The 288,358-nt window shown below is 36.9% G+C and overlaps 1 long non-coding RNA gene across 1 annotated transcript; it reads right to left on the minus strand.

Annotated features, from left to right (window-relative positions):
* Positions 1 to 16,112: 16,112 nt before the first annotated feature.
* On the minus strand, positions 16,113 to 223,378 carry LOC132683692 (uncharacterized). The gene is made up of 3 exons (XR_009612341.2): positions 223,177 to 223,378; positions 17,671 to 17,774; positions 16,113 to 16,252 (listed from the first exon to the last, which is right to left on the minus strand). It is a non-coding gene; the product is annotated as an uncharacterized LOC132683692 (long non-coding RNA).
* Positions 223,379 to 288,358: the final 64,980 nt, after the last annotated feature.

Here is a 288,358-nt window from a genome sequence, read left to right on the forward strand (position 1 = left end):
CATTCAAGTCTGTCTCTGTTGCTGTTTGAATATTTCTTCAGCTGAGGAAGAAATATTTCCTGTAAATCTTATGCATAAAAGCCAGACTCTCTTGCCAACTAGGAAGACAGGGGGAAAATAAAGAGCAGGGTAAGGGTAAGGAAAATAAGAGGCACTTTCAACACCTGTTTCCTCTCTTAAGACATACTCCTCCTACTAGAAGGAAAACATCCAAACCAGCTCTTTACTTTCCCCTTACACCATTTCTGCCAGAGAAGGGGAAAAAAAAGGAAGAAGTTAAAAAAAGTAAAGGAATTAAATAAATATCATATTACACAGAAGGCAAGAGTTGTACAACACCATGTCAGTCAGTTTACGCAGATTTGTAGAGTGATATTATAAACCTTTGGCATTTAGTCCTAGGAAAATATTGCTGCAGCTTACATGAGGGGTCCACATTTGCAAAATAGAGTGTGATATGCATTGTAAAGGGCCTCAGTCTTCACCCTTTTGACCAGGGTAGTACAGGAAGAAGTGGTTTGCCCCTGTCTGCTTTATGGTCAGCATCCGTCAAATGGCAATCCTAACAGGAAAAGCATGCATAGCTCTCATGCAGGAATTAAGATTGACGGAGTTTGTGAACAACAAGCAAACTGTTGTCACCATCATTACAACTGCTACCAATCTAGAGGCACGATGGACAATGACCTAGGAAAAGGAGATGAGTGGAAGAAAAGCAGAGGGGAAATAAGCACTAGGCATGAGAAAGCCAAAGACCTGGGAAGGAATACAATCAAACCACAGGCAGCTGACCTCATTCTCAAAGAAGTGAATAATACATTTCATGTAAGTGGGTGAATGCAGGTAGTCAGCAACGGACGCAAGATCCTCTGCTGTTTTCCTACTCTTATGTTGTCAGGCTCGCCCATCATACATCCCTCATTCTTGCCCATCATACATCCCTCATTCTTGCCCATCATACATCCCATAAGCTGACAGAAAGCAAAACAAAATCAAACAAGGCAGGAGAAAAGAGGAAAAAAAGAAAAAAGAAAAAGCAAAAGCCTTACTCTCAGTACTTTAATACAAGGGAAAACAGAGATGGGGCACAGAGGAAGAAGAGATTAGAAAATGCATTAAATTCTCCCCCTCGCCTCAGATATGGTGTTTCTGCACATTACTAGACTTGCTCCTGAGCAAGAGAATATAATTTACCCCATGGCCACAAGCATGGCCTGGATAATAGGAATACTCGGGGGTAGCAATTCTGTAGATGTAAAAGGTACAAATTCAAAAGAAGAAATAAGAGAAAACATGGGAATGAAGAATAAAATAAAAGATTAGCAAGAGCCAGAGAAAGATAAAAGAAAGTGCAAGAGAAAAATGGTTCATTTGTAGAACTGATACATTAAAATAAACTCTAGAACATTGTCCCAAGTTTCAAAGACATCAAGGGGATTTTAAAAGAGGACAGACCTGGGGCGCCTGGGTGGCGCAGTCGGTTAAGCATCTGACTTCAGCCAGGTCACGATCTCACGGTCCGTGAGTTCGAGCCCCGCGTCAGGCTCTGGGCTGATGGCTCAGAGCCTGGAGCCTGTTTCCGATTCTGTGTCTCCCTCTCTCTCTGTCCCTCCCCCGTTCATGCTCTGTCTCTCTCTGTCCCAAAAATAAATAAACGTTGAAAAAAAAAAAAAATTAAAAAAAAAAAAAAAAAAAAAGAAGAGAAAAAATAAAAGAGGACAGACCTACCAGGGAACTGAGTAAATTATGTAATATGTAAAGCTAACTTACAGAATAAGAATAAGAAGATCTACCATTTGTTAAACTCCTACTATGTGCCAGGCATTCTCTTGGGGCTTTATATTCATTAAATCCATGAATGTTTGCCACTGTCATCTGATAGAGGCTGCCCAGAAAGCTCAAATTCACTGAACTTTCCTCCCCATCCCTGCCACAGCCCTCGCTTTCATTACAGCTTGAAATTGCAATTGAAAGTTAGTCCTTGATTTCTACTATTACAATATAAGAATGTAAAGGATAATGTCACATTTTTCAGAAAAAATTTAGCCTGGGTTAGCCATCAGGTAGCTGAGAGAAGGTAAGGTTAGTCATGAAGAGGAGATGAGAATAAAGAAGACAAGGGAATAGAATGCGTTCTCATCATTGAGGATCCAGGGTTCTGAAAAAAGAGATTTGTAACTATAGGCACCTGTTTCCTAGTCCATCATTTTACCTGGAGCTGGTGCCAGTGGTATGTGGGGGGCGGGGATAGAATGAGTACAGGAATAATAAATATGTATCTCTGAGGAGAGAGGAGAACCTTGCTTTTGTGACAATCAGAATATTCCCAATATTCTGAAAGAGTGGGGAAGTTACATAGCTTTAAATAAAACTAATTTAAACACACACGCAAACACACACACATACACACACACCTTGAGGATCTATCTGGCTTCGTTGAGATGAAAAGCTGTTATAGGTAATCTATTCTAATCTCATCTCATTTCGTAGGTGGGGAAACCATGGCCCAGTGAGATCAAGTGGCTTGCTCACCCCATTCCATGTAGCAGTCAGCAGCAGGCCTAAAATAGATGTCTGATGACATTCACCCAATATCTTCAATATTACTCCCCACATCAAACAGCTCTACACAACACTAAAAAAAGTATACTTTGAATCAAAATAAGACAGAGCTTAGGCAAACACTTCCAGACCTATATAACAATGGTTACTGGGCCACTGTGAATCTTACTTATGAGACAGTGGAGGAAAATGGGCTTCCTAATCAAACAGGGGCAAAACACGCATAACCCAAAACTATACTAAAATTGTGGGTGCTTTTTTTTGCCAACTGTATTATCATTTATATTTTATATTATTAGATTTCATATTGTGAGAATTAAATGAAATAATATATGTAAGAGGCCTAGCAAAGTATTGATTCTCATTTCTTCCCCCAATTATCAACAGATCATTTTGGGGGGAGGGGGATATAAATGATTCACTCAGTCTTCTTGGACGCCTTCAAGATCTCCTCTGAGCATCCTAATTCTGTTTAAACTCTTATTCTCTTTTTTACAGATGGTGAAAAAAATAGAAGATATAAGATTTTTTTCTTGATTAATCACCCACCCCCAACCTTAGAGGCGTGAGACGCTTACTCTGCCTTATTACTGTCATGCAAAGAAACAATGGCAACGCAAAATATCTGTGACATTTCTCTACGAACAACAGAAAAATTCTGAAATACAAGTAATATTGGTGTTGCATCTATATTTTATAAGGAAGAGACCACACATATTGTCCTGGGGAAGTACGTAGTCAGAGGTATTTGTGCACTTATCCTTATTGTTTTACATCACGTACCTCGTTCTGGGTGGGCACACAGAGGAAAAAAAAAATTTAGATTCTGTCTGGCTTCCACAAAGTCCTTTCCCTGGCAATTTATATGCTTTCCTTTTCCAGTCTATACTGATTCTCAGAAGCAAAGATTCTCCTGATTCTAGGCCTCGGTTTTGAAGAAAATAGGATAGAGAATGAAAAATGTGTATTATTGAGCATGGCCTTTGTTCCAGGAACCATTGCTGATATTTATTTAATTCATATACCTATCTTTCCCTCTGGAAGGCAAGGCAGAACATTTGTATTGTGGCTCACTACTAGTACTAAGAAGAATGCCTGACCCATAGTAGGTGTTTAATACATACTTATTCAATGAATAAATGAGTAGTCCACCAAGCTGGGTAGCATTCTCTTCATCGTACTGTTAAATTGACTACAATTCAGAAAGATTAAATTTCCTTGATGTGGTTCTGAAGTTAAACACTAAGAAGAGCCTGAACTTAAATCTAAGTGGGACCAGGTCTCTGGATTATACACAGTTCATTAGTCTCTTATCTTAACAAGTTCAGAAGTAAAAGCATTCTATAGTAATAAAAATTATGTGAATATGATTCTCCCCAGTCTTTGATGTTACTGACCATCTTCCTTGCCCTCTGAGGAACTTAAGTCTTATTGAAACAACAACAACAACAAAAAGTCTATCTTGTAGTCTGCAGACATAAAAGATCAATGTCAACTCTATATATGGAGATAATTTTTTTTAAGATTTATTTTATTTTTTTTTTAGAGAGAGAGAGAAAGTGGAGGAGAGGTTCAGAAGGGAAAAGAATCTTAAGCAGGCTATATCCACAGAGCCCAAAGTGGGGCTCAATGTGGGGCTCAATCCCATGACCTTAGAATCATGATCTGAGCCAGAATTAAGAGTCAGACCCTCAACTGACTGAGCCACCTAGGCAACCCCCGTACTGGGATAATTTCTAATGATCAAGGGCAATACCATCTTTGGCCAAAGATCTTGTGTCCCCGACCTTGCAAAAGATGAGTAGTATGACTATAGACCAGTCATTCATTTCTGATTCTCACTTTTTTCATCTGTAAATATTAAGGTGTGGAAGAAGATAAATGTTAGTAGGAACAATTGCATCTCTAATATTCTGTGATTTCTTCTCCCTCAACCAGACAGCTCACATTTTAAGAATTGAGAAAATATGAATTTTACCTTGCTTCTTCTCTCCTCAAGGAATCTCATGCATTTTTATAATTGTTACATAATTGTCTACATAGTCCACTCAAGGACATTATGAATTGGGGAAAAAATGGAGTACATTTGTCCTTGCCTATGAACAATAGGCACATGAACATTTAAGATTGCTTTCAGTGGTGGTCCCTTATCCATTAGATAGATTTTTTTTACATATTTACCCCTTCTTTATTTTTAAAATTATTATTTTGATCAGGTAGATTTTTATAATTTTATTTATTTATTTCTACTTTACGTTTCAAAAATATGTTTGCTACAGATTTAGGTTGGTTATGGATGAAAACATGACAAATTTGAACTGTAGTGACTGCCACTAAACAGGTTTAACCAGCAGTTAGATCATTTTACTGATTTTCCATTACTCAGAATTATGGGCTTTGACCATGGGCTATAACAGAGAGGCAACAAATGTCAATAAGTAAAGTGGATCAGGCAAAACAACAACAACAACAACAACAACAACAACAACAACAACAACAAAATAATGAATAACAACTAGCATGGCCTCCATTTTGGGGGTGGTAACAGGAACTGACAGAGACCATGGTTAAATGAAGACCATAGATCCTGTCTAAAGGAGGCAGCCCCAGCTGAGTTTAGCCAAATTTTGTCATGTATACTTACTAGTCTAGTGTATCTAAATGTTATTATGTTTCTTAAGTCATAAATCTTAAGCCTTCCATGAAATGTTCCAGGTTTGTTTTTTGGGTTTTTTTTGTTTTTGTTTTTTTAGTGTTTTAAGTTTATTTATTCATTTTGAGAGAGACAGAGACAGTGTGAGTGGGAGAGGCGCAGAGAGAGAAGAATCCCAAGCAGGCTCTGTACTGCCAGCACAGAGACCAATGCGGGACTTGAACCCACGAAATCGTGAGATCATGGCCTGAGCCGAAACCAAGAGTCAGATGCTCAACCAACTTAGTCACCCAGGCAGCCCAAATGTTCCATTTTTAATATTGGCTCCATTTCTAAAAATAAAAACTGTATAGGCCAGATAAAATACATGGAATGAATTTGGATTTAAGTACTCTCACTTAGAGAAATCTTTTTCTGAGAATTAGTGTTTCCCTCCTGAGTAAGCAGAGTGTGTATCTGTGTGTATGTTTGTGTGTATCTGATTTAGCAAGTAGCTATTAGACACTAAAAAAAAGGGGGGGTGGTGGTGCTGGGGGAGCATCTTGATAAAATAACTTGTGACCTCATGGGAAACACAAATGGAGTTCCCAAGACACCATAGATTGTTCTGTTAGACAAAAACTATCCCAGTCTATTCTGGGCAGTTTCTCTAGAAATAGGCTCCACATTAAAGACTTTGGGAAATATCCTGCTAGGAGTAGGAAGATGGCTAAGATTAGCTCCTGTGGATAAAGGATGAAGTGCCCTGATATGTGATGGAGGTGTATGACAATGGATTACACAAGAAAAGCCCCTCCTAAAGGTAGAAAGATCAAGGAATAAGACGGTAATGTTATAAATCAGCCTGTACACACAGATATATCTCCAAGCCAATACTAACTTCCAGAGCACATTTCTCTTAAACAATGAACACTCTAGTATACAAGTTAAAAGTCTCTACCTATTTTCAATTTTAAAATAGTTTCTCAGTGTTTTAGTGGTATGATGTATATGCACATATAGTTTTTTCAAGTACTATTGTATGGGGAAGTAATGGACAAGGCCATAATGAAAGAAGACCTACCCTGCGTTCCTCTCCTTCTTTGTGGAGGCCACTTTAAGGGTCTCAGCTTTACACAAAAGGGTCTGCCACCCAGGACCTATATGCCACACCAGCAACAAGGGTGCAGTGGGCCATGGCAAAGCAAAATATGACAGAAGAGAGAAAATACTAAGCAGAAGAGACAGCTGAAACGAAGAAGCAGGAGGGGGGTGGCACAAATGCCTCCTATCCCAGGTGTATTAAGTGATCAGAGAAGTGACAGTCACCATACAGTTGGGTTACAGCCATAAAATGAGACAACTGAGCCCCATCTGGGGTGAGATTAATTTTCTGTCCCTTATTTATCCCCTAATTTTTAAAAATTCCAAATATCACATCTACTATGAAAGAAGATTCCAAACATAAGTACCACTTTTCCTGCAATACAAGCAAATTTCCCGTTATCTCTTCTAAATCTTACTAGCAACACTGTCGTGTTCACAGAGTCGAATCCTTTTTTCTAAAGCAACATATTATAGGAATGAACTTTAAAGATGAAATAAGTGTAAGAGATATGATTATCTCTGCCACGCAACGAGAAACAATAATGAGGTAGTGTGGTTTTCTGTATAGCACTTCCCTTACTATCATCCCATGCTATACACTCCTTGGTTATTCTCATATTCCCATCTACCCTGAGAGTTAAAGAGAACATGGATAATTACTCCATCTACAGACTCAAAGGCATTCCCAAGTTCCCATTGTTGGGTGAACTGAACCCAGACCTTGATTCCTAGGATTCCAATTACGGAGCTTTGTTAATTTGCCTATAAATCTTGACTTTGCATTCCCATCTCTCAAACTATCATTTTAGCATAAAAATATCAAAGGGAAGATATGAACTAATAATTAGCATATCAAGTTAACAAGCCCTACATCTAAGAATCACCATGGTAAATGTGGGTAGTATGTAGGACACAACCTCAGAAATATTCTCAGAATTCCAAGAAGTAAGAACACGCATACTTACTTTCGTGGCAGCTTTAACACTAGACAATGCTATGAAGTAACCATTTCTCTCTTCCTCCTCCTTACAGCACAAAGTAACAGATGGGCTATCTCAACTAAAAATGTCAGCACTTTATTGACCAAGCTTCTCCTAGATTCCATAATAGCAATATGTGAATTATGATTTCTCTTTTCAGGGACTAAGGGGGCATAATTATTATTCAGGAAAACTTGCTTCCCTTTTTTCCGCTGCCATTTCAAATGTTATTCCATTTTTAAGACACTTGTATTTTTCTCATTCTACAATATTGTCCTATATAAGAAGTATTTCCTTCCTGACTCATAATTCAATGCTTAGACTATTAGACCATACCACCTGCTATAGGGTGACATGCATCTCATTAAAGATAGCTGCCGTTATTAATGATCAAGCACAGTTCAATGAGTACAGTAAAAACTTTAAACATAAGCATAAAGCAAAACGCTAAAGATAAATTAGGGCTGCAAGGAAACTCAGCTTCAATAAAGCATCTGGCTGAAATATCTATATTCAGCTTCAGTCTAATACACCAGAAAATACTGGGTTTTGAGTATTAACTACAGGGCTTCTACATAACAAATATTCATATTTTTACTTCCCATCCATCCTACAAGTAAACCTAAACCCAAATCTTAAAGCATACCTAAAAACTTTAATAGGAACTCTATATAAATTCACAGAAATCATCTCTTTTGTTGGGCATATTTTATGAATTGGGTATTATCTGCATTAGCATGGTACAAGAAATATGTTAAATATTTTAAATGACTAGATTCAAATTTCCATTGTGCCTTCATATTGAGTAAAATAACAAAAAGCATTTCTCAAGATAGTATTGTTCATAGTTTACCATTGTTTCCTCCAAATGTGAGAAAGGGTCTAATTTATGACATTATGCTATGGTGTTTCCTTATCTTGTTAAATGATGCCATTTACTGCCTTTCTCACCCAAACAGCATCTGCTAGTCACAAAACTAGAAACACATCTTTTAATTAAATGCTTATTTTATTTTCCCTAGGGACGATGGATTGTAGAATTACTTTCTCAAGATTTACTGTTTCCTTTCCCTTTATCTCAAGCCTGGATATACATTCAACATGTCCTCTGAAGTAACAACCGTCCCATCTGGCTGAGAAGTGATGGACACCATTCCTTAATCACACCGTACACTCCGTTCTTGGCACCTCCATGCCCAAAAGATATCAACAAATTGGATGGAATTCAGAGAACAGCAAGAAAATGATTAAAGAGATGGAGGCACTGACTTATGAGTAAAGATGAAAGGACAAAATCTGTATAGCTTGGCAAAGCAACAACTGAGGTACCATATGATAACTGGCTACAAGTGTTTGAAGAAATGTAAACACCAAGAGAGGAGAGGGAACTTTTTAGGATGATCTACAGAATAAGCATAGCAAAAGAACAGAATTGAAGAAATGGGAGAAATTTCCTAAAGAGGGGATGTTTGCTCATCTGTTGCAGATGCTGATAAATACCAGAGTGAAGTCTAAAGAAAACAATGTGTATCTCATGCTTTTAGGTGGCAATCACGGTTGACCTACACCAATAAAGTGGCAATCTGTTTGTATGCACATATATAATATTTGTGCTGTCTTTTTCAGTTTACCAAGTGCTTCCACACACATCATGTCATTAAATTAACAGAATGAACTTATGCCATTACTAATTAATCTTAAATAAGAAAAAGCAGAAGTTTCCTTCTGCCTAGGTATTGAGGCAAACAGGTAAATCACAAGCGAAACATATGCGACTCTGAATTTATAATCTGTTTGCTTTCTCAACACTCTATCTTCCAGAATTCCAGTACAATTTAGACTATGCTCACTCACAATCTACAAAAAGTATTTAAAGTTATGTCTAAAGCAACAGTCCTCATTCTACCTGTTCTCTTGCTGCTCTTTGCTGGAGGAGATTAGACATGAAGTATTACCTGGGCAAAATTTTGTGAGTAATCTTTTAATTCTATTGATGACCCAGTGGGAAAATGACTCCTGTTTGGCTACTCTCTTCCCTTGGGTGATGGGTTCCATCATGGCTTACTGCCTAATTCTGTCAGCTGCAGCCCTCAGATCATTCATTAATGCAAAGTGTTAAGATTCACTTAATATTATACCCCACCCCATGTAAGAATAACCCGAATAAAATTTTTTAAAGAGTTGCAGCTCAAATGTGCTAAGAGATGTTATGTGTGTATTGTTCACTGGCTTCAGGTTGTGAATCCTTTCCAACCACCTACCTACCACATGTTAGGTTTCTGATGGAGATATACTTGTAAAGTAATTCAGTTATAAATATTATTGTTTCTAACTAGAGCATTGGGTCCAAATCCCCTAAAGATTTCTAACATTGATGAATTGGTCTGGAGTATGTATGAGTTACAAAGGCACTTCTGTATAGATAAGAGTCTGAAGTATATTCTCTGTTTCATGCTTCCTTTCCCTGGTCCACATAATGATTTCCTATTAGCTTTCTCTATTGCTGGAAAGGAAAGAAAGACACATTTCCTACCCATTAGGAAACTCCAAAGTACCTATACCATAAAATATATTGGAAAAAAAGTGAAAGGATCAATGTCAAAGTAAATAATGTAATGAGAACATAAAATCTCCCCCAAATCAGGAGAATCTTCCTTGTAGAACTAAGAACTTTTAGAAAATTTTCTCTTCATCCTGAAATTTGTGGACCTTTGCACAAAATGTGTGTCCTTGATCTAGAACATATAAAAACCTCTTGGGAAGTATAAAGAAGTTGGAAGTGGTGAAACATTGGCCTTTACTCTAAAAAAAAAAACCTACAGGATTTATCTTAAATGCAAAGAGCTTAGCAACTGATGTTTTGGCATGACAACCCTTCGGAAATATTATTAAAATAGTGACATCTACTCTAAAGCTGGATCTGTCTGTTAGATGTTAGATGATGGCAAGATTTTGAGTGTATATATTCTAGAGCAGTAGGTCTCAAATTTCGATGTATATATCAATCACTGGGGAAACTTGTTAAAGTGCAGGTTTGTATATAAGAGGTCTGGACTAGGGTCTGAGATCTTGAATTTCTAATAAGTTCCCAGATGATGTTGATGTTACTGGTCCATGTACTGTATTCAGAATAGCAAGATTCTATAGGACATTTTCATTCTAGCTGTACGGCACAGCAGTAAAAAATGGCTACAGACTAGCCATGTACATTTCAGAGAAAACTCACTTTTGAATTAAATTCATTTCATATGGTAGTAACAGAATGCATGCAGGTAGCAGGCTCTTACATTGGTAGCTTTATTTACATTACGATTTTATAACATTTTCCTTCTTTTAATTCAAGTTCAATTTTTAAAAATATGTTTTAAGTCCACACCCTGATAATAATCCTACTTTGGAAAAGGGCCCTGTGGAAGGAAGGAAGGAAGGAAGGAAGGAAGGAAGGAAGGAAGGGCAGAAGAGGAGGGAAGGTGGGAGGGAGGGAAGAAGGAAAGAAGAGAAGAAACAAAGAAAAGGAAGAAAAGAAAAAAAGAAAAGAAAAGAAAAGAAAAGCTCCAGTCTGTCTGGACCTCTGAGAGATATCTTTTGCAAGGAATTTTTAAGTTTGGGCCCAAAAAGTGGTCTTTCGTTCTTCATCCTAGAGGCTATAATGGAAACTAGGATGAAGAACCCAACAGTGGCTGTTTGGGAGTGGAGGAGGGGCCATCCAGACCCAGTGAATCACCAAGGAAACACAAGGCCTATTTTTCTGTGAAGCTAAACTTCAAAAAACAAGCCACGAGTTACAAAGGGAAAAGTGTGATTGCTTTGACAGCAAAAACAAGCAAATATCTCCAGAGGGGATTAGTCCCTCTGCTTCAAAGTAACCAAAACAAAGAGAGCTGAGCCAGCTTCACTGGGAACAACACCTGTCCATCACACAAGGGTGAGCTAATAGAACAGCAAACAGCACCTATGTGCACCACTCAGCAGCGGGGATGGCTAAAATCAATTAATACACTTTCACTATCAAGATTTAACTTTCTAAATTCAATGTTCTTTCATGGAGTCATAGGGATGTTAAAGATCATCCACATCCAGGCCACATTCCCTTGCCCCACCCCCCAACCTCCAAAGCCACTGGGCCCTTCCTGTTCAGCCTACCAGCTTCCCTTCCAGGCTCTGTCCTAGCAGGTGTTCCCTGTTTCATGAAACAGCTTTAATTCTCCAACAACTTTAATTACTGGAAAAAAAAATAACTTACTTAAATTAGAGCCAAAAGCTAAGTCTAATTTATGAAGAAGGTTTTTGGCCTTTGGGCAAAAACTTTAATTTCACTTCCATTCAAAAACTCTTCAAATAAAAGGACGGCTATCATGTCCCCATGAAATATTCATTCTCTCAATGTAGTCACCTCATACGGTGGTATATTGATCTTTTCTTTTAACCATCCAGTTACCACCTAGGTTTCAATGCGTCCTTTAAAATATATTGGCTAAATGTAGGGCTCCAGATGTAATCGAGTTAGTGCACAGTAAGTTTGGATTTTTACTTCCCACAATCTTGGGGTTATATTTCTATGAACTCAGTGTAAGATCACTCTATTCTTTATCATAAGTTGTGTCAAAAGTTGATGTCTGTTTTTATATAAACTGATATTAAGTTACCTTTCCTCCAACCTGTCTTGTGCAATGGAAGTTTTAATCCAAGTGTGGGACTTCAATTGATTCTTGCTGATTTTCAGCTTGTTTTAGCTCACTGTTAAGCTGACAGTCTTGAAGTTTTATTCTGTTATTCAGAATATGAGATATCCCTCACAAATTAGACTTTTGAAAACTTAATAGCAGTCCCTGTGTTTTTTTTATCCAACTCACTGCTAAAAATATCAAATACAAAAAGGTCTGAAGCAGATATGAATGTAGGTTGATAGAGACTTCCAGCATATTTCTTCAGCCAAATACAGATTTGCTTAAATATTCCATGTTTTCTCCCCCACCATTCCTCTCTCTCTCTCTCTCTCTCTCTCTCTCTCTCTCTCTCTCTAATTCCTCCATTTACTGGCCTTAAGCAAGGGTCTTATGTTTAGGAGAATACATCAGATCTAAAAGAATCCTCACTTTCACTATTAGCTTCTCACCCTTCCTTCAAGTTTCGTTCTTCCTAAAGATAAAATAATAAACAAGACTTGAGATAACACTCAAGTATAATTTCAAGTCAAATTAAGACTTGCTCTAAACGTCATAAGTCTTGAACTGCAATGTACTGCTTCCCAGAATACAGACAAATTCAATAGACATCCAAGGAGGTCAGACTAGGGAGTTAGGTGACTCTTACTTGGGAGAATTTAAGTAATTTGTGACCCGCTATTACAGTAAGAAACGATCCTCATAGATACACTTAGAGGTGTAATCCCTACATTCAAATAAAATAAAATTTAGAGAGTTGGTAAGTTTACTATAAGAAACAATGTGGATTGCAGTAAGTCAGCAGTTTAGGCTTTCAATCAGCCCACAGTTAGATTTTGTTGAAGGCAAAATGCTCAGCATGGTAACTAATCAACACACTCTCTCCAAACATCCCCTGCCTTTATTTTCAGTTGCTTGTTACTTCAATTCACACCGATTTATCCTCCCTCACAACCCAACCCACTACTCTCTCATTGCCTGACCTGAGGCATGGATAGCAATTTTCAGTGTAATCAGCCAGAGGATGTAATCAGTGCAATTAACAGATGGATTGGGAATATTACATGAAACCTAAATTAAAATCCCACTAAAATTACTGTACTGTATCTGCAAATACTCACACCAAACAAATATTTCTTGTGATAAGTTTCTGGCAGTGGGATAATTATTTTAATGTAAAACTTTTGATAAGTTGAGCCCCCCATCCTCAATTTACTGATTCAATATACTTTATTGAGCACCTACCATACACCTATTCTCATGAAGAAACAAAAGTAAAATAGGAGGTGGTATTTTCTTCAAGAAGAACATTGTGTTGAAAAAATAAGTCTGAAAGTCATTAAAAACTTCTGAAAACAGCAAAAAATAGTAACAAAAAAACCCAAATATAGTGGTAGTATTAAGGAGGCAAATAAAGATTAGACTGGGAACAGGGGCTCTATGTTTGTCTGGGCCAGTAATCTGTCTTGAATTCTGTGGGTCATTATTACGATAAGACTTAACTCCTTTATCTCTCTTCCTCTCCATCTCACTTGATGTACCTCCCCACCACACTCTAACCTTGCTGAACCCATCCATCTCCTTTGTCGTGCTTGGGCAGGAACAGCTAAATGGTGTTGGGGGAATGGGGAAAACAAGAACATACAACCAACCTCACTGATTTCACTTTAATTCATGACCATAAACTCATTTGGACCCTGACCACTGCCAAAATCCTATTACATTCTTCGAGAAATATGCTTCCCTCTTTTCTGAATATATTATTTCATAACTCTTAACTTTCTTCAAATCTCATATTCCCATCCTCTCCTCACTCTAAGTTAATAATCTTATAATTTGTTAATAAAATGAACTGTTAGAGGGAATTTTTTTTACACTCCTAGTAACAAAGTAAAGAAACCAAGTTGCATCTTTAGCCTTCCTAATTAATTGTAAAATCATTCTTTCTCCTAGAAAAGGAAAAAATCTCTCCACCTGCAGATTGAGTTCCATCTTCAAATAATTCCTCAAGAGTTTACTCCTTCATTTATTTTCTCAACTGCTTGACAAATCTTCCCTTTACTACTAAATCATTCCCATTTGAAATTCAAACATATTTATATTCAAATATTGTCAGTATTTCTGACAATGTAAGAAGAAAGAAAGAAAGAAAGAAAGAAAGAAAGAAAGAAAGAAAGAGGGAGGGAGAAAAGGAGGGAGGAAAGAAGGAAGGAAGGGAAAAAAAGAAAGAAAATGAAAGAGGCAAGAGAGGGAGAGAGAGAGAGAGGAGAAAAAAAGAGGGGAGGGGAGGGGAGGGGAGGGGAGGGGAAGGAAGGAAGGAAGGAAGGAAGGAAGGAAGGAAGAAAGGAAGGAAGGAAGAAAGAAAGAAGGAAATATTGGGAGGAAGGAAGGGATAAAAGAAGGGAAAAGAAGGAAGAAAGGAAGGAAAATAGCTCCCCTAACATATCATTTCCCTGAACTCCCTCACTATTTTTGTTCTCTTTCATACTCTAACTTCCACATCATTTATTCCTTTTTACTCAGTCTAATCTGGTTTCTAACTTCATATTCCAAGAAATATTTTTTCTTTTGTTTCTTTCTCTCTTTTTATTTTTTACTAATAACTTCCATGTTCCATATTCCAGGAATAAGTTCTTATTCTATCACACACAGCAGAAAGCATTCCACACAGTAGATTATGCTCTTCCTCCTCAAACACTTTTCTATTGACTTCCATGATGGTACACACCCTCCTAGGGTCTTCCCTTCTCATTGTTCACTTCTCAAACATCTTGGATGGCTTCTTCTCCATCAGACTAAAAAAATATATAAAGTATTTCAGTATTCCTTCCAAGTCCATTTTCTTTATCAACTCTTCTCCCTGCTGATCTCATCCAGACCTATGTCTTTGAATTTCATCCCTATGCTGAATATTCCCAAACTATCCTGTGATTTATCCCAAGATTTTGGGATATCCCAAATATCCCAGATTTATCTTATGAGCTCTGAACTGTCTATGTGTGTGTGCATATGTGTGTGTGTGTGTGTGTGTGTGTGTGTGTGTGTGTGTACTTGGATCTTTACCAGGAATCCTCCCAGTCTTAATATGCTTACATTGGAATTCTTAATTCCTCATTCCATCTCTAAAATAGGAGATCCATAGAGAGAATTGGAGAAGTTAAGGGACCATAAGGTAAAATGACATCAAAGATAACATAGTTAGAGTAAGGGAATGAGAAAGTTGAGGAATTTTAATTGTTGTTGTGGTTAGGAAATGAAATTTGAAATTTAATATGTGAGAAATGAACATTTTCAGAGATGACAAAATTGAATCCATTATTAATGTGAATACTGAGAACTGCAATGGAGTTGAAACTTACAAGAGTCAAAAAAGCCAAAGAATTATTATGTCCTCTGACAACATAGGCCATAGGAAACTAGGAAATAGAAAAATAGGAAAAATAGGAAAATAGGAAATTAGAATGTTGTACTGGCCAGCCACATAGAACATGAAAAAATATAGAATGATGACAGGATTTAAGTAGAACAATGGGAAAGAAACTAGCTGGAAGGATAGAGGACAAGAATGGTAGAAAATAGATGGCATGAGAACAGAAAGACAATCTGTTTTGTTTTGTTTTGTTGTCATTGTTTGTAAATGTTGTCATTTTGGTTTTTAGGTTTTGTTTTTGTTTTTGTGAGATCAGAGAGTTTTGGTTGAGAATAACCAATAGTAGTCAAAGATAATCTGAACCCATGGGCAAAATGCTCATTCTTTACTTCTTATAGGGTTTCCTAGGTAAGCAGTATCCTTGGGAGTGAGTCAAGCTTTAATTAGAGCAAGTGTTAAAGGGAAGGAGTTGAGGATGTTTGGAAGTTAAATGATCATTGGTCAAACATTCTCAAATACACAGAGGAACAAAGGTTGACAGTGCTGGAAAGATAGATTAGGTGAGAGGAAGTAAATGGTAAGAACAAGAATACAAGTATGGGGGAGAACAAATGACATAAGGACTTGGCCCTCAGTGATTTAAGGTGGCAAGAATATGAGACAAAGTGCATCAAATTCACTTAAAGTTTACAAATGGAATTTCAAGTTTACTGACTCCTCTGAGGTAGGTCTAGCACTTTCCAATAGTTGTGTGACTAAGGTGCTCAGATCTCAGCAATGAAATTTGTGTAATTAATTTGTTTTTTTTACTGAACTTTATAAAAGATTTTAAACAATATATACATGGGGTAGATAACTGTGGTAGATTCTACTCTCAGTTTATTTTTCTTGGTAGCCATGTTGTCGCCCATGGTATCAGTAGTCAAAGTTATGGGAACTATAGATGGAAAAGATATACATAGGATGTGTGACATTTGATTCATTATTTGTCATCTAGAGTAACATTCAAACTGGTTTACTAAATGAATGTAATTGTTTCAAAATATCCTCATTCCTATTCCCATATTATTACCTTTTAAATAATCAATGTAAAAACATAATTAAGCATTTATGCAGTTGATTTGGAACATATGAAACACTTTTCAGATGAAAAAATGAAAATTCTTAGAATTTGAGAATGTAATTTCTATGAAGATTAAGTTGAGTTAATGCTTCTAATTATATCCAGTGAAGTTAATTCTCAATAGAATGGAATAAAAGAGATTAAATATTTTGATATAATATAGAGGCAGCTTTTGAGATTTCTTCCTGGGTGTCATTACTTAAAGTTCATTCAAGAAACTTGATTAAATGATGTCTCAACTCAGCTCCCTAGCATCTAACCCTCCATCTCCTGATTTCTCTGCTCTTTTCCCAATGCCATATGACTCCCTGCTCTCCAAAATCTTTAGAAGATTGAGCTGTCGTTGGATGGTTAACTTCCTTTATTATGTGCTCTGACAACATAGATTTGTTTTGCCTGTTTTTGAACATGGAAAATTAAATCATATGGGTTTTATACACATCGAGTGTTTAGTTTTAGTGATGCTGACAAATTAAATTTAAAGTTTATTATTTGAGAGAGAGAGAGAGAGAGAGAGAGAGAGAGAGCATGCATGTGAGTAGAGGAAGAGCAGAAACACAGGGAGAGAGAATCCCAAGCAGGATCCACATTGTCAGCACAGAGCCCAACGCAGAGCTATGCTGGCAAATATAAATTTAGAAATGTAAGAATATTCTAGTCAAAATTCATTAGGAAAAATACCCCCCACAATGGCCATTTTTTCTTGCAATGAATTCTTTTCAAATAAACTGATGATCAGTGCACTAGAAATAGAGAAAAATACAGTGATATGTACACAACAGAGTTTGTTTCTCACAAAAAAAGTTCAGGTAGATGATTTGGGTATGATATGGTGGCTTGACAGTGTTGGGTCTTGACAGTCTGCAGTTTTCAAAATATGGCTTCCATCTCATAGTCCAAGATGTTCTTTATGTTCCATCATTATGAACACATTTCTTTTTTTAATTAATTGTTTAAAAATACTTATTTATTTTTGAGAGAGAGAGAGAGAATGGAACAGAGAGAGAGGGACACACAGAATCCAAAGCAGGTTACAGGCTCCAAGTTGTCAGCACAGAGCTCAAGGCGGGGCTCAAGCTCACGAACTGAGCCAAAGTCTGATACTTAATCTACTGAGCCACCCAGGCACCCCACACACATTTCCATCAGAGGAAAGAAGAAAAAGAAGGAGAGGTTATGTCTCTTCCTCTTAAGGAAATAGCCCAAAACTTGAATACAACGTTCCTACTCACATTCTATTAGCCAGAACTTAGTCACTGGGCCAGACCTTTCTGAAAGGAAGACTTGGAAATGTCTTTTATCTGGGTGGCCACATGCCCAGGGAAAACCTCTATTACTGAAAAAGAAGGGGAGAATAGACAATGAAAAACAACTAGCAGTTAATGCTACACATAACCTTTTTTTTTTTTTTTTTTTTTCTCTAAAAAAATGGTTGGATTTGTCCTGTGGTATCTTACAAAATTGTATTATTATGCAATTGATACAAATGTATACTTTATACAATTAATATAATTGGCATTACATACTTATTTTTTGTGCTGGTTTGTTGAATGTCTACCTCTTTGACTAGATTCTAAACTCAAGGAGACTAAGAATCCTGTTTTTTCAACCATTTTGCAATCTGCTTTCTATTACAAATAGTTATTTGTTGAATAAATAGATACATGAAAGACTCCACGTTGAACAGTGTTTACCCTTAGCTTCTTCACCAGGATCTATGGACTCTGAAAGCTGGTGATTAAATCAAGGAATAAAATCAGTATTCTAACAAAGTTTTCACTTTCCAAGAGTTACAGGCCCATAGCACACTCAGAGGAAAGGTAGATTCAGCAGATCATAAGGAAGCTTGTGACTTAGTCTGCTCCCTCACCCGGAAGCTTGGTTCTTGTGTCCTGTTCCTACTGAACATTTATTTCTACCAATTTCAGGTTCCCTTTTCAAATGAATATGTGCATGTGCTTCTGTATCAACTTCTGAAAGTGGAGATATTTCTGTCAGCATTTGCAAGCTACAATGCTTTATGAGTATGAGTTTTCTTTTTTAAAATGTTTATTTATTTTTGAGAGAGAGAGAGAGAGAGAGAGAGAGAGAGAGAATGTGTGTGCAAGCAAGGGAGGGGCAGACAGAGAGGGAGACACAGAATACCAAGCAGACTCCATGCTCTGAGGGGTCAGCATAGAGCCTGCTGCGGGCCTGAACCCAGGAACTGCAAGATCATGACCTGAGCTGAAGTTGGACGCTTAACTGACTAAGCCACCCAGGTGTGCCTCTATGAGTTTTCCTTCAAAGCAGAAGGTAAACCAATAGCTTTGTGCACATTGGAATTGTTTCTTTATTTTATTTTATTTTATTTTTTTTTATTTTTTATTTTTGGGACAGAGAGAGACAAGCATGAACGGGGGAGGGGCAGAGAGAGAGGGAGTCACAGAATCGGAAACAGGCTCCAGGCTCCGAGCCATCAGCCCAGAGCCTGACGCGGGGCTCGAACTCACGGACCGCGAGATCGTGACCTGGCTGAAGTCGGACGCTTAACCGACTGCGCCACCCAGGCGCCCCTGGAATTGTTTCTTTAAAACGTGTCAAAACATTCAAGCACCTAAGCTTAAAGTGAATAATAGAGATAGGGTCATCTTTTGTAATAATTTTGTCCTAATTTTCCAGAAAATACATCAAGTGTTCACTACATGGGTGAGGAAGACCACATGAGAATTCTGTCTAGTGTGCTCACTTCTGTTACTTCTAGCCACCGGATTTTCCGGTTTAGCTTAGCAATCATTCTTGCACTTCATCCAGACAGAGGCCGAAGCACTGCCAAATAGAAGACAGGGAGAGTAAAAGGATGCAAGGATAACTATCTTGCTACATGCCACTGGCCAGAGTCAGACAAAGTCTATTTGTACACGGAGACATGAAGTCTGTTCCTCAACCATTTCAGTGCTGTGTGACTTGGAGAGGTGAAGCAGCAGGACTCTAGGAAGCTATAATTGGGCAGTGTTTCAGCCCCTTTGTTTTACTTGTTTGTTTGTTTGATCTAGATAGTTTCCTATTCTGTTGCAATGTCTATGAAACATGATACATTTCCCAGTCCCCAGCATCCATTTGATCCCCTTTCTGAGAGCCCAGGTAAGATGGTGGAAGCACTTCACATCTGTAGCCACAGCTGGCAGCTTGGTTTCTGGATCCATAATCACACCAATCAGTGCTTCCTACACAAAACCTTTTCAACAACCCCAAAACCAAAGGCCCCAGTTGATACCACCAGATTTCTCTTTCAACTCAAGTCTTACAATTAGGCAGCTTTGTGTTTTTTTACACTTATGCATTATGATGGTTATTTAGGCTGTGCACAATAGTCTCCAAGAATATGCTTCTCCAATCCATGCCTTCCTCCTACTCAGCAATGTTGCTAAAAAATGCAGAGATGTTCAATGAAGGTCACAAGCAATGCTGGTCGTTAAGGCAACAGGCAAGGGTTTATTTTTTTCCAGCTCTCCAATGGAAGAAAGCACAATATAGAAACTTCCATGGAGCTTCATGACCTGCCTGCCTTTATAGCCTGGCCCCTCATCCTGATATACAAAAATCCAAGTATTTTGCTCATGTAGCTGTGCCTTCAGAGTCATTGTGTTATCAAACCCACCCATAACAAGACATATATCCCACCCACTCTATGTAATTAAAAAAAGTCTCACTAAAAGGAAGTGGTCATTTCTGTTGCAACTGCAAAAATAGAAGCCTTATTATAGTATTTGACAGCTATACAATAAATAGGTAAGAATATTTCTGAAATAAGTAAAAGCTGTGATCATCTTTTTCCTTATACAGCGCAGTTCTTAAAAGCACCAAATACCCAGCAGTCAAAGTGAAAATAAAAACTCAGAATTGAGCGTGAAATTATAAATCTCTCACCCCTGATGGAAGAATGACACTTAAAGATTTAACACAGGAATTATCATGGTATCCATATTTCTTCTCTGTGGGGATGGGTTAGAGCAGCAAGGGAAGGAATTGTATTTATTTTGCATTCCAATTAAGAAATTAAAAGATTTTGCTTTGGTAGCAAAGCAAAGTAGAAACATTGATAAGAAGGAATGACAAAGTTTGCTAGGGAAATTAGGGAAAAGTAAGTAAAAACAAGTTATTCTTAGGATGTTAAGTAATGCAGACAATCAGCATTTTGCAGAATATTGCACAGTGCAAACATCCAGAAGAATCAATAGAGAACAATTCCATTTAAAGTGAACTTTCAGCATTTGAAGACACAATGGTTAAGAATTTCCTTCAAATTATTAAAGTAGATGTAGACTGAGTCCATCCCTGTATGTAAAGACAGGACAATACTGGATGTATAGGAGGGTATCAGAAGATTCCGTGTTGGACCAGAATAGATTATTCTTTTGCATATGCTAATGAACAGTGCTGTCTCCAACTTTGGGAAGCCCACTGCCTAATTTTCATATTTTATTCTTCATATAATCCAGTATTGAATTTGTAATCCAAATAACGTTGGATTTGTTATCCTATCCTATCCTGTATGAAAAGTTCAACTGATATTTTTTTTAAGATTCCTGTGAATCCATAGACATTCTATTCTCATGATCAAAACCCTCTACCCCTATGTCCTGCTTCCTCAGTCCTCTTGCTCACCTTGCTTCCTTTGACTCTTATCTCTTTGTCCTGCACGGACTTCACTATGAAACATAGACCATTTTCTATGATACCCAAGACTTTACTTTCACAAGTTAGTAGGATACTAGCTCCAGGGGGTAGCAACCAAGGTGGGAGATATCACTTTGCTACACATTAGAGCATATAACTTAACTCTTTCTGAAACGTTTCTTAGGTAATAACCACTACATTTAATTTCTCACTGGTTGATTTTCATTCTAAACTCATTTGACCCTACCATGCAGCTGAGTTCCTAAACCTACCTTTTAAATTCCCCTCATATATTTCCATTTCATGTCCTTAGAAAAAGAAAATAGGAAAGTAGCAATGACTACAAAGTGTTGCTTTTATCTGTCTGGGTGGCCATATGATGCCAGCACAGACCCATAGTTTATACTTTAGCTGTACCTGCTGAAGACAGGGAGAACAGGCATGGAGACAGAAAATGTTCATGTCAGGGCTCATACCAACACTGGAAGTAAAAGTTGTCCTTCTGTATCTTTGATCTGTCCTGTATTGGAAATTTGGGCACCCATATTTAAGAGTATCTTTGAACTTTTCAAATAACTCCTGCACTTTCTTCTGGAGTAGATAATAAAAGGCCAATTCTGACTATGTTCACATGCACTATTATGGACTCAGAAATTAAATAAACTGTCTTTAAAAATCCTTCTGACAGAGTTGATCCTCTCAAGAGTTTAGTAAGTAGATAGAGGTAATGTAAAGTGCTTCCAAGAATATGGAAATCGGTTTACCCACTGAGAGTGAAATTAGCAAGAAGCAACACAGACTGGAAGAGATTAGTCATCTGTAGAAGTGCCAGAGAGAGTTTATAAAATGTGAAGCTAAGCAGATTTGGAAATACCCAAGTTTAAGTAAGATGACTTGGGCAAAAGCTTACAGAAGCAGGACTGGAAAATGAAAGGTAAAACTCAATCACATTATTTAACCAACCTGAAGAAAAGAAGAGAATGGTTTGCATAGGTTCATAAAGGGAGCCAAGGGGCTAGTAAATGATGTCAGTGTATCTTCAGCATTATTTAGGCTGGAAAGTTCCTTGATGAGCAAATATAGATCTCCAGCTGGCACATATGTGTCTATTGATGGAATGGAGTGCAGATTATACCACTATATCTTGATGTATTTCACCACTAAGAAAATCTACCTAAACTGCATTCCTCTTGATCTGTGCTCACCAAGCAACCTTCCAATTGAAAAAACTGGCTCCCCATGTAGATTTTCTAACAGAAGAGGAAATGCAGTGGCAAGCTGACATGAATTTTTGGTCGGCGTAGAACTTCCATTAACTTCTCTATGTCTTAATTTCCACTTTATAAAGTGGAGTTAATAACAGTGTGTAAGAGAATTAAATTAATTGATATATGTAAAGTATTTAGATAAGTGCTAGAAATACACTTGAATTCTAAGTAGATGTTAAATCATCACTGTTCTTATAAATTATTATGCTGTTAAAAAGCTGAGTTAGATGTGTAGGAATTAGTCTCCAAGATTTGATCACCTTTGAATAGACTGGCAAAGCCAAGTATGGACCTGAGATGGTAATGTTTGGGGACCTGAGACAGTAACTTTTGCAGTTACTTCCATTTTGTGAAGGCCTGAGCCAAGGTGCCTCCTTCTTATATTTGTTTCTCTTCTATATCCCTTCAAAAGAATATGTAGTTTGTAGGATGCCATTTTGTTTAAAAAATTTTTTTTATGTTTATTTTTGAGAGAGAGAGAGAGAGAGAGAGAGAGAGAGTGGGGGAGGGGCAGAGAGAGAGGGAGACACAGGATCCAAAGCAGGCTCCAGTTTCTGAACTGTCAGCACAGAGCCCGACACAGGGCTCCAAATCATAAACTGTGAGATCATGACCTGAGCTGAAGTCGGCGCTCAACCAACTGAGCCACACAGGAGTCCCCTTTGGGGGACTGTCTCTCTGTCTGTATATATATACATATATACATGTCTGTCTCTCTGTCTCTTTCAAAAATAAAACATATATATATATATATATATATATATATATATATATACACACACACACATATATACATATATATACACATACATATATACATATATATATGTATGTATTTTATTTTTGAAAGAGAGAGACAGAGAGAGACAGAAGGATGCCATTTTGTTTTTAAATGGTGGGGTACATTTCTTCTACAGCCAGGCTTTGTACTCAAAGCATATATGACACTTATCCTGAATAATTTTTAATTTCAAATGAGATTAAAATGAGTTGAGGGAAACCATGGATTAGGAGTCAGCAAACTTTCTGTCCAGGGACAGACAGTGAAAACTTTGAGCTTTGTGGACTATACAATCTTAGTCACTACTACGCAACACTGAAGTTTTATCATGAAAACAGCCATAGAAAACATGTAACTAATGAACATGGTTGAATGTCAATAAGCCTTTATTTATACAAGCGAGGTGTAAGTTGCGCTTGGTTCACAGGATATCGTTTACTGATGCCAATGATGATTAAAATAGATGAAGAGATGTCAATAACCTAGCACAACGGAAACTAAAATGACTTAGAACTTGATTCAGACAAACTAACTGTGATCTTCTATCTACCTACCTACCTATGTACATATTAGAGGAATGTAAATACTAATGGAATATTTGACATTAAGGAATTATTGTTAATTTACAGAATGACAAGTGTATTGTGCCTATGTTTTAAAACACTCCTATCATGGGGCGCCTGGGTGGCGCAGTCGGTTAAGCGTCCGACTTCAGCCAGGTCACGATCTCGCGGTCCGTGAGTTCGAGCCCCGCGTCAGGCTCTGGGCTGATGGCTCGGAGCCTGGAGCCTGTTTCCGATTCTGTGTCTCCCTCTCTCTCTCTGCCCCTCCCCCGTTCATGCTCTGTCTCTCTCTGTCCCAAAAATAAATAAAAAATAAAAAATAAAAAAAAAATAAAATGTTTAAAACACTCCTATCTTTTAGAGATATGTACTAAAATATCTTCAAATGAACTGATATGATGAAGATTTACTTCAAAATTATTAGAAGAGAGATGGGGTGGGAATATAGATGAAACATAATTATTCATGAATTGATAATTATTTAATTTGTTGATAAATATATAGTGTTATTTATAGAATTCTATCTTTTTAGTACATTTGAAATTTTCTATAACAAAATGCTTATTTGAAGTATAAAAATACATAACACAGAATCTCTTATACACACACACACGCACACACACACAACTATGCAATAAGATGGAGGCTGCCAACTCAAAGAAAGGAGGCAAAAAAGTTCAAGATAGAGCTAAAGAGATGGAGTTTATGACATAGGATTCCTTGTGTTGACTTCAAAATTATTCTCTTAAATGACATAAAATTATAGTTTAAGGAGAGGTGCAGTGGAATGTAATTCTATAAAAAATGAAGATTCTGATCATAGACCTACTACATGGAGTACCACTTTCTAATTTAGGGAGAAATGAATCAAGAGAATATAGGTCTCCTCAGACACCTTCAGTATTGGAATCCAGTCCATACAAGGAAAACAAACAATGTCAGTTGGATGTGAGATGCACATAAATCATGATTTACAAAGCAAAACTCCAGGCCTTTCCACATACTGTTCTCTCACCCTAGAATGTTTTCCTTCACTTGCCAAACTCTCCCTCATCAGTTTAAGGCTTGTTCAAATGTCACCTTTAGGCAGAATTTTACTCCCTAATGCTCTGACTGTGCTTATCAGTCAGATCTGGTTGTATCATGATTTATCTTTTACTGGTCTATTATCTAACTCCAACCATGCTCAGAACCCTTTAAAACAGAGACAGCATCTTCTCTGTGTCTTCAGTGGCCTGACTCATTACTGATTATCAGAAAGAAAGAAAAAAAAACACATTTTGAATGACTCCATGTTTGTTGACAGAAGGGAAGCAGTACTAGGCGCAGTTGATCCTGTTATCACACCTGGTCACACCTGGTCCTTAACAGGTGGCACTAGACTCTTCCTTTTTCCCTGGTGAAATTATACCTACCAGGTGAGTTCAATGTTACCTCTGTGTTTAAGACTTTTCCAACCATCTTTTATCTTTTCCTCTGCAATATCCTTTTGACAGTGTGTGTATGTGTGTGTGTGTGTGTGTGTGTGTGTGTGTGTTGTCACATAGGAATTTTAGAATGCTGCTAGTTGAGGCTATTTCTCTTGCCTTCACTAAATTTTGATCTATGGAGAGTAGGGTCTGTGCTTAGCATATCATCTTATGTGGTATTAATTCTCAATAAACGTGTTTGAGTGAATGCAGGAATGAGTTGGATTGCTTTATCTGTATACCTCAAGCTTAAAATTGGTGTCAAGAGTTTCCTAGCACAACTTGTAATCAATTTATAAAGTCTATTTTCTAGGACCTGTCTGACCTGGAAAAAAAAGTCCCTTTAAGAGGTGTCTCTCCACTTTCAAGATGTATCAGTTTACCAGTTAATTTCATCCTTTCTTGCTTTCTCAATAATAATTCCATTGTTCATTTCCAAATTTCCCATGCTTCCTAATGTTCTGCTTTTCTAGTAACTAGTATTTTTTTAAATTCCTTCTTTATGCTTTCACCCCCCTGAGCACACTTCTCTACTTGTCACCTCAGCCTTGGATAAAGCCAGTCCACCATGACCCAGTATATATGTTCGTGTTCTTAAAGTCAAATGTGCTTTATTATTAGACTTGACAAAAGCAGATGTGAAAGAACAAATTCATTTGAAAGAAAGATGCTTTTCTTTTCCTGCTACTGATAAAACTGTTTTTGTTTTTAGCTTTTATTTCTAGTGCCTCCATTCCCACAGTTTACCTTCCTTTTCTCCATTAGTTATTTTAATATGTTCCAGGATTTCTGTGACATTTCCATATCAAATTTCTTCTCAAGTCTTTTCAAATATGATGTTGCTTTTCCATTTTGGATTTCTGCCTTTTTAAGGCTGGGGAAGGAAATTCCTAATGTCTAGAGTTCAACTTTGTTGTTTTTATAGTCTAAGAATGATGATTTTTTATTGATTAAAAAAAAAGAAAAGGAGAAGACAAAAAGAGGAAGCAGGCAATTGATAGATTCAGCTGCACAGTCATACTGCCAGTAAATTACCTGATAGCCCAGACAGTAAATTACCAATGAGTTGTACTGCCAGCTATTTATCCCCTGATCTATTCTGTCATAGCACACAGCAGTGTTAGTTGGGTCCAAACCACTGTGTAATAAAATTTAGGTTCTAAGATGCTCCTGCACAGTTGCACAAATGAGAGCTATGCAAAAGCTTTGGCAGAAAGAACATGACTTCTGAGATTGAATACAGTTGAGTTGCAACATACCATTACAATCAATAATACAGCTTCAAGCAGGGCTCATTTTAGTCTTTCAGGAGAGACTTCTATAGCATAGTGTTTAGAAGCATAAAGTTAGATGTCAGGCTGCCTGGGTTGAAAAGGCAGTTTTGCCACTTAGTAGACATGAGCCAGTTACTTCAAAGGATCCATGCTCAGTTTCCTCAACTACAAAATGGGGCAATTAAAGTATGTGTCTTATGAAGTTATTGTGAATATCAACTGAGTTAATATCAGCAAAACACTTATGATAGAGCCTGCCACATAGCAAGTGTTAGCTATTGTTCCTGTATAATACAGACATCGGCAGATCCACGTATTTGAATCATGTGCAAACCAAGGGGATCAGGTAGCTTATTGCCTAAGGAGGCTTCCATATGAGCTGCTGAGGGTGCATGCTGCAATCAGTAATAATTGTCAATCACAGGTCTCGTGATCAAATTATTCCTTCCAAGGCAAGACTCTGTATAATTCACTGTAATTCAGTTGCATGACGATCCCTCCCTAGCCAGCTATTGTTCTCAAATTATTCTCATATTGGTTTAGAATAATCCGATTTGACCCTTACTTACTGTTGCCAGGAAGATTAAACTAAAGTCTTTGGCAGCCAAAAATGCAAGAGCTCAGACCAATAGTCCTGGACTAATCCCTGTCATTCATGGCTTTAGGGCAGATCTGTACCCTGCCCAAGGAACACCCGGGTAGGCACTTGGCCCAATTTCTTGAATGCACCGTGACAGTGCTGTTAAAGGTCTCACTCAGGAGCAGAGAAGCTGAATGTGCCACTAAAGCTTCACTTCAAAACAAATATTTGGCAAGAGGAGTTTATTTCTGGTTTAACCTCCCAAAATGGTGCACGCTAGTAACTCTGAAAACCATAGTTACTAAAGCAAAGCTTTGTAACCATTGAAACCTAGGTGGTATATTCCTAAATGTCTCCAAAGCCAACATGCAGCCATGGTAGTTTAAGAAAAATTTGAGATTATAGAAATTTGTGCAAAATGTGGGAAAAAAGAAAATGCTAGAAACTTTACGGTTTGATACTTTAGGGCAAGCGTTTGACAAACATGCACACCTGTGAACTCTGAAGTATTCCATACTGCACATAATGTTTGATTAATCACCAAAGTGATTACGCTAAGTGGCATCCACAGTAATTTAAACAGATATATAAATGGTTTGTAATTACAGGATATTGGGCTCTATAATTCATTGCTTAGCAAAGAGGTATTTGTTGGGTAATTACTGTATCTTTGTGAGATATTTGCTGTGCATTTATGGTGTAGTTTATCCTGAGCTAGCAGGCTATGGACTATCTTTAGTGCCCTCATGCCTAAACTGAAGACGTCTTTAATAAATGGCAAAGCCACGATAACTTTGCCAGATGAAGAACTTTATACTACTTGAGAAGGCCAGGAATGTGGAGAGATTTATGATAACAATATTCAAAAAGCAAATACAGTTAACACTTGATTTTTCCACACCATTGAAGGGTAGCATTGCTGTGGCTAATAGTGTAGCTCAAAAACTCTGTGCAGCTTAACTCAAGTCATGGCCCACAATGAACTCATTTTGGGGACTCCAGGAGTGTCCATCTTATACGGCTTGCTAGCAAACAACTATGCCCAGTATGGACTGGAAAATATATAAGTGCCCCTACATGGATAATAATTCAGGGTTTTGAGCTGAAGGGAAAAGCTAACAGGAAAGAATAAAAAAGTTTAAGAAATCAAATTTTTCCCTATGCCCTATAAGTATAATTGGGTGTATCCTGTAAGTATAGTAGGCATGAATAGATTTATTCATGCCTGTGAAACTGGTTGTTATGTAACTGTGTCCAATCGTCCATTTCCACTAAGTAGAGACCAAAACACAAAAGTGCTATGTGAAAAAAGAGAGAAAAACGGCAAAGGGAAATTTAGTTTAAACATAAGGACACCTTCAGATGGGTATCTTAGAATTATTTTCTTAATAAGAAGTAACAATAACTGAGATCCATACACAAATAATCCAGTTAACAGAAAGAAAGAAATAGGTAAGTAAGAGATTTGTATCTGATGGTAATGAAAAATTTGAGATTTCTGGATTTCCATAATAATGACAGTCCTACAGAGAAAGAGCATAATGGGTAGAGTAAACTGGGGTTTAGGGAGCACACTTTCTGGAACAACTTGGGAACATTTGGTACTGTCTCTGAGAGTGATGAAGATGATGAGCTGCTAATCTTTTCTAGATATAAGAATGTATGAAATTCATAATTGTGCTCATGCTCAAAGGTTGCACATAACAAATATTTTGAGGTAATTATGACCTCCAAATCAAATAATAATAAATATCTAGGTATTAGTAAGACAACAATTTAGTCAATAGGAACAAATAACATAATTAATGCCTCAGTCAAGAATGCAAAGATATCCAGAAAAACTTCTCTTACACCTAGAAATTAACTTGTCCAGTTAGGACAAGGGAAAAAGTATCTGGGCTATTAAAATAATGCCAAGTTGGGCATTCATAATCTTACTGTTTTTGTTAGAAAAATGCAAACTAATCTTGCAAATATATAGAAAAAATCAACACTTCCCTCCAGTTCTTTGGAAATTACTGACCATGACCACAAATTTTGTTTTTCTTATTACCAGGAAGAAAATATTAAACTACATCTTTACAGTTCTTAGTAAATGTAAATATATAAAATTAAGGTTTGTGATAAAAAAGACACACATATAGAAATGATTAAGGTGTTAGATATGGATGTTTTAGAAGTTTCTAGGGCAACTCTTCTATGATCTTTTCCATAGGGCTATGATCAGCCCTAGTAGAATAATAGGTTCCCTATTACTACAACCTGACCATGGTGAAGGGTCATTGCAGACTTGTTTAGAGACGAAAAGTATGAACTTCAAGACATGATCCAGCTACTTGAAAATATACACAGAAAGATCTGTATTTAGATATATGATAGAAACCACATACAAGAATGGTCATCTAAAACACCTCACTTCCAAATATCCTTTCTCACTTTTTAAGTAGACCTCCCAAATTTCTGGTAATTTCCTTTATTCAAGCAATTAATCTATAATTTCCACTTAAGGCATGATTTTTTTTTTCCAGATGACACTTTCATTTTAAAGCTAAAAATGTCACCATAGATTGCAACTACATAAAAAGACTTTGAAGATTTTTTTAAGTTCAAAAGAGATCTGAAAACTCATATCAATCAGATTTTCCTTACCTTTCTACCCATGACTGTAACAGCTACTATCTCTCTTTTTGTCTTTGCTTAAACGCCACCCTCTCAGAGAGGTTCTCTTTGACCTTTCAGAAACCTCACATCTTTCCATGATTACCACCTCTGCGCTCTGAATCCCCTCTCCCATGCTCAATTTATCACCCATTGAAATATTATAGGTTTTACTTATTTACTATTATTTGGCTCCACCTGCAAAAATGCCAGTTCTATAAGAAGTTGGAATTGTATTGTATTTTGCTCTATTCTAAATCCACATCTAGAAGACTATATGGCCTATAACTGGCTTCCATTAAATATTTGTTAAGTAAATGGATCTACTCCCATGATTTCAGTTGCAATTTTTATATGGTTTCCAATTTGTTTCTCTAGCCTAGGATGCTTTCCTAAGTTTAAAATTTATATATTCAACTGTCTGTTTGAATCACCCCAAAACATCTCAAATTCAGCACACCTATGACTGAATTCATTACATTGCCTCCTCACAACTCCACATCATCCCCTCTGCCTGCTATAATCTTACATAATCTCTTCTATGGTGATTTTCACCCATCCATCCAGACATCCAATGAAAAATTTTGAAATTATGCCACAGATCCTTCTTGCTATATCCTTAACTGCTCTTGCATCTATGTCCTCCCTTTACTAACTTATCTTAGTAACTTTCCTCTGGTACCTTTGTTTAATTAATACAGTAGGCTCTTGATTGGTCTTATTTCTGGTCTCATCTTTCAGTGATCTCTATTCCACACTGCCCAGAGTCTAGACTAGATTTATCTAGTCATGTCATTCTCTCTGTTAGAAACATTTAGTGGAGATCAGTGGCTACAAACTACTTAGTACAATAGAGACCCTGTCATGATGTAGTTTCTACTCCTCTCCATTGCCTAATTTTCCCATTATCTTCAGCTCAGTCTCAGTGTCAACCTCTGTTTCAATTCACAAGTTGCTTCATTTATCCATGCTCTTACTCGTATTCATCCTTTAGCAAAGAAAGCTGTTGTTTAATTTGTAATTTCCAACTTGATTTTAATATTTAGCCTAATGTAATTGTACTCATTTTTATGTGTTTTTATTATATTACTAGACCATAAGTTCTTAGAGAACAGGGGCCATATCTCACTCATCTTTGCAACCTCATTGCTCCTTATAGTGGGGAGTGGTAAATATTGTAGCTAAATAAATGAACAAATGAAGAACTATGAGTTTGGGTAGAAGTAGAAAACCATGAGGACATGGAAATAACTTAAGAGTAATTAATTAATTAATTAATTGAAATATAGTTATTATAAGTTCATCAATGAGGAAGTGACAGACTTAAATTTCTTTTTTAGAACATTTGAATCTATTATCAGCATTAAGATGCTTCAGATGTAATGAAGGCAAGGCCCAACAATTAGGAAGCCACTGAAGGAACCTAGAAGTATGATAGAGGGGAAAAAATGAAATTAAACTGTCCCAATCCACCAGTTTGAATTAGTTGCTACCATTGCATCTCTGCATGTCATTACACTTATAGTGCTTAAAGAGCACCTATTCACGTCTATAACTCTATCAGACTATAAGCTTCCAAGGTCAGGCCTGTGTATTATTTATCACCAAAATGCAAATATTTGCCCCGATGTCTGACAAATGGTAGATACACAAACTTTTTGCATGTGAGTTAAGAAGAAAAATAACAGCTCATATTAGGGTAATAACAGTAGGAAGGAAAAAAGGACAGCACGCAAAATTCCAATGGAGGATTTTCTGTTCAGGTGGCTCAGTCTTGCTCTTGGTTTTCTAGGCATGGGCTCAGTGGTCATTCATTATTCTCTCTCTCTCTTCATTTCATCAGAAGGTCTTCCTTTTCTCACTCTTGAATGCTAAATCTCTGCTTCAGCGCTTGGTTGGCTTTTTGGTAAACAAACATTCAATAAATTCTGACTGAACAATAAGTCTAGTCTTTTGACAGCCATTCTTCCTGCTAATCAATCTGAGTTGTAGCTTTAAAATCTATGCTTATTTTCCACCATATACAAGTCCCTCTAAAATGCTCCCCTCAGCTTTCATCTACCCTATCCACTTACACCCGCTTTGTTATTAGCACACACTACCACATTCCCCCACCCCTACATGCTCCTAATGCCCTTTTATTCAAGTTGTGAATAAATACTCGGGCTCTTCTAGGACCCTCTCTACCCAGCCTCCTCTACAAGTGTAACATGTTGAAAATGTGGGCCTTAAGAATATGATCCCTGGATACCTACCCAAGTGACTTTAGGTAGGGTTCTATTTTCACTTGAGGCCAACTAACTATCATGATCTGGTTAGAAAGCAAAGGCTCAAGTGTTGGACTGCATGAGCTCTGCCCATGTCAGAGTCTGTGGCTGCTGTGTATTTGATCTAGCATAGTGAAACACATCAAATTAGGCATATATACCTATGTATACATATTTATGTATTATATATACACATAGATTTATTTTTTTCTGATACTGAAAGTGATATGTTTATTAGAAAAAGTAAAACTATAAAAAAAGTATAAGGAGAAAATAAATATCTTAAATTTCACCATCCAGAGATAATCAGTGTCAACATTTTATAGACATTTTCCAGACATTTTTCAAGTTCTATACAAATGTGAGCATATACATATGATTATATACATATCCATATTCCCAAATTAGATTATATTATGTATTCAGGCTTCAAAATTTGTACTTCTTATTTAACAATGTATTTATGGGACTTTTATCATGACAAATATCATCATTATCATTGTTAAATAATGGTGATTACAGTGTTGTGTCAATATTTAGTTAACCAGTCTTTATTATTTTATTATAGGGTATTTTGTTCATCTTTTTTTTTTTTTTTTCTATTTTTACATTACAGTCTAGGTTGTGATGCTTGCCTATGCACAATACATCTTTGTGTCCTTGTCTGATTAGTTGCTTTGGAGAAATTCCATGAAGCAAAACTTCTGATCCAATGATCCATAAAGTTTTTAGAATCTAAGTGCCTGTTTTAGTAACTTCCTTTCCCTCTGGGTCACTGATGGCAAGAGACTATGGCCAGATGTCCCTGTGGATTGTTTTCTAGTACCAAAGAACCAATCTGAAGTGACATAATTAAAAAAAATGGAATTATGTAGATTTTTATTGTAACTAATATTCTTTATCATGGCTCTGTTTTTGTTTTTGTTTTGGATTTCAACTGCATGGAATCAGAGGGGAATTAGAGATGAGAGGGGTTGGAAAGCATATCTTAAAGTAATTTAATGCAAAAGGGCTAGTTGTGTCTGTCTTTCTTAATCAAATAAGTACAGTAGGACAGGAAATGGACAGTGAATATTAATGATAGAAACTTCAGGGTGAGTTCTTCCAAATATCACTTTCAAACAGAAAAACTGTTGACTGTGGCATTGAACTTAATCAATGTTGATTGATGGTTCTTAAGGACCAAGTAAGAAGTTGCAAACTGCAGAACTTGAGCAATGAGCATAAATTTTCAATTGAAGAGCACAGAATTGGGTTTTGTACATAGTATGTCCCCAGTTCATGCACAAAAATAATTAATTACTGTAGCCTTTCTGACATATCTATTACATCATATACAGAAGCTCAAGGCTGAAGGCAGTGTCATTTTCAGTATTTCAAAAGAGGATTCTTAAAAATAAAACTAATATAAAATAAAATAAAAAGAAGAAGAAAAGAAAAGCACCATGGAAACTTAAATTCATAAGTACACAAATGTCAGGAATTTCACATTTCTGGTACCCACGGTGACTGTAATTTGGCCCCATTGTGCATATATAATAATTTAGAGTTAAGTGCATATTTGGTAATATGAAATGTTACATATGCTCAAGGGGAGAAAAGTTATGGTTGCTGTGGGAAACAGAACTCTGAATTTCCCGATTTTTGTGTTGTAAAATCTCAGCCATCAGATTGCATTAGCATCATTTTCTACATTTAATAATAGATGGCTCCATTGTTGCTTTCAAGAAAGAAAGCCTTTTCCCCCTTCTCCTAATATATTTAAAGTGATGGGATTTATTTTAAATTGAATTAACCAGAAAACACAGGTTCTTTATCAGATATAAGTGACAAGCAATAAGCCTGCATCCTGCCTCCAATTAAACAATTTAATCAAAATAGTAGTTAAAGGATTCTTAATTTTTTAAATGTGAAATATATATTAACTGGGTTGACAGACATAAAACCTATAAATGATTTTGCTCAAAAGATATTTAAACATATTATTTAATTTTTTTTTCACACAAAACCTTTTTCTTTAATGGCTACCTATAATACCTGACTGCAGTAATAAGTAGCATTGTCTGATTTTCCTCTGTAAGGGAGTCTGATATGGCTGTGATTGCATTTTGAATCATCTCCATCGTCCTCTTTATCCTCAAAATAGTTTTTCTGTGTTGAGGAAACTGGGGCTTACAAAGGTTAAATAAATCACTCACAGAGAAAAAAAGCTGCAATTGAACAGAGCCATGTTCAAATGATCCTAAAATCTATGCACTTTCTATTTCACCTTACAGCTCCTGGCCTGCCTTCCTGTACTTGATCTGACTCAATACCCACTAAGGGCAGATAACAGTAATGATGATGATCATCATCATATGCAAAAAGCCTTAGTAACATTGATAACAATGAACTGGTGTGGCATCAGTATGCAAGAAGGTGGGAAGTTTGGGCACTTAATTCCTACATTGTAGCAGCATTAAATGAGGAAGAGCCAGTCTATTTTGTACTGTGACAAGAGATTGTCATGGCATAGGCATAGCTTGAATCATAGTGGACTTAACTATGTGCCAGGTGCCATTCCAATCACTTTACAACATTAACCCATCTAATTCTCATGACAATGCAATGATTCAGTGATTATAATTATCCCAACTTCACGTATTAGAACTCTGAAGCACAGAGAAGCTATGTAACATACTTAAGTTCCCACAGCTATTAAGTGGTAGAATTCAAATGTGATCCAGGCTGCTTGGCTTCAAAGTTGGTACTCTCAACCACTAAGGACAAAGATGAGAGTTGTGAAGGGTACAAGTGCATGTCTTCTCTGTTTGTGCTTGATAAGTTATATAACTTACCACAAAGCACTTTGGTACTGCCTCAAGATAACAGAAGATCTTGAAAGAAAAAAATCATGAGCTAATTTTGATCCCCCCATTCCCACCTATAAAGATCAGTGTTTAAAATATAAAATTTTGAGTCTTTCTACTGATAGTGACTCCATAAGCTGTTCCCAAACACTTTTATAAACACTTGTTGTTATAAGCCTAACAGCTCATCTATTTCTCTCACAGTGAACTTGACTATACAATTTTCGATTCTGCTTTCGTAGAGATTGTGACCACCCTGTCAACATATCATTAAAGCAACCTATTACACCTCTTAATTGGAACACTTTCTCATGCCTCAGCCTTCTCTTCTGCAAGTTTAAATGCTCCCCTGGATTTTCTACTTCCTCAATGAGACCTATATTGCAGAGATGTTCAGAGTATTAGAAAAAGATGATGGTAAATCAAGCAATATACTCAAATTCATATTATGATCTTAATACAAAAGAAGTTATTTTCTCCCTTAAATACACAAATTCATCAAATCCTAGAAAGCAGGAAGGGAGAAATAAGACTTTGGTTTTTTTATCTTAATTTTTAAATTCTGAAAAAGACAGTCCATATCCCCTTCCTTGCACCCTCCCAAAATTTTCAATTCATCACTTGAATTAACCTCCTAAGCACTGAAGCCATCAGATAGCTAAGGCACTATCTGGTCCATCAGTGGAACCCAGCCGCTCCAGTGAGACAGCGCTGAGCCAGAAGCACAGGGCCTCGGCTGTGTGGGCTTTGATAAGCAGAGCAGAGCCTCCCGCAGACACTGCAAAGCAATTAAAACCGCAAAAGGGCTTCTCCCCGCCACCTCTTTTCCTCTTTCTTCTTCCTCAAAAGTTGAATAAAAATGATTTGATAAATTATTCTTTTCAGAGCTAACCACTTGAGAAAGAGAGAGAGAGAGAGAGAGAGAGAGAAGGAAAAAAATAAAAAAAAAAGGAAAGTCGCTCTTGAGAACTCATTATTAGCATGAATTCCCAGCACTCCAGCAATTATTACAGATCCACACAAGAGGGAAGGCAATGGGATAAAAGGACAGAAGGGAGTTTTATCTCAAGGCATGTAGGAAAGAGGGAAATGTTCTCCATAGGCTCAGAGCCTGGTCCGCATTGGAGCCCCTGTTAGGCCTGGTGTCTTTGAAAGGCAAACCTCAGACCCTGAGAGTTAAGTCTAATCTTGAATGGAAGAAATAAACCTCTGTAGTCTCCACTAAGATAAGGGGTGTGCCCTGAAACCTGGCTAGGGAGTATCTTCACAGTAAGTGAGACTCACATGTGGAAGTAAAAAAAAAAAAAAAAAAAAAAAAAAGAGCCTCCTTATGAGCAAAAGGAAAGAAGGCTCTAGAGAGTTTAGGAGAAATTCTGGGAAGGGCTAGAAACTTCCAGGCAAAAAGACCAAAACAACAGGAAATTGGGAAGAGGGAAAATAAGAATTTAGACACTGATCAAGGGACAAATTTAGAAGGTACTCACTCAATACAGATATAGTTGACCATGGAACAATGCAAGGGTTAGGGGTGCTGGCCGCCTCACACAGTTGAAAATCTTCATGTAACATTTGACTCCTCTAAAATTCATTATTCACAGCCTACTGTTGACCAGAAACCTTACTGACAACATAAACAGTTGATTAACACATACTTTGTATGTTTTATGTATTATGTATTGTATTCTTATAATAAAGCAACCTAGAGAAAAGAAAATGGTATTAAGAAAATCACAAGGAAGTGGCACCAGGGTAACTGAGTCAGTTGAGCATCTAACTTTTGGTTCCGGCTCAGGTAATGATCTCAGGGTTGTGGGATCAAGCACTGAGTCAGACTCTGAGTGAGCATGGAACCTGCTTAAGGTTCATTCTCTCTCCCTCTCTTTCTCTCCCTCTCTTTCTCTCTCTCTCTTCCCCTCCCCCGTGTCCCTCCCCCACTTGTGCACACTCTCCCTCTTTCTTTCTCTCAAATAAAAATAGAAAAAGGAAGAGAAGATACATTTATACTACTATATTGTATTTGTAGAAAAAAATAATCCACATATAAGTGAACTCCTGCAGTTTGAACCCTTGTTGTTCAAGGGTCAACTGATTTTGCATGATTGAGTAGCTTTCTAGCTAAAATGTGGGTACAGTAAAGTTATATTTATCCAGTCTCTATGGCGTGAAGAAGAAGCAGAAGGATGTGAGATTCCAAAACTACTAGAGGTATCATAACAATCACTGAAATCATTGGCCATAGTTGAGGAGATGAAAAACTAAGGATTAAAATTCCCCTGATCTCTAGAAGAGAACATGGAGTACAATTTTTTAGACTCTAATCTTAACTCAGTGGACAGGCAGACTGATGGATTACTGATAGACTTCTAACTGAGTCTGTTAGAAATTTTGATTCCTTTTGATTCATAAATATGACAAAAAAGCAAATGACAACTGTCATGTGACAACTATGGCATATGACATCATAGCATTGTGCCATAAAAGGAATCTTTTCTCCCAAGCATTTCTTCTGTCCTGTCCTCAGTCATGCTTCATGTCACCAATCCAGTCACTCCTCTGTACTTGAGGCAAATAAAAAATTAGAATCATATTGTTTTCTCTGGCCCAATGGGACTGTGGCAGTTTGTGAAATGGTGTCACCAAATTTTGAAGTGTGAGGGCAGCCTGAATGAAGATAATGCGGGCAAAGAGCAAGACAGAGGTAAGCAATGTGAATTACAGAATGCAATGGGGGAAGTCTAGGGCAGAAAGAAATGGAGATACATAATCAAAGATTCTTCTTTTTTACAATGGAGAGTGATTTATTCTAGATCTCCAAGTTAAGTGGACTTCTGATCCCTATTGAAGAGTGTTATTTTTCCCAGCTCCTTACCACATATATTCAACCAATCATGATTGATTCTGCCACCAGAATACTTGTAATATCAAGGTCAATGCAAGAAGCAGTTAAGTCAAACATCAACTGAATGTCATTCCCCTTGCTAGGCATTAAGGCTATAGACATGGACACAACACAGCTTTCTCAAGGAACCGTTAGCTTAATTAAAAACCTGCATATGCAAATAAGAAATTTTAGTATACATGATATGGTGGAAGCTCACAAGGGTGGCATGTAACCCAGACCAGAAAAGGTATAGAAGAGGAAAACAAAGACTTCTTAGAGGAGATGAAGTTCGAAATGTTGAAAATGATGAAAGGCACAAAGGGTATTTCATATTAGGTGAGCAGAAGGAGTAGAAATTTATACATATACAATAACACAACACAACTGGGAACCACAAAAAGTTTTAGAAAGTTTTAAATATGAGAATAGACAGGTCAACAGTCCAGATTACAGAGTAAAATCTCTATATTTGAAGATGACCTTGACTTGTAGAAATCACTTCCATTCGTTATCCCATTGCCTGAAACTTAGTCACAGGGCTAGATGTATCTTAAAGGGATGCTGGGAAATGTAGTATACTAAAGTAGTCATTGTTCCATGAATAAGAGAAAGACTGATCTTAAGAGCACAATAGGCAGTCTACAATATATTTTATCCTATTGACTATTGATAGCTCTCAAAGGGTCTAAACATGAAATGTTTTAACTATATTTGAAGCCCAGAAAAAATGTTCTTGGAGGAATATAGAGAATGTATTACACAGTACAATGGAATTAGCTAGCAGAACGACTGAGAGGCTGATAGAATTCTGATGGAGGTGGCAAGACTGTGAGTTGGAGTTGAGATTAAGTTGATTTGATGAAAAAAAAGGAGTCATCTTCTGTATGCTTTGTTGACTAACATTTACCCTTGCCATACGTGTCGTGTCTCCATTATTTCAAATTCAATCAGTGAGGGATCCAGGTAAAGGCAACAGCTTACATAAAAACCTAGATACAAGACAGAGAGAATGGTTGGTATCAAAGAAGCAAAAGGTTGCTAGCCTGTGCAGGTAGGGTTTGGTGAGCAAAGGCACAGGAGTGGTAGGGGGTTACAGATTTTGCAGCCTCCCTTAGGCTATGCCAAGGATAAGGGACTTTACTGGGTCATGTACAAACACTGCATAAGCATAAACAAGGAAGTTGCATCACTAACTTTTTTGTTGTTGAAAGAACACCTGGATGCTGAGTAGGAATTGGATGGGAGGTGAGAGGGGTGAACTGGAAGCAGGGAGACTAAAAGCAAGACAGGGTGATGACTGAAATTAGAGTACACGTGAGAAAATTCTCTTCAAACTGAAAATGGGCAGAATTATTGGTCCTATTAGTTTACAGTGAAGTAAGAAGGCAGACAGAAGTTTACTAAAGAAAGCAGATATCCTACAATGACTCAGGAGCCAGCAAAAGGGAAATTATCAGAATACTGCACAAAGGGAGTAGTTAGGAAGGGGCGATCCAAGGGTACTGTTTTAAAGACAGACTCTGAAGGGTCATCCATCAAAAGTAGCTCAGCCCTTCAGTCCCACTGCTAACAGGTGATGAAACCTGATTCATAAAACATTTCCAGGGTGTCACTGAAGTGAAGCATTGGAGGGTTTTACTCACCCTGAATAAGAAAACACTTCCAGTGCTTGAATTTTAACAGATGATCTTCTCCTCCCACTTATCTAACACACACACACACACACACACACACACACACACACACCACCTTTTTAAGTGTATGGCTGCAATAACTATAGACAAGGTGGGAAAGGTGGGAGACCACTAATATATTTGCTGTTGTTATGATTAAACCAATAATTCATTTATTTTACCTTTATTTTCAGTATCTGTAAGAGCTCATTTAAGGAGTTTTAGAAACTGTAGTAGAAACAAGCAATAGGTAATACAGGGTCTCTTCTCAATGATCACTGAGCTTAAAATCACAAAATCCCAAGCTTGGAAAGGAACTTTAGATATAATAAAATTCAACCCTTTAAATCATGTGTGATATTTTACCACAATTTACCACCAGGTAGCTTATTGAGAGTTATTTGTTTCTTGAATCAAAATTTAGTTTCTGAATTTGATCTAGTAAATTTTTGTCATTTAAAATATGGCCCTTTGTAGCAACATGGATGGAACTGCAGAGTGTGATGCTAAGTGAAATAAGCCACACAGAGAAAGACAGATACCATATGTGTTCACTCTTATGTGGATCCTGAGAAACTTAATAGGAACCCATGGGGGAGGGGAAGGAAAAAAAAAAAAGAGGTTAGAGTGTGAGAAAGCCAAAGCATAAGAGACTCTTAAAAACTGAGAACAAACTGAGGGTTGATGGGGGGGTGGGGGGGGGGTGGGAGGGAAGGGAGGGTAGGTGATGGGCAATGAAAAGGGCATCTTTTGGGATGAGCACTGAGTGTTGTATGGAAACCAATTTAACAATAAATTTCATATATTAAAAAATAAATAAATAAATAAGAAATAAAAAGTTTAAAATAAGAAAAAAAATTTTGTCATTTAGAATATTTTAAAAAATGTAGTCAGTCTCTCTTTCATGCTATAGCACTTTAAGATTTTGAGGACTTCCTCATCCCCTCCTCCATTCTATTCTAGGTTGAATAATCAAGAGTTACTTCAGTATTTCCTCATATGTCATGAATGTCAAACATCCCACCACCCTAATAACTTTTATCATTGTACATCCTACATTTGTTACTCTTTCTTTTAATTATGTAAAGAGAACTGAATATAATACCTCAGGTGTGGCCAGAGTAGCTTCAGTTCAGCTATTCCCTTGCTTCGATTGCTCAAGAAATTTTACTTCTAGTATATCTATTTGGGGCAGTATGGCAGAAAAGGTACTTTGAAAGACCCACCTATTACCTTACAATTATATTCCAGAAAAATTACAAGGGTAATTTTTTTTAAAAATGAGCTAAATGCCCAGTTTAAAGCATAGAGAAACAGCACCAGAATAACCCCCTACAATAAAAAGAAATAGAAAAAGGATATAAAATATAGAATACATTAATAAAAATAGCAAATAATGCTAAAATAAAGACATTCAACACAGGTAAAATGTACTCCTATGAAAAGACTAAAAATAGACAAAACTTTGCCAGAACTAATCAAGGAAAATAGAGAAAATAGACACACAGGGATTTAAATTATAATAACAAAAGTTAGTGAACATTTTTATGACCACAAATTTGAAAACTTAAGAAAAGTGGACACATTCTGCCTAAATACAACATATCAAAACTGATTATGAAGAACTAGAGAGCCTGAAGAGTCCTATAACCAATAATTAAAATATAGAGTGAGCAGTTAAAAATCTTCCTACAAAGAAAAGATTTAGCTTAGTCAGTTTTGCAGAAGGTTGTGTCAAACTTTCAAGAAAAAGGTCATTCTAACCTTATCTTTTTTTTTTTTCTTTCTGGAGAATAGAAAAAAAGGAACTTTGCTTGATTGCATAAGCTTAGGATAATACTGATACCAAAAAGCAAGAAATGATCATATTCGAAAGGAAAAGTATAAACCAATCTCAATAAACTTAGATTTAAACTTGTGAACCAAGTACTAATAAAAACAATTCAGAAGTATGTGATAAAGGTAATACACTATAACCTAGATGATTCTATCTTAGGTGTCAAAGGGTAATACATTATAAGAAAATCTATAAATTCAATTTAATCCATTCACAGATAAAGGAACAATAAAATGTAATAATCTCAATAAACACAGAAAAAAGAATTATGATAAAATTAAACATTATAACAAAAACTTTGGGCATGTTAGAAACAGAAGGAAACTTCCTAAGCTTTTGCAAAGCTATCTACTCACCTCTCCCCCTACATACTCCAAATATCCAGTGGGCAGCTGGATATGAAGAACTCAAGCTTGTAGAAGAAAGATAAAGATACTGACTTGTAGTCATCTGGGCAGAAGTGATTTTTAACTACACCAAGAATGAATGCATTCCATGACACACCCAACTTCACTCTGATTTCAATATCAATTAAAATCGCTAAATGTTCTCCACACCTGATAATTTTTAGCCTTTTCTTTCCTTCCTCCAGATGCATATCCTAAACGTCTGACTTTTAGAAAAGAAAACACCAGGGAAAGACATATTTTGAGGGCTACTTCTGATCTCATTGCCACAGACTTCCTTGGAGACGAGAGTACAGAGCCTGACTACTTGCTTTAAAGAGGAAATAGAAAGGTAAGAACATTCTGGGATAAAGAACAAAAATAGTATCTCAGAAAGTTGGCTACATCAAGAATTGGAGTTAGGTACTTTAGGAAATGAGGAGCAATTAAAAAGCTACTTTTTTGAGGGGCACCTGGGTGGCTCAGTCAGTTTAGCACCTGACTCTTGCTTTCAGCTCAGGTCATGATCTGAGTGTCATGGGAATGAGTCCCACATTGGGCTCCATGCTGGGCATGGAACCTGCTTAGGAATCCTTTTTTTCTTGTCTTGTCTTGTCTTGTCTTGTCTTGTCTTGTCTTGTCTTGTCTTTCCTTTCCTTTTCTTTCCTTTTCTTTTCCTTTTTTCTTCTCCTCCTTTATTTCTCTCCTTCTTTCTTCCTTCCCTCCCTTCCTTCCCTTTTCTTTCTTTCTTTCTTTCTTTCTTTCTTTCTTTCTTTCTTTCTTTCTTTCTCTTTCTCTTTCTCTCAATCTCTCTCCCTCCCCAGCTCATACTCTTACACACACACTCTCTCTGTCTCTCTCTCTCACTCTCAAAAAAAAAAAAAATCACTTAATTTTTTTTTAACAAAGTGACATTATTGAAGTGAGATTTTAGGAAAATTCATTTAAAAGAATGGAAGAGGTGGAAACCAGAGGAGATTAGTATATTGTAATAAAGAATTGAATATAAATATAAATATAAATAGGCATTTTCTAACTTTTTTCCTACCTTATAAACATTTTTTGTCTCTAGTCATTCACACTTTTGCAGCTTTTGTCAGAGTATTAAATATAATAGAGGAAGTCAGTTTATCCCAACTCATTGGCTGTGATTGTTAATTTTATGTCAACTTGACTGGCCATGGGGTACCTGGATTAGACGTTATATCTGATTGTGTCTGTGAAGATAATTCCAGCTGAGGTTAGCATTTGAATCAGTGGACTCTGTAGGGTAGATGATTCTACCCAACTTGTCTTGGTACCATCCAATCTGTTGAGGGCTTGAATAGAACAAAAGATAGAAGAAAGAGGAATTTGTCCTTTTTTTTTTTTTTTTTTTGGTGCCTTACTGTTGGAGCAGGAACATCTCATCATATCTTCTTCTGCCCTCGGATGGGGATTTAAACCATTGACTGGGTCCCCTATTTCTTAGGCCTTAGGACTAGTTTTCCTGGGTCGCTAGCTTCCAGACAGAAGATTGTGAGCCTCCATAGTTTTATGAGTGAATTAATCATAATAAATATAAATAAATAGATAAACAAACATAAAAACATGAATGCATGAATATTGTTTCCATTTCTCTGGAGAACTCTAGCTAGACACATTAGCCAATCCTACAGAAATGCAATGGTGATAGATGATGAAGGAAGGCATAGGCATTGCTTGGAGTGGGAATGTGAAAGCTGTAGAGCAGCAATGAGAAAAGAATTTAAGAGAAACTTATACACCTTAGAATTGAATCATACATCCAGAATGTGAAACCTTAGTTTCTGGCTTTTAAAAAGTATTTTCATTTTTCTGTAAAAGTTTCTCAAATACCAATTTCATATCTGTTAGAAACCTTACCTGTACGAAGCCCATATAATCATTTTATTCTTTAATATTTATTTATTTATTTATTTATTTATTTATTTATTTATATTTTGTAAGTGGTTCTTATTGTGGAAAACAAAGTGGGAAAAGAATGAAAGCGATATCTTGTGTAATGTCTTTCAACTTTACATATGATAGCTTTGGAATGAAGTCTTACATATACTAAAGTCTTAACTATCCTAAAGGAATCTTTCAAATTCCCACATCCTCCAGAACCCTGCAAGGTTCAAAATCCTGCTTGCAATTTATTCTTTCCTATGTGCACCACATGGAATCAGTACACAAATCCTTCCAGGTTTCCCCCATGTTCCTCCAGTTTGTCCATTCTTTTTATTTCCCACATTTCTTAATTCATGTCTGGATTCCTGAAACCATTCCTGGCTTGTTTTCCCTGGGATCTCTCCATCCTAACCATAGATGACAGATGGCCAGATGGAACACATTGTTCAATTTGCTTTTCCAAAAACCAGTCTTCATGCATTCCTATGGACCCAGATCTGAAGCCTTCTAGCAAATGACTCCTTCTTATCTATCCAGAATCGCCCCTGTTCTTCCTCAAAAGAGTCTTTCTATTCCAGGAAATGAAATCCAATCTGCTTGATGCTCTTAACTTGTTAACTCCCACATCTGTGCCTTCTTCCTTCATAACAACACCTTCTTCACTTTCTGACAATATGTTTTTATCTGCCTTCAAAACCCATCTGCAGGAAGACTTTCCTGACTCTTTTTGTGTCAGCTAAACACTCCTGTACTCTGCACCCACTGTGTGTGTGCAAGCATGGACACTCATACTACTATTTATATGTTGCATCACTATTTCCCTCTAGTTGTTTCATTTGGGTCTCTGTGAATCTTAAAAAAAAAAATCTTTTCTTAGTGGTTTTAAGATTTTATTTTTAAATGATCTCATAATCTCTATACCCAACGTGGGGCTCGAACTCACAACTCTATATGCTCTACTGACTGAGCCAGTCAGGTGCCTACCCCTAGTTAGTATTTTTAGTAGAAGTTTCACTCAATAATAACACAAAGCTGAGATGGATAGTTATTATAATAGATGAAAACTTATGATTGAATATCATTTCGACAGGATAAAAAAAATGGCAAGGCTTCTAAGAGATTAAGTTAGTGGGAACAGATGGAAGGGCTGCACTTGGGAAGTAGTGGGAACAGCACTGGTGTTGTCAGCAAACACTGTGCAACCTTGGCAGGTCTATTTATCAACTTTCCTTACCTAGAAAATAAAGGGTCAGACAGGTGATCCCTCAGATTTGTTTCAACTCCAATCTTCGATGTAAAAGGTGAAGAACGTGTCTTCATTGATGTTTTCCATAGGAAAAATTATGGCCCAAATAAGAATCCATACTCTAATCCCTGGGGTTGTGACTAGGTTTCCTTCCATGGCAAAAAGAACTTTGAAAATATAATTAACATTACCAACAAATAGACCTTAAAATAGGGTGATTATTCTGGATTATCTAACTGGGCCCAATGTAGTCACATAAACTTTTAAATGCAGAAGAGGAAGTCAGAGGTTAGAAGCATGGGAAGGATTGTACCTACCATTGCTAGTTCAAAGATTTAGAAGACCACATGGAAAGCATAAAAGGAAATAAATTTTCCATAGACAGTGAACTTGAAAGAATTTCCTAAGCTCCAGATGAGAACCACAGGCCAGCACATACATTGATTACAGTACAATATTACTCTGAGCAATATACTCTCAGCCATGCTGTGCTGAAATTCTTACCTATAGAACTATGAGGTAATAAATTTGTGTAATTTTAAGCTGCTAAGTTTGTTACAGCAGCAAAATGGAAAAATAATGTACTCTCTAAGAACAGAGTAATGCATTTCTTGTTTTCCTAAAACCATATTATAACCAATATAGAATAATCTTGAAATGTCCAGAGGGCAGCTGGACAGAAAAAACTGGAGCTCATAAGAGAGAACAAAGCTGGAGATACCGACTTTAAGTCATCTCAACAAAAGCAATTGTCAACTGTATAAAAATAGATGCACTTACTGAAACATTTAAGTAAAGCTAGGGGAATAGAAGCACTTAGGAACAAGTCTTTAGGAATGCCCACATTTCAGCAATGGAAAAATAAAAGACACAGGATTAAAGAGACAGAAAACAAATGGTGAGATACTAGGTTGTGAACAGAAAGTATGTGTATATGTATATACATATACATATATGCATGGAACAAAGGTAGAGGATTTTTAGGAAGAAGAGGTAGTCATACCAGATCACTCCCATCACTTCAGTGAAGGGAAGCTAAATCAGTTCACAGTGGTGCTTACTGGAACACTGAGAAGAAAGTTCTGCAATACTCTTTGGAGTCAGTGTTCTAGAACATCAATTAGAGATAAAGTAAGGGTGCCTCACCGGCAGCAGGGCCAGAATGATTTCATGGTAAGCCAGGAGTATAATAGTGTTTGCATCTTCTCCAGGATACACTGTGATTTAGAACCAGGAGAGCCATTTGTGACAGGTGATTGTGTTCTGAGCTTGGGCAGTGGTACACTGTGTACAGTAGAAGATCAGTGAAAGAATGTTCAACTAGAACAGTGGCTGGAATAGAGAGGAGGTTTTGAAGAGCTCTCAGTACAGTAAGGAGCAGACTGTATGCCTGGGTCAAGTAACTGAGATCCCTACAGGAGGGCTGAAAAGACTTTGCCATGCTGGAGAATAAAAGAGGTGGCAAGCAGCCTGCCTTTCTGACAGTAGCACTTTTCCTCACGGATCATCATATTCAATCTTGTCAACTTTAGAATAGGCACTATTTATGCTCATTCTCCAGATACAGAAATAGAAACTTAAAAGTTTATGTGGCTTATCCAAGATCACATCGCAGGTCAGAAGCTGAACTTGAGTTTGGAAGCTTTGCATCTGCCTCTAAATTCTGCCAGAGGTTACATGTTCAGAAAATGCTACAGCAGGGACCAAAACCTCCCGATTTCAAGGCCTATGCCCTCGCCACGTGATCACATAATCTTTCAAAACCACACTCTTGGCTTGGTTATATCCAGGTTCTTTAATGAGCATTTTTATATGCATTGGTCATTTTATCCTCATGGAAAACCTGTGGTGGTAGGTGGGTGAAGATTTAATTCCCATTATATAGATAAGGAAACTGAGGCTTACTTAGAGAATGTAAGAGACCTAACCAAAGAGCACAGCTAGTCAAAGAGAGTTAGTACTCTTATATTATCTTTAACCCTACCAGAAATGTTTCACTAAATACCAGATACCTACATTCTTTTCATCTTTTCCCTTAATTGTTTTAGCCTCTCTTCCTGTCCTAGAGGAGATATTTCATATATATTTCACATATATTTCATATATATGTCCTAGAGGAGATATTTCATATATATAGGAAATATTTCATATTTGAAATATATATATATCTCTCATATATATATATATTTCATATATATATATTTCATATATATCAAATTTTCATACAATAGGGATGTAACCACATAAACATGCATATTTATTACATATATATAAAATCCCAGCACTACTTTACCCAACCAGAGGGAAGACAAATGACACAACCAGCATCCGGTCTCCTACCTAAGCTCAGAAGGCATTATGCGCTCTCAGAGATGACCTTCTTTGGAATGAAAAGTGGGATTTGGGTGTGTCCTTCCTCATACTATTTCTTTTTGTTTTGTTTTGTTTTGCTTTGCTTTTTATGATGAGAGAGAGAGAGAGAGGGAGGGAGAGAGAGAGAGAGCTCATGCACACATGGTAAAGAGGAGCAGAGGGAGAGAGAAAGACAAAGAAAGAGAATCCCAAACAGGCTCCACACTCAGTGCAGAGCCCAATGATTGGCTCGATCCCATGACCCTGGGATCATGACCTGAGCCAAAATTCAAAAGTTGGACGCTCAACCGATAGAGCCACCCAGGCGCCCCACACTATTTCGAATCATATGGAATTGATGCAGGACAGTGGGGATACTTTCAGAAGACTGACAGCTGGTGTAAAAAAGTTAAGTTAATTTGCATGTGAAATGGCAGAATGCCTTAAAGAACATGAAGCAGTTGGAAAAAGAAAATAAGAAATAATAGATGTCTTGGAAAGGAAAAGAAAATGGAAAAGAGAAAATGGGATAAAGAAATGAAGAGAAAACAAAAATAAAATCAGAGGAAAAATGGGAGCATATCACAAGGAAATAAATTCTATGAAAACAGCTACATAATAATAATAGTAATAGCAATCCCTTAAAATTCAGGCTAAAAGGAACATGTGTTGCCCCCTGCTTTCCATTCTCCTATTCCCTCCTTTCACTTAGCAGAGAATTTGTTACAGAAGATGCAACTAAAAAAAAATAAATTAAGGTCTACCTGACTTTAGGATATTTCTTTATTCCCAAATTTTCATACAATAGGGATGTAACCACATAAACATGCATATTTATTACATATTGTATCCTTTCTCCTGATCTGACTTTCTCCTTCAGGAACCTGATGAAATGAGAATATGGGAGGAGACCCATTGAAAGTTAGTTGGTATCATTAGTTCACTATATTAATGAGGACAGGAGATGCTACAGCACAGGCTGGGGTAATAAAAAGCCTCAATAATGTCCAGGACCACACTGGCCATTTCTGGCCTTTGAAAAATACAATGAATCAGAAGCAACATCTAACACTCCATTGGATTTCAGTAACTTTAATTTAGGTAATGAGCAAATAATGTTATGCATTCCTCTGTGCATTTAGTCAGTGAACTGCTTTAAAATAGGAGCAATTCTTCCCCCAAATACACTTAAAGATAATTTGTTTCCCTGGACCGCACTGGATTCCCTCAGAAAAGAGATTTTTCACCTTCTGTGGTAAAAGCCTTAACTGTGAGATGGAGGCTCCCTCTACTGGACCTGTGGTTAATTGCAGATGTAAATTCTAACCTGCTTTGAGTAGCTAATTCCTTGTGACTGGTGTATGATTATGGCTAATGAAGTGAGCACCAAGGATAATGTCTAATTAACATGCACACACACCATTCTTCTCTGAAAGTCTAGAAAGCAACAATCTCTCATGAATAATTTAGTATTTATTCTCTATCTTCTTTGTGCTTGTCACTATAGATGTCTAAGTGTTTTTTTTTTTTTTTATTTCCATAACCAGATTGTAAAATTTAAGGATTGAGTTTTTTTTTGTTATACTGACCCACGTTCAATTACAATTATCCACTTACTATATTGAAAGCATGGTTTGTACACATACTATTTGTATTACCTTGGGTAAATTAATTTCTTAGAACCTTGGTTTCTTGACGTTAAGAAAATAAAGAAAATAATAGGCTTGTCTAGGTTTGTGAGAATGAAAAAGAAATATATATCAATATATAACACTTTTTGGCATGGCAGAACATGATTCTCTGAGTAGTTTATAAATGCTAATTTCATGTTCATTCTCTGACTTCCTCTTGTAGCTAGGTGAATGGATTTAACTAGAAACATGTGACTCACAGTAACTAAAACAGAGTTGATTTTGTCTTAATACTGCTAATGTCTACCCAAATGAACAAATATCTATTGGGTATCTTCTCTGACAAGGCAATATGCTAGGAACATAGGCTGTCAAAATGAATGAGGTAACACTGCAGGTTTCTTTTCCGCAGGAACATACAGAGGAGAAAAGGTCTGTTTCCTGCCTCTGTCTCTGTTCTTGCTCTGAGGCATCCCTAGTAATGCTCATTGTAATTGCTCAATAGATGTTTATTAAAATCATCTTTAGCCATCTATCTTGGTCTCCACCTTCCCTTTTGTGAAGTATAAAATGCACATACTTCCCATCCAGGACAGCCTGCCATTGAACACATGTTTATTTTTCTAGTCCACATCTATTGTTCCCCACTCCCTTCTCTCAAGATTTTGAATACACTATAATGGAGCTGCTTTCTCATTTTTTACCTTTCATAATGAGAGTTCAACATATATTCCACTGTTAATCCATATGCTTTATTGTTAATGTGTCTCCCTTTTGGAGTATCTTATTCTATGACAAAGACCATTACGTGTCAACATAGAGAAGTAAATATGTGAGGCTAACACTCACTTGAACCTAAAGAACACAGTTCATTCTCTTACACCTGGCTTGAACAAATAGCACCAAATACAACTAAATCCATGAGAAAGAAATGAAAAATCTCTGGATTAGTGTGTCGCCACTGGGGCTTGGGAGTCTGTAATGTTTGGAGTAATCAAAAGTACGGCATGTAAGTATGAAACACATTTCATTCCTAGTAACTTTCTTGAAGATATAACATAAACTGCACTTAGAAATGCACCCTTTATCAACATATTGTAAAAACAAGACAACAATAAAAACTAAATAAAAATTAAGATACAGATTCTAAATAACCCTTTATCTGCAAAAGCCCTTAACAAATCAAATATGTTTGTGCTATGGACTCAGTGTTAGCGTCCCCCCAAATTCACGTATTGAAATCCTAACCTCCAACGTGATGGTGTTAGGAGGTGGTGTCTTCGGGAGGTGATTAGATCATGAGGGTGGGGCACTCATGAATGGGGTCAGTGCCCTTCAAAAAGATACCTCAGAGGCTCCCTTGACCCTTTTAACACGTAAGACCCCAGCAAGAAGATAGCCTTATGAGCCAGAAATGAGTCCTCACCAAACACTAACTTGGCCAGCACCTTGATTTGGACTTCCCATTTTCCAGAACTATGAGAAATAAATGATTGCTGTTTAAGCCATCCAGTATATGATAGTTTTGCCATAGCAGCTTAAATGGGCTAAGACAGTTTCTTTCCTTAGAGCTTCAAACATGATAATACGAATTATGGCTCTCTAGGAGAGGTTAAAGTATATAATAGTTATTAATTTAATAAATCCCAGAGCCATTTTTATTTTACAGTTCATCTCACTTGAGTTGGATTCTCTCCCTTGCTAACGTAAATCTCTCTAGAAATTACATGTGAAATGCTGTCTTGCAGATTGGACCACAAGCTTCATAAGGGTAGGGAAGGTATTAGTTTTGATCTCTAAAGCATCCCTGGAACTTATTACAATGTCTAATATACAGCAGTCACACAATCCGTATTTGTTGAATTTAACTGAACAGAGCATCTTTCCTTAAAATATTTTTTAACCCAGGTACAACTGCATGATTTTGTTAAAAGCAAGAATCTGAAACAAACCAACAGAAGCCCCCTGGGCTGCAAGATAATTTGAATGTATAGAAGTTACTAGGGTTTGGTTTAAAAATGGTGGCACTGGAGGAGGGGTAGGGGAAAGAATCCGCTGCTGTAATGATTTTCTGCCAATCACTCTCTAATATCTTTCTCCTTACAGCTCTTTGAGTTTTTATATTTATTTTTTCTTAGTCACATGTAATAACTAAAAGAGAACAATTGAGTCAGACATCTTCTGTCACAGTTAGAATTTCAGCACAGACATGCTTTATAAATGGATCCCGATAAAGAGGAAAAGGATTCAAGCCCACAGTCACTATTAATATCCATCTAAGTCTTCACCTAGCTGTACTTCTGTAGATTGACTATGTGTCTCTTCTGATGTATCTACCTGGTAACCTTGCTTGACTGGAAACTATTATATTTTCTGGCATTTTATCACTGTACAGAAGTCACAAAGTATCTTCTTCACTTCCTTCTCACCCTAACAAGGATAAGATTTGGAACCCAGAGAATCGAGGAAGGGGACACCCACCCTCCCCCCACAAGAATACCTGCCATGAAAAATTGTGAATAATTCAAAGATCTGGGCAAGATGAGGGACATGGCTGACACAGCAAAACTGAGAACCTGGAGCCAGTCTAAGAGCCATATGAAGTCCCAAGTTTAGTAGTGACAATCCAGGGTGCAGCAATTTACATGAAAAGATGGTTCTAACCTGGGGCACAGAGAGTAGAATAAAAAGAATGGCATCTCATACCCATTTTGGGATTGACATTGATATTCTATTGGTCTTTTCACTGCTATGCTACTTTCTTGCTCAGGGTTTTTCCCTCCCAAACTTCATTCATTATCTTTTGTATTTTATGTCTGTTTGTCTGTCTCTCATGCATTTGTATGAATAGTGATTAATAAAAATTAATTAGAAGAACTCTTAGATGAGAGCCTCTGCTAATTAGAAAATAAAGAATATGAATATACAAGAGAGGCATCATTATTGATTGTTTTATTAACTATGAGAATTCCTTCAGCCTCATTGCTAAGTAATATGAAATGGAAGAAGGAAAATGGTAGAGTTGCACCAAGGAGAAAAGCATTCTCCCTTTATTTCCTATCAAAGTCAATGTTTGAAAGTATATAATACTCTCAGAATTATACAGAGCATCTAGCCATCTGTCTACAGTGGAAAATTTTAATCACCCAGCTAGTTCTGAGCACTGAAACTCCTATAGTTTATGTGGTTTGTGATGGGGGTAGATATTAAAGGGGTTTTACCTGTAAATTACAGCTAAGCCTCTGTATCCAAGTGGACATGTCCCATAAAAACTGAAAATATGAATTAGAGCCCAGAAGGGAGCTGAGGGAGAAAATGCAATGTCTTGGCTTACATGTGATCCATAAAACCAGGCAGGTTGGTAAGATGGCCTGAAAATAGGAAAGAGACTCCTAAATTGAGGACTGAGGCGTTCAAACATGTAGACATTAGGAGAAGACAAGGAGCCAGCAAAGGAAACCGATGAACAGACAGAAATGTGGGAATAAAATCATGAGAATCCAGTGTCATGGAATCCAATGGAATACAATCCATGAAACTGCTGAAAACTGCTGGGAGGTAAAACAAAATGAGGTTTGAAAAGTATTGAATCTGGCAACATGTTGGTCACTGGTGCATTTAGCAAGAAACATGCCAGTGGAATGGTGGTGGGTTTAAGACAGGTTGGAGAGGGACAGAAGAGAGAAGGGAGAAAATCACTCAAAATTTGACTTTAAAATGGTATAAAAACATATTGACAATAAAGGATAGGGAGTGAGAGAGTGGGGGACCACATGGGCTTTTGTGAAGGACAATAAAAAGATGGGACTGAGGGCGTAGTGTTATAGTATCAAGGCTTTTTGTTTATTTGCCTTGTTAGAGTTTAAGTGCTAATGACAAGAATTAATAAAAAGAGAATAAAAGGAAAGTGTGGTTAAAAAAAGAGAGTTAGGGGGCATCTGGGTGGCTCAGTATGTTAAAGATCCAATTCTTGATTTCTGCTCAGGTCATGATCTCAAGGTGGTGAGATCCAGGCCCCTGTGGGCTCCTCTGTGCTGAGGGTGGACCCTGCTTGGGCTTCTCTCTCTCCTCTCTCTGTCCCTACCCACTCACTCGTGTACTCTCTTTCTCACTAGGTCTCTAAATAAATAAATAAACATAAAAAAATAAAATAAAAAACAGGTTTAGGAGTGTGTGTGTTTGTGTGTGTGTGTATGAGTGTGTTTGTGGAATAACTGATAGAATTGTGTTCCAGAGAAGTGGGAAACATTCAGAAAATTTGGAGAGACTCACCCTTGGTGAGGGGAAGGACGCTAACTTAGTAGTAACCAGAGAGGACAGAAATAATGTAATTGTAGGTGAAGGTACATTTAGATTAGGTAATGGGAAGGCAGACAAGGAAAGTTGTCCCATTTGCTAGTTGGTATTTTCCTTTTGTAAGTAGGAAGAGTGAGGGGTCCCCAGGAAAAAAAGTTGAGACAGCTTTCCTGACACAGAAGTCATTTTAGCCCAAGACCATTTACCCTAATCTATGCCAGATTTGCCCCAGCACACGTCTTGCAGAACTTCCTAGCAGGAGTTAGAACAAAGAAATGCAAAAACCTCAGTAGTTAAGGATTTTAAGGGAACAAAGGGAACACAAAAACTAAGTCTTTCCCAGGTCAGGAAATTGCCTAATCATATCAGAGACAATAAATCAATGCTAAAACCCCCAGTGCTGTTTCAAAAGTAAAGATTGCCCTAACACATGCTCTTGAGTTGTTTTTGCAGGTTTGAAACTGTGACCCGTAGGGTTAAGGAGCTTAAAACTGTCCTCAACAAGACCCCCATCAACCCTCCTTCTGCCTCACAGGAATGTTAACCCTATCTTTTAGAGGGAAACAACAGGAAGAGCTCCTGGGGACCTAGACCAGTTTGAGTTCTAGCACCAACTCACACCTGTGCAGATGGGCCACAGAGTGTCCTCCTACAGTTACCGCTACCTCATTATAATGTTAAATTCTCTGCCCAGGGAGGAACACATGCTTCATCAACATAACACACCATGCATGCTTAAGTATGTTTCCTAAGTACACATGCATGGCCTTATGCCCACCTCTACAGGAATGGACAGAACTCCCCTTTCTGAATATTCATCCTAACCCTAAATAAAAGAAACCCCCAGTTGGGGAGTCATGGCTCTGGAAGTTATTCTCTGAGATCTCCCTATTGGCTACAAACAAATTTCCCTTTGTGAGACAACTCTACTTGGGTGTGGTCTGTATCTGTAACTCAGCAAGGAACTAGCTTACTTGTAGTCCCTTACACTTACAGAGAACACTGCTTGGAACAGTGCTTTTTTTGCCCGTGAAAGCCCATACTGATACCTCCAGTATTCAATGTCGTATGAACAAACAAAATAAACATACTGGAAATGTTAAGTGTCTGGGATGTGTGTCATTCCAGAACTTTGGTTTTATCATGTTATCAAAAGATACAGCACTGAAAAGAAAAAAAATAATACATGTTATAAAATATTTAACAGCTACAATGCAGAAAAATTTTCTGAGCTTTTCATAATATTTATCTTTGAGTTCAGTCTATCCCCTGAACGGTTTTCCAGCACTATGTCAGGGTCTCTTTCAGTAGTATTATTAGATTCTATTTAGAGTAGGCACCAGTGGACCACACTTTTCCTTGGTTTAAGCACAACAATAGCATACAGTGAGTGCGTGCATGCGTGTGTGTGTGTGTGTGTGTGTGTGTGTGTATAAAATCATGTCCTGATATGTCAGAAAACAAAATTTCACTACCCAGAAAATGTAATCATAATGTAATAATTTCTGCTTACAGAGTGTATTAATGAACGGACAAATACTTTTTTTTTCAGCTTTGATTAATTTTTAACTTGTGGCTACCATCCATTTATTCAAAAAGAACAAAGTCATGCTATTGCTTGTAATGTTTACAGTGTGGCAGAGGACTGGGTCATTGTTAAAGTTTTTTACATTTTTATGTTTGATAATATCGTCTCCTTGAATTAATCAGAGGTCCAAGGTGTTGTTCAAAATATTTAATATTTTTATAAATAAAATTTCACAATGCAAGAGTTGTGGTATCATTGAAGATTCAACTTTGAGTGTTTCTTCATGTCTAGAATCCTATTTAAAGTTGAATATTAAGGATCGGTTCAGGAATAGAAAAACTATCTAAATCTCATGTTTACAGATAATTCTGATAAGGGTGGTAATAATTATGATGCTGAACATCTACTGTTAGTGATGATCAAAAATATTATATAAGCTCAGAATAAAAAGTTTTTCCAAATACTGTAAAAAAATGACCATTTTTTTTTCACATCCAATATACTGAAGAGCACTTTTCTTTCACATCCAATCTATAATCTCCAAGCAAATGAGACAAAAAAAAAGGAGGTGAAGCCCCTTCCTCTGCTCTGCAGATTTATAGATAATAAGATATTTCCATACTGCTGACAAAGGGCTATCACTGGCCCAACCAGTAAAGATACTTTTTCTAGATCACAAACACATCTCTTGAAAGAAAGATGCTTTGGCCTTTGATTTAATACATCATTCTCTAGAAAGGCTGCCCTGTGTACCACTAAGGGCGTAGGATCGCCGGCCTTTCTTTATTGTGAAAATATGGGAAATAAGTGAATGACAGAAAAATCAGCTAATGACAGAAATATTGCCAGGAAGGATATTAATAGGTCAAAACTTAGAATAAGTCCTGAGATAAACAGTGTCAATATCTATACCTATAGAGACTAGACTGAGAGTCTAGACACTGCCATTTTAGATGAAATGAGAATAATGAATTATCTGCAAAAATAGAATTAAGACATTTTTATAACATTTATATTGGAGACATTAGAATTTTAATGTCCAGTGAACAAAAAAAAAGGGGGGGGGGTGGATAAGGAAATTGTAGACTATTTGCTCTATGGAAAGTTATACACTGATAAGAAATGAACAAATATAATGCTGAGTGAAAAGAGAAAGTCCTATAAAATAACATATATTTAATATTATTTAATAAAGCATAAGGACAAGTAAAAAATAACTTTTTATTTCAGCATATATATGTATACATGTTATGTATGTATGCATGTATATTGCTATTTTACATATACCTGATATGTGTATACCCATTTAATCAAAAAGTAAATACAAAATTTAGAATAATGGTTATCTACTTCTGAGGAAAAAAAAGAGGATGAAATTGTAAAGGAGCATATTGATAGATGCAAATTTGGGCAATATCCCAATCATTAGGTTGGTTATTCATTATAAATTTTTACTTTGTCATATTATATGTGTGTGATATGTGTATATAAATACAAATGTGCATATATCCATAAATTATTATTTAAGCAAAAATTAAAACAAAGGTAAAGTCTCAGCATTAAAATGTATTATTTCTCCAAAATATGAAAACGAGGTATGTTTATAGTCATTTATCACCAATGATTGATGATCTATAGTATAGGGAGTAATCAATCAATAAGCACATTGTATCTGACAGATAGTATTCGTGCTCCAATCTGTGTTTTGTATTGCTCACTTGACATCTTTTCCTGAATGTCTATAGTATCCAATATGCAACACTTAGTACAATACCAAAGAAATATTCAGTTCACTTTTTTTTTCCTGATTAAGGATCAGGCAATCTAGATGTTGACATAAAACATTCCTATCACAAACCATTTATGTAGCAATATTACATATTTCAGATTAAGTCATCATACTGTTGTGAAGCTGTTGACTTTCTTTACTATTTTCTAAAACAAAACAAAAAAAATCTGGTTCCTGACAAGTAAAAAAATATATAGAAGTGTAGAACATAGTCCAATAATCTAAATTAAGAGTTAAGATAAACTGGACCCTGCTGCTATTGTAACTCAGAAATTCCAGCTACTCCTAATAACACCAAGGGAGGCTAACCAAATGTGCATTTTTCAATGCTTTCTCACCACCACCAAAAATTCTATCTGTAAAATTTTATAAATTGTTGCACAAATTCTGCTGGGAGACTCATGGTAATTACCATTGCTTCTGCAGTCACAAATCAACTACATCGATTTCAACCAAAATATACAGGCCTCAAAAAACCATTTCTCTTCTATGAAAACCCCTGACCTAATTATCCAGGAAGACTAGGTATCCCTAAGTGGCACGTTAGGCATAAAAGAAACTACCTCAAGTCTTTCAAGCTCCTAGTGTAGTAGTTGTTAAAAATGGCAGGGTGGGTGGGGGGCAGGGTGTGTCACGCTATATCTGAGAATATGCTATATTTATCTTCTCAGTAAAATGTATATATCCATATGCACCAAATAAGTCTTCACTTTCAGGGGCTTGTGCGTTTCTGAAACTCATTCATAGACTAAGGATCTGTACCTTTAAATAGTTGTGGATAGCATGCCTGATGTTCATATTTTCTTTGAGCCAACATGAGTAATAAAGGTGAAATATGGATTGAGTGTTTACCATCACTTGTTTGAATTACTAAAACAATGTCCTATCTGGTCTCTCTGCCTGGATTCCCAACAAACTCTGTCTTCTACACTGCCTCAGTAATAATCTCTTGAAAACAAAGATTGAATCATTTATAACACCCACCATTCCCTACTGAAAAAAAATTAAGGGCGCCTGGGTGGCTCAGCTGATTGAACATCAACTTCAGCTCAGGTCACGATCTTGCAGTTCATGAGTTCAAGGCCTGCGTAGGGCTATCGGCTGTCAAAACAGAGCCTGCTGCTTTGGATCCTCTGTTCCCCCTTGCTCATGTTCTCTCTCTCCCTCTCTCTCTCAAAGAAATATTTTTAAAAGTTCGAAAAACTTTTTATCATCATTAAGAAAAACCAACAGAAAACAACTTATGTAAGACCCTTGGTGATATAGCCCCCACTTATCTTTTGTATTTTTTCTTTCCCTATGCCCATCAGACCCTGTGCGCTCTGTACTTTGCCAGGTGATCTTATACTCCAAGCCTTCATATATCTGTTCTCTCTGCCTAGAATATCATCCTATGGCTTTATTCTCAAGGAAATAATTATAATTTATCCACCTTTTCTGAGACTTGGTGTGGGTTTCACTTCTTTCTCAGAGCCTTCTCTAGCCATCCCCCAAGCTCTATCCAAAGCTGTTCTATGTATATGGTGCCCAAATAAACCTATGCAATCTACCATTATAACATTTATCAAACTGCCTTATTACACTAGTTTCCCTCTTCAGGCTGAGAGGTTCTTAATAGCATGGACTGGATTTTTGTTACTTAATCTACAATGGCTTCAAAGGAATGCTAGACACATTAGAAAAACAATGGTTATATGGAATGAATAAATTAAAAAAATAGCTTTCTTTCAGGAACAATGTAGTTTTTATAGGAAAATGAATTGAACTGGTTATCTGAAGACTTTTTCTGGTATGGTATTTGCTCCCAATTCACTGAAAACCCTTGAGAAAGTCCTTTTTTTTTTTCCCCTGAGTTTTCTTTTCCTTTATGGAAAAATGATATGGTTTGACTACATGCTCTCAAAGCCCCTCTCAAATCTAAATTTCAATTTTTATAAAGCTTTCTGCTTAGTTTCTTCTCCTATCAAGGATATGCATTATTGGGGTGTTATATGATTCGAAGAGAGAAGGAAGAAGAAGAAAAATTGAATTACATGTACTCAACCAGAAGACACACAGCAATGTCCTCTGGTAACATTGATAATAAGCTTTTTTTTCCCCAGTTATTTTTTTCCTGCTGTGAAGCAAAAGTGAAAATAAAACTTCATTACATGGTCTTGGTCATTTTTTAAGTTAAAAGAAAGTAGGCAGAGGAGGGAAATGTTCTAACAAGCTTACATTCATCATTTTTTTTTTCTTAAACAACGATTTAGATTCCTAAGTTGATATTTCTGACAGATAACAAAACAGAAAGGCATATTCCTGTTATAAGGCTTAAAATGGAGACAAGCACCTTGTCTGTTTTGCTAACCACCATTTCCCTAGTGCCAGACATGTATTGGTTGCTCAGTAAATACTTATTGAATGACAAGTATCTATCTCACCACGCTTCTATTCAAGTGTATGAAGGAGATCCCAGTTCTGGTGGGATAAGTAATACGGAAGGATTTCATCAATTTGTTATCCAATATTTCAAAATATGTGTTTGGATATGGGCTGGGTGGGTGTTTATAAAGAAAGGATTTGCTAAGCCTACCTGACTACTCTTAATAAGTCTCAGAATGCAAGTTGAAAACCAATCAAGAAAATTCCAATTGTTATTTTAAAAAGTAGCTATTTCCATATAAGCAATCAGTATATATCAATCAAACTACATTTGATTTTAACCTGTTCTCTGAAGCAATCACCCTAAAGAACTGTATTAGAACACTCTTTAAAACCCATATTTCTATAAGATGCTAGTGTATTTTTTTCTTTTAGCAAGGTGTTTACCTGAAACTCTTGATTTATAGAAAAGAAACATTAGAGCACAGACATTTTCTCTGTAAGTGCATTTTTCTCCTAAAAACATATGCTCAAATTACAAACGGAAACAGTTATTTCAGATTTACAGAACGCTCAATGTTTAAATGTTTGATAGAATATAAAGATGAATGAGTCATCGCCTCTGACCTAAAACAACATAAAACCTAGGAAAATAAGTGAGAGTTAGGTTCAAAGGATAAAATGTACCATTTGTGTGGTATGGCAAATGCTACCTTTTTTTTTAAATTACATTTTATTGTATTACTTATTTTGTATACAAGGCTTGATGAGGTACGCATGGGATTTCTTTCTTGGCATGGTATTCAGAGCAGTTATCAGAAGTGAGGTAGGATGTAAGCTCATTCTTGAAAGAGGGATATAGTTTTGGTAAGTGAAAGGAAGGGGAAAGGCATTTCTGGTAGAGAGAACTACGCAGCAAAAGTCTAGAATCCAGGTAACACGGAACAGACATGAGGGACAGGCTCACACACAGGTGAGATCGTGGAGGTGAAGCCTCAGCAGCAAAGACCAGAGTTACAAATCTAGGCCACACTGAAGGCCATATTAAGAATAGTGACTCTCTTTTAGCATGCAGTGAACCACCAGCAAGAATGCAGACACCAGAGCTGCAGACTTAACTGCAGTGTTATTGCACACCCAGTTACGAGTCTGGACAGAGTTTGGGGGAGGGGGTGTGAATCAAGAAGATGAAAGGAATAAAATTTGAGAAGAGTCAGTGTAGCATACTGATACAGTATCTGGAGAAGGATGCTAGAAGAGAGAAGAGAAAAATGAATGGGAAAAACATGATGCCATCAGAGAGAAAGAACACAAGTCAGCAAGGAAAGTGAATTTGCTAGGAAGATGATGAGGGGTAAGGAATAAGGCTATGCCATTCATTTTTTTTTTTAATGTTTATTTAAATATTTGTTTAATCTTTATTTATTTTTGAAAGAGAGACAACGTGTAAGCAGGGAAGGAGCAGAGAGAGAGGGAGATACAGAATCTGAACCAGGCTCCAGGCTCTGAGTTGTCAGCACAGAGCCTGACGCGGGGCTCGAACTCAGGAACTGTGAGATCATGACCTGAGCCGAAGTTGGACGCTTAACCGACTGAGCCACCCAGGTGCCCCTTAATATTTATTTTTAAAGTGTTGAATTTCAGGTAAAAGAGGGTAAAAGAACAAACAAACAAAAACAAACAAACAAAAAAAAACCTGTCCAGGTGGAGGTTGTGAGTTTGAGCCAAGGTCAGGGCTGGATGACTACCTCTCCAGAGATTTCTGACAACATGCTTCTAATCAAAGCCTCAGGACCAATGACATAGTGCCAACATAACTATTCATTTTGCTGATAGGTCCCATCTCTAATTTGGGACCTCTCTCTCTTTACCATCACATTTCTCCTTTGGTCACTAGATTTGCAACTAAATTAGTTGAAAACATTGTAAGCATCAAAATTTGGCAGTTTGAATTAAGGTTTCAGTGCAACATTTGAAAGCTAAAATTGTCAATGGCTTTTGGAAAGCAAAAATAGCAAATGATAGACTACTTGAGTCATTGAGACTCTGAATATCAGGCTGCTCTTAATGACAGCCCATTTACACCCAGATAGCCCATAAAGAATGTGTCTGTAATTCCCTTTCCAAAGCAGCCTGAGTCCACAGGCAGAGATCTGGTCGCTAGCACAGTTACCACACATTCTGAGTCCTCTTGGGAATAATGCTGTTCATCTCAGTGGAAGGGCTGGCTTGGTTGCTTGGGATCCCTTAGGCTCAGAACCCCCACCTTCAGTACCCACGGCCAGTGTGCTTAGCATCTTTGTTGGGTAGTGGAAAATTATTTCCTTTCTTTCCCTTCGGTCAGAGGATGTCACTAAGCATCAAATGCTTATTTCCATCTTTAGATTTAGAAAGCACTAAATCAGTTTAATGCTGATTCCCGCCACCCCCCCTAAAAAGCAGACAGGTGAATTAGAGAGACAAATGAAAAATAGTTGAGTCACTCACTTATCCTTTCCAGAGATTTTTATCATGGGCCTGCAACATGCCTATTAAGAACTTAAACCTCTGTTGACTCCATTTAGCTGGCAGTCTGGAAAATGCCAGTGATAAGTTGTAGTCCTTGGGGAGCTCAGCCTGTATTCTTCGTCTCTTCCTTGATAATTCCAGAAATACCATGGAAGGGGTAATAATATCTACAGTAATGAGTGTGCCTTGGGAAATTGCTAAACTTCTGAATTCACAAGAAAGCACATCTTCATATCTCAAAATAGATTCTCACTTGTAGCCTCTCTCGTCTGCTATGCTTAAGCACAGGGAATATCAAAATGTAACCACTTCTCTGGCCAGCTGAGGGCGCGATTGATCTGCTTTTGCAGATACAGCCCTCCTAATGCACAGACAACAGCCCTTCTAATGCCTTTGGATAAAAGAGTCCACTAAGCCATCTGAAGAGAGAGGACACTCAGATAAAAAGCTGGTCTGGAGGCAGGGGAGAGTGGGCAAGAAAATCTAAATGCCGCAACACAGAAAAGCCCCAGAGAGTTTTGAGAAGCATGGAGAAATGAGATTTCATGCATAAGACTCAAGAGCTTTTGTTTAATGAAGTGTATTTGGTTTACAGAACAAACAGGATAAGTTTTCCATTTTGTTAGTGTGTGTGGGTAGGTTTAATAAACATTTATTTTCTACTATTTTTAATGCCTACCTAACTTCCACACATCTGCATCGATTAAAAAACAAAACAAAACTAGAATACCAATTTTGAGTTTCTCAGCCTACTAATACATTGACAGGAACTGTACTGGTTTTGTGTTTAATTCTTCATCTCATTTAGGACAAAATAATGCTGAAAGTAAAATTATAGTGTCTTCTAAGAAGACTTACTTTCTCTCATCTTGAATGTATACCCTGACCATTCAGAATTCATTAATATGAAGCTAAAACAGCAACTTGCCAAAACTCACTAATAACTTTATCATGCAAAACACCTAAAATATGTAGTGCTATAGGAAATTTAAAGGTCATTTGTAGGATGTCAGTATTTACCTAGTGAATATATCCAGACTACAGCTTGGGCTTGATAAAAGTCACCGCTGCTACCTGCAACGATGTGTTTGCATTGCTGACACATCTTGATTTTTCTCTTTAAATACTTTTTGAAAGTCTGTATATGCCCCTTGAGTCAATAAGGTATACGTACAACTGAGGCACAGAAGGTTCATCTATTTCTTTCAGGAATCTTGTCTATTCAATCTATTTTGCAACCCTCTAGACAAGTCCTTTTGCTAAGGTGGTCATGGATCTACGGCCATCTCTTACTGAGGAAAAGCAACACAGCCCAAGAAATTCCTGCAAGTCTCAAGATCTGGAAGGGATCTGATCAATATGATCGAGGGACTGATTAATCAAAATAATAGATAGGAGACCAGAAGTGAGATTATAGACAATTCCATTTACACTCTATTGCCAGACTAATTTCATTAAAGCACAGATGGATTCATTCACTTTCCCCCTCCCATCATGCATAGCAAAACCCTATTCTCTCTGGCCTAACATCCAGAGTGCTCCTTGAACTGGCAACAGCCAACTCTTCCAACCTTCTTGCTGCTGCCCCTTGAGCTCCGACAAAACTGAACATGGGGTTTCATCATTTACATCCCTCCACTTGACCCCTAGGCAGGTCCGTCTCTCTAGAATTCAACTGGAGTGAAGAGTGACCAGGTTTAAAAGGCAGTTCATGTCCACACATAGTTAAGGAGTTCTAACTTCATACATCTACGTACATCCTTGCTGACCCAACCTAAACACAGTTTCTGCCGTCAAATTTCCCTAATGTCCTCTAGAGAGTCTGTACTCTTTTCAACATGCTTCACATCTAAGCTTTCTTAAGCCACTTCTTGGAGCATCTGGATGGTTCAGTCAGTTAAGTATCCAACTTTGGACTTCAGCTCAGGTAGTGACCTCACAGTTTGGGAGTTCAAGCCCTGCGTGGGTCTCTGTGCTGACAGCTCAGAGTCTGGAGTCTGCTTCAGATTCTGTGTCTTCTCTCTCTGCCCCTCCCCACTCCGTCTTCCTCAAAAAAATAAACATTAAAAAAAAAGACACTTAGTTCTTTCTACCTTAAAATGTGGTCTTTATGAACATATATTTTGTCTAAGCCGACTGCAAGTAGAATCCGTATCTGACACATCTTTTTATCCTCCAAAATATTTAATACGATGCTCAGCACCAATAGACACTCAGTAAATGTTTACTGAATGAATTAATAAATGAATTAACTTACAGTTTCTGCTAAACCGAAGTTACTTTCTAGAGAGGTATCTAATAAGCTTACTGTTGCTTAGCTAATTCCCTTCTACATAAAATCAACTACAAGTCAACCACTTAAATGCAGAGGAGTTACCATGTTGCTGATGAGCAATGACTTAATTCAAGGGGTAATTGCTCGTGTGGCTCTTTTGAAAGGAGAAGTTTCAAATATGAGCAAAAGGTTGATAAGTCTCTTAACTAGAAACTCTCAGCATTCTTGAAAAAAAAACATTGATAACTTTATAAAAAACTGTTTGGTGCTCACAAATCCTAACACTACCGCTCACAATCCTCAGTCATGGAAGCAATAATAGTCGCCTCCTTGAAATTGCCTTTCTCCGCAGTCTTTGCTTGATTTTGATAGTGAGGTACAGATATGGAATTCAAGGGAAGCAAACAGAGCCCCTATAACATTTAAGTCACTTTTACTTGTTATCACTAACATTATATTGCATGCAGTATACGCCCTTATGTTAAATATTTACAATGAAGACAACAGGTTCAGCTATACAGTGGGATTTAAAATGCAAAACACTCAAACTTTACAATAAGAAAGAAGTGAAAGGTAGATTTTAATTTGACAAGAGAGTTTTTAAGTCTTTTTTTAGTACTTTAAGAGGCATTAAATAATTTTTACCCTCACCCTCTATTTTCTCATTAGACGAATATGGTTTTACCAGTTTCTTTGGGACCTAGATACAAAGCAGATGCATATTTCAGTACCTAAAAGCAAATAATACATCCTGTCCATTCAGTGGTTCCTTGGGACACTGATGGGGTAGAAACATGTGCCAGATATAGCCTCAGCCTCCTCATTTGATACAAAAAAAAATTACCGAGGACACAAATTTAGGACACATTTATGCCAATATGTGATACTAAATTAAATAAATGACATAAATCAATGTATATTCAGGAAAGAAAAAGTTAGTGATGACTTCAAAGTTTTAAACAAAATTGATTGGGATTTTACCTGATGGATCCCACAGTAGGCAAAGATTTAGTGAAAATAGCCTATTTATAAAGTGTAGGCAACTAAACAAAGACAGGATTGAAAATGGCTTATTTATTGGATAGTAGGAAAATTGAACTGGTATATAGTAAGAATTTATTGAGTATTTACAATGTGGCAGGCATTGTACAAAAACATCTGAATGAACAGGTTGTATTAGGGTTAGTGGTTCTAAAAGCGTGGTGTCCCCAGGCCAGCAGCATCAGTAGACCTGGAAATTATTACAAATGCAAATTCGTAGCCCCCACTCCAGAACTAATCAGAAAATCTGTATTTTAATTTGTATTTTAACCAACTTTCTGGGTGATCCTGATGCTCACTCAGGTTTGAGAACTGCTCGGTTAGAGGAAATAACCCTGACCAGGTGGCATAAGACCTAAAATTACAAGCAGAATTGCATTAGATGAATTAGAAACAGGAAGTCACAGACAGATTTTAATAAGACCAGTAACATGAAGAAAGTGATGTGTATTTTGTTCAGGTCACTCAGAAGAAATATGAGCAGTGGCTAAAAGTATAAAAAGAATTATTATCGGGATATCTGAAATCTTTATAAAAGTCCCCTTAAGCCATACAGCTACTAGAAAACAGAGACAAGTTTAATGAAACAATTCCATCTTTTGAGAAGAAATGAGTCACTCTTCTTAAAGAAGTTTCAGTAAGATACTTAATTTCTTCCCTTTGTTCTCTCTGCCTTCTCTAGAGTGCAATTCAGCAGGGTCACGAAGAACTCTACCTAAGAACTACTGGGACGAACCCTAGTCTATCACCTTTTTTTAGTGTTCTTGATTTTTTTAACATCAATTTCAGATACTAACATGAGGAAAAAGAACTTAAATTACACAGCCTGAATCTTATGTTTTCTTATTTTAAAATTGAATATTGAAGTAAATTCAAATCTTACAGCTATTATAAGGATAACTCTCCTCTTCATTATGTATATATATATATATATATATATATATATATATACACACACACACACACATATGCTTATGAAGTGTGTGTGTGTGTGTATGTGTGTGTGCACTTATAAAGTATTTTTCCACTTTAAAATACCTTGTGAAAAAGTGAAGCTCTGGGGTGCCTGAGTGGCTTATTCGATTAAGCATCCGATTCTGGACTTCCACTTAGGTCAAGATCACAGAGTTTGTGGGATCAAGCTCTGAGTCGAGCCTTATGTTGACAGCATGAAGGCTGCTTGGGATTCTCTCTCTCTGCCTCTCTCTCTCTGCCCCACCCCCACCTCAAAAATAAATACATAAACTTAAAAAAAAAAAAGTAAAGCTCTGTACTTGGCTTAGGTAGCTCGGAAGAGTACCCTTCTAGAGGGTTACAAAGAATGAGGTGGTTATTGATTATTTCAGGTAGGAAGGAAAAGTAGGTGTAAGACAGAAATAGGCAACATCTGAAATGCAATGAGAAGCAAAATTTTAGATATTTAAGTAGGAAAAAATAATTTTAAAAAGCTAAAATCTGAATGTTACAAGAATTAGGTTTAATGGAAAGCATCTACAGAGTGTTATGGGTAGTTACAGGTACACTGCTATCTGTACTACTTGATGAATTTTATTTATCAGCCCAGAGCTATCTGGAGAAGCCTATCTTCCAGGGAAGGGTTTTCTGGAAGATAAAGGAAATCAATCAGATCATGGAGGTCTTTGGGTTGGGAATTGTTTATTCTCCAGGAACATGCACTGTCTGGCTCTTCAGTCTCAATTGTAAGTTACAGTTGTTCCTCATCATTTGGGGATTCCAATATTTGTGAATAAGCCTACTCATCAGAATTTATCCCCAATTCAACACTCACTATACTTCATAGTCATTTGTAGACTGTGCTGAATGGTGAAAAATTTGAGAAGACCAACACATATGCATGCTCCCAGCTGAGCTGCCTATTGATTCAGCACTCATCCTATAAACAAAAGTCTTTTTTGTGGTCTGCTTAGTGTTGCATTTTTCACATTTTTCTGTTTTGTCTTGGTGATTTTACTGTTGACAAAGGCTCCCATGTGTAGTGCTGAAGGGTCACCTATTGTTCCTAACTGCAAGAAGGTGTGACCTGCCTTCTGAATTTGAGTAAGATAAACTTCATTTGTGTGTGAGTTATAGTGTTGTTGGAGTAAGTTTAGTGTTAGTGAATCAACCACCAAAGAATTCAGCTTACAGATTAACATTTAACAACATATACACAATAAGGGGTCTTTAAACAGAAACACACATAAAACAAGGTTATGTATTCATCATTGTGACCTAAGGCTTGCAGGAACCTAATCCTATATTTACCCTAGGAGCAATAGTTCAGTATTTGCCAATTCAGTGTTCACAGGAATTTTACAGAATATAACGAATGCAAATAATGAGAACCAACTGTACGTTGCATGTAATTTGGAGTATTACCTCAAGCAAGAAGTCCCCCAACTTTATTTGCCCTCAATCCTATATATGTTTGCTATTACAGTCCACAGCTCTTTGGTGGTAGTGGGGTGATTACAGTAGAAAATATTTTGTAAAGTGACTTGCTGATTTCCATCTAAGTGTTTTGAGTATTAAGCATTAAAATTTTACTATTATGATTGGAATGGTATAGAGACCCAAATTCTGAGTTATATGTACCTTTGTTGGTAATTAACATCTTAAAACCTCAACCAAATATTAGTAATGAGGAGCTTCTGGGAGGTTTCTGATTTGGAAAGAAACATAGCTTTGATACATCACTGCCGAGAAGGTAATATAAACCTCAGTATCTTAACAATTTACCACACATAGGCCAGGTGGAACCCTCAGTATCACAGTGAGTACTGGAGAAGCAGCTTTAAATGTTGCCTTGCATGTACAAAACAACATCTCACAGGATGTTTCTGGTACATAAGAAACATGGAGAGAAGTAAGCATAGTCCCAGTATAAGTCCAATAGCCATAGACAAATTCAGCCTGATTCTGCACCTAACACAGAAAGTCTCCCCGAGTTTTATCTTGATAAGAATTTGGGCAAAATTAAACATGGCTCACAGGAAGAAGAGAGCCAGACCAAACCCTACAGCTGATGAAGGGCTGCATTTCATTCAAGCCTTCATTTGAAAGCTTCTTGAAACAGACCCAAGTAAGTAGATTGAAAAGTTTGAGAACTACAAAGAATAGGAAAACAAACAAAACAAATTAAAACTATAACCTGTGTCTGTGATACAGGTCAATTTCCCATCCATAACAGGTAAGAAATTATAAAAGGTAATTTTATTTTTCTTCCTGTCTTACGTTCTGTCTTTATGCAAACACATTTCAAACAAGTGACAGTATTAAAATCCAAATCACTTCCCAGTGACACCTCAGCCTCCATACTCTAGGTTTTCTAAAGATTTGGAGACCAGAACTTAGTGACATAGGTCTCCATGTGTGTGTGTTATGGACACGCATCTCAGTGTCTGTCTCTCTCCATTCTCCTCCTCCTCCTCCTTCTTGTCTTCTCCCATCCCTGCATACTTCACAGCATCTTTGCAATCAGAACTCTGTAGATCCACATGATGGCATGAAGAATCTGGTTTAGTTGGTACTGTTATTTAGGAAATGTGTGTGGGATGGTATTGACTTTTTTGATTTATCAGTGAAAAGGAACTTGTAGAATAAATAAGCCATAAAATCAGAGGGCTCCCTCACAGGAAGAGAGAAAAGGTTGGAGGTGAGTGGGAGGCAGGGTACTGACATTCTGCCTCCGTTGCTCCACTTAGCATTTAGGATGTTGACCGTAGGGGCTCATTCCATCAGGTGATCCAATGTCAGGTGAAGTAGAAGAATACCATGGGTGAGTATATAGGGCTTCAGGTATTTATTTAGTCTGCTGGGTCATTTTGTGTTGGGCTAAACTCTTAGGACCAATTAAAGAGGGTAATTTCCTAACTGAAAAACTTCCTTTTTGCTGCATTGCTAGACTATGTTGTCTAGCCTACTCACAACTGATGTGCCACTGAAATTTTCCAGGACAAAAAGTTAACCTCCAGTGAAGAGGGATTCTTGGCTTTACAAAAGGTGGTGACACACAGTACGGATCCCAGTGTCTAAGGAACAGCTGCTGCTCTCTGAGACACAGAAAGGAAGCCATTGAAACTCACAGAAACTGCAGTTCAGAGAGTAATTTGCCTCACAGGAGGTAGAGGTGTCACCCTCATTGGAAAAATTGATAGCAAAAAAAGCCATTCCCCACAGTGGCCCAGGGGGAGTGAGGCCTTTGAGGTGTCCCAGATAAAGGGAAGAGCCAGCTCATTAGATAGAGGTGGGGGACAGACAGAGAGCTACCTGAACAACTGCAGAAGTACTTGGGCCCCCAGAGAGGAAGCCAGGCTGCCTCTTAGGGCCACACTAGTTTATTAATAGGAACATGTCACATGAGAGACTTGGCCACCTAGGTCTGTTTCACAACTTAGGCCAGTGTTTTTCAAGTGTAGCAAAAAGATTAGAATTTGGAGAAGGAAGTAGTGAAAAGTGTCCTTGAGACAGATTTTTTTTTTTTTAATCTTGCAGACTTTCAACAATGACAGAGCAAAGGAAATGGCAGAAGTGACTTTTCCTTCTACTCCACAAACTACTTCTCCTCTTCCAGGATATTATCACTATGTAGAAGGAACTTCTTTTGAAAATACATTCCTGCTGTTCACAAAATTATAGATGTTCTTCCTTTACAGGTAGAGAGATATGATCGAAAAGAACTAAGAAACCTATATTTGAGAATAATGTTTAAATTATATTTTACTTTCAAAGCATTTCTAATTCTAAACCAGAAGTCCTCTACCCCTTGTAGTTTAAATCTGAGCCCTAATAGACACAGAAAGCTATAGATGCACACATTCACATATGTGTTTTATGTGTGCTTTATGTACTAGTTAGACATAAATTTAGTCTTCAAGGATCTTGTAATCTATAATCAATATGATCTAAATAATAAAGAGGCTTTTTCATAGAAAGTAAATGGTAACAATAGGTATTTTTTTTTTATTTTATTTTAAGGTAGTCTATCATGATAGGGTGTTTTGACTTATGAGTAAAACAAAAATGAAGTGGTAAACATTGCCCCTTAACTAATCCTATGGAGTTGATTTCATGGACCATGCCTAATTGGGAGAGTATTTTATTTTTAAAATTTTTTTAAAAATATCTGTGTGTGTGTTTGTTTAGGACAGAGAGAGAGAAAGAGGGAGAGAAAGAGAGAGAACGAACGCAAGTTGTGTTATGTTGGGGAGGGGCAGAGAGAGAGAGGGAGGGAGACAGAGAATCCAGAGCAGGCTCAGCCCTGTCAGCACAGAACCTGATGTGGGGCTCCATCTCCCCAGCTGTAAGATCATGACTGAAGTGGAAATCAAGAGTTGGATGCTTAACTGACTGAGCTACCCAGGTGCCCTGGTAGAGTGTTTTAAAATAAACATACATGAATGAAGTAAAACTGAAGAATTTTTAGGTTTGGTGAAGCAAGTTAGAAGATAAACTATGAATGACTGACTTCCAGTGTGATGAGCAGACACACAAGAGGGCCAATGAAATGAAAGGTGTTGCTTGGTATAGATTCCCCTCTTAGAGATTCTGAGGTGAGGACAAAAAAACAAAACACAAAAACCAAAAACCAAAACAAAACAAAAGCAAAACAAAAAACTGTTCTTAATATATTAAGCACTGGAAACTAATGGTGACTCTTTAATTTTTTTTTTTAATATTTATTTTATTTTTGAGAGAGAGAGAGACAGAGCATGAGCAGGGGAGGGGCAGAGAGAGGGGGAGACACAGAATTCGAAGCAGGATCCAGGCTCTGAGCTGTCAGCATAGAGTTGGAGTCAGACACAGGGCTCAAATTCACAAACCGTAAGATCATGACCTGAGCAGAAGTGGGACATTTAACTGACTGAGCCACCCAGGTGCCCCTTAATGGTGACTCTTTGAAAGGATGGAGACAGTTGCAGGTTTTACAATCAAAGTGGTAAATGAAAAAGGGAAATTTTAACTATAGTGTTCAGAACCAGAGATTTAGATCCTTAGATGTAATACATGGATATAAATAGATACATTGTTCTAGAGCTACAAGAGACTTTGGCCTCATCTAGCCCAAAGGATTCAGCTCACAGATTAAGGTACAACCCGAAATGAGTACATGGCTAGTGTGAAGCCATGAAGCTAGCAAAGGACAGGGGCAAGACTACAACCCAAATTTCCTGTTGGAAAGAGCTGGGCTTTCTTCTCTTCTAAAGACTATTAAACATTTTACAAACACAGAACTCTTCCTATTAGAAAAACTTACACAGGAACCAAGATGAAAGACAAATGACACTTTGTGCAAAGAAATGAGGTGAGTGTGAAGGGCTGAGGGGGAGTGTGGAGGGCACGTAGTGTCCCCAACCCTACCAACTCTTTCAGGGCCCTTCAGAGGGTCCCTAAGTCCCTAAGACAATTGAAAACTCTTGAAATATAAGACCCTTTCTCTTTTTTTCTGTTCAAATGAAAAATAAGCCAGAATACCTTACGTGACAGCTTCTTAAAAAGTATAAAGACTCTGAGAAAATAAAATCGTCTTAACAATTACTGCATCATCTTGAGAGAAGAAAAGGTATATTTGAAATTTACTTTTATTTTTAATCCTTTGAATTTTCAATTAGTTTCTTGTATTCAATCATTCATTCTTTCAGCTGATTCTACAAACACACGTTTAGCACTTACCACGTGCCAGATCTTGGGCTAATTATTTGGGAAACAAAGCCAAATAATAGGTCATCTCGCCATCAAGGATCATATAGTAAAACAAGATTATAATGCAGGATGTTAAGGGGTAGATCAAGACCAGAAGAGGGTGTTCTTAGGGCACATAAAAGGATGCAAGTGAGGAAAGTCTTCCAGGAGAAGGAGATACTTCGACAAGGATTTGGAGGATAAGGAAGAATTAGCTGACTGGGAAATGGGGGGCCCATTTCAGGGCAGCAAGTGCCAAGATATGGAGGTGGGGAATACTGAAGCCCACACGGTTCAGTACTGAATACAATTCTGACACAGTAGGCAAGCACTAACTCTCCACTAAATAAAGTTAATTAGTAACAGCAGGTTAAAGAATTAAGCTACAGAGAATCTTGACTCAGTTTCCTCCCCATACAAAGCTGAATAATAACAGCACCTGTCTCACAACTGTTCTGGAAGATCATTGGCAAGTTCCCCTTTTATATAATCTCCCTCAGGTAATGAGAAACACCAATTAAAACTGCAAGGTGATGCTATTTGTCATTTATCAGAGAGGCAAAAATCAAGTAATTTATGTGCAGCAGGAGATGAGTGAAAAGCAGTTGCACATGGCTGCTGTGAACACAGATTGGAGACCCTTAGGGAAGGCGGTCTGGATACATAATTCTGGTTTGTAAAATCGTACAAACCCTTTTATTGAGCAATTCCCCTTAGGAATCAATCCCATACATAGACTCAGATATGTGATAAATGACATATCTGTTACACGGGTAATATCTTGATACTGTTTAATATTGTTTTGGATTGAAAGTAAAGATACTAGAACACCATTTGGTTGATTTTTCTCTCTTGGTGTTCTGAATCTTACCACTCACTCCTTATGTTAAAGTTTGCAAACTAGTCCCAGCATCTAAAACAAAGAAATGGTGAGGTTTCAACACATGAATTCATGTGAAAATGTCTAGCATAGTGTCTTACTACATGGGTTGGGCTTAATAAAGGATATGATTGTTAGCTATTAGATAATAGCTCAAGCTATTAGAAGCCACTTAGTGATTTTAAGCAGAAAGTAATTCAATAAGATCTGGGATTTAGAATAATCACTTGGGCAGTAGGAGAAGGATAAGGTGGAGAGAGGCGACACAGGTGGTAAGGAAATTAGTTGGAAGGCTATTAAAATTGTCTAGATAAGAAACTACAAGGCCTGAGCTAAAGCATCAGGGACTGAGAGACAACAACAGATCGGAAGATGTTAAAGGTAAAAATTTTTCAATATGTGGACCTGAATGAATGGAGGAGAAAGATATGAAAATATGACAGACATTTACATATCCTATAAATATTTTGCAGGCAACTTTAACATTAAGGAAAAATGGGAAATGTTGATTAAAACTGAATCAGGTCAATGGAGGAACATCTTTGCCTGTGCTTTTTTGCCTAGGCAGGAATTTTAAACTTCTACAAAAACTCTTTCCAGCCACCATGAAGCACACATGCACGCACACACACACACACACACACACACACACACACACGCACACACACATGTGCTTATCCATTTAATCACAGAATCTATTCTCTCCCTTGAGCTAGGAAGACCCTAGTGTCATGGCACCTCAGGTCAGTATCCTTGCCAAGAGATGTCATCTCATCTCTACTCATATCAGAAGTGCCAGGGAACTCTCTGCCTACAAGGGGCAATGCACTGTGACGCTCAGCCATCAGTCCTAAATCCACAAGCTTAGTGGCCCAGGAAAGTATGTTCTGCCAATATCACCATGAACTCTTAAGCAATATGTTTTATCTTGAGTCTTCTCTGTTCCTAGTATACTTTGGATGTCAGGCATCAGCTAGATCTACTCACTGTGAGAAGAACAATTCTGTAACATTTGAAAAAATATAAAACATGTGACTCCTAATATGGTAATTTATCCCACCCATCCCCCAAGCCATCCCAGATAGTCAGGAAATTATATTGATGATTTTATAAGGGAAAAAGAGACTGATTCATATTTATTTCTATTCCTAAGCATGATTTTAACACTATTCTCAGAAAATGTTGCCTTGATTGCTTTCTACCTCTTAAATTTCCATATGCTTCCTCAAGCAATTTTTCCGGTCTTTAACTGGCTCCAGATAGAGTATGTGTGACAAGAAGGCAACACTGGTCTCCCACTCAACCTACCCGGGGGACACTTAAATAAGCTTTTAACCCATAAACATTTGCATTCAAAATGAAAAACCTCCCTGAGCTAAGTCATGTCAGGAAAACTATGGCTCACAGAAAAGTACAGAAGCTGCAACCAGACCAGGCCTCAAGAGGGCAATGCACTCTAGGGTGTTTAATAAATACTTGCCGGTTGACTGACTGTTGGCCCCTTTCCAGTGCTGAGGGGCTGCTGTCATCTCTGAGCATACAAGCAAGAGCAGAAAACAAACCATCTAGAACCCTGAGCAGCAGGACTGGCCTCCCAGGCATATGGAACAGCCATTTGGCTCTGCAATCTGATCAGAGGAGAGCAGCTCACAAGACAGATGCCCCCAAATAACATTCTCACCAGCCTGTCCCTGAGATGCTTCAACACTAGAAGTTTCTATTTCTTAGGTTAAAAATCTGGGCTCTAGGAGTCTTCTGTCATAACGCAGAATGTCTGCAGGAGTCACACTATAGACTGGAAATAGTCTTTAGTGCTCTAAAATGGGGGCATATCAGGTTGTTTTCTAATATGATCACCACGTAGCTAGAGTGGGATACAGAAAAAGCTGTCACATTGGAGGCAGGTAAAGGTGAAGGCTGGACCCCAGGCTGTTGCCCAGAAAGTGCAATCAGTTTGAGACCCCAGAAGAAGCAGGAAGTATTCTGTCCCAAGAGTCGTCATCTGCTTCATCCCTTTGCTTTCACAGTATACTTCTGCCAAATGAGCCTATTAGCAAACACACGTAGCATGCCAGTGTTTATATTTCAGTTGGAGAAGCTGTTAACATTCATCCCTCCCATTGTTTTTCCTAGTATAGTATGGCAGGAATTTTTATTCTCTAGGTTAGGCTTCTGTGGTGGGAGAAATCAAGTACGTTGCTTTCTTTTGTTTTTAAAAACCATCTGATGTCATATATCTTAAGAATAGTGTTTATGAAGAAATAGCCGTGGGGCAAATCAATAGATCTATACACCTCTCCTCCAACCTTATCCTTGATACTTACATATAGGAGTTTTTTTTGTTTTTTTATTTTTGTATTTTTTTTTCTGAAAAAAAAAACACACTCAAGACTACTTTTAAGGGAACTAAAATCTCAAAGAATACAAATAATCAAAAAGAACTAGGAGATTAACAGCCACATGCTGATTTTGTCCTAGTAAAAGCAGGGTCTGCTCCATTGTGGGCTGGCCTTAGAGTGGTTACAGTGGTCCTAGATATTTTTGTCTTTCACCAGCTAGAGCTGTCAGGAATTACTCCCTCACACAACTGAAGATCAGTCTTTGAGTCATTTCCATTTGCCTTGGCTACCACACCAGTATAGCCAACCAGCCTATTATATCTGGATGCTGCAATACAATAGACTATTTACAGGTATCCATATTGCCTTATTCTCCTGATTCAGTCAGCCAAAGGAAGCTTCTACATATATAAAGCAGATCCTCCTCTTCTCTGGTTTAAACTCCTTTAAAAGTTCCCCGTAGTTCTTAGAATAAGATCCCAGGCCTTCAATGGCCTGCCTGAGTAGGTCCTCCTGGATTCTCCAGCGTCTCCCAGGCTGTTCTCCCCTTGCCTACAGCACTCCAGACACTTTCTCCTCCTTTCTTCCCTCAAATTTGTCAAGCCCATTCTTCCTCAGAGCCTACTTGTTCCTTTAGGCTTTAGCCTCTCTTCCTTCTTAGCTCATGGCCAAGTTCCCATCCACAATCAGGGCCCATCTGCACAGATTCCATAAGGGATGTAGATATTTATGGACTTGTTTTTTGTTTGTTTAATTTATACCTCTTGTTTCATTAGACCTGTACTATAGCTCCTTGAGGGCAGGGATTCTTGTCTAAGTAACATATTTCTACCTAGCCAGAGTCTAACACAAGCCTGGCACATCTTATTTGCTTATTATTATTTGCCAAATGAATCAATTCTGTTTTTCTAAGCAGCTATTCTCTGTGATGTTTAGTCAGGATATGAAGAGTTAAGAAAATCCAAGTACAGTATACTGCTTTCCATGGAATGAGCAATGAGCAGAGATGCTTAGGATTATTCTTCCCAAATTTTGCATGTTATAGTCAATTTAAGACAGATTCTTATTAGCTTAGATCCCACACCCAAGCACAGTAATTTATATTCTGCTCCTTTGTTCTAAGTTTTGATCTGTGACAGTTTTAGATAAAGGAAAAAGAAATTAAGAGAATAGAAGAGGCTTGGCAAGAGAATAAAAAATCATCTTTCCTTGCCAGTCAGCAGTTCAGACACCTTTAAAATGTATGGTTTTCTAAAGTTCTTCATTTAAAAAGTATAAACAATATAAGTTAATGTCAAATTCTCTAAGTGTGATGCAACTTTTAAATATATATTAATGCTAATATTTTTGTGATTTGTTATAAAATGTGTTGTTTGTATAAAAGTACATTTTAATATGTCAGATTTGTATAAAGAGGAGAAAAACTGTAACCACAAACAAAGTAAGAGTTGGGATTTTAATGACGCATGTTTGGCCGTGGCTCTTTATCCTGCTGCTTGACAGTTGTACGATCTTATACAAGTAGGCTAAGAATATCTGTGTTGAGTTTCAGGATCTTGGGCTGTAAAAGGTGAATGATTCCATCTGCCTCTGAGAGCTATTGTGAAGCTTAGATATATGATAATGTAAAAACATCCCCACCAATACCTGGTGTATAGTGGTGCTTAATAAAGGCTAATTCAATCTAAAGCTAAATCTCTTCTCACTTTCCAAGAGATTTTAATTGGTCCCTCTGCTAAAAATCATCTTGGTCTCTTAGTAAATCCAGTCATGTGTTTGGATTCCTTTGAGCCTCTATATTCTTAATTGGATAGCTCAGCCCAAGGTTTATATAAAATTCCAGATTCACTATCAAATTATACATCAATGAATCATTACAAGGAAAACAATTAATGTCCATCAATGGGTTTGATCATACAACTGTATCGTTGCTTGCTCTGCTTTCTCTGACATTACATGGTCCCAAGTGAAGAGTTGGGAACTCTGAAGAGTTCCCTTTGTTTACTAAGTCTATCCCCCGTGGGAGCTCACCAATGAGATTCTTCCACAATGGATTTCATCTTCCAGGTGGGTAAGAGGGGAAGAAGACCTCTGTGGTCACTGTTGGGTGCTCTGAATAAAAGAAGAGCTTCAGGGGCACCTGGGTGGCTCAGTTGGTTAAACTTCCAACTTTGGCTCAGGTCATGATCTCACGGTTTGTGGGTTCAAGTCCCACACATCAGGCTCTGTAGTGACAGCTCAGAGCCTGGAGCCTACCTCAGATTCTGTCTATCTGTCTCTCTCTCTCTCTGCCCCTCTTCTGTTTGCACTCTGTCTCTCTCTTCTCTCTCTCAAAAATAAACATTAAAAACATTAAAGAAAAAAAAAAAAACAGGAGAGCTTCAACCATGTGCTTTGTCACTTTAGCAACATACATTCTCAACAGGGGCATTATCAGCCCCAAGAGGGTAAAACCATCTTTTTTTTTTTTTTTTTAATTGATTATTTTATGTATTTATTTTGAGAGTGAGAGAGAGCATGAGAGTGAGCAGGGCAGGGGCAGAGAGAGAGAAGAGAGAGAAAGAGAATCCCAAACATGCTCCACACTGTCAGCATGGAGCCTCATGTGGGGCTTGAACTTATGAACTGTAATATCATGACCTGAGCCGAAATCAAGAATCAGTTGCTTAACTGACTGAGTCAACCAGGTGCCCTTATAATCTTAGCTGTTGTAATCTGTAGTCTTCTAATGGGCCACAGTATATTGTACACACACACACACACACACACACACAGAGCATATATCATTGTATTAAAATTTCATGAGAGGAGGATAATCATGGGGTATGGCAACATCAAAGAAGGTTCGAAAACACTGCCTTAGAAGAAAATCCTCTTCCCCTCTTAGGATTCTCCTTCTCTTGAAGAAAATGCATTTAAAGCAGAGCTACTTACAGACAGTGAGAAGATATCAAAGACCTGTGGGTTGTCTGCACTCTCCTTTTGAGTCAAGGCAAGGACTGAGTTTGAGTTAGGCTGCCCTGTTGGATTATAAGTCTTCTAACACCTCCCTTTGTGACCTTGGACCAGCTATTAAAAGTCTTTGTACAATGATACCAACTATCAATGTACCAACTTTGCAGGGCTAAGGGATGGATTAGTGGGAACAGTATCCCTTGCCTGGCATAGATTAGGCATGCAGTAAATGGTCGCCATTGTTATTGTCATGACTGCTGTGGCGAGGGGTGATGAGATGGCAGGGAACCAGCAGCTCAGAGTTCTGTGGGAGAAGCAGCCTTGGGTAAAATTAGATAAGAAAGGTTCTAAGAACCCAAGATTGCCTTGCTTTCTTGATATTTTCCCCTGTGATTTAGTTTTAGCATAATTTGACAGCTTTTGGCCATGGAATTACTTTGTTACTCACAAATAATTATGTTTTACCATTCTTTCCTCTGGGCCTATAACCTTGCCACTGTGCTAGGTTTATTATTGTGCTGTTGCTGTATAGTGCATAAAGAAGCTATTTGAAGCACTTGTTTCTACCTAAGGCTGTAGGAAAATAGTATTTCAGCCAGAGAAAGATCATCACAGTAAATGAGGGGGGCTGCTGCTAGCACTTCCTGAGTTGAGTTGGCACCTGAGGATTGGAGACATGCATATCTCTCAGACTTCTTCCACACAATGATTCATAGAGGACACGTACAGCATAGCATATATAGGCATATTTCACGCTTAAAAGGCTAATTCTTGATTTGATTTGTTTTAGAAGTCCTGGAGATTCAGTGGAGGACAAGAAAGACAAAGAGAAGAATTACATGGCTCATACTCTTCAAAGAGAATAATGCAAAGAGATAAAGAAATTCATGGAAAGAATTATTTGGTGTTTCTGTAAATTTATGTTTCATTTTCTCATAATCCTCTTCCATTATTGCTCCTATTTGGTACATCTTTCCTGCTAAGGTACTGGGTATCCTTTCCTTCCATTATCACTTCTAATTTCTCTCAAAACATTCTTTTTTCACAAAATCCTTGTTTAAGGGTGAGAAAAGAAGAAGACAGGCATAGCAAAATCTGGAAACGTAAATTCCGGATATGTAACATAAGGAAGATATTCCATAATGATAGCCAAATACAGTTCAAATGCTTCCTTTTAAGTCTCAAGATCAATGAGTACAAATTTCCTGCAGAAAGAGGTATGCACAGATGACTTTGGTGAATTTCAGGATGCATTGTTCAAGCTACTGAAAGTGATAACAGACTTAAATAGAACATGCTGTTATAATCACCACTAATATTTTATTTATGTGTTTGCTTCCTTGTGTTGGGAGTAATGGCACCACTGGATATTTTGATTGTAGAAAGAGCACATTATTTTTCCCCCAAAAGGCCAGAGGTTGGGCTATAGATTTTCACAGAAATACGGCACTAACCTCACATTTCTACAGAATCTTTCAATCCCCTCGTAGTCAAATGTATTTCTTAACAAGTACATTTTTGTTTCTGAATCCAAAGGAAGATACTAGGATATCTAAAGAAGGGAGGAAGAAGAATATCTTATCTAATTGGAACTGTTGGAGAAATTAATTTTTAAAGCCTAATAGAATTTCCTGGCTTGGATTTGAGCCAAGATTTTAGAGCACATTTATTTTCTTACTGTAAGTCTTAGAAAAAGAACCACTGGGAGGAAGAAGACAGGGTAGACTTTGACATCATATCTGAAAGTAAGTATATCTTAAAAAAAATCACTTTCCACTATTAGTGAAACCAAGATGCCAAAAACTATGTGTACAGATAGATGGACAGAGAGATCAAAGTTACCACCCTCTAGTTCTTAGTGAGGAAAGTTCATGCAGCAGTCTACAGCCAGCTTTTCTGTTTCAACACTGGGATGTCAGTGCCAATGCCTATGAGTATAGCCTGGGGGCCACTTTTAGGTACATCTCCAGTGAGTAAAGGCAGTTCATTAGTAGAAGTCCCTGCAGAATCATCCGGGCTATTTTCTTAAGGGTTGCTTTAAGGGTGGCTCTATCTTCCAAACTACAAATTAATACTTCCCTTATGACCTGTGATGGAATAAATACACTCTAGTTACATGGTAGTTTTTGAAGTCTTTATAGACTTAACAAGTTTCTGTGTCTCCTCTCTCTCGATCTGCCTGTCTCTTTCTGGCCTAATAAGTTTAGACTTCTTAAAGAAACAATTTAGGGGAACAATAAAGCCTTTTGCTTAGGAGCTTCATGATGATAGTCTGCCTGATGCTCTGTGGGTTATTACTGATACACAAGTCAGCCTCACACACCTACATTAGACCCTTTTTTTTTTTTTTACTGAAGCCTGTATCTAAATTTTTTTTATGCAACTTGATAGTCCAAGACTCTGGGCAATCATATGCCCTTACTAGTTCTTACATTGTTTTTGTTTTTGTTCTTTTTCCATAAAAATGATAATTATGAGACTACCTCCCTCCTACAGTTGTGATGATTAAATGAGATACTATATGTAATATGCTTACCATAGGCTGTTATATTTTATTACATTATTGTGTATAATAATCAAGACTGGTATATTCTATTACTTATATTATTTATATTATTTACATATATACTTCTATTATTAATATTTATTTATAAATTATGTTTATTATTAACAAAAACTTACAGGTCCCCTCTTGTTCCCACAATGCCATCTTACACACAATTCTAATTCACAAATACTGCCATAGAAACATCAAGGACAATTAGATACTTTGAACTATTTGTAAGCCATCAACTTCAGCTGAATATAGGATTTTTAGCTGTTTCTCTTGTACCACAGTTCTTTTATATGTCCGCTTTTTTTTCAGAGTAGGAAATGTTATCTCCTGTATCCCAACTTACATTTCTCAGAATAATCGTCTAATCATTTACCATTGACTCTGCATGGTTCACGGAGTCATGGTCAAAGTACTGCCACTTCTTTCCCCATACCATTCTTCTCCAGTTTCTCACTTCTCCAGCCCCATTGTGATAGCCTTAGATAGCTCCTAAGATTTCCTTAAAGGTAATGAGGTGATTTTTTTTTTTTTTTTTTTTTTTTTTTTTACATTTTTTCATCTAGTTGAGTCTACTCTTTCAGCACAGTGATGCAGATGGATTATATCCATCCCAACCAAGCTCTGGAAACTGGGTGTCTCAACCTCAGCTTAAACAGAATGCAAGTTGAAGAAAGGGACATTTACCAGCTGCTACTTATATCTATCAGATGCTAGAGCATGATAGCTTTTCAAATCATTTCAACCTAAAAACTTCTGCAGATCACCTCTCATCAAAACTGAAATCAAAACTCCTTCATAAGACATCTGAGGAGTTTTAACAGTCACCTCTCCATAGCTCTCAAAATACTTTTGTCACTGTTTCAGGTGTACATATTGCTTCAGTCACACCAAACTGTCTTGAACGTGGCACACTCCTTTACACGTCCATGAATTTCTTTATCCTGCTGTCTGGAAAGACTCTTTTTCCTTAATCTGCCTCATGAGTTCATTCTCTGAGACTTTATACAAATGTTTCTACCTCTGGGGAAATCCTTCAGCTCTCCTCAAATATAATCAGGGTCCCTTCTTCTCTGCCTTTCAAACACATGAATTCCTATCTAGTACTACACAGAGTTCATTGTCTTATTTCTTGTATGTCTTCCATGAAGGGCTGTAAGTTACTAGAAGCGTTCAAAGTTTTATAATTTTTCTTTATATTCACTATATGGTGTTCAGCATTTATTGAATAAAAAAATGAAAGATGGAATAAAACAAAGATTAACCTCTCCTTTTGAAATCCACTGATGATTCCACTCACTTGGTGTTGTCTTTTCCACAAATCATTCTGACTTCTGATATGTTTATAACCTGCCTAACCACATATAAACTGAGCTAATGTGTTCTACAACAACTAGTTTGTCTGTCTTACTGTGTAACAGGAAAAAACGACAATGGGACATGGTGAATGGCCAAAATACGGGACTGAGGAGGACCCCCTCAAATGCTGTAGTTCAACTTTCTACTTCCCAGCAGGACAAATGGGAAGAAAGTTCCAGCATATGCCAGTCTTGGAAGTATAGAACTCACATCTACTTTTGTTGTTGTTGTTGTTTTGTTGTGTGGTGTTCTGTTTACCTGCCTTGGGGAGATGTAATAAAGAGAAAATCCAATGCCTCCACCAGCGGATGGTGTTTATTTTAAAGAAAGCAAATAAAGTATTCGTTGCAGTAAATGGAAAAAACTACAGCATGAATTAAGCTTGAAAAATGAAAAAAAAAAAATTCTGAAGTGATCTGAACTGAATGGTAACTAATATCTTTCCTAGGATATGTATGTCTCACGTTTGATGTAAAAAAGAACGGATCTGAAAATGCTTTGCTTAGCTGTTAAATACGTGTGGCATGTTCTTCGCTCCTTTCATGATGGAGGTAAATTACAGCAAGGTGGAAGCCCATTCTCATTGGGCTTCCTGCTACCATCCCAGTCATAGCTACCTCAATTAGTCACCAAGTGAATGATGACTATAGAACCAAAGATTTAGGTTAAAAAGCACTTTTCATCTCAAGAGTAATTCACAGCAAGAAATGCTCCTCCTCTTACTCCATGACCTTTCAGAATGCCATCGCTACACAGAAAATAACAGGATGGTACCTGTCCTGGGCGTTCATCTTACTTTGGATGTCAGAGCAAAATTTGGAGGAAGGTGAGGTCAGGGGTGAAGTGGCAACGTTCTTTCCAATTTTTAGTCTCACTCTAGGTTATCAACCACTGCATGCAGACATTGCAACATTGTGCTTAGTGGCTGCAGAAGGAATCAAGTGGATGTGGAATGCACAAAGGAGGGATGCTAACAAGGAAAAGGGGGTCTTTCAAGTGTTTCAATAGTACTCAGACACGAACAGAAACATGAATGACTATCCATGATGCAAAATGCCAGGGCATGGAGTCAGAAAAACAAGGTGTGAGTTTCAGCTTTCCAGCTTTCTAAACATGTGTCCTGATAAAGACATTTAACTTCTCTGATGCTCAGTATTTTCCCAAATATGAAGTGAAGAAAATTACACCACCTCTCCTGTCTTCTTCATAGGGTTATTATGAGGATTAAATAGGATTATACATAACAATAGTACATTCAAACTATAAAGAGCTGTTCCAGTATCCAGAATTTTCATCATCCCTCAATACAATGGCTCACCACCTACTACCACATGGCCTATAGAGTTGGAAGGGACCTCAGAAACTATTTATCAACATATACCAATGCATGGTCCTTCCTCCAACATGCATGAGCAATGAATCTCAGCCTCTGTATGACCCTGCCAGCAACAGGTGATGCACCACATTATGAAATAGCACTTCCATTATTAGGCACTTTATAAATATTGGAAATAGGCTCAATGCAATTCAATTTATTAAGAAATAGTTTCATTTTCTTACACTTACTACATACCAGGAAAGGACTCTATGAAGCAGTTTACAAATAGGATCTGAAGCAGTCCTTTCAAAAAGTCTAGTCAAATGTATTATTTGCACTATTTTACATATGAGGAAACTTTGACCTGTGTGGGGAATAAGCTTAGGAATTCCCTGAGCTTGCACTGATGGGTTAACAAGGCATAAAGAAATAGAAAGCCACAGGATGAAAGCATCCAAGATTAGGTAAACAAAATGAGCTAGACAGGGCAAAGGCCCCCAGTATAGGACGAAGGCATAGGAGTAGAAAAGCCTCAGGATGAAAGCATCAAAACTGAGGTAAACAAGATTAGGCATTCAGGGCAGTAACGCCCCCACCCCCCAACTTAGTACAGTAGCAGAAAGCTGCTTTCACAGGAAGGAAGAACCAAATTAGGTAAACAGGGCTATAGACCTCAGCAGGGCAAAGTTGCCCAGAGTGGAGCTAATTAGCAAAAGAAAGGTGCCTTATTGATCCTGAGGTAGTATGTTCTGTCTTTCTTGTCCCCTAGGCAAGTTTAGGTAAACAGAGGTGGGGCCTCAAGTCCGGCTGTAAACAACCATCTGCCCAGCTCCAGGATTTTGTTTTCTATTGACCCAAACTACTAACACCGCATATCTTCAAAACCCCTTTCCCCCATGACCATGAGTTAATGTTCACAGTTTCATTGTCTTTTTGTGCACTTCTATCACACTTGTAAGCCTTTTGATCTTAATTAAAATGGAGCAAGGGGGGCACTTGTCTCCTCCCAGACATTAGCCTCTCTTGGATTTTAATACTGCATCCGCTCTCTTGATGGGCAAGAGAGAACTCCAGACCCAGAATCTATGACAGGCTGAAGATTAAAATCATTCACCTGAAATCAAATATCAGTGAGTTTTAAGAGAGGATCTTAGTTTTAAGATTGTGACAAGCTCAGGGGCAGCTGGGTGGCTCAGTCATTTAAGTGTCTGACTTTGGCTCAGGTCATGATCTCATGGTTTGTGAGTTTGAGCCCTGTGTTGGGCTCTGTGCTGACAGCTTGGAGCCTGCTTTGGATTCTGTGTCTCCCTCTCTCTTTGCCCCTCCACCGCTTGTGCTCTTTATGTCTCTCAAAAATGAATAAATGTAAAAAAAAAAATTTTTTTTTAAACATTGTGATAAGCTCAAAGGAAGAAATAATGTTGTATCTCTGGGGGGGGGGGGGCAGCGGGGGGAGGTCTCATAGGAGCATATAATTTTTTTCCCCCGTCTTCATATCCTCAGTGAAAACTTAGGAAAATGTGCCCGTGTTTCTCTTTCTCCCCTTAAAAACTGAAAAATATAATACTTTATAGGAGCCACAGAGGGAGGCCTAAATAAATTAATTAATTTTTGTAAAGAGCATCGTGACTCTAATAAAAGTATGTCGTGACCGAACCAAATATTCCATTACCTGGGTGGGTGGGCAGATAGTTCAATAGCAACACTACAGCCTGTGTTTAGGTTTGATTTTAATAATACATTTGTATTATGTTAACAGAACTAATACCCACAGGAACAAAATCAAAGCAATTAGTTAACACAGATTTAAGGAAAACTGAAATAATAGAACCATATGATACGCTCTGTGATTTGTGTTCTTCTCAGGCTCTGTTGATACATACACCATAGATAACTTTTCAGACCTGTCAATAACTTGAGTTGCATACTAACTTGGGAGTTGGTAGAGGAACACATGTAAACACACATGCTATTCAATACAGACCTTTCAATACAGACTAAACCAAATGCTTTTATCCTGTTCTAGCTCCCCAGCCTCTTACTGGCCTTTGAAGATGTCATGAGGCCAGCCCATTACAGTCATATAGCTATTAGGCCAAAAAAAAAAAGTATAAGTAACTAGGGCACAACCTATATTCAAGAACTGGGCCTACATTTCATGTCAAACTGAGATTAGACTGTCTTCTGGCTTTTAACATCTAGGTAGAAAGAAGTCATTGTATTATTTTCTTTCTTCCTGCTATAGTCTTAAAATTCAGAACTCTTGTCTGACTATTTCAACAATAACCAAAAATATATTAAGGGGCTTCTCTCATACACAGTTCACCATGATTCCTGATATCTTTCTGTTCAATTGTCTCTAAGATTGAGTATAGGAAATTCATTGCTTCCTTGCTTCGGAAAAAACAGAATTAAAGAGTTGCCCATGTGGGTAAAACACCACCAAAGCAATTTGGGCTTCATATTTATGTTTGACTCTCCTCTTCTGGTTTCTCCTCAAATTCCCAGATATATTCAGAGCATGACAATCATCATCATTATCATCATCATCTTCAAGTAAATATGGTATAAAGAATAGTTATCTAACATAATAAGGCATGAGACAAAAGGAAAATGGAGCTATTTAAATAAGAATACATACAATGTGAAAAAATACCTTGTTTTCCATTGTCTCTAATTTTATGTTCCTTTCTCAGTATTATTTTGATTCCTGGATATTAAAAATGAGATAAAATATAAAATAGAAAATCAGAAATAAAAATTTTAAAAGGCCCCAGAAAAGTAACATGTTCTCTCAAATTAGAATCAAGAAGCTTGTGAAGCATCTGTTGTGTGTCCAGCAAATAGTAGAAACTATAAACATGTAGGTTTACAGAAATACACATGGGCAACAGATAAACTTAAAAAAGGGAATAGAAAAAAAAAATCACTCAATTTGTAATGTTTTATTTATAAAAACAATTAGAAGTCAGTATGACAATGTCAACATTTATTAATTTTGCAATGGTGGTGGAAATATGTGATATAAAGTTGGCAATATCTCATACAGAACTGGAGCTATAGTGGCAGAGGTCAATTGGAAATTAGGGTGAGATACTTTGGATATATACCCTTCCATTTCCTATTATCCTAATTTCTCTACTTACATAGCACTTACTAGTATATAATTCCTAGTAATTTCAAGCCAATGAAATGACTGTTTATAATTAAAAGTCACATATTTTAACTATCCTTGAATTTACTCAAAGCCTACCCATAATAGTCATTTAATTCTAATTATTTGCTTACATTGAGCTTTCCTAAAAACTGAACACCTCTCAGTTTAGTATCTTTGACCTATTTTTTCCAATGATCAATTTTGAAGAGGAAATATGTTTCTCAGTAAGTTCTGCAACAAAGGACCATTAGGTTTAGCAGTGTTCTTTTATTCTTTGCATTTTTCTTTTGATACATTATCTTCAAAGCTCCCACATAAAAAGTGTGGATCAACAGAATTTGGAGCAAGTAAAAGTAATATTAATCCTATTTTGTGCTTGGAATTAAGAGAACTAAATTCTATTTCTGACTCATCCTCTACTTTGATGAGTGAGTGTAGACACATAACTTCATTTTCTTAGGTTATAGTTTTATCATGTTATAATGAAGATGTTGAACTAAGGCTTGCTAGAATGTTTTCAACTCTGATATTATTTGATTTCCATCATATTCAAAATGTACTTAGTTTAACAATCAAAGAACAATCTACTTTTTAAGACAAGTTTTAGCCTCAGAAAACACTACTTCTCAGGGATTCATTTGGCTTTATAAACCAAATAAAGCAAATTGACTAGCTCCACTTAACTGTATTGTCAACTTTTTAAGGCAAGAAGTCATGTCCTATTTCCTACCTTCCCCAACCAAACCTAACTCATACTTTTCATAGAGTAGATAGTAATTTAAAAAAATATATATAGGGGCGCCTGGGTGGCTCAGTCGGTTGAGCGTCCAACTTCAGCTCAGGTCATGATCTCGCAGCTCCTGAGTTCGAGCCCCGCGTTGGGCTCTGTGCTGACAGCTCAGAGCCTGGAGCCTGTTTCAGATTCTGTGTCTCCCTCTCTCTCTGTCCCAACCCACTCACATTCTGTCTCTGTCTCTCTCAAAAATAAATAAACATGAAAAAAAAATTTTTTTTAAAAGATAAACATTAATATTGATATAGTCCTCTAAAGTTTATAAAGCATTGTCATCTGCAATATTTATATAATCCTCCTGAAACACTAAAAAGTAGACAATACTTAACATATTTTACATTTGAGAAAACTTTGGTTCTCAAAGTCATGATCTGTTTAGATCACACATCTGATAAATGGAACTGCTGAGATTTGAGTTTTTATTTTTGTTGGATGGATGGATAAAACAAAACACTTTGTTAGGGCTGAAGTTTTCTTATTACTATTCAAAAACAGTTTTCTGTTGTATGAAGAAAGACAGAAGGATGAGAGAATCTCTAACATCTATCACTTGAAGAGACTTTAGTCTTAAAACTAGTAGCTTGAAGTCCAAGCTACAGAAGCCAAAGGAAGTAATGGAGACCATCAATTTCATAATGGCTTAACAGACTTTAGTAAGAAAACTGGCATCTAAAATTAAATAATTTATAATAAATGATCCTTAAAAGACATTAGCTCTTCAGTTGGCCTCTAAGATTCAATGTGGATTTTAAGAGTAATAATATGTAAAGGGTAAAATATGTAAAGTATTGTCTACTTTTCAGTGTTGCAGGAAGATTATATAAATATTACAGATGACAATGCTTTATGAACTTTACAGGAATATATCAATATTAAGGGTTAGTATCCAAAATATATAAATAATTGATAAAACTCAATATCGAAAAAAAGGAATAATCCAATTAAAAAATGGGCAGGAGACATGAACAGACATTTATTCAAAGAAAACATATGGATGGCCAACAGACACATGAAAAGATGCTCAACATCACTCATCATCAGGGAATGCAAGACAAAACTACAATAAGATATTACCTCATACCTGTCAGAATGGCTTAAATCAAGAACACAAGAAACAAGGGTTGGTGAGGATGTGGAGAAAAAGGAACCCTCTTGCTTTGTTGGTAGAAATGCAAACTGGGGCAGCCACTGTGGAAAACAGTATGGAGGCTCCTCATAAATTTAAAAATAATACTATCCTATGATCCAGGAATTGTATTACTGGATATTTGCCCCCAAAATATAAAAACATTAATTCAAAGGGATCCCCTATTTTTATTGCAGCGTTATTTACAATGGCCAAATTATGGAAGAAGTTCAAGTGAATAAAGAAGATATAAGATAGATAGATAAATAGATAGATAGAAAGAAAGAAATAGAAACAGATGATAGAGATAGAGATGGAGATAATTATTCAGCCATAAAAAAAGAATGAAATCTTACCATATGCAACATGGATGGAACTAAAAAGTATAATGCTAAGCTGAATAAGTCAGCCAGAGAAAGACAAATACCATATGATCTCACTCATATGTGGAATTTAAGAAACACAACAAATGAAGAAAGGAAAAAGAGAGAGAGAGAGAGAGAGAGAGAGAGAGAAACAAAGCAAGAAACAGACTCTTAAGTACAGAGAACAAAGTGATGGTTACCAGAGGGGAAGCAAGTAGAGAGATGTGGGAAATAGGGGATAGGGATTAAAAAGTATACTTCTCATGATAAAGAGATAAAACAAAATGATAAAGAGAGTAATAAATTTATTAGTCCTAACATTGGTTTATAAACTTTTCTAAATTTAGCATATACTATACTACAACTTGAAAAGAAAACACATGGAGTCTATCATTGGTCTTTTAAATTTGAATTTATGTTGTATTACTATCTGCAAGTGATCAGAAGAGTCACGTTCATGGAAATCTTTCCCATCTTGACTTAATGCTTTTCAGATACATCTACCAAGTGTTACTTTATAATCAGAAATCCCAAAGAGATGGAGACTTTATAAGAAAAAAAAATATTTTTTAAGGTAAATCAGATTTACCTTAACAACTGCAAATGGTTGTTATTTAGGAAAAACAATAATCCCTACCATTGGCTGGGTAGTATCTAAGTTGACGCTTTGGTATTGGTAAATTATGTCTTTCATCCAAAATGAACTACATGTATTGGATAGGTCATATTAAAAATATGAAAAAAAATGTCATTGGTTCATATTTCAGTAAACTAGTATATGCCATTGAATAAATTTTCCAAACCTATATTAGATTTATGGTATGTACAAGATCATAAGATATTGTGCAATACTTCAAAGAGTGAGTTTTTAGAGAAAAATGCACTCTACCTGGCCCAACAGAGATTAATTCTAACCATTCTCACCTTACCTCTTCCAGATACCAATTCTGTGGTTCATTACCTAATGATCAACTATCCCTCCACAATAATTAAAAACTTACTCCTCATTCCACAAGTTTCCAATCACTCTACATTCCAGCCATTTTCACTCCATCTGAACTCCTGTACTGTTTCAATGGAAGTTGGAGACCTGCCATTTTGAGCTCTTTTACATACATTTCACTGTGCTTCCTTCTGGTTAACCACCATTATTCCTTTAAGGCTTCCACACTCAACAGTCTTTTTTACTCAGTCTCAGACCTTTATGGCTCCCTGTGTTTATTAGATACTCATTTTCCCACATTCTTTTTCTATGCAAAAGGCCATTTCCCATCCATGTTCTATTAGCCTTTCAGGTGTAACTGAGGCTTACTCTTCTCCATGGGGGGGGGGGGGGGGGGCGGGAATCATGCCAAATCCTTTTTTTTTTTTTTTCCCCAAATCTTTATTTTTTCCTTTTTAAACTCCTATTGGTTTCTCAGTATCACATTGTTTGGAACATTTTAATTGCTTAAAGGACATAAGCAAATTGCTTCTCCGATCAGTTGGCTTCTGTAGTGGGAAATAATTGAACAAGAGCATTACCAGGTATACTTGAAAAGGTGCAAGGCTAATGTGGAGGTACCAGAGGTGAAGTTGTACCTTATGATGGAAAGATCTAGGAGTGTGTTGGACATGCTAGCACCTGTATAATGGCTTAATATCCATTTACAATGTGAAATGACTATGGATTAAACTTATACGGAGCCTCCAAATTCCCAAATCAACATACAGAATCAGTACAAGCATAATCAAGAAAGTGGAATTCATGGAAGATAGCTCACATGAGGAGATTTATTCCAGGAAAGAGTTGCAATGATGACAGAAGAGCTAAAAACTAAACAGAAGATGATAAAATAAACCAGAGATGAGCAATAGAAGAAAGATATTGCCATCTCCAGAATCCAAGGGAGGAAGAGTTGTTACCATGGCCTGGAAATCAAGTCACCCAACGAAACCTGAAATCAAAGCAGAGGCTGTCCTGTGAGAGCTGGGAGTGTGGAAGAGATGCAGAGCCACAAATACAGACAGAGGTAGCCTGACTCATTCATTCTCACTAGCAATCTTCCAACAGTGTCTCTCATAATCTTGACTTAGCAGAAGCCAAGCAGGAAAATGTAGTTTGTAGGATCAGTTAATAGTGATATAGAGCAGAACAGGAGGGAGTGTAGGGAATGACTTTGAGACAAAAGAACCAACTGATTTACATATTATCTATCTATCTATCCATCCATCTACTGTAAATAAATACATATGCATACATACACACACTATGCATTTTGAAATACAGTCAGGGTGTAGTCTGAAAATGACTGTAACATATCATGAATTGCAAAATTTTGGTGAATGTCACTATTAAATTCAAATAACAAACTCTACAAAATATTTTTATGTGTGTATGCATAATTCTTTATAACTCAGAAAGGTTTTTATAGCTATTTTCCTTGAGGGAATAAATCCCAAGTTTGAAATATCATAATGAAACTCTACCTCCACACATTATTCAATTAGGAACTCTAGGGGGGAAAAAATGGCTGAATTCTATGTTTATTATTTGCTACACTGCTTCTCCTCCAGTGGTCATCTCATTCATATTGACACCTAGCATTTTTCTATGGTAACCTTTCTAAATTATATTCTGCTTTGTCACTTCTTCAAGTAAATGCTGCTCCAAGAACATTCTTCTCTCACTTTCCAAAGTAAAGGGAAAGGCAGCTGAACTTCATTAAATGCAATCACTCTCTACACTTTACCTCTGGTTTAGTATTTGATTTGGTGTACCCTGGACTATAAGTGAAAGTGATTGTGTCATTTTGACATATTCACAGTTTTCTGGCACAATCCAAAGACTAATAAGAACGCTATTTAGAAAAATAGCATCGTTTCTGGTAAAATTGCTTATAAAACATATGAACCTTTAGTGAACTGTATTATTCAATATTTTCCTGCTATTTGTAGAACAGGGAAACAATATTGAAAACATTCCCATTAGAGTCCTTATTTATTCTGGAAAAGCTTGTTCTAAAGGAACTCACACCTCCATGTTCTCTCATTGAGCCACTGCCTGCTGATCAGCCTTTCTTTCTCACTCAAGTGTTGCCTACCATACAGCTCATCCTAGAGTACTGTCAAGGTTTGGGTCATTAAACTGCAATAGATGACAATGGAAATAGCACTTGAGACAAATGAAAACAGCAATACCTGTTATTACCAAATACACTTCTCAGTTATCATTGCAGAATGAAATACTAAAAAGCGGAGTGACATAGGATTGTTTGTTAGGGACTGCAATATAAGTATACATGAGAGGCACCTGAAGAGAATTAAAGAGAAGTCTGACCTCCTTAGTAAAATTTCTGGTCAGAAGAACAAATATACAGCACATTAGCTGAGAATAAAACACTGAGCTATAAGCAAAGACCTGCTGCATAAGGTACAGCATCTAAAATTTCTCCAGCTTCAGCTTTATTCCTTGTAAACTACTTCACACAATTCTACATAAAATGATATGTTTTTATATATACATAGGTTCAATGACTGTTAAAACAGGAATATGTTATATACTATAAATTTTATTTATTAGCTAATTCCAAAGAATTATTATAGTATGTATTTAATTACATTCAATGTTTAAAAAGACCCTATTTGAACAAAAGCTGGTTTTTTAATACTTTAGCATTCAAAGATGAAAATAGCAAGCACTTATATAGCTATTATGAACCAAGCATATTTCAATCTGTTTAGATATATTAATTCTATTTTCAAAATAACTCTACATTTTTCATCCCCATTTTGTATATGAGGAAACTGAAGCATGAAGATATTACAGAAGTTGTCCAGAGTTGCACTGTGGAGTAGTGGTGAAATAGACTCAATGACTGGCCAATTTCAGAGTTTGTGTTCTTGGCATCACTGCCTTGAGGCAGCTACCTGCAAGGTCCTGTTGTTCTGTTCTAGGGTCCATGCTCTGACAGTTTGGGAACCCAGGGAGGAAAGAGTAAGGTGTGACTTGGTGGAATAAGAAATCAAGACAATTAAAAACAAACAAACAAAAGTCTTAGTAAGACAATGAGATGTTATTTAAAGTAAACTACATGAAAAAAACTTAGCTAAAAACAGACACACAAAGACGAATGGCTTTTCCTTCAACAATGCAATGTCTTTCTCAATGAATTTGTAAACCAGTGGAGGAACTTATATTCTAGTGAGGATAATTAACTCACTGTCAAATGTGTACTGACTCCTATGAAGGGTAAAGTATTAAATCAAAAAGAGGACAATGCCATGAAATCAAGATTCTTATAATCTTAAGGTCATATGCATCAAAAATACCTAGTTAATACTGGAAATTTAAGAATTATTTATTCTGGGATGCCTGGGTGGCTTAGTAGTTTAAGCCATCACCTCTTGATTTCAGCTCAGGTCATGATGTCACAGTTCTTGAGAGTGAACTCCTCAGAGCTTCCCTCTGATAGCATGGATCCTGCTTGGGATTCTCTCTCTCCCTGTCTCTCTCTCTCTGCCCCTCCCCTGCTCACCCTCTCTCTCTTTCTCTCTCAAAATAAATAAACATTTAAAAAAGAATTATTTAATCTACTCTCTCTCTCTCTCTCTCTCTCTCTCTCTATGGACAATTACATTTCCTAACAATCTCTTTTTAGAACTCATCAGGTTCCCCCAAAATGCCCTTTCCTTTTCAGGGTCTCTCTCATGGGATTTTCTTTTCTTTTCTTTCCTTTTTTTTCCCTTTTTCTTGAGAGACAGAGAGGGCACTTGAGCGAACCCAGGAGGGGCAGAGGGAGAGGGAGCGAGAGAATCCCAGTCAGGCTCCGCATTGTCACCACAGAGCCCGACATGGGGCTCCATCTCCCTAACTGTGAGGTCATGTTCTGAGCCAAAATCGAGAAACAGAAGCTTAACCGAGTCTCCCAGGAGTACCCTCACATGGGGTTTTCTATCTAGTGGGATTCTAAACTACATTCATCAAATTTCTATTAATCTTCCAATCGTGGCTCACAAGTAATCCTTTCGTAAAATTTTCTCTTATTTTTCAGTCCAAAATATTATATATTATTTTTCTCTTGTACTTAACAACACTAAACTTATTCTTTATATACATATATATATATATATATATATATATATATATATAAAACATACATATATACATAATTTCTACATGTATTTATATACATATGTATAATTTTATATATTATTTTTATATATAGACCTGATAAAAAGATAGTCTACAACCAAGTTTGATTTTATTGTGTAATTTCACCAGTACAATGTACAGAGGAATAATAATTTGTTTATTTAACAACTTGAAATAATGTTAGCCATTGACAATTTTATCTATTCTACTTCATACATATGTCTGTATGTTATATATAGACAGAGAGATGTATATTTCACTCTTATCTCAAGACATCTTATGTTTAGGGGTTACCTAACTTCTGTGGTTTTAGATTTGCCACTCAAGACTACATTATTATAGTTTCACATTTGTTTATAGAATTAGATGCAAAAATATGCTAATGTATCATTAAGACTGAGATTATTGTTACACAGGAATTAGAAAACTCTCTATTGAAGTTCCCAAAGCAACCATAATTCTTTTTTCTCAAAATATCAATAAAATACGTATTTTAAAATTTGTTCTCCTGTGGTGTTAAAAGCCTAAACACAAAGGAAACTTGAGGTAGTATTTGAGAAATTGGGAATAAAGTGAAAATCTAAACATGGAAATATTTTCTATCTTAAATGTTTAAAAACTTCTTAAAAGAGAAAACAAATTATGTAGTTGATGAAAGCCCATTTGAAAGTAAAATATCTTAGTTTCAATAATGCAAGTTGTTAATAACTGAAGAAAGAATTTCTGAGATACATAATTTGGGTCTTGCCTGAGACCCTCTAGCTATAGAGTTGCTATAGCAATGCTACTAAAGAAAATTAATGTTTGTAATTAGACCAAAGCTTTAATACCATAAATCCCACTACAGCTATTTATTTTCAAACTGTTAAGTATCTGTAGCTATTTTCAGGACTTGGTGATTTACATTTGTATTTCCTCTGTTTCAGGCCAACCATTTTGGCAATCTAGAATTTGTTCAATTAACTCTATTTAAAGTTCTGATTTGACTGGATCCAGTTTCAACACACACACACACACACACACACACACACACACACACACACACACACAAATGTGCTTGGGGCTTCTGTACTTAGAAAAACTGCAGTAAATGTTTCAGTTTTTTAGGGTATAACTCATCAGAACAGAATCACATGGCATTAAATATCTCCATTGGTAAAAAAAAAAAATTCCTACCAATCATAAATCTTCATCCTTTACTCTTTATGATTTTTTGTGATGTTTTAATATTAGTCACATTGTTATTTGTTGGTAGTCATTCAAATAAACATGTGGTCTTTCTTTCTCCATCTATCTATCTATCTATCATTAAATTTTATGTCTATGAGAACAGTAAAATAATAACCAGGAGGCTGTCAGAAAGGATGACATAACTTAAGAATTGCAAAAAGACAAAAGAATTTCTCAAATGTGTCTTGAGTATTTATGCCAGACCATAACCATGCAAAGAATTCCTGATCAATCAAAATACATCTAAGACATTATCCTCATGAATGAAAATCACAATGATAATATAGCTGTGTAACTTTGGTACAGAGAAATAAACTATTTTACTCCCCTGTAAAACCCGAGTACCACCATTTTGTATGGCTAAGTGTTAGAAGGAGTGCCATTTGGTTTTGGAGACCTCATCAAGATCCATCAGACAATATCCAATGAGAAACTCCTAAAGGACTAGACAGTAAACATAAATATGCAAGCAAATATTATTGTCCTTGTATAACAGTCTACAAATGACCATTTGGCTCATAAAACGTTATGCCATCAGACCCCTACTCTCTTAAGTAAATGAAAACTCTGAACTCTGCAATTAAGTCTCAAGCTAAGAAAAAAAAATAGACAAAGGTAGTTACCCAAAGATGGAGAGTAGAGAAGGCATAATATAGTAGTTACCTGGCCCACAGCCATGACTTTTTCTGGGACAATACTGTTTTTAAAAGCAGGAACAGCAACTTACCTAAGGAGAAAATGAGGGAAAAAGTGGGTTACTATAAGAGAATTTTTAAAACAGTTTAAGAGAAGCAAGGCATATGCTGGCAGGAAGAGCCAAGTCTGTACATACAGAGAAAGTGCCTAAGTCTACTATGTGCCCCACTGTAATTTCCCTTCCTCTAAATCCCTTTAAATGTTCTTCATCCTCCTGTCCCTCCCCTACTTTCTCCTAGTAACCCTTACTTCACACCCATATTTGAAGGCATCTCCTTCTCAGGATGGCTTAACTCCACTAATACTTACATGTTTCTCAACGAAAATGGGTCATTTCATCCAAAAATAAAGAATTAATAAATGTAGACTAAATTCCAGACTTTACCTCATAATAGAGTGCCAACCTTTATCGAGACAAACCATCTGTGAACTAAAGGTGATTAAATCACTGAATTTAAGTCTGCTTCTAGCTTCAGAATTCTAAGTTGTTAAGATAAGGCAAGTAGAATGGCCGAAAGAAGTAACTTCTCAATAAAATGTCAGACCTAACAGTTCTCATTTGGAATAAATTTGAAAGATAGGCCCTTTCCATGATACTTGCTTTATTTTAGTCTCTAGGATTGGCTATTGTGTACATGGGCAAGGCTGATTTGGTAGCCAAGGCTCTGGGCTTAAAAAACACTATAAATTGGGATTTATTCAACTATAATATCATTTATGAAAGATACAAGAGTGGGACTAGAGGTAAAAGATGAGAGTATGGAAATCATCTGAGATAACTTGGTAACATGGATCTATTTGTCCCAAGATCACTCTGAAACTTCCAAGTTCAAAGGTCAGTATTACTCAGTGCACTTGTCAGTGGAATATCAGCACATACAGGAAAAGCATTCCTGCAGAGACAGTAAGCAGGGAAACTACAATGCTGGGAGCAGGAAAAGGGCTGGCTCTCCCAGGCAGGTGCTGCAGTGTTTGCAAAGCACCTAGCACAATCTCAATTTCCTTAGGAACCAGCTTGGAAAATTCTCTGGGTGTACAACCTTAACGTTTCTCCTGCTGGAAGCTGAAGTGTTCATTTTATGCATTGACTAATTTATGAGTTTAGTGAGAAATTCTTTGTAAAATAAATTCTAAAAAAGAGAGAGAACCTGAAAATGAATTCCCTCTGCACAACATGTGTGTATGGTCCCATTAGCAATCGCACAGTGGGCAATCGATTAGGGAGGGAAAAATGGCTTTTTTTATGGTAATGGATTTTGAGCCTCCTGGTGATAATTTATTTACTAGAAATTTTGCAGAGCTGGCTAGCACACTGATGAAAACCCTCTGAACATGTTCATTTAAAAAGAGGAAAAAAGTGCCTTGGCTTATTTTTGAGAAATATTGTTATTAAATCATTGGAAACATATTGATAAAATATGCCTGAAAGCTACAGTCCTATAATTTATAATACAAATTACATTGCTATTGACAAATGGCAATTTAATCCTGCAATTAACTTTAACAATTTGAATTTCTCTGTTGCATTTTTAAAAGAAGAACCTTGAAAGACATTCAGTAATGTGGAGCTAGGCTAGTCAGCAGTGCTGGCTTTTAAGCAATCCTATCTCCTCTGTATTTCTTTGTAGAGAGTTACCCTATCCACTTACAAACCAAAGGGTAAAAACAGAGTCTTTTCACCCTGACTTTCAACCTATCAAAAATCCTAAGATAAAAGGGACTCCCCTACCTCAAATTCCCTTGAAATAGGGGAAGAATATGGCAGTTTGGCCTAATTCAAGGAACGTGAAATTCAGACTCAAAATGACCTATGCTTCTCTTTCACTTCCATTACTTACTGGCTCTGTGGCACTGGGTAAATAAAGCTTCCTCACTGAACCTTTTCCTTTATTTGTAAAATGGAGGAAACAATAACACTTACTTTGGAAAAGGGGTAGAAAAATGAGGTAACATGGCCATATGCCGGAGTTTACCCTTTAATATCCATCAGCCCATGTCCTACATTCCCCTTCAAACAATGAGGCATTCCAGGTGCTAGTATCTGTTGCCATTTACCACTGGAGAAACAAATTATCTTTTCCACTCAGAATGTGGGAGTTAGGTGCGTATTAGCAGGGCCAATTCAATATTCATTTCTTCATACACATATGCATACTCTATTCCCTGAGTTAGAAAAGAACATGATACTGGGCAATAGGCAAAAAAAATGTTACTTTTCTGGTTGGTTTATCAATATCTGGCTATGAAACTGTTATAGCAATAGGGCTAAGGAGTGACAAAAGGATAATAAAGACTCCTGACTTTGGAGATCCAGGGATTCTATGACAATGAGCATATGACCCTCTCAAAGATATAATTACAAACAGAAAGAAATACTATTTAAAAATTATTGGAGTGGTAAAACAAGTATGAACATACATGCATCTAACCATATACCCCCAAATATATAAACCAACAGCTCACAGAACTAAGAGGAGAAAGACAGAAATCAATTATATATTTGGAGATTTAAACTACTAGGGGAACCTGGGTGGCTCAGTCAGTTAAGTGTCTGACCCTTGATTTCAGCTCAGGTCATGATTCCTAAAAGTTCTTGCGAATGAGTGCCATGTGGGACTCCGAGATGACCAGGCAGAGCCGGCTTGGGATTGTCTCTCCCTCTCTCTCTGTCCCTCCTGCATGCTCTGTCTCTCTCTCAAAATAAATAAACATTAAAAATGAAAAATAAAAAAAAGATACACACTTCTCTGAAACCAACAATCAACAGAAAAAGCAGACCAAAAAATTAAAAAAACCAAACATGAAATATATTAAAACTGTGATTTAAATAGTTTTATTTAACAAATACAGAACTTTACCTCCTGTAACCAGTAAATACATTTTTTTCAAGTACACATAGGACATTCAAACAAATTGATTATATACTAACCAAAGAAAGTATAAATTCCAAAGATTCATCATTATTCAGATAGTATTCTGACAAAAATATACTAAAATAAGAAATTATTCATAAAAGGAGAGCTAAGATGCACAACTTGTCTGGAAATCACCAAAAAAAAACACAAAAAAACAAAAAAACAAGCGAACAAAAAACTTATTTCTGAACAACTCTTTGGCTAAAGAGAAAGTCTTAAAATAAAACAGTAAATACTTAAGTAGGATATAAAACAGTACATTCAAAAATGGGTAGGCACAGATAACTTGTAACATAGAGAGGCATTTGTAGCTTTAAGTGCTTTTATCTGAAAACAAAACAAAATACTGAAAAACAAATAAGCTAATATTTATTTTTTTAATGTTTATTTATTCTGAGGGAGAGAGAGAGAGGGGAGGGGCAGAGAGGGAGGAAGAAAGAGAATCCCAAGCAGGCTCCACAGTGTCAGCATGGAGCGTAATGAGGGGTTTGATCCCACAAACCATGAGATCATGACCTGAGCAGAAACCAAGAGTTGGTCGCTTTACCAATTGAGCCACCCAGGTGCCCCTAAGCTAAACATTTAAACTCAGGAATTTAGTAAATCCAAAAACAAAAATGAACAAATAACTTTAATATTATAAATTATTAAAGTGAAAAGAGATATAATAAAAACAAAAAGCTGATTTTCTAAGCAAATTAATAAAATAGAGAAACTTCACAAATAAGTGAGAAAAAGAGAGAAAAGAGGGAGGGTTGGCGAGAGAGTGTTGGGGGAGTAGAAGAAAGGGAGGAAATGTCACTGATGAAAAGTGAGCAACAGACACAAAAGAATGAGGAAAATAATAAAATGTCTACAAAGGACTATTGCTAATAAATTTCCAAATCTAAAAAAAGTACAGGGGCTCCTGGGTGGCACAGTTGGTTGGGCGTCCGACTTCGGCTCAGGTCATGATCTCACAGTTTGTGGGTTCACGCCCCACATCAGGCTCTGTGCTGACTGCTTGCTCAGAGCCTGGAACCTGTTTCCGATTCTGTGTCTCCTTCTCTCTCTGCCCCTCCCCCGCTCATGCTTTGTCTCACTCTGTTTCTCAAAAATAAATAAATGTAAAAAAATTTTTTTTTAAAAAGCACAATATCAGGAAAGTAGGAAATTTCCAAATCAGAGCAACAAAAAACCAGGAAATTTAAAGATAGTTAAATAACATGGTAATCAAAGAATTTCTCCCCTAAAAACAAAAAACAAACTTAGGTCCAGGTTAATTTTATGGATGAATTCTAATAAAATTTTAAGGAATAAATAATTCCTGGATTTTACAAGTATTTTACAAAATGGAAAAAAATTGTAACTTGGTTTATTCAAATTCAAAGAATCAAAACAGTAAATAGGTGATGGGGATTCAAGAGGGCACTTGTGAAAAGTAGTGTTTAATGAAGAGAAGTGTTTAAACAGTGTATTATACACCTAAAACTAATACTACACTGTATGTTAACTGGAATTTAAATAAAAATTTTAAAAAACAGTACAAGAAATGGAAATTACAGGTTCATTACATTACTATTGTTAGGATGTCCTTGGAACCACAGTAGAAAGGACGGCCATCTCACCAGCCAGCCCGCAACCCAACGAAAAGCCCCTAGTAGCGTGCCAGAACGAATTGGAGGTCTACCAATCACCGAGCAACAGCACCACCTGACGCGAAAAAGGCCCACCCAGACCTAAACCCGGAACCGCTGCAGCTTAAAAACCCCACCCACCACACCTGGGGGCGACTTCCCTGACTCCTCTCTCTCTCCCTGAGTCACGGAACCTCGCCCGAGACCTTAGTTCCCAAATAAAGCCTTTGACTGCTAAAATTTTTTAGCCTGACTCCTATCTTTACCCTGCCTTATGCCCGACCCTAACAACTTAGCTAATCAAATATGAGTATATTAATAATTATTTATTCTGATTAGAAAGTATCTATCCCCAAAGTTAAAGATGATTTAACATCAGCAAGGTAGCATTGTAATTCACTACATTAATGGGCAAAGGTAAATAACCACATAGCTATTTCAATAGACAATGAAAAATTATTTGCAAATATAATCTATCAGTTAAAACTTAGAAAGCTGAAAATAGAGAACATCTTCAAATGAAGAATAATGTATTCCAGAAAATTACAGAAACTTCATGCTGAATACTTAGAAATACACTAAAATCATAAGACCTTTAAGGAGTTAATTTAAAAACCCTCCTAAAAAACATAAAACCATATTTGAATAAATGAGGAGATATATTAAACTTAAAAATAGCATATATTTCTATTATGTGGATATTATTTTTTCCTAAATTTGGTCCATAAATTAAATGAAATCCCAACAAAAATTCCGGCATGATATTTTGCAGAACCTAACAAACATTCATACATACACACCCAATGTAAAAATATATACAAATAAATATATATAAATAAAACAAAAAGGCCAGTTTTGACAACAAAGAGCAGGAGGAACATCATTCCATCAGATAATAAAGAGCAATAAAAGCAGAAAAGATAGTACTGTACTGATGAAGAAACAGATACATCTCTGCAACAGAAAATAAAGTTTATAAGTATGGTAATGTGAAATATTATAAAGATGGCACTATATATCAATGGGAAAAGAAAACTCATTTTAGTAGACAATGTTGAGAAAACTGGTCCACACTAATGTAGAAAAGTAAACCTAAGTCTCTTCCCCAAATCATGTTGAAAAATAAACTCAAAATGAGTTAAACTCAAATATTAAATATAAAAATATGAAACTAAAGCAAGAAAATGGAGGGCAATATGTCAGTGTCTTTAGGATAGAGAAAGACTTCCTAAATAAGATCCAAAAAGCAAAATTATAAAACAGAAAATGAATAGTTTTGAGTACAACTTTTTTTTTTTAACTTTCATTCAACAAAGAGTAAAAGATTGGGTGCAGATAGTTGTTCTACACAAATTGGCACATGATGAATAATTTGGTTACCAAGGAATTCTTTAAAATCGGTGAGAAGACAGGGAGCCCATTGGACAAATGAGGAATGAACCCCAAAAGTTTAAAAAAACGTATGAAAACACATTCAAACTCGATCAGGATGAGAAAAATGAAAGCTTGAACCATCAATTAACACTGATGAGATTGACAAAATTTAAATTTGGATGGTTCCTTGTGTCTGGCAGGAGGTGGGAAATAGGGAATCCCCAGCATTACTGGTGGGAATATAAACTCCACAATGTAGTGGAGCGGCAGTACTTAGAGGGAGTCATTAAACCCATATCCTCCAAAGCAGCAACATATATCTGGACATATATCTGGAGAAAGTTTTTCACAAATCTATGAGGAGATCAGAACAAGAATGTTTGTCTCAGTACTGCTTATGTTAGTAAAAAATTGAAGCTGATCTGAAAAATGTATTAGAGTAGAATACCATCAGTTATGAGAGGAAATAAATTAAATGTAAACACACTGAAATGAATAGATCCTAAAAACTGTACTAGGGGGAAAAATAAGGAATAGAGACTTCTTAGCACAATATAATTTATGTAACATGACCCACAGAAACAGCATTATTTATTATATAAAGACATGCATTTAAGAATGCATATCTGGGGTGCCCGGGTGGCTCAGTCGGTTGAGCTTTCAACTTCGACTCAGGTCATGATCTCAGTTTGTGGGTTTGAGCCCGGTGTTGGGCTCTGTGCTGACAGCTCGGAGCCTGGAGCCTGCCAAAGATTCTGTGTCTTCCTCTCTCTCTACCCCTAACCCACTTGCATTCTGTCTCTGTCTCTCTCAAAAATAAATAAACATTTAAAAAAAATGCATATCTATGGGGCACCTGGGTGGATCAGTGGGTTAAGGATCCAACTCTTGATTTTGGCTCAGGTCATGCATGATCTCACGGTTTCACATTTAGCGCAGAGCCTGCTTGAAATTCTCTGTCTCCCTGTGTCTTTCTGCTCTTACTCCACTTGCTTTCTCTCAAAAATAAATAAACATTTAAAAAAAGAATGCAAATCTAACATGTTAGTATGAGTGATTGTGGCTCCATAATAAGAATGAGGAAAAAGAGCAAGAGAAAATATAAGTTAGAGAGAGGCCATGTACTGATCGAAGTTGAAAGTGGGCCACACATGAGATATATGGGTAACTCCATATTTTTCTCCCCATTGTTAAGGAAGTATTAAAGAAAAACCAGAACAGAGACTACAGTTTGACTATACCCTTAGACCAAACATTCATAGCTGAGTCACCAAAACTTAAACTGCCTTGATTTCTCTGCAATGCTGACTCTGACCTCAAACAAAACAAGCTTTCTTATACCAGTGTGATCTTACAGCTTCCTAGCTAGTTAGCTACAAGTAAATTTATTCAATGACAAGAAATGTAGAATTCTAGTAACCAATCACAATTCAAATAAAACAAACAAAAATATACTTACTCATACTTTAGAAACTGAGGTGTGGTGTAACTGATAAGGTACCATAAGGCAAGCTGAGGGCAAGGTAAAAGCTAGCATACCCTGTCCCCCTACCCAAGGTGGGATAGGTGTAATATTCCTCATGCACTTCTGGCTGTCCAAGAACAAAGGAAAAGAAAGAAACAAATGGTTAACTGATAAAGATCATAGTCAATGCACGACTTGAGTCTCCATCAGTTTACAAATGTCTTAGTAAATTACAATAAAAAAAAGGCAATCTTATCAATAGCCTAATCTCCAGAAACCTATAGACTCAGTTTTCTGAAGCCCTAATATCACCTTCCCCTCAATAGTGACGTGGGAAACAAAGGCAAGAAGGAAATGGCAAATAAAATTAAATTTCTTTATAACCTGCAGCCCTTTGACAAATACTTGAGGCAAATACAGAGTATAACATTTCCCCAGGAACTCCCAATTGTCCTAATGTTAATGCCTTACTGGAGGGAATATGACCTTTACTTGATAATAGCCAGGCCTCTGGTATCTTTGAATCCTCTTTAGCATATCAAAGTCCTTCTGCAGGCTTCCCTTTAACTTTCCCTCCCTGCACTCTTCACAACTACCCCTCCACCCCAAATTGCAGCTCTCTCTGCCCAGGGGTCCTGTCCCTGTGCTTTAATAAAATCACCAAGAATTTTTGCACCAAGAATTCTTTCTTGGCCATCAGATCTGAATGTCCACCATCCCAAAACTTTGTCATAACTACTGACAGTCAAGCTTCTCAACCACTCCTGGTTGAAAGTCTTCCTGTTCTCAAATGATTTGTGTTTTGCTCAACAAACGATTCATGTAAAGTGAAACTCTCTTAATTTTCATCTCACAGAAGAAAGAAAATGATAGGAAAAAGAGAAGAGAGAGGAGGGGAGGATGGAAGAAAGAAAGAAATTGAAGAAGTATTTGGCAGCTAAGTAAAGAGAACTCTAATATGATTAGCCGAGTAGAAGTATATTGTCTGTATATTTTAAGTATAAGTATGCTGGTTAATGATAAGGCCCAAGTTTGGCTCACCAAGCTCAAGATATCTAATTAGTGTTATTATGGTCAGATGAGATGGTGCTTGAGTTTATGGAATCTGTGATGAACCCTCACTGAATCCCAGAGGCTCAGTGAACAATCTAGATTACACTTCCGTGTGTTTCAGCCTCAGAGCCCTTCCCAGGTTTTGGGAGGAGTCAGAGACACAAGCCAGGTCGCTTTACTGCTCTGTTGGAGGCAGGTGTTGAGAAGAATCCTGAAACCACTAAATCCGAAGAGCCCTCTAAGTTCATCTATGTTTAATGATTCCCAAACCTGGCTCTGCCTCAGAATTGTGTGAAGAGCCTTTAAACTATATTTGTCTAAGCCCTACATCAGCTCGATCAAGAGAGAATCTCTGGTGAGTGGGAATGTGAATCCATGTTTTGGCAAGCTCTTCAGGTGATTCTAACGTGGCCAGACTGGCAAGTAGTAGGAGAATTTGCTGTTGGGAACCACCCATCTATTTTGACTTCCATTCAGTGCCAAGAATTGTCCCAATAGCCATCCAGCTATTTCTAAAGAGATTCAAACAATGAAAGAATAAGATGCCCACAGTTTGACATGAGGGTGCAATCTTATATTCTCCTTGCAAAATAAGTGCTCTTCAAGCCCTTCTGTGAGTAGGTTCTCAGTAACTGAACTTTACTGTTACTTCTCCATAAAATTAAGGTTTTCTGAGATAACAGAGAATTTTGCCAGATCATTGCTTAACTCCAACCAATGTTGCATTAATCACAAGTATAACAACAGTGATTAGGAAGAAGAGTGAATACCCCTTTTGGGGCATCTGATTATGACTAGATTGTAGGTTTGTTCCTTGAAGTTTTGTCTAATATGAGAATAGGCTCTGTTAAAAGACATCAATAACATATTTTGAGTATTTAAAATGCACATGAAAAATGAAACTATTTTGACAGATTTACTCAAATTGTATGCAAATGTAATGCATATTTAATGCAAATATACATGTGGTTCTCTTAACTATTTCCTATGCTTCACTGTGCCCCTCAGTAAAATGCTAATGGTTCATCTGTGCTTCCTTATTCTATTCGATTAATTGTTAATATAACTTGAGGGTATTACACAATGGCTAGAATGAAAAGAAAGAAAATGTCCTTGACCCTGAGAATAGTACATTCTAGTTGGGGAAAGACTACATGGCCCCAAATCACCCAAACAAGCTCCTGTTTGTGAATTGCCTGTCTTATTAAGGGCACCATTCATAGACCTGTAAGGACCAAGAGGAAACCCTGCAAACTATCCCACACAATTTTCTCACCTTATGCTCATGCCCAGTAAGTCACCAAGCACCAGTTGTCTTTCAAACTCACTCCCTTCTCCCTATTCCAAGACATCCTTCTTAGTTGACCACAGTAGGAAATAATGGGATAACTGTAAGAGCATCTCTCTGATTTCCCTGCCCTCACTCTTTGTGGGTTTTTTTTGTTTTTGTTTTTTTTTGTTTTTGTTTGTTTTTTTTAATGCTTATCTAGTCTTGAGAGAGTGAGGGAAAGCGAGTGGGGGAAGGGCAGAGAGAAGGTAGACAGAAGATCCAAAGCCAGCTCTGGCTGACAGTGGAAATTCCACATGGGGCTCAAACTCGAAAACCATGAGATCATGACCTGATCCGAAGTTGGAAGCTTAACCGACTGAGCCACCCTGGAGCCCCTCCCTGCCCTCAGTCTTAATCCATGTTCTGTTCTTCTGCCAGAGGATTTCTCTAAAATTATGGCTGACCCATGTTCAGAATTCTTCAGTGACTTTCTAAATAATACCCTAGATCCTTTGCATCACATTTAAGCCTTCCATATGAGAGACTAAGAGAAAAATTACCAGGTGTACTCACAACTGCAAAGAAAAGATTCCCCACCCCCACCCCCGCTCGCGCCGTTCCCGAAACCAGCCAGGGCGTGCCCGGTCGTAGTCTGACATAAAGGCGGGAACCAATCAAGTTCTGCTGAATGGTTTAAAATAAAGGCGGGAACCAATCGAGTTCTGCTGAGCGTTCAAATTTAAATGTTAACCAACAACAGCTCTGTAACCTCTAAAAATGGTCCCTAACTTGTTTGTGCCGGTCTATAAAAGAAACTGTAAGATCCTTACTCAGGGCCTCTTAGAGTCACCGGCAATGAGTGCGCGGAGGACCGGGTTCGAACCTGCAATAAACGACCCTTGCTGCTTGGCTTTGATTCTGGACTCTGGTGGTTTGTTTTCGGGGGGTCTCTCAAATCGGGGCATATCACATAATTATTCCCTAATTTGGCTCTTCTGTCACTTTTAACCTGTATCCTGTTCTCAGATCATAAGCAATAACCTGATCCCTTTAATGCAATAACAATCAAGCTTCTACTAATGATAATACTTCTAACTGTAATGGCTTCCCCTTTAGCCTTTTCCCTTCCTCTACTCTAATTGGTGAACTCCTATTCATTCGTCAGGAGTCAGCTCAAATGAACACTCTTCCCCAATATCAAGCCACATCACTTCCCAAGATTTAGATGCTGCTTCTATATGTTTCCAAAGAACTCTATGAACAACTCAGTATCATCTTTCTTTTGTTCCAATGGAGACAAAAAGGAAATCACATGTAACTCTAGTAATATGTATGTGTCTTTGTGCACATCCCTTTCTTTTCTTTCTTTTTTTTTTTTTTTTTTTCTTTTGGCATGTCCCTTTCTTTTGTAACAAACCCCAGCCAATTTCCACAACCATCCAGAATAATATGAGGGACTAGTTTAAGCCACACATGTACCCCAAATACTCCAGAATAATGGCTCTTGGTATCTCCCCTATTATCCTATAACTTCCAGACTGTGGGGCAAGAAAGAATATAATTTGTTCATTTCTAATCTATTAAAATACATGTAATCATCCCTGAGGATCTTTACCATGGAGAGCTGGTGTTACTGATGGAATTGTTTTCCATCTTTTAGGTGTGTTGAGGGCTGAGGCAGGGGCAGGATATAAAGTGAATATTTACTTTTTGTGTTACATATTGGACTATATAGTTCTTTACAGCTCCCCCCACCTCCCTGCTTTGCTAGAACCTAGCAGAAAGTCTGGCACATGCTAAGCATTCAGTGGATGCTGGATGGATGGATGGTTGGATGATTGGTTGGATGGATGGAGGGAGGGAGGGAGGGACGATTGGATGGATGAAAGTGAATGAAATATAAAATAGCTAGAGAATAGTTCCAAAGTCCAAGTATCAAGGAGTTTTTTGTGGTTGTTTGTTCCTGTTGTTTTTTCCCCTAGGCTGATGGAGTCAGAATACTGAGATAATTGACCATAAGGGAAAGATCACTGTGGCATAAGATAATTAAGGAAAGACTTCTTGGAATAGATGAGATTAGAGATGGATATTACCAAAAAATAGAAATTAAATAGGCAGAAAAATTAAAGAAAGCATTTTAGGTTAAATATATGGATTGATACAGTGTTGTAAAGGGCAAAGGCCTTGTTAACTGCCACAGGAGCTGTATAGTATCAAAAGTAACTATGAGTAGGTAACTTGACTACTGGGTTGAGACATATTAAACTGGATAAATCTCATATTTAATTTGTGAAATCAGGGAAGAACTAAACTGAATCTATTATACAAGCAGAGCTATTCCCTCAGTTCATCATAATTAATATACCACCAGATATCCCAAAGAAGCACTTTTTGAGTTCTGTATACCAGGATTCCTTTACTAGTAACTGAAATGTAGACATTATGAATACATTATAATAACAGTCAACAAGAGCAACTCTGTACAAAAGGGAAGAGTAGAAATTCAAGGTTGCCTCATAAATTGAAGGAAGTATAGAAAACAGAAATATAATTTCCCAAAGGGAACTGGTAGGAGACTAACAGTTCAAAGCTAAATATCATGGAATCTTAAATGGCCATAAATGATTACCTTGATTTTACATTTCATTTGAAGGAAAAATAGTTTGAATTACCCCCTAATGCTGTATTTGAGCCCTAGTTCAGAAATAATTCATGAAAAAAACATGTTAATTGAATTACTTTAACATCTCATAGGAAAAGTTTGTTTTTTAAAGTGATGGCCCTCTAAAGTACCAATTCCAAACAGGATGTGAACAGAAACACAATTGAGAATAGGGATTAGGCTTTATTTTTCTTGGTACCATTAGTTCCTGGCACTTCTCAAGCATAGGATGAATATTTGCTGAATGAATAAATGAATAAATCAGTAGTAAGAAGACAACTGGGATTTGAACAGACCATAGGAGGAACTTAAAGCCTAATATTGACTGACCTATTAACCATCAACTCAAGTATAAAAAAAAATCTGGAATAAACCTATCTATGACATGTGAAGAATCTCTTTATATTCAATTATTTATAATTATAAAGAATAAGTCAAATGGTCTAGAAGGAACACAAATAAGGAAAAGAAAATTCCTTCTGAAATTCAAACATTGATCATTTTCAAGATCATTATAATTCAAATAAGATAAGTTACATTTGGGATTTTTCTACTTTATTCATCACGGTAAGATCTGCTAACTGCCCATGACAAACATCCACTGCACATCCATTTCCATCTTGCAATTTAGATCAGGACTTTGTAGAAAATGAAAGCAACATAAAATATTCAGAGAACATACATATCCCTTCAGGCTCAGGATGAGTTGAGCATCTTTGAAAATATTATGCAAATACAAAAATGTTTTTCCTGGGATAGTCCAGTTAGCTGGAGCTTTCGACACCTTGAGATCTTAGAAAATGTCAATGGATAAATAGTTGAACTGGATTTATTTTTAATAGATGCCTACTGAGGGTGCAGCTAACTCTACCAAAGACATTCTCTATTCTCCCTCCCCACTAGTTGCTCAGATTTTCCGATTTAGTTATAAAATAATACTACCAAGCATGTTCACACTGTATTGGACATTACATTAGACCCTATACTAAAGAGCATAGGGAGTTGGGATATAGCTAATCCATTAATTTTAGTTGTTTCCACAATCAGTGCTGGTCACTACAGCCCAATTCATCATTTGATGATACGTATTGATTGGTAAGGTAGACATCATTCATTTTTTAAAAGTAGGCAGAGCCACAGGCTCCCTGTTGGTCTATGTAAACTAGGAATATGACAATCTTCACAGAGGAAAAGATTTGGGGATTTATTTCACCAGATTGTCTACTTGTCATTTGGGCTCACTAAAGTGAATAGATACCTCATTATGCCAGAGGGCCACAATCTTATAGGGCATATTTAAATCTCTTTTAAAACTAGAATAAAGTGTTTCCCATATAAATATATTACTGCCTCTTTGGTACAAAAAAATAAGCACCAATATTCACCTCTCCCACTGGAGAGAGGGAGCTAGTGATTCAACCTTCCCATATCCTTTATTAATTGAGAGGGGGAAAAATCCCAACTCTGAATCCCTCAAACTTAGCAGAGTCAATTGCATCCTTCATGGTGTCTACTGTACCCCCCTGTTCTGGAAGAAAGTTTGGACACTTATAAGAGTTAATTAGTAGATTTATAAGCCAGGGCATCACTGTACAAACTTAGAATCCCAAAACTGAAGAGTTACAGATTGTTTTTTATCATGCCAGGGAGAACTGTTTTATGATAGTAGTGGCATATGCCTTTATTTGTCCCTTAGGTGCAACTTTTCTCAAATCAGAACTAATACCAGTCCCCAAGTTACTCCCTATCAGGAGTATCTTTGTTTATAGGATTTGGGAGAATGTCACTTAACTGTGAGAAACTTCACTGGCCTCATTTGTATGTAACAGCTTACCCTATACACTTTCTTTATACAGTTAAAATACTTTAATGCTTTTCTAAAAAGGAAAATAATAAACAAGTTTTTTTTTCCCCCTGTATAAAATTCCTTCTAGGGAGACAAATTTATTACAGATTACAATTACTTTATCATCTATTGGTTTGTATGAGTGTGTGTTTTAGAAAATGACTTACTCTAAATTGCATCTGGTAAAGTCTACTTAATATAATTAATCATTTGTCACCAAGAATTACTTACTTAAAACTAGAATTTGCTGAAAAGCATCACATCATTTTTTACTTGTGCCACCAAAGGTAATTGTGTAATTAGTAACTGGTTTACAGAAGCATGTTTTTCACATAATGCTGATAACCCAGGTCTAAATTGCCCTTTCTATCCAGGATCCAAAGGTACTTTATAAATCATTGTATTTAAGTCTCTACTCACACCTGCTCACGCCCACACATAAACTGCAAATAGGGTGTATTTAAAGAGGCCATTTAATACTAGTCTAACTACTGCAAAGAATTCTCCACTGGAGTGAAATGCAGCAAAGTTTTAACAGATGCTCAAGAACAATAGACACCAGTTGAGGTAAAGAAATAAAGAATGTCATCTCCAATTAAAACTACGGGAAAGATTTAGCAGGGAGCAATGCAATTACTCATTTGGATTTTGGCCAGGATACCAGAGCTAATATCCTTCGCTTTGGGGAAACTTTTTCTAAAGCTTTAAAAACTTATTCTTATCAGAATTGCACTTTGTTATCTCAGCTAAAACAGAGTTTTCAGAAAATAAAAGACAAATAGAAATGGTCCCTGCTATCACATCAATTTTAATTATGGTGCAATCTATACCCCAATAGAAAACATACACATGCTTCCAGAGGTTAAGAATGGGAGAAAACAGAAAGCCTAGATTATGGGCAGTGAACTAAAGAATCAAACAAGGGAAGGTGGCTAGAATTAGTGTCTTAACAAATAGGATAAACGTTGCAGGAAAATGGTCCAAATTAATCAAATATCCTTTTGCTTTGCATTTCTGCACTTGATCCCCGCTGTAAAAATGACCTGCTAACAAGTTAACTATGCAAATGATAATGGCATGCCTGGAGAAGACCTTAGGAATTATGCCTGATTTGTTGAAGGAGAAACTGAGACCCAGAGAATGGAGGCAAGTGCCCAGGGTCACGTATCTGTGGATAATTCTGTGACACATACACTCAGATATTTGTATTTAGAAAATTACATGATTTGACCAAGGTTACTGCACACTTCAGATAATTCTGACCTTTGTCCAATGTCCCCAGTTGTTTGCCCCTGTGGGCAAAAGCCAGGGATATTCGAGTGCACGTGTTTATATGGCTAAAGAGTAATCACCTTTCCAACTTATTATTTGTAGGATCAAAAACTACTCTCTATACCCTCGACTAGCAGATGGTGGGGAGAACATGAAAGCACAGAGTGACATGAGGAATAAATTGGAGAGAAACATTCATAATAACTATGATTAGAAGAATTGAGCACAGTCCGTAGGAAAATACAGGCCTGCCAAATCCAATTCCACTTTTACTTCAAACCTCCCCCCCTTCCACCTCTCTAACCATAACACCCAGGGTCCTTAAACACTGACTTGGAATTAAAATGGATTGTTTGCAGCTGCTCACATGCAGGCTTATTCTGTCGGCCCCGCCCAGTGTTCACATGTGGCTTTCCTTCCCAGGCTCAGTTCTTGCCAGAGAAGGCCATTTGAGAAACAACAGGACTGCAAACTGAACAGGATGCATTTTATGAGTCAGCTTGATCCTCATCCATGGGCTGAGAGTTTGTAGTGTTAAGCCCATTAGCCCCGATGCCTGGTTTTAAAAGGAACTTGCTATCTCTTGTTATCCCCCTAACTGTGGTAGCTATAGGATTCAGGCCTTTGTGCTTTTCCCATGTTGTTTGTGTCAAGTTTCCCTTTCTATAAACTCTGTGACGGTGAAGTAGAATTTTAGAGCAGAATAGGGATAAAGTGACCACGTTATACCTGATTGTAGCACCTACAAACAAAACCCCGTTTTTAAGTAAGTGGGCATGAACTTGTTTTTGCATCTGGCCAAGTGCAGCCAATGTGAAAGTCAATGAGATTAGGCTGGAATATGGCACGCACACCAGTACTACGTGCCTCAGTGGGTGCTGATCTAAACAATGGGCAGGGGGGAAGTGCAGGCCTGAATGTAGAGGAGGCTCCATTTCTTCTAAGAAGAGCCAGCTCAGCCTAACTGATACTTCACTGAGCACAATTCCACCAAAAGGTGAGAGCACAATTAACGTATCTCCTGTTGAAAGTTAAAAACCATTTTGTCTCCATCTAGCCAAAAAAAAAAAAAAAAGGCATGAATTAAATAAAATTTAAGCCCTGTTTTACAGGTGCTCACTGTGGAATGAGATGTGGAGAAGAGTACTGACATTGTTGCAAATTCAGGGAACACTATAAATGCTCCGCTTATAAAAATTTATTCTGGGACAGGCTTGACATTCCCCTAAACTTGCTCATAAGACAGGAGAAAAGTATGTCAAGCTTTTCTTTTAGTTCTAAATGCTGGAACTAACAGCTACATATTTAGAAACGAATAAAGTCCTTTTTATTTGATTACCATAACAGTGCCTTGTTCTTTCAAGAATGGTGATCATTCTGTTTCGGGATCAACTATAGTACTTGGTAAAGCTACATGGCATAATTAGGCTATAGCCTCACCTACCTATGTTTCCCCCCCCACCCCCCCAGGACTTTAAATAATTTTCCAAAAAGATCTATGCCCATAGATACAAGAAAGTATATTTCTGACTCCCTGACACTAGAGTTTATGTTTTTTAAATATTTTTTTTTTTAAAAGGAAATACTCGTGGAGATAAAGGGGTGGGGGGGGGGGGTGGGAACCAGTCATTTAATCTGTGAATATTAACCTAGCACATATCATAGGAAAACACAGTACTAGGCATGGGAGGGCATAACAAGAACTGAATGAAACAAGTTAGTATCATCCTATAGAGGCTGGGCTGTAGCCAGCTGTTTGCATAGCCCCGTGTGTCTCTCATGGGCATAGCCCTACCTATCACTGTTTGTCTTTCCTTCTGGTTGAACTGTGTGTTCCTTCATGAGATCTTGATAGCTGTCATCTCTATCTGTAGAATTTACCATTATTCTTGTCACACTGGAGAGGGACCTAAATTAAAAGTGTGTTGAATGAATAAATGTAGGTAAAAGTTAGTAGCACTGATTACCAGGATTCTCTTTAATACCAGACATCCAGAGAATGAAGGATCATGTAGTTAGACTTATTTCCTGAAGAGGATTATGACATGAATTCTCTGGTATAGGGAGACACAGTATAGACAAAATTCGTTTAAAAAATATTTGCTTAGCCTAATCTACTCCCGGCATTGGGCCAGGTGTTGGGAGGCTGCAAGGCTATGCATGCTAGAATCAAATACTGTTCTTGGCCTTTTAGGGTCTAACAGAGAAGACATATGATAATAGCCACCTTTGCCTCCACCAAGGAAACACGCAGGACAGCAGTGGTGTGCTGGAGCCTACCCTTTCTTGAAATGGCTCCGGAAAGCCATTTGTTAAATATTTAGATACTTCAGGAGCTGGCTGTTAAACCATTAGTTGATTGAAATGGGCCATGATGAGAGGGAAATCAGCAAACATTACAAATACAGGATTTGAAAAAAAAATTTTCATCAGGAAGAGCTGTTTACTAGTCCACCACTGGTTTTAGTGGTACCGTATGCCTAACTCCGTGTGTCTTCACTTTCTTTCCTCATCCTTGTCCGTTTTCTCCTTTAGGAGGTAATAATATGAAACAAAAGCATATTTATAGGATACTTTACTTTAGAAGAATTTATGTTTTAAATTTGAGAAAAATATATAACTAAAATTTTTAATTTTTATAAAACAAAACCAATGAAGTAAAATGCTTTATTCTTTTCTTTCACATGTGCCTTACCTTAACACATATACTTAGCCCATGCACAATACTTGGGTCTACTAGTATTCTATAAATAAGTATTGACTTTAATTGAACCAAATAGAATTGAATCAAATAAAATTGAATTAAATTAAATTGATGTGAGCTGAAATGAATAGGCTGGGCTAATTTAAAATCTATAATAATGCAAGATACTTTTACTGTTTGTATTGAAATAAAACTATCTTAAATACTAAAATATAATTACCTGTGTGAAAAATTCATTTATGTTTATTGTTTATGAAGCTATGTAGATCTGCTGTGAATGGTATGCTTTTATTCATGAACAGGCCATATTTTCATAATCTGTGCAAGTTATATCTTAGATTGAAATATTTATAATGCTAGAAAGTGATTTGATTTGACCGGAATTTTAAGGTATTTTTCAATTTGGACTTTAACTTATTTGGACCTCATCTTGCTTTTATGTGATGAAACTTATTTTATCTGAATTATTTTTTTTTAATGTTTATTTTTGAGAGAGAGAGAGAGAGAGAGAGAGAGAGCACATGAGTGGGGAAGGGGCAGAGAGAGAGATGGAGACATGGAATCCAAAGCAGGCTCCAGGCTCAGAGCTGTCAGCACGGAGTCTGATGTGGGGCTCAAACCCATGAACCATGAGATCGTGACCTGAGCCTAAGTCAGAGGCTCAACTGACTGAGCCACCCAGGGGCCCCTGAAATTCTTGATTCATATGCCTCACTTTGGAGTAATTTTTACTGCATGTTCCTATCATGAGTACACTGGAGATCTTGTGAGGCTTCCTGCCAAATTCAACCTTGGGGGTTGAATTTGAGCTGGAAGTGTTTGGTCAAATTACTTATCTCATCCAATCCTTAAATTCCTATCTGTTAAGTATGAGGCAGTACCTACATCACAGAGATACGTGCTAATGAAATGTAATGATGGATATAGAAACTTTAAAATAGTGGCAGGCACACATGCAGATAAAACTCTAGTTACTGTTAGAAACTAGCAATAAATGAGAGGAAAATCTGAAGTCTAAGTGTCTTCAAGGTCTAAAGGATACCTACGGAATGAGCAAAGAAGTAGATAGAATTGGTGGGTGCATTCTGAAAACTTAGAACTAGGAGAAGAAACAAAAAATGAATACAATATTTTAAGTATAGTCTAGGGGGAGAACAATAATGATTATTCATATTTATTGGACAGCTATTATGTGCCAGACACTTTCCTAGTGCTTCACGTGCATGAATTATTAAAGCTTCAAAATACCCCTTGAGGAGGTACTCTTGCTCATATTCTTACTTATACATGTGACAAGTAGGCTAGAGAGATCTTGTTCAAGGTCTTGTCTAAAAAAATGATAGAGCAAAGCTTTAAATCTTGAATGCTGGCAATACTTTTAGAATATATAGACATATTGTAATTATGTTAAATATCCATACATATTCTATATCTATAACCTATAAAATATATATAGCCTTAGAATGACCTCATATATATCACATATATAACATATGATATAAATTTATATATATAAATAACATGAATATATATATATGCAACATATATTTAACAGACTATTTGAACAGGTTCTAGTTTAGCCTTTCTAAGAAAAATATCAATCCATTTAATATTTATAATAAACCTGTCATATATCCACTATTATGACTTTCATTTTATAAATGAGATAACCATAACTGAGGAGATGAGTTAAATGACTTGTCCAAGGTCACACAGCTAGTAAATGGCAGAGCTGGACTCAAACCCAGGTAGTCTGGCTCTGTAGAATCATCTACCTACATGGTTGCTTTACTCCACAGTTCAGAGAGATTTTAACACTCTAGTTCTATCAGTAAGGTCATCCTTATTATGGAAATAAGTATGAAATTTACTCCACAAACTCCCAAGAGATTTTTCCCAGGGAAAAAAATTCTCTTTTTAAAAAAAAGAAAACTCCTGTCCTTGCTATAATTTGGTTATGATTTGTTTTTCCACATTGCTCTCCACACAGAGAGGTTACTAGATTATCTAAATATTTCAATTCTTATGACACAGCTGCATTGCTAAAAAAACAAAAACAAAAAACATGTAAACTGTCATTTTGGCTTCATATCTCATTCTCTTATGAGTTTGATTACTGTGAGTCATCTCCTGGGAAATAAGGTTTCTGGATCTGCTGGACTTTCAGCCATATGATAAATAGTTATAAACTCCCTAAGGTAATACCAACCTACAAGGCCTTTAAGAGGCAGCCAGTACCTTTTCTCATGTCACATTGCTCCTCTCGATCCCCATTAGCTATAAAAATAAAAGTTATTTGCATTGTTACTACTAAGAGAAGATTTAAAGACACATTTTTAAAAATTAAAAAAAAAAAGAAAAAGAAAAAAAAGCTAGCCTACAGTTTTTTGAGTTTGATTAATTCTTGATGGATAACCTGAAACCACTGGCTGGAACATGCTTCTCGGATGGTTGACTATTTTTAATTATGTACATTGTCTCCATGCCTAGCATAGGACCTTACTCACTCCAGTTCTAAGGATTTGTTTTGGAGCGAAACAACCTTTCACTAAACTCTAGAATAATTCTCTCTCTGAAGTCTGCTCTCCATCTGTGTTCTCAAGTTTAAAACTCTCCCCCTCCATCTGCTAAATTCAATAATGACTGTAACACCAAGCAGCAGGTAGAACCAAAATGCTGGCTCAAAACTGAATCCTGAAAATGATTCTGGCACCCCTGCTGCACAATCGTCTGCATTTGCTGATCTGCCCCCATTAATCTCCAGGGAATAAGAGTGAGCAACATTGGATGGACAAAGGGGGGATATTTCTAATTAATTGAAAACAATAACAGCATAAAAGTCATCCGGCTTTTGCCTGCATAAGAACAGCTTTGCAAAACAACAAAATAAAAATGTCACAGCTACAGCTCCCAAATTGGATGAGAAAGTGTACAAAAGCATACACATACACCCACCCCCACAATACCTCAAAATTCCAACACAGAAACTCATTCTAAAGGACAAAGATCCCATCTGGCAAATTGATTACAGTGTATGGATATAGAGAGTGCAATAATAAATACATAGTTTGAAAAGTCAAGAGACTATTTAAATACTACTGAAATTTCATGTTTCTATTAAAAATAATTCCTCCTAGAACAACCATTGGAAATACCATCTTTTGTTCTGGAAATACCTGAATCATTCATTCATTAGAAGCTCAGGAGGTGTCAGCACATTCATGCTGTCTTTTCCAGCTTTTTGACTTTTTGAAGTCAGAAATTATTCTTCTGGTCTTGTAGTTGAGTGAAGAAATTGTTTCTGAACACCATTAGGGGCACATTTAAAACATACATATTCTCTTCTCTCTTTCTGACTGTAGCACATTTTCATACACTTTGTGTTCAGAAGGAAACTTTTGCTACAAGTTCTTCAAGCGACAGATCAGTGAATTGAAAACAAAACAAGAAATAGCCTGAGAAGAAAGGCAAATTCTTCTGATCTTCCCCACATAATTTTCCTTGAATTTAGCAATTAATCAGAAAAATCACAGGGTTATGTACCTTTTTTTTTTTTTTAATGATTCCTTATATTATCACAATCTTTTTCACCCTTTTCCCTTCTTTTCCAGACTCACAACTCTGACTCCCTCCTGTGGACCTTCCACATCACTCTTACTTTCCATCTCATTTAATTAACAGTATTCCCTTCACATTTTCCTGTCCCTGCAGGTGGGGAGTTATGGGGGTTGCCCTGGATTCTCCACTCCTAACTTGATTTTAAGTGAACTTATTTCACTTAATTTTATGCAAGTGTATTCAGCACCCTCCCCGTTCTTACCTCCACACTTCACCTCATGGTATTAATGTTACTTCATGTCCATCCTTACTCCATTTCTCTCATTTCTTCCATTCTTTTTCTTTTTTTTTAAAGCTACTAATTGCACTTCATATATCAGCAGATCATAATATACTTTGGATCTACATCTGAACTGCATTTGAACCATTACCTACATAAAATGTAGGACTATTTAAAAAGTGCTATTTGGCTTGGAAACCCCAGGAGGAAAAGGGATGGGACCAGTAAAATTAGTCCATATAACAGCACAATATCTATACTTTAAAAAATAGCTTTTGGTAACTATGAGAGTAGGCAAAGAGAAATAGGGTGTGCAGACTAGAAGGGGAAGGAGATGTTGGTTCACTGAGGACTGGAACTTTTTACTCTAGGTTTCAGTTTCTCTTGTTTCTTTTCTTTTCTCCCTCTTCTTAATTTCTTCTTTTTTCCCTCCTTTTTGTTATTTGAATAACTGGGTTTTCTTGATTCATTAACGTCTCTATCCTTATGTTCTGAGCTTGCTTTTACAATCTCTCACTTTCATTCAGTTCTCTTCATTGGTCTATGTTTCAGGAACTTGCAAGATGAAGTCCCGATGTCATTTGATGGAGGAACAAGGGCATTTAAAAATATGGCTTTCTGAGCAATGGGTGTTATATGTAAGTGATGATTCATTAATTCTACTCCAGCAAGAAGGAAGGAAAGAAGGAAAGAAGGGAGGAAGGAAGGAAGGAAGGAAGGGAGGGAAGGAAGAAAGGACGGAAAGAAGGAAGGGAAGAAGAACAAACATCTGTCTTTGCCAGTTGCTAGATTGTAGAAGAGATAATGCAATATGTTTTGTCCTTCCAGTGGAAGTTGTGGCATCTTGAACAGTTCTCTCATGGTACATCTGCTTCTCTCAATGAGAGAATTAAAGTCAGTAGACAGTGGAGGAGTTCTCCGCTCTATATTAATACTGTCTTTGAAAGCGTCTCATGGAGATGCATAGTTTCACTGAAATGTCTTTATAGTGTTTTATAATTTACATTTTTAGATGCTATAAAATAGAAAATTTAAATAAAACAGATTCAAACAAACAAACAAAAATATGGCTTCCCATTATACGCTCATTCTTGGATAGATAGACCTCATTTTTAAAATTGAACAACTAAATTGATATCCTTTTCTTGTAAAAAGAGCATGAAATTGGAAAAAAAATAAAGTTTGAAGTTACATGCATGTATCTTTCTCAAAAAATTTTAAGTGTTGCTTATATTATTAACATTCTTAACTCCCCCTAAGTGTTAAAGTGTTGACAAAATATTGCTTGATGAGTTTATCTTCGATCCTGATTTTGTACTTTACAGTTTTATGATTGGGAGAACAGAAGGAAAAAATGACAGAAACAAATAGAGTAGATGAAGTCAATACACATTTCCAGGATTGCTTCCTGCTATTTGAATTATTTCCATAATAATTGGGTTGTATGTTTTCTTATTCTCTTTTTCAACGCAGATATAATATAGTCCAAAAAGTAAAAGTTCTGGAAACAGAAGCCTAAGTTAAAATCCCAGCTCTGTCCCTTACTAGCTCTATTATCTTGGACAAAATATTTAAACTCCCTATATTTAAGTTTCCCTAGCTATATTTGGAAATAATTGCATATAACTCCATGATTGCTAGAATGATTAAAATAGAATAACACAATGAAATTGTGACATCTATAATCGCTTACTTAACGTTATTTCTCTTTGCTATTTGAAGGTGGTCAGTTAGACTCTATGTTGTAATAATACTTTTTAATGGAAGCCACAATAAGCATGTAAGCAACATATTAACAGTGAGATATATAAATCCATGAATGAAAAAAAAAGTACTGTCAATTTAGAGTGATTCTCTCTAATTTCCCCACTTTGCTTGGCCCTCCTAGAATCTAAGTTAATGTGTGTGCAATGACTAAAGTCACTGCCTTAATACCACTTTGCCAAATTCTCATAGCAAACCTGAAGATACCTAACAGTTCCCTGAAGAGGGAAAAGTGTTGCTATGTTTCTGATGTGATTATACCTACTATTTTTCTAAAACTATTTTTTCTAGGGGTACCTGGATGGCTTAGTTGGTTAAGCGTCTGACTCTTGATTTTGGCTCAGGTCAGGATCTCTGGGTTCCTGAGGTCAAGCCCCACATCTTGGGGCTCTGTGCTGACAGCACAGAGGCCTGCTTGAGATCCTGTCTCTCTCCCTCCCTCTCTCCGCCCCTCCCCCGGGGCTCGCTCCTGTGTTCTCTCTCTCTCTCTTCCTTTCAAAATAAACAAACATTTAAAAATAAATAAACTATTTTGCCTATATTACCATAGTTAATAGATTTAATCTAACTGGCATATATACAACACTGTACCAAACTACAGAATACATATTTTCGAGGCTCTGCCAGTTAAGGGTCCGACTTCAGCTCAGGTCATGATCTCTCAGTCCCTGGGTTTGAGCCCTGTATAGGGCTCTGTGCTGACAGCTTAGAGCCTGAAGCCTGCTTCCGACTTTGTATCTCCCTATCTCGCTGCCCCTTCCCCCTCACACTCTGTCTCTGTCTCAGAAAAATGAGTTAAACTTAAAAAAAAAATAAAAAAAAAACACATGGAAAGAAATGAATAAAAGTAAATTATATTAAAAAATACATATTTTGATATGTATATGGAAGATTAACCAGATTGGCCATATCCTGGGCTATAAGCAAATGGGCTAAACAAGTAAATATCAAATTATTAAAATCATAGAGTACTGTCTGTAGTTATAGTGAATTTAAGCTAGTAATCAAGAAGAGGGGTGCCTGGTGGCTCAGTGAGATGAGTGTCCTACTTCGGATCAGGTCATGACCTCACAGTGAGTTCAAGCCCCACATCGGGCTCTGGGCTGACAGAGCCTGGAGACTGCTTCAAATTCTGTGTGTCTCTCTCTCATTGCCACTTCCCCACTCATGCTCTGTCTCTGTCTCTGTCTCTCTCTCTCTCAAAAAATAAATAAATAAACATTAAGAAAGTTAAAAAAAAAAATCAACAAGAAGATAATTAAAAAAAAATCCTCATATGTTTAGATATTTACCAATATATTTCTAAATAACCCATGGATCAAAAAAATTACAGTAAATATAGAGAATATTTTAAAGTAATAAATAATGAAAGTATAACACATGAAAACTTGTGAAGTATGGCTAAAGTTCTGCTCTGAGAAAAATTTATAAACTTAAAGCCCACTTATTAGAAACAGAAAAACTAAATACTAATTATATACTTATTTTTCTCAAAAGGTTATTTAAAAGGAATAAAAACTTAAGCTGAAAGAAATAGGGAGAGTAATAACCAAAAATTTAAGAAAAAATAGATAATAGACATATAATTGAAGGATTCAACAAAGCTAAAATTTGTTTCTTTGGCAAAAATAACATTTCTATACCTTATGAAAACTATTCAAGAAAAAGGAAATTACACAGATAAAAACAAATCATAAAAGCAACATCACTACAGATCGCATGAAATTATATGAACATATTACAAACAAGTTTATTCCAATATTTCGATAACATGGAGAAAATGTAAAAAATCCAGAAAAATATAACTTATCAAAAATTATACAAGAGAACACACCTAACACCCAGAGCTTGGTTTCTAATACAATTTTCCAATAAAAGAAAGCAAGATTCCTTGGAAAATCTTTTTATAGGGAGGACAGGGGCAGGTAACATACAAGGTGAACCAGGGCCATGTTGTGTTGCCAGAAAACAAGAAAATGCTCAGAATACAAGTAGGCAACAACAACAACATCTCATAATGATGTTTGTATGCTGAAGTGATACAGGATCCAACTGAAAGTGTTCCCAAGAGTCAAAGATGGAACAATTTGAGCAACAAACTAATTACTGTTTTATAACATGAAATATAAAATAAATATGCATGGGACCATGCTGATAAAAAGAAATGACTAAACAAAGAAATAAATGGGGAGAATAGGCAAATCTCCTGTGCAGAACAATTCCAACTTACACTCTTTAAGGAGCATAAATACATAGTTCTTAAGTATGGGCTGCACATAGTGACTTTCTTCAGAAAGTACAGCATGTAAAGGGAGGAAAGAAAGAGTAACTTACTATGAGTAACTATACCTGACAAACACTTCCTCAGGCCAGATGATCAAGGTTAACATCAACAGTGATAAATCACATTGATAGTATCTACCTTTCACATGTTGTAATGAAAATGGCACTTTACCTCTGTGTTCTTTTTCCCCCAAACACATTATTTCAGTCAAAACATGGAAAAATAAAAAAATAAAAAAACTCCCACAAAAGCCATATTCTCTAAAATACCTAATCTATAATGCTCAAAACTATAAAAATCATCAAAAACAAGGAATATCTGAGAAACTGTCACAACAAAGAGGAGCCTAAAGAGACACTATCAATAAATATGTGTGTGTGTGCACGAGTGTGTGTGTGTGTGTATGACATATATATGATATATATATGTGAAATTTGCATATATATATATATGACAAGCTAATTTCAAGAAAGGAAATTATAGGCCAATTTCTCTCATCCACATAGATGCAAATTAAAAAAAAAAAAAACAGAATCCAGCAATATACAAAGAGAATAATACATCATAACTAAATTTTACTTACTTAGAATGTGAAGTCAGTTTAGCAAAATTTAACCTTAACATTTGACATTTGAGAATCAATTACTGTAATTCACCATTTTAACAAAACAAGGAGGAAGTCAATAGAGAACTAAAGCATGTAATAAAACTCTACTTCATTCATGATTCAAACAAGCAAACAAACAACAAACAACATTTCCCAAACTAGGAAATAAAATGAAGTTACTTAATACAATAAAGTATATCTAAAAAAACAATAATAAAACAATTACTGACCTGTATGATAAAATATCAATCCCTATATCCCTAGTTTGAGAACAAGAAAAGACACTGCTATCACTATTTCTATTAAATATTGTAACAGGGCATCTGGATGGTTCAGTCAGTTAAGTTTTTGACTTCAGCCCAGGTCATGATCTCTGGCTAAGTTGAAGCCCTGCATTGGGCTCTCTGCTATTAGCAGGGAGTCCACTTCAGATCCTCTGTTCCTGTTTCTCTCGCTGCCCCTCCCTGACTGGCAATCTCTCTTCTCTCTCTCAAAAATAAATAAACATTAAAGAAATATATATTGGAACAAAGGTCCTAGTCAGGCCTGAAAAATAATAAACTTAAAAAAATTAGAAAAAAAATGATTTTTTAAAATGCTTATTTATTTTTGAGAGAGAGAGAGAGAAACGGAGTGCGAGTAGGGGAGGAGCAGAAAGAGAGAGAGCGAGAGCGAGAGAGAGAGAGAGAGAGAGAGAGCAAGAGAGGGAGGGAGAGAGACACAGATTCTGAAACAGGATCCAGGCGTTAACACACAGCCTGATCAGGGACTAGAATTCGGGAATGGTGAGATCATGACCTAGGCCGAAGTCAGACACTTAGCCAATTGAGCCACCCGGGTGCTCCAAAAGTATTATGATCTTTAAGCAATGTAATTGTATATGAAGAAAATCTAAAAAGCATTTTGAAATAAATATTACTTTAAATATATATATTTAGCAAAGTCACTGTACAAGATGAATACATGCACACACACATGAAACAAAAATGCAATATATTGGAATAAAATAGAAAAAGAAATATCCTTTAAAAATGAAAAATACTTCCAGTTCTGTTCTTTTTCAAGAAGAACATGTGTTGGCTATTGGGGGTCTTTTGTGGTTCCATATAAATTTTAGGAGTATTTGTTCCAGTTCTGTGAAAAATGCTGTTGGTACTTTGGTAGGGATTGTATTACATCTGTAGATTGCTTTAGGTAGCATGGACATTTTAATAATATTTGTTTTCCCAGTCCATCAGCAAGGAATGTATTACTATAATGCTGTATGCTAATTATACTGGGATTTAGGAAATAAACATAAATAAATAAATAACATAAAACAAAAGTCAAATATCTAGGCATACTCCTACAAAAGTTACGTAATAATTCTACACAGAAAATCCTATATCGTTATTGAGCGAAACTAAAAATACTCTAATAAACAAATCTTGTTTATTAATTGAAAAAAGTCAGTATGGTAAAGATATCAATTTTCACAATAAAAATCCTAACAAGTGTGTGTGTGTGTGTGTGTGTGTGTGTGTGTGTAAAGTAAAAAGCTGACTTAAAATTTCATATGAAATACAAAGCCCAAAATAGTCAAGAACTATAATTTCTCATAAAAAAATAAAGTCAAAGCAACTATGCAGTCATATATAAAGACCTAGAGATACAGTAAGATGGAGAGATAAGTATACCATTGGAAGAAAATAGATACTCTAAAAATAAACCCAAACATAAATGAAAAATATTTTTTTAATAAACATTGTTGGGTCAGTTGAATATTCATAAACAAAAAGCAGTGAACCTTCTCTTATATCCCACATAAAAAATAATTTCAACTGGATTGCATATTAAAAATAAAAGTAAAACACTAAGACTTCTAACAGTTAATATAAGAAAATATCTTCTTGACTTTCAAGATGGAAAGCATTTACCAAAGCAAACTACTATAACATCAATTTTCATAATAATAATATTGAAAGTCAGATTGTCTTCATCAAGAGCTATCATTAAAAGAATATAAGGGTATTAAAAGTGTTAGCTAGGGGCGCCTGGGTGGCTCAGTCGGTTAAGCAGCCGACTTCGGCTCAGGTCATGATCTCGCAGTCCGTGAGTTCAAGCCCCGCGTCGGGCTCTGTGCTGATAGCCCAGAGCCTGGAGCCTGTTTCAGATTCTGTGTCTCCCTCTCTCTGACCCTCCCCCATTCATGCTCTGTCTCTCTCTGTCTCAAAAATAAAATAAATGTTAAAAAAAAAAATTAAAAAAAAAAGTGTTAGCTAACACTATTACAGCAATCATACTGCAATATAAATATATCAAATCAATATGTTGTACACCTTAAACTTACACAATATTGTATGCCAATATAAACACTTAAAAAAAAAGGGCAAAAGAGGCAAGCTACAAAGTGGGATAGTTCATGCAACTGACTAAGGATGCTACTGCAGTTGCTACTGCTGTGTAACAAATTATCCCATAATTTAATGGCATAAAACAATCATTTTTATATACTAATGCATTTGTTTGCTATAAATTTACAAATGACACTGTGAGGATGGCTTGTCTCTGATCCTGACTCTGGCCTACAGCTGAGCAGACACAAAAACAGAGAGTGACTTGACGGCTGAAGGTAGAATCATCTGGAGATTCCTTTACTCATGTGCCTGGTGCTGTGGCTGGGACTATAAAGCTTAAATGTGATCTCTCTACACTTACAGATGGCCTCTACAGCATGATGAAGATAGGAGAACTTCCTATATGGTGGCTCAGGACTTCAGCACAAATGCTCCAGGAGACAAAGTGGAAGCTATATTGTCATTTATAACCTAGCCTCAGAAGTCACATGGTATTATTTTTACATACTGTACTGGTCACAGCAATTACAGCCTCACCCAGAATCAAGGGTAGAAGACAAAGACCTCACCTCAAATAGGAGGAATGTCAATAAATGTCGTGGTCACTTATTTAAACCACCCTAGACTCATACGCAGAACACATAAAATGCATCTTGTATATCATTATGACAAAGACAGACAATACAATAGAAAGAAAATAGCCCAAAGACTTGAAATTATAAGAGACTAAATTAGTGTTATACTTTCTATGAACTCTATTAACCTACTTCTATATTCAGAGGTTTTTGAAAAGATATTAGACAATAAATAATTTTAAAGTGTTAATGGAGGATGTTTGCTAAGTGAGCTGGATTTTAAGAATGGATAAAATATGGATAGGTAGATAAAGGGAAATAATTTAAAATCTAGCCTTTCTTCCCAGGAAAAGATGGACCTTTGCAGCTATGATCTGGACTTGGGAATTAAAGTTGAACAAGTATTGACAATAATAAATGACATATATTAATTCATCTAACCAGCTTTCATGATTTCCTTTCTGAAACAGACCCCCATTTTCTGGGAAATGCCCCATGTAGAGGTTATAGCAGAAGCAGTTACGTCCATATAACAGTATTTTCCTCTACTATAAATGATAGATTCAGAGTGGGCCCAATATTCAAACTAGGACAATCCTCTTTTCCTCTAGTTGGACCAAGTGGCTATTCTGAATTGGGCTTGTCTTTCTTTGTCTGGTTGAGCAGACTGGGAACCAGAAAACTCACAAGCTATTGTCAGCCAATATTTTAGTTTATAAACTCAGAAGCAGCCTAAAAATTCACCCTAAAAGCATGAAGAATAATGAAGTGAATGTAAATAATGAAGCAAATATTGAAAGAAAAGGAAAGAAAATTGAGAACTATCAAATCCCTTGCTCCATTTTTTCTCCTCCATCACAGGGTAGTTTCCCACCTGTGTGAAATATTGTTGTATACCTTTACTATATCATCCTTGTTTAACTGTTTCTGAATCTATAGACCAAATAAAGTTGACTAATGCAAAAAAAGAGGTAAACTGAGTATTTTGTCCCAGACCATGGTGGGCTCAACAGGAAAAGCATATTGATAGCAACATTTATTGAGGCATTACTTAACGCCACACACTGCTTCATTTAGTCCTCCCAAATGATCACATGTATAAGCAATATCCAATATTAGATATGAGAAAACTGAAGCTTAGGGAACATAAGTAATATTTTCAACTTTACACTAGACAATAGAAGAGCCTAATATCATACCAGGTTAGGCTACAAAGCCATTGTTTTTTTGCTAGGATGCTCTACTGCCTTCATCAATTCCAGAAGACTAAATAGTAAGCAAGAACTAGATTTAAAATGAAAGAGAGAACAAGTTTAGCCTAGAGAGATTCTTGGATCCAAACATACATTTTATAAAAGCTGTGAACAAGCTTTGGGGAAGAAGGAACTATTAAGCAAACCTGATTAGATCTTTAAACCGATTCTTCTAAAATTATTTTTAGGCAGGGCAAAAGACCTGTTGTGCCTGTTACCACTTTGTGGGAGAAAACAATGATATACCGATGCACACTTTTAAAATTTTTGTATGCACTTGGAAATAGGGGTATGTGGATTCATACTTTAACTGCAACCTGTATGTGTCATAAAGTCTTGTAATTCAATAATTGTAAGACAACATTCTTTGATAACAATATGCATCAATAGGTACTGTAGGATTAATGAATCCACTCATGACAAACTAAATGAAACAAGATGGAGGAAATTAACACGATTTAGAAGTAAAAGCAAAACTTTCTCTAACTAAAAATGAAAACCATAAGAAAATAACATTAATATTATACCTGTAATAACCACTGCCAAATCTGTCTGTAATATTCTAAGCATACCAACCCTCTGTTTCATGTGAAGCAGAAGCTTTGCAATGTTGGCATACGTAGAATTCTTAAAAAAATAAAACAATAATAAAATAATACAAAATGATACATGCCCCCAGGAAACTATAGTAAGTTTCTCATTTTCATTTAGGAATTAAAATTATAGTAACTCTGAATAGCTTGACCATTTTGTAGTGACTTTTAGTAAGGCGAAATTAAAGGAAAAAAATGCCGATGGAACTGAGCATCATTCACCCTTTGTTTCTTTTGAAACAAAGAAAGAGCTTACATTTTGGGGATAAATCACGGGCTATCAGATAATTATAAGTAAATCTTGGTCTGAAATTCAAGTGTTGCTATGTCTGATGTGGAAAGCATCATGATTAATACACAAAGTGGGAATACACATGAAGATGCTGTAACTATAGCAGGCACTCACACTGGAAATGAGTGGGGAATTAAATTGTTCTGGTAACCAGGGGACAATCTGTGAGAGACTGAACTGTAGTCAGAGGAGCTTTGATTTGATGCATCGGGCTTTGGGAAACCATGCAAAGTTCTTAATCAGAAAAGTGATAGGATGGAAGCTGTGTATTGAGATTTGTGGGGACAGCAGAGTGCAGGCTGGATGGGGGCTGGACATAGTTAAGGCACTGAGACCATGCAGAAAGCCTTCCCAGGAATTAGCTGCTGTATAAGAAGTGCATGGAGCATAGGGACCACAAAGAACCTGGAGAGGTGTGATCTAATCTGAGGGATTTGATAGAAATCAATGAGGGAAACGGAAAATGAAAGAGTCAAAATCTAGCAGAGAGGGAGCACAGTGGCTCTATTAATATAAACAAGTAAGAAAATGATTACAAATGTAATCCTGCTCCCAGGGAAAGTGTTAAATTTGGAATATGGAAATTCAAATAAACATATATTTTAAGCAAGTGAAAGAAGTAGCTAAGTGAGGACTATGGTAAAAGTTCAAGGCTGGAGATGTAGACTGAAAGATTAGATAATGACAGAATATTAGTTGTATCCACGAAGAGTAAATGCATTAGTAGACTTAGTGTATAGAGGAGAGTGTATTCAGGACACAGATTTGGGAAACTTCACTGTTAGTAGGTAGAAGAAAAGAAGGGGCTCTTGAAAAAGAGACAAGGAAGAATCAGAGTTGGGAAGAGAAAGGAGAAAGGAATGCATGAAGAAGGCAAAAGAGAAAAGCATGTTAAAGGAGAGGCAGAGGGTCACTGATGCCACATGTTCAAAGGAAAATAAAGTCTGAGGAGTCACTGCATAGATACGAGGGACATTTTTATTGTCCTTAAAGGAAAATATTTGAGCAAACTGTAGAAACAGGAGATTGTATATAGGGGCTTCAGAAAATAAGTAGGCTGGAAATGGAGACAGAGATAAAGATGGAAAGTTCAAGGGGGTGGCACCAAACGTCTAAACAGGAGTTAGAATGATGGAGCAGTACCAAGCAACCATTGTATTAAAAACATTATCCTATAAAATGCAAAGGGTGCTTTGGTAGAAGGCTGTTCTTTGGTAATTGTGCTGTGCCGTGTCTTGTTTTGTCTATAGGGGTTTTAATAAAACAATTGATGAGCAGCATCTAGACATTTTAGTTTGTTAACTAGTGTTTTCTTTTTGGGACAAAATAAAAATACTGTCAGAGGGCCTATCCATCCATGACATATTTAGTAATATATTATCTTAATAACAGTTTCATTAATCTATGCATCCAACCATCCTACACAGTCTGTCTCAGTTTTTGTCATTCTGAATGAAGGCATCTGTTAAGACCTGCCATCACCAAGCTATTTTATATTCGTATGAGATGAATTTCATCGTATTGGTTTTAACCAATTTCTCAAATTTAATCAGGGTATAACATATGCTGATCCAAACTCACATCATGTTACAGTGCCCTTATACTTGTTCCATCTTTAACTTATGCTTTTGATATTCCTTTATTTGATTCTATGAGTTGTTACTAACAGTATTTATTAATATACTTAGATGCATCTTATTAGAAACTCAGTACATGTCCCTCCAGACTGACCATGGCCTATCACTGATTCCTAGAAGGGCTACATTAAGTTATTTTTCTGTGGTTCAGTTCACATGGCTGTCAGTTCTTTCTAACCAGCATTGTTACTCTCCTTCTGTGAATTCTGGTAGACCTGCATCTCACTTATTCATTAGGTTTCCCTTACTGTACTGAAGAAAAATGAACTTATTTGGCCCGACTTGTTTGCCTCAAATATATTTGGCTTCACCGTGATAGCAGATGGGTATAAAAATACATGCATGTATACACTTTGCCTCTTTTCTTGGCAACTGAATTAGTCCACAACATTTTCTGTAGCCCATCGTACATTTAATGTCACAGAAGGGATTCATCTTTTGGCAATGAACATTAGTGGCCTGAAGAAAGGGGGTCATAAATCCCATTTTCATTTTTTATTAAAATCATACTATGTCAGGGTGTAATTTTCATTTTGCGATATGGTGTAATTTATTCAGTGACCTTGGACCATGTTCTTCTGCTAATCTGAAATGTTGAATCAGTGTACTAACGATTTCTGCAACTTTGCACCATTTCCTCTAATATAAGACCTTTAAAAGCTCAGTTTTTAGCTGAATACTCATTGGTGGAAGAAACAATGTTGGTAAATTTTAGGAGAAAAAGCAGAGGTCTGTGCAAAGTTCCTAAAAATGAAATGAAATTCATGAGTTACAGAGAAAAATAATTTTATTTTTTCTCCTTTTATGAATCCACGCTCTTAAAATTGAATATCATTCTAGTACAACCTCATTTAAGATCTATTAGCCTCTTGAGTTTCAATCACTGATCACCTTATTATAACTAATTTCTGAACAAACATGAAAAACAGATTAAGGATAATGTATAAATAATTAAAATGGTTAAGCCTAGTAGTTTTAGATAACAATTTCAATCTTTTTTCCAAATAAATGTTTAACCATTGAAATAACATTTTTTTTCCTAAACCCATCCTTTTATTGACACAGGTTCTGATGCAAGATAATTTGAAAAGGTGAATAGTTTGAAAAGTCACTTTGATGGCTGAGGGTGATGGCTGCATCATGGCTCTAAACTGTGGCCAATGTGGTCCATCTTCTGGCACAGGCTTGTTAGCACTAACGGACCAGCCCGATTTAATTTAAAGTTCCACCACCGTCTGTCAATCCCTGCCTTGTTTTATGTCAATCTCATCTATTTGGGAAAACCCCAAACCCAGACTAACTCTTCATTCAGCTTTCGCTTCTAATTTGAAACAAGTGATCCTTGGTAGAGAAAATCATTTATATTATTTATAGCCTCAGTATAAAAATAAACCAAAATCCTAAAATTAGATATTTGTGTGTGTATGTATTAGTGTGTCCAAATTATGAGCTATGTGATTTAAAGCTTTTTTTGTTTTTTTGAGGGAGAGAGAGAGAGTGTGTGTGTGTGGTGGGGGGAGGGGTAGAGAGAGAGGGAGAGAAAGAATCCCAACCAGGCTCTAGTCTGACATGACCTGAGTCAAAACCAAGAGTCAGATGCTTAACAAACTGAACCACCCAGGTGTCCCTATGAGCTATGTTATTTAAACCATTGGTCAAAGTATTAGTAATTTCTACACTAGTTTAATATTTAAGTCATGCATTTTTATTGTTTAGCAAGATATAAAAGAGGTATAAGAGAATAGAAAATAGAATTCAGACTGCTTTTGTAGTAAACCAAAGTATTGTTTCCTAAAACATGTTTCAGTTATGTGTGTGCCTCATGGTCTGTAAAGTAAAATGAAATTCTCACTGTGGTTCATGGTTAAAAGAGTGCACTGTTCTAGACTTACATAGGATATCAGTGAAAATGTGGAGGAACAGGGATGCTCAGACACTGCTGGTGGAAATGCAAAATGGCTTAGCCACTTTGGCAAAAAAACTAGTTTCTTATAAATATACACTTACCATATGATCCAGTAATTTCACTTCTGAGTATTTAAACAAGAAAAATGAAAACATATGATCACAAAAAGATTTGTATGTGGATGTTCATAGGTGCTTTATTTATAATATCCAATGACTAGAAAAAATCAGATGTTCATCAACTAGATAAGTTGATAAATAATTTGTGGTATATCCATATAGTGGAATACCTTTCAGGAATTAAACATTCCAAACATAATACATGGAACAACACAACTGAATCTATAAAGCATTACGCTATTTGAAAGAGGATAGCCAAAAATCAAAATATGCTGTCTTATTCCATTTACATGAAATTTTAGAAAGGGCAAAACCCAGAGTGACAGAAAGATCAGTGGTTGCCAGGAACTAGGAGTGAGGGAAGGACATACAAAAGCACTTAACGCCACTCTTAGGTTAAAGGAAATGGTCTATATCATGATTTCAACTGAGAATACACAACACTGTACATTTCTCAATACTAATCAAAATGTGCAGTTAAAATTAGTGAATTTTATTGTATGTAAAGTAAACCTCAATAAAGCTGAGTTTAAGGACACTGAGAAACTGGGGCACCGGGGTGGCTCAGTTGGTTGAGTGCCAGACTTTTGATTACAGCTCAGGTCATGATCTTAGGGTCATAAAATTGAGCTCCACATCAGGCTCCATGTCAGGAGCCTGCTTGCTTGCTTCTCTCTCTCTTTCTCTCTCTCCCTCTGCCCCTCTCCCCAACTCATACTCTTTGTCTCTCAAAAATAAATAAATAAGACATTGAGAAATAAAGAGCTGCTTTTTATTCATTTTTTTTTTAATTTTTAAGTTTATTTGTTTTGAGAGAGACACAGAGAGAGCAAGCAGGGGAGGGGCAGAGAGAGAGAGAAGGAGACATAGAATCCAAAGCAGGCTCCAGGCCCCGAGCTATCAGCACAGTGCCTGACATGAGACTCGAACTAACAAACCATGAGATCATGACCTGAGCTGAAACCAAGAGTCAGACACTCAACTGACTGAGCCACCCAGGCACCCCAAGATCTGTTTTTTTTTAATGTTTTATTATATTTTTGAGAGAGAGACAGACAGACAGACAGAATCCAAAGCAGGCTCCAGGCTCAGAGCTGTCAGCACATAGCCCAATAATGGACTCGAATTTATGAACTGCGAGATAATGACCTGAGCCGAAGTCGGATGCTTAACTGACTGAGCCACCCAGATGCACCCCCACCACCATGACCTGAGTTGAAGGTGGACGCTTAACCAACTGAGTCTTTCAGGTGCCTCCCAAGATCCGTTTTTTAAATATATATACTTAGATGCCTGAAATTGCCAAAATTCACTGCTGATACAGTATTTCTAGATTTCTTAACTCTTGCTGTTAAAATGTAAGTAGTATATAGTAACTTTTTGCTACACTTTATAATTTCCTCTATTTCATATTATCTTCTCCTTAATTCATTCTTCTATTTATGTAAATATAAGTACAGTGTGTAAGATTAAACCTTAACTATTCTCAATGAAATAGAGGGGACTTCATTTTTTTTCCCATGAGGGTGTGCGTGTGTGTATGTGTGTGTGTATTTTTTCCAAAAAGCAAGAAAACCACTGTTTCTTCTTTTTTTGGCATGATGTTTTGTGGGCTTGCTTGTTTTTAGTTGTATGAAAAAGTTGCACTACAATAGACAATTTAAAAATTAGTGTTCTGGAGAGAAAATATTATTTAATAGATTCCCTATGACAATAAGTTCAAAGGGTAATTTTCTGGTTATTGATCTTTTCCAGAAAGGATTTCTTTGCAATTATTTCCTGCTTTTCCCCCTGAAAACTGCTTCAACATTTTCCTTAAAGAGTTCCTTTGAGTCAATCTATCTTCCACCCACTCCTCTCTCCATAACAACTGATTTCAGGAGAGTGTGAATAACTGACTAAGCAATAATTATCTTGTAATAGTGGAGACTCTTTCCAGGGGAAGCTCAGATTGTACTGAGAGCTGCACAATCAAATAAGTAGGCAAAAGTGAACAGCACCTGTCTGTAAATAAGAAAGTTTCTGTGAAAACCAATCAACTAGGACTCATAACTACAGATGGCTTGGCAACAATCTAGATATAATAAAATTAAACATCTAAACTAGCTAATGAATTGTATGTTTTAAGATTAAGTAAAAAATTATATGTGTCTATCATTTAGCTCTCTTTTCTTTGGTCTTTGGTGTAGAGTTCCATAGGCACAGACTGTGATGTTAACTACAGTTGTATAAAAGTTTATACACTTTGGAATTTCATCTGCAGGTCATAAAAAAGAGGCCATATTGCACTTCTGACAGAGTTTTTACTATTAATATGTAGTTTATTTTTTGAGGCAATGCCTCTGTGTAACATTTTCAACAATATAAGAACACGTATGTCCACAAAATACTGAATAGAAATTGTTTTTTCTAATTGCTTATACAAGTCTTAAAACCCCATATGACACAAAGTTGTTGAGTTATGATCCTGGAAACAAAAGGCTGTGTTGGGACCTGGATGCCCTCTAACGATGGGTAGGTCATAAGAGCTTATGGTCTCTGATAAATATGCCCGAATCCAGCAAAATGCCACATTGTATACAATAAGATCACTTCTTTTAGGGGGCACATGTTCCAAAGTACGCAGCCAAATTATTATAAAGTTAAAATTAGCCCATCCATAAAGTACATGTATGTTTGAGGGAATATAATCTAGTATGTTTTTTTTTATATGAAAGGAAAGAATGAAAGTCTAGCCAGATCTCTGGACATTTGAACTATTTGTGCAAGTAAGATACTATCACATCTCCAGAACGGAATAGTAGAGAGATTTCTGGAGGGTTTACCGCATATTTTTAAAATATTATGTCTCCTTAACTTGTTGCTATAAGGAATAAATGAAACATGAAATTCCACCTTACAAAAACTTACACACTAAAATCTGGACAACGTAAGAAAAATTGTGCACATAATTCTGCTCCAGTGTATTTCTCTTTAATTACCTGGATGGGAAAGTCACTTATGTAAGAATAAGAACACCAAAGGATTTATATCATTGCAGTTTTTAGTCATAAATGCAGTTTTTATCAGGTTGATCTAAAAATGAATAAGTCCAATAGGCAGGCAATTTTGCTACAAAATCAAAACCCTAATATAGAATCAAAAGACTTCAAAGACTTAATATGAAGCACAACCTGGAATCAATATTACACTTATCAATCATCATAGTCAAAATAATAACAAACCACCTCAGGTGTGATAAGTTCTATTCAAGGATAGTAATTATGAAAATCCTATTAGAAGGGTGCCTGGGTGGCTCAGTCATTAAACGTCCTGCTCTTGATTTCAGCTCAGGTCATGATCTCATGGTTTGCTAGATCGAGCCCTGTGCTGGGCTCCGCACTGACAGAATTGAGTCTCCTTGAGATTCTCTCCCCACTGCCGCCCCCTCTCTCTACCTATTCCTGCTTGTGTTCTCTCTCTCTCTCTCTCTCTCTCTCTCAAAATAAATAAGTAAACATGAAAAAAAAAGAAAAACCTATTTGAATGCTTATAGTTTGTGTAATGTTGAGCTTCATATTTTAAAAGAAACCTATGTGTAGATGTGAAAGTAGGTCTGATACTGCAGATGTACGTGTCTGAATGAAGGCAGCAGATGTCAATGGACAAGGTGATCAAGGCAGGGGGAGAAACATCAGAATGATAGACATACCACTTTCCAGTTTGATGTGTCTGCTGTTACACCTTATTTGTTCAAGAAGCCCCAACCTTTGGACACATATATGGTCGGTCAATTCATCGAATGTAGCTTTAAATCTTAGTTGATGGGGTGTTGAACACTTCAAATGGGTCCCGTGTTAGCTATGTAGAAACTGGTTCAGAGAACTCCTTTCTCTGATGGAGTACTAAACATGGTATACCTAAACATGCCATGAGAACAGCACTGATGTAGATGAAGTTGGGAAGAAGAATGATTCCCAATACCCATTTCCCAATTCAGGTTATTTCCCCCCTTCCTTCTCTTGTTGGGATATCCCTAAGTCTTCCTAAAAATAAATACTTTTAATATTTTTTATTTTAATAGTATTTAAATAATTTTAGGAAATATATGAATTACATGCATCCTCAGGCATATACATTTACTCTTAGTATATATTTTTGTTTGGCACCATAGTTATTGTTTCCATGTGAATTATCAAAAACTGGAACAGTATCTTTAATACATTTTGAACATCAGACATACTCACCTGGCTAAATTTTTTTTACATATATAAAGCTACATTTCATAAGGTCACAATTTTATACTTTCCACACATCCATCCATTTCTCAGCCCTACCACCTAAATATGTCCAATATTACTAATTTCTTATCTTGCTAAAGCTCACCTAGGAAAACATAATTGCATTTGAGTAAGTTTGTATCCCCATTAACACAATTGTAAAAATAGCATTCTTTTCCTATTTGTTTCCATTGCTTCATACATCTAAGTTAACAAAGATCTTTTCATATTAGCATATAAAGAGTGTCTATTTTTTCATCTGCGTAATACGCCAACACATGCTGTCAATTGTTATTACAACTGATGTTACATCAGTTCATATGTGCATACCTAGATTGTAGAATCAATTTTCAAAAATGGAATTCCTAGGGTGCTTGGGTGGCTTGGTTGGTTAATTATGCCACTCTTCATTTCGGCTCAGGTCATGATCTCACAGTTTGAGACACTGAGCTCCACGTTGGGTTCTGTGCTCATTGTCCTGCTTGGGATTCTCTCTCTCTCTGCCCCTCCCCTGATCATACACATACACTCTCTTTCTCAAAATTTTCCATAGGGATTACATAGGGATTATATCAATTTACACTTTCTTCAGCAATATGTAAGAAAACCTTTCCTTTGCTTAATCACTATAATCCTATTATAACATGGTATAATAGAGTACTAGTTGGATTTTAACCAATTCTGCTACTGGGCAAGTTTTTTCTTTAATTATTTTGTTTCCTTATCTATAAAATAAAGTATATTGCAGGGTGCCTGGGTGGCTCTGTTGGTTAAGCAATCAACTCTTTGGTTTCAGCTCATGTCATGATCCCAGATTATGATATTGAACCCTGCATCAGGCTCTGCACTGCTTAGGAGTCTCTCTCTCTCTCTCTCTCTCTCTCTCTCTCTCTCCCTCTGTCCTTCTCCCCTACTTGTGCTCTTTTGAAAGAAAGAAAGAAAGAAAGAAAGAAAGAAAGAAAGAAAGAAAAAGAAAATAAAGAGTATCGCTAAGTTATTACAAAAACTGAATAAGGGGCGCCTGGGTGGCTCAGTCAGTTGGGCGGCCGACTTCGGCTCGGGTCATGATCTCGCGGTCCATGAGTTCAAGCCCCACGTCGGGCTCTGTGTTGACAGCTCAGAGCCTGGAGCCTGTTTCGGATTCTGTGTCTCCCTCTCTCTGACCCTCCCCCGTTCATGCTCTGTCTCTCTCTGTCTCAAAAATAAATAAACGTTAAAAAAAATAATAAAAAATAAAAAATAAATAAAAAAAAATAAAAACTGAATAAGATCATTGTATAAAGTGTTGAACATAGTACCTGTCATTTAGTTAATACCAAGTAAATAGAAACAATAACTCTTTTCCCTAATTTTCAAATTAAGATATATAGATATAGATATATAGATATTATACTTTTTCAGTTAATTCAAGAACTACTCTTTGTATGGCTTTTCATTTTCTTGCTTGGTTTCTATTGCCATTGTTTTATTGTTTTATTTTAATTCCAGTAGAGTTAACATACGGTGTTAAATATGGTATCTATATACAATGGAAAATTATTCAGCCATAAAAAAGAATGAAATCTTGCCATTCACTGCAGTATGGATAGTTTTCATTTTCATTAGCTATAATAATCATTATATTATCAACTAATAATATATAGTTAAATTTACAAATGTAAACATGTTCTAGGCACTTACTCTACCTTCTTTAAGGGAGTAAACAGAAGCCAAAGCACCACACAATGAACAAGGAAGTACCAAATGTAGAACTGACAAACTAACATAGAAAGACACAAGAGTTTCTGTTTAAATGTGGGATATGAAATTCATGTGGCCATTTTGGTTCTAAAACTATGACAACAAGAGTAAATAGAGGGGTGCCTGGCTGGTTCAGTCGATAAAGCATGAAACTTTTGATCTCAGTGTCATGAATTTGAGCCCCATGTTGGGGATAGAAATTACTTAAAAAAAACAAGAGTAATTCAATAAAAATGATTATTTTAGCAAAGGACATTAAAAAAAGTACCCAGAAAATAAGCTATTATTGTTATTAATCAATGATGTTGATAAGTTAATATATAATATTTAAAACTTATAAATTAGAATTATGTATAAATTACAAAAACATATAGAAAAACTTATAAATTAAATATATCAATTAATATGAACAAATGCCATATTATTAATATATAATCAATACGATATAAATACATATGTTAATATTAATATATAAATACACATAAAGATAATAAAAATAAACATTAATAATAATAGTTATTATTAATGAAAGGAATAGTATTTTAAACTAGAAATCAGGGGAACAGTGGTAAGTTACTCAGCAGGTGGGACAAAGCTGAAATGGATGCTAGCAATGGGAAAAGAGAAGCAGCAAGCTTTCTGATAGACCAAAACAGGAAATGGAATTCAAGTAGACTATATGGCTCAACAGTGAGTAGCTACAGAGTCAAAATTATGCAAACACTAAACATTGCATTAATGCTGGGCGCCTGGGTGGCTCCGTCGGTTAAACGTCTGACTTTGGCTCGGGTCATGATCTCATGGTTTGTGAGTTTGAGCCCCATGTCGGGCTCTGTGCTGACAGCTCAGAGCCTGGAGCATGTTTAGGATTCTGTGTATCTCTCTCTCTGCCCCACCCCTGCTCAATCTCTGTCTCTGTCTCTGTCTCTCTCTCAGAGATAAAATATTAAAAAAAATTTAAAAAAACGGCAGTAATGCAATAATTATTAACCTAACTCCAAATTATGTTATACCTATATGGAAAAAAGGGAACTGTATGTGACTTGAGGCATTATGGATTATAGAGGGTGAATAAGTATTAAAAAAAACAATTAAAAATAGTAATATAAGTATGTCATTTGGAGATATGGAGATAATTATGAAATTGCACAACTAAAAGTGTTGATAGTGGCTGCCTCTGGGAAATGCAAACAGAGGGAGTTGGGGAGAAAAGAGGTTTTTATGTGTTTTTTTGTTTGTTTGTTTTTTGTTTTGTTTTTTGTTTGTTTTGTTTAATCATTAACCTGAAAGTATTATATGAATTTTCAAACCAAATATATGGGCCATTTTGAAGTAAAAAAAAAAAGTGAAATAAAGAGTAAATAACTTAAGTCTGTTACACTAAATGTAGGGAGAGAATGATGCAATTTTTTGAAAGATTACAAAGAGCTGTGTGTTAGGCAAATGACTTCCTTAAAATTTTGTGCAAGAAATCGGTAGTATACACTGTTTAACGCACTTAACCAAGATGTGAAGTAACATAGATTAGTTCCTTGATTGTACTTCTTGTTATCATTGTTGCAAACCAACTGGCTTTTGGAATGCTTCTGTATGCATCCTCAACCCAACATAAAAATGACTCGCTAGCAGATCTTTCCAGATATCTTAGAAAATAGTAGGGAAGGAAGACAGTGAAAATACCAAGCATTAAGTTGTAAACACAAAAAAATTTCCTCATTGTTCACTCCATCACACAGATTCAAACACATTCTCACACATCACACACCACCACTTCTGTACTCCTACCTTCTACCCACAACCATTGAACAGTGGAATCTCACAACTTACTTGAAACTACCCTGTAGCCCAGTACAAACCAGGTCATCTTTATTGCAATCAAACCTATCTAATGTTTTGAGAAATCATTTATGTTTAATACAGTTAACTATGGCTCATATTGGGCCCCAGAAAGCAACTAGAATAAATATATCAATGTTGCGCATTCTTGATCTTTCATATGTGTTCTCTGGAGACTTCTGGGGAAGATGGTGGAGTGGGAAGATCCTAACTGCCCTCCTCCCAGGAATATGCCTACATAACACCCACATACAATGTAAATTATCCAGAAAATGACCCAAGACTGGCAAAACATAATCTCCAGAGCTAATTGTAGAGAAGAGGCCACATGAAAAATGGTAGAGAGGGCAGAGACATGGTAGGGAACCAAACTGACCCTCAAGACTGTTAGCTGGAGGGAGAGCCACCACAAGCACAGAATAAGGACAGGAGCAGACACCACATTAGGAACTTCATGAACAGGGGGTCTGCCCTAGGAAGACAAACACATATAACATTTGGCTTTGAAAACAAGAGAGGCAGGGCACCTGGGTGGCTTAGTCTGTTAAGTGGCTGACTCCTGGTTTCAGATCAGGTCATGATCTTATGGTTTCCTGAGTTCAGGCCCCACATGGGGTTCTACACTGGCAACATGGAGGCTGCTTGGAATTCTCTCTCTCCCTCTCTCTCTGTCCCTCCCCCACTGATGCTGTCTCTGTCTCTTGCAAAAAAATAAATAAACTTAAAAAAAAAAAAAGGAAAACAAGAGGGGCTTAAATTCTCGAGTTTTTATAATCAGTGGGGCCTAATACCTGGAACTTTAAAAATCAGCAGCTTGACTCCAGGAGAGCCAGAAATGGATAGGAAACTGAGTTCCTGCTTTAAAGAGATAGCATAACAAACAGCTATGCTGAGATACATCATAGGAGCACCAGTTTGAAAAAACATCTGACATATATGAGAAGATTTATTTACTAATCTCAGAACATGTGCTGGAGGGGCAGGAATCTTTAGGAGACTTCTCCAAGAACAAAAGACCTGGTGGTCACCACTTCTTTTTCCCACCCCCAGCCTAGGTACACGGACACCCATGGGAACCAGCATGAACACTCTCCACCTAGCTTACTAAGAATAACCTCCACCTTTACCTTCTACTATGGACCTGCCACCCTAACGACCCTCAGTAATTCTCCAAAGTGGTAGTATCCGTACAAACCATGCTAACAATGGGTACCAGGTTCACATATTCTCTGCAGACCTGTCCCGTTCAAACTGCCCTCCACAGGAATCCATCCAAATCGGAAACACAAGCATGGCATTGTGCAAGCAGCCTCAGTAGTGGCCAACACCATTCCAACATTACTCTTGCCTTGGGGAGAGGGGAAGATATCTACACACCCCAGCTGCACTACAACCCCAGCAGTGGGCTGGGGACAGCCATCTGGTCTGTCAACAGATCCCACTCAGTAATGAAAGCTTCTCAAGGGACAACACAGGGAGAATACCCTAGAGTTTGGTGCAACCATACCTATGGCAAATGTCTGATCTGACCTAACTCAAGCCCAAGGTGACCCCAGACTGGCCCATTAACAATACAGGGGCCAAACTCTGCCCACAACAGGCAAAGTGGACAATTGCTGATGACTGGACTGAAGGCAAAAGCAGCTCAGCCACAACAGGAGAGCACAACATGTCACTCACAAATTAAAGAACAGGGAAAAAAAATCACAGTAAGAGAACTAAACAAAACAAAAATAAGGAAAATGCCTGATAGAGAATTTAAAGTAATGATCATAAGGATACTTACTGGACTTCGAGAAAAGAGTGGAGGACCCCAGTGAGACCCTCAAACAAAGACATGGAAAAAATAAAGAACTAACAAGAGGTGAAGAACCCAATTACTGAAATTAAAATATTCTAGAGGGAGTAATAGTAGACTATAGGAAGCAGAAGAATGGAGCAACAACCTGGAAGACAGAGGAATAGAAAGCAATTAAGCTGAACAGAAGAAAGAAAAAAAAATAAAATGGGAATAGATTAAGGGAACTCAGCAACACCAACGAGCATAACATTTGTTTTACAGGGATCCCAGAAGGTAAAGAGGGAGAAAAAGGGGCAGAAAATCTCTTTGAATAAATAATAGCTGAAAATGTCCCAAATCAGGGGAAGGAAACAGAAATCCAGATCCAGGAGGCCTAGAGATCCCCCAACAATATCAACCCAAGGAGGTCCACACCAATACACCTAGTAATTAAGATGGAAAAAAGCAGTGAAAAGGAGAGAATTTTAAAAGCAATAAGAGAAAAGAAAGTAGTTACATACAAGGGAAACCCCAAAAAAGCTATCAGTTGATTTTTCAGCAAAAACTTTGCAGGCCAGAATACAGTGGCATGATATATTCAAAGTGCTGAAAGGAAAAACCTGCAACCAAGAATGCTCTATCCACCAAGGCTATCATTCAGAATAGAAGAAGAGTAAGAGTTTCCCAGACAAAATTTAAATAAACTCATCAACAGTAAACCACATTTACAATAAATCTTAAAGGGGATTCTATGAGGGAAAACAAAAGACCATAAGCAGGAATAGAAAAGTAGGAAGCACAAAAGCAGTGAAGTTAACTATATCTGTAAAAATCAGTGAAGGGATTCACACACCCACACACACACACACACATACACACAAAGGATGTAAAAGTATGACACCAATATTTAAAATGTAGCAGATGGGGGAGGAATAAAAATGTATTGCTTTAGAATTGGTTCAAACTTAAATGACCATCAACTTAATATAGACTGCTGGATGCATAAGGTATTATATATAAGCCTAATGATAACCACAAGTAAAAAACCAGAAATAGATATGCAAAACATGAAGAGAAAGGAATCAAAGTATATCACTAAAGAAAGCCATCAAACCAGAAGAGAAGAGAACAAGAAAGGAACAGAGAAGAACTACAAAAAACAACCATAAAAAAGTAACAAAATGGCAATAAGTACATACCTATTAATAATTACTTCGAATGTAATTGTACTAAATGCTCCAATCAAAAGACACAGGGTGACAGAATAGATAAAAAAGCAAGGCCCATCTATATGGTGTTCATAAGAGATTCATTTCAGACCTAAAGACACATGCAGATTGAAAGCAAAGAGATGGAAAAGCATTTATCATGCAAATGGAAGTAAAAAGAAAGCTGGGGTAGCAATATTTATATCAGAGAAAATAGACTTTAAAACAAAAACTGCAGCAAGAGATAAAGAAGTACACTGCATAATAATAAAGGGAACAATCCAACAAGAAGATATAAAAATTGTAAATGTTTATGCACCCAACATAGAAGCTCTCAAGTACACAAAGAAGCTATTAACAAACAGAAAGGAGTAATCAACTGATAGTAATATAATACTACCCTATTTACATTAATGGGTAGATCATTCAGACAGAAAATCAACAAGGAAATAATGGCTTTGAATGACACATTGGACCAGACAGATCAAACATATATTCAGAACATTCCATCTGAAAACAGCTGAATACACATTCTTTTCAAGTTTACATGGAACATTCTCCAGAATAGGTTATATGTTAGGCTTCAATGAATTAAAAAAAAGTTGAAGTCATATCAAGCATCTTTCTTACCATAACACTATAAAACAAGAAATCAAGCACAAGGAAAAATCTGGAAAAATGCAAATACATGGAGGTTAAATAACATGCTACTCACAAACTACATGGCAAAAAATGAAAATGAAAGCACAATAGTCCAAATCTTTGGGATGGAGCAAAAGCTTGTTAACAGGGAAGTTTACAGCAACATAATCCTACACCAGAAGCAAGGGGAAAACAAACAAACAAACAAAAAAACCTCAAATAAACAACTTAACCTCATACTTAAAAGAGGTTAGCAAAAGGAGAACAAACAAAACCCCAAACTAATAGAAGGAAATAATAAACATTAGAGTAGAAATAAATGAAATAGAAAGTAAAAACAAAACAGAAAAATTTAAGCAAACAAAAAAACACCATAAAGCACTAAACAATAGAACAGATCAATAAAACCAGGAGCTGGTTCTTTGAAAGGAGCAACAAAATTAACAAACTTTTAGCCAGACTCAAAAAAAAAAAAAGACTCAAATACAGAAAATCAGAAGTAAAAGAGGAAAAGTAACAACCAACACCACAGAAATACAAAGGATCATAAGAGAATATTGTGAAAAAATTGCATGCCAACAAATTGGACAATCTAGAAGAAATGAATAAATTTCTAGAAACATATAACCTCCCAAAACTGATTCAGGAAGAAACAGAAAACTTGAACAGACTGATAACTAGCAACGAAATTGAATCAGTAATCAAAAAACCTTCCAACAAACCAAAGTCCAGAACCACATGACTTCACAGCTGAATTTTACAAACATTTAAAAAAGAGTTTATACTTATTCTTCTCAAACTTTTCCAAAAACTAGAAGATGAAGGAAAGCTTCCAAATTCATCCTATAAGGCCAGCATTAACCTGATACCAAAACTAAATAAAAACACTAAAAAAAAGGGAGACTATAGGCCAGTATCTCTGATGAACATAGACACAAAAATCCTCAACAAAATGTTAGCAAACTGAAGACAATACATTACAAAAATTCATCATGATCAAGTGGGATTTGTTCTAGGAATGCAAAAGTGACTCGACATTCACAAACCAATCAACATGATACATTACATCAATATGAGAAAGGATAGAAACCATACGATCATTTCAACAGTTGCAGAAAAAAAAAAAAACATTTGAAAAAGTACAATATCAATTCGTGATTAAAAAAAAAAAAAAAAAAAAAAACCTCAACAAACCAGGCTTAAAGGGGACATAACATAATAAAGGTCTTACATGAAAAACCGATAGCTAACATCATACTCAATGGTGAAAAACTGACAGCTTTTCCTCTAAGATCAGGAACAAGACAAGGATGGCCACTCTCACCACTTTTACTCAACACAGTACTGGAAGTCCTAGGCACAGCAACCAGATAAGAAAAAGAAATAAAAGGCATCCAAATTAGTAAGGAAGAATTAGACATTTCACTATTTGCTGATGACATAATATTACATACAGAAAACTCTAAAGACTCCACCAAAAAAACCTTACTAGAATGGATAAATGAATTCAGTAAGTTGCAGAATTATCAATATACAGAAATCTATTGCATTCTATACACTAATAATTAAGTAGCAGAAAGAAAAATTAAGAAAACAATCCCATTTACAATTGTACCAAAAATAATAAAATACCTAAGAATAAACTTAACTAAGGAGAAGAAAACTATAAAACACTGATGAAAAAAATTGAAGATGACACAAATAAATGGAAAAGTATCCCAGGCTCATGGATTGGAAGAACAAATATTGTTAAAATGTCTATACTACCCAAAGCAATCTATAGATTTAATGCAATTCCTATCAAAATACCAATGGCATTTTTCACAGAACTAGAACAAATAACACTAAAATTTGTATGGAACCACAAAAGACCCCAAATGGCCAAAGTAATCTCGAAAAAAGAAAAATAAAACTGGAGACATCACAATTCCCACTTCAAGATATATTACAAAGGTATAGTCATCAAAGCAGTATGGTATTTGGCACAAAAATAGATACTTAGATCAATGGAATAGAATAGAGAGACCATGAAATAAGTCCACAATTATATGGTCAATTTATCTATTACAAAGAAGGCAAGAAAGCAGAGTGGGTAAAACAACAGTCTCTTCAACAAATGGTGTTAGGAAAACTGGACAACATTGTGTGAAAAAATGGAACTGGACTACTTTCTCATACCATACACAAAAATAAACTCAAAATGGATTAAAGTCCTAACTGTGAGACCTAAAACCATCAAAAGCCTAGAAGAGAGCACAGGCAGTAATTTCTTTGACATCGGCTATAGCAACATATTTCTTAATATGTCTCCTAAGATAAGGGAAACAAAAGCAAAAATAAACTATTAGAACTGCATCAAAGTAAAAAGCTTCTTCACAACAAAGAACACAGTAGACAAAACAAAAAGAGCCTACTGAATGAGGGAAGATATTTGCAAATGATACATCCAGTAAGAGTTTAATATTCAATATAACTCAAGAACTGATACAATCAACACCACAAAACCCTGATACAACCAAATTAAAAGTGGGCAAAAGACACGAACACATATTTCCCCAACGAAGATATACAGATGGCCAACAGACACATGGCAAAGATGCTCAATGTCACTCATCATCATGGAAATGCAAATCAAAATTACAATAAAATATCACCTCACACCTGTCAGAATGGATAAAATGAAAAAAAGAAAGAAAGAAAGAAAGAAAGAAAGAAAGAAAGAAAGAAAAAAAGAAAGAGGAACAGGAGGTGTTGGTGAGGGTATGGACAAAAAGGAACCCTCTTGCACTGTTGGTAGGAATGCATATTGGTGAAGCCACTGCACAAAACAGTACAGAAGTTCCTCAAAAAATTAAAAATAGAATTATCAGATGATCCAGTAATTTTACTACTGGGTATTTACCCAAAGGATATGAAAACTCTAATTTGAAAAGATATATGCACACCTATGTTTCTTGCATTATTATTTGTAATAGCCATAATATGAAATCAACCCATTGATAGGTAAGTTGATAAAGAAGATGTGGTGTGTGTATGTGTGTGTGTATAATATTACTAATAAATAATATTACTCAGCTATAAAAAAGAATAAAATCTTGCCATTTGCACAACATGGATAGATTGAAATCAAATACCATATGATTTCACTCATACGTGGAATTTAAGAAACAAAGCAAAGGAAAAAAGGAAATAAGAGACAAACAAAAAAACAGATTCTAAATATAGAGAATATACAGGGGTTACCAAAGGGGAGGTGTGTATGTAGAGATGGGTGAAATAGGTGAAGGGGATTAAAAGTACATGTATCATAATTGAGCACTGTATAGAAATGTTGAATCACTATATTGTACACCTGAAACTAATATAACACTGTTTGTTAATTACACTGGAATTCAAAAAAAAATTAAGATGCATTCAATTCTTATTTCTTAGAGGGCCTCTCTTCCCTTTATTTCTACTTGACCTAAATATCTGTATTCCCTTAATTGTCTTTTTAATTTCCAGCCTGAATTTGAATTTGATTTTCATTGTTGATACTAATTTTAAAACAAATGAACTTTGAATCTGCTCTAACACAGGTAGTTTCTGGTTGAACCTCTTTCCTGACTTACACTGATACCAGTCTTTAGAGTTGAAGCTGCTAAACATAGGAGTGAGAACTTTTTTTTTTTAAAAAAAAACAATTTTTTTTAATGTTTACTTTTGACAGAGAGAGACAGAGCATGAGTGGGGGAGGGGCAGAGAGAGAGGGAGACACAGAATCCGAAGCAGGCTCCAGGCTCTGAGCTGTCAGCACAGAGCCCGACGTGGGGCTCGAACTCACAAACCTTGAGATCATGACCTGGGCCGAAGTCGGACGCTCAACTGAATTAGCCATACAGGTGCCCCAGGAGTGAGAACTTTCAAAGCATTTAGAGGAATTTAAGAACGATCTTTTCTCCCATATTTGGGGAGCTCATGATTTCATCTTATTTAATGTAAGTGATGATCATGACGATGATGATGACAACCGTGGCTGGTAATGATTCAATCGTAAAGATAACAAATATCAGCAATAGCAGTGGTAGTAATGGTGACAACAGTGTTGGTACCGTAATAGTAGTGGTGGTAGGAGCAGTAGCGATGGTGGTTGTAGTAGCAGTAAGTACTACTAGTAGTAAGTAGTAGCAGTGGTAGTTGTAGTAGCAGTAAGTACTACTAGTAGTAAGTAGTAGCAGTGGAGGTAGAGGTAGCAGTGGTGGTAATAGTAGTAGTGGTGGTAGGAGCAGTAGCGATGGTGGTTGTAGTAGCAGTAAGTACTACTAGTAGTAAGTAGTAGCAGTGGAGGTAGAGGTAGTGGTGGTGGTAATAATAGTAGTGGTGGTAGGAGCAGTAGTGATGGTGGTTGTAGTAGCAGTAAGTACTACTAGTAGTAAGTAGTAGTAGTAGTGGAGGTAGAGGTAGCGGTGGTGGTAATAGTAGAAGCAGCGGCGGTGGTGGTGATGATGGAGGTAGTGGCAGGGGTAATGGTAGTAGTGGTGGTAGAAGCAGTAGTGGTGATGGTGGTAGTAGTGGTAGGGATGGTGGTGGTTACAGGAGTAGTGGTGGTAGCAGTGGTGGTGGTGGTCATATAAGTAGCGGCGGTGTTACTAACAGCAATAGTAGTGATGCTGGTAGCAACGACAGTGATGGTGGTGGTAGTAGTAATAGAAGCAATAGTAGTAGCAGTGGCAGCAGCAAGGACTCAATACTGGGCATTTAATCATGTCCTTCCCGTGCCATCCGATAAACATCCTTCTTAGTAGTTGAGTCATGTATTAACCTGTCAACGTTCAGCCAGTTTTGAACTACTAAATGGAATTTTATGCTTAAATCAGATAATGAAGTTTCAAGAAATTAAACAACTTAATCCACAGGTACCTGGGAAAAATCACTGGCAGAGTGCAGCTCTTGGTCTATTTCATCTAAAAATCCATGCTTTTAAATTACTCTATACCTTCAGTTTCATATTTTATACACCATTCCACCAAGGTTTTCTGATTTTACAAAGATAGAAAGAGAACAAGTTATGTCCTCCTTTTTTTCCAAAGTTCCTTGAAGATCTCAATATTTTATTGGGACTGTTCCTGGTATGTCATATATTAAAGGAGTATTTAATAAAAGTTAAAGAATGAGAAATCCATGTCATTTATTTTTATTTGCCTCAGTAAACTTACTAAACACCTTGCACAACAAGTGGCCCTAAAATTGGACAGAATTAAATGACTGGGAGAATTGATTTGCTCCATAGTGTCCACCCTGTGGGAATGTGATACTGTTAATATTCAATTCATTGTTTCCTGCATCTCAAAGAAGGTGAGTAGACAGTGTTAATGACATGGTAGTAAATATGTACAGTTTATTCCTTACATGTCATTCTGATAGGTAACATTGCCAAATAATATAATCTGCTCACATTGATAACCTATATTGGTTTTGTCTTTTAAACCTTGTTTGCTTGGTTGCTTGTTTTGTTATCAGTGATGAGATCTGAGGTTTGGAAGTTTTCAAAGACAAAGAAACAGTTCCCAAGAGGGCAGTCTAGCTCAGGCAAACTAAGAAACATGAGGTCCATCTGTCCACAGCAAAGCAATTCAGAATTAAACCTATTTCCCCAGGAGTTAAAGGCAAATCAGCCTTTAACAGGGACACATATAGGCAATGCAACGATACTGTACCTTGCTGTGCCTTTGCAAAGGAATATTAATATGTTGGACAAGTATTGATTAGTTATGGTATATATCCCAACAGCATCCAGAGATATGTATGATACATCTCTGTCCATTTCACCCATGGGAACACTAATACAATACAGAGTGATCAAACTCTATAGCAATCCAGGTGAGAAGCTGAATAGAGATCCAGAAGAACTCCTGGTTATAAAACCATACATCATGTGCACATGGTTAGTCCTTCTTTAGTTACATCTGTTAAAATTGCTTTCAATACAGTCTCTGGCATAAAATGGACCAAAAAAAAAAAAAAACCAGCTAGCAGGAAATAGAAAAATTGAAAACCTTTCAATTTGATGATTTTCTTAAAAATGAAAAAAGAGTTACAAAATGCAAACTTGAAAAAAAATTATACAAACACAACTGCCAATTTTCTTAGATAGTTATTTTCAGCCTTGCCCTGTTATTTTAGTACTCAGAAAACAGCTTCTATTCTTTTCTCCCTGTTCTTGTTTTGAGCTGGATACTAAAGTCTACATGTTATGATGTGAGGTAGGGGGAAGGCACTATTATAAAACAAACAAATAAACAAACAAACAAAAAGAGCACATGGCCCTGAAAATCTTATCTTTGGATCATCAGGTAAAACACATTTAGAGAGTAGAATCCTATCTTCAAGACAATCTGGTCCTGGGGCTTCATTTCATAGGTGACTGATTCGAAGTCCAGAAAAATGAAATGATTGCTAATTAGAGTGCAGGCTACATAAGTGTTATACATTAAACACATATCCCAAGCTATTGGAAAACAACCTACACAATTACTGAAAGCCATGGATCTGAAAAGGGTACGGGGACACCAAAGAATACCTTCAGCCCGGTTTTGTTTCTGACAGAAGCATAAAGGATGTTTTCTTTTGCAAATCATGATAGTAGTCTCAACAGCCACCAGCCTCTAAAGGCTATGTTCTCAAGCCATTACAGATAAATCATATTTTAAACCTAATTAAATTTTTTGACTTCTTTACCCCTTGAGGTAGTCCAAGTGTTTATGGTTAGTTTCCTAGGATGTGGATACCAGGTGAACAAAGATGAATAACCAGCCTTTGGTCCTTAATCTCAAGAAATTCACTCTGTGGTCTGGAGACAGATTATTATAATACAGAGAATGATGGGAGTTGCAAAGAGAGCAGGAACCTAGCCTGAAGAGAAGGGGCAGATTAGAAAAGCTGAACAGCCTTTCCTTTGTCTTAAATTCACCCATTATAAACTTCAAGAAGCTATTTCTAAATAGGCATGGACCTATTTATGTTCTCCCTAGGTAAAGCGCTCATTATTTAATAAGTCAAATGATTTATTCTTATTCAACTTCCTAGACTTTTTAATCATTCCTTACATATCTGAGAATGCCAGTTCTGGAGAGACAGAACTTTCCCTTCAGAATGCCTGCTTGTTCTCTGAATGGGCCTTACGGAGGTAAGGATAGATCAACTTTCTCCCCAGAAGACAGAGCTGGAAACCTTTTCAATAAGAAAGAGGAAACAGTCTTTCCCTTATATGGTTTCAGAAGGCCCTTAATTGCATTCTTTTAGTAAGTTGGAGGATTTTTCTAAATATATTGACAATGAAGCTAAGACAGATGTGTAAGGCATATAATTGGGTAGAAATACGACCATATTTTAAGCAGTCTTTTGATTAACTATTTGTTTCCCTTCACTGCATCCTCCTACTAAACCTTACATTCAGAATGGGGACACAAAACATACTCAAAATTTAGGCCCTCTATTTAGAGGTGCTGTACAGAAGAAGGATGGAGAATAGAATGACAAACTCCAATGGATGATCCATTCAAATATTTAAATATTGAATGTATCATGGTTGACATTCCATTTAAAGGCATTTAGTCCCAAATTCCAGTGCCTTTTACCAAAAGGAATTAATTTATGAAATGTTCAATATTTTCTCAGAATGCCTGAAACTTTATTCAAAATCCCTATCATCAGAGAGATCACCTACTACAGCCATCATGCAAAACTCTGCTTTCATTATGAATTAAGTTTGAATACATAAAAATAACTCTTTTATTTTTTTTTATCAAAAAAAAATTTTTTTAATGTTTATTTATTTTTGAGACAGAGAGAGACAGAGCATGAACAGGGAGGGTCAGAGAGAGAGGGAGACACAGAATCCAAAACAGGCTCCGGGCTCCGAGCTGTCAGCACAGAGCCCGATACGGGGCACGAACCCACGGACTGCGAGATCATGACCTGGGCCGAAGTCGGACGCTCAACCGACTGAGCCACCCAGGAGCCCCAAAACAACTCTTTTAAACAAATAAAAGAAACTCCTTGATGTTTGAGATTTTATCTAGAATGGCCTAAATGTTGCAGAGTATTTTTCCTAGGGATATTCTGTCTTTGGCTTCTCTTTGGGGAAAAAAAAATTATTGGTAAGTCAGTTGTGGCTTTGAAATATGTGTATATAACTACCTTTTATTAAAAGCTTAACATGTACCAGGTTCTGTGAAAAATCCTCACTTTACAAGCTTTTTTTCTATTTAACCATTTCAATAATATTATAAGGTAAAGTTTTATTACCTCCACTTTCTAAATCACGAGGAAACCATGATTTAACAAGGTTAAGGAACGTGTCCTAGATCAGGTATTTAGAGGCTATTCAGTGGTAGAGGGATAATATGAAAGCTGTGGTCCGACTCCAGAGACAGTGTTTGCAATTTCCTCTTGCAGTCATAAAAATAAAGGGAAAACCTTCTCTTTCTGGTAATATTGTAATGGATGGCTCAAAAAAGATCTTAACCAAAGTCCTTATCTTATAGGTGAGAAATTGCCTTTAAAGTTCTCTTTTTACTTCTATGGACATAACATAAATTACAAGAATCTATCTATATGACCAGGAAGTTTATAGCTTATTTCAACAAATATTATTTAAATCCTCTTGCCTTAAAAACAAATTCAAGTATGTAAAAACATTGAAAACAGCCATTTATATTGCTCTGTGGCCTCTTCCAAGCTTTACACATAACAATTAATGTACATAGTAGAGATGATCATATCATCATTCTGTGTATTACTTTTCTCACAGTTTATAGTTTTCCATGTATCTCAATAGTCTTTACATACATCATTTTAATGGCTATGTAATATTCCATCAAGCTCATGTACCATAAAACGAATTCACTGTTTTTATAAAACATCTGACTTTGTTTACTAAATGAAAACAAAGTTGGTGTGAGCATGTATTAGAATTTGCTACACATATCTTCTTTTTCAAAGAAAAAAATCATTGTAGAAATAGGCAGATTGTTATCTATGTCCCACAAACCAGATTTGAGAGAAACGCTTTAATGAAATGCATAGAGTTTATTTATTCTGATTTGAAATTTTGAGGTCTGGAAATAGCAATTCTGTATCTGTCATCTGTAATACAGATTATTGCTATTATGATTATATATGAAGCTTTGTGGATACACTCTGCACTAGATGAATATGTGATAAAATAGGTCTCTGCCCCCAAAAGATTATGAATAAATAGGAAAAAAATGGGTAAAGTACAGATAATTATGAACATCGAACAGAGATGCACTGTAGTAAATGTAGACATCATAGTAATTGTAAGATATGGAGAATGATTTTAAATGCTAAAGGAAAGATCCTAGATAAAAAATAAATATATAGTGATAACATCTCCAGGCTTATTTTTAACCACGTGCTGGACTTGACTGAGCACTTCTCTCAAGAACATGATTTAACTTCTGCAATTCTTTATCATCTGAGAGGAACTTATTGGCCTGATGTGGACAATTTAACTCTCAGAGGACTAGCTTTCCTATTGTTTACTCCCAGTTAGAGTCGTTTCTACTTTCCCTGACACATTAGCATCTGTGATGCTGAAGTTAACTTTTGTTTAATGTATGTATCATGAGCTATTAATCCTTCATAGAAGAGGTTTCAATTTCCTCTTGCTGAAATTCAAAAGGTCAAGCGAATAAGGGGGAGATGCTGCTGCTGTTGTTACTGAGATTAAGTGATAAGGAAGTGTTTCATAAAGAAAGCTGTGTTTGATTTGAGTCTTAAAGAATAACTAGGATATAGAAAAGCCATCAAGAAGGGATAGGGCATCCCACACAGGGAAGCATGGAGGCATGAAACATCATGCACATTTTACATGTTATTTATAATATCTTTAAAATAAATGATTATACATAGGTTTACAAATGGATTATTAATATTACATTAAAATACATGAAATATTTGAAGAAACCATATGGAATGTTCAATGTGATACCTCTTATTAATGGTGCAGTTAAATGGGCTGTACAAAATTTCAATGAATGCAGTACATCAATGAGATATTTCTATTAATCCCTGCATATGCATCTAGGATCCATTGCCTTAGATCAATTATGCCTCTGATTTTCACTGAATAAATCACATTTAACATACCCATACAAAATAAGCTAGGGTGTTCAGAAATAAATATAAATAATGAAAAAAATACTCTTCTCTAAGTTTCTAGATTTTATGGCAATGCTGTAAGATCTGTTAGTAGTTCATTACGGCTAGACAATAGGATGAATATTGAGGAGAGAAGGAAGGAGGAAGGAAATGAGGAAGGATGGAAAGATAGACAGGAGAAAGGATGGAAGGAAGGAAGAAAGGAAGGAAGGAAGGAAGGAAAGAAGGAAGGAAGGAAGGGAGGAAGGAAGGAAGGAGAGAAGGGCAGACAGACATGTATTTGGAGAAGTCCTGGTCATTCCAGCCATCTCAGCTATATTAGTTTCCTTTTGCTGTTGTAACAAATTACTACAAATATAGTAGCTTAGAACAATATAAATCCATTATCTTATAATTCTGAAGGTCAGAAGTTTAAAATCAGAATTACTAAGGTAAAACCAAGGTGTCAGCAGGTCTGGTTCCTTCTTGAAGCTCTGAAGGGAAAATCTATTTCTTTACCTTTTTCAGCTTCAAGTGTCTACTTTACATGCCATGATATACAGCCTTTTCCTCTGTCTCCACAGCTCATCACTTGAAATCTCTACTTCTTCCATCATATCACCTTCTCTTCTGTAGTAGCATCTCTACCTCCTCCTTATAAGGACACTTGTTATGACATCATTAGGCATACCTGGTAATTCAGGATAATTTCTCCATCTCTAGATCTTTAACTTGATCACATCTGCAAAGTCACTTTGGCTATATAATATATTCTCAGGCTCCAGGAATCAGGATGTGGACATCTTCACATAATTATAAACAGGAGGAATTATTTACTCTACCAGACCAATAAAGTTTATTCTAAACCAGTCACCCCCAGATACTTTTAGCCATGAGAGTAAAATCAGCTGTACCTTCCCAGATCAGAACTGACTAATTTAGCCAAGGCTAAATTATCTACTGGAAGGATATGAAGGTAAAAAAATGATTGCTGTTTTAAGCTACTAAGTTTTGAACTGGTTTGTTATGCAGCAAAAGCTAAAGGATATAGGTAAAAACTTCAATTTTCTAAATTTGTGTGAGGAAATTATGGAGTCATCCAGGTGGCCACACTGGCATTTAAAATTATGGATTTTGACTTGAGCTAGACATTTAAGATGAACTAATTGAATTTTAAACTAATAAGCAAAATGCATAAATTTGATTTCTGAAATGAGTTCATATTAGTAGCACCCATGCTCACCACCTAATGGGAATAGCATGGGACTTTGAGATTCTTCTACTCCTAAAGACTTAATTATAATTTCTCTCTCATTAAACAGTGAGTCTAATACTTTCAGAAGAATGCACTGTTTTACAATAAAAATTCTAGTTTCAGCTTCTGTCATCCAGCTCAGAGCCCTACCTCAAGAAGTTGTGAGGATACAGTGAGATATAGTATATAAAGAAACCAAATAAAATGACACCTTGCAAAATGCCCAATAGGTGTTATCTGTTATTATCATCTCTTCACAGGGCTTGCACACAATTGAGAGCTTATCATCATCCAAAAAGCCACAGGCTACTCCTACTGTGTAAGCCTTAGCATTGCCTTGTACATAATACCAGGATAGCACTATTTTCTTTGACTTTCTAAAAACTGACAGTTCTCTTGTTTCATCCTTGCTTTGAGGGTTTACCTGTGTCATACTAATTATTCAAAGAATAGTATAGTTGAAAAAGAAGTGAACTAGGTTTCTAGTCTTAGATCTGCTACAAACTAGTTTTGTAATTTTAAACAATTCACTTAACCTCTCTATGCCTCACTTTCCATGGGTTCTAGTATTTGTGTCATCTGCTTTGCAGATTAATTGTAAGGATCAAAGATCAATCATTTAACCAGGCAATAAATCAATCAAACAGATGAACTGACAATAATGATGCCATTGGTAATATGCTCATTATTCTAAAAACTTAGAAGTAAACCACTGCCAGACCCATCTTTATAAGCTATATCCTTTGTTTTAGTCCATTCATGCTGCTCTAACAGAATACCATAGATTGGGTGACTTATAAACAAGTTTATTTCTCACAGTTCCAGAGGATGGTAAGTCCAAGATCAAGGTGTACGAGGTTCAGAGTTTGGTGAGAACCCACTTCCTAGTTCATAGATGTCCTTCTTTTCCCTGTGTCCTCACATGGTGGAAAAGATGAAGTATCTTTCTGGGGTCTCTTTTATAATAGGGCACTAATCCCATTCATAAGGGCTGTGCCCTCATGATCTAATCACCTCCCAAAGGCTTCCAAATATTATCTTATGGGGATTAGGTCTTAACATATGAATTTGGGGTAGATACATTCAGTCTATAGCACCCTTACTCATGCACATACAATGGATTCTTGTTCCTGTTAGTAATAATGCCCAGAAAAAACCAAAATGCACTTTATAGGCTCTGTGGGCATATCCTTAAGTGACCTGTCTGCCACACACATAAACATTTTGCTGTTTGCATTTGAACATTGAAAATCCATGCAGAAGCATGAAAAAAGCACACATTTATAATGTTTCCTTCAAACTTATAAGAATTAGAGGAAAGGGGTTAAAAGGGAAAAAATCCTCTCAATCATCAAAGATAAAGAGAATAATAGGAGAGGAAATAACTACAGTAAAGACATATATTTTAAAAAAATGGAAGCTAAAAGCAAATAGACAATACTTTACTGATTTAGCAGATGAAAGAAGAGTGAAAATCCTCAAGATGGAAGCCAAGAAACAAGTTGATTCCAGGCAGCAGGTATCTCTAAAGATTCAGTTTGGATAAAGATGTAAAGATTTATTGAAATCCTGTATATATAGTTAGATCCCTAGAGTCACTCCTGCATATTATGACCATTACACCCTTTGCCCAGTCTTCCACATTCACACACAGACACATACTAGAAAAAGACAAGGCACTTCTTTTCTGGAGCGTCTGAAGAAGAGGGTTCCCTTCGGAATAGTGGTTCTCAACCAGTTTCAATTTGCCTCTGAGGAAACATTTTTGTTTATCCCAGACTGGGGTGTTGAGGGGATGGTGTTACTGATGTTTAGCGAGTAGAGCTCAGGGATGCTGCTAGTATTCTACAATTCACAGGATGGTCTATACAACAAAGAATTATCTGATCCCTAAATCTCAATAAAGCAGAATTTGAGAAACCTTGCTATGGAATATCAGAAAGAGCTGAAGGGGGGATGAAATACTAAATCAGAAGAATTAAATGAACATATGCACAATGAACTGTGAGATCTACATCTTGAATTTTGAGAACCCCCTGGTTCCCTTTACTCACCCAGCTCAACTCTGAGAAACTCTGACATTTTGCTTTATAACCTCCAGGCAGGAGATTAGAGACTTCCCTGCCTAGGAAAAACACTGTGTAGGAGAAAAGACCTATGGATTCCATCAGCAGGAGTCTCCTTCAGCTGACAACTTTAAGGTAAAGACTCTGGCTTTCAATGAGAATTCCAGTACTTTGTTCTTAAATATGAATGGACAGCAATGGATCAGCAGATATTAAGGAAGACTATGACCTGAAAGATATAGATGAAAACAAAGAAACAAAACAAAACAAAACAAAAAAAGAAAGAGAAAGAAAAAAAAAAAAACTTGAAGGAAACAGAGACAGAGCAATAAAAGAGCAAAAAAAAAAAAAAATGCCTAGTGTCATCACACATCTAAGTTAGGCTACTAAGTCTATGAAATAGGAACAAGATGCTATAAGAAAGGAATATCCAGAGATCAAAAAGGAACACTAAACATTCATAGATAATATAAAGGAATTTCCCAGAAAGATTAAAAACAATAAGGTTTTTGATATTGCCACAAATATTCACCAGGGCTTGCTCTTGTGGATTGGCAGATGCTGGTTTTCCAATTTCTTACACAACTATAATTTATATTATGCTTACTTCCATCTCATCTTATTTTACATAAAATTTCATGCAAACAAGTCATTAAAATGTTTTGTACAAATAACATTTATACAATATAGATGGGCAGGACAGAAGGAAAAATCAGTAAAAAGAAAAAAAATACTTTGACCATAAGTAACAGGTTGTAATTTCAAATTTACTTCAGGCTTTCTTTAGTTTCTTCAGTAAATTTGTTAAAAATGAATGAAAGGGGAGTGATATAAATCATCCTCACTTGTGAAAACACAGTGACATGAAATTTCCCTTCTCTCCCTTCTCATTATATTTACTTAGAAACATATCAGAAGTCACCATTTCCATAATTTTTCGGTGGGCATGGGGTTGAATAACAAACTTCTACAGGGTATTCATTTATTTATTTACACTTTTTTAAACTTTATTTTGAGAGAGAGAGAGAGAGAGAGAGAGAGAGAGAGAGAGAGAGAGAATGAGCAGAGGAGGGACAGAGAGAGAAGGAGAGAGAAAGAATCCCAAGCAGGCTCTGTGCTGTCAGCATAGAGACCAACATGGGGGTCAAACTCACAAACCATGAGATCATGACTTGAGCTAAAATCAAAAATCAGATGCTTCACTGACTGAGCCACCCAGGGACCCCTCTACAGGGTATTTAAAATGTGCTTTGCTTTATACTTATTCTACTCATTCAAGTTTTCAGGACAACTCTGACACACAGCAACTACCCCTGTACCAAGACATTTTCTTCAAGCTAGTGTTGGAGACAGTTCTGACAAAGTTCTCATACAGGGGTTATAATACATACATACCTGCATTTGTCTGCTTCTTTTATTACATGATGCCCATCTCCCACTAACCTTAGGCATTCTCAGGGAGCCAGTAAGTTTGAAGCAGACTGTGCTGTGAAGGGCTGCTTTCATTAATAATGAACCTGAGCTTTGTACTTCAATGATACTTTTCATCTATGAGTCTTGAAATGCTTTGCAATTTAAATGAATTAAACCCTATAACACTCTTTGAGCTAGAGGAGACTTGTTTTGGAAATAGAAAATCCAAAGAAGATAGATACAGAGTCTGTTTTAAGCTTAAAAAGTAAAATTAAAAACTCAGCTTTTCTCCCCTTGCCCTTATTTTCCATGGTGTGTCTCATCTCACTCTATACCCTTCCTCTCTTCTCCCTCACTATCCTTTCTACCTTTTCTGTTTTCTTTCTCTTTTCTTACCTCACCAACATTCTCATCTTCTCAGACTCCCACTCAAACATGATGAAGTTCTCTCTGTATGAATCTAAACAAATCAATGTGAGGTTGGAATTAAAGAGAGGGCCTTCTTTTTCCACACGGTGTTGTTTACTCCATTTGGGAAGGTGGCTTTAGTGAGCCTCCCTCCTCTGCCCAAAGTCCCATTTATCAGAAGAGACAGCAGTGCCTTGTTATGAATTCTATCTTCTTTCTCTCCACTGTTTCCTGTTTGGATATGAAACTCAGGCCAAGTGGCCCTTCCATTCTCAGTGATGGGAGGATGTGGTTGTCTGTGGATAACAAAACCCAATTTCAGACCCTTCTAGTCACTCTGTTCTGATGGTTAAGCCTTAGGGTTTGGGGAAGCACTTAATGGCTAGTTAATAGTAACTGAGGATCAGATATAATGGCTTTTGGGAAAAAGATCTCTTCCTACTGTAGTCTGAGCAGAAAGAGTTATCTCTCTAGTTCAGGGGTAAGCAAACTATAGTTGGTCAAATCTGACTGAGGTCCTACAATGCTTAATTTTCTGTGTCATCCTGGGTGAGATTTGCATTTAAATTGGAAGACTTTGAGTAAAGCAGGTTGCCTTCCTTAATGTGAAGGGAACAAAGGGCAAGAGGAAGGTTCTGTAGCATACAGCATTCAGACTGGAACTGCACATCAGCTCATCCTGGAGTCTCCAGCCTGTCAGCTTTTGGACTTGAAGTGCAGCAATGATACCTCCCTGGATCTCCAGCCTATCCAGCTACCCTGAAGATTTTGGACTTGTCAGGCTCCATAAGTGCATGAGCCTATACTTTAAAATGAAGTGGTTCTGTTTCTCTGGAAAACCCTGACTAATAAAGGTCTGTTTCGTAAATACAATTTTATTGGAATACAGCCACTGCAATCCACATATGTATGGCCTATGGCTGCTTTCTCACTACGATGGGAGAGTTGAGTAATGGCAACAGAGATATCAAATGGTCCACAAAGCTGAAAATATTTGCTATTTGGTCCTTTGCCGACAAGGTTTGCCAACACCTGCTATAGGTGATTCCCTATCTCTCTTCCCACTAGGAAAATATTGGATAATCGGAAGCCTCTCCTGCCACCCTGGGGCTACTAGCTTTCCCTTATTCATTTGCCTCCACACTCTGGGCAAGCCTTTCACTTTTTAAGCATTTAAGATACGAGGGTGAGCTCCTTGAGGTCAAAGGCTTACTGTCTTATTTTTATTTCAAATTTTATTCATATATGGAATATAATAAATATCTTTTGAGAAGATAAAGGACTGAAAACATAGCAGCTGACATTTGCTAACTGAGCTCCTATATTAGATGTGTCTGTCATTATATTAAGCTATTTACATACATTATCTCATTGAATTCAGACAACAGCTCCATAATTATCTTCATTTTGCACATGTAGAAACTAAGACTGAGGGAGGGCTGTGACCTGCCCACGATTCCATAGCTAGTACAACACAGTCCTACTCCCAAACCCAGACTCTGATCTACTGAAATCCCTTTCCCCACAATGGATAAAGCTGATACTGAGAAGCCCTGGGTCCACCTTAGACTGGTTTTTGTGCTATCCAATATCTTAACAAAATCAGGATGAAATACACATTAGAATTCAGGGGGACTGATTAGTTCCATTAATATATGTATTTTTAAAGGGCCAATCTATTGGCTTTCATCGTTACAAAAAACTATAGTAGAAACATTTTTTAAAATAAACTGAAAACACATATGCTTTGATGCCTTTGCTAGGATCCTCTTTTTATTATGCAGTGTGGTGCCTGTACCCTGTGCACTGAGGACCACCGGTGTCTCTCAGGCACAGCTGATGATCACAGGTATCTTGTGAATGGAAAAGACCCAGCAACAATACAAATCATCGCAAGCCTCATTTCTTTTCTTTCTGCTTTGTGATGCTGTGGTGCTGCAAACAACACACACAAAGAGTTATTTACTTTTTGGTTCAGGTAGTTCCAGGTTATATTCATTTGATTTCAGCACATCAGAAAAATTTTCTGATCACTGGAGTCATCAAACATGAACAAAGGCATTTACTGCACCCTGTGAGCCTACTGATGGTCCTGAAATTTCTGGGGGATGATCTTACAGTAATAAGGAATTATCAGATCACATAAAAGCACTTATACCAATACATGTAAGGATTACAAAAGAGGATAGTGGCCCTTAATCTCCCACTGTTACTATGGAGGGGGACGGGGAACAGACATTGGGTAGACAACTAGGAAAATGAAGGGAACCCTCTTGGAGCCTATGGAATGCTATCCCTAATGCTAATATCCACCCATTTTTAGGGCCGACTTTTAAAAAGCCAGTAATAGCAAGAGGGTGATTTCCAAGAGCTGTAGCAGAAATACCAGTAATCACTATATTCTGAAGAACATTCTAAGAAGTCCCTATGATGGTCTATTTACACAGACCACCTGTACTCCAAAAGGAAGGAAATCTCCAATTCAAGGAAATTCCACTGTCCATTACACAAATAAGTAGTTGAGATTCAAGGACAGAGTTTTTCCAAGGCCATATAGCTAGTAAATGGAGAGAATGGGATGTGAACTCAGTTTTATCTGTTTCCTAAGCTTGTACTCAGTTCACTATTCACAGTACTCCAGAAAGGACAGAATTGCCAAGTTCTGCTTCCTGGAAACAGAAGACACTATAAGACTCACAAATAAATATGTTTGACGCCTCGTGGTGATCTCTTACCAAAGCTTAAAGGTTAAGAAGGAATAAAAAAAAATCTGTCTAGCCTTCTGTATACCCTCAAATATCTCCAAAACAGAAGGATACTGTATTACCAGAGATTCAAGAACTTATTTGCTAACTTTTTCTTTTGGTGACACTTATAGCTCAGATAAGGAGAAATTGTTTTCTGCCTTTGAAGTCTAAAGAAAGGACCAAAGGTATCCAATTGAGAGATATAATTATGAATGGCTACAGGGAAAAAACAAAAACAAGCAAAAAAACAAACAAAAAAACAAAAACAACTGTAGCCAGAAAAGTTTATAGTCCCAATTTCCTTACTTACTCTATACCTCTGGCAACTCTACATTTTCTGAGCCTCCATACTGTAAAATAAAAATGAAAATCATAATACTGTCTCACAAGATAGATACTAAGTGAGATGTGATAGTATAACTTGATAGCTACAAAGTATAATACAAATATTAGTTACTGCTATTTTAATTTCAATACCATTTTATTGTATTAATAAAACATTTGTCTTACAGCTAGGAGACCATGGAAAGAAGGAGATGGCAGAGAAAGCACTGCTGTAGAAGAATATAAAATTCTAGCTCATTTCATTTAAAACTTAAATAATATAATTGTTTTCTATAAAACAGACTGATGTGGCAAATGTAACATTTCACCAGGAAAATATCACTGACTTCCTGTGTCTGAAACAGTACCATGAATACTCAGTATTGCTATGGTCTCTTGAAAAAAGTATATTATGTAGGGAATGTTCTTCAAGCAGAGAAGAGTTTTATTAGTGTTTTTATACCTGAGTTTCCTGTTCTTTTCAAAAGAGATATGTATGCTTTAAAGCATGTTTCAAGAAAATACCTCAAATGTAAATAGAATTTTAGATTATTTTTTAACACCCCTTTCTAAAAAAAGTGTTCTCTCATAGAAAGCTCTAAATAAAACATTCTTTTTAAGTTAAAGAAAAAGATATTCCCTAAGAAAGCAAAACTTTCTTAAGTATAGGCTTTAGTTTAAGATGAGAAACTTGCTTTGCTAGGTAAGTTTTAGAGGACACATCCATTTGGGTCTGGACATGGTTTTTAATATCTGGGGTCTTTATGACAGATAAAATACACTCTAAGGTTGGCCTTGATCTACTAATTCTTAGATTCAGAGTATCTCAGAATTTTAGCCTACTGTTCGATGGATTAAGAGGCCCCACTGTTCTGTTTTTCATCTGATATTTAAATTCCTTCCACAGTATGTGACCAGTGATTGGCTAGTCTGTGCTTGAGTTTATCCACAGATAGGGCATGAACGTATTCATTCGTTCATATAAGAATCATCATTTGCCGTGTACCTAACATTAACAGGAGATGGGGAATACAAAATAAAAAGAGGATATAGTCTTTGAATAGGGTCAATTTGCTTCTTCTTGTGCCATGTAAATCATTAAAAAACAGCCAAAAATTTCCTTCAATGTCATGTAATTTGAATTTCATATGAACAAGGGATCTTATTACCCCCTTCTAATTCAGTGTGCACTTGCACTTACACTGAGCAGTTGACTTCTACCTGCCCTAAACCCATGCTTTAAGCTCCCCCATGCATTATCTTAGTTAAGTATATCTTTCATTTGGACTACTTTCAATTGAATAACTACAAAGTCATCTGTCCCTACCACTATACTTCCAGTTTCAGTACCAATGTGATTGATCTAAGTAGCAATGTCATCTCATGACTGCTCAAGCTTTCACTTATTTCTGCTGACCTCACTCACCAAGGTGTTTACATCTGTTTCCTTCCTTTCTTGCCTCTCCTCTCACTAACTGAACTTTTTTTCAATTGTTGGTCTCATCCATTGCACTTCAGGCCTTCAGGTCCTTCCTAGGCACAAAGTATTCCTTCCTTACCACCTACTTCATGGTTAGTCACCCTTATTCTTTTCTTTCTACCATCCTTACAGCTCTTGTCCTTTCACACTCACATAGAAGCCAGCTACCCATTCTCAAATGGCCATCTCTTCTCAGTGTAGCCATCATAACTATCAGTATGGAAGATCAATTGCCTCTCAAGATAGGAGTCCAAGTTCAGTCCCAGGGGGAGGGTCTCTGGCTCTTATGTCAATAGTATCTTTCACATTAATTAAATCAGACTTCAAGTACATCATTTAACATTTTCAATTTCCTCTTTAAATTACTTTTTTTTTTTTTTAACCTTTGACAATACACACATGCATCTCACTTGGAAAAGTTTTTACTTGTACTGCCTTCTGCCCTAAGAACCTACTCAAATTCTCTCCTTTGTACCTGTTTGATTTCCGCCATTGTGACAACATAATTCTCTGGAATGACCTTAGAGCCAAATACAGTAGTCACAACTCAGGGCAAATCCTCACTTGCTTCTGATATGCATTTTAATGTTAAAAGGATTAATTTACTTATTGAAGCTTTCCAAGAAACATTTTTTTAATGTTTTTCAGTCTCCTACTTTCATCTTTTCTATCTTTTTAGTACCAAACAGAGATAGTATCATGATTACAATAATAATCTCCATGCATTCAGTTCTTATGATTTGCATTGCATTTTCAGATAGATATGATTTCATTTAACCCACACATATCTTAAAAGAGCATGTAATGTTATTCCCATTTAAAGGTAACAGAATTAAGTTTCAAAGGGGTTAAATAATTTGCCTAACATCTATCTCAAGGCCTAAGTGTACATTCTCTCTTCTGCCTCTACACTTCTTCCTAGCCATTTCCATATATTAAGAACCATTTATGTGCAGATAAAAAACAAATTATTATCTCTAGCCCAGATCTTTATGTTAAAGACAAAACTTACATACCATCTGCCTACTTGGCATTTCTACTTGTCTCAAGACACCTCAACTTTATAATACTAACCTCCTGATTGTTCTCCTCTTACCTCAACTTCTTTCATACACAAGAATACAAACTCGTTCTTCCTCCATTTTCTGTCTTGGCAAATGACATCGCCATTTGTCCAACCATCTGCTCAAACCAACCACCTAGAAGTCATCTTGATTTTTCCTTCTCCTGCACTACCCTAACGCAAATAATTACCAAGTTCTATTGGTTCTTCTTTCAAATTAAGTATCTGCCAACTGTAGGGGAGCCTGGGTGCCTCAGGCAGTTAAGCTTTGGACTTCAATTCAGGTCATGATCTCACAGTCTGTGAGTTCGAGTACCACTTCTGGCTCTGTGCTGACAGCTCAGAGCCTGGATCCTGCTTCAGTTTCTGTGTCTCCCTCTTTCTCTGCCCCTCCCCCGCTTGCGCTCTGTCTCTCTGTCTCTCTCTCTCTCTAATAAATAAACATTATTATTATTTTTTTTAAATATCGGCCAACTGTCCACTTTGCTCCATCTCCCATGCCTTCACCTTAGTGAATGCCATCCTGATTTCTCATTTAGACTGCTGGGATGGATCTTGAACTGACCTAGTCACATCCCTTCTTGTCTTCCCCATCTGTCCTTTGTGCAAAAGCTTTATAAGTACAATGGATTCTGTCACGTCCTTGTTTAAAGTCCTCAAATGGTTTACAACTATATAACCTACATCATGCGACCTTGGTATACTTCTAATTTATTTTTTGCCCTTCCTCTCTGACACAGTAGGATAGAGAATAGAAATATTGTGCTTTTTTAGTTTCCAGTGTATTCTGAGCTCTCACTGGTTTCTGGGCTTTCACATATGGTTATCTCTTTCACTTCAACCTCTCAGTCCTGAAACTCTTGAAAAAGTTTTTCTAAGTTTATTTATTTCTTTAGAGAGACAGACAGTGAGTGAGCATGGGAGGGACAGAGAGAGAGGGAGTGAGAGAGAGAATCCCAAGTAAGCTCTGTCTTGTCGGTGCAGATTCAGATGCAGGGCTCAAATTCATGAACCGTGAGATCATGACCTGAGCCAAAATCAAGAGTTGGACACTCAACCAACTGAGTCACCCAGGTACCCCAATCCTGAAACTCTTTAAATGGAAGGTCTCAACTTAGAGGTTACATCCTGAGAAAAACCATTCCTGACTTTCACATCTAAGTTAACCACTGGTATCCTTATCACCAATTTCCCCCGAGTATCTTTTTTATTTTTTTTCTGATATATAACAATTTATACTTATATTTGTTTGTTTATCTGTGTATTATTTCATATTAGTTTGTAAGTTCCATGAGAGCAGGTACTATGTCTATATTGTATTAACTTCTATATGTCTAGCTTTTAGCATGGTGGAAAGCCCATGTATGAGTTTGTAAGGGATGCAATAACAAAGTACTACAAAATGAGTGGCTTAACCATCAGACATCTATTGTCTCACAGCTCTGGAGGCTAAAAGTCTGAGATCAAGATATTGGCAGGGCTCGTTCCTTCTGAGAACTGTATGGAAGAATCTTTTCCATGCCTCTCCCCTAGCTTCTGGTAGTTTTCTTACAATTTGGCATTCCTTGACTTGTAGAAGCATCACCATGATCCCTGCCTTCATCTTCAAATGGTATTTCCCACCTGCACATACCTATGTTCCAGTGTTTTCTTTTCATAAGGATACCAGTCAAACTGGATTGGGGCCCACCCTAATGACCTCATCTTAATTTAACTAATTACATCTGCAATGATCCTATTTCCAAATAAGGTCACATTCTGGGGTAATAGGAATGAGAACTTCAATGTATGAAATTTGGGGGGGGGGGTATAATCAAACACGTAACAGCACATGAAAGTGTTTGATAAATATCAATAAGTAGGAAGTGTTAAAAGTACCATTTTAACTCAAGCTTATCAAACATTAAGTCCATATTTTAACCCCTGATCTATATAGGTTCTTCTCTCTTCTGATGATCTACATCTTGGGCATCAATTTTCAAATCTCATCTGTGTCAAAGGCAATATGAATACAGTCCAAAATTCATACCTGGGTCATCTTGGAATCCAGAATCAAAGATTTCCCCCTAAATAAGTCAGAAGCTCATATTATCTTATGGGTCACAGTCATTATAAAAAAAACAATGATAATGATCTTAATAATAATGAAGCACATCATGTCTTGATTTCTAAAGCTGCAGAGAATGATTTACTAAGAGTATTATTTGGCAATGTTTTTTAATCATAGGAAGATTAACACTGTAGTCTTTAAGAAGGTTGGTCCTTGTGCTGCGCCTGAGGGCAGGCCACCTTGTAGACTGACCTCCACCAGATTTCTCATGTTTAAAGAGCTCACATGGACAGCCTACCAATTTGCACACATATTTGCCTTCTGTTAGTACAATTTTGTTTCATTGCTACTTTAGTGCAAAAATTTTGGTATTGAAGTACAAGAATCCTAAATCTCTCTTTTAACCAGGGTCCTCTAGAAAACAAAACCTGTGGCAAAAACTTATATATTACTATTCATTAAAGAATCTAATCCCAGGGAAGCAGAAATGAGGGGGAAGGGAGCAAGGGAAGGTAGTAAGAAGGACAGATATAAAGAGGGACATTAGTGAGCTGGCCATATGAACTACCTTTATAAAGGTGATAAGAGAAGAATATTATCTCAGGAGAGTCTTTGTAAGAGGAGATAGGGATATAAATTTATCTGTAGGCTCCCTCTGCACCCTCCCCCCCATCATCTCCTCTCTCCTTTCCATCAAAGTCTACCTTAAGGAGCATTAACTTTCCTGCATTCTGAACTGTGTCACCTGGTCTCTCCAAGCAGGTACCTCTGCAGGTCCAGTCTAGCCAGTAAGCTGTCAAAGTGTGAGCTCTTAGCCAGCACTACATAGAGCTCAACAGAACATAATGGTGAGGTTAGCAGCTACAGAGACTTGGACCTGGGACTAAGGGAAAAGTACACGCTACTGCTTATCAAGAACTGTGAAGGGTCTGAGTTTTCACTCTCCTTGTCAGCTAACAAGTTAGCCTGCCTCAGTTTCATAAATGTTGGCAGAAGATATGGGACCACTGGGCAAGAGAGGAAGGACTTTATTAATGGCAATAATAGCATTAACCAGAGTGTCAGCATTCCTGCATTTCCCTAAGCCCCTCTTCCAGCAGGGTCAAAAAGGGGTTCAGGTTACACTTGAATACACTGTAGGTCATACTTTAGAAGCATAATTTAAAGCTCAGTAAACTCAAATCAGTAAGCCTGCCTGACCTTTGCCCTGGAGAGAAACATGATCTTTATTATAATGGACACTAAACAAACCTGATTCTTACTCTGAAGCAAGATACTATCTTTATCTGTGGAACAAAAGTATCTCTGCCCACAAGACTTGCAAAACTGTGAGAGTCCCATGGATAATATCTTCCAATCCTACACCAGCCCTAAAACAGGGAAAACATGTATCTGAGATGGTTTAAAAATTTATTTATTTATTTATTTTGAGAGAGAGGACAGCATGGGGGTGGGGCAGAGAAAGAGGGAAGGAGAGAATCCCAAGCAGGCTCTATACTGTCAGCATCTAGCCTGATGTGGGGCTCAAACTCACTAACTGTGAGATCATGACCTGATCTGAAATCAAAAGTCAGATGCTTAACCAACTGAGCCACCCAGGAGCCCCATGTTTATTAACTGAAACTGGTACATCTTCCTGTTTTCAGAAATTCACGATTTGCAAATGTCATGGCAAAAGACTGAAATATGTAAATACCATTGTTTACACCCAGTTTCCTTTTGCCTTTCTCCAAGTAATTGTAGGTTGGTTGATACATTTTCCGAAGTTTCAATATTCTCTATGACTAGGAGAACATCTTGCTTAGTTACTGTTTTTTCTTAGCATAATTTTTCTATTAGTACATTTAGGTAATCAGAGCTATAGAAATTCTGAGATAAATACTACCTTCATTCTATAGCTCTAGAGACTCTGCCATCTGCATTTAAAAAGTGCTATATGTGCACATGCCATAGAGGATAAGGGTGATGTGAGAAACATAACTGAACCACAGAAAAGAGCATAACTATCTATAATTTCATTTGTAACTAAAGATTTGAAAGCATCCTCATTCCATTTCATAGATTAAGAAAAGGAATCCCAGGAGCATTAAAAAGCCTAAACAAAGAAGAAACCCACTATTAACCCCTGATGTTTAAATTATACCTAATTTTGTGTTTTATGCTTACAACTTTCCTTTTTAAGGGTATATAACAAAAAAGAAAAAAAAAGACATTATACAATAAACACTGCAAATCTTCTCCATTTTCATGCTTCAGGATAGATCCTGATGTCTGGATGAAGTTAAGGAGAAAAATGAACCCTTGGCTTTAGTATCACGTACAAAATAATCTTTGAAGGACCTTCTCTGTGAATTCTGTATTGTCTTCAGGTCCTGATCATTCTAAATGGCTTGTTGCAGGAATTCAGCATGAAGAGCTGTATGCCCTCATGTGATTTGCAGTGGTATGCCTTCCTGTGGGTGTCTGTTGTAAATTTCCAGCTCCAACGAGCCATTTTTTTTTTTCATAACAGACACACTTGACTGAGTAGAGTTCAACTATAAACATTTGATTGTCTGAGTGATTCGTAGGCACTGAGGCCATGCGGTGTTTAGAATTCTCAGAGTATTATTAGGGGGTGGGGGGAAGAAAAGAGAGAGGCCTCGTTGTTGTCACACCTCCCCCCTCAATCCACAGCACTAAAAACCTATTTGAAAATGTGAAACTGTAATTTAAATTAATGGATTTCCCCCAAACCATTAAAAAAAGATATTTCTTAAATTAACCAATATGTCACCAGATTCAATCAAAACAGAGGAGTCCAAGTGGTATCATAAAGGGTTAAATCTATGTAGCACTATCATAAAGCAAACTATGTCAGTATAATACCAAACTGAAAGCCTGGAATACATTTACCTGAATGAAGCATAAATTACTAAAGTGCACAATTGTCATGCATAAAAGGTAGAGACCCCTGACCCATATCTTAACCTGTGTCACTACCTTCCTAACTTCTCAACCTTCTACCTTTTCTCTGTGGTTGCCTTGGCAATGCTGCAATTCATAACCTCCCCACTGCACCCTCCCCGTCCCTCTCCCAGCTTTCCTCTGGCTGCCAATGGAAAGAAAGAAGATGAATGATTTTAATTCTTATTGCTACACTGCCCAATACAACTCTGCTGCCCGCTGGTTTTGCTGTAGCACTGGTTATAGGAACTTGGGGTCATGTGAAATTTTCATATGGAGATTACAGGAATGAAGGAGGGAAGGCCAGTATTGGGAAAAGGCTTGCTGCTCATGAAGTAAGATTAAGGTAACACTGTAGGGCAATAAAGCATGGCACACATAGCTTTATTTTTGAGTATACCATGACCATAAGGTGATAGTGGTATTGATGCTTGCCCAAGAACACAAGTCTGATTGAATGCTATTTAAAAAAAAAAGTACCACACATATAGGAGACTATCTAAGAAAGAAAATGGTATGTGGAATAGTATGGAATGGCTTGATGAAAAGGAATGTCCTGCATTTGATTTTGTTAATGGCTTTCTCAAGCATTAAGAAAGTCAAGTGCTGGGCTAGTTTGGTGGGAAACTGAAATCACAGGATGCCATGGGGACAGGTTGAAAGACCCAAGGACAGTCACAGGAGAAATGGAAGAAACAATCAGTATAGGGAATAGTAACAGCAAGGTAAATAGACTTAGCTGAATTCTGTCCCTGACTGGTCGCTTACTATGGGAAATTGCCAGGTCTATGGCAGTCTAAAATCAGTTCTTCCATCATGGTTGCCCAAGACACACATAGACATACACTACAAATATGTACCTTATGAGAAACAGGAAATATGAATGTTAGGTGACTGAAGTAATAGGTTGTTTATCCTAGAGAAAGTGTAGAAAGGAGAAAACCAAGAAAACAAATAAGGCTGCCACCCAGAAAGGAAGTCAGACAGTGACAAATTGGGAGTTTGGTGCGGGTTTGTTACTGGTAAGAAAACACCATAGGAATCAGGACCAGGGCAATTTCTTTCAGAGTTATACACATTTTCCTAAAGCAAACCTTTAAAGACATTGAACATCAAACTGTCACGGCAGAGGGCAGCAGGGAGAAATAATGTTCTTAAACCCAGCTCAAAGTAAGTGAAAGATCTGTTTTCTGAAAAGTCTTTGCAAGACACCTATATACACAAGGGGCACATTCCTGTGATCTCTGTAAAATCCTAACAACAGTTGCTTTCTGCTTGGAGTTCAGAACCCCCAGGTACCTTTAGACAAGTTTAATAATTACTGACCTAGACAATTATCTTCCATGCAAGCATTACACACATATAAATTAATGACACAAATTAATGGACAAATTAAGGACACAAAACACTATATTCAAATCCAAGAAATACATATCAGGAAAAAAAGTCAGGTCTTAACCAAGAAACGGTGGTTCTAGGTAGTATGAGCAGCAAGTCTGCAGTGAGTCCTTTGCATTCAGCCAAAAAAAGAATGATGAGAAAAAGGGAAGAGAAGGAGGAGGAGGAGGAGGAGGAGGAAAAGGGAGAAGAGAGAAAATGGAAAGATCTGGAAAATGTTCTTCCTTCTTCTAGGACTCAAAATATTTACATTTCCTTTCCTCTTCCTGCCTAAACCATTTCCCCTCCTGCCCCTTTCATCCATTTTCCTACACCCTCTCTGTCCTTATACTCTCATTCCTGACACCTATTCCAATTCTTTGGTGTTGCCTCCTGCACATGTCCAGCTGTACTTTTTTCTTCCCTCTGCAGACTTCCTGTCTCCATCCTGACGTGGAACATACATGCATATGCACAGCATACATACAACACACAGCTGTCCTGACTTCTCTCTGGCACTCTAAGAGACGGACACTCCAGACACTTAGCACAGCATGCTGAAATGTTGATGTAAAAACTAGAAGCTCTTCACCTGCAATGCTAATTAATCGTAAACAAGCTCTTTTCAAGGTAGGAGTTCTGGCAATGATGCCTGGAGGAGAGACTGGGATTCTCTGGTTAGAAGACAAAGATCCCTTTCAGATGCTAGGTGGCAGTGTTAACTCACTAACAGGCACATACCTAGGACTTGCCAAGTCACATGTATAATGTAGTTGGAGTGAGACACACATAAAAGTGGTGAACTCAAAGAGAGAGGCTGAAGACAGGAAAATAAGTTGCCGTGACTGTCCATGAAGGAGTTCATAAAGATGGAAAGCTGAGAGTCATTTCTTTAAAAGAATTCAGTGAAAGACAGTCGATGTTTTGAGTCTGACTTGTGATTTCCGCATCAAGTTTTCAAAGCCAAACTGTCTTTTTAAAATATGACACTGGTACAGAGACACCCCAGATGTTTAATATTATTTCCTGCTCCATCTGAATTTCCCATTTGAATAACAGTGATCAGCATTCATAGCAACTAGGAACACCAAGCATAGCTCTGATCACAAAGAGATTATGGGCATGTTGTCTTTCTTTTTCTCCATGTGATCACTGCCACAATAACTTCAGTCTCAAATTGCCCAAGATAGGATCCTCAGGGACAGCTTTTACTTTCTCTTCTCTTTCATATCTCAGTCAATCACCTAGACTGAGGAAATTCACACGTATAAAAATTACTCAAATCCACCCTCATCTCTCAATCCTGATTGCTCCTGGTTTAGTTTGACTCTTTATTTTCCTTCCTTGGAAGATCATGGAAGATTTTAATTGGACATCCTTCCTGTTGTGTATTCTCCCACCACATACTAACCACAGAGATGAAGATTGGTCTTCCAGAAATACATGTCTTAACATATGACTCCCTTCCTCACAAATGTGGAATGGATACAACTCATCTCTAGGATCAAGTCCTTACACGTTAATGATACTTATAAGGCCCTTTATGAATTGCCCTACTTCATCTAACGTTTTTCTTTTCTCAGGCCTCCCCCTTACACATTATAACTCCTGCTACACATAATCACTCAGGATTCTCTTTACATATCAAATTCTATCACACCTGCAATCCTTTTTACATGCTGTTCTGTCAGGAATAGTCTACTTCCTTTATTTGCCAGGTGAACATCTTTTCATCAATTACCTATTCATTGTGCAAAACCCCAGGGCAAATTCCTCCTCTCTGAACATGCCTGCCCATCTTCCCAGCTACAGTTAACAGCGTTGTCCTCTGAACTTGCATTTAGACATAGGAATATAAATGTAGATACAGATATACAGATATAAACACACATCTTCAGTGAAACATCTCCAACAGTTGATTTTAACTATTTGTTTACACGTGTATCTCCATCAGTAAACTATGAACAATCAAAAGCCAAGCTGCTGACTTAGTCACGTATGTATTCCAAGGATACGTAAAAAATTTTTTTTTAATTTAAATCTAAGTTAGTTAACATACAGTGTAATAATGGTTTCAGGAGTAGAATTTAGTGATTATCACTTACATATAATACCCAGTGCTCATCCCAACAAGTGCCCTCCTTAATGCCCATCACCCATTTAGCCCATCCCCTCACCCAACCCTGCTCCAGCAACCCTCAGTTTGTTCTCTGTATTTAAGAGTCTTTTATGGTTTGCCTTCCTCTCTGTTTTTATCTTATTTTTCCTTCCCTTTGCCTACATTCATCTGTTTTGATGCTTCATCTGTTCATCAGTTTTGAAAATCATATAAAATTTGTCTTTCTCTGACTGACTTATTTCACTTAGAGTAATATATTCTAGTTCCATCCACGTTGTTGCAAATGGCAAGATTTCATTTTTTCACTGGGTAATACTACTATCAACAGTAGCCAAATTATGGAAAGAACCCAAATGTTCATTGACTGTTGAATGGATAAAGAAGATGGACAAAGATGAGTGTATGTTTGTACAAACACACACACACACACACACACACACACACACACACACAATTGAATATTACTCAGTGATCAAGGATACTTTAGCAGAACTGTACTATAAGTAGTTAACATAGGATTAGAGAATGAATGAAAGATGGACTTTTTTACAACATGATAATGCCCAGAGAAGCATCTGATTGTTAGGTTACCAAAAGAAATTTACTAAGAGAAGTGTAATGAGTCACATTTCTGAGTTACAGCACAATATACATTGGAGAACCAACTATTTTAACTATAGATAATTTGTTCTTTTGAAGCTTATTTCCCAAGACCATGTTAATCCCAGTGCATTAACATACAAATCTGTCTATTTTTTCTAATTTATTTACTTTGGGAGACAGTGTGTGAGTGGGGGAGGGATAGACAGAAAGGTGGAGAGAGAAAATCCCAAGCAGGTACCACCATATCAATGCATAGCCAACATGGGGCTTGAACTCAAGAACCATGACATCATGAGCTGAGTAGAGACAGAGTCAGATATTTAACAGACTGAACCACCCAGGTGCCCCAACAAATCTGGCTATTTTAAACAATTGATCTTTGTCATCTTGAAAATTTACTCCCTTACACTGTCATGTGTTTTCTTTCTATATTTTCTAAATATTCTGACAAATCTTTCAGTTGCATAAGACAAAAATCATTTTGAACAAAGTTAAGCAAAAAGTCATTTGTTGGCTTATATTAATGGAAAGAATACTGAGATAACTCATGGAATCCATATTTTCATTCACTTAATATTTTTGAGCACTTGTTATATCTTGGTCATATAGCAATTAATAATACAGATACCAAGTCTTTGCTTTCTTGAAGCTTATACGCACTTGGGTGTGAATAGTGGTAATCAGCTGGGGTGACTTTATACCCCAAAGGATATTTGGCAATGACTGGAGACATTTCTGGTTCTCACAACTGGTGCTACTAGCATCCAGTGAATATACTCAGGGATACTGCTAAACACCTATAATGCATAAATAAATAGCCACCATGAGAATTATTCAGGCCAATATGTCAATAGTGCCTTGACTAAGAATTTGTATTAGAAATAAACAAATTATATATAGATGATATAGATATGGATATAGGTAAAGAGAGAGAGAGAGAAAGAGACAGAAATACTCAAAGTTGATAAGTGCTATAATGGAAATAATGCAGGATAGGAATAGAAGGAAGAATGACTCTTTCGAGTTTCCACATAAGAACAGATATATGAATGAAGTGAGGCAGAGAGTGATGAGGCAGTACAGAGGTAGCCTGCGTCATGCAGGAGGAATAATAAGAGGGCATGTACCAGGGTCATGAGACAGGAATAGGTTTGGTATGTTTGAGAAATAGTACAAAAGTCTTAATAACTGGAGCAGTGATATAAGCAGAAGTGCAGGAGACAAAGTCAATTATAGAAATGGAATCAGATACTAGGGTGTGTTAAGGATTTTAATTTCTTCTCTGAGCAAGATGGCAAGCAGTGGTTTTGAGCTGAGAAGACATATGGGATGACTTACATTTTTAAAATATCACTCTGTTTTACTATGTGGAGAAAAGACTATAGACAGTGGCAAAGAGAATATCAAGAGTTAGGTTATTACAATAGTACAAGGGAGATACGGTGTCTGTAAACATTATGTCTGGTAAACATTGTTTCTGGGTGTTGTGTGTGCGCGAGCATGTCTCCAGAAGACACTGGCATTGGAATCAGTAGTCCGAGTAAAGAAGATTGCCATCATCAATGCAGGTGAGCATCATCCAACCCCTCGAGGGCCTGAATAGAACAAAAAGGTAGAAGAAGAGTGAATTATCTCTCTCTGCTTGAGCTGAAATATACATCTTCTTCTGCCATTGGACATTGGTGTTCCTGGCCCTTGGGCTTTTGGACTCACATTGGGACTTATACCAACTGTCCCCTATCCCTTTTCTCAGGCCTTTGGACTCAGGCTGAATTACACCACTAGCTCTCCTGTGTCTTTAGCTTGCAGATGGCAGATCATAGGTATTCTCAACCTCTACAACTGCAAGAACCAATTCCTATAATAAATCTCCTCATATATACATCTATGTCTATGTCTACAGCTATATTATCTCTATCTACATTCTATTGGCTCTGTTTCTATGGAGAATCCTGAGTAAAACAGGAGAAAGATGATAATTTGCACCAGAGTGGTAACAATAGAGTGGTAGAAAGAGGTTGGATTTTGGATATACCTGAGGCAGAGAAAATAGGATTTGCTAATGGTTAGCGTGTGTGGTGTAAATGTGAAGAAAAGAGAGGTGTCAAGTTTGATTCAGAGATTTTATTGAGCACCGAATAAAAAATGAAGTTACCCTCTACTGAAATGGAATGGCAGAGGAAGAATGAGGAGCTAAAGAGCTTGACTTTATACATAATAAATCTGATATGGTCCTGAACTTCCCACTGAGACAGAGTAGTCAGTTGGATAAACAAACCTATAATTTAGGGAAGACTTTACAACTGAAGACATACATTTTGAAGTCATCAGCTCTATAGGTATGGCCTGGATGAGATCATCCAGGAAACGAGTATAGAAAAATAAAAGTCTGAGCCCTAGGACTCTAACAATGAGGTCAGAAAAATGGGGAGCATCCAGCAAAAGAGACTGAGGAGGATTACTCAATGAGGCAAGTAGACAACCATACAGGGTGCCTCCTGAGAAATCAAAACAAATATTAAACAGAGAAGGAACAAGAAAGCATGTTGAGAGCTCAAGATAATGGGTCAAGATAATGGGTGAAGATAATCATAGCTGAGGGCTTACTTTTGGATTTGGCAATGTGGAGATGGCTGGTGATCAGTCTACAGCAGTATCAGTGAAAAGATAAATACAAAAGCCTGATGAATCGTTCAAGGGAGATAGTCTGTTGTTTATGGGAAACTATATGGATGAAGTTGTTAATGAAAAAGGAATTTCATACACAAAATTTAAGACAGTGGTAACATTTTCTCTAGGAAGAAAGTTAATGGAGGCAATGGAATGGGATATGAAGGAATGCAGGGGCACATGAAACAGAATTGGTAATGTTGTATTTCTTAAGTTGGATTATCCTGCTTCATAATGTAAGATGTGTTTTATATAGTCTTCTCAATTAACCAAGGATAACATAATTAAAGATTTAAAAGAAGAAAGGGGAAGGGTGCCTGGGTGGCTCAGTTGGTTAAGCTTTGGACTTCAGCTCAGGTCATGATCTCACAGTTCGTGAGTTCAAGCTCCGCATTGGGCTCTGCGCTGACAGCTCAGAGCCTGAAGTCTGCTTCAGATTCTGTGTCTCCTTCTCTCTCTGACTCTCCCCAATTCTCTCTCTCTCTTTCTCTCAAAATAAATAAACATTTAAAATAAAGGAAGAAGAAGAAAGGCGATAGGTAGAATTGGAGTCAGTGGTTATAGACAACTTTTTGGAAGAGTATGCAAGAAAATAAGCTAATGGTTAGAGATGGTATGAAATTAGTCCCCCCAACCTCTTTTTTAAGATTAAGGGTACTATATTCTACCTCTATGCTAGTGAGAATATGGAGTGGAGAAACTGATGAACCAGGACAGAGAGTTGGTGGGATCAGGACTTCGGGTTCTGGAATCTTGATCTTGTGCTGCCAGGAGTCACGCTGCCTGCCTTTTATTACTGTTTGTCTCTTTTGGGCTTTATGCTGTAGTAGAAGCCTTTCTCCACGATGGTGGCTATTAACCAGATTCACATCCTCCCAGTACTGTTCTCTTTTACCCATTTCCCCCAACTGCTCTCCTTCCATTAGTTTGTCCTCATAACACTATCTTGTCGAAACACTAATAGTGAAAGTGGAAACATGGATGCAGTAATTAAAGCCAGAAGAGGAAGCCCAACCACCCATGAAAAATGTTTAGTAAATCAAAACTATAATCAATTTTGGGCTACAAAGAATGCGCTATCCCCCACATATCATAATTTTGAGTTGCAAATCGAAGTTTCTAGGTTTACTCCAAGATCTATGAATAGGAAAAACAACGTTAATGGGATAAACAGAAAATGGATACAAGTATAAGATAATACAGTAAAGTGCTTTACAGTCCCAAAAGGTTTTGCATCCAGGTTTACACACACCATAGTTACTCTCTGAAGGTGAGCTGATAGACCTGCAGTTTGCATTGTAAGCAATTATTACGGAATCTACATTAAGTTTTTCTCAACCCTTCAAAAGAGTCTCTCTGTGAACACCTTCATTATGCCAAAGGCTTTAAGCTAATATATCTTGCTCCCATCCATTGCAAAACGCTTCTGTTTACTTTTCCGGTAATGCTGCTTTTGTAAGAACACAAGACTATGAGATGTTGGGAGAAGAAGAGGAGAAATGAAACAAGAAAAAGAAAGGTCACAAATTTTAAGCCATGTGGGTTTCTTTATTGTTATTTTTGAAGTGTGTTTAGCACAGAGACAAATTGTACATTTACCGCGAGTCACCGGGACCTAACGAGCTCCTAATGTGTCCCATACTTCAAGGTTTTTCAGAACAGTCCAGTAACTTAGCAACCACAGCTAAACCTTGACAGGAATAATCATTATTTGTGTTGCAGCTTCAGGCTTCCCTACTGTAGGTTTCTTTCTTTCTTTTTTTTTCTTTCTATTTTTTGTTTGTTTACTTTTTTTTTAAGGACCCCAGAACAAGGAAGAACAGCTAATGCTGGGAAGGAAGAATTTTTGTCTTGTTGCTCTGTGTCATAAATAGCATGAGTAGAATATAGGCCTGGAGTTAAGAGTTACTTGCCTTGGAGACACTAAAAAGGTAATGAGGAAAAGGCTAGATGTGGTCATTTAGGATAAATGCAAGATATGTTTGAACCTGCTCAAAACCAATAAACTTTAAGCATTTATGAATTTAACATTTGCAGTTTTGGCAATTCACAAATGAGCAGGAGATTGATGTATAAAATGTTTTAATATTGCTAAGCTATACAACTGTGGCATAAACTGATCAACAGTAGCAAATTGCATGGTCAGTAAGTGAAACTAGTTGACTGCTGAGCATCTTTATTGAAGCCACTTTAGTGGTTCTCTACTGAAGCCTTAAAAAAAGAAATCCCTTCATTATGAAAACGGTCTCACTTTACCCATTCCTCCAAAAACATAAAACAAAAACAACAAAGCTTCTCATGAATATGCTGGAAGAAAAGATGAAAGTATCTGAGATAGTGTTAGTGTCCAACCACAATGTAAAATGTTTATAGGATAGACCATAACAAGTATTCTGTATGGACATTCATACAGAATGCTTCAGTTGTTGCTCAAAAACTAAAGAAGTGATGTTATGGTAGGACACTTCAGTTGATCATTGTTATCAGGAAGATTACAGAAAGGTGAGTAGGTTTACTAAGCAGAACTGTTTCTGATTCCACAGGTTGACCCATAGTCCACCCATTAAGTACTGGTTGATGAAGACCCTAAAATAGAAGAAAAAATGTGTTATGATCATTATGATCATGATCTCTATTGGATTTTGTCAGGTCAAGAAAATGAAAGGGATATTTCTTAGTTTACATCTATTTTAGAAAGGTAAATGATATAATGTTATGGGAAATCAGAATCATCAAGGTCTAGGCCTCACTCTGCTTTGAACTACCCATGTGACTACAGGCTATGGTTAGCCAATCTAGACCTAGAAACCTCCTCCATTAAATTGTTGCAGGCCGAGATAGTCCCTTCAGTCTTAATACTCTATGATCTTCTGGAAAGGCAGAGTGAAAGGGCAGGATAATGCATAACACTGTGAATAGTTCTGAATGAATCATTGCAAAGATGAACGCTAGTTAATTCTTTCCTTTTATTTTTTCTACAAAGAGAATAATTATAGTTGTTTTCAATATAAGCAGGTGCCTGTGGGACCTTACCAGTTAATGCCTTCTAAGTTCTCTATTAATAATTTAAAGGGTAGATACTTATAAGTTTGATTAATAAAAATTGTTCCTACAGATTCTCATGAAAAATAAGCATTGGTGAATGCTAGCAATTGACTTGCATATAAATATATATATATATATATATATATATATATATATATATATATATATTTGAAATATATACGAATAAATTATATATATATGTATATTTGGGATAAGCACTTTCCTGTCATGTAATTACTTATATGAGCAATGGTTAATAGATAACTGGTAAGCAATAAAGGCCTTTGTTTCTTTCTGGATATAATATATATTTCCATGTGGTGGGAGTAATAGTTGGAAGATGAACTCAGGTAGCTTGGTGGGAGGTGGAGGACAGAGAACAAGGAGGAGTCAAGCTTAGGACTAGCTACAAAACGGAAATACATCTTGAATAAAACAAGAGAGAGAAGTTGGATGCAAAGAGAAAACGGACTTTCAAGATGCTTGGAAACAGGATCTGGGCCTTAGGCAGAACTTGGAAATTAGACATCAGGATATATATAGACTTAGGGATCTCAGTTAGAAATATCCTGTAATCAGGGCACCTGGGTGGCTCAGTTGGTTAAGCGCTGAACTCTTGATTTCACCTCAGGTCATGACTTCATGCTTGTGAGATTAAGTTCCACGTTAGGCTCTGCATTGGGTGTGGAGCCTGCTTAAGATTCTCTGTCTCTCTCCCTCTGTCTCTCCCCCTTTGATGTGTGCTTTCTCTCTCTCTCTCTCTCTCAAAACAAACAAACCAAAAAGAAAAAGAAAAAGAACAAAAATGAGAAATATCCTGTATTCCAAACAAAACATTATTGATTTTGTCTACATCCCACTTAATTGCCTAAGACCACTTATACCCACAAATAGATACCCTTTGGCACAACTCCCGGGAGTAAACATTTTCATTGTAGTCTGTGTAAACCAGTGTGCATTGCAAAACTCCATGGGGCTGCAGTTCACCTGGACCATTCTATGACTGGTGATCCCTTGAATGTGAAGTATGGAGAACCAGTAGACTTACACTCTCCAGTTAAATATTTCTGTCTCTGCATAAAAATGGACTGTAGCACTATTTAATGTGAGGGAGACCTGAAGAATTGTGTGTGTATATATGATGGTGGGGAGTGAGTCAGAAGGCTGATATTCCTAAATCCACGGACAATAGAAAGAATACTAGCCCTCTGTGAAGGACAACAGGGGCGATGCTGTACTGTCACAAAGAAATGAAGAGAAGAGCTCATGAGATATAGGAGAGTCTGAGGGCAGGGAAAAGATATTGGCACCTTGCCTAGAGTTACATAATAGACCCAGCATGACTGTTTCCCAAACTATAATTTGAGGACAGAATTGATAGCAATATATCTGTGTTTTCTCAGCAGAAAGAGAGAAAGAGAGAGAGGAAGTTGGAAATCTTAGGTTGAGGTTTATTTTAATACACCAGTTGCAGTACACAAAAAAACTATTTAGAGTTTTAGAGTTCCATACCTGAGATAACTAATGTTCTGTGATTTGGGAAATTATGGGCTCATGAGCTAGGAGAACACAAAGAAAGGGTACAAAATAAACTTACATTTTTCTTTTCCTTTGCTAGAGCCAGTTCTCAGAAAACACAAATATAACCCCCCTCCTCCTTATTTACTGAGAAATATAACAAGAATGCTGAGAAGAAATTACTATGAATTTTTATGAGGTGAAATAAATATATTCATCCTTTGGGTTAAGGGGACTTTTTGGAGGGTGTTATGACCTCTAAATTTTGGGAGGCTAGGAGAAGGGGAGATTAGTCTCAGATGTGATTAGCCAAGGACAATGCTCAAATCATATTCATTTAAGAAAAAAAAAAAAAGGACGAAAAACGTGTTCTACATGTGGTTGGTTTATGGAGTGTCTCTCATTTTATATAATGTTGTGAGGGTCACCAACTTTAGAGTAGGTATATTTAAGCAAATCAGGCAGCAATCAAAATACAGATAATATTGTGTTTCCACTGATTGCAAGAAAGACTAAAACTATATAGAGAAAAAAATACCCAAAAGATGAGCAGTAATTTAAAGAAAGGTTTAACATGATGGTTTCACCAGGAATATTCTTTATCTATACAGTGTCTTTATAGTACTATATTGGCAACACATGGCTGTGTTTTTCGAAGTTTGTGATTTCCTTTCCACCATAATTACTTCAGTTGAGTCCATTCAATTCAGTTCAACTTGACAAGTGCTTATTGAGCACTTCATGGTGAAATGGGGGAGAAACTGGACTTGGTTTCAGAATTACTGGATTTGTCTCTGGCTTTGCTATTTACTTGCCATCTGAATTTCCCTAAATAAACTTACTTTCTTTAGACCATGGTTTTGCAATGTGTAAAATGAAAATCTATACCAGTAGATCTTCCAGTGTCCGCTAGGAAGCTCCAGGGCTCCAATAGTACCACCTAACCCCCTAGATCCTCCAGCTCATGAGTAGAAGCAGTCATGCCTGGCTTGTGTTACTCTCTGGGCTGTTTCACCATCTTCTATTTGGACTTTCAACTCTTCTAATCCCAATGCATTCAAATCCCCTCCATTTGAAATACCAAAGTGGTTCCTATTTTCTCACTGGATCCTGAATATTATGTAATGTAAAAACTATGACATCATAGGGGAAAATGACAAGACTGGATCCCCAAACTGGCCAATAACTAGATAAGTGATTGTGGGGCAAGTTATTTCATCTCTTTAACTATAATTATTGTAATAATAATACTTAAGTTGCAAGTTGTTTCCAAGGATTAAATGAGAAAACACATGTGAAATGGTGCCTGGTACATGTTAAGTTTTCCATAATTGTTAATTTATTTTCTTTTATTCCCACGGACTATTCAGGAGGAAACAAAAAAAAGTGCTCTTACCATAATTAGACAATAACACAAACCTATCAACAATACACAAGGATACAAGGATGCACTAATAGAATATAACTCACCTACTTTAAGAATCCCACAGCTCTAACCCAAACTGTAGACTCTTGCCTCTGCTGTGGAACCTCCTGTATTTGTCTCTTTGTGTTGCCTTAACAAAATATAATACACTTGGTGGCTTAAAAAACAGAAATTTGCTTCCTTACAGTTCTGGAGGTTCATGATCAAGGATGCAGCTCATTTGTTTTGACTTTTAGGGTAGGTTTAACTTCCTGCTTTGCAACAACATAAAGATGACTCAAAGGAACTAAAAACTCTTCCTTTCTTGTAGATGGCCACCTTCTTGATTTGTCCTCACATGTCCTTTCCTTGGTGTGCACAGGAGAGAGAGTGCAAGCTTTGTGGTGTCTCTTCTTTTAAGAACACTAATCCAATTGGATGAGGACCCCATACTTATGATATCATTTAACTTTAATAACTTCCCTAGGGACACCATCTCCAAATACATGTACACTGGGCTTAGGGCTTCAGCATGGGAATTGTGGGGGAGGGGGCACAAACATTCAGTCCATAACACCTCTGATATGCACTTTTATGGTGTAACTGAGGCATTCTTCCCTATTTAAATAAACCAATAGATCTAGTTTGAAAATATCATTTTACCAATATTTGTCAATCTCAATTTTTCACATGTTTATTTTCAAGTTCTTAAAACCAATGTGCTCTACTTTATAAATCCTGAAAGTTCAAGTCTAAATCTAATAATGTAACTTCTCTTTGGTCTCTGAACTCATTTTTATGTCAGTGCTGTATTTTAATTTGGAAAGGAGGAGTTGTTTTGACTTTTAACACAAGTTTAACTTCCTGCTTTGCAACAACACAAAGATGACTCAAAGAAACTAAACTATCTTCTCTCTTAAAAGGGTTTCTTATGTTCAAAAAATATTGCACTTCCCTTTGGAACATGAAATTAAATTTAGCTAGTCACATGTAGTCATAAAATAAGGAAGCTTCTGAGATACATGAGTAGGTATAAATATCAGCCAAACCAAATGCCTAAGTCTGGTAGAACTTGGTGCACTCTGGGCAAGTCACTTAGTCACAGAAAACTCAGTCCCACATACAGGTAAAAAAGGGGCATAAAACAATAAAACTTTTCAGGGATATTATATTATTTTTAATTTATAAGATACTTTCAAAATCTATTATCTTTATAATAAAATATAAATAAATGACATTTGTATTAATTCAAATTATTATATTATTTATAAAGTATAAAATGGCATAACTTTATCTAATTATAAATGCTGACATCATATGATACGATATTATTTTCAATAGCTGAAGTTCCTATAAGGGTCAAAAAGAATTTGGGGCAGTATTGACACAAATTACTTTTTGTATTTACCCAGAAGCTGTACAATTATTGGACAAATTTCAAGTAGATATCTAAAGAAAGAGCATAAGTAATTACTATATCCAACTATCTATGAGAAGATACAATGCCAGTGGCTAGACAAGAGTAATAGGTTTCTCAGATATTTGTTTAAAGTTTTGTATTGGATTTCCCCAGGTAATCTTTCCTGGCAAGAACACAAGAAGCCTGGTCATTGAATCTCACCTCGAAAGGACAGAGCAAGATAACTTTCTTATGCCAAATAACATCTGACAGGCATCATAAGATTCCTGAACCTAGCCTACTAACTAATGCTTTAACAACTGCCACTATTTTATTTCCTGCAGGAAAATAACAAAGTGCATCTGATAAAATGTATTAAGAGCCTTAGGAAGTGTTACAAACTTTGACCAACCAAATCCATTTCTATAACTCCAAAAAAAGATTAAGATCCATATACAAAAATGTTCATTATAGCAATCATTTATAATAGTGAAATATTAGAAGGACCTAAACATTCTACAGAAATACCATTGCTTAGTTATGGTATATCTGTTCAATAGAACACTATAGCTAATTCAAATTATATTTTAACAAAAATAACAGAAGAGCATGCGTTCCCACATTTTTATAAAGAACGTCATTTTTCTTTCATTTTCTCTCATTTTATGCACTTTTTAAAATGTTCATTTATGAGAGACAGAGAGAGTGAGAGCAAGAGTGAGAGTGAGAGAGAGAGAGAGAGCGCACAGAGCTGGATTCAGGGCTCAAACTCATGAACCATGAAATCATGACCTGAGCCGAAATCAAAAGTCGGACACTTAATTAACTAAAACACCCAGGGGCCCCATTTGTTTTGCACTTTTCACTGTAGCTACAAGATCATACAGATATTTATGTAATCCAGATGTAACTTACTAGAATTATGAAATCTAACTTCATACTTACTTCCATTTGCCACATAATAATTGTATGCATCATAAGGAAATAGGTATAAATAGCCCTCCCTAGATACTTCCAGTCAGTCCTTCCTCCAATCCACCCACCTTCCTTCACAAATGCTGATGTGGTACCTACACCTTTTAGGCTCAAGTGACATCAAAGATTTTTACTGAACTTAGGCTCCTTGGTCTCTCAACTTTAAGATACCAGGAAGTACCTTCACCAATTTAGGACCCACAGTCCATATCAGCCAGAGGTAAGGTGTATATTGGTTAAGCCCATGAACTCCAGCTTCAGATGGTGTCACCTCCTTACTTACACAGGTATTTAACCTCTCTGCTCATCTCACTGTTCTTTAAATGAGATTGCGTGAGGACCGAATGAATATGCATGTTACTTAGAGCACTGGCAAGTATGTAACATTCAGTAAATCTTAGCTATTGTACCATCATATCATCATCATCATTGTCGTCATCAGGAGTGTCTTTATTGGTATTGAGTAATATTCTAGTAGTGCTTTGTGTAGGAAGGAATAATACTCCATTGCATTTTTGAAAATCAGGGTAATGATTAATGAATCAAGAAATGTAGTTCATGAGAAGAAAATTTAGAAAGTGTTTAGCACAACTGATTTTTTTTAAACATTGTTCAGATATTTTAATCTGAACAAGTTGTACATTCATTTGGCCAATTGAAATAACCAGGAATCCTGCCATCTCATGACTTGCTTCTTCTACCAGGAGTCCTTGAAAAGGCCTCGAATTGGAGACAGGGATGGGGAGAGTGGGAAAGTATTATGTGTCTTAATAGCAGATGAAGCAAGACTGGGAGAAGACTCTCAGCATATCATTATAAAATTTGAGGTAAATAAGACAATTTCCCTTTTTATTTAAAACTCTTGTCATATTGAACAAATGGAGCTGCTAGCTTAAGTGCATGGACACCTGTTCCTCACTGAGAAAATATTTTAAACATCAGATGTGAGCTAAAATGTTTCGCATATTTCAAATAGAGTGTAATTCACTAAAAAAAAAAACTGTTTACATTTTGCAAAAAGGTAAAATCTTCAGCTTGGCAGTTTTGATTTGTTATTTAGCAAACATCTCTGCATAAATTTGATTTTGAGGTATAGCTCTACTCATATTCCCTAATTATCAAGTGAGGCTGGCTCCCTAATGTGAGATTTAGATTGGAATGACACTGAGTTCCAGAATTCCTCTAGCTTTGTGTAAATAACAATTTATACAATATCAGAGTCTGGTGTTTTAGTGCAAAATAAAAATTCTATGCCTTAAATCATGAGTACACTATGGATTTGATCATTCTTAATGTTTGTGAAGCCTTGAAATAGTTTAGGGAATTTTATTATGCATTTCAAGCTGCATATTTAATATTTCCAACCATGAAATGGTAATGGAATTTATTCCCAAACTTGCAAATGAAACCTAGGAAAGTTCAAGGAGGGTAGCACTCCAGAGGATGGTATTGGAATTCAAAATGGCATTGTTAAATTGAAGAAATAATCAGAAATCAACAAAATGAAGCTTAACAGGAACTAGTGGAAATCATGATTAAAAAAAAAAAAAGTGGCACAACTGTAGAAATAGGAATTTTACAGGAAAAGGTCCTGTATTCAAATAAACAGATAATACTATAAGCCATTAATTAGGCCAAGTACTAATTTTTTTTTTTAATGCTTATTTATTTTTGAGAGAGAGAGAGAGACAGAGTGTGAGTGAGGGAGGGGCAGAGAGAGGGAGAAATAGAACTTGAAGCAAGCTCCAGGCTCTGAGCTATCAGCACAGAGCCTGACGTGGGGCTTGAACTCACAAACCATGAGACCATGACCTGAGGTGAAGTTAGATGCTTAACCAACTAAGTCACCCAGGGGCCCCAGGCCAAGTACTAATTAAACATAGCCTTTTCTTTTCCTTTTATTTTATTCTTTAAATATATTAAATGCATGAATCCTTGCTTACCAAGACATGTGGTCCTCTCTTCCCTTTACACTTCTTATTCTTTTTTTCTCATTTCTCTCCTCTCCAATTCTCCTTCTTCAACCCTTGCTTTCTTCAACTTGTTTCAGGTCTCCTGCTGTCTACAGCAGTAACCTGGTTAGTCCAGAGCTTCATGGCAAAAGTAGTAAATAAAGAACAAGAGTCATCCTGAGTTACAACTAAGAAATGACCTGGGATTCAGTCCACATCACATATTGAGAATCTTCTCTGTCCCAGGAGGTGCAATTAGGTAGAAACTAAGCATATTTTGGCATAACATTCTAGGTGGATACTAATGTCTCCCACTCCCCAATCTTAACTGAAGCCCTAGAACTGTGAGAAAAGAGAGGCACGTTAATCAGCTCCTAGTAATAAAAGATGCAGCCAGGTTTATGTGCAGCCTGGAACAATGTCAAGGCCCTGGGCTGCCTCTCTTACCAACAGGCAGAGATAAGAATTAAAATTACACTCCAGGATAGAGGTATATTTCACTTTATAAAAAAACTGTTCTCAAGAAATGCTTGTGCCATTTTACACATTTCCAGCACATAAAGTTACTCCACACCCTCCATGTGATTTCATATTTTCTTATTTTTCTATGATTTTAACTCTCTAGCAGGTGTGAAATGGTATTTCCTTGGAGTTTCAATTTGCATTCTTCATTGGGTTTTCAATTTGCATTTCCAGCATGACTAATGATGTTAAGCACCTATCACATGCTTACTGGTCATTCATATATCTTCCATTGTAAATTGTCTGTTCAATACTTCTGCTCATTTTTAATTAGATTGTTTATCTTTTTATTATTGATTTTTAGGAGTCCTTTCTACATTCTTGATACAATTTATTTGTGTGAAATGCATTTTGAATATTTTCTTCTAGGCTGTGGCTTGCTTATTCATTTTCTTAATGATGTCTTTTGATGAGCAGATGTTTTTAATTTTGATGATCTCTAATTTATCAAGATTTTTAGTCCCTATTATAGTTTGTACTTTTTGGGTTCTATCTAAGAAATCTTTCCTTCTACAAGGTAACAAACATTTGCTTATATTTTCTTTAAGAAATTTATAGTTCTAGGTTTCATGTTTAAAGGTATCATTTCAAATTGATTTGGGGGCATGGAATTAGGTAGATATAGAAGTTATTTTCTCCCATTGTGAGTATATAGTTGTTCTGGAATGATTGGTTAAAAATACTTTCTTTTTCCCATTTAATTAATATGTATTTTTAACAATAATTAACTGACAAGACTCAATATCACTACTAATACAGCAATTTTTCCCAAATTGGGGTATGGATTCAACATAATCCTAATCAAAATTCTATCAGTTTTTTTTTTTTAGTAGAAATTGATAAGTTGATTTTAAAATCTGTACAGAAATGCAAATAATCTAGAATAATCAAAGCCATTTTAAAAAAGAACAAAGTTAAAAGAATTGCTCTACCTTATTTTAAGACTTACTATAACATACAAAACTATAGTAATCAAGATAGTTTGAGTACTTTCAAAAAGATAGACATAGATCAATAGAACAGAAAAGAGAGTCCAGAAATAGATAAATACATATATGAATTGATTTTTGACAAAGACACCAAGGTAATTCAATGAGAAAAGAAAAGACTTTTCAACAAACAAATACCTGCACAGAAAAGTATGAACATCTACCTTACTTCACACCACACACAAAAATTATTTCAAATTGGATTACAGTTTTCAATGTAAAACATAAAACTATAAAACCCCTAGGAGAAAATCTTTGTGATTGTGGAGTAGGCAAAATTTCTCAGAACATAATAGCATGAGCCATACAAGAAATTAAAAAAAAAAAAGATAAATTAAATTTTATCAACTTTAAAAGTTTCTGATTTGCAAAGACACATTGAGTAAACACAAAGCAAGTCACAGATTGGTAGAATATATTCATATATATCAAAGAAATTATGTCTAGAATATAAAAAAGACTTTTTGAAGTCACTTATAAAAAGGCAAACAATTCAGCAAGAAAATGAATAAAATAGTTGAAAAGATATGAATGGCTACAAGCACATGTAATGATGCTTAACACCATTAGCCACTGAAAAAACAAGAATTAAAAACACAAGATGTCCCCTATATAAACACTAGAAATGTCAAAATTTAAAAATAGTCACCATCATCACAAAATACCTGGATATTCTAATTTTTTTTTAATGTTTACTTATTTTTCAGGTGGGGGGAGGGACAGAGAGAGAGGCAGACACAGAATCCAAAGCAGGCTCCAGTCTCCAGGCTCTGAGCTGTCTGCACAGAGTCCAAAGCAGGGCTTGAACTCACAAACTGTGAGATCATGACCTGAGCTGAAGTCTGACACTTAACCGACTTAGTCACCCAGGAGCCCCCACATCTGGCTATTCTAAATACCAGTGAGAGAGGAAGGGTGGAAGGGAAGGAGGGAGGGTGGAAGGGAGGGGCCAGAGAGAGAGAGAGAGAGAAAGGGAGGCAAGGAGGGAGGGAAGGAGGAAGGGAGGGAGGGAGGGAGGAAAGGAAGGAAGGAAAGAAGGAAGGAAGGAAGGAAGGAAGGAAGGAAGGAAGGAAAGAGGGAGGGAAGGAAGGAAAAGAAAGAAAGAGAGAAGAAAAGAAAGAGAAAGAAAGAAAGAAAGAAAGAAAGAAAGAAAGAAAAGAAAGACAAGAAAGAAGAAAGGAGGAGGAAGGAGGAAGAAAAGTCAACTCAAACACCAGCTTCTCTAAATCTTCCCTAAGTTCTCAGGCAGAGGTGGCATCTTAAAATAAGTAGATGGATAGATCACCATTTTGTATCTACCGCACTGCTCAGTTGGCTTGCTTTACTCCGTGAATGATAATTTACCATACAATTCATGGTAACTAAATAGTTGATGAGGAAATTTTTTTGTTTATAGGAAGGAGAATTCTAGATGGACACTAGATACATACAACTTAAAACCTCTATTTTATAACTTTTAATGAAATGATGGCCTAGACAATGCTCATCTGTGGATATTAAAACTATTAGATAGGGGCGCCTGGGTGGCTCAGTCGGTTAAGCGACCGACTTCGGCTCAGGTCATGATCTCGCGGTCCGTGAGTTCGAGCCCCGCGTCGGGCTCTGTGCTGACCGCTCAGAGCCTGAAGCCTGTTTCAGATTCTGTGTCTCCCTCTCTCTCTGACCCTCCCCCATTCATGCTCTGTCTCTCTCTGTCTCAAAAATAAACGTTAAAAAAAAATTAAAAAAAAAAAAGACTATTAGATAAAATATTGAAATATTGATGTGAAGCTTTATATTAGACGGGACCAGGCTGGCAGTAGTGATCTTAGCACCACTAAAAGTGTGACAACCAGTTATTTGATGCTTGCCTTCACATGTGATACAGATATGCTAATTACTACTATAAAATATTCTTGAAAAAAATTAGACATTGAGTCTAATCAAGCTCTAATTAGGGGAAATATGTACAACAGAGAAACAATTTCAATAGCAGCATAAAGAAACAATCAAAGAAATCCATAATATGGGATATTTCACAAGACAAATGGTCCAATTTCCTAAACAAATGAAAATTTGGAGAAGAGGGGCTATTATGTTAAATCTCCCTAGAGATTTACGGGAGACTACAACCCAATTCAGTGTGTGGATTTTTTTTTATCTTAGTTTGAACCAATCAACTATAAAAAGACATACCTAAGATGATTAGGGAGTTGAATATGGCGTGGTTATTAAATGACGCGACTAAAATGTCTTTACTTTTGTTAGATGTGATAATGCCATTGTGGTGACATTTTTAAAAGTATGCCCTTGTGGGTTAAAGCATATTGAAGCATAATGAAGTATATGTGTGAGACAATGTCATAACTAGGATTTGTTTTACAGTATTCTGACAAAAATTGGATGAGGGTTAGGTAAACAATATAGGAGAAACACTGACAAATGTTGAAGTAGGTGATGGACACATACAGATTCATGACACTATTTTTTCTTGCTAATGTACATGTTTTGAAATTTTCATAATGAACAATGTAAATGCCTACTAAAAATCACATTTTAGATTTACTTCTTATTATTTGAGCTAATGTTTAATGTTATATATGAATTTCAACTCCATTTCCTTTTCTTTCATGTGAAATGCATTTACTTTTACCCCTTCCTCGCAGTATTTTAAGACAACCAAGCATGGATAAGAAGACATATTCTCACCTTTAGAGACACACCGAGGTACTCACAGTCCATCTTCTTCTAAGCATGTACTTTTATATTTTTTCTTTTTTTTTTCACTTCCTTATTATTTTTTACTCACCACCATCCCCAACTAGAATGTAAATTCAGGGATCTTGTCAATGGTTTATTGTTATATCCACAGTGACCCAAACAGTAATTAACATGCTGTAGATATTCAATACATACTTTGGACTTGAATAATTTTTATGCTCATGCTCATAGAAATATATGTGTTTTATATATATATACACACACACAACATATATGTCATATATATCATGACTTTGCATCATAATACAACAGCTACAGCAATACAAATGATACTATTATTAGAACATTTTTCAAAAAGTTCTGTGTTGAGATGTCGTGGTTGAAAACGGAGATGGCAGTGTGATAGACAGAGTCAGGGCTCCAAAAATTATCAATAATGGTAATACATGCACAAATAATATTAACATGATTAAAATACCCTGTTCTTAACATTCTTTGGATCAATACCTCATCAATCTTCCTAATATCCACAGAAACTTTAAGAAGCAACTTCACAAAAGGAATTAAATAATTTGGACAAACCCATTTGGCTTGTCTATGACAAACCTGGAGAGTTCTAACCAAAAATCAACTCTCCATTAATTCCTCTGTTTAATAAGCACTTACCTGGAACCTACTATGTGTCAAATATGATGCTGGGCACTGCTGTGAGCCAATTAGACAAGAACCCTGTCTTCACAAGCTATTTCTAAAATCATGCTATAGTCCTATCTATCTCCACCTTTTAAATATATTTTTTAAATATTTATTTATTTTTGAGAGAGAGAAAGTGCAAGCAGGGGAGGGGCAGAGAGGGGGGGGCAGAGGATCCAAGGCCAGCTCTGTGCTGACAGCAGGGAGCCAGATGTGGGGCTCAAACTCACAAACCACGAGATCATGACCTGAACCAGTCAGGTGCTTAACCAACTGAGCCACCCAGGTGTCCCTATATTCACAATTTATAGAAGAAAAAGACACTAAGGCTTGTGAAAATTTTCAGTGCATGGGGCGCCTGGGTGGCGCAGTCGGTTAAGCGTCCGACTTCACCCAGGTCACGATCTCGCGGTCCGTGAGTTCGAGCCCCGCGTCAGGCTCTGGGCTGATGTCTCGGAGCCTGGAGCCTGTTTCCGATTCTGTGTCTCCCTCTCTCTCTGCCCCTCCCCGGTTCATGCTCTGTCTCTCTCTGTCCCAAAAATAAGTAAAAAAAAAAAAAAAAAAAAAAAAAAAAGTTGAAAATTTTCAGTGCAAACAAATCCTATAGCAAGTCAGGGTACTAGCCTAAGGCATCCAAGCCACATTTTTCAGGTCAATTATTATCCCCCCAAGTAAGCAATAGCATTAATGATCAACCACATGCAATTTTTTATACAATGGGCATGTACTTGTAACTTCTGAATTAAATAACCTGTATAAAAATACGATCTTCCACTTCTGCTTCATCTGCTTCCCTTCTTGATCTTTCTCTAGGGGAAGAGTTTTCAAGTCTTTGGCTTGAACTCACTCGAAGGTGGAAAAGAATTTTTTTTTCTTTTTAACCAAATGTGAGGTCAAATAAATCTATGGTTTCAAATTTTAATTGTGTGAGTTAAGAAGGGAAGTGGGCCGAGCCTCCTGGGAAATCCCATCTGTCCTGGTTCTAGTGACCGACTAAGCTGCTGATTTGACATTCCAGGGAATTGGGATGTATTCTTCACTGGAGAAATCCCAAACTGCCTGACAAAACCTAAAATAGTTGACCTTTCCAGCCTTACCTCCTTCATTATTTAAAATGAAAGGAGAAAAAGAAAAATGAGAGAGCAAGAAGAACTATCCTAAAATTTGCTTATCAGACTCCATCTCCAGCCTTACCTTAAACCTTTTTGAAATGTGAGCACAGACTTGTTAACCGTAGGGTGAAATTGGGCCAAATTGAAATGCCAATTCAGATTTCAGAGAACCATCCTTGTTGTGGACTTCCAGGGGTGAATTGGAATCCCAAAGCTTATACGTATGCATGTACGTATGCATGTACATATGTATGCATGTATGATGCTGCGGGTGGGAGGGGGGTAGATTTGAACATTTCTGTAGTTTATTCTGTTCCTAAGGGAAGAAATGAGCTCTGCTATTCCTGAAGATAACTAAAAGACAGAACAAAAGTAATAATTTGAAACTTCAAGAAAATTATATCTAAAATAAAATCTAACATGCCATATCTGGCAGATCTGGGAAGATGTAGTAATGTTGGCCAAAGATGCAGTAATCCAGCCAAAATTCTATCAGCAATATATATTATATATATTTTATATAATATAAATATATCTATATTCCATGTGATTAACAGCTGCTATTTATATTAAAGTATATTTTAGAAATCATAGATAGCTATATAGACATAGATAAATGTATAGATATGAGAATAAAACAAGAAGGGGTATCTGGTGAATTATCTAAATTTTCTTCCTTTCTGGGGAGCCTGGGTGTCTTGGTCGGTTAAGCATCAGACTTCAGCTCAAGTCATGATCTCACGGTTCGTGAGGTCGAGCCACATGTTGGGCTCTGTGCGGACTGCTTAGAGCCTGGAGACTGCTTCTGTATCTCCCTCTCTTTCTCTTCCCCTCCCCTGCTCACGCTCTGTCTCTGTCTCTCAAAAATAAACATTAAAAAAATAAAAAAATAATAACAAATAAATAAATTTTCTTCTTTTCTATGGCCATGGAGAACAAACATCAGTTGTCACTTGATATGTTTATATTTGTTTAGAAACATCATGGGAAGAGCATCAGATCAGCATATTAGAAATTATTATTTTTCTTTGTAATCTACTAAAATTACAAATCTGGAGCTTTACTATATTGCCCAAATGGGAAGAAAGGCAATAGATAAACTATTCTTTGAATCATTTTTCCATTAAGTATTCTCTGTACAAAGTGACTTTGGGGAATGTATACAACCAATCATACAATGTCATTTTTGGAACAATAATAGCAATACTCAGCCGTCTAGTTTAACCTGCCTTGTCTTTGTTTAGAAAGCTGCACTGCAAATTCATGAGCCTTATCTAGCCTTAAAGTCAGAATTGCTATTTTCACATACAACTTACAATCAAAGGATTTAGAAGAAAAGAAGAGGGAGGAGGAAGAAGAGGGAGGAGAAGTGAGGGGGAGGAAAGAGGAAGAGGAGGATAAGATTGTGCAAAATTTATTTACAAAAATTGCCCGTTTCAACTAAATTACCTATGTGTCTTCTCTTTTCTGGCCATCCCTAAATCCTTGCATTTCCTTGCCTTCATATCTAGACTTTGCCATTCTCTGCTCAGGTAACACTCTATTTCCCATCTCTCTTTGTTCAATAGCATGGCATCTGGGGTATCTGAGTATCTTCCAGTCCTTTCTATCTTAACAAAATGCTCTCAGAGCTTCACTTGGGGCTTTCTCAAGATTTCCATGTACTTTCTCACTCCATTTCAAAGTCACACATCTCACTGTCTTGTTCCAATCACAAGCTCCTAGTTTTTTACCCACCCTCAGCCTTTTCCTTAGTCTACCCAGATCTACTATTTGACCTCACTGAGACTTCTAATCTTTTGATACCTCAATTTTCTTTCTATCAGCTCTCACCCAATTTCAATCCCCTCCGCCACCAGCCTGTATTCATTCCTTGGAGCACTTTATGTGCCTTGCCCCACAGTTTGTACCTCTACATAAATTCCCACTTATGTACCAATTCCACACACACACACACACAACGTTCTATTTCTACATCAGAGCTGCTAAATCCCGCTAAAGAAAATCATGTAGCCATACAGATGTGTGCCACTGTGCCTTTTGGCTCTGAGTATGAGTTGTAACTCATTGTCTATTCCCAGTTTTTCTACATAACCCTAATTGACACACTCTAGTGCATTTTATAATTTTTTCACAGCTTTTGTTTAGCCCAAGTCCAACTCCTACCCTCCTCACTCTCAGCAACTCATCTACAAAACAAAGACAGACAAACACACAAATAAAGCAAAACACTATAAACTCATCTAATCTACGTGGAGAATTAAGGCGGTGTGGTTTTGAGAAAAAAAGCTTTGGTCCAGAAGGTTAAGGGAGAGAGGAAAAGATGGTAGTGACAGTGACCACATCTTCTGCTTCTGAACTCTGGAAGGTGTGAACTGGAACCTCTGTGAATTACTGATGGAATCACAAGATACTATTATTTCCACTTCCTATAATATTACCTGACTAGCCCCGTTGCTGGTGCTTATGCTGCCATGTGGCACACGGTGTCATATATGCTCTTTCAACTTGTGAAGGAGTTGCATATGAAAAACATATGTAGTTAGTATTGCTATCAAAAGACTCAGAAAAATGGAAGGTGAGGAAAGACCCAAGTACACAAAGCAACAACTTGAACAATAATAAAATTGAAGCTATTTGTAAACATCAGATTTTCCTTAATAAACATAAAGCATCATGTTTTGATTTTCACTCTTTTTTGATTTTCACTTATGTGCTACAAAATCCTGTGTTTAATACTATATTTTTCAATACTAATCATCATGGTACCTGAGAAACTAGGCAGCTGATCAATCTCCACTGCTGACAAGGGAAAGTGCATATTTATCCATACTTTGTTTTTAGCCAAGAATTTCAATTTATTGGAAAATATATTTAAAACCTTTCATCTTCTCCATGACAGGAGTGTCCCGAGGTTTTCGTATCTGATTTCAAGCTTAGTAAAAGGCTCTGGGTGTCTTTAATTGTATTAACCCCAGATACTTTCATATATAAAATGAGATAAGGGAGAAATCTTTCACTTGTGTCAGATAGCAAGTGTAGAGGACTTAGTTTAATGGGGGAAAATGTAGGAAATAACACCAAACAAATAGGATTTGGCAAATTCAGGCAATAGTGAGTCTAACATGGACCTACAAATAATGCAACTGTAAAAAATTCTGAAGGAAATTTTGGATGTCACAATAAGATAATAGTATCTACAATAAAGGGTTGATTGCCTCACTTTACTCTGCACTGCTAATACCAGACCCAGAAGCTTTCAAAATAGACAGAAGTTAAAAACTTGAGCTTTGAGCTAGACAGAATCACAGGTGTGCCAATTCCTATACTATAATACTGTGTATTTTAAAATCCCTATGTCTCAGCTTCTTTGTCTAAAAAACAAATATAAAATATTTATATCACACTTAAAGCACTTAACACTACACATAGTTTGCAATTAGTAAGAACCTACTTTTATTTTGTTACATATTATTTAAGAGGCTAAATAGCAAAGTGATGTGAAATCAAGGTAGAAACAAGATTTGAAAGAATGTCAGATGAGGCAGAGATGAAAAGCATGGTAATATTTCACCTTACAGGTGATGAGGTTCACGGGAGACAGCATGGATGCCTTCAAATATATGAGAATCTGTTACGAGAAAGTGTGTTTTAATTTGTAATATATGTCGTCAAAGACAAGAAACAGTACGACATGGATTCAACTGATTAGGTATTAGGGTCAAATATTACCCAAAACACCATCCTAATGTGAATACATACCTGTAGTGTGCTTGTGCAGCATTTCTGACTCTCATTTATTTTTTAAAATGAGGATGACTGCATAGATGAAATGAAGTTGAGTGTACAAAGAATCTAGAGAAAAACTACCAAAGGACAATGAGCCCTACTTCACACAGATGTTTCTGCATGGGTTCTGTGGCCACTGAACAAAAATACTTCAGAGGGGATTGAATCCTTGGTCCCATTAGTGATTCAATGGTCCCTTCAAAACTGTAAGATATCACTGCTAAAAAATATGTGACCCAACTCCCAGTTTCCAGCTCTGCCTTAAAGTACCTATGACAGAGTTGACCTCCTAGTAATTATTTACACTGTTTTTCTTTAATTTCTTATAGAGATCAATAACAAATTCTGAAACCAAGGAAAGATAAAACAAATAAGCTTTTATTCCAGTGGCCTTTTTGAAAGAAAGAAGAAAATGAATTATCCCATGCACACAGATAAAATAATCAGTGAAATGCTATTAATAAATCAAGTTTTCAGTCAAAGACAAATAAAACTGAAAATACTGCAGTCATGTCCTTGGGGTCCATGCCTGATTATAATGAATTTATTTCAAGCCTTTTTAGAATGAGATCATTCTTTTAACAAGGTTCTTTTGGTACTTTTTATATGAGACTGAGGCAGTTCAACCTTATAAATAATTTTATTTAGTGATATGCCACTGTATAACAAGTTGTATTCATGGATTCCTAAAACTTAATTTTATACTCAGTCATATAAATTTTAAACTTAAAGAATCAAAACCTAATAATAACCCATATAGCTTTAATGATTTCAGTGGCTTTAATTAGCTTTACTATCACTCTTTAATTGTCAACAAAATGGAAATTTAAGTAAACTTGAAACATTATATTGTATTTAAATAAATATATATATGTATGTATATATATATATATATATATATTTACAGAATATATATGTATATATGTGTGTATATATATGTGTATATATATATATATATATATATATATATATATATATATATATATTTATTTATTTATTTACAGAACTCTTACCGTGAGCAAGATTGTGGTGAATATGATATATTAATTCGTTGCTATTGGCATTATAAAGTGGTCATTTCTTATGTAAATAAAAATAAAAATATGTAGCAAAAAGGCACAAGGACAGTTATATCTTTTGACACAATAATTTCACTTCTAGAAATTATCTTAAGGAAATAATTTAGCATGCAAATAAAGATGGTCATTGATGTGTTACTGATAACATGGGGGGGGAAGCTAGAACCTATCTGAGTATTTCACATTAATGAAGAATTTAATAAATTATAGTATGTTAACACATGCTAAAATAAGATATAGCCAATAAACTGATCAGTATTCAGACAAATGGAAGAATATATGGTATGGTCAGTGAAACTTACAAAATAGATGCTAATAGTCATGTCATCTTTTGGGGCATGTAAAAATATGTCTGGGAATGAAAAGGTAGATGGGCAGTTTTTAAACTGAAATGATTATTTTATTAAATTTTCAAAACTTAGTTTTCAATTAATTGCCATTTCAATAAAAAGTCACAAAAGATCCAAAGTTGGCAGAATGCATTAGGTAGATGAAACTGGCAACCAGGTGACACAGTTTTCTTTACATGCCCACAAAATGTGAAGCTCCAAATTGACCTCATGCCAATTCCTTTACACTCCCAAGATCTGGCTTCCTTCTATGTTTTTCAGACTTTGTTAAGAAGAAAGTGATAATGATCAAGAAAGTTTTTATTATAAAAATCTAATATTTAAAGTATTTTGAAAGTGAAAATACCTAGTCAAATACTGATTAATAAAATTTTATAGATATACACACATATATATGTATATATATACATGTATATATGTATGTATACATGTATATACGTATATGTATACATACATGTATATATACACATATACATACATATTCACATACATATATGTATATATACATATATGTATGTATACATATACATATATGTATGTATACATATACATACATATATACATACATATATTATATGTACATATACATATATTATATGTACGCGCGTGTGTGTGTGTGTATATATATATATATGTGTGTGTATATATATATATATGTGTGTGTATATATATATATATATATATATATGCTGGAGAAGAAACACCAAAGATTTCCAGGGAAGACAAGATTCTCTCCTTTGCGGAATGTTAGATAATGCCTGTGCATTAAGAAGGAAGTGCTATTTTCCCATGTGGCTCCTGAACTAAGTGAGACAAACTCCTTGCTTACAGTAGTTAATTAGAATTACCTGGTACTGTATATTGATGGATCTTTATTCAGTCCCTTGGTTCTTAACAAATAAAAAATCCATTTCCCTAGGCTGACCCATTAATTGAAGTCATTCTTTTGGTTTTGTTTGGCTTTTTTTAAACATATGCCATTTTGTCACTGTAAATTTTAATTTCCCAAATGGCAAAACATTTCAGAATATCTCTAAGGTGGTTGGAACTCAAGATCTGCCACAGAGGTATTACAAGTGTGACCACACTTCCCTCTGAAGTCTATCAAGGCTCTTCTAATTAGCCTTTTGCCACATGACAGCTCACCAACTTCACGAGATTTAGGGTTGTTAATCCTCCATCAGCAATTGCATTATTAAAATGACTGAGTTTGGAAACTGTAGATAAGTAAGGTAGACTTTACAAGTCACTCTTGGGTTATGTTCAATGAGGATGAATTTGGACTACTGGGTGGATTATGTCAGAGTTAAAGAGATGAACTTTTCAGACTTTGTTGGTCAACTTCTTTATATCTCAAGTTCTTCCTAACTCACTTCTTCATTTTCCTTATATGCAAAATAGAATTAGAAACATCTGTTATAACAACTTGCTCCTAGGAATATTTGGTGGATAAATAGTTAAAGAGGTCATTCTACCTTGCTGGGCAAGGATAAAACACAAATACAGGTGAACTCACATATCCCATCATCTATTCTGATGTTTTCCTATTTCCCTTGTCTACTATTTGAACTCAGAGATTTGTGATTCCTTAAGTAAACCATTTGCCATTGACTGCCACAATTTGTGAACTATTTATTATATCTTATTTTATTTGCAGTGGCAAATTATACACTAAGTACTAATCTCTCATGCATACTAAACTAAAAATATGACATAGTAACAAAGCCTCTGAATGACTGAAGAGGTTTGGAGATAGAAATTGATTATTTTTCCTTCTCACTGGAATACAGCATTGTCTCACCAAGGCCCAAATTACTCAGTGTTCTTTCAGTTTCACTGAAACTACAGCAGTATCTGAGTTTCATTTCTATAAAACCTAAAATAAACAAATATTCTATGGTCCCCCAAAAGTCAATTAAATTGCTCTCATTTCTTCGAAAAAATTTGAAAAGGCTCTGGCTTTTAAAAATCTCAATATTTATTCCTATTTCTAAAAAAAAATGATAACATATAAGCCACTTTATTGGGAAAGTAAAATAGTGCATTCACTGCAGTTACTGAATTGATATACTGTATACTTCTCATTTATTAGTTTAATTTTGTTGTCAGCTCTCCTACTGTAACATTATATTTCCCATGGGTTCACATGAGATTTTCTTCTCATTGTTTTAGCTACTTTATTACTAGGTATTTTCTTCTTATTGGTTATTTATTTAAAACTTTCACCATACCCATTTGATCTGAATAAATTCATTGGATATGTGCTTTCTCTTTATAACCAAGCCCAGCTTTTGATGGTGTATTTATACCAAATTTTTATACAATATCAAAAAGATCCACAATTCAGAGAATGACCTTGATTTGCTTTTCTGATCATTTGTAGTTGAATGAAGCATAAGGTAAAATGAGGGGCAACTGTGTGTAATTTTCCTCTAATAGTCACTATCCTTTTTCAAAGATTTTCAAAGATGTGAATTCTTTTAATAATAAAGGGTAAGCTTACCTCACTATTAACTTACAAAAACTACAATTTATGTATTGCTGGATTTTACCATTTTTTTGTGTCCTTTGGGAATATGGAAAGTCTGAATTTGAGCTTCCTGTTTTTGGAATCTGAAGAATTTCAAGTCTGCATTAGAGTCTTTCCTATAGTTACAGAACCCTCCTTTAGTACAATGGCAACTCACATTGCTGCTCATTCATCATCGGTAACCTACATACAATGCCCCCTCTTTGTAGGAAGATTATACACTCCCATCTTACTAAAGTAAGATGATTCGGTTTTCCCAACTAATGGCAATGTTCCAGATAGAGGCTATTCTATCAGCTGGGGTCCTGAGGTGAGAGTGTTGTGGAGCAGAATCACAAAAAACCCATGTTAGACATGCTGATTAAGTTGAAGGAATACTTTATTATTCTAAGAAATTAGGATTTGGGAAGTTATTTGTTATTGTAGCATAACCTAGTTTCTCCTAACTGATAAGAATATTAATGTTGGGATACTTAAAGGAACCCGGCTGAAAGAGAAGCCATTCTCCCACAAACAAATAAGGAAACAAGCAAGCTAGCAAGCAAAGAGTAAGTCATACTACAGAACATGAGCAAAAACCATGCACCTCAATTCAGTTGGCCTAAGGTAGGTATGGAACTAAGAGACTTACACAAAGGGCTTGACACACCTATGCTAACCGCTAAGTATTATGTCCTTAAGGGGTCAAAGCCAACTCAAAGGAAATAATGCTCACATAGCGAGATATTGGGGCAGTGTTCCAAGAGCTAGGCCAGATGTGAATAATTAGTTTATGTATTGTGTGACAATGACTCTGTATAGAGATTCTATAGAGCTTTTAGGGAAGAAACGTTGTTCCTATCTATGGAAATAATTCCAAAATCTGAGGGGTTGTTCTCAAGAAGGGGTAAAGGGAGAGTAAATATTGGATTAAGAGATGAGGATGATCAGAAGTATGGAGAGAATTAGATTTCAATCTAAGAGTAAGGGATTCTGTACTAGTGACAATGAATCCTACGAGCATTGGGACCTAGAAGGTGCTATTAGCGTAGTATAAGAACGCTTCTAAAGAATGCAATAATGTGAGCAGTGCTCCCTATTATCTACTCCTCAAAACCTCCCTCATCCTAGGGTTTCCTAGTTGAAAGTTTCCCTAGAACTGCTGCTTAGAGACACATCTCAATCTTGAGTTAAAAACAACATAAGTGGTATTTATATTAATATCACAACCACATGATGCCCACCTCCTGTGATATACCTTGGGATTCACAGATCACTGTGCCTTAACTAGGAATGATACTTTCAGTGTCAGCAAGTTTGTGCTGTGAAATTTTCAATCAAGTACATGGAACTAGAACATAAGACCATGCATGACTCTTTAAAAAAATTTTTTTTTATGTTTATTTATTTTGAGAGAGGGAGAGAACAAGCAGGGGTAGGGCAGAGAGAGAATCCCAAGCAGGCTCCTTGCTATCAGGGTGGAGCCTGATGCAGGGCCCGAACTCACGAATCGTGAGATCACGATGTGAGCCGAAACCAAGAGCCACTCAGGCACACCCCCCGCCCCCCATGCATGACTCTTTAATTAAAGACCAGATCAACAACAACAACAAAAAATTCTAGTAGGCGAATCAGATCTAGCCACTTCAGTTCTATATCATTCCATCTTCATAGTAACCAACCTAAGTAAGTAATATTATTATGCTCATTTTTGCAAATGAGGGAATTGAAGTTCCAAGAGGTAAAGTAACTTGCTTGAGATCCATAGCCAAAAATGGTCAAGGCAGGTTTTGAAGCCAAAGGAGGTAGCTACAGAGCCTATGCTTTTTAAACACTAGCTAAATTGCAGGTCATGTAACTATTTAAATCTATTTAGTTATGGATTTCATTGTGATTCATGGTCAAAATGGTAAAACATACTTAAGGTCCTTCCTCATATAGCTCCAAGGGCCTTAAGGTTGTCATCTCTCATGGTATTTGGCCACAAGAGATATGGCATGATTTGTGTAATGATATAATCAGGAGAATCCCTGCCCAGCATTCAAAATAAGCCAAAGTATAACCTTAAATTTAATTAAGGTTATATAGGATTTTAGGCTGTATCTTTATGAAAGGAGTTAAGACCAGAAAAGACCACCTGAATAACTGAGGGGGGGGGGTGGTTCTATCCTCCTTCTTCCCCTAATTTATCCAATTAGCTGACAGAAATTCAGGTGCTGTCCCTGAATAATTTGTGAAAATGTTCCCATTCTTGGCTTTATGTGGGTTGATGAGACCAGATTCTATTTGATCCTCACCTCATTATTCAATGGTGGTGCATGGCCTGGGTCAGCAGACAGCAGCAGTATGGGGAGTAGGGGTGAATGGCTGGCCCATTACCACTGATAAGCCTTTTACCAAAGGCAGCTCACACTGAGAGGAGAGAACAAGCCCCCGACTGGCTACAAAGTGGGTTTTGGATAAAAACTCATTACACTCCAAAATCTACCTCAAAGCCCAGAGAGTTATCCTGAGGAGGCTAGAGTGAAGTTCACCTAATTATCAATTATACTGTATCTTCCTTCCTCCTCACTCTAATTTAATCTCTTAAATTCATCTTTTGAAAAGCTAACAGCTTGAATATTTTCCATCAGGAGCACAATCAACCAAAGAATTTTAAAGCAAGGGGTAAAAGATAAACTGCCCTAGAATAAGCTTTATTATGAAAAATGATCTCTGATGTTTAGTCCATAGTCTAGAGATTATCAGGAAAAGAAAATGAAAGACAGCAAGGCAGTGAGATCTGTCGCCAACTGCACCCTGTAGGGAGTCTCCATTATCTCACAAGGCATGCCCTAGGTTCAAAATATGAACTTGAGTTAAAAAAAAAAAAAAGAAGAAGAAAGTAAATATATAGAAGAGGCTGACTGATGGGGAGAAAGGGAATAGAAACGGGTTTTGTTGTTGGTTTTTTTTTTAATCTTTCTCCAGTTTGATGCTAATCCTTTGTGATAGGGTAGAGAACTATGTGTGATTTTCATAATTGAAGAGTAGCTTTATCATTCTTAGCAGGAGGGAAATCCCTCTCTGCTGCCTTTTAAAGGTTTTTTAGAGAAGTAGAATTGCATAATCCTTCAAATAATTCCTGTGACCCTAACTTCTGCTAAATTTTCACAGCATGTATTGATCAATATTGCAAAATGTTGAAAGTGGAAGTGTTTTCTTCTAGGATTGGGATAAGATTCAGAATCCTTTTCAAGACTCCAGAGAAACACATTTTTTTCCCCTTTCAGAAATGGTGACTCCCATGGGTGGCACTTTTGCAGCTACCAAAGCATTCAGTCCAAGAAAAATGACTGGCCAGACTGCCCACGAGGTGGTCCTACTCCCAGAATAAATCCCCACAGGCACCCAACAGAGACACCCAGCAGGGGGAGAGACACCCATGCCAGCCCTCTGCCCTCTGATTAGTTCCTGAAAGGAAAAGCTCTCACTGAGCTCTCACCCCAGAGTCTCTGCAAGGCTTCAGAGGCCTTTGGAACTTCCCTGGGCTTCTGGGAGAACTGGAGGAAGCCAAATTAATAAATAAAATGAAATAAAATGAAATAAAATAAAATAGAATAAAAAAATGAAAGTACACCTGGCCATTTTTTCACTACAGAAAAATCTCCTAATCCACATCAGAGAGCATCATAACATGCCTATGGCAATTTGATATACCCCAACAGATAGGTTTTCACAATACAGAAACAGAGGTTATGCTGAATATGTGTTATAGCTACTGTAAGTCAGCATGCCCTGCAAGTACATGCAGTAACCCAACATTCTGCATGGGTTTTGAGAATACAAAATCAAGGATGCATCACCGTCACCAATAACTTCAAGGGGACTTTGATGAAATTAGAGGTGGGGACCCTCTAGGTTTGAGTTCTTTTTCAGGATCCATGCTAAAGGTAATTACAGTACATATTAGCAGGCTAAAATGCAATCTGGACACACACATACAGAATACAGCCAACACTTTAATGCATGTGTAACAATATCCTCCATAGCCCTCTAACAGACATCTCAAGTTGTACAACATCCCTGGCTGGAAAAAAAAAAAAAGGTGGAAAGGACGACTTTGGGTTATGTAGGCCATATTACCATCGAATAATTCTCAATTTGCCACCTTTGGAGAGCACATCTGGGTGTGAAGTATGATTAAGACTTTTGAGAAAAACCTGAAAAGCAACCACTGCCTAATCCCTTGTCCATACAATGCCAAGATCTGTCAGAAATAGAGACTTTAAGATGGCGAGATAATGTTAGAAATATTTGCTGAAATGAAAAGAAAGTTGGATGACCCCTATTGGTTCTCACTAAAAAAATACCCAAACTAATATGAATATATTTGGAGTGGTCACATTTCTAGACAGGTTGCTAGACTTAAGACAGGTCCCTCGCCTTTACCTTATATAAAGATAATAATGATATTTGCCCAATCTACTTCATAGAATTATGAGACTTGAACAAGATGTTGTGAAAATCTTTTACAAACTGTAAAGTGACATCTAGCAGTTGAACATCTTTGGTCTTAATTTACATGTGAATATATATAGTGAATATATAGTCTTCTCACAAAATCCAGATTCTTAGAGGAGAGATTGCCATTTTATGTCATCTCTGACGAAGTTAATTAAGATAGGTACCCCCCAAAATGGTTTCAAGTGGTCATGTGGCCATTTGAATAACCCAAAAGGAATCTTCCACTTCTCTGCATACTTAGTAACAAATTCAGTTTGTCAAAAAATGCTTACTCTAACAAAATAAAAAAAAGTGCTACCCAGTTTTCCCATTTGCTTTTTCTGGTAGTCATTCTCTGTTGAAACATACAATTCAAGCACAGTTAGTTGTTCAGTGGTTTCCAATTATTTTACAATGCAATGGGGAATAAATGTGACCATATAGGACAGAAAAATGAAAGAACAGCTTCACAGGACTGAAGACAACACAACTATGCATGACTTCCCCTTTTTCTGTTGTCTTGAGTTTTGTTGAGATTATCAGCGCTTCCTTAGAGAATCACGAACTTTCTTTGAGTTTCAATTTCACTGCCATATCCTCCCTGGAGCCTTTTCTGGTTTCTCCCAAATAAGAATTGATTTTGCCTTCTTCTGAATTTCCATGTCGCTTTATGTTCCAATTCTCTCATGGCATTAAGCTCAATCTAATCTTGTATATCTTCTTTAGGAGCTGAGACTCTGATGTATACTTCTGTCTCTTGTCTGTATGATGCTGGCCTTAGTTTTACACATAGTAGTTACTCAATAATTATTGATTAATAGGTGAGTGAATATATGAATAAAATATACATGCATGTGTGCTTTGCTTGTGTTGTTACACAGAAAACTAAGAATTACTAGGTGTCAGGGGATAAGTGGTAAAAAGCCTACCTTAGGCTGGCTCTTCACTGGGCTGTCACGCCAGCTCTCATTAAAGCATCCAGGCCTTAGGGGCACTGAGCATTAAATCCCCGCCACATCAAACTCCTAAGCTCTGTATACAAGTGTATTGAAGGAAAGAGAAGGTTCACACAGTTCATGTATAGCATGAATTTCTGCTCCAGAGAGCTCTTGGGAATCTTGAAAAGTCAAATATTTAGCCATCTGACATTCTCATTCACAGGCAACATGGCTTTTGAGCTTCTTTCCTCTTTCCTTTTCTTCCTACATTTAGCCCTAGCTCCATAAATGCTTCCTTTGTGTTCTGCTGTGGCTGCTGCCTTTGTTAGAATTTTTTGCTTTGATTAATTATTGAGCTCTCAGTGCACAGGGTTTTCCACTCTCCAGTTCTCATTACTGAGGTCTTGCCACTAACTTACTCTGCTGGCCCTGATGCAGGGCTTGATGAATGCTCTGTCGTGAGACGGTTTCATGTGCTCATAACCAGCTGTTTTTCCTGTGTGCTTTTTGGGTGAACTTGGCAGGGACGGAATTATATACACGTTTCTGTGTGTGTGTGTGTGTGTGTGCATGTGTTAACCCAGAAGGAGTTCTAGTATACCTGCCCAGAAGACATCAAAGCACAGTACAGCAATACTGGAACTGGGACTTCCTTTGTTAGTTTTGGCTCAGCATTTTTGGCTTAACCTATTTTGATTCTTTAATTCTTTTAACCATTTTACCTTTGGAAGAGAGAGATGGTCTTTATTTATTTATGTTTGGCATATTGCTTATCATCAACTGTTGTACCCACTTATATGCTCTTTGGGATTTACTTGAGCTAAACTGCTATACTGTTCACACCTTCCTGTTCAGGGAGCTCTATGAAATAAAATTTACTTCCACCATTTTACAATCACCTAGCATGGTTCTTAGTTTTATTGACAGCCTTATACCAATTTATTCACCTCCTCTTTTCCCGGATCCTGACAGGGAGCTACATTCCCAGGAAGATCTATTTCAGGGGAGGACAGAGAGAATTTGGTGAGGTGATGACAAGCATGATGGTTCTAACAGACACTGCAGGGCACTTTTCTACATTATCAAATGAGAAACTGATGGGTTTTGGAAAGGTCTTTTTTGTGATATTTCTAAAAACTTGAAAATATGAGGTGCTGACAATAACACTTTATTCCAGTGAGTCAGTCACGTGGTTAAATGCTCTCCTTGTTTTTGTTTCTGACATAAATTTCATAATCCCTCATTTTATTTTATTTTATTTTATTTTATTTCACTTTATTTATTTTTGCTCAGACCTTGCCATGCCTTTTTGGAAATCTTGGTTCTGAAAGGGTCACAAAACACCAAAAAGCACCAATGCATCAAAGTGTGCGTAATGGCATGCCCCCTTCCTCGAAGGGGTCGTCTGTAGGACTTGACTTAAATCCGTGAACAATTATAAAATTAAACTGAGTTTTGGGATTTCACTACCAATGACTTATGCAAGCTACATTGAGGCCTCTTTACTTCTCTCAGTATTGTAGGCGTTCAGAACAAGTTGGCCCAAGACGTACACCTTTGGTATTCAGATCATTTTGAGTTAAAAAAAAAAAAAAAAAATCAAGTCCTAAAAGACTCAGGAAGAAACTCTGACCTTCCCCCTAACTGCCTAAAAGAAATTTAGATAGGGGCACCTGGGTGGCGCAGTCGGTTAAGCGTCCGACTTCAGCCAGGTCACGATCTCGCGGTCCGTGAGTTCGAGCCCCGCGTCGGGCTCTGGGCTGATGGCTCGGAGCCTGGAGCCTGTTTCCGATTCTGTGTCTCCCTCTCTCTCTGACCCTCCCCCGTTCATGCTCTGTCTCTCTCTGTCCCAAAAATAAATAAAAAACGTTGAAGAAAAAAAAAAGAAATTTAGATAGAGGACCTGTCCCAGGAAGGCAGTTAACACCATAGATAACTATAGTATAATACAAACTAGGTACGGTACACAGGGAGGAACTTTAGCAAAGTCTGTTTGTTAAAATTCTTCTGTGTGTCCCATTGTTTCTGTATGGCTCAGCAAACATTTGTTTACCAAACACTTATTCTTTTTCATCTTCCTATGACTTACTTCCCATCCCTTTGAAGTCCCATACCCCTACCCCCTTCTTAGTTCAGCATGACATGTGTACCTCATTTCATCTTACTGTCTTTGTAATCTCATGGTAAGATGGATTCCTCACACATAAGAAATTCAATTTGATTTTCTGCAGTTAGTCTGTCCCATGTCAGTTTAATTCTTAGACCAGTCAGAGAACACTGAATGGTAGAGGGAAATATTTCTCTCCAACAGTATCTATAAAATAATTAGTTTCCATTGTCTTGCAAGGATACCATGAAATCAATGACCAAATATCTTTAATTTGCCTCACCCCTGGCACAAAGGTATAAACAGAAAACAAAGAAAGAATAACTGTGACTTTCATTTCCCATGTCTTGACTGTTTTTTTTTTAATTTCACCACAATAAAAAAAAAACTAGTTAATTATCCTGGCATGGAATAGAAGTAGAGTGCTTCAGTTTACCATGGTCTGATTCATACAAGCAAAATTTTAAGTGAGAAGAACTTAACCACAAATTCTTGCTGACACGCAGAAAGTTCTCCCTGCCCCTCATAGTCAACTTTCTTTTATCATAGTTGTTTTTGAAAAGACTGGAGAATTGCCTTTCATTCAGCTGTTTAAACATACTTCTTTTCTCTATGTTCTCTTTAAAAACCATTGCTCCAAAGGGCTCAGTTGACCACGGGAAGGTCAGGCAAGTGGGGGTCACAAACTCATCAGATCCAACATAGCAGTGGAGGAGCAACAGGTTTGGGCAGAGCAGGCACATATTCATGGAGATGAACAGACACCACTCAATAGAACTATGTGAGCTGGTAGCCGAAAGGGCCAAGGCTTACCCTAAGCAGCATATATACGCATTATTTCACAGGCTGGTTGGTGACCACGTGAATGTGACAATGCTTCTAGCATTATGTTTTCAGATTTAGAGGCTACAAATGTTGGAAGATTCTATACAATACAAAGGAATTCACAAAAAGACAATTGTAACAATTATGAGAATTGAATTATTTTCTAAATGGGGAAAGATTAAATAATTTTTAGTATATTCATCTTAGCTGTCAACTGGCTCATGTGGTAGAGATGCTTACAATACTGACTTTCTGTTCCCAATAATTCAAAGTGTAAATAGAAGTGGATGATTTTTTTTGGCCAAGAAGGCTGGGATGAGGTAGCATAAAAAGAACAAAGTTGGCGAAAGGTGGGCATTTGATTAGAAATAGTAGCCAACTTCCTGATTGAGAGTACCAAAGAAATGCTCAGGGAACAATTTCTTATATGATAACAAACAGCACTGAATTATAAAGAAAATTAGAGCTTTTTAGAAATTAACCAAATTGCAAATTAACTAAATTAAATTAGTAAATAACTGCTGTTCTCTTGTTAGTGTATCTCATTAATGCTTGTTATTTTGTCTCCCTTGGCTTTTAATGAGTTCCATGGAGTCTGAGCTATAACCAATGGGCCCAAGAAATGTCATATATTTTTTCTCAATTAAATGATTTGTCTGTGTGAGCACAGACTTTGTCAGGTAATAAATACAATCTCTTTATTCAAGTTTGGCAGCCAAATTTATGGTTTAGAGTAGTGTGAGTCAGGTGGTCAAGCAGCTCCTAAAATTTACTCACTATACTTCCATAATTTGGTAAGAAAACAACGAACCAACATCAGTTGGGACAATTTCTTACTTATGGCACAGTATGTTCACATCAATTTCCCTTGCCCCCCCCCAACTTCCCTGGGGGCTATGTGGAATGATCCCCGCCAGGTGTTGCACACTCAGGTCTGTATCACAGTTGGAAACACTGAGTTCCGGACATTGCTAATCTTGGAACTGCTGTCAAACTGGCCCATGTTACCCTCTGGAGAGAAAGATTAGGGTTTGTTGTTGTTGTTTTGTTTTGTGTTTTTTTTCCCCCTAGAAGGTAAGCAAATCTTCTCTGGGGAAAGGTGGGAGACTTTACTATCTTTGAAGGTCTATAAGGATCTCTATCTTTAAAGAGATACCAACCCTAGCTTCCAAAGTTGTTTGTAAAGCAAGAGTCCTTCCAGTGGCTCAGAAGACATGTGGAAATGCCAGAATTATGGAGAATTATCTCCCAGCACTGTGGTTTAATGGAATGTGCTTGGGAGGCAGAGATCTAGGTTCAAATCCTAACTCCAATATTTATTTCAGGGCATTTGATAAATTTACATGAACTTTCTCAACACTAAAACCCCTCATCAGTAAGTATATGAATATATGAATTGTTCCATTGTTGCACAAAATAAGGAACTTAGCACAGTGCTTGGCATATATTAAATGCTCATTCAGTTTGATTACCTGTATTCCTTTGTCTCACAAATTCATCCAGATTCTGAGATGACTCATTAACTATACACTTTGTTTTGCTTTAGGTAACAGAAGGTGAATTACCAATAATATGTATTTTAAGTGAAAAGTGATCGTTACATACAATATGTTCATCCTAGAAAATAGACAATTATTTATTAGCTTCCTGGGTTTAGGTAAGTCCTCTTACCTATTTGGGTCTCAATTTTATTTTAACATAGGAAAATTATCCTAACTGATCTCTAATGCTCTTTCAAATTTTAAGTTCTGCTTTCTTATAAGTATCTCTATCCAGTAGAATGCAATGCTTTTTAATTTATTTTACATATTGTATTTTTCTTGAACTGTGAATTGACTGTTTAAAAATATTGCAAGTTTTTTTTTTAATTTCCTGCACTGCTAACAACACAGTGCAAACATTCTCACAAACAGCTTTTTTTTTTTTTAAACCCACACTTGTTTACAAAGCAGTCATAAATATCCACTTAAGGGATGTCTTCTTTCCATAACGTTTCCTTAACATGTACATATTTACTACAAGATTAAAAAAGTTTTAAAAAGAGCCAATCTTCAAAGATTCTCATGAGTGGAAGGACAAAGCAATGAGTATAACCCACAGTGACACAATTCAAATAACTGATATTTGGCACAGGATACATTTATATATTTGCTTTTGCACACAGGTGTCCTTCGTGTCCTGGGATTGCATCTCAAACAAAAAGTGAAGCCACTTTGAAACCTGACTCATGAAACATGGGTTTGCTGCCCAAAATGGACTTTGTGCAGGCTATTTCACTCTTGAGCATAGATAATCCATCTCACCATGATTCACGCTGACAGTATTCACCTCCTAATTTCTCTTTAGGACTGTGGGATTGCTTTTATTTTATTATTTACTGCTATTTATAGATTTATAACTGATCTTTTATTATGTATTTTCATGCAACTCTTACACGCTGACAGTATTCACCTCCTAATTTCTCCTTAGGACTGTGGGATTGCTTTTATTTTATTATTTACTGCTATTTATAGATTTATAACTGATCTTTTATTATGTATTTTCATGCAACTCTTAGCCTGTCTAGTATCTAGCTCAAAGTTTGGATACTATACAAGGGCCGATAAACAGAAAAAAGGTAAAAGGCAAAACGAGTCTTGAAGCAGATTTGTTAAACAAAGAGGTTAAATTGGGAGTTGAAGCTGACAAACTTCACCAGGTCTGAGGTCTGCTGGGAATCAGGAGATAGCCTGTGGGTCAGGTTGCAAGGGGGGAGGGAACCTCAGCTGAGCACAGGCTGGAAGTAGAAGTAATTAGAACTGGGGAACATAAAAATGTATCAACAAGCAGAGAACAATGACCTGGGCCACAAACAAATTGTGATCAAGGACTGAACATATCCTACCGAGGTAATTCAGTAAAACATTTTTCAACAAACACTACTAAAGTCCTATTGTATGTAAAACACGATCCAAGCCACTTCTCTCTCAAACAGAGTCATAGAGCTGAGATTGTAGTGAGCTTCCATGCCATGCACTGAGTTAGACCACACACTCTTGCACTTTTCTACCTGTGCCTTCATATCGCGTTACTTGTAGAGAAAAATATTCTAGCCATGAATAAATAGTAGCCTGAGAACGTGTTAAGGAAAAGTGAGATTTTGACAGCAAGAATGTTTAAACCTTGCTACACATAAAAACATTGAAATCAAGATTCTATGAACACTTTTAACTTTTTGTAGAAATAGTATTTTCTGAAGAAAACTTCATTTACCAGTTACATTTTTTGATCAATATTCTATACGACGCTTTTAAACCTTTTCCATCTTTTTTCATTCTCATTTTTGCTTTATTAAAATCGTGTTTATTGTGACCAATGTTTTTTTCTGTGTGGATTGTATAATGAATAATTGAAAGATCAAGGTCCTTGTTCATATTGAATTCCATCAATTAGAGCTTCTGCATTTTACATGTAGGGTTTTTGTGCTTTGATGTGTTTCTTAATTCTACCAAATCCAATTTTTTCAGTCATTTTTACAGATCTAAATTTTGTCAAGAATATTTTATTTCTCTATAAATTTTTAGTCAATAAGAGATATTACTATATATAGTTTTAGCTGTTCTCAGTTATATTTTGTTCCATTTGTTTCTCATATGTCTAATTTTTCTCAAATCAATTTTTGCAGTTTTCAGTGTCCCCATAAGATATTCTTCTTGAGTCAGTTTTCAACTATCACAAACTTTATTATGTGTAACTTTGGTTGATATTATTTCTATAAGTTTTGGCGGGTCAGCTCCACTTCTTGAATTTACTAACAAGTGTTCCTTATATAACAAGCAAAAGATCAAGGCACACTATACAATTATCCTCAGGATCAAAGCAATGACATGAATCCTTTCTTTACAGTTGAGGACATGGGTAGTAAATTGAATGAGAACAGTCATTTCAAAAATGATCTATTATATCTCCTAGCCTAGTAACAAGGGATGCATATATTTTTGAGAATAAAGACAATCCCCAGTCCCAGGTCTAGCTCCAGAAATTTTGGTCTGTTTAAGGGTGAGGTAATCAATAGTTTCTATTTCATCTGCAGCTTCTCAGTGGCTGTTCATAGTGGGCCAGTGAGGAATTAAATGCATTTTCAAAAACTCATCTAGACCGACTCTCTCTTGCATCACCAAAATTCAGGGCAATTTATCCTATAGTATAATAGCAGGTCCCCAAAGAAAAATTACAATTTAAGAAATACAAGCTAAAGAATAAAACACACTCCTGATTATTAAAGATGGCAAGTTGAACACAAAACTACTTATGCTTATTTCCAAAATGTCACTAAAATGACACAAGGGGGGGAAGATATTTTAAAGGCAGAGATGTCACAAAGAAAAAAGGAGGCAAAAGTTTAACAAAACTTTGGAGGCTATAAAGCAGAATGGCTATGGTAATTGATGTAAATGGGGTTGAGAAAGCCTAATTGTAACTAAAAGAGCAGAAATCTAAGAGATGCCGGATTTGCCCTGCAGAAACAACTCCTCTCTTATAGGACTTAGGTATTTCTAGCACCTGGAACTACAAGAAAGGAGGTAAAAGTAGAATTGAAACAGAAGGATTTTTTTTTTGAATTTCTGTTTAAGAAGTCACTATCACTTCTAATTCCTTTCCCACTTATGATTAGGGAATGCCTGTTCCTCCTCTACTCCCCCTGCAAAAAACTCAATAGATGGTTTATTCTCTGGGAGGGATAGACCAGAGGATTTACACCAGAGAAATGCTATCCAGGCATAAGAACTTCCTCCTTTCTGTGAGATGTAAGTAGGTGAGTTTGTAACGTTACACCATGTGCACTCTTTAAATGAGGGTTTCACGAAGAGACCAGACATATTGTGCCAGCTGTAGGCACGGTCAAGTGCACCTGCATAGACACTCTGGCACAGAAACATAGCCTGAGAACAGTGAGCATACAGAACCACACATCCTGCCGCACCCATCCTTCATTCTGAAAGATGCCATTTATTTTAGATATAAATCGACAGCCAACCCACACAGACCTGCTGTTGCTGTGATACTAACACTGTAAATTATTTACTGCATTTTAGGGAATTTGTCATAGAAATGGAGTTGGAGTTGAAAATGCATACAGAAACAAATATTCTCATATATTAGGAAGCTCCTGTTATACTTTGTCCTTCATTCTTAAACACAATTTGCAACAGGTTAAGAGCTATGCAATGAGTCATGAAAGCAAATACTGAACCCACTTCTAACGCCCACAGTTTTTTTTATCTGCTCAGCTCAAAGACTGTGGGACGCAGTGTTCATTAGATACAGCTCAAGGCATAACTACCAGTCTGAAGGTTTTCTGAATCTACCATCTTCTAGGAAGCTGCTGAGCCAGCCATAATTTGCTCACACCTGTCTTTCCCAGGTTCCCACACAGCATGTACAATGTAACCTAGTGGGCTTTAACTTCATCCCCACATGTTCTTATTTATTGTCACTAACTGGTACAATAAATACCTTCAGGTCAATACCTGCCACAGTCCACTCTGATTTTGAATCTAGATAGAATATCCCATCTTCCCTTCTCTCTCCTTTTCTTTCAGAAGTCCTGTAAATTACTGTCATTGGCAATAACAGAAATTCTCAATAGTACAGGTGGATTTGGGTTGCAATCAGAAGATGTAATCTTTGCATAGGAGTGCTCTAATTATGACCCTTGACCTCTCTGTGTGCCACCACTGCACTAACATTAGGAGTGTCCAGTTCTCCAGTATGATTCTCACACAAGCTTGCATGACTGTCAGGGTTTTCCTCTGTTAACTGGTTTCTGTAAGTGTAGTACTGACATAATATGGCTGATCCTTTCTCTGTCAATAGTCATGCCCTGTTACATGTTATTTGGTGGCAAAGGGGAAAAAATCATACTTGCATTATGGGACATGTGCTTGTGTCACTTTTTGACCCCAGATCTACTACTTACTAAATAAATCTTGAACAAGTCGTAGAACTTACCTAAGCTTCAGTGTTTTCAGTTGGAAAAATGGGAAAGAGCAATATTGCTTCATGGAGTTAAGTGTGAAATTCAAATTAGTGTGAATGGAAATTATATGGGAAATATATATATACACACACACACACACATATATATATACACACATATATACATATATATTCTCAATATATACATAATCTCTACAGAAATGGAACCAGAGACACATAATAAGTGTTCAACAGCTAATACATACCTTTATCAGAGGGTAGCTTTGATGTTAGATCCATTTATGTTGAGCTATTATTGCAGAATTACTATGCCTGGTAGGAAGGTACAGGAAGATTAAAAATAATAAAGAACTTCAACTCCTTTCACCTTGAACTTAGGGAATAACAAGAAAAGAAGAAGAACAACAACAACAACCACAACCACAATAACAACAACAACAACGAGGAGGACAAGGAGGAAGGAGGAGGAGGAGAAGGAGGAGGAGGAGAAGGAGGAGGGGGAGGAGGAAGGGGAGGAGGGTGAGGAGGAGGAGGAGGGGGAGGAGGAGGAGGGGGAGGAGGAGGGGGAGGAGGAGGAGGGGGAGGGGGAGGGGGAGGAGGAGGAGGGGGAGGGGGAGGGGGAGGAGGAGGAGGGGGAGGGGGAGGGGGAAGAGGAGGGGGGAGGAGGGGGGAGGAGGAGGAGGGGGGAGGAGGAGGAGGGGGGAGGAGGGGGAGGAGGAGGAGGGGGGAGGAGGAGGGGGGGAGGAGGAGGGGGAGGAAGAAGAGGAGAAGAAGAATATTCCAAAAGACTTAGCTCCTTGGACAGAGAGGTCTGGTTCCCTTGGGAGAATGGCTTCCACTGGCCATGTTGCTACATGAACCATTCTGTCTTGCCAGTTAGTATAGACAGAAATTTCTACTTTAAATGTGGCCTATCATCAGAAGCTCTGCCAAGACAGTGGCATGTCCCTGGCAAGAAAGTGTCTCACTAGCTCCATTTTCATCTTTTAGTGTCAGGTCGATGTCAAGTTCAATTTAAGAATTAACCTTTGGAGAATCTTCCAGGGAGCTTTCTCCACTAAAGGTTGCCTTTGTAAAGTTGTTTTTTTTTCTTTATAAATAGAGGATTCTTTTCATGTTTCCCTAGAGATATGGCACCTTTGAAGTTGATCCAAGACAGAGCCAGAGATTCAATGTAATACAGAACTTCTCCTCAACTGCTGCTACCCCTCTTGAGCTTTGAAAAAAGAAACAGAACATGAGGACATGAGAAAGATAAAAGGACATCCCATTAGGAGTCATAAATTGATTTTCTTTTTTTGCCTTCTGGAAAGCCATTATGAAACATGAGGGTACAGAGGTTACCAACTCTCTTCCATACTGAGATATTGCCCTCAGATTTATTGTCCCTGAGGGCAGCACTGGTAAATGGAGCAGACCATTGCCTAAAGCCAGAGGCCATGGATATGGAAGGGGAACATAACTTTGTAGGTAAACATATGCAAGAATTCATACATTTTGCTTTAAAAAAATGGACATAAATATATCAACTACTTGGGGGGAATAAGCAGAAGTCCAATAAACAGATATTTCTAGGGATGAATAAGTTCATTACAGAGCAATCATCACTGGATGGACCACGTGTGGATGGGGCTTCACAGATAACCTAAAAGAACAGTCAGACAAGGACTTGTACAGGGTACTCAAGACTCAAAGTGTCATGAGACAGAGGACATTCATTCATGTAAATTCAAGTTAATGGCCAAAAGAAAGCACCAGATTGAGCTTCCTATACTTTTTTCCCCCTCTTGATTAAAAGCAGGATCAGAATTAAATTTTGTGGAACACTTATGCATTGGGGGAAGAGGATCTTTCAGAAAATTAATTCAATATTAGGAATACAACATTACCAACATCCCTTCCAGGGGCTAGGAAGAAAGAAGCTCATGAAAATGAGGAGCTTATGCATCATTAGTCTGACAATAAATCCACCTCTGGTTAAGAGTAATTTATGATAAACATGCTTTGCTATTTGAATGCTTTCTCTGGGCCCTATCCCTGTAATAGCTTACTGTAACTTCCCTGGTTGAATTGGAGTTTGGCAAAGAACAAAATCTCCAAAACTCAATTAGTAGATTTGCAATGGAAAGTTTGATATGGGAAGGGGATTTTATTCTGGTTTCTTTGCCATGTTAAATGACATATTGAAAAAAGTAATTTTAATTGTAAAATAATTAATAAGAACTAAATTTGGAGAATACAGAGATAAAAAAATATCCACAAGAATCATGCTATTGTTTTTCCTTCTAGTCTTTTTTTTCAAAGATGTATGTCTGCAAGTGTATGGAGGGGGCATTTAACCCAAAACATCCAAATTATATTCACCATACAATCACTTTATCAGATGTTGCCTTATTCTTATAAAAGATTTAGGTGATTGACTTTTTCTTTTCTCTTTTTATATTGTTTATATATGATGTCCTAGGCGGGATGTCATTCTATAATAAAGCTCAATGTTAAAGCTTTTGGCTTTAACATAGAAATAATAGAGCTTTAGAGTTTGGGACATCAAATTACTATAGCTTCAAGAACTAGATTTAGATGTGTATGCTGAAAACCTTGGTAGAAATTGACTCCTAAAACTGGCTTGCTGCAAAAGTGAAACTTTCCATAAGGCCCAGGGAATCCCTGACCAGGTGATTGGTTGGCTTCTGAATGGGGTCCTGATTTATAATTCCCATCCCTGTCATTCACCCCCTCTCATTTAAAGGGCGCAGAGAGAGGAACTGCCTTTTATATATTAAAAAATAGTTTTAATGTATTCAAACAAATATTCTAGAAACAGTAAAAGCTTTTTTGGGTGACTGCCATACTGCCATTCTACACATAATATGTTTCAGAGATAATATTGCTATTGTTATTATTTTTTGCATTTCTATGGAAGAGAAAAACAGGGCTACAGATCATCTTTTTGTAGAATATGAATTCCACTGACTTTTTTTCCCAATTTCTTTTTTAAAGATTAAGTATCTAAGAGAGTGACTATTTTTTTAGAAAAGCAGAATGGTGTGACAAAGAGAGTATGAATTACATGTGAGGAACCTTTTGATTCTTGTCCTAATTCTCCACTGCTAGGCTTCTGCTTTCTCGTTTTTTAAAAGATGAAGATTATTCTTACATGATACTGTACATTCCTTCCAGATTTAACATTCTATGATTCTTTGAAAAGTTTATTTTGTTGTTCCTTTCTTGATGATTTTCAAGTGTTATCTTAGAAATTATTACACTATATTGCTTCTTTTTGTATACAGTAACCACTCTTGAATTCAGCATCTCTCATTCAGCTCAGCTGCTGGTGTGAATTAAAAGCAACAAAGAATACCCACATCCTATATTATCTCTGCAGCCAAGGCAGCAAAACATTTCTGCAGGAGTTTTTACCGGATCCCCAAAGACCTACGCATTTTTGATGGAGACAAAAGACATGAGTTAAAAGTCAACATTCATTTGACACATTTTTGGGGGTACCTACTTTATTCCGGTAACCATCATAGACACTAGGGACACAATAGTGAACAACACAGGCACATTTGCTCTTCTCAAATTTGTTTAGAGTCTAGGGATAAGTAGACAAGGATCAAATCATGCAAATAAATGTGAGAATGCAGCAGTGAGAAGTGCCACCACAGAAAAGTATTGGACATTCTGAAAATCTGTTATGTTATTTGACCTGTCCAGCCACATTCAAGGGTCTTTCAAAAAAATGCTTAGCCCAAGGCCTAAATGGCATCTTAGAGTAAAGAGCAAAAGAAGGAAAAGTAGAGGACATGTCACATGAAAATGCCTTGTGATGGTAGGAAGTAACACGAGTATATGAGGCTAAGGAAGGCGAATGTGGCCGGATACCAGAAAGTAAAAAAGAGCCTGTAGGACAGGAGATTGGAGATATTGGTAGAAACCTGACTATATAAGTATGCAAGACCCTTTTGGCCCATTTAAGAAGTTCCACCTTTATTCTAAGAAGAAAGGAAATCATGGATGGGATATTAGTAATGTGATTAGATTTACTTATCAATCACCTTACATGTGAAAAAGGAAAGAGATGAGGTATATTTGTCTAGGATCACACTGTGTGGAGAATTAAAAAGTGATGTAATAGCTTTCTTGTTATTCTGGAGTCTGCTCTGGGCTGCTAAGCCTAAGTTTCCTTAAATGTCTAATTTTAAAGACTATATCATGGGACTTAGCTGGCACAGTGCTGGGGGACAATCAGAAGGTATTTTTCTCTGGTTTATGTCTGCATTATTTATGTTATTGAAATACATTTTTATACAGTCTTAGGTCCTACAAGATTCCAAGAAAGTAGACTCACAGCATTGCCAGGTGAGGGAAAAGAGAGTTGTATGTTCTCTAAAGGAATATCCTTAGATAGGATTGCCAAATATTTGCCCCATATGTCCAACAGAGAGGACTGCCAACTCCCAAATTATTCTTACAATTCATCCAGGGTCCTTATGATGGATAGTTCTGTATTTTCTCCCATTTTTTAATTAAATACATGCTTCTTCCTTATTCCTGAGAAACTACAAACTCCATGTGAGATTCCCATTCCTGCTAGCTAGCATCTCAACAACTACACAGTGTAATCATTCAAAAAAGATTCCTTACCATCCTGAGCAACAGAAAGCCCACAAACATTCTGGTTTAGAATGTCACTATTCTTGTGTAGTGTAAGGGCATCTTATTCAGTATCCCTGGCCCCCCACCTTCCTCCCATCCTGATACTGTGGTGATCCTACATTAGTAAAATAAGAAAAGGCTGGAGGGGACATAGTTTGATACTCATCTCTTCAGCCTTCCCAATCTTTTTTTCCTAAGACAACACCAGGAGAACCATTTAGTAGGTGATATTACATCACAATGTTTCAGATAACAAAAGTCACCAGACTTTTAACCAGCTCTGGCTTTGTTTATGGAAATATGCAAATCTACGACAGATCAGACTCCCAGTAAATATCCAAAAAGAATTTCATTTACCTTGTTCTATGACTAAACCCACTTATTAGCCTCTCTTTTAAGGGTTCCCAGACCAAATTTCATTGTGTGGGCACCCAGCTCCAACAACACCAAGTAATTCTTGGACACCCTTCTGGTGTCCCTTCTGGTGTCCAAGAATTCAATTCAAATCTGACACTATCTAGCTGAAAATAGCATCAGATTCCAAAATTTAAGGGTTCAGTCCTACAAGATGACCCCTCCCTTCCTACCCTCTCCCACACACTAGTTGCAAGCCACGGGCTGTTACCTGCTCTTCTGCCCAACTGGCTACAGATTAAAAATTCCAATAATGTCCTTCTTAGATTCTTTTAATTTGCTAAAGCAGCTCATATAACTCAGGAAAAAAATCTGGGTTTACCAGCTTATTAAATCATATGATAAAGGATATGAATCAACAAATTAAGAGATACATATGGTACAGGAAAAGGACAAGCCACTCTCTCCAATCTCTACCCACAGGTTCACCAACCCAGAAGCTCTCCATACTCATTACTTTTGTGTGTTATGGGGTCTTCATTGTTTAGTCATAATTGACTAACTCTTTGGCTATTGGCTGATTCAACCTCCAACCCCTCTCTGATCCTTTAATCAGATGGTTGGTCCTCCAGGAAACCAACCTTAGAGCTTGGGTGGGGTCCAAAAGACACCTTCATTAACATAACAAAATACCTTTAGTGCCCTGATCACTGGAAATTCCAAGGGTTTTAATTGCTGTGAGCTTGGAACCTTGGAGAGAACCACATATATTAAGAAATACATTTTGGTCATCTCAATAACCAAATATAAATTTCTCATAAATAACAGTATTGTAATGTGTCAAGGTTGATAATGCTGGTCTTGATAGTAGGGAACAGGCATAGGAACAAAGATTGAGGAAGAGTAAGATGGGGTTGGGGGAGCAGACAGACTGTTGATGTCTGACCCTTAGAATGCTGTTTAGCCTGATCAGTGACAATAGTTTAAGTTAATCTTTTGTTTCTCTGTGTCCCACAAAATCACAGTACCTTCCATGGTAGCTATAATTGTTACTGACAAAATAAACATTCTGGTAATGGAAACGAATACTAGGCTATTTGAATAGCTTCAGAGGGCAACCTCCCCCTCCCTTAAAGTTCAACATCACAACCACCAAAAACAGAGGATTTGATTACTCTGTTCAGGAATACCCTTTATTCCTCTTTTGCAAAAAAGGGATAGAATACAGGGCACTATATGAGTATAAATGGCACTGTCTTGTTGCTGCTACTAGAGGTTTGAACATTTCTTTTTGTTGTTGTTCCTCCAAACAAGGCTAAATGAATTTTATTTGTTTACAGATAGCCTATGCAGTACATCTATCACCTTTTTTCCATTATTATTCTTTCCTCTCTCTGCAATTTTTATTAAAATGAGAATAGAATGGTTAGTGACTATGATCATTAGCTTGCACAGGCTGGCTTATGAAACAGATTGTTAGTGCCATAAACACAGGCCTAGGAATTCTATCATCCAGTCCCTGATGTGGCATGTCAATTCTCAGGGAATGGCTTATCCTAAATAGTGTTTGCAGTTATTCATAAATATATAATGACAGTGATCCTTAAGTAAACTTCATCCAAATCACTCAATCCTGCACTAGTAATGATTGTACACTAGTAAAAAGCAATGAGAGGCAGCCGCTCTACGCTGTTTATCACATTAGTCATTATTCAAATACTATGTCATTCACCTTCCATAGCTAAAAGGCTAGTATCCAGGACTAGGAAGAATTAATTCACTGTGGCAGAATTTTGAAATTTCCAAGGTTAAATGAGAAAATAAATAATGATATCAGGAAAATGGAATGAGTAATGAAAAGCAAAACATATTAGACATTAGGTGAACAACATAGTTTTCTCTAAGAACTTATAGAGGTTATGGAGAAAATAGGAAAGGAATATATTAAAAAGATACTCTGTGTAGTTTCCCCACAGAATTAAAAGTGAATAAATGGAAATATATAATTTAGGCTTATGTAAAGATTCAACGTTGAAATGATAGCATTTCCCACTAAATTAATCTATGAAATTAGCATAATCTCAATCCAAGTACCAAGATAATTTCAAATTTTTTATGGAAAATGAAAGCATGCAGAAAAGTTAGAATAACTATGAAAATAATAATGAAGGGAAACTGACACTACTAAATATTAAAACATATTAAACTATAATATTTAAATTACTTTGTACTGGATTATCAGAAAATCAATGCAAAGAGAAATCATACACAGAGATAAATGCTTAAGGGAATTTATTACATGATAAAGGTGAACAAAAGGTAAATTATATAGCAATGTTGTTGGGACAACTGGCTAATGACTAAAAAAAAAAAAAAAAAAAGAAGTTTAGATCACCTTCTTATATCTCACATGAAAATAAATCCCAAATAGAAGGTTTAATAAATATATAAAGAGAAGAAGGATGATATTACACAGGGACAAAAGGAAAATATGTGACTTTTTTTTCCTCTTACATTCCAGAGGTAGAGAATTAAAACTAAAAAAAAAAAAAAAATCATTAAAAATTTGATAAATTTATGTAAAATTTCAAACTCCTACCCACTCCCCAAATTATCATAAACCAAGTTAAAACACAAATGATAACTGAGAAAACTATATCTAACCTACATGATATTCTAGGACTAACACTTTTTTAAATTTTTTTTTTTCAACGTTTTTTATTTATTTTTGGGACAGAGAGAGACAGAGCATGAACGGGGGAGGGGCAGAGAGAGAGGGAGACACAGAATCGGAAACAGGCTCCAGGCTCCGAGCCATCAGCCCAGAGCCTGACGCGGGGCTCGAACTTACAGACCGCGAGATCGTGACCTGGCTGAAGTCGGACGCTTAACCGACTGCGCCACCCAGGCGCCCCAAATTTTTTTTTTTTTTAAATTTTTTTTTTTCAACGTTTTTTATTTATTTTTGGGACAGAGAGAGACAGAGCATGAACGGGGGAGGGGCAGAGAGAGAGGGAGACACAGAATCGGAAACATTCTAGGACTAACACTTTTTTATATTAAACAATTATATAAATAAAATCTTAAAACAATTTGATAGGAAATGAGAAAATGACAAAAAAATGACAAAAACCAAAAAATGTACAGGAAGACAAAAAACACCAATGCTCAATTAACATAAGAAAATGTTCAAACTCAGTCATAACTAAAGAAATTAAAAAAAAAAATGTTTATTTGAGACAATGCGAGAGACAGAGTGCAAGTGGCAGAGGGGCAGACGGAGGGAGACACAGAGTCCAAAGCAGGCTCCAGGCTCTGAGCTGTCAGCATAGAGTCTGACCAGGGCTTGAATTCACGAATCGTGAGATCATGACCTGAGCCGAAGTAGGAGGCTTAACCGATTGAGCCACTCAGGCGCCCCATAAAGAAATTTAACCTAAATGCTTTATTTATACATCAAAAATGGTAAAAGTTTAAAACACTGATATTACCTAATACACAAGAAAATTATATTGAAACACTAGATATGCACTGCTGAAGGTTTAAATTGATGCACTTTGTATAGCTTTCGGCATTATCTATAAAAATGTAAATCTACCTATCCTTTGACCTGACAATTGGACTTCTAGATATTTATTCTACAGAGATATTCACCAATTTGGCAAAATATATGTGTAAAGAGGTCCACTGTAACATTATTTGTAGCAGCAAAACAAAACAGCACAAACCATACCAACAAAACAAAACCTAGAAACAATCTAAATCCATAAATATAAAGTGAGTAAATCACTATGCTGTGATTAAAATGAATGAATTAAATTTATTTATAATGTATACTTTATGTCTGAGCTGTAGTGTTATGTGAAAAATACCAAATTACATAATACTGTGCATAGTTCAATCCCATTTCTCCTTTTTTCTTTTAGAAATATAAATTATTTATGAGTTTATATAGTTAAAGAAAAGCTCAACAGCACTTTTTTTTTTTTTTTTTAGCTTATACAACATCCTTGATAAGTTGTGTCTGGGAGCCTCCAGTTGCTTCCAATTTATAATCTAAACTTTAAGGCCAACCAGTAATTTCTACTCCCATCTTTCCAAATCTAACTTATTCAGCTACAAGGACAGCTGGTTGAAGTCTCTTAACTGTCCATTTTTTTTTTTTGTCTTTCCTTCTCTAGTGTTACCAGGGATAAATGAGAACACAACGGTATAAGCAAGTAGACTGAGTGAATTATTAATATCAGAAAACATATGAATGTTATAGATTTATAGATGTTATATAATGGCAAAGATATTTAAACAGCAGCTTACAAACTACTTGCAGTTTTAAGTACCCAGGTATGTAGGTAAAAAATAAAATCTATCAATTCTATCAATATAGTAATCCTGCTGAGTTTTTCTATTCAACTCAGTTAATTCCTAAAAGGCAAGTGTGTTCAAGGTGAAAGATTCAAAAGGGAGAGTACTTTCAAGCAACCTGCGCTGGCATGTCTTTCTCTAGTGTTACAAGAGAAAAAACAAAAAAAATGAATCTGAAGCAATCACAGTAAAGCTGTATGGGTCAGTCTATCCTGCTATGCCTAGGTCAATCCAAATGAGGGGAATGGAATAAAGGGAATTTGAAGCATCTCTTACAGGATACTTATTCTCATCTCTGTGTTGTATCTTTGCCATTTCCCTATTGGATCTTTCCAGGAGACATAAATTTGTCATAAATTTGCAGGTTCTGAAATACACAGGTTCTGAAATTCACCAATTTATTCCCTACTGACCTGCACAAGTCACTTAACCCCTCAAACCTCAATTCTCTCTCTCATGGGTTAGCTCTAAGCCTATGTCCCAGGTTTGTTGAAGGGATTAAATAACAGTAAGAATGTACGATTCTCAGTGTGGTACCTGGCATATACTAAATGCTCAGAATATGCTATTTTTGTATTTGCTCTTTCTAATCATGTGTTTAAAAATTACTACCTAATACACCGTTTGTCTGATATCTTTTATTACCACACCTAGCACTTCTAAACACACCAAAGCATGACAATTGCCATAATCTTTGACTCTGTGTCCCTTTAGCTGTTAGGCTTCTGTTGGGACCTGCCAACCTCCCATATATTATAAGGAATTACAGGGTCCTTGCCACATACACTCTTCTGTTAGTTTTTTCTTACCAGTTTCTAGTGCGTGCACACACAACAAATGCTCAATGGATGTTGTTGCTTTAGCTCTTTGACAGCTGGAGAGATGCAACACTTCCAGGTTACAATATTTACTGCCTGCGTTATACAACTGAGTAACTAGTTAACCAGCCATCCAAGGAAGAAAATAACAGGCTGATCAGAACTTATGGTAACAGTTCCTGTGGGTCGATTTCAGAATTCACCTTCTCACTAGCTCTTTCTCTTAGGAGATACACTCTGTGGCTACGTGTCATAATTCCCTCTCAGTATATGGGCTGTGCTACAAATGGATGCAATAAGCAAGGGAGAAGTTGCTTTCTTTCTCAACTTGGTAAATATCATACAAGGAGTGTCATCTTTGCTAGGAGATGTATAACCAAACAGTCATAGGATGATTGCAGGATAAATAAAGGTGTCATTAGTTGGATGTGAAAGAAACTAACCTGTTTAAAGCCATTGGGGTAAACAAAAGAGGAATCACTGAATTAGGCTCTTACTAATTTAATTTCTACTTAGTTAATCCCAGTTAATAAAATAGATGAAGTACTACTTTTCTCTAAGGAAAAACTTCAAGCTGATTTTTTTAAGGAATTCTGACTTGTCCTAAATTATCCTGTCAAGGAAGTAAAATGGAATGACAAAACTGGCATTTAAAACAAACTCTATACTTTTCTGTTGCTGGTTTTTGTTTGTTTATCTTGTTGTTCCTATTGCAGGCTCCAGGATGTCTGAACAGGAAGGGATTTCAAGAGGTTATCTGGTTAGAACTGAGGTTTTATCTTGCAGATGTCTGAGCAGAACAAGCACCCTTGTTTGGGCATTTGGGGTGACCTGTCCGGAGACATTCTGATGCACAGCCAGGTAGCCACCCCCAGGGCACTACCACAGTCATTTCCACATGCTAGAGAAAGTGGGATGGATACAGACTTTTGCAAGAATAGCTTGTAACTGTTAACTCTAAGTGATCAAAGTAGCAGCAGATAATCCTTGAGTTGCTTTGGGTAAAGTTTCTCCTCTAAGTAACTAAGTTTTCTCCTCTATAAAACTGAATTAGACAAAATCAATTCTGATATCCTGTAATTCTTTTATTACTAAAATTTCATCACTGTCTAACAACTGGTAAGATTTTATGGAACTAAATTCTCATTCTGTAAACTCTTTCCAGCAAAAAGAATCTACAGCAAAGCCTATGTTGAGGGGTAAATGATACATAGCCAGGTATCCAGCACAGTGGGGAAGAGCCCGGCTTAGTAGGCATAGTTCAGGGCTCCACACCTACCTCCACCATTCTGCCTGTGTGTGAGTGCCCTTCAACAAGTCCCCCACCTTGCTAAGCCTCTGTTCCATCATGTATAAAATTGAGACAATGGTCCCTATCTCATGGGTTGCTGGATCTGACAAGTTGTAAGTAGTATATGCTAGTTGTTGCCATTATTAAGACAATAGAAATAAGTGCAAAGCCAAGTGAAGAAAGGAGGAATCTGCCCAGAAAAGACCTCTCTGAATCACAGCATATTTTCATAGGACATGTCACCCAAGTATAAGCAGCTATACATTTATATTGTGCTCCTAACATAAAAATGTTCATTTCATACTGAGTAATTAGCAGCAAGGTTATTGCAGTAACATTCCTCTAGAAGGATCCTTCTCTTCTGTATTTCTGAAAAATAAATAAATAAGTAAACTGTGTGTCTGATTAAAAACTCTTATCGCTTCACACAACAGACACCAGTTTGATTTCTCCTTTTAACTTCAGTGAGGTCACACTCCTGTGTTTGTGACATAGCAGCGGGTTGCCATGGAGATGATAGCTTTATCAGCAACTCTGCTTTGCAATGACTTCACAGCAAGGTTACCAAGAAGCAGATGGGCTGTGAAGGAGACAAACCCCCTTGTCTAAACACAAATAGCATTGATAATTAATTAGCTGAAGCAGCAGGGGAAATTATGAAAATGTGTGAAAGGTAAAAGGATTTCTATTTATTAAAGATTTGATAGTTTTATTCCTCTTGCCAGAGGAAAATCACATGTCTCCCCCTTTGGGAATATTGCATGGTCTACTGAATAAATGTGGCACTAACTGGTTTGAGTATGCTGGGTTTCACTCTCTAGACCCCTAGATTTCTTGGTCAAAGTAACAAAGTAAGTTATCTTTTATGATGGTCCAAAAAAGAGACTGTTAAACAAAACAACCTCAGATTATTAAGATAATTAAAGGATCACACTATCAACATATTTAGACTTCTAAAGGCCCTATTTGAACATACCAATCCTCTCTTTGAAAAGACTTCTGCAGATAAAGGTGCTTGTATTAATTTTCTAGGGCTGTAATAGAATGACAGTCACACACAGACTGGGTGACCCCACAGAAAGCTCTGGGGGATACAAGTCTAGGACAAAGGTCTGGTTTCTTCTGGGGCCTCTCTCCTGGACTTGGAGACAGTTGCCTTCTTTTCCTTTGGGCACATATCTTCCTGGTATCTCCTTGTGTCTTCACAAGGTCTTTTCTTTGGGGCACACACATTCCTGGGGTCTCCTTGTGTGTCATAACTTCCTTTAAAATTTTTTTTTTGTTTATTTATTTTTGAGAGAGAGAGAGAGGGACAGAGACAGAGCACGAGTGGGGGAGGGGTAGAGAGAGAGGGAGACACACAATCTGAAGTAGGCTCCAGGCTCTCAGCTGTCAGCACAGAACCTGACTCGGGGCTCAAACTCAGGAACTGCCACATCATGACCCGAGCCGAAGTCAGATGTTTAACCGACTGAGCCACCCAGGTGTCCCATAACTTCCTTTTCTTACAAGGAAAAGGAATCTGGGATCCTTTGCAGTCTGGGATCAGCACCCACCCTAACAGCCTCATTTTCATTTATTCATCTCTTTAAAGGCCCTGTCTCTAATTACAGTCATATCCTGAGGTACTTGGGATTAGGGCTTCAGCATAGAATTTGAGAGGGACACAATTCAGCCCACACCAGTCCTACTTTATCTACTTTATCATTTGAATAATACAATTAGACAGCACTGTATACAAAGTCTTCCCTAACCAGATCTCCACCTCTTTTATAGCATTTACCTTCAGAAGTATCACTATAAGCAGTGTATAGGAGGAAAACACCAGATTATTAGAAGTTCTAAAAATACCCCATGCATCTTGATGCTCTACCTTTGCCACCTCTCCTCATCTTCCTTGCAAACTTTTGCTCAGCCTCTTTTCAGTGAACACCTCCTCTCTGACATATTTCCTGACTCCTGGCCCCCTCTGGTAGAGTTAATAATCCTTTCCTCCTCTGTCCTTTGCACATAGCTTACTGGGGTGCTTCACATTGGGCTAATCATATGCTGATGCAAGTGTGTTTCTCCTAGGACATGGTGAAAGCAAGAGAAAGTGGTGAAAGGCAGACACCCATATTTAACTCGGTACACAGTGCTTTGAAATGTTTTCTGTATGCTTGGAAATAAAGCACTCAAAAGTATAAGGGGAAAAAAAAGGAATAAAAGAAAGTATATGATGAAAACAAAACAAAACAAAACAAAACCTCCCAAAACACAAACCTGGCCTTGAGAACCTTGCAAAAGGCATGGGTAGATAGATATATGTACAGAAGCTTTTTCTCTCAAATGCAGGGAAACTACGTGTTTGGGCTGTTTCAAGAACATATTTTGATTGAGCTTTTAACTCATGATCCGTCATTGTGTAAGGGGCACCAGCCCCTATGATGCCTCCTCCACACAGGAGTTGGGGTTTGAGCCTCACCTCTTCCTCCCATGATAGGCACCTAAGAGAGCACCTGTGATAAGAAGAGCTGTCTTTGCCACCAGTGAGAGTCAGGAGTAGACTCTGTTCCACCATTCTATCCATAGCTCCTACTGTGCACAGAGACAAGAACTAGGGGTCATCTCCTTTTTTGTTCATTCATACTTCCAGTGCTACAGAGCTGCGTTAGCTCCAGGACCTTTTGGGGTTCTGAAGGACAGCAGATGGCTGGACTTGGTCCTGGTGCCCTGCCTCATCAACAGGATGAGAGGAACTCTGCTCTAACTTATGTGGCCTGCTATGTTAAAGTGGCATGTCATGTTTCAAAAAGCAGATGAGGGTCCCTCTTACAATGTCCTATACGCACAGATTAGAAAGAGACCATTTTGACAAAATCAGTCCCAAGTACAAATTTGTACTCTTCAATCCTTGATTACTTGATCCCTAGGTTTTGAACCTTGGTCACTTCAAAGAAAATTGGCTCCATGTGCCATCCTCAACTCATTTTGAGTTTTTCTTCATTGCCCTTTAGCACTCAGGCAAACACAGCTCAAAGATTTTTTTCCCTCACGTTTTTCTGCCCCAGCTTAAATATTTCATTTATAATATATGCAAATGGCTGCATATAGTTGACCTACAATAAATGTTAACTGAATAGTCGATTAAAATATTGTTTCTTCTATTATTCTTGCATTAATTGTGATCCTGCTTCTGAAGTTATAGCTAAATTACAGGCGTCATCCAATTGATGGGATTTGGGAAGGGGTGTAAATACCCTCTGATGTCCCTGAAATTACACTATGTATCCTTAGCTTGGCCTTACATAGCAGCCGAGAATCTTCAACCACAGCATCATAGAGCTTTAGTTGTAAAAATGACTTTGCAGACATGCGCCCTTGCCCAGGAACTCCGAACACCTAGGTCCTTGAGATATTTTTACTAATCAGCTCATATTCATCTAAGATGAGACTACATGGTTTAACATGTTTTAGTTAAAATATCATCCTCTTCACTTTGAACTGGAATACGAACTCAGTGTGTTAAAACATCTTGCTATCAAAAACATCTGAAGCTATAATTGATAGGTGTATCTTCAGTTAAAAATAGGAGGACAAGTTAATTATTACATGATTAATACAATATTTTTGATATGAAAATATTCCCAAACGTAGGACCTTGATTAAAAAACACACACAAAAAACAAAAACAAAACAACACAAAACACAGAACAAAAACATAACAACATGAACTTGGTAGTGAAAGGTTAAGAGTCCATATTCTAAAACTTCACAAAATAAAATAATGATGATGATGAATGTTTAGTAAATACTTGGTATGTTCAAGTCACTGAGTGAATATAATTTAATTACCCCTGCCTCAAAAAAGTTTTTTTTTAAAAAACCCAAAACTTGGAGAATAGCATTATTATTTTTCTCTACCCTACTAATGAAAAATACTTAATATTTGGCTCAGAGAGGTTATATGACTTTAGTAGATGCTATGGTAATATAAATCATTCTAATTTTTCAAGTAGTTGCCATACATCCCTGCTATTTTATGCTTTTTGCCATGTTGTTTTAGAATTGTGTTTTAAGTAGGTATGAATACATTATCCATCCCTTCCATTCATCTATAGAGTCCCCTTGCTAGGTGAAATCTCTGATGAAAGCACTTTTTTCCTTTGTGCGTAAAGACAGCAGAACATAGCTCTCAATGTAGGACCCTGGCCCCCTTTCACCATCTCATATGAAACATCCCCTGTCATCTGCCTTCTCGGTAGAGGATACCTTGGGGGAGATGATGTATAATTACTTGTCTAGTGGGGTTTTAAATTATGTGAATAACTGTCTATCTGCAAGAAGAGGGTAGCCATCTATTCTTTCCTCAGTCAGTAGATGATAAGAACTTTGGGAAGTGAGAACTTTGAGATGGTTTAAAATGAATGCCCTAGAGATCAAATGATTTATGTCCACTATCTGATTTTCTCTGAGAAAATGACTAATTTCCCAAGCCCGCAAACAAAGAAAATGAAATAAACAAGAAATGTTACAAATGAAGCTAAAAACACTCTAGAATCAAAAAGGATATGTTCAGTGTGAGCTGACTGTCCCATCTTTAACCCTTCCTTCTGTGGGTGAATGTTAGTAAAAGGAGGATAAAAACCCAAACCACATCTAGCCTATTAGCTGGGTAATTTTATTTTCATGTATTTGTAAGCTGGCAAGGCACGCTTGCCTGTCTGTGCGTGTAAGCACTGAGTCTGGCAATTAACCCTGTTCCCGTAAGCAATCAAACGTGTGTTTTTGCTGAGACCTCACTCAAAGCACCTTAGAGGGGGCACTATGCTGATGATCTGTACTGGACCTAATGTTCAAGTATGAAGGAGAGCAGGCAGGAAGATGTGGACTTTCTTCTCACAAATGTCTTTACATATATTACTAATTGGATAGATTAGGAAAACTAAGTTGTTGGAGGGGTTATTGGAATGGTAATGTGTGAGATGCAAAGAAATACGAAAAAACAGAAACTTAGAAAAACATACTAGTTAGCATGTGGAACATTACAAAGATTCTTTTGGTCATAAAGAAAAGCACTTGCATCTTCTTTCAGGATGTGAACCCAAATCTGACGTCTCAAGGGAGATTTGGAGTGTCTCCCCAGAGTCCCCTCTCTCAGCTGTCATCTGGTTGATAAAAATTGATCTCTTTACAGGTTTATGCTGAAATGCATTATATTTTTGTGGCTGAAATCCAAGGGGGCACTGAGGGTCCCTGGAAAAAGGGACATGCTGAGATTTGTCCCCATTCCTGCTAGTGTTCTTTCCTGAGTGATGCCTTTACTGTTCCCTGGTTCTTATTAGGGATGGGAAGATGGGCAGGAGACTCACAGTTAGCAAGAGTCTTTGCCTTCTGATTTCTCCACCTCAAACAAGTTCATAAAATTTCCCTATCCCACAACTTATGTCAGGATCATGGAATGTCAAAGTCTTTGAAGGGATGCATAGTAGACATGTATAGTTTTTTTTTTCCCCCTCATTGAAAATTGAGAAGGAAAGGACCAGATGTTGTTCCCTTCCTTGTTACTTCCACAGGAATGGAAGAATCCTCTTTTTGACTTCCTTGCTGGTTGTGATCATCAATAAAGCACCAGTATTAAAGAGATAACTATCTCTGTCCTTATTTTCCTACTCACTCCCACTCTTATCAAATCAAAATACAGATTAAATTGTGTTACATTATATATTTTAATATCTATCTGCTTCCTATCTACCTATTTGAGAGACATAGAGTGAGAAGGTGAGGAGCAGAGAGAGAGGGAGACAGAATCTGAAGCAGGTTGCAGGCTCTGAGCTGTCAGCACAGAGCCTGACGCAGGGCTTGAACCCATAAGCTGTGAGATCATGACCTGAGCTGAAGTTGGAAGCTTAACTGACTGAGCCAACCAGGTGCCCCAAAATCTGTCTCTTAAATAATACTCTATACATTGAGATTTGGTCACAACTAAGAATTTTGATGATATCTTACCCTTCATTTATCCATCCTTGCACTCAACACTTATTTGGCATCTATTTACGTGTCAAGTTCCATGCTAGGCTCTAGTTCCATGCTAGGCTCTGTCTCTTAAAGTCAGAGAGAAAGACTCAGACATAAATAGATGAAATTCTTGCCCTCAACATATTTTACCAAAACAGAATATTATGTATAGAAGTGTATCATTCAAAATAGAAATTCATTTCTTTAGCCTGGTCACTCTTTTTTACCAGGCAAGTTGAACACCATCAGACAAAGCATCTGGCATTCTATATCAGATTACTCCCTTCTCCCTCATCTCCTTTAGAATATATCTTCAATTCTACCTCTCTGTGAACTTTCTCCAACCTCCTATATTCCTTATTTCCATCTTCTTTTTCCTGAGTTAGCCCTTCATTGAGTTTTCACTATAAACGATTGAATTGCCATCCCTGAATTTCTGGAGTCAAACATTATATCCCTCACCCCTCCTTCTCACCACTCAGAGTGGTAATTTAAACCTAACTAGCACAATTTTCCTCCTCCCTTTCCACCTTTATTTCTCTAATTCTCTACAGTTCTTTAGTGTGCCTTGCAAATAAGAAATTTAAGATGGTATAAAAATAAAATTATAGGGTAAAACATACCAACCACTGTCAAATTTCCTATAAGTTGGTGGTAAGTGTTTTACAAAGGATTGCTTCTTAAACGCATAAGAAAACACATGCCTTGGGGGTGGCTCAGGTGGTTAAGCATCCAACTGAGGCTCAGGTCATGATCTCACAATTCGTAGGTTCGAGCCCCTGCATCAGGCTCTGTGCTGACAGCACAGAGCCTGCTTCGGATTCTGTGTCTCCCTCTCTCTCTAGCCCTCTCCCCCTCTCACACACTAGCTCTCAATAAATTAATAAACATTAAAAAGTAAAATAAAATAAAATAAAATAAAATAAAATAAAATAAAATAAAGAAAACATATGCCTTGAGGGATGCCTGATGGCTCAGTCAGTTAAGCATCTGACTCCTGATTTCAGCTCAGGTCATGATCTCACTGAATGGGAATTGGTCCCACATCACAAGCAGGCTCTAAGCTGAGTGGAACCTGCTTGAGATTCTCTCTCCCTCTGCTTGTTCTCTCCCATTCTCTCTCTTTTTCTCTCTCTCTCAAAATAAATAAATAAACTTAAAAAATATATGCCTTGAGATCTTTGGCCAATATGACACTTGAGACATGTGGGTTTATCTCAAGTCTCAAGTCTTTAGAGCTTTTATCCACTTTCACCAACAGTTTTGGTTACTGGACGAATATGATTCTGAACCGTTCTCTGCCTCTGGCCACTGCAAGTCAGAATACTTGTGAGGCAAGAGAAAAGAGGCAGTGTCCCATTTCACTGTTATCTCCTTGTGGTGTGAATCATTTATACTCAGCCCTGTAGCTGTCCCTCTTACTCCACTTCTGGTGGAGGCCAGGAGAGAGAGGAAGAAGATTATGTTATTCCTTAGTCACTCTTTAGGAAGGACAAAGTAAACAAGACAAGCAGGCTGGTTTAGATCCTTCCTGCTTTGAGTGTGCTCCACTGATAAAGCATCTCCATCATCTAAGGGTTTGCTAGAAATTCACAATGTCAAGTCCCACCCAGGATGCCCTGAATTAAAACCTGCATTTTGACAAAATCCACAGTGATTCATAGACACACTAATGTTGAAATAAAACTGAGAAGCACTGGTCTAGAAGGTGCTTCCTTTTATTGACAAAGGACAAGGAAGGAAGTGGTGTACAAACTGGGATAAAGAACTTTTCCCTGGAGACAAATAGTGAGAAAAGTGTAGAAAACAAAGAGCGAAATCATGTGTGTGCATGTGTGTGCATGAGAGTGCGTGTGAGTGTGTATGTGTGTGCACGAAAGAGCGAGGAGATGGGATGAAAAGAGACAAAAACACTCCTGCCTAAATTTTCTTTTCAGTCCACTCTGGACCTCAGCTGCTAGGAGTGAGTCTCAGTTGACTAATGGGCATATCTCAGGTCTGTATTCTACCTGAGATGTTCACAGAACATCGTAAGTAGCAAGAAAATAATCCTTCACTTTTTTTCCTTAACCCAAACATTAGATTTGATGGAGTGTTCCTGACATTGCCCTCACTGTCCAAGGGTTAGGGAGCTCAGAAAAAGAAGTTCTCCTTATAATTATTTGAAGCAGGAATCCAGCAGTGCTATTTTCCCAGAAGTGGCACAGGTTTCTCTTGATCATTTGGGCATTCTTTGTATAGCATCATCAAACACAGAACTGTTGATTTTCAGGGTTAGAAGGAACGCTAAAGGATAGTCCATTTTCTTATCTGACACTGACATCCCTGCCACAATATAGCTAATCATTGTCCAGCTTATGCCTGGATGAAATAAATGAAAGAAAACTCAAAATCCATGCTTATATGCCGTTGAGCATTCAGGAACATTGCAGCTCCCTTGCTCATTATTTGAAAATGTAAAATTCCACTGATGGCATATAACACCCTCTTCTCATACTGGCATGCTTGTCTTAGAAACAGTTAAACTCCAGAGTAGTAATGCAGGGAGGGGGGAAAGTCCTTCGTAAACAAAATGTTTGCCTAAGTATAAGAATATATAGTACTCATAAAATTGGGAATTAGAGCCCTGCCTGAGAGAGACACATTTCTCACACTAAGAGCAATAATAATAGCAAAATAATAATGCCCTCCAAGATTTATCATTCCAGAGAAAATATTTGCTATTATTATTATTATTATTGTTATTATTAAGTTACTGCTAATAACAATGATAGGTTACTTGCTAAGTAAACATGCTTAGAAAGGATTCCCCTGAAGGCAGTTTTTTCAATTAATAAAGAAGACTGACAGATCTTCTCACAGCCTACTGCCAGGTACCAATTCACTGCCTCCCTTTAATAACTGTTTAATTTGCTTTCCTGTACTAATCATGTCGAGAAAATTGTTGGCCTCTGTCACTCAGTGACAAGGCGGATGGCACTGCCCACTGGCCCTACCTCATCCTCAGTCTTTTCCACCTCTTCTGCCCTCCTCCTGCCTATAATCCAGACACAGATCTGGCTACTCATCTCTTGGGGGGATGTCATCCAATGACAACGGGAGAGGGAATTGGTCAGACCTCTGGCGCAGCCACTGAAGGAAGAAAGAAACACTTCTTTGTGGTGTCTTATGATCTCTCTCCTCGCTTAAGGAAAGCTCATCAGCTCACAGCCGGAATTAGCATGGCCTCATTACAGACACATCTACATAAATATTTAATTTTTTGGAGAGATTAAAACTTATTTGAGGGAGATACTTTCAAGACTCTCTGCTAAGCTCCCATAGAACTTCTTTTTTGTTTGTTTGTTTTTCCTCCTTCACGGCACTAATAGTTTGCTTCAACTGCCTCCAGGAACATTTTATAATAGGTTTACGTACAAAACTTCATGGTGAGCTGAAAGGTGGAAATCATTGTGAACTTTGACTTCACACAGGAAGTACCTTTCCACTGCAAGGAGTCTGAAATACCCCTGCCATTGCCAGAGGGTGCTAAGAATGCTGACTTTATCAGTGGGAAATATGCCAACAAAGAGAAGACAGAGGCAGGACATGAGAAGTGTAGGGAGGTGTCCTGCCACTCAGTCGTTTCTGCAACTAGGAAGCAGACCATACTGGAGAAAAGCAAGCCCTAATGAAGAGTTTTGTTCATATAGATTTGGGACTTAAAGATCGTAGTGTTAGCTAGCACTTCTGAACAACGCTCAATATCAAGCTAATAGCGATTATCTAAAGGAGATACATTACGAGGGGAATGTTTGTGGAATCGAAGAGTAAATACTTCAAGATAATGCTCAATTACTAAAACACAACTTGTCTTGAGAGTGTGTGCTGGGTGCCTGACACTGATATGGGGACCAAATAAGCACATTTTGGATGTGTGGGAATTCTTTAAGGGGAAAGGAGAAAAAAAGAAAGAAAAATTTGAGAACTCTGCAAAAGGCCAACCAACCAACAAGCAAACAAAAATCAAAAACAAAAAATCTATGGGGGAGGGGGTAAATAGGTAATGGGCATTGAGGAGGGCACTTGTTGGGATGAGCACTGAGTGTTGTATGTAAGAGATGAATCATGGGAATCTACCCCAAAACCAAGAACACACTGTATACACTGTATGTTAGCTAACTTGACTATCTATATAAGCTAAACATATGGAAACTACACAGAAGACTGCAGAATGTGTTCCTATTCCCAATGGGCAGAAAACCCCATGCTTACTGCCACTGTCCTCATTCACACAACCGTATTTTCTTGCTGGTATCATCCACTGGTCCTCTAACAAGCTCACGAGCCCCAGCTTTGTTTCCTATGAGCCAGAGTACTTTTTCTGCATGAGAAACCAGCTCAGGTCATCACCACCCCACTCCCTCACACACCAGCTTCTTCAACCCCTTCTATCCCCCCTGCATACTTATTCAGCCTCCACTAGGCAGTGAGGGAACAGAAAGAAAGCAGGATGAGCTTGATACCTGCACTCAGCACTGGAGAAGGACCTCATCCTGCAGTTAGGGATCCAGTCCTGGTTTTTTGATGTGGCAATATGAGGTTTGAACATTTCAGACGTTGCTCATCTTTCTACCACTTGGGTTACTTGCCTCTGGTGTCCACATTCAACTCTCACGCTTAGGTGCTCACTTCTGTTTTCATTCTGTTGCCACTCTCTACACACTCTTTCCCCTCCTGGCTTCCCTGGTCTTCCCCTAGCTAACTGCTGCTACTCTCCTGTACACCCTTTATCACCCTCTGTTTTCTTTTTGTGAATCTGCTGCCTTCATGAGACTGATAGCCCCCTCAGAGGGATCCAGTGTCATTCACTGGCATATAACACCAGCACTCAGCACAGCACCTGATTTATGTTGGTACTCAATTATCTTCAGTTGGGTGAATTAATTATAGTTTGACCTTGTATTTCTGGTTCCTCTGGGACTGAGAGGAACAGATTCCAAATTGTGCCTGAGGACAGGGGCTTGGCTGTCCTGCCAATAAATACTTATTGACCATCTTTGGTTTGGCGAACACCAGGCACTCAATAAATATTTGTTGAATGAATGGACAAAAGAATAAATTCAACCAAAACCAGCATTAAATCTATGTTCACACAAAACAGAAGTGGGACCAGAACTGAAACTGGACATTAAACATCCTTTTGCCCAAGTAGAAATCTAGAACATTCTCACAGGGGATTAATCATCTTAAAAGCATATTATTAATTTTCAAATCCTTTTTGTATACTCTAATTTTCCTTTTCCCCTCACGGCACAGTACAGGCACTGGATTTGAAATTGTGAGGCCCTTTTCACTCCTACATCTGAATTATGAAACGTCACTTTCCCCAGCCTCGACCAGAAGCAAGGAAACATAAATATTAATGTTTGGAAGGGCCTGCAGTATGGCAGGGGAATGATTTAAAGGGGAGAATAATCAGGGACTGCATCTTAGTAAATAAATCCAAGGCCCAATTTGTTTAGTCTTTCACCCACATTTTAAAAGGGAAATTAATATTCTTTTTAAAAAGCAAATCAATACATACTCTGAACTGCTGACTTGGTAGGTTTAAAATGGAAATGTTTCTCTCGTTCCCAGCAGCCTCCCAGCTCATCTCCCTTCTCCCACTCTCGATTCTGATACACACTGCTGTGGGGATACCATCCAAACATCACTCATGAAGCATTCATTAAGTCTTGCCCCCACGCACCTGGTACCACCTGGCTATTGTGCAGACACAAACCACGACAGACAGACCTGCCTTTGTTTTCAAGGGGTTTATAATACAGATGGAGGGAGGGGGCTCTCTTAGACCAGGCCTCCAAAGGATGACAACAACAAATATGTTCTAAGATATGTGGTGGAACCTATTTTACACATCTAATTTCTACCCTTGTGAATCTTCATGATTGTCCCATGACCTCCCCGTGCCCCCAGGGTAGAGGTGCTAGATGCTGTAATGTATATAATCTCATTTAACCCTCACAATAATCCTGAGAAGTTTATAATATTATGATTCGTTTACAGATGAAGAACTGAGATGCAGTTAAATGACCGTTGCAAGACCCGACATCTGGGAAGCGACAAAACTAGTATTTAGAGTTCAGTTCTGCCTCATGAGAAACTTCTATTGTTTCCACCATGTTCTCACCTCCATAGTTGCCATTGTTCTCTTTGGCATCACTCTATCATTGCTCCTTATGTCCTAGCACCTGTATTCTACTGAGACCACATTGATCTACTTGGCACCTCTGGGGAAAATTGGGCTGAATTATGTTTTCATGTCTTGACTTATCCACCCATCAGCATGAAAAACTTAGGTATGAGCCCTGAACACAGATTCAAAGTGTAGTGTCTAAAACAAACCGCTTCATATTCCAATTCTGACTTCACCCCTTCCTAGCTATATGGCCCTGCACATCTTACCTATCTGTGTTTCCTCCTCTGTAAAATGGGAAAATAATAATAGTATCCACAAGTGCCATCCACTATTTTTAACAGTTACTGCATTTAAGACTCAAAAAATAATTTAAGGACAGAAGTTTTCTTTTTCTTTTTTTTTTAAACATATTTATTTTGAGAGAGAAAGAGAGTGTGAATTGAGGAGGGGCAGAGAGAGAGAGAGAGAGAGAGAGAGAGAGAGAGAGAGAGGAGACAGAAAATCCCAAGCAGGCTCTGTGCTGACAGTGCAGAGCCTGATGTGGGACTTGAACTCATGAAACAAAGAGATCATGACCTGAGCTGTAACCAAGAGTAGGATGCTTAACTGACTGAGCTACCCAGGCATCCTGAAGACAGAAGTTTTAAATGCTAAATTGCTTTGCTCAATAGAAGATAAAATAATGACAATTATTTAATGGTAGAGATAGAATTAATTGTGTATATTTTAATGCAATCCTCTCATTTAACACAGAGAAAAACCGAAACCCAAAAAAGGTAAAATAATTTGTCCAAGTGCACACACCCAGTGGAGATTTTCTAGAAGACTGTATTATTGCATTTGTCTCCTAAGCAGTTGCTGACATTGCTAACTCATGTAGCCCACAAATGTTCTTCTGTGCTCTAATCACAAAAAGCAGTCCTGGCCCACTCATGTGCCCCATTTTTAGCCGTCCCTCCCGTGACAAAAATGCTACCTCATAAAGCCTAAGTGAGCTTTCTCAGCTGTGTCTTAAGACTTCTTTTAACTTGAAATCATTTCAAAGGTTATATGGAGAAATACAGGTCCCCCCACCCCCTATAAAACAAATGTTTTAACCATGAGTGAGATATCTAGTTCAACTCATTTCAATAAATGTGGTTCTGGCACCATATGCTAGATGCTGGAGATAATAAGGCAGGATGAACACGGTCCCTGTGCTCTCGGGCTCCTTCACCAGGCTGCATACCTCACCTTAGGAATTCCCTCTTCTTTAATTAGTTTAGGTTAATAAGACCAAAACAAACATTTGCTACTTGAATATCAAAATACTTTCTTTTTATGCCTAAGTATAGAAAGAAATAAAGAATGAAGTAATACCTCAATAATGTTAAGTGTTCCAACTTCCTAGGAGCTCCTCTTAGCACATTAATTATTTCAAAAATCTAAGCCTTCCCCTTTCCCATTTCTCTTCTCAAATAAAATTCTTGCACTTAATATTAACTAAAGTTGTAACACTACATGTCAGTTTCTATAGACTATAGAAAACACACATGAACACTCACACATACACTCTATAAAGGAGATTATTTATATCACAGAATATGTTTTATACAATGAGGTACTGTAACATTTATAGAATTCAGGATCTAGTGCCAGATCTTTGCTAGTCTTCAGTTTAGGTACATAATAATGTAATTGTCACCAGCACTATTTTTTTTTTCAGTCCTTACAGATCCCATGTGGAAGATTTTATATACATTATATTGTGTGATCCTTACATATAAATAGGCATTGTGATTTTTCCTTTCCAGTTAGCAGCGTAATATTAGTTTAAGGTATACAATAGAGTAATTCAACAGTTCGATTCACCACCCTGTACTCATCACAACTGCCCTCCTTAATCCCCATCATCTACATAACCCATACCCCACCCTAAATGGGCATTATTTATGATCCCCACTTTACAGATGAGACAATGAGGCCTAGGCTATATAAACTTGCCCAGAGTCATGTGGTTTGTACATGATGGAACTGGAATTTGAAGCCGGGTCTGCCTGACCAGGTTTTATGCATCTTTCTAGTCCCCAGGTGCTTTTTTTTTTTTTTTTTTTTTTTTTTTTTTTGCACAAAATATGTGTTCAAAAAGTCCTTGTTTAAACATGGAATGCTGAAACGGTAGAAAAGCAACAAAAATGCTATGCTGTGAAATAAACTCCTATAAAAGCTTAGCAGCCAGACTGAAAGAGCTGTTAAAACAGAATCCCTTGCGATTAGGCCTATATAGATTTGTGAAAGACCCTGACTGAAGTAGCTTTGCAGAAACTGCACCTAACACACAGCGGTGAATCCTGAAGGGGTTTTGAACACCTTTTTATTTCTACAGAAGAGGAAATAGAATTCTGAGGAAATAGAATTCTGACTCATAATTCCTCTAATAATGCAATCCCAGTTTTTCTCTACTGAGATTTCAGGGGGAAAAAGAATAATGAAAGAGTCGTAGATACCCTTGTACAAAACTTCAGGCTTTGACCAAAATGAAATGACATTGTTTAATAAGGAACTGGGATGCCAAATGCTATAGACTCCATGTACAGTTCTCCCAAGCCAGTTTATGTTTCAGAAGACATTTGGCTGCACAATTTTAGTACTCCCATCACCACCACTAGCTTAACACATGCATATGTGCGCACACACGCATACACACATGCACAGCCTCCTCTGATGTGGACATTTTCAAAGCTATATAAAGGGATTCACTGTCTGTCCTATACTTGTGCTTTTCAAAGTGTGATCTACAGATCAGCAGTGTCAACATCACGTTGCAGCTTATTAAAAATGCAGGTGCTCAGCCCCTACCCCAAATCTAATGAATTAGAATCCGCATTTTAACATGATTCCCCAGTAATTCACAGAGTAAAGTTTGGGAAGCAATGGTTTAGAGGGAAATCTGTCAAGGTTCTTCCTGCAGGTACTAAAGCAGGTTGTGATGAGCTACTAATAGGAACATCTACAATCATTTCAGCCACTTGATTTTGCTGCTGCTCTGCAGTTTAAGTGAAAGAGAGCATGAACTAGGGTCTGCAGCCTTCTTTTATGCATGGTGGCGATGCGAACACCAAGAAGTTTTGGTAGTGATGGTAGGTTCACACATGATGCTCATGTCTTCCATTTTGTGTCATTAAGTCATGTCCACGGCATTCTTTAAGTTGCTTACCTTCCCTAGGCAGGTATTTCTGATTCAACCTGCATTCTAAAGACTTTTGCATGTCTACATCTAATTACTAACTTATTCAAACTATAGTGTTACAGTATGTTTATATAGTTTCTATAGCTTTGCATTTATCTCCTCAACATGGTAGAAACTTTCAAAGTCAGAAACATTGTAATCTACAATTATTTGGTCCCAAAAGGGAAAAGAGGTGGACTGAGGAAAAGAAGTATTAAAAGAGAATTTAGAACCAAGTTTCCATCGGCCTTCATTTTTTGGTTTTTGGTTTTGGTTTTCCTGGAAAAAAAAAGTATCCTTGGATTTCCTGCTATTACATGAGGATTCCTAACTTTGTTCCTGATGGAAAATAAAACTAGGTGAAATGGAATCGTGTTGGAAAATGGAAAAGAAGCAACACTCTGCCCCACTGAGCAGGAGCCAGTCAGGCAGATTTGCAGTCACTCCTCACATCAGTGCTTGAGCCTGGTTTGTGGACATGACCACAGCTGTGCAAATCCTGGAGAGGCGAGGGGGGACTAAGAGCTCCATGTTTGCTTCCCATGGCTTTTGTTTCATTTAGGTACCCACCGAGGTTCACCTCGCAGTGCTTAAAGTAGAGATAAGACATTCAAAGTGGAATTCACTCAGAACCACAGCATTTCTCTTTATTTTTAGGTCACAACTGAAATTGGGTTTTAATGTGAAATTTGCCTTAGGCTCAGCAGATGGTTCCCAAACATCACAGGCACCAGTTTGCCTTCTGTACATTGATGTGGTTATAACAGAGTATAAAACTGCAAGGGAACTCATATACTGTCCAAATCTGCCCTTCCCTCCCTCTCCTGTCCCTCTGTATCTTCTATTTATATCGTTTGCTGCTGTAACACACACCTTGCTGCATTCAGCCCATGCCAATCATACGTGTTATAATGAGAGATGAGTGTGGGTGGGAAGAGAAGAGGGAAACATTTCTATGCTAGACTTAGTGGGCGCAGATCATATGTTGGTTTTTCTCCTTCTTTAAAAAAATTTGCTTCAAAATTTGGGGTGAAAAGGTAAGCACATTATTAGATAGTGGATTTATTTACTCTGATGCTATCTCTGATAATTCTCATCTCTAAATCACCCTGTGGCTGTGCTTCCAACTTTCTGGACATCAATATTAATGTTCCCAGCTCCTGGCAGTAGTTGGTGGAGGTAGCATTTCATAATTCAGATGTAAAAATTAAAAGCCAAGTGCTAGAGGGGGTACACAGTAGCAGAATGCATCCGTTCAATTGCTGATTGAAAGCCCTTCAGAAAGCCAGCCTTCCCAGCTCCCCTTTAGCAAGGAAATGTAAACTTAACAGGTAAATAATGGTGGTCCAGAAATTCACTCTCCCTTCTTATTGAAGAAAAGCAAAAATAGGACTGTAGAGGACACAGGATAGTTCCAGGAGTATTTTCACTTTGAGAATCTTCAATCAGATCTTCAATCGACGTACAAGGAGAAAGACCTCTGGCAAGTCCCTGTACCCCCACCAAGAAAACACTGACCAACAGATCCTGGAGAGTCAACAGTCTTTAGTCAGCAGGGAGCTGACGTCATAAGGTATCCTAGCAATTCGCCTCTTGTTCCTACTGGTAGGGAACTCCATGGAGAAAGGTCCCATGATCCCTTTCATTAGTCACTTGCACTAGGTTCTTATTTCTCTTTTTGTCAAGAAGCTGTCCCTTAGTGTTCTTATGTTGTAGGGAACCTAGATCCTCTCAATTCTCTGCAGAAAGACCAGCTCACCATTATTCTCTTCACATTAATCTTTTTTTTTCCTTTCAAAAACAAGTAGGTCCCCAAAGTTGAAAGATGCAGAAATTTGGAGAGAGTACAAGAATGATCTTAACTGTTTATAAATGAAAATAAATGATTATTTAAATAATTAAAACAGATGCTTCACAAATTCAACACTATAAGTTTATCCCATCAAAGAAATAAAACCACCTTTGCTTTATCACCATATCTTACTAGAGTTATCTCCTTCTACCAGCTACCTGATAATATTTTAGTGTTGGAACAAATAAAAGTAGCCACAAAAAAGTTATTTTCCATCATCTCTCTTGTCTCTCCCAGTGATTTTGTCTGTTTGTTTTGCTTTATTCTTTGTTATTGTTTTGTTCTGCTTGCTTTTAATATCTGGCCATCTCTGGTAAGAATGAAAAGTAGCCTTTTTTCAATTCTGGTCGTGGTTTTACTTTCTTGGCCACTTCTTTTCATGATTTAAGATGGTCTACTTCAAACACACAGCTGTTTTCTATAGAAACTCTAAGCTGATGTCCATATCCAAATAATCATTAAAGAATTGATTCCCGTGAGGAATTTCAGTAACTTATAATGCTCTATTTACAATGAGGCCTCTTCTTCTAAAAAGGATATGCCATGACAGGTGTTTCCACAATGTTTTTTGTTTTGTTTTGTTTTCATGAATCCTAAAATAGGTAAGTGCCTCTTTCTCACTATTCACATTATTCTGGTAATTTCTGTCATAATCATTGCTAAAGTGATTTTTCTAAAGAACCAAAGCATGCATTGTGTTTTAAAAGAGTCTATCTCTCCTTTGTCTTCTGTTTCATTTTCCTTTTTAAAACATGTTGAAAATGTGATTTTATTCCATATAACTCCGGGCCTTAAGGAACTTGTCTGTTAGGTCCTAACAGGGACAGAGTATAGACTAATTTTCATAAGTTGCAACAATCTCAGTACCTGAACAATCAAAAACTTTAAAAAAGAGAGAGAGAGATGAAAACAGGTTGTCCATCATCAGCATGTTGCAGACCTGTACGGAGAAAGTCATTACATTTTAGTTCCTTTATTTTTAGCATGGTAGGTTTCTCTGTTAAAGGAACTCTTTCTGCCCTGTCTTTTCATCCTGTCATGAGTGAGAAGCCAGGGATCCAGAGAGCTTACAATAGCCACAGGCAGAGTTTATGCTGACCAAAGCCAGGCAAGGAGGCTGATTCCATGGAGCACTGGAAATATTTGTTTGGTTCAAAGGGTCAAGGCAATGTCCTCGGTTAGGAGGAATTCTTTAAAACAAGATGGACAGGAGATATTACAAAGTGTGGCAAAATAAAATGGAGGATGGGTTGAGGAAGGAAAGAGACAAGGAGAGTTTGTGTTCAAACTTGGATTTAGATTTTATGTGAGGACAGCTCAATATGCCTGCAGAGATGAAACCTTTTATTCTTTTTGCAAAGGACAATAAAAGCTCCAGACTTCTGTGAAATGCTCCTGCCACATCTCCGATTCTGGCCTTTTTCCACCACTCTCATGGCCCGATCTGATGCAGCTTTAGTCCTCAGGCACCACAACAGATTGCTCACCACCCACACACTCTTCAACATGTGAAGGCAGAGGAAAGAAATCTGGGTGACTCTTGCAGAGGTGAAGAAGAGGAAAAAATAACAAGGCCATGCTTACTGGGATTAGCTTGTCCACATGTATAGTTTCTCTTTGTTCTGTGATGTCTTTGTGAGTGTGATAGTTTTAAACAATGTGAGAGGCACCAGTCTCATTATTAGATTAGCTTGATAAACTTCGCCCCAGTTCCACCAGTAGTAAGTATCTGAAAGACAGTATCCAGCTTTGTTTGGCTCCAGCGGGCACAGTTTACTTCCACAATGATGAAAGGCTGTGGGAACGTACTAGTCTCCGGAGTTCACTTGTTTAAATAACGTTCCCCTGACCTTCCATGCAGGCATCAAAGAGCACAACAAGCAGCTGCCACTTCAGAGACCTCTTTAGTAATGCTGCCATTTCTCTTCAACACACACCACCATCTTCCCCTTGCTTTCCCCAAGGTGTACTCCACTGCCATCACAGTCCTGCCCTAACAGCAGTTAAAGCATTTTCTATGTTTCTGTGCAATTTGGGGGCAGTTCCATCATGGAAACAGCACAAAGACTGGCAAAAACACATCACAGACACATGCTTTTCTTACCTGCGAAGGGATTAAATGGAAGTCAATCCCAGTGATAGAGCTACGTTTTCAAAATATGGGCACCATGTCCTTTGCCAAGCAGTCTAATTGTGAGGTCCATAAAGTGGAGTATCAGAATTTGCGTGAAAATCCAATGGAAACAGCCCAGATGCCAGAAAGAGTGTGTAATGTCAGAGAGAGAAAAGGTAAGAGTACTTGGCTCACTAAGATCTAGGTCTTTCCCCATGGTTGGGATAATTCAGAATAAATTTTCATTGTAATAAAGGACTAGATGAATGCTTTGAGTTGACTTGAGTTTGCTTTCACTGATGTTTGGCATAATTATAATTCTCAGCATAGCTCGAGTCAAAACAGAACATTGAATTCTTCACAAATGATGCATTAACTCAGCAGGGAAGCTGTAGAACATAAGGTTCCAGAGCCAGGAAGACTTGACCTCCAATCCCAGCCTCAACATTTACAGACTTGGTGACTTTGACACGTTACTTAACTTCTTAGTCTGTTTTCTCTTCCGTAAATGGGAATAATAATTATAATTCCTGTCAAGTTTATTGTGAGGACCAACTGACATCATGCCTAATAAGCCACTGCATGGTTCTTCGACATTTAGGAGCTGCTCCATAAATAGTAGTTGAAATTAGCAAAAGGAAGTCTCATATTTTTAGTAGTCAGACAACATCCCTGAACACTATAGCTAAAAATCTGCCTTAAACCCTATTACTTTATCTTAATATCAAACAAATAATGAAGGGGAGGAAAACCATGTCAATTATAATTTCTTATAAAGCATTTTATAATTCTTATAAAGCACCGTGGAACTAGATTCTTGATGTTCTTCACTGCAGAACAATCAATCTAAGTTCAACCATCCATCCAACAAACATGTACTGAGAACTTCCTGCCCATAAGACAAACCAATAGGATCCCTTCTCCCATGTGCTCACCCATTCTAAGTGTCAGACACATTACATAAAAAATAGGACCCCATTCTGAAAATCTCCGTGTGTACCAGAATGCAGCTATCTGGGAGCAGTCATCTCACTTTGGTTCTTGGGATGTCCAGAAACAAAACAAAACAAAACAGTGTACATGTGTTCATAAAATAAACAACCTTAGAAACAGCAAATATTTATGCAAATGCCATATACATTTATATAACTCAAATTATAGAAATCATGCTACAGGAAATTCTGTTCACTGTAGTCTGAAGAACTTTGCAAAATACAAAATTATTAGCAGAGAAGTTTTTACACTGGGCCTTTCAGAGTACTCAGATTTCAGTCAGGGTGACTTGAACACTGGAAATGAGCATGGGAGGCCAGTGTCCCTCATCTCCACTTTATTCAAAGCAGTTCCTCCTCTTTTATCTGTTTTATAGAAGTAGGTTCCGATTAAGCTGTCTAAAAAAGGGAGCTTTCTGCTAATAAAAATCAATCAAATAAACATTTTGAAAACCACAGCATTAGGAAGGTTCAGTCCAGTGACTTTTTTCTTTAACATTTCCAAAGCTTGCCTGTCACACCAAATTTACAGCAGCTCAATGTTTCAGCATCGTGTCAAGGACTACTCCAAAGTTAATGCTAAATCGGATCCACTCTATTGCATAGATTTTCTCTCCTTCTGCCCTAGGAAACTTCCTATTATGTATTCTGGACAGGGGCAAGGAATTGGCCATCTTACAGGAGTGTACACTGTATTTTAAAACAGATTGCTAATTGTGTGTGTGTGTGTGTGTGTGTGTGTGTGCATGGGTATGCTTAAAGGATTGGAAGAGAAAGGGTAAAATGTATGTATGACAAATTATATTTAAAAAATTATATATATTATAGAGAGTTTGGGGGTTTTTTTGCTTTAATTTTCTTGTACCTTAATTATATCTTCATAATGACTCTTTTTAAATACCAACTCTCCCAGATGCTATTGTGAAGATCCAAGTACAAGTTATTTTTGATTACTTCTTTCTATTCTTGAAGAATTTACTAATTCATTCATCCACCCATTGAATAAACTTTGCTGAATCCCCACCATGTTCTAGAGATTGTGGAAGGATGAAAACAGTAGTGCTATGATCACCCAACCTGGTATGATAGGTGCACAGGTACACGGAGGCAGCACGTGGAAACAATGAGCACAAACTTCGGGGTCACAATGGCGCTGGGATGAGTCCCATTGAAGCAGTTATAAATCCTGAGTAACTGATTCACTGTCACTGAGTCTGTTTCCTCAACTGTGAAACAGGGCTTCATAATATCCTTCTCATATAGTTCTGATGATTAGACACAGAAATACATGTTCAGAAACTAGCCCATTACCTAACACAAAATAATTACTCAATATGTAGTAAGAAGTATTTTTTTTTCCTTGAAAGGAACCTCATGGTCCTGAAATATAACCACGTCTCTGCTCCTGGAGAAGTACCTAGGTGGCAGTGCATTTCAAAGATATGCATTTGGCAAAAGGCCCCAGAGCAGTCTCCACTGTGCCCAACTTCTCAGAAAGGAAAACAAACAAACAAACAAACAAAAAAAGCCTCTTTCCAAACATTTACTAAATTAAAAAAAAAAGTTTATTTGTTTTTGAGAGAGAGGGAACACCCACATGAGCAGGGAGGGGCAAAGAGAGAGACAGAGTATCCAAAGTGGGCTCTGCCCTATCAGCAGCAAGCCCCATGTGAGCTCACTCACTAACCATGAGATCATGATCTGAGCCAAATGAATGCTCAATCAACTGAGTTACCCAGGCACCCCAGAATTTACTAAATTAACAGAATTCTAACTTGGTTTAGAAACATATTTGCTTAGTGTAAATTGGCCCCTACTACGGAAGTGAATGCCATGTGAACCCAGGTGTAAAACAGGAGAGAGCTCCCAAATACCCTACAAACAAGCTTTCTAGAAATGATAATATGAAATATTAATCTACCCTGATACTTTTCCCAGCACAGGAGCAATTCCCTTGAAGTGACTTAGGAGATTTAGGCTATCACCAACAGGATAACAGCTAACAACACCATGAAGCAATAATGACTAAATGGTACCCTGAGTTACTAATGAACTTCTAAAAGGGCCTAGCTCATTATGAGAATATGGCTATCAAACAAAGCAAATTTGGCTTCATAATATGTTACACATACTGCATGTCTTTAATGCTTGAGGCTTAAAAAGCTGTAAATGCATTGGCTTAGTGTTTGGGTTTTTCTGGTATCTTACTTTTATATTATTGCTATAACAAATTATTACAAACTTGGTGGCTTAATACAACACACATTTATTACCTTGGAATTCTATAAGTGAGAAGTCTAACATGGGTCTGACTGGGTTAAAATGAAATTGTTGGTAGGGCTGCATCCCTTTATGGGAACTCTTGGGAAAATCCTTTCCTTGCCTTTTTTAACCTCCAGATATTATCCTCATTCCTTGGCTTCTGGTTTTCTTGCTGCACCTTCCAAGCCAGTGATGTTGCCTATCTCTGGTGCTTCTCCCTTTGATCATCCTCCTCTGACTGCAGCCGGGAAAGGTTCTCCCCTTTTAGGGACTCAGGTGGTTAGTTTGGACCCTCCTGGATAGTCTAGGATAATCATTCTATCTCAAGATTTTGAACCTTAGCCACATCTGTAAAGTCCCTTTTGCCATGTAAAGTAACATACTCACAAATCATAACTTTTTAGGACATAGACATCTTTAGGAGGGCATTATTCTGCCTACCACATATGGCATCGGGAGTGCGGAGCGTGGACTCTTTTGTACACTGTTAAAAGACATGGTTGCGGGTCTTCTGAATGCTCCATTATGTAGCCATTAAGGAAGATCTGAACTTTTCCTAAAGCTATCCTACTCTATATGTCCTGTTAAACTTTTCCTCCATCTGCAACGTGAACCAGTTGGACTAAACGATCACTAGTTACCCTTCTAGTTTCAAAGGCTAGGATGTCTTAAGGCCATATGGACTAAACTTTATGGACCACCCCTTGATAAATTTGGATGATTCAGATTTCAGAAAAGATGAAACAGGAAAACAAACAAAAAAAAGGTACTATCTAGACCAGATGGATTACCCATTCCATGAACTCTTCACTGGCCAGTCCCCACATGCAGAATTGTGTTTTTTTGAAACTGCTGCCTTTTAAAGGAGTGACTGAAACCTTGAAGTGAGTCTACAACAGTAATGAGGAATGTGAGAGGTCTTCCCAACTTGAGATATAGTAGAAGTAACAACAAAAGTTTACTCCAGGGAACAGGAAATCAGAGAATGGGATAGGGAAGGGGATGTCATAACTGTCTTTAAATATTTGTCCTTATTGAAGAAAAATTAATCTTCTTATGTGTAGCTCTAGAAAACCAAGGGTAGATCAATGAGTAGAAGGCACAGGAATTCAATATGAGAGAAACTTTCCAATAGTAAGAAATACAAAATGGAAGCAGCTACTTGTGGGGCAATTAATTCTGTGTGATTAGACTATGTGACTCTGAGCTAAACATACTGGAGAGGCAGTTCCTCCTTTGGTGGGAGCTTGATGTGGTAGTCTTAGAGATTCTCCTTACCACTAAACCTCTAGAAATGTTATGAATCTGATTACCACAGAGATCTTATTCATATTCCTAATTAAAAAAAAAGAGAGTGAGAGAGATAATTACAGTGAATGTGTGATTTAGATGAAACCTAGAGAAGAATTTCCATTAAGCAAGGGTAGACAGGTTTGTAGATACACAGCAAAAAAAAAATTTTCCCGATGTTAAAAAAAAAAAAGAGTTGGCATTACTTTATTCTTAGAATTAAGAGATAGAGCCTTGACTTTGAAACTGCATTAGTAGAGTACTAGGGTCCTCCTGAGTAAGTCAGTTACCACTAGGTACGGTAAGATGAAGGGAAAGAGAAAGCATATGCATAAGGGGAAAGCAGAGGAGTTAGAGCCTCGCACTGCCTACATCCTGCTTTCAACCAGAGAAGCTCCCCTTTAGGGCTCTGCATAGAGTTACCATTAAGGAAAAAAAGTTCAAATACTTTATAAAAAGGAAACTACTGGTCCAGACAAATATTCAGGTACAAAAGTAGAGGATTTGAAATGAAATAAATGTAAAATACTTCCTCCCATAGTTCAGAGGTTTATTTGCAAAATCGATAGTTTTTCAACCTACATAAATATCTATACATCTGCATGTCTTGACATTCTACCAGTAGGTATAAAGCTATATACTTTGCAGCATGGCTTGATGGAGACGGAACACTTATGTTTTTGACATTTAAACCATTATCATACTGTATTTCAGGAAACTCCATAGATACACCTTTTGGAACCCTGAGGCTTCATGTAACTTAGGTAAAAATTTGCTGCTACCGAATATACTACTTTAGGTAAATGTATTTGGATGATTCCTATGTGCATGGTAGCCAAGATAAACAAAGTTTTAAAACTTTTTAAAGTAAAAATTTCTCAAAAGACAAATAACAAACTAGAGGGAAAAACTAACTGCAACTCATCACCAAAGGTTAATCTATCTGACAATGAAGGGCTCCAAGACATTGATAAGAAAAAGATTCACAACGCAAAAGAAAAAGGGGCAAAGGCCACATATACAGAGTTAATTAAAAAGGAAGTATAAATCACATTTAAATATAAAAAGATGCCCAATATCACTTTTTAAAGAGCCTATCAAACTGGAAAAATCCAAAAGTTTGATAATGGTACCTTGGTGAGGCTATGGAAATGGATGTTCCACTGAGGGCTACTTGATAATACTTGCCAGAATTATAAAAGAATATACTATTTGACACAGCAATCCTAATTGAGAGAATTTACGCTACAGATGTACATGCATATACCAAAATGCTTATGTCTGAGGTTATTCACTATACTGTCATTTGTAATAACACAAAAGTGTTAACAATGTAAACACACTAAGTAAACTATGGGAATTCATATAGCTATATGAAATAATAAATAATATGTAGCTATAAAGATAAAGGCTGTAGCTTTGCATTTATGGATATGAGATCACTAGAAAATCAGATAAAAAAAGCAAAATGCAAATCATTGTGCAGAATAGAAGAATATTTTGCTTTGTATGTAAAATATATCAAATAATATGTATTCATGTTTAGTTTTATATAAGTCAAGAAAATTTAAAATTATACATACATATAAAAACTAATAAAAATTGTATGTGATTGGGTAAAGACAACTGGGCAGGTGGGACAGTGATGGAGAAGAAGCTATTTTACTGTATTATACCTTAATTTTCTCTAATTATATGAATCTATAATCTCAATCACTTTTTAAAAAATAAATGTAAAAAGGACACTTGGGGGGCTCAGTTGGTTAAGCATCTGGCTCTTGATTTTGCTTCAGGCCATGATCTCACAGTTTGTGGGATCGAACCCTGTGTCTGGCTCTGTGCTAACAGCATTGAGCCTGCTTGGGATTCTCTCTCTCCCTCTCTCTCTCTGCCCCGCCCCTGCTCGTGTGCATGCTCTCTCTCTCGCTCTCTCTCTCTCTCTCTCTCAAAATAAATAAACTTAAAAAAGTAAATAAATGTAAAACATTACTTAAATGATCAGCTTCTGATAAGCTGAAAAGATTCAACTCAACACCTATTTCCTTTATTTCTAAAGTAACCTATTTCTTTTTTTAAATTCTTTTTAATGTTTTACTTGTTTTTTAGATATATATAGAGAGAGACAGACAGACAGATTGCAGGTGGGAGAGGGGCAGAGAGAGAGGAAAACAGGAGGGAAACAGAGGGAAATGTTTTACTTGTTTTTGAGATATATATAGAGAGAGACAGACAGACAGATTGCAGGTGGGAGAGAGGGCAGAGAGAAACAGAATCTGAAGCAGGCTCCAAGCTCTGAGCTGTCAGCTCAGAGCCCGACAAGGGGCTTGAACCCCAAATTGTGAGACCATGACCTGAGGCGAAGTCAGATGCTTAACCAACTGAGCCACCCAGGTGCCCCTAAGGTAGCCTATTCAAAAAAAAAAAGTTTGAAAACAATAAGATTGTTACATTAAAAATAATAAAACCAGGGGTAAATAAAATAAATAAATAAATAAATAAATAAATAAATAAATAAATAAGCCTGGGTGGCTTAGTTGGTTAAGCACCCGACTTCAGCTCAAGTCCTGATCTTATAGTTGGTGAGTTCCAGCCCTGTGTTGGGCCCTGTGCTGACAGCTCAGAGCCTGGAGCCTGCTTCAGATGCTGTGTCTCCCCCTCTCTCTGTCCCTCCCCTGCTTGCGCACTTTCTCTCTCTCAAATATAAACATTAAAAAAATATATTTTTTAAATAAGAAAACCATAATTCCACGTAGGGGAATGGGAACTTAAATATAACAACCAGTCTAGTTAATATGGATAAAGTGAGTAATCATTAAATTTAATTCTAAATTTTCAGATAATCAAAGAAAAAGTGAAAAAAATCAAGTTTTATAATTCTTATCATCTGGTAAAGTATAGCCTATCATATTTTTCATAATCTACTACAATTTTTATAACCTACTAGATTTTCTCAAGATGGAAACATTATTTTTAAAAAATTTTAAGAAGACGCTTCCTTGTCTTTGAAAAATTATCCTACAGTAATTTCAGCAATCATTCTGCAGAATATGCAGTAGCACAGTCCATATTAAATAAATATTAAGCTGTTTTGATTACCTAAAATAGCCTAATGCCCAATTTAAGTAATAAAAATAGCTAATATTTATTTAATTTTCACTACAAACCAGGCAGTGTTAAGGGCTTTTACTAAATTGTATCTGTACAAGTAGGCACTTAATATCCCCTTTACACAAATGAAGAAACTGAAGCTTAGTAGTTTGGTCATTTGACCAAGGGTACGCAGCTATTACATGAAGGAGATGAAAGTGGACTCCACAGTGGGGCTCCAGAGGCAAAGCTCCTGACCACCACATAACGGTGCCACTACTGACCCAGCAATAAAAATTTACAGCAGTCCATTTATGAGGTAATTCAGGAAAGTCTGGTTTCGAGGAAACAGAGGTCAAGGTGAGAAACTTTCTGATAAGCTAATACAGGCTTGGGATTTGTGTTTTAAAAATTTCTCCAGGGGTGCCTGGGTGGCTGAGTTGGTGGAACGTTTCACTTGGGCTCAGGTCATGATCTCGAGGTTTGTGAGTTCAAGCCCCTCATCTGGATCTCAGCATGGAGCCCACTTTGGATCCTCTTTCTCTCTCTCTCTCTCTCTCTCTCTCTGCCCCTCCCCTCATGTGCATGTGCTCTCTCTCTCTCAAAAATAAACAAAAAAAATTTCCAAATAATTTGATACAGCTGGAACAAAATTCAATGCTGGGAACAGTTGCCTTGGATTTTCTACCGTGAATATGATATCACTCAACTAGAGTTTCGAAAGATGGCATATAGCAGTCACTTCAAGGACATACTCTCACTATAGCCTGGAGTGCTGCTCTTTGTTGCTGAGGAAAGGAGGATCCATATGCTTTGGCTACCACACTCTCAGTTGGCAAGGTCAACATTCTGTTTTTAAAAGTTGTGCAGGTTGAGTTCATTCAGTTGGAGGGCCATCTCAACAACTGTTTCCCTCTGTAGACTTAGTACTCTGATAGATTTGTGTGACATACAGAAGACACAGTCTTTGCCCTTGAGAAGGTGTACAGTTGTCAATTTGGGCAGATGAGATTTATGTACTTTGAAACAATTAAAGAACCATAAAAGACAGTGCATAATCACAGGCCAGATTGTGCAGTATGGTTCAGTCAGTGATGAGAAATCAGAGAAGGAATATGATGAAGCACAGTGAGAAAAGGCTTTATAAAGTAATGGGTCTTGAGTTAGCCCTCAAGGTCAACAGAGGAAAAAGGAGGTTACATTTCAGAAGTAGAATAAGAAACTGAGAAAAGACTGAGAGACAAAGTGCTATTTTCAGGGAATAGTGAAGGAGCCAGCACAATACTCATATTAGTTTGTTCATGCATGATATTACTCTTGTTCTGATAATCTGTTCTATGCACACACTCTGTTAAGCACTTGGAATACAAAAAGTAAAACAAGATCTTTATCCTTACCATCTGAAGATAAAGAGCTTACTTTTAGCTGTGGTAGGGTTTATGTATATTGAGAATGGGGTTGGTATTTATGTTAGGAGAAATAATGGTAGCAAAAGCAGAAAAATTCACAATACAAATGAGGAATGGTGAGTGTGGAAATAAATATAAAAGGTATCTGATGAAAGAAACCTGGGAGATCAAACTGGAACAGTATTTTGTTTGAGGCTGTGGACACTTAAAAACACTAGAACTTGGACATTATAATGTATATCAAGAAACACAATGAAGGCAAAGAGCAGATCCTGAAATTCAGTAAGACTAATTCAGAAATAATCCTTAATATGAAGATTAACCAAAGGAACAAGATAAAAATGATGATTTTAAAGATTCAACTGGAGATTATATGGAGTAAAATAATCGATAAGTGAGGTCAGGGAAAATGTCCAGGTGCCATGAAGACTACTGGGACTGATATCATGGTAGGTGGACTAAAGCTAAAAGGACTGATAAAGTAAGATTTTAGGAGGGAAAATGATGATGACAATGCTGCTGATGATGATAATAGTAATAAGAAAATCATAAATGATTGGATATAGATTATGGAGAACTGGGTTGACTCAGATAACATTCCCAGGTAAAGTCTAACTTTTGTCCAACTTTATAAGTGGACAAAAATAAGGAAATTAAGGCAAGGAGTCTTTCTAAAGTAAAATAGTGAGTCCACATACTAAGGTGAAATTTCATTCTGAATTAAAATTAGTCTATGTCTGTAATTAATTGACTAATGCAGTCTTTAATATTTCACACTTGCATTGACTTCTCTACTTTCTAAATCTTGTGTTTCACCAAGTTATAATTTAATCTGAAAAGAGAAAATTAATTTGAGAGGAAGACTTTTTATTACTTACTTTCTTTAAGTATTCATTTATTTTTGAGAGAGAGAGAGAGAGAGAGAGAGAGCGCACAAGCTGGGGAGGGGCAGAGAAAGAGGGAAAGAGAGAGAATCCCAAGCAGTCTCTGCATGGTTAGCACAGAGCCTGATGTGGAGCTCAATCTCACAAACTGTTAGATCATGACCTGAGCTGAAATCAAGAGACAGAGGCTCAACTGATTGAGCTGCAATTTTTATTAAGCTATGAATTATAGTAAATCCAATCCAGTAGAGAGGCATAAATGGGTTGCCTGAGAGAACCTGCAGAAGTGGCCACAGTTAAAAGCATTTCTCAGGCAAGAATAAAGACTTTCATGGATGATCCCACAGTCTGTGCAAGATCAGATGTAAGAGAAGCTATTGCAAAAGATGGGAATGTGATTCTTGACCAGTCCAGGTCGCTGCTAATAAGTCCAGATGAGGAAAGCAAATTAAAACTACAGATTAACCCAGTTTATCTACTGGATTATTAACTTGCTTCAGAAGAACTGGACAGGAAGTCCTAAATGGGTCAAAAACAAAGCAGGGATTTTAGGCATTCCGAGATTATCTGGCAAAATTAAGGCTGGTGCCACATTCAATTCCAAAAGCATAGAAGGACTGTACTATGGGCTAGAAAGGACCACTGTCTCCTCTTTCTGGGCCAAGACCTATAGGAGCTTCTGCAAGTGGGAGTAGAAAGTGAAAACAAATTTAAGTACAGCAATAATTCTGTGTCTTAAGGGAGAATATTAAAAAGGTTGTCGTTGGGGGTTGAGAGCGGAAGGAGCATAAAATAAAGAAGGTATTGAAAATCATTCCAGACCTAATACTGAGTCCAAAACAAATGGATTTAAAGCTAATCTCTATGAAGCTTGGTCAGATATAAGCTTTGGTAGGAGGCAGTGTGGTTTGCAGGCCCCCAGGTCACTGCCAGCAATGTTAGTCTGTGGATACACTGCAAGACTTAAAAGAGCTATTTTCTGCAAATGTATCTGTTTTGGTATGTTTATTTCTTCACTTGGGGCTTTGTTTTGTTTTCCTTCTACTTTTCTAGTAAACTTCCCCTTGAAAATGTTCCACCTTGTGATGAGAAAGCTGGAGGGCACAGGCGAGGTGGTGGCAGATGCCAGCTCAGCTGGATACCATCCCCTCCCCTTCTTTTCCTTCCCTGGCAGCTGATGAAGCTGAGTCTGAAGCAGACAGAGAGGTGAAACCCCTAGAGCAGAGACAAGACAGCTGTGATCACTGGTTCCTTCCTGCCTGGGGTGTACTCTCACAGCAAGGCTATAGCACCTTTTAAAAATGTAAGTATATATATTTACAAATACGCAAAAATAGTGAAGTCATCAGTGGTTACTGCACAGTTTCTTCATATTTAATAGAAAACAATGATTGCTTTTGAACTTAAGCATACAAATTTAAGCTATACCTAAAATAGTCTAAGATATTACATATAAACTACATATAAATGATAATGCTAGAATAATGTGTTCTAACAGTGCATTTTGCCTTTAGCAAATTGCATTCTGACATATTTATTTCTGATTTTATATTGTGTTGAGAAGGAAAAAACCTCCCTGGGCACCGTATAGCCCAAAGTACAAAACACACTGAAAAACCACTGAAAATAGTTTTTCTCTGCTTTTCTTTACCTGTTGTGCAGTATTGGTATGTGTCTTCATCCAAATCAGAAGTAGCTAGATTTCAGTGTTAGTACAGGTAAAGTTATTTCGACATGCTGCTTGGATTGGATTTTACTCTCTTCGATTGAGCCAACTTCCCACTGATCTCAATGGGAGTATTGCCTGAGAGAAGGTGGTAAAATTAAGCCTCGTACTTTATAAAGTACCTTGGACTTTTTTTTTTTTTTAAATCAGATAGATTTGTGTTCTATTCTAGACCACTGTGACTCTTCCATGCGCTAAACTCTCATTGACTTTGGAGATAATGCAGGACATGGAAAAGACAGGGAAAATCCAAAGCAAATTGAGGATCTAGCCAATATCATTATGCATGAAGGAGCAAATGCTGATGCCTTTTTTTTTTTTTAAAGAGCAGAGTCTAATGCATGTCTTGACTATTTGCTCCACTGAGAAATTGAATATTGAGAAATCAATCTCATAGCTTTACATGAGCTGAGGTTTATAGAATGGGACTGAACCAAGCTGATATTGCCAGATTTATTTTGCATATAACCTTTTTAATCCTACAAATATGAAATGCAACATTGAAAGTATTTAGTATTCAATAAAGACTTTCTATTGCTTGGAGAAGTAGTCAATAAACATGATATTTTTTCTGAGCCAAGATAATATTACTAAAACCCTTGAGGTTCATATTGCCCATGCAACCTGTTGACAGAGCTTCTTGAAATAATCATAAAATACCTAACAATGAAAATTAAACTATATATCAATATAATTGATGAAAATGTCATGCCATTTTATATGTCATTCCCTTGATGAAAAGGGAGACATAAGCATGATTTTTAGGATGGTAAAGAAGTACAAGGAAGAATATAAGAATGTGCCATCTGGGGGCACCTGGGTGGCTCAGTCAGTTAAGTGTCCAACTTCAGCTCAGGTCATGATCTCATGGCTCAAGAGTTCGAGCCCCACGTTGGGCTCTGTGCTGACAGCTCAGAGCCTGGACCCTGCTTTGGATTCTAAGTCCCCCTCTCTCTCTGTCCCTCCCTGCTCATGATCTGTCTCCCTCTCTCTCACTCTTAAAAATAAATAAGCCTTTTAAAAAATTAAAAAAAAAGAATATGCCATTTGAAAATGAAATCAGTCTTTGTTGATGGTCAATGAGGTATATGGGATTTTATGATATCATTTATATCCTTCCCAAGAAGGAACATCACAAAAATACCAAGGGCTTGAGAATTATGAGGGATAGCTCTGCTGTTCACAAAACTGGATAGAATCCTATGAAAGGTATAAAAACTAATTAATATAATCATTTATCATGGAAATTCAAATCTAACATAAGACATGGACACACTTTAGTGAAATTGTATACCATATAAAATATTTTCATGCATATGGAGATATAATTAGTCCCAAGTCCAACTACACAGAGAGATGCAATGAAATTGCTACACGTACTTTAGAAATTATTACTGATTGGTAAGTTTTTGTGAAGGCTTCAAGTTCTGCATAGAGTTTTGAATGAAAAGAACCATGGCCCCCGGTGAAGAGGACATGCCAAACTAGAGGAATTAGACACATCAAAGGTCAAAGTCATATATCAGGAGGTCAGCTAATAGATTTGAAGATGAAAACCAAAAGAGGTAAGAAGGAGAAATTAGCAGAGAATTTGCCTCAAAGCTCAATTATGCTAATAAATCACTAACAATAGGTACTTAATTTGAACAAATATCTAAAATATTTGTTGAATTAATTATTATTAAATATACATTCTATTCTATACAAAAATAGTTCCCATTCACTGCATCTATACCACCTCCTGGGCAATGTGTTTATTTTACATACATTATCTCTTTTGACCATTCCAACACTGTGAAATAGTGGTATCCTTATTTACAAAGGAGCAAATTTCATCCAGGGAAATTAAGACACCTTCCCATGGCATTTTGATTTGATAAAGGAGGAAGCTCAATGCTATTACTACAGAATGACATTACAATGACTCTAGAGGAAGACACTCTGTTGTCAAACTGGACTAGATTAAAATGAGAGAGGTTTGAGAAAAGAGTGTTCTGGTACTTTTAACATCATGTGAGTGTTTTGAACTGTGTCATAAGGGGAGATCTGAGCATTGAAGGGCAAAAATCAGTAGAGATGTCCAACCACTGGTCTAGGCAACAGTTAAAGCTTATAAACTGGCCTTTAACCCATAATACAGTTTACCTAGATTTGAGCTTTGATTCTCACAAGTGTAAACTATAAGATCTTTAGCAAGTTACTGAGCTTGTCTTATACTGAGTTTTCTAACTGCAAAATACTTGTCACCATTAATAGTTCCTTACCCATGGTACTATTATAAAAATTAAATTACATCTTTTTTTTTTTTTAATTTTTTTTCAACGTTTTTTATTTATTTTTGGGACAGAGAGAGACAGAGCATGAACGGGGGAGGGGCAGAGAGAGAGGGAGACACAGAATCGGAAACAGGCTCCAGGCTCCAGGCTCCGAGCCATCAGCCCAGAGCCTGACGCGGGGCTCGAACTCACCGACCGCGAGATCGTGACCTGGCTGAAGTCGGACGCTTAACCGACTGCGCCACCCAGGCGCCCCTAAATTACATCTTGTATGTAAAATGTATAACATAAGGCATGATTAAGATAATATGTGTTTAATAAATGTCAGCTATTATTGGCATAGTCTAACCTCAAATTCTCTACTTCTTCATATATAAAAGCCTGGAAAAATATGTGCACATACATATTTAATGAAAGTACCTTTATTAAATGCCATTTAATTGATATTCTATTATATTACATCCCCTTCTGTTTCTTTTTTAAAATGCTGGCTGTGACTCACCAAAGTGACTATATGACTCACTAATGGGTGTCGGTCCACAGTTTCAAAACATTTCCAGATTTCTCCTTGGGTTAATCAACATTATTACAGAGTCGTGAATCTGTATGCCACTCTCTAGCATCTCAAAGATTTATTTTTATTGAATTTAACTTAGGAATTATGCTTTGGACTATTTTGAGAAGTTTTATAAAAATCAGCCTTATGAAATTTAGAATTGGAGGCATTTTAGGGATTTTTTGAGGGTTTGAGGATTTTTTTGAGGACTCATTTACCAGAGTTCTTGTATGTCTAAACCTTATTGGTGCTTTAACAGCAACTATGGATCACACAAGGCATCAAAATCAAGATATCTAGTCTTCCTTGGACAGAACAAGGCAGAAATAAGAATGAGGTAGAAATTTTATATATTGGCCTTACCACTGCTTTTATCATTAAGATATTTTTATAGACTTATTTTCCATTGTTCCAATTCTTTTTATTTCCTTGGTATTACGGGTAATTAATTTATTTTTATTATTAGTTTTTGAAGAGATGCTATATGTACATGGTTCAAAATCCAAAAGGATCTGAGGGTATGTGGTGAAAAGTTTCCCTCTTATCTCTGCCCTGAAGCTATCCAGTAATCTTCTTTGGAATCAACCAATGTAATAAGTTTCTGTGTATACTTATAAAGATATACATTATCTTAGAACACATAAAGGTAAATTCCTATATCTCATAAAAATTATGATATATCAACCTAACGAGCTAGCCATTCTCTCCTTCCCCAAAAGTGTCATACATATGATTCTCTATTTACTTAATCTATGTTGAAGGCTACTCCATATGAGTATATTGCTTCTTCAATATTTTCTATGGCTGAATGATACTTTACTTTTAATGAAAAAAAAGTTTAACCAATTCCCTACTATTGCATATTTAAGTTGTTTTCAATGTTTGTAATTACAAACAATGCCAATTATAAACAATACCATAATGAGCACACTTATCCCTATATCATTTAGTGTGTGTGTAAATATATTCATAGAACATAGTCCTAAAAGTGGAATTTATGGCTGACAGACATGTGCATTTGTAGTTTTGATAGATATTACCAAATTGTTATTCATTCAGGTTGACCAATTTATGCTCCCAAATGCAACAATGATGGTATTGCACATGTTTCTGCAAACTATCTCAAATCCTTTTTTTTTTTTTTTTTAATTTTTTTTTCAACGTTTTTTATTTATTTTTGGGACAGAGAGAGACAGAGCATGAACGGGGGAGGGGCAGAGAGAGAGGGAGACACAGAATCGGAAACAGGCTCCAGGCTCTGAGCCATCAGCCCAGAGCCGACGCGGGGCTCGAACTCACGGACCGCGAGATCGTGACCTGGCTGAAGTCGGACGCTTAACCGACTGCGCCACCCAGGCGCCCCTCTCAAATCCTTTTTTAAAAAAATATTATGCAATCCATATGTGATTAATTTCTTAAAATGGAAATAAAATTTGGTTTAAGGCACAGTAAGATTAAAAATTAGAGAAGCTTCTCAGTGATTATATCTTCTGGAGAAAGTAAGAAACAGGTTAAAATGAGGATTTGGGGGGTGCCTGGGAGACTCAGTCAGTTAAGCATCTGACTCTTGATTTTGGCTCAGGTCATCTCATAGTTCGAGAGTTCAAGCCCCATGTCAGCCTCTGTGCTCTAAGCACAGAACCTGCTTGAGATTCTCTCTCTCTCTCTCTCTCTCTCTCTCTCTCCTTCTCTCTCTCTCTCTCTCTCTTTCTCTCTGCCCCTCCACAAATAATACTATAAATAAACTTTAAAAAGAATAAAGTGAGGATTTGGGAACTGCCAACATAAAGACTGTAGTTTTAACCCATGTAACCAAATGATATTTTCTACATAATTAGAGTATAATTATCATATAACAAAGGAAGAATATTATATGTAAAGGCAAAGATTTCAGTCACTTTAGCCTTCATAGGTATGCAACAAAAAGAGCATAAACTGCCTTCAGCATCTGTACTAATACAGCCAAGTTGTTTATGGAATGTGACAATTTCAAATACAAATAAGTTAATTAAATATCAGGTAGTATTTATAAATACCAACCTTTAGTTAGCAGTTAGAAAAGGTTGTCCGTGGGTGTGGGGGAAGATCCTTCTTGTAGTTTATGTCTAATATACAGTATTAAACAATGCACATTAAGATATTTACCAAAATGAAAAAAAAGATGAAAAGGCTTTACTTTTATCAATGCTTTCTGATTAATATTTTAAGATTTTTTAAATATATCCTTTAATCCTATGGAAACATTTGAAAGGAAAAAGTGGTATGTAAGAAAAATAGGTCTAAAGAAGATGAGATGAATTTTAGAGAAGTAACTAGAATGAAAGATAATTGTTGGAAATGGGAAACAGAGGACATGTGATGAATTGCTAGGTAATAAAGAATGGACAAGACTGGCACTTGATGTCTGGAAAACTTAATGTGCAATAAAGGGCCCTGAAACTGGTGTTAGCCTGGTCATATCTAGTGATGAGCAGTCACTGGTAAAGTGTTCCACTGTACTGGTGGAGGCTGTGGGTACAATACATTGGAACTGATGCATATTCAAAGCCTCTGAGAAAATGGAACACACATGCCAGAGATTGCCTAGTCCAACACTCTCGTCTTTCAAATGGGAAATGGAAATGCAGGGAGGGAAAATGCTTTTCTATTGCCATTAGACCTTCTTGTGGGAAAACTGGACATAAATCTCAAGACTCTAGACACCTAATCCAGAGTAAAGATCCAGTAGAGATCACTCTCTTTCTCTCCATGCAATCTGCACATTTTCCCAATGACCTCTTCAGATTCACTAAAAACCTCTTGGTCACAAATTTAATGGCTCACATGCCTATTATCTAAAGTAGAAGTCCTGAAAAGGACCTGAGGACTTAGTGAACAAGCCACCCATTCATCACACAGAAAAAATCCCTGAGATCCTAGAAGTTGCTATTTGCCTATACTTTGCTGACTAATAGCAAAATTAACAAAATATTTCTCCCCTGGATTATTATCCAATTGCTCTCATTTATTTCCCAAAGCTGATGATGTGATAACATGTGTTTTTGTGTATGTGTGTGTGTGTGTGTGTGTACACCTAATTGTATACACACACGTACACACACACACACACACATTGATGCATATTATATATTTTGATAGTTAGACATACATCACCTGGCATTTCTACTTGGTTGTTCCAGGTGAACAACTTTTGTCTTCTTAATTACCATATAAACTCCCTGGAGACAGGAACTATGTCTTACAGATTTTTGTCATCTTGTCCCATCAACCTCTCAGGCTTGCAGTCACCATGTAAACTATACCTACCTAAAACTTGACAGACAGGTAGCTGTTTATCTCAATCCATAGTCGGGTATGATTCTAAATGAAAATTAAACTGTGTTTCAAATGGCCCTAAAGATACTCTGCTATGGAGATGCTGATGCTATTTCTACATTTAGAAGACTTGCTGACCAATTAAATGCTCACTCAGAAGAGTGACATTTGATACTAACTTATAGTCTCCTTTTCCATCACTCTCTTTTCTTGCATTTGCTGTCAATTTAAGCTGGCCCCAGAGAAGTGACTTTTCCTATTTGCAGTTTCTCTGTTGTTTAATCAAATCGTGGGTGGAATCAAGGTTGGCTGCTGTAAACTGCATCCAAGCAGGGATTCTTAGAGGGTGGAAATGTCAGCCTACCTATTGGGAGCTATTCCAAAGCCAGCTGGAGCTGCCTCAAACACTCTTAATTACCATTTTGTATTTTAAATGTCTCAGCCAATGTGGCCTCTTTAAAAAAAAAGTAAAATAAATAAGTTCAGGTAAACAAAAAAGAAACGAAACCAGGTAGAATGCAATTTTTCTAGACTTCACCTGGTGGAGGACGCATAGGCAAAACTTGCCTTTGCGTTCTTTGAAAGATGTCTGTTGACTGTTCAAATGCACAAATCACCTTTATCAGTGATTTCTTCTTTGGAGGATTGATTATCACAAGTAATAGCTCAGCCTTCATCCTAATTCAAGTTGCCAAGAGAGGCATTCAATTGGGTGGGGCACTCAATTACTTGCAAATCACTTTTCAAATAAAACCCAATAATCCCAGGTGTTAACAATGTCTTTATCAGGGAAATAAGTTTATTTGAAGAGAGTGAAGATCTTTATGTCAGACTGCACACATTCACCCATTAGCTCCCCAATTTCCAGCTTCTTTCTTCCACTTTCTTTGTCTTTGATCTCACCCTTTTAACACACTTTGTTTTGTTCAGATTTGGTACCTTTGTAGTCAGTGAAGTGATTGAAGCGAGCTGAGTGCATTTGTACCATAGAAATGTTCCCAATTGACATACAAAGCAAAAATACTCAAGAGGCTCCTGACATACTGTTGACATTTCTTTGACTTTCAGTTTATGGCAGCCATCTTCAACATATAAATTATAATCCTAATAACATAGTGTCAGAGGAATTCACTGTTAGAGACTATAAAAATTATATGTATATTTGGATTAGTTAGATGATTTTCCCTAGAATTTCCTTTTCTGTATTATATGCTCAAACAGAATGAATATAAGGCCAAAGCCTGTTTAGTTCATTTCTAACATACAATCCCTCTAATAACAATATCATGGAAAATACACTTCTCTGGGAAGCTGCATAGGACCAGCGGGAGGGTGGGAGATGCTAACTATAATGTTATTAAGTGTGTATTGTGCCTTATTCAGCGAGAGATATTTACTATTCTTGTCATACTCCTTAGAAGAACCTGTGGGAAATGAGTTTTAAATGGAATTTATATCAGGCATGACTTTAAAGAAATGTAATTTTCAGAGGAGGCAGGACAGGGATTGTTGTTGTTGTTGTTGTTGTTGTTGTTGTGTGTGTGTGTGTGTGTGTGTGTGTGTGTATGCTTGACTAAGTGTGTGTTTATCTGTGTGTGTGTGTGTGTGTGTGTGTGTGTGCATGTCTCACAAATAAACTTAATACTCATTTTAAAGAACATTTTCCTTCACAGTATACATTTTGAGAGATTACAGAGTCTTTCCTTACTCATTTATGGAAGTCTTTTTTGGAATGAGTCTTTAAATTTATGGTTACAGAAGAAAAGCAGTTTTATTAATGCTTCATCAAACTTTGTTTCAGATGAAAAATAAAACAAACTGTGAAATTTGCCACAGTTGATTTCAAATGACAGTTAACTGTTCTCAAAAAATGAAATCCACTCTCAGAAGAAAGATTCACCACTTTTGATGATATGGGCACAATGGGGATGGAGGTGTTACAGTATCACCCTAAGAGACCCTTCAACAATTGTTAGAACTATCCAGTACCATGGAAATATGTATATAGCTTCCAAACATGACCGCTTTGAAAGGGTAGGACTCATTAGAATATATAAATTCTGTTTTGTGTTAGAAAAAGTAAAAAGGACTCAGCCATTCTACCTGATACTCTCACAGTGTATACACGTGAAAGGAAATTGTCATTCACTTACAAATGTATTCATTTTTTAATAAATATTTTTGAATTATGAACTATGGGTCAGGCATTATGGTAAATATGAATATATAGCAGAAGGCTATATTTACCACGAGACCACACTCACACTTATGGAGAACAAATCATTACAAAAATGACTTTATAAATAAACTATGATAAAGGTTTTGGAGTAAAAATACAATGTGCTATGAAACAGAATATAGGGGACCTAACACAGAAGGTTGGAGAAGACTCCCTGAAAAAAAAAAGACTTAAGCTGAGGTCCAGTCATGGTATTAATTACTTAAGATACATGATTTTAAAAAAATTAATGTTTATTTATTTTTTGAGAGAGAGAGAGAGAGAGAGAGAGAGAGAGGGAGAGAAAGTGGGGGAGGGGCAGAGAGAGAGAGGGAGACAGAATCCAAAGCAGGCTCCAGGCTCTGAGCTGTCAGTACAGAGCCTGATGTGGGGCTTGAACTCATGAACTGTGAGATCATGACCTGAGCTGAAGTCTGATGCTTAACTGACTGAGCCACCCAGACACCCCTGGATACATGATCTTATTTTATTCTCACAGTAGTTTTGAACAGTTACATGCTATTACCTCCATTTTATACATGACAAAACTGAGAAAGAAAAATTAAGTAACTTGTCTAAATCCAAACTGCTTATGTGAGGCATAATCAATATTGTAATCTATCAGATTCTTAAACGCATACTCCTACCACACCACCACTGTCTCCAACAACGTCTCAGAGTCTGGCCAATCACAATGCACGTACTAAAACTGCAGGGCTCCTAAGTATGTTAATAGTCATTTTGGCTGATGTCTGATGAAGACTTTTTGTGCCAAGGGGATTTTCAAGATAATCCAATACGAAGAAGTATTCCTTTAGATAAGTACAAATTGGTAAATTGATCCAAATCTTTCTTTTCCTTGCAGAAATCAACTTACATAAAAAAATATGGATCCCTTAGGTGCAATAAGCTGCAGCAGTCTGGGACAGGGTGGATTGTGCTGTTCAAACAGATTTTACACAGATCCTTTGGCCAACTTTGCTTCATCTCTCACACCTAGAGACTGCTGTCCTTATTCAGCTCAGAAAAATTCTGGCACTCTTCAACCAAATAAATTTATCTTCCACCAATCCAGGGAACTTCAGTAAAATGTCAGTCTGTCTATCTATCTATCTATCTATCTATCTATCTATCTATCTATATCTATCTACCTACCTACCTACCTACCTACCTACCTATCTATACCTGGTATGTGCACTTCAATTACACAAATCGTTTCAGGCTTCTTCTAAATGCAAAGCTTGTGCTAAGGTTTGCTTCTTCCCCCCAGGAATGAAACTGCCTACCATCTTAATACTTAATACTGAAAGAAAAATAACTTAAAGAAGGGTGATTTAAATTTTTTTAACGTTTTTTTATTTTATTTTTGAGACAGAGAGAGACAGAGCATGAACGGGGGAGGGTCAGAGAGAGGGAGACACAGAATCTGAAACAGGCTCCAGGCTCTGAGCTGTCAGCACAGAGCCCGATGCAGGGCTCGAACTCACGGACTGCGAGATCATGACCTGAGCCAAAGTCGGATGCTTAACCGACCAAGCCACCCAGGCGCCCCAAGAAGGGTGATTTAAGTGCCATCAGAACAAAGTGCCAGAAGGATTATAGTTAACAAATGAAACACATCTAGTTTCTGGGGGGAAAAAGTGGCATTTGAGGTAAAATAAGAGTTGGGGGAAGGGAGGGATCCCATAAAAAGATAACAGTACATACAAACACTTGGCTATGGGAAAGTTTTTGTCACACTTGTGCAGTCGTTGCATTTGGCCGAACTAGGCAGCTGAGTTATGCAGGAAGGAGTTGGTAATACTATGAAGTTATTATTTGAACTGGAAACCTTATGGATTTTGAAGAAGAGATTAATAAGCTGAGAAATGTACATTAGAAATATAAATTGGGTGAAGATGTATAGAGTTTTTTGGAGTAGAGGGGAAGAGACAGGAGAAAAACTGGAGATTACTAAACACTGACAACATGAATGAGAAAGGACCATGCTGATGACAGGTAGTGGGTGTTTCTATATAGTATAGTAAGTAGTCATTGGAGCACGGTGCTACAGTGAGAACTTTAAAAAATCTGAATTTACTTTTACTTATTAAGAAGAAAGAAAAAAATGGTCTGAATATGATTTGTGCCAATTGTGACTGAGAAACTACAATTCTCGAACACTGATTGTGGTAGTGTGAGTTGGTAACACCATTTTGAAAACCTGTTTAGCATGATGCAATGAATCTGAATATATTTATACCTTATACCAAAATGTCCCTCCTTGGTATATCCCAAATACATGTATACCTAAGATGAAAACACGCATATAAGAATGTTAATAGCACTTACTATTTGTTGTTTCCATGCAGTATAACTGACCATAAACAGGAGAATGGATAAATAGGTCATGGTATTCCACAAAGGAATACTATATAGCAATGAACATGAACGAACTGCCACAACACACAACATTAACCAAAAGTAGCTGGACACAAAAGAACACGCTGATTATTATTCTATTCATATAAATATTAAAAACAGGTCAAACTAATCTAGTGTGTCAGAAATCAGAATAGCAGTAGTTTGTGGAGAGGATGAGTGCTAATGGTTGGAGGGGCAAGAAATGGTTCTTGAAGGGCTGGTCAGGTACTTTCTCTTGGTCTGAGTGGTAGTTACATGTGGACTCTTGGGAACATTCATCAAGGTATACACTCATGATTTGTACACTTTTCTGTCTTTCTACTCTAATAAAAGCTTGTCAAGTAAAAAAAAAAGTAACTGGGAACTGGGAACTATTACAGGCAGGTAAAGGGATTCAGATGTAAACTGGAAGTGAGGTCATCGAGATGTTCAGTCATTTCAAGATCCTCTATTTTATTCAAGATAGCACAGTGTGACCAAACATCTGATACTCCAACTTTCTGAGAACCAGAGATCACTCTGGAAGATGAACAGGATGAATAAGAAATGTAGAATAACCTTTTGCTCTTATACACACACATTCACTTACAGGATAATTTGTAACACGGCATGAACATCATGCATGGAATTAGTTTCCGCAGCTATTTTAGCAAATATTTGTTTACGTACTCTGAGGTGGGGGTCTCAAAAAGAGACAAGGAAACTGATGGCTTGATGATAAACATTTTAAATATTTTCTTGCTTAAACTAGGTGCTGTCATGTTCTGGCATTATCATTTTCATTACAGATAAACACAATGGTTATTAAGATGTGTACACTCATTATTAAAACAACCTACAGAAGCCTTTCTTGATGGTTGAGGATTCAAAGCTACAAGCCCTAAAGTCTAGTCAGGCCTTGTTTTATATGTCAATTATAACTGCATTCACATGATGATGATCAACCGGTACACTTTTACTAAATAGGTGAAGGTAAAAGGAATGATATTAAAAATTTTAATAAAACTTGACAGGCATAGCAGCAGTCTGAATCACAATGAAAATACAAAATATTAGAGATTTAAATTGAAGTGCAGATTCTATGTTTTTTTTTCTTTAGTCCTGGCTCTGATTTGTTATTTGCAGGATATTTGGAATCAATGCTAATGAACTGTCACCCCTGAACTGGTTTTTGGTGGATAGGGGCTAAAATATGAATCTAAATAGATTGCCCTTTATGTGTACCAGTCTATCAGACTTTTCTGCAGAAACCAAAGACTAACAGTCACAAAAAGGAATTAAATGCCCTATCGTTACAATGGATAACTTCCTCAAAGACAGGTCTCCTTGAGCACTGAAAGGATAGACTTGCAGCAAGTTGTCACTCGAGGGAATGTCATACCTTCATTGTGGATAGAAGATGCCTTTCTTCCGGGTTAGCTGCTACTCATTTTCCCTATATTGAATCCACTTTCACTATTTAAATTCAAAAACCATTAATACAACAGGCTTGACATCCAGGGTATGATTAAAGTGCTATGGCACTGATCTATATTTTTTCTGGAATGGGAAAGCAATTTCTGCTGAATCAGAAGGGTCCCTTACTACGTATCACTAACCAGCTCATGATACTTTCCAATTCAATACAATATTCATTTCAATGCAGATATCCATACTAATAGAGGAGAGTTATGGCATAGACAAACATAAATTCATAGAACATATTGATATACATAGAATTTGATATATTTGATATTTTGCTAACTCATAATATACATAAACATAACATACAGACAACACAAGCCATGGAGAAAGATCTGCCCTATAAAAGCTGAAACAAATAGGATTCTTGGGCCAATCACATTCTTGCTAATTCTTTAATCTCTTTTGTATCCCTTCCCAGTTTGATGCAGAAAACCTACCCGACATGAGATGTGCCAGCCTTCCTCATTTTCACCTTCCCAATACTAAGGGAATTAATTGACTGTTTTGTTTTGAGAGGCTTCCTGCAGGGCTGTAGACAAGCTGGGTAAATAAAAGTAAACATGAGAGAGTAAACTGTGTCTGTAAATGATATCATATCCTACTTAATTATGTTAATGGAGATTCCAAAATAATTATGAAATGACTGCTCCTATTTATGCCACTCTTTTGATATAAGATTTACTTCCCTCTTGTAGACCTTCATGGATCTGCGTATTAGAGGGCTCTACTTTTTTCTATGGCTTCTTTTTGACTACGTAATTTGCTTGGTAGTAGGCACCAAAGTGAAGTAAAGGATGTAAAACCAAACAAGGCAAGGAAATATTTATTCAAATGTTATTTATTTATTTAATGTCAGTCACTTGTACTATTTCCATCTCTATTATAAGTATAGGTCAAGAGATGGGAATAACTTGTCCCTAGTGAAGTTTTGTTGAAGTTAGACAAAGGGGGAAATAGTCAGATAGAAAAAGGTGGCATGAAACCGTTAAACCTGAATTATTTTGTTTCTCTTTTCAGCCTGCAAGTGTGTTTTTCTACTACATCTTCAAAATCAGACTGAAATCCATTTGACCTCTTTCTAATCTGCAGCCACTCATTTAAAAAATAAATTAAAAATAGATCTACCCTATGACCCAGCAATAGCACTGCTAGGAATTTACCCAAGGGATACACAAGTGCTGATGCATAGAGGCACTTGTACCCCAATGTTTATAGCAGCATTCACAACAATAGCCAAATTATGGAAAGAGCCTAAATGTCCATCAACTGATGAATGGATAAAGAAGATGTAGTTTATATACACAATGGAATACTACTTGGCAATGAGAAGGAATGAAATATGGCCCTTTGTAGGAATGTGGATGGAGCTGGAGAGTGTTATGCTAAGTGAAATAAGTCATACAGAGAAAGACAGATACCATATGTTTTCACTCTTATATGGATCTTGAGAAACTTCACAGAAGACCATTGGGGAGGGGAAGGAAAAAAAAAAAAAAACAAAAGAGAGGGAGAGAGTCAAACCATAAGAGACTCTTGAAAATTGAGAATAAACTGAGGGTTGATGGGGAGTGGGAGGGAGGAGAGGGTGGGTGATGGGCATTGAGGAGGGCACCTGTTGGGATGAGCACTGGGTGTTGTATGGAAACCAATTTGACAATAAATTTCATATTAAAAAATAAATAAAATGTGGCATCCTAGACTATAGATGCTGGAGAGGATGTGGAGAAACAGGAACCCTCTTGCACTGCTGGTGGGAATGCAAACTGGTGCAGCCACTCTGGAAAACAGTGTGGAGGCTCCTCAACAAATTAAAAATAGACCTACCCTATGACCCAGCAGTAGTAGTGCTAGGAATTTACCCAAGGGATACAGGAGTACTGACGCATAGGGGCACACACACACACCAATGTTTATAGCAGCACTTTCAACAATAGCTAAATTATGGAAAGAGTGTAAATGTCCATCAAATGACGAATGGATAAAGAAGGTGTGGTTTATATATACAATGGAATACTACTTGGCAATGAGAAAGAATGAAATCTGGCCATTTGCAACAACATGGATGGAACTGGAGGGTATTATGCTAAGTGAAATAAGTCAGGCAGAGAAAGACAGATACCATATGTTTTCAGTCACATGTGGATTCTGAGAACCCAACAGAAGACCATGGGGGAGGGGAAGGGGAAAAAGAAAAAATCACAGAGAGGGAGGGAGGCAAACCATAAGAGACTCTTGGATGCTGACAAAAAACTGAGGTTTGATGGGGGGTGTGGGAGAGGGGAAAGTGGGTGATGGGCATTGAGGAGGGCACTTGTTGGGATGAGCACTGGGTATTGTATGTAAGCAATGAATCATGGGAATCTACCCACCAATCCAAGAGCACACTGTATACACTGTATGTTAGCCAACTTGATAATAAATTATGTTTAAAAATGTGTATGTATGTGTACAACTGGGTGTTGTATGAAAACCAATTTGACAATAAATCATGTTTTAAAAATGTGGCATCCTATGCACTTAAAGTTTTAAAGTTTAACAAGAGGAAAGGAAAAGAGTATTTATACAGTTGAGGGTATCCTGTGCCCTAGAAACTATATCAGGTGTGTTCTATGTCAGAAATTGTTTATTTAATTTTCAGAATAATTTTATAGGAAAAGGATGCTTTTTACTGAGGCTCTGCATAAATAATGTACACAATGTTGTTAATAAGTAGCAAAGTTAGAACTGTGACCAGGCTTTCTGATTTTTCCAATATACTTAACTGAAAAGTACATGTGCATTACTCTATATTATCATTAATTTTTTGTGTGTTGTTTCTTATGCTTCTGCTGTCATGAAAATAAACTTACCTTAAAATAAGGTCTATATTTTATTTTAAAAACTTGAAAAAGTTATCCCAGCAAGATACTACTAAAAGAATATAGCTGCTTTTCTAATGCAAACTACTCCAAATAAGTGGCTTTATCTCTGAGATGATGCTGTTTCTAATACAGTGTACAGAAGAGGAAAGGTTATAATGGTGATCATGGAGAGATCAGTGAAAGTGTCAGTCCTGGGACAGAAGATCAATTGTATGCATTGTGAGTTCTCCTTGCCCAGAACCCCAGGGACTCTACTGCAATCCCATTCTGCTTTCAATGCCTCCTTTCTCTCTGCTCTTGAATAGTCCTGTTGAAAGTAGACTGTCTAAAGTTCACGTAGAACTGACTCTAGCTCAGAGTTCAAACATTTAGTTGAGCTAAGAACCTGGAAGGGTAGATTATAAATATTTTTTTTTCTTTTTTATCTAAACCACTTGTGACTTCTAAATTACGACGGTGAGATTTTAGATATAGTATTTTCTGCTTCCAGTCAAGTCAGTTAATACTGTAATTTACTGTGTTAATGGTACCATTTGTCCCTTCTGATCTCACTCTACATGCAGAGGCAGCAGTTTAAAAGGGGTTGCATAAACTCTGCTCCAACTAAGGGGGAGAAGGTTTGTGATTATAAATAATGCACTTTGCAGAATAAATAATGCACTTTGCAGAATATATATCAGCATCCTTAGATATCGACTCTGAAGACATTTTGGCAACCTTGATGGCATCACCATTAATATGTGACTCTAAAGAGGATGACTAAAGTACTTAATGCTGTATTTCATCACAAGGCACACAACTACAGAAGTGAATTTTCACATTACTAAAATTACAGACCAGAATATAATCTGGTCACTGATTATTAGGGATATGTACACAAATATAATTGCTAGCAAACTGTATATATTTTTAATTAAAATAGTTTCAGCAAAGAAAGTCTGCAACCTTGAGCTTCCAAAATCTAAGATTGCTCTAATTATTGTCTCTCCTTTGTAGTTTTCTTCTTTTAAAATCTGCCTTTGTTTGCAGTCTAATCATCACAATCACAAATTGCAATTTCAAGAAGACACAGAGAGACAATATAAACTTTAACCCCAAGTGTTTCTTCTTGCAGAACTCCAAAAAGCAGTTTCAAGTCTTACAAATTCTCTTTACCAACAATGATCAGAAGCCCAGTGGCTGCCACAGTAATTGTTCCATAATCATATCCGTAATATCCGACCTGGTTTATGCACACAATCTATATTCTAATAGCAGTCAACAGGTCACAAGTTAATAAAAATACCATTAACGTCCCCCTGTGACTAAGGAAGAGAAATATTCATCTTACTAGGCCACAGTGGACCAATATGATTTCTGTGGCTATTAGTGTAATTAACTGTGCTGGCCTGTGGATTTCCCTAGAGCTAAGTATAGGCTCAAGATGACCTTGAAGAGTTATGCTCTGTGGTACTCTGCCAGAGGGCGCAGTTTGTCAAGGGTTTGGGTCAGCCCTGAGTCAGACTCCCCTAGAAGATATTTGCTCATGTAACGTGCTGGACATAAAAAGCATTTGTACTGTTTCTATTTTCCCAGGTACAAGTGCACATAAACAGAGCAACTGGCAATAGTTGTGAAGTTGATAGTTTTCCTCTGACATTTCCAGTCTTCCTTTTTTGTCCTGCTTTCCACACCCAAGACTTTCAACCTTGCTTTTCTATAGATACAACATGCCTTCCTGCTTTTCAGTGTCCTCCCTTACATTAACCATGACACAAAAACATTGATTACAACTTTAAAACCTTTATTTTTGTTTACTTATTTATTTCTGAGAGAGAGAGAGAGAGAGCACAAGCAGGGCAGAGAGAGAGCAGAGAGAGGGCAGAGAGAGAAAGAGAATCCCAAGCAGGCTCTGTGCTGACAGCAATGTGATGGAATGTTTCTCAAAGTTTAAAAGTTGTAATCAATTGGGGCACCTGGGTGTCGGTTGAGCGTAAACTCTTCATTTCAGCTCAGGTCATGATTTCTCTGTTCTCAGTTGTGGGATAGAGAACCCATCGAGTGCCATGTCAGGCTCTGCATTGAAAGTGTGGATCCTGCTTGGGATTCTCTCTCTCCCCTTCTCTCTGCCCTTTCCCCCTCTCAAAATAAACAAGTAATCTTTAAAAGCAATGCTAATCCAGTCATCTATCACTGAGGCATTGCCACTCTATCTTAATAGCTATACTTTATAATAAATCTTGACATTTGGGAAAGCAAGCTCTCTCCCAAAATGTCATCTTATTCTTTTTCAAAATTCTATCAGTGATTCTTGGACCTTTGCACTTTAAAATATATCATATATATATATATATATATATATATATATATATATATATATACACACACACACACACACACACACACACACACACACACACATATATACAGACAAAAATCTGTTTGGGATTTGATTAGGATTTTGTTGAACTTAGTTCACCATATTTATATTAAATGGATACACTATACAGCTCCATTTATGTATGTTTCCTTCCTACCTTTCAACAAATAGTTTGTTATGCTTTTTTTCTCCATCAGGGTTTTATGCAATCTTTGTTTGATTTTTTCCCATATAATTTATATTTTCCACTGTTATTATAAACATCGTCTTAAAAATAATTGTGTTTTTTTCTGTCTGTATAAAAATAGTGTTGATTTTTGAATATTTATTTTTCTATCTAGCAAATTTGCTAAACTCTTACTGATTCTATTTTTTTCTATGTAGGTACATGCAAAAATCAGAGTTTTTTGTTTTGTTTTAAATTAACCTTCCAATTTTTCGAACCTCTATTGCTTTTCTTACCTTACTGTCTAACTAGGACCTCTGGAACAATGCTGGATGAAAGTGGCAATAGTGTGCACCTTCATTCTCTTTATGGTTTTAAGGAAAATGCTTCTAAGTTTCAATTTTTGCACATTTTTGTTAAAGAGTGTCAATTTGGTGTTGAGACTTCCTGTGTGTCCTCTTGCCCTACTGGGCAAGCAGTTTTAGATGAACCATGGCTTCATGCAGTAGTTAGCTTCTACTTTTTTCAGTCTTTGGCAAGCCCAGGTGCTCAACCCTACATCACCGTATGACTCTCTAACCTCAGGTGAGGCTCTCTTAGAGTGCTTCACATTCAACTGGGACTCAGTAACTTCAATCCATTGCACTGCTTTGCTTTCTAAGTTTTCCCTCCAGAAATATGTATCTAATTTTTAGGTGCAAATATGTTATTTATGTCATATCTGTCCAATAATGTTATGTTTTGGGGGCAAAAGGGTACCTAAAAGCATGGCCTTACTATTTCTAATTTGGGAATCATTCCCATCATGTGTGCCCTTTCTCTGCACCACCTCACACCACCCTCTCTACTCCTGCTAGGAGCAAGGGAATGATACAGGATCTCTAGGCTCTTATTCACATCTGGTGAATTGGAAGACTAAATTAGCTCAAGCCTCCAGAATCCAGCTTACCTCATCATGGAGGACAGGACAAGAAGTCACTGTTCAGGGACCTTGCTTTTAGATGTGTCAGTGTGGCTGAGAAAATAGGAGAGAGATAAGGGATGAAAAAATAAGATGTGAATGGACATCAAGGAAGAGACTGGACTTCAGCCAACTGGCAGAGTATGGAGAGGAGAGGGGAAGGTCTGCAAACTCTAAATGTTTACAATATCATTCATTATTTTGGTCATTTTTAAAAGTTTATTTATTTATTTTGAGAGAGACAGAGACAGCATGAGCAGGGGAGGGGCAGAGAGAGAGAGAGAAGAAGAAAAATCCCAAGCAGGCTCTGCACTATCTGTTCAGAGCCCAACGTGGGTCTCAAACCCATGAAACCGCAAGATCATGACCTGAGTTGAAACTGAGAGTTGGATGCTTAACCAACTGAGCCACCCAGGCACCCCCTAGATTTTTGGTCATTTAATCTGTATATGATAAATCACACATGGCATTGGGTAATTTTCACACTGATGTTAACTTTAGAATGACAAAAAGTGCAAAAAAATATAACTTGGTTTTGAAGAAAAATAACTCAATATATTTGAAAATTTCATATTATGTATGTTATAGTATTTATTTGATTATAACAGCAAACACTTTTTACATTTATTCAAGAATCATGGTACACTGTTTATGAGGAATAGTCATCTAGCATAATGAAGGAAGAAAAAGTCTAGAGGGAACATGGACTATAAGCAAACACTGAGTTCTGAGTATGACTTTTAGGCCCTTACATTTTAGCTCTGAGGATTTATATAGTAATCTATAGCAAATGAACAAATACTGAAGCCTTGCACCTGGTTTGTTCAATTAATTGTTGAGTGGTAACAGAGATTAGAGCAAGGGGACTCCAATGAGAAAAGTATGACCCATATTTTCTGTCAATTACATTAGTAAGTTATGCACCAAAATGTAGAGACCTGAGAAAAGAGACCTTACTGTCCATTTCCGACTACATCTTTGGAATTGAGTATGTGGGAGTTTGTTCACGTTACCTGATCCATATAAGAAGAAGGAAATTTGGACTAGAAGCTACAAATCACTAATTCGATGCCATTTCCATTTACCCATACTGCCATGCTATAAAGCACACTTCCTACAAATATTTCTTACAACAGTTTCATACTTTTACCAACTGAACATTAGAATAATGGCTTTTCTATTTAATTTCCCTTCATTCTGAAAGTATTTTCTTATCTCCTTAACCATTACTCCTAGGCACCACCCCTTGAACGCACCCCAACAATCATAACCAACACAACAAAAACTCTTGATGATATAACAGCTGTTCGATTGTTAAGGAAGAACAGATTCAAAAGCTTTTTCCTGGGTGGATCTATTCCAGGACAGAGGTGTTTTAGAGTCAATATTTTGTAGCACAGTAGTGCACTAAGGCATTTCTGAAGCATCGGGGAGCTGCAAGCCAGCAAAATTCCTACAGTGCACAACCACATCCATTCCCTTTGAGCCATGCTGTTTTAATTCCTAGAGCCTGTTATTTGGGTAATGTCAAAACGCTAGGGAAATGACTGAAAAGCTGTAATAGGTTAAAAGAAAAAAAGTATACATGGATGTGTTGGGCATGGGCAGAATGAGTGGTTTTATTTAGAAGTGTGTCTGTTTTGGGGCGCCTGGGTGGCGCAGTCGGTTAAGCGTCCGACTTCAGCCAGGTCACGATCTCGCGGTCCGTGAGTTCGAGCCCCGCGTCAGGCTCTGGGCTGATGGCTTGGAGCCTGGAGCCTGTTTCCGATTCTGTGTCTCCCTCTCTCTCTGCCCCTCCCCCGTTCATGCTCTGTCTCTCCCTGTCCCAAAAATAAATAAAAAACGTTGAAAAAAAATTAAAAAAAAAAAAAAAAAAAGAAGTGTGTCTGTTTTTCGTAGTTCCTTGGCTTGGCTACTAATAAAGTGTTATGAAGAATATATAAAAATACATGAAATAACAGCACATAAAAATATACAAAGTAACATATAGGAAATGGTGTAAGGGCCACTTCAGTACACTTTCTAGATGACCCTTTAGGCATTCACTATCCCAGGTGTCTGGAGTTTTGGCTGCCCATGGCTCGTAGCTGGGTCCCTCGCCAGTAACTGCAGTTAGCTAAAGTGCTTCATCCAAGGCTACACTCTTTTCCTAGTGACAACCTGCATCCAATAACTGACCAGTGTGGTGCTGCAAAGGCCTAGTCCTTTTGCCTTAGTTGGGATGGGGAGTTCTCCTGTTTCCAGAGCTCCCTTTAGGACTGTCTGTGGCCATGGTTGTAACTGCATTGCCATTCAGCTTCACCCTCTGTCCAATCTTGTGCCTCCACCCCTTACAAGTGATGTTTCTAAGAGTGCTCTCCAAAACCTCTATAAATAATTCTCTGTCTCTGGGTCTTTTTCTCAAGAAGCCAGACCTAAAACTGTTGATACCAGAAGTGAGGCTAGGGATGATTTTAAAATAGTATATTGAAGGTAGATTACTTACTAGCTTTCTGGCAATGAATTCCATCTCTTATGACAGGTGGAACACTGATAGGCCCCAGAAATGTGGTTGCAGTACAATTACTAAAACTTTCATCAGTGAAGATGCATTATCTTGGATGTTTAAGAAGTTTGGGGACAAAATAATGACTACAGAATCAGACAGTTATTGCTGGGGATCATTAATGCCTTGGGTAAAGACAACAAAAGGCTAAAGGTGATTAATCACCAGCATAAAGCAGAGTGAGTGCCAGAAGGCCTTCTTGACAACAGGTAGACTCTCTTCTCTAACAAGCAGGAGGCAAAAAATAAAAGCTGAGTATTAGACTCAGGAATTTAAGAGTAGAGCTCCAGATTGAGTTGAATTTCCAACCCTAGCAAGTTGATTACCAAGATCAGAAATGGGATTCTAAAACTGAGAATGGGGAAATCTAGGTTGAGGTCTCAAATACCTGTGAACCTGTAGGATCCCTTAAGCACTCTCAGCCTTGAGAAGCATCCCACTCTTACCTTCTAAAAACTAGTGCTCATCCTCTGAGGATAATGTAGAGACTTCTATGTTGCAAGACAATAAGCTACCTGAGAGCCACCATCACTTCTCCTTCTAGATCTTAGGCAAGTAACTGGGATTAAGTTTTAATATAACCTGGCTAGGGAAGTATTAGGCCTGTTAAGGGAAACAAAGGGATAATACTTTGAAAGAGCTTCAGAATCTAGGTAACATGTACTGGCAAGAGCTGGGCTTATATATATACAGGCCTGCATTCTACGAGATAATATATATGGAACTGGATCCTGAAGAAGCCCATCATTAACAAAGAAATATGCAGTTGGATAAGAAAAAGTTTAGTAATATGGCAGCATTCTCCCATGATATAAGACTTAACACTCTAGCAGGACACTGGGAGATAATGCTCTTAGGATAACTCTGGAAGCTTGAATAAAGTAAAGGCCCAAACCAATTGAGTAGCAGTGCCAAATCTTTCACAGTAAATTATTAAAAGGCTCATAAAAATGATTATAGTAATAGAGTGGATATACTAACAGAGGTCATAAAGCCTACCAGATGACCCACTCTATTCCATGGAAGACAGTTTCTTTACCAAATTAATACAAAGTTTTCTGGTAAGAAAGGCACTAGAATCAATAATCACAATGGTGGTCATTCTCTGAAGGTCAGGGCTGATAGTAAGAGATGATATTAAATAACTGAGCATTGTGATAGCAATAAAAATGACTGGATCCCCAAATAATAGAGACCAGGTAGAAGTACTTAACCATTAGGAGCAAAGCAGTATGTGCAATCATTGTTATGAATGTCATTGTTAGCGTAGCAATCAGACCAGGAGATGGTGCTATGAGAAGCAAGTGGGTCCGACCCACACAAAGTTATGAAAATGGTTGATAGAATACAACGTTCCCAGAATTAAGATAAATATACTGCCAATGAATGTATACAATCTATACAACCAAAATCAAAACCCAAAAAACATACTAAGGATCTATGATCAGGAGTCTGAGAACAACTGTTTAAATAAAACTCCCTCTCTCAAGCCCAATTTTCAGATCTGAGAGAGTTCTCAGACCTGGAATCCTCTGACTAAAGAAGAGGCTGGATGGATCCTGCAATCTAGATCTTACCTATGGCCTATAGTCATTTACTTTAACAATCATAGCCTAAGGAAATGGGGATACCCAGAGATTTTAAGGATTCTTGGACAAAGACTCAAATTGACATTACTACCCATTTACCTAATAATTCATAATAGATCATTGTAGAATGGAGGCCACATGTGAGATGGGCATCAAACAGAGTCCTGACCCGGGTCAACTCATGTTGAGTTCATTGTATGTTTGAAATGTACATACTTAGTAGCTGAAAAAATCTCCACATAGGTTTCTTAACCTAAAGATAAGAGTTATTATAATGGGGCATGCCATATGGAAGTCTCTGAAGCTGTTCTTACTCCAGTCAAAATGGAAAAATTATAAGTAATACTGCATCATGGGAAGAATGGCAGAATTGGGACCACCCCTAAAATATAGAGAGGTGATGATTGCCATCATACCTTCATTTATTGACCAGTTTGTCCCCCCACCTCAAAACCAGAAGGATTCTGAAGTATGACAGTGAACCACCAAAACCACCAAGTGACGCCCAATTGCAGCTATTGGGCCCGATGTGGTATCTTTGTTAGAACATATTAACATAGTCTCAAGTACATGGGACATAGCCATTGGTCTACTATATGTGTTCTTTTCCATTTGTAACAGAAGTGGTTCACATTCATGTAGGAAAAGAAAACAATATTATAATATTTCCAGAGGGCTGGTTAAATCTTACACCCTCCATTATAATATACTCCAAAAGGACTGGGTCATTGAGAAATTCCATAGATCACATTTGCCCACTATTTTAAGAACGTTATTTAAAATGGACACAATAAACAAAAATTGTTAGAGGTTCTGGCAAAACATGTGAGCTACAAAAATTCCAGGATGTGCCATATCAGTGACTTTTTAAGTGTCCTATTATCTTGATCATGCCAGGACAAGACAAGCCCTCCAAAGGGAAAAGATACATTTTAGCATCTTATACCTCTTGCCATGAGGCATAATGCCAGCTAAGCTTCTGGTTTCAGGCAGAAGAATATTTTATACTCAAAAAGTCTGTAATGACCCATTTACCAAGTGATATGGAAAGCTGACAGCTATGAGAGGGGCCTGGAATACGAAAGAGCTCTGTAGCAGATCTAGGCTACAGTGCTTGCAAGGTCACCACTTGGACCATGTGACTCACAGTATCTATGGTATTACAAGTATCTGTCATGAGAAAAGCACTTCTGCAGTTATGACACGTCCAATAGGAGAAGAAAACAGACACCTGGGGTTTTGTCCATGATATCTACCACAAAGAATTATACACCATTTGAAAAAGAACTTCTGATTTCTGGTAGAATATCAAGTGACCATGAGGCCAGAGCCGCCCATCATGAGTTGAGTTCTATCTGAACCACTAGGTCATAGAGTAGGGTGGTCCCAGAGGTAATTCATCATACGATTGATGTGACAAATCTAGGATTAGACATAAATAAGGCCAGGAGTATAAAAAGTTTTCATGAACAGGTGGTTCAGACCTCATGCCATCCACTATGTTGCATCAGAACTTCTCAGTTTATACCTATGGACGAATCTGATACGTGGGGAATAGGGTAGAAGGAGAGGCTCTTATGACTAGCTGATGGAGAAGGAAAAAATCTGATTCAGGCTCATGGAGGGGACATTATAATATGTGTGAACAAGCTAAAGGTGGACTATTGCTTCATCACAGTCCCACTGAGGGTGAGGGAAAATTCACTGGGCAGAGATTTGAGTGGCATATTTTATTATATATATATTTTTGCAAAACATAACTGTCCTGAGATGAAAATATACTGGGATTCAAAGGCACTAGTGCATGCTTTAGCTGGTTCTCCAACGACCCACAAGGAAAATGAATGAAAGATTGTGTTAAAAAAAGGTATCTGGAAAAGAAGTTTGTGGATGTGCTCTTGGAATTTCATGAAATTTAAGATCTTTGAATCACATATTAACACTTACCAAAGGGCAATTACCAAGGAAAAGGCTCTAATAAAACCAAACAGAGAGACTGAGACTGTCATTTGACATTTGCCATCCTCTGCCATCATCACAATGCATACGTGAATGGAGTTGCCATGGTGACAGAAACAGAGGCTATGTATGAGCCCAAATTTAATGGGCTCTTCCCACTCACCAAGTCTGAGCCAGACATTGCTACTGCCAAATGTCCAAACTACCAGCCACAGAGACTAATGCTGAGCTGGTGACATGGCACTATGCCTCAAAGACAGCAATAAGTCACTTGGTAGAATTTAGTAACAGTGGGCTCCTTCTGCCCTTTGCCTCAGTTGGGATAAACTTGAAGTGCCATCTCAGCTCCTGAGCTCTCCATAGAATGGGCTGAACTGCATCATAGTTTTGCTTCTTTTTCTGCCCAACCCTGCTTCCCTCATATCATATAGATGTTGTTCAGACAATGCTGTACAAGAAAACTCCTGTAAACAATTTACTGTCTCATAGTCTGTTTCTCAGGTAATTCAATCTAGGACAGATGGTAAGGGCCAGGATGAAAGTGATTACCTTCAGAACAAAACATGAATTGAGATTAGTGGTCATTTTTCCATATCTGAAAATTCAGTAAAATAGTATTACTTCTTATTTGAAACAAGAATTTTCTTTTTGCTCAAGGGTGAGTTAGCAATAATTTGGTGAGAGAAATGATTTTATTTACATTCTACTGAAGTGACTCATTGTCTCTGTCACGACCTAGAACGTCAAAGAATTAAGTCTTAGTATGGCCCCCATACACACTCTACCAGAGTGCTTACAGCAAGTGATACTGCCTCATTTTATACATTATAAATGTGAAGTTGAGAGAGATTAGTTTCCTTGCCTAAACTCTATAGCTAGGTTAGTGCTAAAGGAGAAATCAGAAAATGAATCTAGCAATATTTAGTATGGTGTTTCTTTCTATTAATATGCTACCCTTCCAAGTCTTTGGAACCTATTAAAGTCTAAATAAAATAAATCACTTTAATGGGGGATATTCCACCTATTACTAAAAAGCTATTTGCTAAAATACCATATGTGTTTCTCAGAAACATCATTATGTGATGCTCATATTTCCATGTAGGAGAAGGAGAGCTGTAATTTGGTTACATTTTGCTGGGAGAGAGAGAGAGAAAGATTTGTCTTCAAGTCTGCCTTAAATAGAACTATAAAACAAAAGTGGGAGAACCCATCTGATCCCAAATTTCCATGGAAAACAAAAATATTTCAAAGGGTCAAAAGGACATTTTTTTTAAATTTTAGATTCCAAGAAAGAATTTCTGATACCAACATATTTCAATAGTCACAGCTTTCACCTTCAGGTAAATATCCTAAAATCAACCTAAGTCTTTTGAGATTCAGCTTATGCTCATTGTTTATCTTCTATTCTTAGTAGTGATAAAGAAATAAACCTGAATGTTATCAGTATGTTCTTTGAATTATAGTTATAAAATGGAAATTCTATATTACTTATTTATAACCAAATTATCTACTGACTACAAGTTGTACATCTTCATATTCCAAAGAGCTAACTAGATTAAGGAAATGCAATATGCATAGCTGATAAATAGCCCAGGTAGAATCTAGTTTTAAAGGCCATCACATTCTGGCTTTGTCATAAGTTGAAAAAAATGTAATACATAAACATGTGCAGAGTATAAAATCATAGCTTAGCACCAAAAAATAGTAGAGAAATAACAGAAAATAAAAGAAAGAGCTGACCAAGACATTGTTTGTTTGTTTGTTTGTTTGTTTGTTTGTTTGTGTTAAGAAATGACAGAGGTGCCTGAGTGGCTCAGTCAGTTAAGCTTCCAACTCTTGATTTTGACTCAGGTCATGATCTCATGCATGGTTTGTGGGACTGAGCCCCGTGTCAAGCTGCATGCTGTCAGCACAGCAGAGCCTGCCTGTAAGATTCTCTCTGCCTCCTCACTCCTTTTTCTAAATGAATATTTTAAAAAAAAGATGTATTTAGTAATTTTAGAAATGTTTATTGAGCACAAACTGTATTAATAACTCCACTTACATTTATACTTTTATATATTTTTTTATTCCTTACTCAATTAATACTCACAATGAAACTGTGAGATAAGTAATTGCATCTTCATTTGATGAAGAAGGGAATATACACTCCAAGAAGTAACTTGCCCAAGATTACCAAGGATCAAAGACAGACAGAACTCAAGGCTGAACGTCCTCACCCAAAGGCTGCTCCATTATCCAAGTTATCTACTATTGTAAATGAAGAGCTTCTATGAAGGAGATTACATTGGATCTAAGAAGTACCCATTCTTCCAAAATGATTTCAGAATTTTCTTGACTGTGGAATAGAGGACCAGGACATATGGGAATGCTGAGAGATCAAATCTACTCTATGCATCCAGTTAAGCCCATCTGGGTGAATTTTTCTACTTAGGTTTATACTTTCATTATATTTAAAAATATGGTTTAGGTTTTAGAAAAAATCAGGAAAATTATAAAAGTCAACATATTTTTTTAAACAGTGGGCTACCTGTTCTACCTATTATCTACTCTCTGAAAGATTAAAATGTCATTTAGTATGGCCCCATAACCATAACCCCGCCATCCCCACCCCCCCCCCCCCAAAGAGGTTCTATGTTCAAAAAGATCAGGGAATGTTAACTTTAATTAATTAATGCTAACCCTAATCAACCCTAAGGTTGTTTATCAGAATGTTTTTAGTACAGGACATTTCAGAGCCTTTAATATGTCACTATGGCTTGTGAATTATCTAAGGGAGGCAATAATATACAGTGTTCCTTGGATTTATTGGAATATTAACTTTTTTTATAAAGAAAAACCTAGTATCTCATCTAACTTATGTTCTATAGAATTCATCTTGGGAATTTTACCTCATAAAATCTAAAAAAGGCCTTAGACATTATTTATTTCAACTTCTGCAAGTTGTACATGAGTGAAATGAAGACGCAAGTAACTTGCTTAAAGGCACACAGTTATTGATATGGCTTATAGCTAGAACTAAGAGCCGTCTGACTCCCAATAGAGTGCTATTTTCACTCCACATGCTATATTTCTGTAAATTAATATGAACAGTAAAAATAGTTTTGCCACCTGATACATACGTGGCACAAAGTCAATTACCATTGATGCAAATAATTTATAGTAAAGTGTCTTCCCAAATCAATGATATTCACTTACTAGTGTATATTTTATTATAAGCTCAACATATTTTTAAAATGTGGATTTTCTGAATCCATCAGGGTATTGAACTTTATAAAATAATTTAATGCCTGTCTTCTTTTATGAATGTTCATTTTTTTATAAAATAAGAAGACATTTTTTGATGGAGAAAGTAAAAGAAATCATATCAAATGGGTGCCTACATTGTGCCCAGTACTTTGCCTAAAGTGTCTTTAGTTAGTTCTCAAGATAACTAAAACAATATATTAGTGGCTCTGTTTTCAATAGGAGATGGAAGAAAGACTCAGAATGTCAGTTAAGATATCCTATCACATAGCCAGCTAGTAGAAGAGTCAAGATTTCAATGCAGTTCTGTCTGGACAATTATTTAATTCTTTAAGACTCCATTTTCCTTTTTGGGAAATGGGAATAATATCCAACTGCATAAACTATGATAAATATTAAAACATTTTATGCACCATAAAGTGCTTATATGCATATAAATTACTATTACTCTTTCTAGTAAAGAGCAAATATATCTTAACATGTTTCCTATTTTTCAAGTCCTACAGTAATACACACCTGAAGACAAATATCACCATTGGGGGAAAAAATTAAAAAGTTCATTCTTTTATTATTTTTATTCTAAAGCTCCTACATTACTTTTAAAGTTTCACTGTAGGTCTTGATCATCTTTGTTGATTAAGCACGTGTAAAACTCAACATCTTTAATGAGAAATGGAAGATTTATGGAATTCAAAATTGCTTTGGGAACTGAAAACACAATTTTATTTATTAATGGTCACTAATGGCCTATCATCAAGGCAACAACTGCTAGGTAAATAAACAATTAGCTGGTTTATTTGAAATGTAAGCAGAGGATAATCTAGCAATTTGTTTATTAGTCTTATCTGCTGGGCCCTTTACCTCTTAACTTCATAATGGAAAAGCTGGATATAAACTGAATGTTTTTATATTAAATTATATTTAAAATAGCCTAGGCGAGTTTGCCCTTATTTTCTAACTTAAATTCTGTTTATATCTACATTTTTTTATCCTGTGTTTCCATTAGGTAGACATTAAGGAATTAAAATATAGTAACTCCCCACTTATCCAGAAGGTCCAGCTTGTCAGAAGTCTGATAAAGGCTTCAGAGAAGCCAGAAATATCTATCCCGAAGGCCTGCATTAAGGCTCTTAGGGATTCATGTGGAACTTTATTGACTTTTTAAATATGCAATTCTTTTAAAGCTTAGTTATCTGGCTTCTCAGACTCTGATAGATTAGTAGAAGCAAACCAGAAAAGGTCAGAAGCTGTCTGAAACAGGTAGAGTGTGAAAAGAGGTGATGGCTGACAACCTTTTACCACACTGTCCACACTGGGTCATAACAATCGTCCTGGATCAAAAGGGAAGGGCTAAATGACATTAACGATGCTTGGAATTTTCTGGTTAAGTCATGAATTTTAGAATGATTGCCCTCAAATGTGGTTTAGTTCAGGTAGCTATAAACTGAGTGATGCATGTGATTGCGTGTGTGTGTTTGTGTGTATGTGTTGTGTGTGTAATTGGATGTTTTCCCAAAGTAGATACCATTTAAGAAGACTCTTAATAAAGAAGGAAATCACTAGGAAGATGAAAATGAGGCATATATTTTGAGAAGAGGGAACACCATAATCTAGTATTTTAGCTACTTGAAAGAGGGGTAATAGATGAGTCATCTGCTATGACTAGAGTACACAGTCTAAGCAGAGGGTAACCAGAAGCCTTGCTCCATCTCTTTAAGTCTTTAATTATTGTTAAAGTCTCCTCTTGCCCTATAGACTAGATGCCTCTACCTTAGGGTGTTAGTTATTTATCCACTGCTGTGATTACAGGGCCTGTGCTATGGTTTGGTTAGGAGGATGAAGGAACAGAGTCTGGTAGGACAAGGTATGCAAAAAGGTAAAAAGAAAAAGTCACCAATCTGTGCCAAAAGTCTACCAGAACCCATGCCCTATGCTGCATGTTTTTTCATTTCATTTCCTCTAAGTTTCAAAACAGTCATAAATCACCACCATGGTTGTTATTCTCATCTCACGTGAGAAAACTGAGATTCCGAGAAGTTGATGGTCTTCCTCACAGACATGGAATAACTCAGCAGCAAGGCTGAATACTATACTCAGATCTGTTTGGTCCCATATCTGTGTGTCTTTTTATCACACCACATGACTAGCTTGGAAGAAGGGCTTCTGCAGGAGGAAAAGTAGTACTAAAAGTAAACAATGGCTTTTAACAACAAACCTTACCTGCTGTAAAATAATAGTGCTTTCAATTCCTGAATAGATTGTAAATAAATAAATAAATAAATAAATAAACAAACAAACATTGAGCACAAATTAGGTCCAGTGATGATAATAATGACATACTATTAATTAAACATCTGTTATCTGATAGCCAACGTATTTTACATACCTTGTTAGTTAAGGATGACTATTCTCATAACAAAATTGAGAAAACTGTGGCAAAGAGATTTTAAATAAATTTCCAACCATGACACAATTGTAAGTGGTAGAGCTAATGGAACAAGTCTGTGTTTTCCCCTCCTTTGGTATGGTGTCTCTCTAAAAGCCACCCAAAAATTAAGATTAGGAGAAGAAAATGAGAAGTTGTATAAGACTAGGAAATGAGTACCTGATAATGCCAATAGGAAATAGTAGATTTCTCAATAATGTTAGTGGGAAACAGTAGATTTTTCCTTACTATATACAAAAAGTTGTACATGTACACATCTATCATTGGAAATAGAAGAACCATATGCTTCATATTGTTCCACGCTATATAACTAGCTTTGAGAAGGCAATAACTAAGTCTTTACACAAATGTCTCCTATTTTAATGAATATAATGACTTGGACCTACTTTACCCAAACAAAATGAGACATTGGAGCAGTTTACAACCTATTCAGGATTACTAGCAACGAAAAAAAATGCACAAAATCTGCTCAAGTTTTTCAAATAATGTGATTGAAGAAAAGGCCAGAATAACTACTTAGAGACCTGGTTCTAGTGTTGGTCTTTCACTAGTACAGCATTTTATTTTGTAGGAGTCACTTACATCGTTAGTTGTTTCATTTCTCCTGTCTCTTATGTTATAGTGATAGTTCCAGGATTGCCCATTTTATTGGTCTAAAAAGAAGTACAGACTAGGATTGAAAGACCCTGTTATTTCTTAAATGTAGAATACTGATTGACTCAAAACCTTGGAGTTTTAGTTTTCTTACCATTAAGTTCTGCTATCTATCTGGCCTACCTAATAGAAGTGTGTTGAAGATCAACACGAAATAATGAAACACACTAAGTTCTATAAAATTCTTTTTTTAATTTTTTTTAATGTTTATTTATTTCTGAGGCAGAGAGAGACAGAACACGAGTGGGGGAGGGTCAGAGAGAGAGGGAGACATAGAATCAGAAGCAGCTCCAGGCTCTGAGCTGGCAGCACAGAGCCCGACGCGGGGCTCGAACTCACAAACCATGAGATCATGACCTGAGCCGAAGTTGGTCGCTCAACTGACTGAGCCACCCAGGCACCCCTAAATTCTATAAAATTCTATAAGCCATAAAAAACAATCCACATGAACATTTTGTATGCCGTAGACATATCAAATATTTATGAAACGTGTAGGAGACATAGAGTAAGCAACATAGAGTAAGTTTGAGTATGGCCCCTGAGTCTTACTGCTTGGGTTCAAACACTGATTACCCAAATTATTAGGTGACAAATTTGGAGAAGTTACTTAACCTGTGTTCCTCTCTCCCCAAGTAAACAAGGAATTTACTATCTGCCTCTTGGACTATTGTAAGGTTTAATTAGACATTGCATGGAAGGTGAATGACACTGTACTCACCACATGTAAGCATGTTACTTAATAGCCAGAATTGTTAATGTTATTTATTTACCTTTTTTCTGAGGTTAAAATGAAACCAATAGAAAGAAGGGAAAGATTTAGGAGAACTCCAGAGAATCTCCTGTCTTTTGAAAGCTTATGAGTGTGTGCACGGGGGTGGTTAATTTATATGGGCACAGATAGTTTGAACCAACAGCTTCTTTCACATCCCTAATATTTCTTTTTTTTAATGTTTATTTATTATTTTTGAGAGAGAGAGAGATAACACAAGCAGAGAAAAGGTAGAGAGAGACAAAGAGGAAGACAAAGAATCTGAAGCAGGCTCCAGGCTCCGAGCTATTATCACAGAGCCCAACATGGGGCTCGAACCCACAAACCATGAGATCATGACCTGAGCAGAAATCCTACCCTTAACCAACTGAGCCTCCCAGGTGCCTCTCATCCCTATTATTTCTGAAAGGATAAGGCTATACTACAAAGGTGATCATCCAAGAACATAGCAAGTCACTCCCCTGAATTTTTTACCTCCTTTCCATTGTTCTCTTTATCTAAAACCTGTAAGGAATACTGAAAGTCAAGGACAGTAGTAGAATCAGGAAGATTAAAAAAATAGGGTAGAATATGCCAGTCATTTTTTGGAATTTACTTATGACATATGACATAATTGGACAATTAAACTCATTTGGATAATGTTCTTTTCTCTCCTGAAAACATCCTTTCCTCCTCTCCCTGCCTGATCAACCTCAGAACTACTTCCAATGTCCAAGAGGCCTTCCCAGTCACATAGGCTGGTCCAAGGCACCTCCTCCACTTTGAGTCCCTATCCTCTGCTGTGGCTCACTTTACCAAACAGTAAAATTATCCTGTTTACCTGTTTGTGAAACCTTTCCAGAACTTAAGTTCCTCAAAGACAAGGACCATACTCATCTTTATATCCCTGAGAGAGTACTTGGCATATATTAGGAGCTCAATAAATGTTTATTGAAGTAGACTAAATTGCTTTTCTTCTTGATCATGTTAATACATCTTAAATTTTAATTCACTTTGCAAGAAGTTCAAAACTTAGTCTGTAATTTTCTTGACCACATTTATATTACTCATAACTTTTTATAGATAATTTTTAATGACACAAAACAAATAAACAT

Source organism: Panthera onca, chromosome C2, assembly GCF_046562875.1.
Source record: "Panthera onca isolate mPanOnc1 chromosome C2, mPanOnc1 haplotype 2, whole genome shotgun sequence".
Lineage (NCBI taxonomy): Eukaryota > Metazoa > Chordata > Mammalia > Carnivora > Felidae > Panthera > Panthera onca.